A 269,785-nucleotide genomic window follows, 5' to 3' on the forward strand; every position below is an offset into this window, starting at 1 on the left:
GCACCTCACTTTTGCTGAAGCTGGCTTTGAACTTGCTGTTGTGCTGCATCAGCCTCTGAAGTGGCTGGGATTACAGGCAGATGCACTGCAGTTTTAACATGTATATTTAGCATAATAAAATATTAATAAAGGGATTCAGAAGATATGGTTGGCTTCCTAAAGGGGTTTACAGTCTAATATAGACATGTCCCATCAATCTTCTTTTCAATTTTACTCACTTTGTGTTTCAAAATTCTCAGAGTTCAGTTCTTTTCTTCCTTATATTTTTGGAGATATTATCACATGACTTGAAAAACTTTCTCTGTATTTTTTATTCCTAAATTTTTACTCATCTTTCGGTTAATTCCTTGTCCTATAAGTATGACCTGTCTATGAAAATGTTTCAGTATAATGCCCTGTTGTCACCTGTATTAGTCACCTATGTATCACTGTGACAAAATATCTGAGATGAACAACTTAAAAGAAAGATTGATTTATTTTGGCTCATGGTTTCAGAAGTTTCAGTCCATATTCACTTGTCTTTGTGTTCATGGTCCTGTAGTGAGGCAGAACATGGTAGAGAATACATGGTAGAGCAAAGCTGCTCACCTCATGGCATCTCAGAAGAAAGAGTGAGGAAGGGGCTTGGGACAAGATATACCTTTCAAGGACACATCTCCTGTGGCTTATTTCCTCCAAGGAGGCCATACCTCCTGAAGTTCCACCACCTTCTAATATCCCATTAATCCATTAGATTATTCAATTGAAGAAGTCAGAGCCCATATTATCCAGTCACTTCCCAGAGGCCCAACCTCTGAACTGCAGCTGCATTGGGGATCAAGGCTTCAATACATAAGCTCTGGAAGAACATCTCAGCTCCAAAGCATAACATCACCCTGAACTCAACAAATACAAAGGTTAACATATCTTCTTTGTCCCCAAAACAGACATTTGCCAACTTCTTGCTTTTTTTATTAATCATAAATGTTAGTTTCTATTGCATACAATATACAACATAGAAGTTACAAAAAGCATTAGGTTTGGGGGGCCTGGAGTTGTGGCTCAGTGGTAGAGCACTTGCCTAGCAAGTGTGAGGCACTGGGTTTGATTCTTAGCACCAAATATAAATGAATGAAGAAAATAAAGGTCCACCAATATCTAAAAAAAATTTTAAAGTAATAGGTTATTGTTATTAATCTGTGCTTTCAGATGAAAGGACTATTTTAGACAAGAGTGGCATGCAGAATCCACTAAATAGGGGAAGGGTAAAAGAAGGAAGATAGCTAAGGTTTTACAAGTAGTAAAATAGTTAAGCAAAAACACTCTCAAGAGAGAATATGAAAGGAAAAGGATTAATGTCTCTATGATTTGGAGAAGAAAGAAGTGCAAATCAAATCTGAATAAAATTCTGGTCCAGGGAATCATGAGTAGATGGCAGAAATAAACAAAAAAGTAAGGTGCTGGATTTAAGTCTAGATTATGAAATGGTATCCAAAACCTTTAAAAGGAAGTGATACATAAGAATAGTTCATGGAGAATCAGAGATTGGAACAAAAGGGGTCAATATGCAAATCATGGCATCAGATAAACATAAGTGATCACAAAAGAATCATGGATTGTTCCAAACAGAAATATTAAAAGATAAAAGAGCCAATGATTAAAGCTTTCCAAAAATGAGAGTAAGAAAATGAACATACAGAAATGTCAGAAAAGCCAAGTGCAAATGCTCAGAGCAAGATTTGAAGACAAATGACCAGGAATCAAATTCCAACTCATTAATTCATTAGCTGGGTGAATTTGGGGAAATCATCAGACATGGCTGAGACAGCATTTATATCTGAAAGCCAAGGTTACCACATTTGCATATATGTTCAGGGTATAAAATCTGACTTTAGTAAATACTTCTTAAATCCATAAAATTCACAGAAGCTTCTCCCTTCCCCGCTAATAATAATGATAATGATAATGATAATTTCAAGAGTAATATAGCTATACACTCAAGAGAAATAAGAAGAATGAAAAGTGATTTTGAATAGATTGTACAGTTGCACTTGAGTATCTTCTTTCATATCACTTTTTGTATATTTTTGCATGAAATTTGAAAGAATTCAACAATGAAGAAATTTGAAGAAGTTTAGAACAAATTTCATTTCTTCAATAGATTAAGGACTACGTAGAGTTTCTATTTCTTTTGTAACTTTTATTAATTTGAATATTTAAAAAATTTTTTCCAGTTTCTCTAAGATGTCAACGTTTTGTTTTTGTTTTTAGTCTTTTTAGTTTTCCCCCTCAAGTGAGGTTTCTCTAGTTTTAAAATCAATACATTATTGTTAAAAATGCAACAACACAGGTGAGAAGAAAAAAAAAAGTAGGGGAAATTTAAGATGGCGGACTAGAGGAAGGCTGCGCTTCCAATGTTCTGTGGCTCCAGACTCAAGCTGCAGGAGCACTGTATCTTAAGGAGGTGGGTGAAAGAAAAATTCACCTTTGAATCTGGTGGCTCACATGATGAGCAGAAGCAGGCCAGGAAATTCTACAGGCAGGTGTGACTACTCTCAAGGATTAAGCCTGGGAAGGCTACACACTGGGCAGCGAATGTGCTACACCTGTGGAAGGTCAGCTCCCTCCCTCTACTTGGCCTGCAAGTAGAATCCTAGGAGCTGTCACCTTTATCAGCATAAAGTTATTCATAATATTTCTTTATTTTTTAAATGTCTATAGGACTTTCATTGCTTAACCCTTTTTCATTGTTCATATTATTACTTTTTGTTTTAGATCTTTTTTTAAATAGTTGCCACTAGTATTTCCTCTTTATTTCATTATGAATATGTGTGTTAATATAAACATATTAAATGTTTTTTTCTCCTAAAGTCACAGTATTAAGTTTTTAATTTATAAGTATTAAATTTTATGACATCAGGAAGAAGATACAAATACTACTCAAGGAGTTTATCTCCTCTTCTGGAGAAATGGTTGGTGTGTTTTCAGTTGTACACAGGATAGATCTCTTATTAGGTGCAATTAGGACCTTGTTATTGTCTTTTTTTAGATATGAGTATGGCTTAGGAGATGCATATAGATTGACAAGTGGATCTGTGACCACTTAATGTCAATTTGACTTGTCTTGGTCTCAGAATGCTCAGATATTTGGTTAAACATTATTCTAGGTATGTCCAAATTGGTAAAGCATTTCCCTTTTCAACGTGAGCCTCTCCCAATCCATTGAAAGGCCTGAGTTGAATAAAAAGTCAGAGAATTCATTCTCTCTGCCAGTCTTCAAGTTGATGCTGAGGGTTTTTTTCTTCTTTCAGACTCAGACTTGAACTTATGTGATTGGTTCTTCTGGTCCTCAGGCCTTAGGACTTGCACTGAAACTATACCATGAGCTCTTTTGGTTCTCCAGTAGATCTTTTTTTGATCAGCCTTGCTAGACTTCAATCAATTTTTTTGATCTCTTAAAAGGTCTCCATATTATTTTCATTAACTTTTCTCTATTAGTTGTTGATCTTCTGTTTCATTAATTTTTACTTCCATCTTTATTATTTCTCTCTTCCTGTTTACTTTGGGTTCAGTTGATCTTCTATTTTTAGATTTTTAGGATGAGAATTATTGGTTATTGACTTTAGACTTTTATTCTATAATATATATGCACTTAACATCATATGTTTAACTACAGAATCATACAATGAACAACATTTTTTTTTCTTTTTATTTACTTCCGAAATATTTTCTAAATCCCTTTGTAGTTTCTTTTCTACAGTGGGTATTCAGAAGTGTGTCATTTAGTTTTCAAGTATGTGGAGATTTTGCAGAGTTCTGTTCTTAGTTTTTAATTTAATTCTACAGTCGTAAAAGAACATATTTTGTATGTTTCAGTACTTTCGAATTTATTGAAACTTGTTTAATGTTCCAGCATATGGTCTATTTTGATGAATTTTTCCATGTTCACTTAAAAAAATCTGTCCTCTATTGTTGTGAGATGTTCTACAAATGTCACTTTGTTCACCTAAGTTGACAGTATCATCTTCTATGTCCATAATGATTTTCTATGTATTCTATCAATTAATGAAAGAGGAATGGTGACATCTCCAATCTGAACCATAGTTTTCTATATCTCCTTTCAGTTCTTTCAATATTTGCCTTAATGTTTGAAGTTCAGTTATTAGATGGTTGTACATGTAGAATCACTATGTACATTTATTACATGATACTTGAATTATTATGAAATATCCCTAATGATCCTCCTTAATATTCCTAGTCTTAAAGTCTGATATGTCTTAAATTAATATAGTTATTCCATATTTCTTAACTCTTACACAGTAAGACTTTCCCCATCCTTTTTTAACTTTAATTTTTTAAGTTCAGACATAATATTTGTACATATTTATGATGTACAGTATGACAATTTTATACATGTATACAATGTGTAATAATCAAATCAGGGTAATTACCACTTCCATCTTCTCAAACTTCATTAATTTTTGTGTACTGGGAACTTTCTTACTCTTCTAGATATTTTTAAATATATCATACATTGTTGTAGACAATAGTTACCCCACTAAACTATAAAAAAAACAGAATTAGTTCCTCATGTTTGTGTTTTAGGATCCTTATTTAATTATTTTCTGTCACCCTTCCTCTCTGCCTCTCCCAGTCTCCAGTGAGAGCCCTGTTCCACTCTGTTCTTTTATGAGATTCACTTTTTAGTTTCCACAAAATTAGTGAGAACATGCAATATTTGCTTTTCTGTGCCTGAACTTATCTCACTTAATATAATGGCCTCCAATTCCATCCATGTTACCACAGAATTTCATTCTTTTATGGCTGAATAATATTCCATTGTATATATGTACCACATTTCCCTTATCTATTCGTCATTTGATGGATAGCTTGGATAATTCTGTCTCTTGGCTATTGTGAAAGTGCTGTAATAAACATGAGAGTGCATGTATCTCTTTGATATAATAATTTCATTTTCTTTGGATATATACCCAGTAGTGGAATTGCTGGATCATATGCTAGTTTTATTTTTAGTTTAATTTCCATACTGTTTTCCATAATTTTTAAGAAAAAAATCTGTCTTTATATTTAATGTGTGACTCATTTAAATTGCAGATAGTTGAGTTTGATTCTTTTCTTTACCAATGTAACTTTTTCTCTTTTAATTGACGTTTGGACTATTTATACTTAATGTAATTATTTAGGTAATCCTATAATCTTACTATTTGTTTCCTATTCATACTGTCTGATCTGACCTTTGTTACTTTTTTCCCCTCTTTTCCTGAATTCCTTCAGATTATCTGAGTACCTTTTAGTATTTTGCTTTATCTCTTCTCTTGATTTGCTGTCTATATTATAAGTGGTTGCTAATGGTATTGAGAATATGCAACTTTATCTTATCAGAATCTATCTTGAAATAGTTTAACATTTTATGTATAATATGAAGAAAATTGCAGGGGTTTACTTCCATTTCCCATTCATCTTTTATGCCATTGTTGTTATATATTTTATTTCACCCTGTCATAAGATTCCATTGGTAGTTCTAATATTTTTGCTTTGAATCAAATTATCTTCTTAAGATTTTTAAATGAAACAAATATGAATATTTTATATTTAAGGTATTTATGGTAATCATACAAATGTACTTCTCAGATATACTACTCCAGCAAGTATGAATAATTGATTCCCCACCACTACTGCAATCTGAAATCAGTTGCCACATTTGCATTGAGGACAGGCTTCCCACAGGCTACTCCCAGACCATAATTAAAAAGAATGGAAATAGTAAAGAAAGTCTATTCCTGGCACATGCAAACTCTTGCCATGGAATTTGGCTTAAGAATTCTCTGACATCCTTGGCATCAGCACTGCCAGTCTGGTGGCACTCTTAGCTTCCTCCTCATTTTCTCCTGTCGGGTGGCACATCTGATCTTGTGTTGGTATCTACTTCTCAGAGGACCTGAACCAAATCAAGTGGTAACAATATGGTCTACTCAAAATACAGTGAGGGCTGGGGATGTGGCTCAAGTGGTAAGGCGCTCGCCTGGCATGCTCGGGGCGCTGGGTTCGATCCTCAGCACCACATAAAAGATGTTGTGTCCACCGAAAACTGAAAAATAAATATTTAAAAATTTATCTCTTTCTTTCTCTCTCTCTCTCTCTCTCTCTCTCTCTCTCTCTCTCTCTCTCTCTCTAAAAAAAAAAAAATTCAGTGAGATGGGGATGAGAGATTGACTCAACTCATTATAGGGAGAGGAGATCATCACCCTTGTTAATAAGTTGGGCATGGACTATTCGTGGCACTAGTAGATGCTCAGTTGCTAAATATTTCATTGGTAGCAACCAAGGAATATGTCTCTGTGGAGGAAAATGCTGCCATAGGTGCATGGATTTCTATCATTGAAAATGATACCTTCAGAGACAGAGTAATTGGTTAGTTCTAAGTAAGTTCCATGGCAAACAAATAATGAAAGACCATTAACAGTTGCCATTAGCCATTAATAAACAGTTAAGTATGAGAACCAGTGTGTTTCTATGATAATTTATGAAGGAGTTCTTATCTCCAATCTGAGAAGTAGACCAAAGTTTGATGGTTGGAGTCACAAAGCTCCAAAGATGTTTTCATTTTCTCATTTTACAGATAATAAAGTACATACATATGACTTTCCCAAAGTCACATACCAAAAATAAGCATATTGGTATCTCCTATAGAAATTTTTAATCTCAAAATTTCAAAGTTCATCTTTCTATTGCTCTGAGCTCATGCGTTTTCTAAATTTTCCAAAGAATTTTTGGATATCAAAAGTAATTTTAATAATGTTATTGAGACATTTTATAAAAAGATATATGACACGGTACAAAATGAAACAATGTAGTACAATTTGTGGGAATAAATAAGAAATGAGAGTTAAAACTATTATAAATACTGTTATTTTTAAATATTTTGTTTATTTAGTTATAGTTAGACACAATACCTTTATTTTATTTTTATGTGGTGCTGAGGATCAAACCCATGCACTAGGCATGCGCTCTACCACTGAGCCACAATTCCAGCCCTCATAAATACTATCATGATAGTTATAATCCTAGTCAAGTCTTAAACCTCCAGTCCCACCACAAACAACAAAATGAAGGCCTTCAATGCATTTTGGCAAATTCAAGCTAAATCCAACACCAATTAAATGGGTGACCTGGCCTCATAGACCTCCCTCTCTCCACTGCACCTCATTAATAAGAGGGCAACAAAAAGCCACAAGCTGGCACCATCACCAGCTAAGTCCAAGCATCCCTATAATTACCAGTGTCCTGGCCCATATCCTAGAGTTATTTAGAGAATCATGTCCTGCTGGAACTATAGACACCCTGTGATCAGGGCAAGCTGCCTAAAGCTCGTTACCTCTCTCTGCCTGTCCAGGGTTTCCATCCTGATAGCTCTGCAGGCCCACACTCAGCATATCATGTCTCCTGCACATGCGTTGGCAGAGCATATGCTCTCAGGTGTCTTCCTGTCTCACCACACAGATCCGCCTCCAGGGGCTAAACTTGGAGGGACCCTGGATCAAATGGTCCAATTCATAGCTGTGAACTTCCCTTTCTGCTAATGGCCCTGTCATTTTTCCCAAGTTCAGCTCCAGGAAGTTGCTGCTATGGCCCACTTCAACTTGTAGCCTACAGTTGAAAAAGTTTTCTGAGGCATATACTTTGAAGAACAATAAAGAAAGGACCCAAAAAATGTGAGAAAGTTCAGCTAAAATTATAATCATATCCAAAATTTTTCTATCAAAAACCTAGAAACAGACTTTTTCTTTTTTCCAGCAGTCTGTTAGTTAGAGGGACCCACAACAAAAACGGAGCCATGTGGTACAGCAACTGCCTCACAATATTGTTTCATCAAAATCTTTTTTCATGTTAGTCTTTTTGCACTGCCTAGAGATCCTTGGCTCTTTTCGAAAAGGTACTCTAAATGGGTAGGATACTGAGAGTGCTCTGACTTAAGGTCAACAAGAGGACTTTACTCCTCAGTGGGTCAAGTGGGCTGACAATTAGAGGCCTCTTATCCCACAAAATGACTTCTTTCCTCTTGAATTGATCACGTCAGCTTGAAGGAAATCCTCCAATCTCCTAATTTAAGAGACAAGGGTGGCCATAGTAATCCATGGAAGCTAGACATTGCGATACACACCCATAATCCAAGGGACTCTGGAGGCTGGAGCAGGAGGGTTGTCAGATATGGGCCAGTCAGGGCAACTTAGTGAGACTTCTCCCATCATCATCACCATCACCATCATCATCATCTTGAAGTGTATTTATCTCTTTTTTTCCTCTTATTATTTATGACTGGGAAATTCTTGTTTAACCTGATAGGATGAATATCTTCTATAATTTCATGGTAATCTTAAAGTTTTACCTCTCACATTTAGGACAATATTTCATTTCAAGTTCATTTTCACAAAACTTGTTACAGCCTGAGGTTTATTTTCCTTCATATAAATGCCCAATTATTGTAGCACCATTTGTGGAAAGCAGGATTTTTTTGCCCACTGAGTTACCTTTGTGTCATTGTCAACATTAATTGACCACAAAAATAGTTTCTAATTTTGGATGCTCTTCTTTTTCATTGATCTAAATGTGTCCCCTTGATTATTGTAATTTTATAGTATATCTTGAAATCAAGTAAAACAGTTCCCCAAATTTGTTATTCCTCTTCATAATCTTTGTACTATATTAGGCCTTTAGTGTAAATTTCAAAATAAGATTGTTATTTTCTCTTTTTTTAAGCCTCTTAGGATTTTAGTTGTGATCACATTGAGTCTATGGATTGATTTGTGGAGGATCACCTTCAGAATGATTGTGGGGTTTCTGGTCCGTGGAAGTGATATGACACTACCTTTATTCTTTTTTGGTCCCCTTTTGCAATGTTTGTCCATAGAGTTCTGAGCACCTTTGGTAAATTTATCCCTTAGTATTTTTTATGATTTTTTAAGTTATAAATGGACACAATACCTTTATTTTATTTATTTGTTTATGTGGTGCTGAGGATCGAACCCAGTGCCTCACATGTGCTAGGCAAATGCTCCACCATTGAGCCACAACCCCAACCCTATTCCTTAATATTTTTTGCACTATTACAATTTGAATTATTTTTTGTATTTCTAATTATTCATTGTTAATATATAGAGCTACAATTCATCTTTTGTATATTGACCTTAAATCCTGAGACTTTGTGAAATATACTCGCTTATTAGTCATGTTACTTGTTTGCAGATTCTTTACATTTTCTACAGATATGGCTATGTCATGTGCAAATAAGAAAATATTTACTCATTGCTCTCTCTCTCCCGTGTCTGTGGAAATGGGGCTCCCCTCGGTGGAATGGATTTACTGAGAAATAAAAGCTAAGAAAAATAGAATGGCGAAAAAAACACAAAACACAGAAAGTAGTTTCAAAAGCAGGGGAGGGGGTCGGGGAACCAATCAGACAGATTGAACTTCTAGACTATGGCACCTGCACCTGCTTTATTTATATCAGGAGACATCAAAGAGATTCTATAGAATGTTCTTCAAAAAAGGTTAAATGAGGGTTGTTCAGTTCCTAACAAATTACTCCCACCTCCGGAACTCCTTTGAAGAGCAGAGAGAAAGGTCATGTGCATTGGTCAATCTACTGACATGGGAGAGCCATGGATAGTTTGGATAGTTAGTAATGCCAGGCCTAATTATCCCATTTTTTATATATTCTGAATCCAATAAGGACATTCCCTTTCCAAAGGTTTATATTATGAAAGAGTATTGATTTTTTTTTCAAATACTTTGTCTTCTGAATCTCTCTTCTATTTGTATGGTGAATTATATTTTTGCTATTTAGATATCAAACCAGATATGCATTGCAGGGGGGAAATGCTTTATCATGATATATTATTCTTTCTATACCTCCTTGGATTTTTTAAGTTTACTGTTTGAATAGAATTTTTTCTTCATCAGTTTATGTCAACCTTTCTGTCTTTATATTCTAATTATGTCCTTTGGAGGAAACATATGGCTGGCTCTTGTTTAATTTGTTTTTAAGACACTAACAATCTCTTCTTAATTGGAGTGTTTTGTCATTAAGATTTTATATAATTATTGATAAGTTTGAGTTTGGCTTTTCCACTTTGTTTTCTACTTATTTCCTCTGTTCTTTATAATCTATGCTTATTTTGCTGGATTTTATTTAAACTTACTTATTATAATTTAGATTTTAACTTACCTATTGATTTTCTTAGCTATATTTCTTTGCATTATTAGTAAAGACAGTAATTGCCTGATTACAGTCTAGATCCTGCTAATAATTAATAATATACTATTACATGAAAAAATGCAGAAATTTTGCAACATATGGGTCCATATCACCCATTCTTTATGTTATAGTTGTTAGATATAATGCATCTATGAATATTATAAAACCCACAATAAAATGTTATAACTTTTGTTTAACCAGATTCTTGTGATCCAACCAGATTCATGGTTTCTAAATACATAGAGAGAAAATTACATTAATAAAAAATGATTTTTTTATTGTTCAATAAGTAACATAAAATTTGTTATCTTAACTGTTTTTAAAGTTTAGGGTATACTAATGATCATTAATGCACACTGTTTTATAACATATATCTCTAAATTTCCTTTATGTTGCAAAACCGAAACTCTATGTCTATTAAGTAACACTTCCTTTTTCTCCATACTGAGGCTCTAGAAACCACCATTCTACTTTCTTGGAGTTTGTCTACTGTAGGTACTTCATAAAAGAGGAATCATGCAATATTTATATTTCTGCAACCAGCTTATGTCATTTAACATAATGCCCTCAAGATTCATCTGTGTTATAACACATGTCAGAATGCGCTTCTTTTTAAGTCTGAATAATATTTTATTGTGAGTATTACATGTTATGTTTCTTTTATTCACTCCTCTGCTGATGAATATTTGGATTAATTCTACCTCTTGACTACTATGAATAATGCCACAATGAACATGGAATGCAGATATCTCTTCAAGTTCCTATTTTCAATTATTTTGGTTATATCCAAAGTGGAAAACTCATCTTTTGTGTTGTCAGATATATTCCATTCCTGGTGTCCTGTCTGTCTTTAATCAAATTTAGGAAATGTGGAAGGGTTATTTCTCCAGATATTTTTTGTGTCAAATGATGCTTTATCTTCTTTCCTTTTGGTATTATTTTTTTTTATTGATTGTTCAAAACATTACAGAGCTCAAGACATATCATCTTTCATACATTCGACTCAATTGGGTTTTGAACTCCCAAAATACATAATACAGACTCACTTCTGTTACATACTCACATTTTTACATAATGGCATATTAGTGACTGTTGTATTCTGCTACCTTTCCTATCCCCTACTATCCCCCCTCCCCTCCCCTCCCCTCTCATCTTCCCTCTCTACCTCCTCTGCTGTTGTTCAATTCTCTCCCCTTTTCCCCCCCCCCACCCTCCTTTTGGTATTATAATTAAACACACTTGACCATCTGAGATAATTTAACAGGCACTGAGGCTTTGTTTATGATCTTCAATTTTTTTCTCTATATTTCTCCTTAGATAATTTCTATTGGCCAATCTTCATGTTTACTTGCTCTTTCTTCTGTCGTACCCCTTTGGCTACTGAATACATCCACTTTAAAACCTGTATTTTCCATTCTAGAACTTCTTTTTTTACAATGCTTTTTTGCCCAGATGTTGAGATGTATCTTTCCTTACCTGAGATTTTTATTTATTTAAAACACCTTTTGCTTTACCTTATTGTGGTGGTCTAACAACTCATTTAAAGTTCTTACCTGTTAGTTCTAGCATCTGGTTCATCTTGTGATCCAATGCAGCTGATTTTCTTGTTGAGCAAGTCTTCCATTTTCTTAGTTGTTTGAATGTTGGGTAATTTGGGATTGTACCCTGGACACCGAGATTGTTAACTGGAGATTCTGGATTCTGTTGTTTTTCTCCAAAGTTTTGTTTTCCTTCTTTTATCAGGCTTTTCTTTCTTTCTTTCTTTCTTTCTTTCTTTCTTTCTTCATTTATTTATTTATTTATTTTTGGTTGGGCTTGAACTGAAAACTGTTTCTTGGGCAGCATCTATGACATAGTTCACATGTTTTATGTGAGTCTGAGCCACTCCGAGTCTTTTCTGCATATGCATGATTTAAGCATCAGTCAGAGATGTGGCTACATCTTGTCTAGAGATCTCCTCTGTGATTCATTTGTTTCCAGAACTTACCTGATCCACCTCAGTATTTATGATTTCTTGACTTCACTTTTCTGGCTCCCCAGACCAGAGAGAACGTTTTTCTATATGAGCACAATATACACTGTTGTTGGTGCTGGGGGGAAAGCAACAACATGGGGAACTCGCTTGTTGCTGCTGCATGTCTCCCCTCATCTTAGAATCTGTATGCTTCTGTTCACTCTTCAGCATCTTCTGGTAATTATTTTTTTTCTTTTCTTTAACTATGTCTATATTTAATTTTTTATGCCAGGGTGTCATCTGCTAGAGCCTTGATCCATAACCCATTTATAACATCCTTACATTTCTGCTTTCTACCCTGCATAAAGGGCCAAAATCTTCAGAATTCAACACAATATAATCACTACTAATTACTACTCAGATCAAGATGCAGAACATTTCCAACACCTCAGAAGTTCACTTTTACTCCTCTCCTTTCAACAGTACCACCAGCCTCCCAAGAATTTACCACATTCTGTATTTTACATTTATAGGTTAATTTTGCCTGTGTTTGAACTTTAAGTGTTTTATTATCTGGTTTATTTTGATCATCATAATGTCAACCATATATTATACATCCATGTGGTATGTAGTAGGCCTTTGTAGTTTTCCCTGTGTGTTATTTCACTAGACAAATATACAAAAATTTATTTGTTCCTGCCAGCTTGTGATGATAATTATTTCATAAAATTATAAGCCAGATTCTAATGGTAATATAATAAATATTAACATAGTTTATATACTGTATATATCTATTGAATACCTACTAAATACATATAAATATCTAATGAATATGTGATCTCTTCAAACTTTCTGGGATTATTTATAAAATAATTAAGGCCATCAGTGTATCTTGGAATTCTTTTTAATGTTTATTAAAGTTGATGATGTTATTGTTAGCCAAATGTTTGTTTAACAGAAAACAAACATTTATATTTTAGATGATCGATACCATGGTAGGAGTCTATTTTTCATAGGTCAATTGTACCTAATTGTCTATTTAGTGTCCTTAGATATTCAGTTTAGGAAGTTATTAGTAAATTCCTGAAGTTGTTAATTGCCCAATTATAGACTTTTTATATAAAATAATTCTGTGTTTTATTCTATCGCATAGTTTTGCTTTTATAACAGGTTATTGGTCATATCTATAATTTTTTTACTTTAAATTTGCACTCAGAAAACATATCCCTTTATATATTACTATTATATTATTTCCAAGAAAATAATATTATATATTACAGAATGGTGATATTACATATTACTATATTTTATTGTGAGGTTTATGACATTCTAAGAACAAATTGTTATGTTTCAAAATAATAAGTGGGTAAACAGCACAGTGTGGAGGAGGACATTCAAGAGCTCAAAAACACAAAACAAAATAAAATTCTGGAAATCCAGTAAAGCCCTGCATATTTGGGCAAAGGCAAGTGATATTACAAGCTGACTCACTAGGCCTGTGGAGAGAAAAGGAAATTGTTGAGATTGTAAAAGCTGGTGATTGTTCCTCCTACTCTTTGCACATTTAGTAAATAATTAATTAAGAAATAAAATTCAGGATCCTCCAAGAAGAACAACAAAACATCAACTTCAATACTGATAGTTGTCTGGAAGATACAGCTTAGATCTGCAGCCATAAAACATTTTTCTAATTCCCTGCTTCCCCCAGACAAGTCAAATGAGTACTGGCACAAGGAGAAATGGATATCAGTTTTTCTCTACCCAGGGAGAATAATTACCTGAGAGAGGACACCAATGCTGGACCAGTCCTACCAAGAGTAGCCCAGTGACACTGGGTCATTTGGTTCTCCTACTTCTCTACCGGAAGTAGGAGACCAAATAGATGGATAAAGAGAAGGGAGACCTCCCATTCTCCCTCTACAGCATGGAAGTTAAGTAGTTTAGTGTTCACTTAGGAGGAAAGGCCCACTTAGAAAGAAAGAGAAACATTTTTCCCAAACCAAGTTTTCTCTTATTTAAAAAAAAAAAAAACTTCGCTTATCTCACATAAGCACATAGTTGCATGCTAAATTCTTATTTCCAAAGTTCTATAAATATAGCTCAGGATGGTTTCACTGCTTAAATGCTTATTCTTTAAAATTATCTTGACAAAGTAAGTAAGAAACAGGAACAGATCAATCTCCCCAACACTATTTCCCTTCAGGCTATATTTCCCTTGTACTGCTCAGTGACCTGCCCTGCTTCCAGGGTCCCAGGTCAATCTATGAAATCTCTGGGTAACAAAACAAAATGTGATCTGTAAATATGCCTGCTTTCCCACACCATATGGAATTTTCAGAATAAAAAGAGTAGACTTTGTTCTGGAATTATTCACCAGAATTTTCTTCTTGCAACAACATTCCTGAACTCAGAGAAGTCAAGGGCACTGTATTCTGCCATTATTCACTTGTATGAGGAAAAAGGAACAGAGAGATGACCAGACGTGCTGTTTAAAAAAAAAAAAAAAATGAATCTACTGCCTACGAGCTAGACCCTCTGGTACAAGTGATATTGAGAAAAGAATAAACCCATATAGTTTGTTTGGTCAAAAAGAACAAGAACTATTTCCAAAGTGTGTATAGGATATAGAAAAACCATTAGAGGTTGCGCAGGATCCCAGGTCAAGTAAAAGAGGCACTGTTACCATGTAGGCTGAAGTGGACAAGGAGCTAGAGAGCTGAGTGGAGAGGCTCCAGGTGAATGAACACAGCCCACCGCACTATCAAGGGACAGTCTAGAGCAATAACATGCTACCTTGCTCATTTCTTTCCCCACATTTCTTGCTTAGGCAGAAGGTAAGAGAGTCTGATAATGCATCTCATGAGAGTCAGACTCAGGGAACAGAGCAAGAGGACAAGTGCAGCGGATCCATCTGTATACCAAACCCGAGGATAACAGCATAGTCAGGAACACAACCCCACAAACCCAAATGAATAGTGGGAGTGAAATGTGAGCCACCCAAATATCTCAGGCATAAGAGACAGGACACCTAGGTACAGGAGCACCCTATCTCAGGAGCTGGGTTCTGTTGAAAATTTCCAGTTCTTGTCAGAAATGGAATAAGGTCAGAGTAAGTGGAGCAGAGTCAATATCTCCAGCTCTCCGTATCTGGGAAGAGCAAAGACAGAGGAAGCCAGGACTCCACTAAGAGCAGAACAAATCTACTGCTTTGCATTCCAAGGGCAAGTAATTAATACACAATTAGCAAAAACAAAATTTCACTCAATAGATAAAGCATCAGGATAAAGACAAATATGCTGTTATGAACTTCACTCATGATCATATAAAAAGAGCAGTAAATATATCCAGAAGGAGGAAAGCTCATGAGACAAATGATAAAAGACCAATTCAGAGGCAATGCTTCTCTCCTTAATGTCTCATCAGTTACAGAAATACCTCTGCCAGTTGGAAGTGAACCAGATACTCACCAGTGTTCCACCCACACACTCTCAGATCCCATTCTCATTCTGTTGCACACAAGATTCAAGTCAAGTGTTCACAAACTCCCAACGGTCAGCATCTACTTCTGTTAGCTAGAAATCTCCATTCAAGATGTCACAGCTTGTTTCCTGCTCAGGAAAGCCCAGAGAATCTGGAAGTTTACATCTATGTGGAGCATCCCTACATCCTTAACTTACATGGGTAGGGTGTAAACACTCCAGATGCTTGATTGCTGCTGAAGTCACTTCTAAGTCATGTCACACAATTTCTTTAGACTCCATGCATTCTTGAACTAAAGTACCCATTATCCGGAATGACTTGATATTGTATGTTTTCTCAGTCTTCCTTGGTCTCTATTCTGTATTTCCCTTCTGGAGTTACATAGAAAACCTCCAGAGAAATCAATTTTACATGAATCTTTATCTGAGCATTTTCTGATGAACTCAATTCAAAACCCGCAATCCCTCCACAAAGGTAAGGAAACCAAATGAAGAGTGTGGGAAAAGAATGCATCTGGAGGAAAGGAGAGAATAATTGTAGACAAAATTTAAATCATTACTTTTTAGAAAAAGAATGTTTAGAATCTAGAATGTATCATTAAAACTATCAAAGACAAAATATATTTTAAATATCAGTATATCTCCAACTCACAGGAAAAAAAAATGCAGAGAACTAGCTGTTGGGTCCAGCATGGCTACCAGTTGGCTGGAGAACCAAGTGGTGTTAACCAGCAGTACCTGGAAGCTTGTTCCCAGAACAACAGCAGAAGCATCATTGGAGAATTTCTTGGGAAGAAAAATTCTTGAGTTCCACCCCAGGCCTACCAAATCACAAACCCTATGTATAGGACCCAGAATCTGCATTTCTGCAAGCTGTTCAAGAGATCCAGATATGGTACACACACACACACACAAAACCTACAGTTTCACTTCTGTCATTTCAGTTCCCCTTAGTCAACCACTGTCTGAAAACATTAAATGGAAAATTAATTACAAAGGTGAACATGCATAAAATTAAAATTACTTTTATTACAGTATAGTCATCTTTCCATATCTGTGGGTTCCATTTGTGCAGATTCAACCAATTGCAGATCAAAAATATTTTTAAAAAACACTGAATACATAGGTTTTTTTCCTCATCATTATTCCCTAAACAGTACAGTATAACAACTATTTACCTAGCATTCATGTTGTTATTATAAGTGATTCAGAAATTATTTAACACATATGGGATTTGCATAGATTTTTTAAAATACTATGACATTTTAGATAAGTTTTGAGCATCCATAGATTTTGATATCCACAAAGGGTCCTGGAATCAATCCCCCAGATACTAAGGGAGAACTGTGTATTGGCATAATTGTTCTGTATTATTATTGTTATGTTATCCTCTTATTATGTTTAACTTATGAATCTTTTTCACAGGTTTTTATAGATAGGGGAGAACAGTGTTAGAATGTACCCCCATGGATAAGTACATACTTAAACTTGAAAACCACTGGTGTAGCCTCTTGTCCCAGAAGTGAACAAAGTCCCATGCATTTACCTGATTCAAAGGAAAAGAATGGCTTTGGGATTTTCCTGAGGAGAGAGAAAACAGAGGGTGGAGGGAAGAACAGTGGAAACAAGTGCTGATAAAGAAGATTTTGATGAGAAACCTGACTTCAAATTAAAGCTGTACCAGCCATTTTTCCATCTCATATTAAAGAAAGGAAACATCATCCATCCATAGCTCCCAGACAATAAGGCAATATTTAAAAGGAAGTTTCCTTTACATTTGTATAGATTGGAGATCTGAATGGAAACAAGAAACTTCCTTCAGATTCTCTCCTAAAGGAGTTTCTGTAATAAACATCAAAATGTATTTTTCACAAATACAGCACAATTTTTTTACTTCTTCCCCAAAAGGTTGTTTATTCCAGGAGTACGAGTAGAAGCCCCTCTTTTCACTGGCTATCTGCAAAAACTGACAAATACTCAATACAATATGTGGGCTGAAAGGAAGCAAATTATATTCTATTAGTGTATAATTATGTCAAAATGAACCTTAATAGTACGTATAACTATAATGCATTAAAAAATTAAACCGGACATGAAAATGTAAAACAATTTTTAATTAAAATCACTTCAGAAAAATTTCTAGAAATTTTCACAGCTTCCAAAGATTCCTTGTTATCAAATAACAATGGAAACTGCCCCAACAGGGCTTGAAATCTATGCATGAGGAAGAGCTACAAAGAGAAAAGGAAATAAATGTCATCTTACCATTGGCTCTATGGAAGCAGTAATATGCTGTGTAAAGACAGCAGGGAAGAATCACACATAACCATAGTGACATTTTTCTAAAGATACCTCACTTTTAGAGGCAAGAATCAGTACTTTTTCTCTATTATTTTGGCTAAGAGAGAAGTTCACTGTATGAATGATTCATATTTGATTCAATAATTATTCCACAATTCTATGATTTCAGCATTTGAAAAAGAATATGAAAATTAAATTATATCCAGTTGCTATAAAAAGTTCCCTCCAAGACATGGTGTTAACTAAATGATGGTGCAATTTTTTCTTGAATTTACCTTCTTAAATAATGCTACATATTTCTTCCCATAAAAGTGAAATGTAATTACTGTTTAAAAAGAGGAGTGGGCATAACACCATCAAGTTCAGGTCAAACAACCACTAATCTGTTCTTTAATTCTATCATTTTCTCTCATCCCAAGAATTTTACATCATGGAATCATACAGTATTTAATCTATGGGACTGTCTTTTTTTCATGCAGTGTAATTCTCTTGAGATGTACCCAAATTATATATGTCAATAATTTGTTCCTTTTTGGAAAAGGAAGATGTGGCTATAAAAGGCAATAGGAAACATTAGGGAGTCTTGTGTCCATGAAAGAGTTATGCCTTGACTGTATCAATAACAATATTCTAATTGTAATATTGTACTGCAGTTTTGTAAGATGTTATCATTGGGAGAAGCTAGGCAAAGAGCACATGAGATCTTTATATTTTTCTCTTACGACTACACGAGAATCTACAATTATACAAAAATAAAAATTTAATTAAAAGTTAGTCAATCAATTCAGGTTAGATGTTGTGACTCTTTCTACTTGGTGGCCTCATGCCTAAATGTCAGGATGGACATCAAGGTATATTAATAGGAACTGAGTCTGTAACTCAAGGATGTCCTGAAAATCAGATATAAGCCTTCCAGAACATGGAAAAAATCACATTATGAAATACAAGTGCATCTGGACAAGATTGTTACATTCTGACATTAGAATACAAAAAGAAATGTGGATCTAAAATATATGTATATATTTTATACCAAAAAAATTGTCATAAGACCCCACAAATAAAAGAAGCATTGGCCACTCTTCTTAAGTTTGTACAGAAAAGGCAGGCCAGAGAAAGAGTATCAAAAAAAATTTATATGGTAAAAGAGCCAATGGAGATGGGAGATTAAAGGTCTATAAACTATGGATAAATTTTGAGAAAATAAAATGCAAAAAATGAAAGGAATTTGACTAATTCAAAAGTCATCAAGTGTTGTAAAATACCCATTGGATCAGGGAATAATGTATACCTCTTTAAGATAGTAAAATACCTAAATATCAGCCCAAAAACCAGTAGGTTTTAGAAGGCATTAGAAAACAAAGTCAAATAGAAAATAAATAAAAGACAGTAGAATCAGAAGAAAACAAATAGAAATATTTCTACTTATAGAAGACTTCATCACATATTTGGAAAACCTGAATGAATCAATGAAAAAATCTCTACAGATTTTGAGAATACACACCACAAAGATATGATAAAGTTTAGGGTGATGGTATGTAAATTACCCTGATTTCAGTATTATCATTGCATACATGAAATAAAACACCACATTGTACCCCATAAACATGCATAGTTATTATTTCAGTCAAGAAAGAAGAAATTTTTAAAATAAAAATCTCTACAAATAATAAATTACATTATAAAGTAGAAAATTAACATAACTCATATATAAATAATAATTTCAAGATCCAGTGAGTGAAAGATAAGATTATCATGATAGTCACCAAAATAAAATTACCAAGCATAAGTCCAATGACAAAAGAGATGAGGAAAAGTATGAAGCACTCCCGAAAGATACTGATGTAGACCTGAAAACAAAATGGAAATATGTACACACTTCATGACTGGAAGCTTTAAGATCCAAAGATGTGAATTCTCCCTAAGTTTATTTGTAAATTTAAGAGATAAATTTTAAAGCATCAATGCAAAAAATATGCCCTTGGGGTTTTTCCTGGAGCTAGACAGATTAATTATAAAGGTTATGGTTAAACATGAATAGTAAGCAAAATCCCAAAAGAAGAATATGTGGGAAGCTACCCTCAAGAAAAACAAAATGATATTTCTATAGTTAAAGCAATATGGTACTAGCTTACAAATAGACTGATAGACCAATGGGAAAGAATGGAAAATACAGAAATAGCCCAACTGCTGATGACATTTTTGTATGTGATAAAGGCAGGAGCTCAAAATTAGGAAGATAGACTTTTTTTTTTTATACGTGGTGACAGAATAACTGAATAGCCATATGGAAAAAGATAAAGTTGGATTCATTCCTCACACCACACACCAGTACAATTTCTAAGTAGATCAGCTATCCACATGTTTAAAAAAATGAAATCATACAAAAATTGTGGAAAAACAAATCATTTCATAATCTAAGAGGAGATCAAACATTTCTATTATTAAAACACCCAAAACAATAAATGATTGTGATTTAAAATATATAAATACCTTTTTTATCATGAGAAAAGTCAAAAGACAAATCAAAAATTGGGAAAAAGTATATATGCAACTTATACCTCGGACTAAAAACTAATGCCCCTGATATATAGTCTCCAAAAAAACTGAAATCAAAATCCAAATAGAAAAGCGAAAGGTTTCAGGGTCTATTTTTCATCTATCAATTTGGAAAATTTGAAACTTTGAGAATATGCTATTTTAGAGAGATTGTTGAAAAGCAGGCATTCCCATTTATTGCTAAAAGGAATACAAATATCTGTTCTCACCAAAAGGAACTCAAGGTAATTCCAAATCCTCAGTGTTATTTTGTTTGTTTTGCTTTTGTAGGAATGTAGAAGCTTGATAAAATTAATATGGAGATATAAAAGATTTAAAATAACCAAAACAACTTTTTAAAAGGTTAATGAAGATGGAAAACTTATACTAAATTATTTTTTCATATTTTTATTTGTACATTATAATTATTTATAATGGTTTCCTTTATTCTTATATATTCATACATGCACATAATATGGCAAATAATTTGGTCAATATCATTCCCCATTATTTCTTCTTTTCCCTATTCCCCCTCTCCCTTTGGTCTCATTCCTCTACTTTACTGATCTCCCTTCCATTTTCATGAGATCTCCCCACCTTTCTTTTGCTTTCCTCTCTAGTTTCCAAATGAGAAAAAAAAACATACATCCTTTGATTTTCTGAGTTTGGCTTATTTCACTTAACATAATATTCTCAAGTTCCATCCATTTTCCTGAAAATGGCATAATTTTGTTGTTCGTTATTGGTAACTCCATTGTATGTATATATACCACATTTTATTTATCCATTCATCCATTAATAGACAAGTGTGAATTGTATTGCTGTTAACATGGGTGTGCATATATCAATATAGTATGCTGGCTTTAATTCTTTAGAATAAATACCAAGAACTGGTACAGTTGGGTCATATGGTGGTTCCATTACTAGTCTTTTGAGGAACCTCCATACTTATTTCCTTACTAATTGTACTAATTTACAATCCCATCAACAATGAAAAAGTGAGGTTTTTTTCCTCCACATCTTCCCTAGCATTTATTTGTATTCTTGTATTACAATTCCATTGTAATTGGACTGACATAAAAACTCATTTCCCTAATTGCTAATGATGTTGAGAATTATTTCACTTTTACTCCTTCTTTTGAGAAGTGTCTGTTTAGTTCATTTTCCCATTTATAAATTGGGTTGTTTGTTTTTTGTGTTTTGAAAATTTTTTGGTGAAGTTTTTTGAGTTCTTTATATATTCTATCTAGAATATATCTATTAATATCTATTAGTCCTCTTTCAGAAGAGTAGTTAGCAAAATTTTTCTCCCATTCTGTATTTCTACTCTTCAGTTTTTGTTTTGTTTGCTTGCCAAAAGCTTTTTAATTTTATGTCATCCCATTTATTAATTCTTGGTATTGATACCGGTCTTGAAAATAAGGATCCGGTAATCATTCCCGCTGTGTTGAAGATTAACACCCTAGAAATGCTGAGTCAAGGGTAGAAAGCAAGTTTTATTTAAGGGATAGAAAGAGGAAAAGGGGACTCAGAACTGGTATCACTGGGAGTTGGGGTGTCTTGTATTTTTAGAAATCTCAATTTTTTTCTCATCTTATCTACATGACCAAAAGGCCGGAAAACAGCTTCCCAGCGGTAACTCATTAGCAACTCCTTGTGTTTGGAGGAGTGATTCCCTGGAGGTGTTGGTAACCTTGGTAACCAGTTGTAGGAGTGCGCTCTGGAGGCGTTAGCATTTCTTTCCTTTTCTTTGAATTAGCCCCCATCTTCCAAATCATTGCCTGCACTTGTATGTTGTAGTGTTGACTCACATTTTCTTCTAGGAATTGCAGTTTCCTCATCTTCTTCTTATGTATTTGGTCAACTTTGAGTTGACTTTTGTGCAGAGAGATAATTATCTCATCTCATTCTTCTACATATGGATAACTAGTTTTCTTGGCATTATTTGTTTAAAAGACTATCTTTTCTTCAGTGTGAGTTGTTGCTGTGACTAACATGACCATGTGGTTTAAATTTGGGGAGCTTTTGGGAATTTGTGGAAGGAATTTGGGGAAGTTTAGCAATGCAAGCTGGAAAAGTTTTAGGCTGTTTAACAGAGCTTAATGGGTGATTCTGGTGGGAGTTCAGAAGACCAGAATGCCAATAGGACTATTTTCAGTGAAGATGGGGCTAATGAGATTTCAGAGAAGGAAGATTCTATTGGAAATTAGATTAGCAGTTATTCATGTTATAATCTGGCTAAGGAGTTGTCTGCATTTGTCCATGTTCTAAAACTTTCTGTGAAGCTGAATTTAAATGTGATGGACTTCATCTGGAGGAAGAAATTTCTAGACAGCATAGTAATCAGGCAGTGGCATCAGTATTTCTGGCAGCTTTTATCCAAATTTATTGTGATGATCAGGAACAAAAAACAAAGCAGAAAGATTTGAAAAACTTGCAATTTGACCAGGAAATGTGAATTAAACTTGGGCTAAGGGAAATGTGGTTGTTAAAGACATTACAGCCACTGAAGAAATGCTAAAGACTTTGCCCAGAGGCAATAATAGAGATGGATTGAGGGCATCTCAGAAATTGGCAAGACCATACCCAACTCAGGATCAAGGGTGTAAAAGTAAAACTTCCTTTGAGAAGGAAGTGGGGCACCCTCCTTTCACAAGGTGGCCAAGGAAGTTGTTTCACCTTGCTCAGCACTTAGAGGTTACTGCAGCTGTGGTCCCTGGAAGCTTGACAACTGTTTGAGATGGTGGCAGACCTTGGTGTCAACCATGCAGTGCTACTTCTACAGGAATGCAGACTGCTGGAGTTAGGGAGTCATGGAGACTTCTGTTGAGGTTTCAAAGGAAGGTCCTGGAAGCCAGGCAAAGTGAAGCAGGGTCAGGGTCCCTGTGGGCTGCCCCTGAGAGGGCAATGAATGGAGATATGAGAAGGAAATCAAAGTTGCACTGGAGACCCCCAACATTAAGAAATGCTGGTGCCATGGACCTTCTGCCAAGGAAATCTGCAGGAATTGTGCAGAGACAAGCCTCCAGAGAGGTCATGTGGGCCAAAATCAGCAAAGCCAAAGGGGCAGAGCTACACAAGCCTTTTGAAGAGGACATCACGATGCCATGTGCTCCAAATGCTGGACATGGAACTACTGCATTTGTTTATGATTTCAGTCTTGCTTTGGTCTCATCCCTTTTTTTGATGCCCCTAACTCTCCCTTGTAAAATGGGAATGTTTATTCTGTACCTTTATATATTAGATATTGTTAGACCAGGATGCAAGAAAAGACCACTGACTCCAATTAAAATCAAATTAAAGCAAGCTTATTATTTTGACCTGCCGGGCTTCCTTTCCCTCCCAAAACGGCGGGAACAAGACAGCATCCCAGCTTTCCCACAGCCCAGCTTTATAGCCCAGAAAGTTACACAAAGGGGGGTTACAGATAACAGAACTCTGACAAGCATCACTCTAATGGTAGTCTACATTTTTTGCTGGCCCCAACATCAGAATTTATGAGGACCATTAGAGCCTCAGAGAGGGTCATTGTCTGGCCAGGGAAGGCCAATATTTATGAGGTGTCACTAAAGTTTCAGAGAGGACTGCTATCTGGTCAGAGAGCCAGGCATGGGTGAGTTCAAGGCACGGGCAGGCATTCCAAGCAGATTCAGAATTTGCAGTAATTATAGTAAAGCTGAAATTATCTTTCTCATGGCTTTGTGGATAGATTGCTCCCAATTTTAAGAAAAGATCAGGTTGGATCTATCAATATATGTAACTTTCTTTTGATTTTTATAAGGGCTCACACTTGGAATTTGCCTTGAGTCTCAGTACAGACTTTAGACTTACACTTTTGGGCAATCTTGGAACTGTTGAGACTTTGGGGACTCTTGGAAATGGACTAACTGTATTTGGCATTATTAAATGAGCATGATCTTTTGGGGACCAGGGGAAGAATGTATGGTTTATGTGTTACATGTCCCAAAAAAAGCTCATGTGTGAGACAATGCAAGAAAGTTTAGAGGTGGAAATTATTTGTTTTTGAGAGTCTTAACCAATTAGTGCATTAATTCCCTGATAGGAACTAACTGGATGGTAATGTAGGTAGGTAGGGTGTGGCTGGAGGAACTGTGTCCCTGGGGCCTTGTCTTTGGAGTATATGTTTTGTCCAAAGTGAGAGAAGTCTCTCTCTTTTCCCCTTCTCTCCTCTCTTCTCCTCTCCCTCTCTCTCTCTTCTGTCCCCACCCCCCCTCTCTCTCTCTCTCTCTCTCTCTCTCTCTCTCACACACACACACACACACCTTCTTGATCATCATGTTCTGAGCCACTGTCCTGTGCCACACTCCTTTTCTGCCATGATGTTCTGCCTCACTTCTGGCCCCCAAGGAATGGAATCAGACATTTAAGGATTGAGACCTCTGAAACCATGAACCCCCAAATAAACCTTTCCTCCTCTAATCGTTCTTGTAAGGTCTTTTGGTCACAGCTGTGAAAAGGCTGATTAAGATACCATCTTCTAGTGTTTTCTTTAATTTCTTACTTCAATGTTTTTATTGTAGAAGTTTTTCACCTCCTTGGTTAGATTTATTCCTAGATATTTTTTGAGTCTATCATGAATGGAGTTGGTTTTCTGATAATCTTTCTCAGCAAATTCATTATTGGAGTATAGGAAAGCTACTGATTTTTTTATGTTGTTTTTTCAACCTGTTACTTTGCTTAATTTATTAGCTCTATTGATCCTCATGTAAAGCTTTTGGGATCTTCTAAGTATAAGACCATACTGTCTGCAAACAGTGACAATTTGACCTATTGCTTTTCTATTTTGATACCTTTTATTTCCTTCTCTTGCCTAATTGCTCTGGCTAGAATTTCTAGTACTACATTAAATAGGAGTGGTGAGAGTGGACATACTTTACTTGTTCTGAATTTTAAAAGAAGCACAGTTTTTCCCAATTCACTATTATTTGTGCTTTAGGTTTGTCATATATAGATTTTATGGTGAGATAGCTCCTTCTATTACTAGCTTCTTCAATGTTTTTATCATGAATAGGTGCTGAATTTTGTCAAAGGCTTTCTCTGTATCTATGAAGATGATTATGTGTTTTTGTACTTATTTCTACTTAGATGGTTAATTATGTTTATTGATTCTTATACATTAAATCATTCTTGCAACCCTGGAATAAAACCAACTTGGTCATACACTAATTATTTTAAGAAACATTCTAAAGCTACAGTAATCAAACTGTGTGGTACTGGTATCAAGAAGAACAAACAGATGAAAAGAACAAAATAGAGTTAGCATAAACAAACACACACAAATTCCATCAACATATTTTTAACAAAGGTAAAAAAGACAACCACTGGGAAACTATAAGCAGAACCCGCCCCCCAGAAAACTGTAAAAACAACTTGAACCCATATCTCACATTATACAAACATTTACTCAAAAATACATTATTATTATTATTATTATTATTAACATAAATGTTTAAAAACCTACAAAACTTGTAGAATAAAATAATATGAGAAAATCTGTAATATTTTAAGTAAAATCACATATTTGATAAAGGGCTTGAATCCAATACATATAAAGAAGCTAGAGACTTCAATATTAAGTAAGAAACAGCCTAGTTTAAAGAATAGAAAACAATTTGAATAGATATCTCACCAAAGAACATTTATGGGTGGCAAATATTCATGTGCAAAGATGTTGACCATCATTAGTCACTATTGAAATGCAAATTAAAACTACAATGAGATATCACTTTGTACAAATTAAAGTATTTTTAATTTAAAAGTGGGCCATACCAAGTGTTGGTGAGGATGTTCAAGAACTGAAAATCTCAAAAAATACTAGTAAATATGTAAAATGATACAACCATTCTGCAAAACAGTTCGACAACTTCTTAAAAATTAAGCATACACCAATGAAATAACCCAACCATTCCACTCTTAGGTATTACTCAAGATAAATGTCAGATATGTCAATATAAAGACTTGCACATGAATAATTATAATATTTTTGTAAGTAATAACCAAAAACTGGAAACAACCAAAATGTCAGAAAAATGAATAAACAAATGGTAGTGTGGATTACTACACAGCAACAAAAAGCAACACATGTAACATAATGGAAGAATCTTAAAATATTTAAACTGAATGATAGACACCAGACAAGAATTAATGCATATTTTATTATTCCATTTACTTAAAAGTCTTTAAAATAAAAACAAAATAGTGGCAAAGAGCAGATCACAAAGGAGGTATGGGGAGAAGAGCAAGAGGAGGGAGAAATCTCAAAGGAACAAAACAATGGTGATGGTTTCTTGAATATGTATATAATAAAAGCTTAAAACATATGCAGCTTACTCTATATCAATTGTATCTTATTAAAACTCTCAAAAACATAAAAATTGATAAATTTAAAAATACATAAACATTTAATTGAAAATATTTGTAATTCTGACACCTTCATGTCTCAAGTGTCCTGCTTCTATCAAGTTTAATGAAATCAGAGATAGATATAATGTAACCACTAGTTGGAGACAAAAGATCAGGAAAACCAAAATCCAGTCAGACCTAAGGCTACCATGAATTTCCTGTGTTGCCTCCTCTGTCTTCTTTCTCACTCATACTCCTTCATTTTTCTTTTCTTCTGACTTCAGGATAGAGAGTAAAAGATCTCTTAAAAAGAACACAGTGCTACAATTCACAATAGCTAAACTGTGGAGCCAACCTAGATGCCCCTCAGTGGATGAATGGATAAAAAAAAATATGTGGCATATATACACAATGCAATTTTACTCAGAAATAAAAGAGAATAAAATTATGGCATTTGCAGGTAAATGGATGGCATTGGAGAAGATAATGCTAACTGAAGTTATCCAATCCCAAAAAAACAAATGCCAAATGTTTTCTCTGATATAAGGAGGCTGACTCATATGGGGTAGGGAGGGGGAGCATGGGAGGAATAGATGAATTCTAGATAGGGCAGAGGGGTGGGAAGGAGAGGGAGAGGGCAGGGGATTAGCACAGATGGTGGAATATGATAGACATCATTATCCAAAGTACATGTATAAAGACACAAATTGGTGTCAACATACTTTATATACAACCAGAGGTATGAAAAATTGTGCTGTATATATGTAATAAGAATTGTAATGCATTCCGATGTCATTTATTTAAAAAAAATCTATTAAAAAATAAAATAAAATTGAGTATCAAAGAAACAATGCTAAACATACAAGGCAAACTTGATAAATCAATCTTCATTAAAGTTAAGAACATCTGCTATCTAAGATACCTCTAAGAATAAGCAAGTCATTGTAGAGAAAATATTAATTATACATATATTATAATTATATATTACTTTCTAAATTTCATCATAGAATATATGATTTTTATGTGGTTACATAAATATACATATATACATACACATATATCCTTTCATATTTACATAATCACAAAGGTATGTATGTTCATATGAAAAAGCTCAGTGAGCTATATATTTAAGATTTGTGTACTTTCCTGTAAGTTACATGATGAAATATTTTGAAGAAAGTTTTTTACTTCATTACGTACATTGTACTTCATACCCACCACATCTCCCCCACTCCAAAATTCTAGGTCCTCAGAATACAAGTTATCTATTCAATTACATACAATATATTCTCCTCTATGCTTATTCAATGTCGAACAAAATCATTCAGAAGATAAAACTTAACATTTATCCAAACTTCCCTTAATTCTCCAATAGAAAAGAACTTTCAAATTATTTATCTAGTATATCACTTATTGCTTCTCAAATAAATTTTACATGAAGAGTGGGTTTAGATGAAAAGGCTATTCTTCTGATTCTTTATATGAAGCTGTAGTTTCTTTTACATAGTACTTCGGACTTACTAACTCATCCAGACATCACCATTGTTTCCCCTTATTTCCCATATTAGCATATGATGTATTTGCAATGCCTGAAAATTCTATAGCATTTGCTTCTCCTAATAAACAACTGCTTGGTGTTTCTGGGATTTGTGCCCAAAACTATCTACTGCTCTATTACTTCCTCTAGAACATTCAATGGAAATATAACTGAAGCCACAAATGTCATTCTAAATGTCCTAGTAGATACATTAAAACACTAAACAGGGAAATTAATTTTAATAATATATTTTATTTAATATATTATCAATTAGATAGTTTATATTACTTTTTCATACTGATTCTTCAACCATCCAGTGTGTAGTTTGCCCTTATATTGCACACTTACAGTATATTTTAGAAATGGATGAACACATTTCAAGGACTCAGTAGCTATACACAGCTAGTGATTACTGTATTAGATAGTGCAGCTCCCAATCTTGAACCACACTTTCCCCATCAAACCTCTAATATCTTTGAAATGAAACTCCAAATGCAGTGCCTATTAGTCTTAAAATAATATATGACACTTTCATCTGGCATTTTTACATTTATTTAAACTTTACATTTTTTTAAACTTCTCTGGAAGTTCTAATTCACTGGTCTGTGTTTATAGAGCTCCACCTACCAAGTCAGTGGGAACCATGCTTGTTTCTATATGAACCTAACATACTTCCCACGCATACAATACAAAATCATTAAACACCGATCTTGTCATTTTGCCAAGCCTAACTCAACAAGATATTTCACCTCCTACACTCTCGAAAAGTGTTATATATTAAAATTTTCCTGTGAAAAATAGCATGAAATTATTGAGAATATATTCATAACTTAAATGTCTTAGGTCAACTACATGTGAAGTGAAGTCTTCCAAGAAAGAGATGAGGCAAGAAAACAAGGCATAACAGAAAACAGAGTGGACAAGGATTCAAACTGGGAATCCAGACTCAGCTCAGACACCGGTAGTCTTATATTCTTAGGCAACACACAAATATTTCTTTGTGTCCATGATATGATGTATCACATAAAGGGGCTGAATGAAATGATTCCTAAGTTTCTACTTAACACTGAATATTCTATAATTATATAAACTATTTTTGTAAAACAAAAAATGAAGAGTTAGGGGTGAGGCTAAAGGAAAATAAATCCACTCAGAGAAAGAGTTAAAATTCTCTCTGTATATAGAATAGAAAGCACTAGAATTTTAATTCCTCCTTGAAAACCTAATAATCATAACTAAGGCACACTAATTCAAAAATTCTTGCATCCTTTTTCACAATTTCTCTTAAAATTTTCAAAAAAGAAGTTGTTCTGTTCAAGTTTTTCTTCATTGGTAAACTCAGGTTACAAGTTAATCGGTTAAACATGGGCACAACAGAGAGAATAGGGAAGATACTTTTCCCTGGTACAGTTATAAAAAGAAAGTGGCTTCAAGTACACAAAATATCCTGACTTTTGTTGATCAACTTTCCATCATTTTGACAAAATACTTGATAAAACCAACTTAAAGAAGGAAAGACTGATTTTAGCTTACAATTTCAAAGGTGTCAGTTCATGGTTGGCTGGCTCCTTGGTTTTAGACCTGTATATGATGAAGCAGAAGATAATGGTGAATAGTGGGTTTAGATCAAAAGGCTATTCTTCTGATTCTGAAGAGGGTGAGTGCCTCATTTACCATGTCTTGGAACACGTGGTAGATCAAAGCTGCTCAGTTCACTGAAACTAGAAAGCAGAGAGAGATCACTTGTAAAACAAAGCACACCAAAAAACTATTAAGCTATGAATACATAAGTGCATTAATGCATTCATGAGGTCAAAATCCTCATTATACAATCCACTCCCAAAGGTCCCACTCTGAAAACTACTGCGTTGGAGAATAAAACTTCAACACAAGTTTGTTGGGGCGGGGAAACAGTTAAAATCCAAACCATAACATGGCCCACAAAGTAAAGAAAAACACTAATTATGTGGGAATTGCAAGTAATAAAGGCTTTGGGTCATGGGCTCACCCTCTTTGGAGCTAATGTGGAGAATGCAGGAAAAAAGAAAATCATAAAAATGGCAACAATAAGTACCCCAATGCCAATTGTCACAATAATAAAGACTATTAGCAAATTTATATAAAAGTTATTGCAGGACAGTTCAAGGAGAAGAATGAGTTTGCACATATACTGATTACTGAGGTTGTCTATACATGAGGTCAGAAACACTGCATTTCTTATGTAGCCACAGCCCCTAAAACCCTCATCCTTAGACACCCCACAAAAGGAGTACTTGCAGAGAAAAAGTTACTGTGAACAACAATGGCTTATAGATGGTGACATAGTGATCATGCACCATTGCTGACAGGATGAAGGACTCAGAAAAGACAAACAGAAGAAAAAGATCTTACTCATATACCCTGCAAAGGAAATTATGTTCTTTGAAACAAATTGGTCAACTTTGGGGGGAATGACAGTAGTATAGTAACTAAAATCTCTGAGGGATAAGTTGAAAAGGAAAAAGTCCATGGGGATGTACAGGTGAGAATTCAGCACTATCATGGTTTTAAAGCCCAAGTTCCCCAACACCGTGACCATGGATAAACCTAGAAGCAGAAAGAGAAGTAGAATCTGGAGTCCCAGCTTGTTCCTTAAGCCTGCATGGATGAACTTTGTCACAAAATAGGAGTGCTCTGAAACCATTCTTCTCTAGGAGGGTCTATGAGAAAGAAAGAGAGAAAACTCAATATGGAAGTTAAAGGGGTGGAGGGAGGAGAAAAGAAAAAAAACATCAACTAAATGCTATGGAATACACTCTCTTCTAAATGGTGTGTGGCATTCCAACTGTCCTTGTTTTACAGATGATGTAAAATGATGCCTTAGCAACTTGAACAAAGTCCCAATGCTACTGAGATGCAGCAGTGGGTGGACACAAGTTGTCTGGCTCCTGTACTTTCAGTTTCTAACCATTCTGCTGCAAGACACGGTAGATGAGGCACTCACCCTCTTCAGTTAGGAGATACACTGCTGCTCTCTGCTGCCTCCCAACCATTTTTTTAATGGAGAGACAAAAGGCCCTGGAGGAAAGGTTATAACTTGGAATTCAGATGCCTCTGCTTCTGCTTCTCTTCTTTCAGAAACAAAACCTCTAGTTTATCTTGGTTATCTTGTTGAGCTGAAGAACATGTTCTCTAATTGCACCTTTCCAGCTTCCAGGGAAGGAGCAGCATCCTTTTCTAGCACAATGGATAACAGAAGATTAATGGGTTTCATTCTGCATTGGAGACCTCACAGAGTGACTTACCGAGCTCCTTGCCCAGAGACCACCTATACTCCCCAAGGAGAAAAAATGTTAATTTCATCCTTGAGAATGCTTCAGGTGCTCTTAATTACTGTTCATTCCTTCAAGTTACATATTTTTAAGTATAATTAAGAAAAGCACTATGGGGGAAAAAAGTGATTCTAACTAGCTTTTTTTTTTTTTTTTGAGTACTTGGCTTTGCACCAAACACTGTGTCTGACCCAACACCCTCATATGGACACAAAAGATTCCACAGCAATGTACAAACAACTTTGATTCATTTATTATTCACAGCAACTTCACAAATTAGATCACAGCTAATAAATTTCAGAATCTTAAGTCAAAAGCTAAACTTTTTAACTCAAAAACCTCATAGGTCAAGTGATTTTGTTCATCTTCTGAAGCTCATGATATTTAATGTATATTACTGACAGCACCTAGTTTTGTCTCCAGAGTACATGCAGTCCTGGATCCCCTGAATTATACTTATTATCAAAATTTTTCAGGAAGGGATTTCATTAAGACAGAGACTAATAAAGTTTAATGTGGTGACTTTCTTTCTGCACCCCTACACATGCATGCGCGCGTGCATGGTGAAGTGGGGGGCTATATTAGAGGATGACTGCTCTCATAACCATGAAATTAATCTCAGGAATTTTGAGCTTCATTGTGCCAGTGGGTTACAGAGGTTTTTGATCATGGGCTAATGAAAAAAATTCTTCAAGAGGTCATGAAATCTTAAAATCAGAAGTACATCTTCTTCCAGGCAAGTCCAACTAGAACCACTGCACACAGGCCTGGGCACATTTTTTAGTATGTGCACATACACCAGTGAAAACTTGCTCAACCTCTGCTCTGTCTCAAGAATAATGGGTTCTCATTGGCCAATTTACACCCAGAACTATCACATCCCACAGTGACTCTAATGAATCCCATTCCCTTTTCCCAATCCCACTGCACAGAGAAACAAAGAAAAACAATTCATTAAAACAAAATTAAAATAAGCCCATAAGGCAGGCTCTTCTTGAGATCCAAGAGCAAAGAAGACGTTGGAGGTTCTCTGAAAGCTCTAGGGGATTTTGTCTGTTATTTCAGAGACAGTTTCCATGGCAACATCATTTCCAAATGCATTTTAGGCAGGGTTTCTCTAAAGCTATGTTACCTAATGACTTGCTCCAGTACAAGCAGCTAGAAAAAAGGAAAAACAACTATTTTGATTTTTTTTCTATTTTGTATAATGCCACCAACTTTCAAAACTTGAGAAAATGAAAAGTAGCTTCCCTCTTCTGTTTATTTAAAATATATATTATATGTAACATTACAGAGCATGTTAAGATTTACATACAATAAAATATTTTTACATATGTATCTCATGCATGTACATTAGTGTCAGACTTCTGGTAGATAATTGAATTATGGAAGTATGGTCCTGCGCCAATCACTAAACACCATTAGGTTCCCAACTCCAATAAGGAAAAGCAAACCTGGTCAGAAAGAAGAGAAGGTAGCAGATAGGACTCAGCTTCAATTAGCTCATGAGGAAATAAGTAGAATTAAATCAACCATCAGAAGTCATGTGGGTTTGCATTAAAATTAACATTAAGTTGATTTTAATGAACATATCCTGCAATATAATGTGCCAGGTTCAGAGATACAAAAATCATGGCTCATGCCAGAAAGTAACTTTAGGTCTAATAAAGTGTCTCCCTTCTGTCCTTTGTAGTTCCCATTTACTAGAGTTCAGTTTCTAACCTTCTATACTTTTTCTGCTTCCTTAAAACCTTAGCTCATTTGTTTCATAGAGTCAAAAATTCCTCTATATAAATGGCTCCAAGTTTGTATCATAACTTCTCAATCCTCTGTTGAGCTCCTTCCTTGTGTATCCAACATTTTTTCTGGATATTTCCAAGTCTATCCTACAGTCATCCCAGAAATTGAGTACAAAGATGAACACAACTTTTTCCCAAAAAGTAAATGTCCTCTCAATGGCTCACCTTATTTAATTGAGTGTAATCAATGGTGAGGAAGCATAGAATTCATAAATTTATTCTATTCCCTGTTTTTCTAGAACAGTTCCAGTTTAAACCTAGTATTCCATTTTGTTATTAGTAGCTTCCCTTTCACCCTGAAATGTATCCTAATTAAACAAGTATTCTAAGTATGAACTTTAGACTCTGGCAGACTTCAGCACATATCTGGCTCTGCTACTTATTACTAGCTGTGATCTTAGGAAATTTGTTTAACCTATGAGTTTCTAATTTTTATGTTAAAATAAGGAAAATTACCACAATTCAAAGGATTGTTTTAATGAATAAATGATGCATCATCTGGCACAAAGACACAAAAGTCATTTGTTATTGATATTATTATTTAGCAATTAGGTATTTTGAAATTTTTCTAAAATTTCAAAAATTCATTTTTAAATTTTTATTAATGAATAAAATGTGTTCATTATTTAGAAGAGTAATTTTAGCCCGTGACCAACACAGGCTTCATAAATGAAGGTTCAGCGATGTGAGAAATCCTCAAGGAGTTTGAATTAAAGAGACAGGCTCTAATTACCTTTAAACCAGCTCCAGGACGGCTTCTCCTAGCTCCAGCCTCCAGCCACCTATCATGGTAGCAAGGTTTACTGGAGAGGCTAACGAGAGAGAGAGAGAGAGAGAGAGAGAGAGAGAGAGAGAGAGAGAGAACACGCCATCCAATGAAGATTAAGGGGGGACAGTGTTCCAAGGTCAGGTGCGATGATTGGGTCTTCAGGGTAGTGGCCAGACATGCCTCCACACAGACAAGCCCTCAGACCTGAGAAAGGTAGGGAAAGCTCTAGACACAAAGATGTGACTAAGCGCCTCTTGCCCAGCCAGGGAAGTAACTCAAATTATGTGCAAGGATGGCCTTCCACAAGTAATAATAACAAATATCCTTAGATAAAATTAGTTTCACAAAGGATGTAACAGGAAAAGATTTAAAGAAGGGATAGCAATTCGAAGTCTTTACACAAGAAGGAGAAACAGAACAAGTGAACACAGCTTCATATTATGACATCAGGATAAAATGAAAAGCAGGATGTAGAATTTCTATGGTTCATGAAAGTACAACAGAGAAGATCAACTTTGATTAAGTTCCCAAGTCCAGGGAAACAAGTCAAGGATAGAAGAATTGGCAATTTAATGAGGGGGGAAGATGAAGTGTTGAATTTCAGACAAAATTATGAAATGCTAACAAAACCTCCAAATGACTAAGAAAATAAATTAGAAAACTGAAGATGAAGTGTTGAATTTCAGACAAAATTATGAAATGCTAACAAAACCTCCAAATGACTAAGAAAAAAAATTAGAAAACTGAAGAGCATAGCTTGGTTGAAAGGGATTGTATACTAACTGAGAAATCATTGGAACAGCAGTGGACACAGAAAAGTGGAGCAATTGCTTCAAGGAGTATTGAAGATAAAATAATAGAACAATCCATGGCAATAATAAATTTTCCAAAAAATTCGAACACATAAGTAACAAAGGAAGAAAATGTACAAACAATAACAATAAAAAGCAAATTTAGTGACTGAGGACAAGAATTTAAGGCAAACAAATCTGGAAATAAACCCCAGCTGTATTTCTCATTTCCTAGGTAAACCTAGTAAGTCTTTCAACCTAATTAAGAATGTCCTTTCCTAGAGAGGCAAGATGGCAGATTAGAGTGAGGCAGCATTTCTCCTAGCTTGGCTACCCAGAACTTAAGCAATAGGAATACTGCTTCTCCCCAAGGCTTAGAGAAAAAAAAAATGGAACTGTAGAGGGGCAGTCTACCCTAGCCAAACTAGAGGCTGTTTAAGTTATTAAATGGGTCTAAAAGAAGTCACTCTGAGTTTAGCAATCGTCCATGAAGAGCAGAACCAGGAGCCATCATAGCACCAATGGGAACTGGAAACCTAGATTCATGAGTTTGCAGCTAGGTCCACATATACCTATCTTATCCTAGCAAAGACTTAACTGATACTAACAAATCTGGGGAAAATCAGAAACTGAGAGCATTTCACCTGGGAGAACACAAGTTGGAGAGGCTGAGGAGAACCCAGCTCTCTCCAACACTGTGAGTCCAGTAGCTCTCAAGGCCAGCTACAGTGGGTCAGGAAGTTGGAAGTGTTGGTATAAGGGCACTTGACTCTTGGCTTGCCTGGCCTACCAGTCCTAGCCCCCCAGTCCCCACTCCCCCAACCCTCTGTCTCTCTTACACAGCCTACTATTCAGCTAACCAGGACCATTGCTCCATCTACAAGCCCAGCCAGCCACTTCACCTCCCAGCCCGCTACTTCAGCACTCAGTGATTGACCTTGAGAGGCCAACATCCCTGGGGTACTCCTGGGATAGTCTCCCAATATAGATTGGCACCTATCAGGCTCTAGAGCTGAATTGATTCAATACTGTAAGCAACTCACCTTGCAATAAAGCAACTGGAATCTCACTAACCCTAAGTCCCTGCAACCAGGAACTCTACCTGTGAGAACTCCTCTCACAGAGGCAATGGACAAAAACACCCTGGGAGTGGAATGGACTGCTTTTCCCATCCCATTCCACACCAATCTCCCAAGAAAGGAAGTGGAGAAGTCTTAAACCCCAACCAGTTACTTACTGAGCAACACAATAAAATAAAAGAACTTGACAGCCCACGGCTCCTACTCCCATGCTCATTTCATACCTCAAGAAGAAATGAAAAGAAAATCAGTAATGAGTTGGGCACAGACAGCAAACACATATGCTTACTGACTATTTTGTCCACCATAGTGGAAAAGACTCCTTTTTAACTTTTCACCAAGATTTTTCATTCTTTTGTTTTTTGGTATTGGTTTTGGTTTTTTGTTTTATTTGAATGTGTACTGATTCATACAAAGGCATACATATACATATTTGTTTCTCTCTCATTTCTAGCATTTATTTGAAGGTTATTATACTTCAATGCTCTGTTTTTGTAGGGTTAGGGTTTTTTATTAACATATTTTGATTTTGTTTTTGACTTTTGTTTTTACCACTACTCTATTTCCCTTGTCTCTTTCTATTTTTTCTATTTTAACAACCAAATTCTGTCCTCTCCATCACTCTTCCTTTAAATTCTTACTCCTGTTTTTTTCTCTCTTTTCTCTAACTACATATCCTACATTACCAAAGCATCTGTCCCATTCATCCTTTGAAATGACAAACTCTTTTCTACTATTCTATCTCTCCTTCTTTCCTCTTACTCAACTCAATCCTCAATACCACAACACTAATTGATTTATATAGTATCTTCCCCACCCACTAATGCTATAGCAATAAATAATATGGTGGAAGTCATAGATAACACCTCTTTTTATTTTATACCAGAGAGATGGCTGTTTCCCTTCCATTCACAGATTCTGTGCAGCACAGTATTTCATGATTATTTCAGGACAGATTCATGATTATTCACTGTTTTTGCTGATGGAAATTGCTGATTCTACTATTTCTGCTTATTGTATCAATTAACACTGTAGATGCCAAAATAGGAACTAAGTACCTAATCTAATGTTATATATTGTTTGCATAGGTTGTTGCTATCATTGGGATCCCCCTAATTTTTGAGGTACTAGTTACATAGAGAGACACTATTAGCTTGTAAGGTAGAAACTTTGCAGGTTCAGGTTTACCCAGATAGATGGGTAGACATATGAACAATATAAAAAAGAAAGGGAATAAATCATTTCAAACAACACAGATTACCTCAATAATAGACTCCATTGACATCACAGTGGAGGAAGTATCAGAAATGAAATTTGGAAAGTTTATGATTAAACTGATCTATGAGGTAAATGACATAAGAAATAAAATCAGAGAGAAAATGCAAGAAGTGAAAGATCACTTCAATAAGGAGATAAAGATCTTGAAGAAGAATTCATCAGAAATACTTAAAGTGAAGGAACAAAAAAAATTAAAAATTCAATGGAAAGCCTCCCCAACGAACTAGACCACTTGAAAGGTGGATTTTTAGGCCTCAAAGACAAAGTATACAGTCTTGAAAATAACATTGACTATAAAAAAACATGTTAAAAAACCATGTACAGAACTTTCAAGAGATACGGGATAATATGAAAAGGACAAACTTAAAGTACATCTGGATAGGAGGGAGAGGAAGATGGCAGAATTGAGGGATGAATTTCCCAGGTGGATCCATACCATGAACAAAGAAAAGCAGACAGGCAGCTTCAACAAAGTGGATGAATGATCAAGAATTAGGGGGGACTTTACTAGAATCTAATAGTGGATACTCAAAACAGATCAGAGACTCGGGAGATGTTGTATAATAAAATAAGGAGGAAAGATGCCCAGCTCCTCAACCACAACAGCAGCAGGAGGTGCAAACCAGAACAGTCACTATCTAAATGCAGTAAAGCAATAAAGGAGTTAAAGGAACCCCTATTCTTGGGAAAACTGAAGAATGTCAGGGTACAGAGAACTTAGAGATCAAATACATTGTTCAAAAAAACAATAAACTGTGCTGCATAGTATCTGTGTATGGAAGGGAAACAGTTAACTCTCTTGACGGTGTGTACAGAGGACAGAAGAAGGAACCATTTAGCAACTGCAGCTTGGGGGTCAGCAGGTGGGGAGCAGGTCACTGGCAGACCTGAGTCTAGCCTGAAAAAGGAACTCGGCAAACCCACTCTGAGTGACACAGAGTGTGCCTAAGTGATCAGCAGAAAATCAAGCATAGAGAGAGGTTTACATAGTCGTATACTGACCACAGAAACCCACCTGGCTTTCCCTTCCTCCTCCAATTCAGCTAATTGCAGCACCTGCTGGGAGAGAAATTACCAGGAATTTAAAAGGGCAAGAGTTGGAGAGAACAAGTTCAGAAACTTTATCAGAGAACAGGAAGTGTGGACTCCATAGGTGAAGTACTGGGCTAAGAATGAGCTAATACACCACAGAGTGGAACCCAAAAGGGATTCCTGGGGTGCAATTTTTCTATGTGAACCAGTAATTGCTGTGTGCTGACTTAAAATCTCCAGACCAATAGGCTGCCAGTGAAGAGGATTCCTAAGCCTACATTCCATCATCAGGAGTTCAGCCTCCCCGACTAACCCTATCACCACAGCAACTACAAATATCCTGAGGATAGAGCTAGTATCAAACTCCAGACAACACCACCTAAGGACTGAGAAGAGAAACTGAGAAACTTTTGAACTCCAATGGAACAAACTTGTTCAATTTTTCATTGAGATCCTCTCTCTCTCTCTCTCTTTCTCTCTCTCTCTCACACACACACACACACATAATCTACCATTTTTGACACCAAGTATTCTTCATGCATCAGTTTACTGAGGGCTAGTATGTCTGAACAATATGTATGGTTTTGTTGTGTATTCTTTCATTTTTTTTATTCTTATTTTATAGTTTTTACTTTATGTTCAATTTTTCTCTCACTTAACCTGCTTCCTGGATTCTCTTTCTCTTTTTTCCTGGTAACAACTAACCTTTACTAATTCTTCATTCACTTTTCCTATAATTTTTGACCTTTATCTTCTCTCCTCCTCCCTCATAAAGATCACATCCTACACCACTTCTGTTCTCTTCTTGTCTACCATTTGAAGTTGTAAACACTTTTACAAATTTATTGTATTTATTTTAGACAATAATTTAATACACCATTTTTTATTGAGACAAAACTGTAGCCATCTTAATAGGAGATATTTGGATTAAGATTGTATATTGTTAGTCTTGGATGCTATTAATATTGTCTCTCCCTTAAAGGCAAGAAAATGGAAGCCTTCGGGGACACTATGAGGCTACAGGAAGAAACTGTATTGCCTCAGATTCACAATGCTCAATGTGAAGACTAGCAACACGGAAAGACAAGGGGGAAAAACACCCTAGACACAACAAGGTGCTACAAAAATAGAATCCATTGACAACACAGTAGAATAAATGTCAGAGAAAGCATTTAGAATGTACATAGTTAAATTGATCCACAACATAAATGATGATGTAAGGAGTGAAATCAGAGATAAATTTCAAAAGTTGAAAGATCACTTCAATAAAGAGATAGAGATTATGAAAAGAAACCAAGCAAAATTCTCAAATGAAAGAATCAATAAACAAAACGAAAAATACAATGGAACATATCCCTAACAGACTAGATCACATGGAAGACAAAACCTCAGGCAATAAAGAAAAAATATATAATCTTGAAAATAAATTTGACTGACCATAGAATGTGGTAAGAAACCATGAACAGAACATCCAAGAATTATGGAGTAACATGAAAAGACTAAATTTAAGATTAATCAGGATATATAAAAACAGGGAAATACAAACTGAAGCAATTCACAATCTTTTCAATGAAATAATATCAGAAAGTTTTACAAACCTAAAGACTAAAATGGAAAATAAAATATAAGAGTCTTACAAGACCCCAAATGTACAAAATAACAACAGATCCACACAAAGTCACATTACAATGAAAATGCTTAGCATACAGAATAAGGGTAGAATTTAAAAGTCCATGAGGGAAAAAAAAACATCAAATTATGTATAGGGAGAAATGAATTTAAATCTCAGCTGATTTCTCAACCCAGTCCTTCAAAGACAGAAGGTTCTGGAACAACATATACAAAGCTCTGGAAGAAAATAGAAACCAACCAAGAATTTTGTACCCAGCAAAATTAAGCTTCAGATTTGAAGATGAAATAAAAACCTTCCATGAAAACCAAAAGAATTAAGAATTAAAAGAATTCACAACTAGAAGGCCTGCACTACAAAACATTCTCAACAAAATATTCCATGAAGAGGAAATGAAAAAGTGAAAATCAGCAAAGGGAGGAATACACTAAAGGAATAGTCAATTAAAGAAGAAACTAAGTCAAATTAAAAACCAGAAGTAAGCCAAATGGTCAGGAATACAAATCATGTCTCATAATAATCTTGAATGTTAATAGCCTAAACTTATCAATCAAAAAACATAGACTAGCAGACTGGATTAAAAAGCAATACCCAACAATATGCTGTCTCCAGGAGACTCACCTGATTGGTAAAGATATCCACAGTCTAAAGGTGAAAGGTTAGAAAAAACATAAATCACATTAACTATGTAAACAACCAGGGGTTTCTATCTTCATAATCAGAACGGATAAAGTTGGACACTTCATACTGCTTAAGTGAATTAATTATACATCAGCAAGACATAACAATTGTAAATATTTGTGGCCAAAACAATGGAGCAACTATGTACATCAAACAAACCTCTTTCAAGAATCGAATAGACCACAACACAATAATACTGGGTAACATTAATACAACTCTCTCACTACTGGATAGACCTTGCAAAAGAAAACTAAACAAAGAAACTGTGGAACTAAATAACAATCAAAAATTTGGACTTAATGAAAATATATAGAATATTTCATCCATCAATGAGTGAATACACCTTCTTCTCAGCTGCACAAGGGGCTTTCTCTAAAATAGGCCATATCTTATGCTACAAAAAAAAAACTTTTAGCAAATATTAAAAAATAGAGATACTACCCTGCATTCTATGAGATCATAATGGAATGAAATTAGAAATCAATGATAAAATAAAAAATATATGCTACTCTAACACCTGGAGACTAAATAATACACTACTGAATGACCAATGGATAGCAGAAAACAATCAGGAATGAAATTAAAGAAATACTTAGAGGTAAATGAGAACACTGTTAGAAAATATCAAAATCTCTTAGACACTATGAAGGCAGTGCTAAGATGAAGGTTTATTGAAGTGAGCTCATTCATTAAAAGAACAGAAAATTAATGAATAAATGACCTAAAATTACATCTCAAAGCACAATAAAAAGAACAGGAATTAATTAAAATCAGAACTGAAATCAATGAAATTAAAACAAAACAAACAATGCAAAAAAATTACAAAATAAAAAGTTGTTCTTTAAAAAATGATTAAAATTGATAAAACCTTGGCGATGCTAACAGAAAGACAGAGAAATCTCAAATTACTAAAATTCATGATGAAAAAGGAAATATCATGACAGACACTCAGAAATATAGATGATAATCAGAAACTATTTTGAAAATCTACACTCTAATGAAATAGAAAATCTTGAAGACAGCAACAAATTTCTACAGATTCATTTTCTACCCAAATTGAATCAGAAGACATAAAATATTTAAAAGATCAATTTCAAGCAATGAAATAGAAGGTACAATCCAAAGCCTACGAACAAAGAAAAGCCCAGGACCAGATGAATTCTCAGCTGAGTTCTACAAGCTCACCAAAGAAAAAATAACAACAATACTCCTCAAATTATTCCATGAAGTAGAAAAGGAGGGAATCCTTCCAAATTCTTTCTATGAAGCTAGTATCACCCTAATACCAAAACCAGACAAAGACACATCAAAGAAAGAAAACTTCAGACCAATATCCCTGATGAACATAGATTCAAAAATCCTCAATAAAAATACTGGCAAATCACGTGATAAAGCATATTAAAAAGATAGTGCCCCGCAATCAAGTGGCTTCATCCCAAAGATGCAAGGTTGCAAAATAGAGAAATCAATAAACATAATTCATCACATCAATAGACCTAAAGGCAAGAATCATATGATCATCTCAATAGATGAAGAAAAAACATTTGACAAAATTCAGTGTCCATTCATGCTCAAAAAAATCTAAAAAAAAAAAACCTGGGAAGAGTAGGAACATTCCTCAACATTGTAAAGCTATATAGGTTAAACCCAAGGCCAACATTATTCTAAATGGATAAAAATTGAAAGCATTCCCTCTAAAAACTGGAAGAAGATAAGAATGTCCTCTTTCACCACTTTTCTTCAGCATAGTCCTTAAACTCTAGCCAGAGCAATTAGAAGAAAAAATTAAAGGAATACTAATAAGAAAAGAAGAACCCAAACTATCACTATTTGCTGACAACATGATTCTATACTTAGAAAGTCAAAAAAATTCCACCAGAAAACTTCTAGAACTAATAAATGAATTCAGGAGAGTAGCAGGATATAAAATACCCATAAACCAATCATGTTCCTATTCACCTACGATGAATTCATTGAAAGAGAAATTATGAAAACTACCCCATTTACAATAACCTCAAAAAAAATAAAATGCGTAGGAATCAGTCTAACAAAAGAGGTAAAAGACCTCTACAATGAAAATTATAGAACACAAAAGAAAAAAATTGAGGAAGACCTTAGAAGATGAAAAGATCTCTCCTTCTCTTGGATTGGCAGAATTAACATTGTTAAAGTGACCAAAAGTGGTACACAGATTTAATTCAATTCCTATTAAAATCTCAATAAAATTCTCTGTAGAATCATGAAATTCATTTTGAAAAATAAGAAACCCAGAATAGCCAAAGCAATCCTTAGCAAGAAGAGTGAAGCAGGAGGCATCACTATGCCAAACTTATATTATACTACAGAGCCATAGTAACAAAACTAGCATGGTATTGGTACCAAGGGAGACCAATGGTACAGAACAGAAGACACAGAGATAAACCCAGATAAATACAGTTGTTTCACTCTAGACAAAGGCACCAAAAACTTTCATTTGGGAAATGATAGCCTCTTTCAACAAGTGGTGCGTGGATAACTGGAAATCCATATGTAGCAAAATGAAATTAAACCTCTATCTTTCACCCTGCACAAAACTCAGCTCAAAGTGAATCAAAAACTTCGGCACTAGTACAGAGATTCTGCACCTAAGAGAAGAAAAAGTAGGTCCAAATCTTCACCATGTTGGCTTAGGAACTGACTTCCTTACCAAAACTCCAAAAATATAAGAAGTATAATCAAGACTCAATAAGTGGGATGGATTCAAACTAAAAAAGCTTCTTCACACTGAAGGGAACAATCAATAACTTGAAGAGAGAGCCTACAAAATAGGAGAAAATGTTTACTTCATGCACCTCAGATAAAACACTAATCTCCAGGATACATAAAGAACTCAAAGAACTTAACACCAATAAAAACAAATACTATCAATAAGTGGGCTAAGGAATTGACCAGACACTTTATAGAAGAAATACTATTGATCAATAAATACATGAAAAAATGTTCAACATCTCTAGCAATTAGAGAAATGCAAATTAAAACTAATATTTCATCTGACTCCATTCAGAATGACAATTATCAAGAATACAAGCATCAATAAATGTTGGTGAGGATGTGGGGAAGAGTTACACTCATACATTGCTAGTGGGAATTCAAATTGGTGCAACTACTATGGAAAGCAGTATGGAGATTCCTCAGGAAATTTGGAATGGAACCACCATTTGATCCAACTATCCCACTCCTCAGTTTATACCCAAAGGACATAAATCAGCATACTACAGTGATGTAGCTATATCAATGTTCATAGCAGCTCAATTCACAATAGATAAACTATGGAACCAACTAGGTTCCCTTCAACAAATGAATTCCACCATCATGTATATCCATAAACACTAATTTTTAAAAAAAACTATAAATATCACCATCATATATATCCACAGCACTAATTTTTTTACAAAAACTATAAATAAATAGCCAAAACATCAGAAGAGAGAAGAGAATGGGGGAGAAAAAGGGGGAGGGAAAGGGGAAGTACTGGGGACTGAATTAGAGCAAATTATATTCCACACTTTTATAATTACATTAAAGTGAAACCTATTGCTATGTATAACTAAAAAGAACCAATTAAAAAAGAGTGAGGGATAAATGGTACTAAGGGTTTAAGGGAAGAAAGAACTGAAAAATGACCTTGAATTAAGTCATTCTCTTGACCCCCTATTTACTTATTTTTCCATATCACTCTTACTATGCTGATACTATTTATTGGTCATTTCAAGATTATAGTCCATACTGATGGTACAGAATAGAGGACACAGAAACCAATCCACAAAAGTACAACTTTCTTATATTTGATAAAGGGGCTAAAAGCATACAATGGAGGAAGGATAGCATCTTCAACAAATGGGGCTGGGAAAACTGGAAATCCATATGCAACAAAATGAAACTGAATCCCTTTCTCTCGACATGCACAAAAGTTAGCTCAAAATGGATCAAGGAGCTTGATATCAAATCAGAGACACTGCGTCTGATAGAAGAAAAAGTTGGCTACAATCTACATACTGTGGGGTCGGGCTCCAAATTCCCTAATAGGATGCCCATAGCCCAAGACTTAATAACAAGAATAAACAAATGGGACTTACTTAAACTAAAAAGGTTTTCCTCAGCAAGAGAAACAATAAGAGAGGTAAATAGGGAGCCTACATCCTGGGAACAAATTTTTACCCCTCACACTTCAGATAGAGCCCTAATATCCAGAATATACAAAGAACTCAAAAAATTAAACAATAAGATAACAAATAACCCAATCAACAAATGGGCCAAGGACCTGAACAGACACTTCACAGAGGAGGACATACAATCAATCAACAAGTACATGAAAAAATGCTCACCATCTCTAGCAAGTCAGAGAAATGCAAATTAAAACCACCCTAAGATACCATCTCACTCCAGTAAGAGTGGCAGCCATTATGAAGTCAAACAACAATAAGTGTTGGCAAGGATGTGGGGAAAAGGGTACACTTGTACACTGCTGGTGGGACTGCAAATTGGTGAGGCCAATTTGGAAAGCAGTATGGAGATTCCTGGGAAAGCTGGGAATGAATCCACCATTTGACCCAGCTATCGCCCTTCTCGGACTATTCCCTGAGGATCTTAAAAGAGCGTACTATAGGGATACTGCCACATCAATGATCATAGCGGCACAATTCACAATAGCTAGACTGTGGAACCAACCTAGATGCCCTTCAATAGATGAATGGATAAAAAAAATGTGGCATCTATACACAATGGAGTACTACGCAGCACTGAAAAATGACAAAATCATAGAATTTGCAGGGAAATGGATGGCATTAGAACAGATTATGTTTATCAAAGCTAGCCAATCCTTAAAAAACAAATGCCCAAATGTCTTCTTTGATATAAAGAGAGCAACTAAGAACAGAACAGGGAGCAAGAGCATGAGGAAAAGATTAACATTAAATAGAAACGAGTGGGGGGGAGAGAAAGGGAGAGAGAAGGGAAAGCATATGGAAATGGTAGGAGACCCTCAATGTAACACAAAATTACATATAAGAGGTTGTGAGGGGAAAGGGGGGTGGGAAACAAGGGAGAGAATTGAACAACAGCAGATGAGGTAGAGAGGGAAGATGGGAGGGGAAGGGAGGGGGGATAGTAGGGGATAGGAAAGGTAGCAGAATACAACAGTCACTAATATGGTATTATGTAAAAATTGTGAATGTGTAACTGATGTGATTCTGCAATTTGTATTTGGGGTAAAAATGGGAGTTCATAACTCACTTGAATCAAATGTTTGAAAGATGATATGTCATGAGCTTTGTAATGTTTTGAACAACCAATAAAAATATATTCAAAAAAAGATTATAATCCATAAAACTATATTGAAATAATCTTCAAGAAAAATTATAAATTCTGTAACTTTGGGATATACTAGCACATTCATTATTTATCAGATAACGAATATCTTCTAGATGCTCCTCAAAAACTTGCTGGGCTGTGGGAATATCCCTGTCATACAGCACTTGCCTCTGGACTATGGAGGTGTTCTGGTTTAGATGTGAGGTGTCCCCCTTAAAGCTCATGTGTGAGAAAATGCAAGGAGGTTTGGTGGGGAACTGATTGGATTATAGCCTTGGCCTGGAGGTAGGTGGGCTGTGGTTGGAGGAAGTGGTTCATTGGGGGGAAAGCTATAGGATACATATTTTGTATTTGGAGAGTAGAGTTGTCTCTCCTCTCTCTCTCTCTCTCTCTCTCTCTCTCTCTCTCTCTCTCTCTCTCTCTCTCTCTCTCTCTCTCTCTCTCCTTCTTGATCATCAGATAAGCTGTTTCCCTCTGCCTTAGTCTTCCATCTTGAACCTAGGTGCAATGGATTGAGACCTCTGAAACCATGAGCCTATAAAAAAAACTTTCCTCCTCTACAGTTGTTCTGATAGTGTCTTTCAATCACAGCAATGAAAATGCTAACTAAAAAAGTGGGGGTGGGGAGGAACTTGCTGAATGTAATGTATGCTGATATAAAGAAAGAAAAGTCAATAGTGCAAACCCATAATTTTCAGAGATTATTTTTTACTGTCTGAAACAATTCTTCAGAGGTTTTCATAAGCAAACATTTTCTTCTCATCAAAAAACAAATAATATAAGCTAAATATGATTAGGTTTACTGGAACTGAGAGCCTTTTTACATGATACTGAAGACAATATTTATACTAAAGACAAATGATGCCAGAGGATTTCTGCCCGTCAAGGTCAAGGTATTTGTAGAAGAGACCTCCTCTTTCTTGTAGGAGCTGGCAAAGGAGTAAAAAAGTTGCAGAAATTGTTGGGAAGTTTTTAGCTAGAGTGTTGCCAAGCAACTTAAAACTCTTCAAAACTGAAGACCTTTTTCTTAAAGGACTTCAATTCAGGAAAAGTGTTAATTAGTAAAGTAGAGTTGTGCCAATTAGTACCAAAGTGCTGTAAAATATATTATTTACAAGAACTGTAAAGGGTAAGAAAGATATAAAGACTGCACTAGAAAGTGTAAAGCCCATGGTGTTAATCAGGAAAAACCTAAAAAAAAATTCAAGTGTAATTATTAGTAGAGAGTGAGATGATTTGATGAGTAGAAAGAAATATTATTTTGAGACATCTTAATTGGCTAATTATAAAATTAAATGTTTTATATGTGCAAATAAATTAAGGAATGTAAAGACAGCAATGTGGCAAAGTTCTCTTGGTGAATAAAAATTTCTCTTTAATCCTAATCACAGATCGAAGAAACTATCTAAATTTCTAAGGACTTCTGGAAAGGAAAACCACACACTCTCTTAATCATGCGTTACAATATTTTATGAATCTATATCTCAGGAACTTTAATTACAATCTTAATTCAAGAGACAGTATGTGTTCCTAGTGGACCTCAGGCTGAGTGGCTCTGGTGATTCTGTTTGGAGGAGCCACTGATTTATCTGCACCTGGAAATCCTATTCCATAAAAAGAAAAATAAAATCAGCCTTATATGTGCTATAATATTCTTGAATTAATCAAACTTTAGGTAGTGTCAACTCATGAATACTCCTCAGCTCTATTTTACTTGACACAGCTGGAAGCTAACTCCATTTTGGAATATGAGATCTCATTTCATTTCAAGGCACATCACTTTTGTGGAACTTGTGGCCACTTCTCAGTCTCCTTCAAGAGACTGAGATGTTAGCCTTCTGATATTCAGCCTTCTCCTGGCAGTCTATTTATGCTCTCTGAAATATATTGTGCACTCCAATGCCTTGAATATCCTTTGCTGATGACTTCCAAATCTGTTTCTATCTATATCTGAACACCAAACAGACAACTAAAATTCAACACATAAAAAATTGATATCCCCATCTTTCCTCAGAGGCTCACTCCTCCTGTATTATTTTAATAAATGACAACATTTTCCCAGCAACTGAATCATCCACATCAATAATAAATTCAAATTTATTCTCACTTTTAAAGCAGTGAGTCTAGTTTCCTGAAAATCAGTTCACTGAAAACTAATTTACCAACAGAACAATTTACCAATGACTAAATAACCAATTACCAACACTGAATAAGCAATTTACAAAACTTCATCCTTTCTTTTAACAATTTATTTTATAAGTACTACATGTATATTGAGCAGAAAATAGAAGCCATTCATATTTCCACCACCCACAAGTAACCACTGTTCACATTTGGGCACATAGGTTTGATGTCAGGTAATATTGTATATATTACCCTGGACTATGTTTTAAATGCTGTACATTGTCATCTTTCATATCAATAAATAAATGTCATTAGCATTTTTCTTCGTGTCTTCATGATATCCCTTCAATGTGAAGGATTTAGTATGTCAATTCTTTGTCATATTTTTACTATGATAAACACTGCTGGAATAAATATGCATTTTTGAAACAATTTTACTTTTTATTTCATTAAATTTTTATATATTTATAGGGTATACTGTGATTTTTTCAATATGTGTACACATTGTGTAATGATCAATTCAAGGTAATTAGCATATTTGTCACCTCCAACATTTACCATTTCTTTGTGATGAGAACATACAAAATCCTCTCTTCTAGCCATTTTGAAATTTGCAGTGTTATTAAACTACAGTCATTTTTTTATATAATAGAACCCCAGAACTTGTTCCTTCCTGTAACTTGGTGCCTGTTGACCAACCCTCTCCATCCCCTTTTTCCATACCCTTCCCCAGGCTCTGGTAACCTATATTCTACTCCTTCCTTCTATAAGGTCAACATTTTCAGATTCCACATATGAATTAGATCATGTAGTATTTGTTCCTCTCTTCCTGACTTACTTTACTTATTTTGAGAATAAATTCCTAGCTTGATCTAAAAAAAAATTTGCTATGTCTAATGATGTACTTTTTTGTGAATATTTCCAAAAGCTTCTTACAAAAGGTATTTTTCAACTAACTACACTCCTATCAGCAAAATATGAAAATGTCTTTTTCCCATGTTTTTTTAATTTCCCAACAAATAGAGCCAATTTGATGCTAATAATATCACCACATTATTTAATTCATATTTATGTGATTACAAATTATGTTGAGCTTCAGCAATTTACTTTTTAACATTTTTATTTTTATTTTAGTTATACGTGACAGTAGAATGTATTTTGGTAAAATATACATGCATAAATTATCACTTATTCTATTTAGGCTCCTACTCTTGTGGTCATACATGATGTAGAGATACCCTGGTTATGTATACAAATACAGGGCTAGGAAAGTTATGTCCAATTAATTCTGTCTTTTCTATTCCCCTCCCTCCTCTCTTTCCTTCTTTTCCCTTTGTCTAGTCCAATGGATTTCTATTAGTCCCATCCCCAACCTCCCTTTTTCTGGGTTAGCATCCACAAATCATAGAAACCATTCATCCTTTGGTTTTTTTGGAATTGATTTATTTCACTTAGCATATATTCCAGTTCCATCTATTTACTGGCATATGCCATAATTTCATTCTTTTTTATGGCTGAGCAATATTCCATTATGTATATGTACCACATTCTTTATCCATTCATCCATTGAAGGACACCTAGGTTGTTTTCATATCTTGGATATTATATGAGTTGAGCTGCTATAAACATTGATGTGGCTGCATCATTGAAATATGCTGGTTCTAAGTTCTTTGGATATAGACCAAGGTATGGGATAACAGGTCTCTATGCTTCTCTCCATACTGCTTTACAGAGTGGTTGCACCAATTTGCAGTCCCACCAACAATGTATGAGAGTACCTTTCTCCCCATATCCTCACCAACATTAATTGTTACTTGTATTCTTTATTCTTTCAATCTGATGAGTGTGATGAAATCTCAGTATAGTTTTATTTTGCATTTCTCTAATTGGTAGAGATGTGAACATTGTTTCATATACTTTTTGACAATTTATATTTTTCTTCTGTTAAGTGTTTCTTCAATCCCTTTGGCCATTTATTGACTGGGTTATTTATTTTTCTGGTGTTGATTTTTTTGAGTTCTTTGTGTATCCTGGAAATTAATGCCTTATTTGAGGAACTGGTAATGAAGATTATCTCTCAGTCTGTAGGATCTTTGTACATGTTCTTAATTGTTTCCTTTGTTGTAAAGAATCTTTTTGGTTTGAACCCCACTTGATCATGGTCAACTATCTTTTAAACATGTTTTTGTATGTGATTCAGCAATTTATTTTATGTTTGTTGGCCTTGGACATTTATATGTTGTCTATGAATATTTAAATCTACCTTATGAGGTATAACTGAAATTCAACAAAAATAACCTAATCTATGTGTTTAGTCAAATTATTTTGGACAACACATATATCCATGCAACAACCACTCAACCAATATATAAGATATTTTCATAACCCCAAAAATTCCTAACATAATGAATGATTCCCACCCTTGATATTGGAAAATTACTGCCTGCTTTCTCCGACTATGCTTATTTTGTCTATTTTCAAATTTTATAAAAAATGTTATTCAGCTTATATACTTTTGAGTCATTCTCCTTTCACTGAGCATAAAGTTTTGAGATTTACTAATGTTGAAATTCATTCATACGTATATCAGTAGTTAATTCCTTTTTATTGCTGAGTGGTATTCAATCATACACCACAATTTGTTTACTCACTTACCAGTTGAGGGAAATTGGGATTGTTTCCAATTTAGAACTGAAATAAATAAAGCTTTTATGAGTATCCATACATGAGTCTTTTGTAGATACATAGTTTTATTTCACTTTGGTAAATATCTAAGAGTGGATTTTCTACATCATACAATACATGTGATTTTAATTTTGTAAAAATCTTCCAAAGGGTTTTCCAAAGTGGTATTGCCATTTTATATATTCAACAGCAATAAATGAGAATTCTAAGTGCTCATCAACACTTCATATTGTGAACATTTTTAATTTAGCCATTCTTTTGTATATATCAGAGTATATGATACATTATTTATAATTCCATGATTATTAATGATATTGATACTATCTCATATTCTTACTGAAATTCATATATCTTCTTAGTTGACTATACATTGCTTATTTAGCTATTATATTTTCTCATTATTGCATCTGGATATAAGTCTTTTGTTAAATATATAACAAAAATATTTCCATCCAATAATTGGCCTGCTTTTCAATTTATTAGTAGTACATTTCAAGGAATAGAGTTCTACATTTTTATAAAGTCCAATTTATACTTTGGTCAGTGGCATTTTGTGCTAAAATTCTTTGCCTAGCCCAGAGTTATAATATAGTTTTCTTCTACGTATTCGAGAACTGTATTAGGTTTGCTTTAATGTTTCATTCAATGATCCATTTTAAATTAATTTTGTTTTAACATTGGATTATGGAACATTTCAAATTATGAAAACAGAGTAAAATAAATTCACATAATACCCCACCACCCCACCCAGTTTCAACAATTGCCAACATTCTGTCGATCTTATCTAATTTATTCCTCACTAATTCTCTAGTCTCAATGATGGTGATTAAAGTTTTTTTGAGATGAAATTCATGTACATCAAAACTTACAATTCTTAGCTGCACAGTACTGAAAAATAGATATATCTCTAACATGTCTACCACTCCAGAAACTTTCTTCTTTTCCATCCCAATAATCTTCACCTTCAAGACAATACAAGACAGATTGTTTTACTGAAAGTAGTTTTTCCTCTTTTATAATTTCATGAAATTAATCATATGGTCTTCATTCTGGCTTCTTTTTTGTCACAAAGAAAATGCTCTTATATGCCGTTACAGGAACTCAACCTCAGAGGCTGAACCTGGATTTTCCATCCCTCCCTTATTCCAACCAAAGGGCAAAGCTTATAGTTATAGCCCCCACCACCACCACCATCACCAAGTCAGATGTGTAGCTGAAACCTCCCCCTATTACTTATGACCTTGATAGTTGGCCAGGAATTCTCCTCTGCTGAATTGGTAGTGCAACAGAGACTCTCACCACCTTATACAATTCTTCCCCTAGATTTTTAAGTTAGACAGCTCCAAGTGGTGAATCCTTCATTAAGTAGATTTCTTAATTGGGGGCTGGTTTGGTTTACCCAAAAGACAGATTACATATGTTTAGGACACCAAATAACAGGCAATTTTGAACAGCATCTCTAAAATTTTATAATTAAAACAAATTCTAAAGAGAAGCTACTTTAATTTCAACATATAAGTTTTGTGCTACATGGAAAATTTAAAGTATTCTGAATTGCATATGGGTGCCCTGTAAAGGTCTCAATCAGGCCCTGCTGTAGGCAAGTCATTTATCTTCTCTGAGACCACTTTCCTCCCCACCTCCAGGATACTGCCTGCATCATGATCTATGTGAAGTACCTGACAATGTCTGCACTCCATCATCATCACTTCCTTTTCCTTCTTTCTTAACTTCCCTTGCCATATAATCATAAACAAGCAAATAAACCCAGCAAATCCACAATCTCTATCAAAGAGAATGGGGACCATGTGAGCATTGGGATTCCTCCCCTGGCTATGCTGCTAGCTTATGACACTTCTCTGAGATGGTTCTTCAATCTCCCCATGGCTGCGATTGCAACCACAAGATGGATATGAGTGCTGCTTCCCCTTCTAACCCTTCCAGGAAGATGTCAAAGGACAGTCAGAGGCTCTCTTTCAAGACCTACATCACTTCTGTTTCAGAAAAACTTCTATAGATATTAGCTATCCTAGGAAGAAGCCTTCATTGTCTAAGTGCACACTTTCTAATGCCCAAAAGAAAGGGAAGCAGAAACAGATCAGAAGCCTGAGTCAGAATATTTGGATGACCTAGGGCAAAAAGCAGTGCTTTCTCAATCAAACTCTTTACTGTGTGGTCCACCAGGTTCCAATCCAGAAAATGGGCATGGGAGGAGAATAGTTAAAAAAAAATCAGAAAAACAGATAAGCAGATAAAGAAGTTGCCTCCAACGACTCCTAGATGGTTATTCTTAGGCTCTTCCTGCTCCTCTGATCAAGCTCAGGGCTGCCTCAAAATCTATCCCAGCATCTGTTTCTACACATCTGTTCGAAGGAGTCTGCTTGTGAAATCAACCCATTGACCACTGCAATCAGATTTAGTCTAGAATAAAAACAGGAAATCTCTCTAGCTTTGCACATTACAGCAAATATAAATTACCTCACTAAGCAAAGGGAAAGGGCAACTGGCACTGATATGCAATATTTTCTAAAATTAATATTTGTTTTTACTAGGTAAAACTATCATAGGAAAGATAATTGGATCAAGCAACCCAGACTTTTGTCTAAGTGTCTGTTTTCAGTTTGAAATTTTAATTGATTGCTGAGATTTTTTTTTTTGTAGCAGGGACTGAACCCAAGTGCACTTAACCACTGAGTCACATCCCCAGCCCTTTTATTTTTTATTTTGAGAAAGAGTCTTGCTAAGTTTCTTAAAGGCTTGCTAAATTACTAAGGCTGGCTTTGAACTCATGATCCTCCTCAGCATGCAAATTGCTGGGATCCTATGGATGTGCCACCCAGTCCAAGTGCAACCTTAATCTTATTGGCAACCACATCTTAATACATTCCTTTCATTGTTTGGCCAAGACAAGCAAAATTTTTCATCTTTTGCCCTCAAAATATATATAACATTTAAAAATTACTTATTGAGAAGTTATATTGTGAATATTGTGAATAAAATCAGACTGTCATATATTATACTTTTAAAGGGAAATCTGCATGGGCAGGAGCAAAGCAAGGAATTGTTCCAGTTGTGAGATCAGGTAATTTTGTGTCCATGAGTAATAATGTATTTCTGAGTCTCCAATATCTGTTAAGCAAGGAGACTATAATAAATTATTTATAAGTCTCATTCAATATTAAGTTACATATGATGGCAGAAATTTACATAAAGAAATCTTGGAATAGTTGAAATGGAGCAAGCATAAGACAGACTAGATCTGCACTAAACACTCACTCAAAGATTTAAAATTCTCTTTCAGTAAAAGAGAGGAGGAAAAAACACTAAAATTTAAATCCCTCATTTAAAACATGGCCTCCAATTAACACAGCATTGTATCTTCTTGTTTAAATATTGTTCGTTTCTTAAGAAAATATTTTTTTGTCCCAGGTTTTCCTCAGGGCAATTTTGACATCCTTATTTCTCAAGCTGTAGATTAATGGGTTTAACATGGGCACCACAATGGTGTAAAACAGAGAGGACACTTTCCCTTGATCAAGGGGCAAAATGGAAGGTGGTTTGAGATACATAAAAGCCCCAGAACCAAAGAAAAGACAAACCACAATCATGTGGGAGCTGCAGGTACTGAAGGCTTTGGATCTGCCATCTGTGGAACGAATGTGAAGGATGCTAGAGAGGATGAGGGCATAAGAAATGAATATGGTGACAATGGGCATTCCAATGTCAATGGCCACAACAATAAAGACCACCAACTCATTCACATAGGTGCTATTACAGGAGAGCTCAAGGAGTGGAAGAATGTCACACATGAAATGATTGACAAGGTTGCCAGCACAGAAGGTCAAACTCATTATGCTTCCGGTATGGGCCATGGCCCCAGCAAATCCCATCCCATAGACACCCAACAAGAGAAGAAAACACACCTGTGGAGACATGGTAACCATGTACACCAGGGGGTTAAAAATGGCAACATAGCGGTCATACGCCATAGCTGACAGAATAAAGGACTCAGAGACAACGAAGAAGCAGAAGAAAAACAGCTGTGTCATGCAGCCAGAGTGCAAGATGATGTTCTTCTTTGAGATAAAACTCATCAGCATTTTGGGGGTAATGGTGGTGGAGTAACAGAAATCTATTAAGGAGAGATTGAAGAGGAAGAAGTACATGGGGGTATGCAGGTGTGAGTTCAGCCCAATCAGCATTATCAAGCCCAGGTTTCCCATCATAGTGACCATGTAGAAACCTAGAAACAGAAAGAAGAGGGGGATCCGGAGGCCTGGCTGGTCTGTTAAGCCTGCGAGGATGAACTCTGTCACAGAAGAGGAGTTCTTGGTTGCCATTCGTCTCTTAGGAAAGAGGCCTATGGGGAAAATAGCAAAGTACCACTGGTAGAGAAAGAAATATCACCACTAGCCTCCCAGATCTACCCCTATTCTTGGAAAATAACACAAGGAGAGATTCAAACAGTGATGGGAGGTTTTAACCATTCACTGAGGGCAGTAATGAACCAGCAAGTGAGTTAACCTCTAGAGCAGCATGCAAGGCTACACTCTGCCTAGAGACTGAGAGCTGATGCTGCTGAAGAGAGGGGCACCAAAAGCCAGTGGGGTGTCTTTTAAATCTTGAAGTCAGTCCCTTTCCTATGCTCTTCCTTCTCCCATCTCTGCTTCAGTTGCTGTCACCTGAGCCTGTTCCTGACAGGCAGAAGCCACTCTAACTGTGGATCAGCACTGTAAAATTAAGAGGTAAAGTTGTGTTGGTTTTGTTGTTGTTTTTTTTCCTTATTAAGCATTTTTATTTATTTTTAAATTAATTTTATGTTTTAACTTATGCAGCCAGAACTTGGGTTTTTCCAAGAACTGTTAGCTCATGTGGCTACAGATTTGATAACAACTTTTTAAAGCTAATACTTATTTAGGGGTTATAGTGAAGGGCTTTGCTCTAAGAGCTATGTGACAATATTATTATCCTCATTTTACATAAGACAACTAAGTTTAAATGATTAGCCCAAGTCAAAAAAAAAAAAAAACTACTGAGCCTGAGTCAGGAGGACTTCAACAATGTGACTCTCACAGTTTACCCTTGTAACTACCATGTTATGTGGCTACCCACAGTCAAGACAGGCACTCCCCTTTCTCTAGTTAAATCCATAAAGCTATACTCTATTATCTCTTGTCCAAATTGTCCTGGGGAAGATAAAGACTTGGTGAATAAAAGATGACACCTTCTGCCCCCAATCCTGTGGTGTCATCACTGGGATCTGGGCTTCCTCCACCAGGCATGCCTCCTCCTGGCTCCTTCCCACCTCTGGTGCCACCTCCTGGAGCCCTCCCACCGGGGACACCTCCAGCCATGCCCCCACCACCTATGCCGCCTGGGACTGGAGGACATGGCCTTCCATCAGCAGGAACCCTAGGGGCTGCACATCCTGGTCATGAACATTCTCATCCTCAACCGTTCCCACCAGGTGGGATGGTAGGACACCCATATGCTGGACCTCCAGGCTCTGGGGAGCAACCCCCACCCCAACCACCATCTGGAATGCCTCATCCTGTACCTCCTCCAGTGGGCATGCCCACCCCAGGACCTCCATTTGGCTCTCCGATGGATCACCCAGGTCCTATGCCTCACATGGTATGCGTCAGCCTTCTCCACTAATGCCACCTCATGGATACACTGGTCCTCCACGATCCCCACCCTATGGCTACCAACAGGGGTCCTTCCCCGCACCCAGACCCCCACGTCCCGACCTCTAGTTCCCCCTTATGGCCCACTTTGGGGCTCTCTCCCTCAGTAAATTCTCATTCTTCTTCCCCTTGTTCTATCCTTCCAATATCTTTTCAATTCCTTGGACCAATCAGAGTTGCTATAGCTCCTCTCAGTCCACTGCCAATGCAATTTTTTTTAAAGAAGGTTAAAAAAAAGATGACAGCTTGGAGCTCAGAACTCTCTCCTTCAGCCCAGTCAAAGGATCAGAACCTCTAATTTATCTCATAACCCTCTCTACATTGAAGAATGCAACTTACAATTATTAATTTATCCAAAGTCCCCTCCAGCTTCCAGAGAGGAGATAGTATCTGTTCCTCACCTGTGGATGACAGGACAATAAAGAGTTTGATTCTGGATTGCAGATCTCAGCAAGCTTATTATTAAAATAGAGACTCCCTCAAGACTATTTCCTCAGAGACTACCCTCCCTAAAGAAGAAGAAATGTCTGCTTATCCCTTGGAATTACTTGATTTGGCTTTTAGAGAAAATTCTTTCTTTCAACACTTTGTGCAGTAAATTAAGAGAAAATTGTTATGGAAAAAAATTATTATCATTACCAATTCTTGAATACCCAATGGTGTACCTAACACAATGCCCTGATACTGACTCCTGGCTGCCAAGATCCAAAGTTCTGTACAAATATTTCTTATTTATTTCTCATATAATGATATATATTTTAAAGTTAAGTTGCTCACACAGACAATATGTTTCAGAGTCCACAGTTATGCCTAGCTCTGACTCCAAGCCCCTGACCTGAACCTCTAGACTCAAGTACCTATATATACAGATGATAGATATAGATAGATATAAAATGATCCTTAACCCCTATCTAACATCAGATACTATTAATGCATGATGAATCATAGAATTAAATGTAAAAGCTAAGCCTATAGAGCATTTAGGAGAAAACAGGAAAGAAGGAAGAATTTTTTACTCATAAGATATAGTAACCATAAAAGGAATATGTTATACTTCAATAGAAAATACTTTTAAAAAATCAGCTTTTTCGATTGGGATGGGAAGTTAAGGACATGTTGGTCAAAGGGTATAAAATTAAAGTTACATAGGAGGAATAATTTCAAAAGATCCATTGTTCATTATGATGACCATTGATTATATTCTTGAAAAATTAGGTTAGATGTTAAATTTTCTTACCACATGATTACCATGAATTTATGTATATATCAATTAGCTAGGGTTAGCCATATATATATATATATATATATATATATATATATATATATTTCAAAATATTATGTTGTACACAACAGATATGATTTTATCTGTCAATTTAAATGAATAAATTTGAAAAATTAAAAAAAGAAATATATATAATAAATTCATTTTGATAAAAGTTTAAAATTTGTGGTCTTCTAAATAAACCTTTAAAAAGTATAAATGTAGACTATAGACAGGGAGAAAACATTCAAAACTATGTATCTTTAGTCTTTGATAAATACCTATTTTTTTCTTTTGACAAATATGTGTCTGTCAGAAGACTCATCTTCAATATATGAAGAACTCCTACATATAAATTATTAAAAGACTAAAATATTTTAATTGGATTAAATTTAAACATATGTTTCAGAAGATACACAAATGGTAAATAAGCATGTGAAAATTTGCTCAAAGAATGATTTATTAAAGCAATGCAAATTAAAACCACAGTGAGCTATCACTATATAATCACAGTAACTAAAACTAAAAAAGGGCAATACAAAATGCTGTCAAAATGTAAGTCAAATTACTTACTATTGCTAGTAGAAATGTAAAATTGTGAAATTTGCAGTATCTAGTAAAACAAACACACGCCTAACCTGTTACCCAGCAATTTCAGCCCTAAGCATACAATCCCTAACAATTAATGCATATGTCCACTCACATGAAATCCCCACACTCAAGTAGTCATAGCAACTTTACTCATAATAACTAAAATCTGAAAATGGCCCAAATAAGCATTAACAAAAGAACATATTAATAAGCCATGGAATATTCAGAGAATAGAATACAACTCAGCAATAAAGAGAACAGACTACTGATACATACAACAATATGGATGACTCTTGAAAAGGAAGAAGGAATTAGTCTGAAAAGAACACCAGAAAACACTGAGCAGAACTTAGAATGCTAAGCTTATAGGAAATTTATTAACCAACAGGTGACCTCTGAGCATCTTTAGAAAAAAGAGTAGAATTCACTAATTCTTTCAATGAACATTGAAAAAAGTGTGTCAGGCACTGTTCTAAGGACTGCAGACAAAGTGTTAACCAAAAAGAGTCCTTTGCTATTACAGAGCTTCTACTCTATGAGGGGGAAGATGGACAATAAATAAGTGAGTAACTTGTAATACATTAGAAGATAGTAATAACTATTTTTTTAAAAAAAGGAAAGAGAAGAAGAAAGGCAGAGATTGTATGTTGTATGTTCAAGTAGGATAGAAATATTTGTGGTGACATTTGAACAAAATCTTAAAAGATCATGGTTAGAGTTGTGCTGGTTGGTAACAGTTTCTCTAATGGACTACTGGATGGATGTTGCTTAACACACCACAATGCATTAATGTTTCCTGCTTCAGACAACAGCTCTACCCAAAGCACTGGCTCTAATGAGGGGGATATTGGACATCATAAGTTAGAGAGGGAAAGAACATTCTGAGCTTTTTACAATCACAAGTCAAACAGTAAAGATCACTGACTGCACACATTTCTGAATTTAAATACCCAGCATCAACTACTTTTAATGCCCTTAATTTTCAAATCAGCTCTCAGGAAGGATCTGGGAAGCTCCTCTCTATAGGGACAAATTGAGCTGATGTGTAACCACCTATACTTTAAATCCTTTCACAGGACCATTTGTAATGCTTTTCTCCAAAGGGAAAAGATATTTCTATTTGAAGAAACTCAAGTCTCAATGGGCTATGTTTTTGATCAGGGATTCTCTTAATCAAAGCAGGAAATCATAGTACAAAACTCAGCTTCTTGACAAGTCCAACTACAATTATAGCATAAATTACTGTATGATTATGTGTATGCACACATCATTCAATGTCTGTTTGCCTGTCCACATTGGCGAGACATTTTCAGCCAATGCTCCTCAATAATGGTGTATTATCTGTAAATATACACATAATTTTGCTGTTTACTACAAAAACTATAACTATCTTATTGCCTGGCCTTAATCCCACTACAAGTAAATTACAAATGGAGAAAAACAATTAGCAATCATAAGCTCTTTAAGGGACTCAAAGGCAGAGAACACCTCAGGGGTTCATAAAAAGTTGCCTGTTCTCAAAGAATCTTAAAATTTTCTTGTATAGACGATGCAACACCAGGAAAAGTTCCTCTGAGTTTATTCATGTCAGAGACTATTACCATGAAACTTCATTTCAAATATATTCCAACCACGGCTACTGCAAAGTCAGATTCACTGATAACCAGTTCCAATACAATTAAGAAACAATACAGAAAAATGTTCTTTATTCATTTTGATAAATTTATCTTTTCCAAAAGCTGAATGTCTGCTTAATGAGTGGCTTCTTTGCTTTAGTTCTAGCACATATTTAATATGTAACAATATATAAATGTATATCATTACATATAATATAAATGTATGATACTAATACTTATATGTATATTCAATGTCTTCACATATATGTCTCAGAGTTTCAATAGACCATCAAATAATACAAGTATGACCCTAAATGAGTTGTTCATCACTACACCCCAGAGAAACAGAAAAACATGCATCAATTCCAATGAGCACAGAGCCCGGTTAGAGAGAAAAGATGCTACCTCACAAGTCTTCATTTGAAATGGCCTCCACTGCTAAGAAAGAAATTAAAATTAATTTTTTAAACTGTAGTCAGATGGAAACATAATTTTCAATTAATCTTTACCTTCACATTATTTAGCATTTTTAAATTCTAGGCTTATGGTGAAAATACAAGGTGTATGCACTGTAGAAGTTTATAGTATCACAGACAGCTCCTATATTGTCTGTGCTTCCTCTTCCTCTTTTCTCATATCATTAGTCTTTTTTTTCTCATCTTTCCCACAGTCCTAAACACTTTCTTTTCTTTTCTAAGTGCTTAGTGATCTCATCTATTTAACAACTTCGCCTATAAGGGTGGCCTTCAATTTTATAACTTTAGTTCTCATATTTCTATTTAGTTCACGAACTGTATCAGTCACTTCACTAGATATTTCTAATAGGTTGTCTTTTGGTCAGTTACAATACCAACTTCAAAGCTGGGCTCCAATTCTATTCTACAAAAGCAGATAACACTTCAACCTCTCGTGGTTCTAACTATTGCAAAGGAACTACTGTGTAGTATAATAAGGTGACACTGTCAATTTGTCCAGAAAACAGTAAAGTTTATACTTGTTCCAACAAAGTTATTAGTAGCACCTGCTTTCTGCACTAGTGTATGATAAATTATGGTCTCCCTAAGAATTCAGAACATGAACCTTGAAATCTGACTAACCTCAGTACAAATCCTGACTTTACCTCTTACCAAATGCATGACCTTAGTAACTTTTAACCTCTCTCTGAACTTCAATTCCTACTATTAAAATTAAGATAATAATCATACCTCAAAGGATTATTGTAATGAATAAATGGTGCTGATTATAGCATTTATAAGGCATGAAATGAAGTAGATTAAATAATGTTATCATGAAAGTTATCTTTCTTAATAATGTTGATTTTTATATAGGCATTGGTATATAAAAAACAAAGAATAGCAGGGAGATCAGGTAGAAGACTTTCCCAGTACAGAAAGAGATGAATGGTATAGGAGACATAGTGATAGAATAATTAATATAGATTGATGTCCCAATAGTATAAGAGAGATTGATGGAAAAGATACAAATCAAATTTGTCTCATATTTGAAACCTAGAGAATCAGGAATAAGATGACACAAATGAAGAACTGAAGGGTGAAAAGGGCAATGAACTAAATATTAGATAAGATCACAAAGTGCAGGCAGAACATGTAAAAGGAAAAAGATAAAAAAGAACTTCACATTGGGAGTTCAGACCATGAAAGAGGTGAGATGCAAATCAGAGAATTATCAAAAGAAAGATGACCACCAAAAGAACAATAGGAATTGCTCCAAATATGTGTCTTTCAAGAGACAATAAATGAGATTGAGGACTGAAGTTTTCCAAAAAAAAAAAAATACTAACAGATAAGACAGTGAAGGTGACCAACAGAAGAGTTTGAAAGGTCACATGAAGCATCTACCATCAGGCTTTGCAGACAAACAGATCTTCAGTTAAATCCTAGTCCCATTACTCATTAGCTGTGTGAACTTGAGCAAGTTGCTTGACCCTGACTCTGTGTCCCCATGTGAAAAACAAAGATCATAATACTGAAATTAAAGGTATTTGTGAGAATTAGGTGTGGCCTTAGTAAATATTAAATTTAGCAAATAATTGTTGAATAAATGAAGTTTCACACACACCAAAAGAGGAGAATGTTTCAAGGGCAGTCATAGTTACATTTCTGAGCAGTCAAGAGCAAGAACTGAAAATAACCTTGAATTAAATCATTCTCTTATAATTCTGTTCACTCATTCTTACATAACTCTCTGCATGTGCTTAGTCCAATACAACCCTTTTACTTTTAATACATTATTTCTTATAAAGATCTTTAGCTCCCCAAAATTAGAACTATAACTAGTGTTACTAAATAAATTTGAGGCTTTTGAAATACTAATATTTTTTGCATTTTGGTGTTTGTGACAATGATGCCTATTGTGTGAGACTTCCAAAATCAAAAAAAATTACCATGAAAATAGTAGGTAAGAATTTCACTCCAACATATAGGTATAGGCAATGACTTTCTCAACAGGACCCAAAAAACTCAGAAAATAATACCAAGAATTGGGGGCTGGGGATGTGGCTCAAGCGGTAGCGAGCTCGCCTGGCATGCGTGCAACCCGGGTTTGATCCTCAGCACCACATACAAAAAAAAAAAAAAAGATGTTGTGTCCACCGATAACTAAAAAATAAATATTAAAATTCTCTCTCTCTCTCTCTCTCTCTCTCTCTCTCACTCACTCTCTCTTTAAAAAAATAATAATACCAAGAATTAATAAATGGGATGACAGAAAATTTAAAAGTTTCTGCACAGCAAAGGAAACAAGAATGTGAAGAGAGAACATTTGCAATGGAGGAAAATATTTTCTAGCTATTCTTCTGAAAGAGGATTATATCCCAGATATATAAAAAACTCAAGTGTAACAGCAAAAATGTAACACACACAAAAAAATCCTGAATAATGAGGAAATACAAATGGCCAACAAATGCATGAAAAAATGCTCAACATCTTTGGCAGTGAGGGAAATGAAAATCAAAACTACACTGAGGTTTCATCTCACCCCGGTTAGAAGGGCAGCCATCAGGAATATAAATAACAGTAAATACTAGAAAGGCTGAGGAGAAAATGGAACACTTTGAAACTGCTGATGGGATTGTTAATTATTACAACCACTATGGAAATCAATACGAAGATTCCTCAAAAGACTAGAAATGGGACAACAATAGGACCCAGATATACCAATTGTGGGTATTTATCCTAAAGAATTAAAGTCAACTGATACATGCATACCCATGTTTGTAAAAGCACAATTCACAATAGCCAAAATATGCAACCAAACCTATGTGTCCATCAATGGATGAATAGATTTTTAAAATATGTACACAATGAAGTTTTTTTAATTCAACCGTAAAGGAGAATAAAATTATGTCATTTGAAGGATAAAGGATGAACTTAAGAACATTATGCTAATCTACTAAACTTCTATTCTTGCCCTCCTCCTCTACTGTGGGTTAGCTTCCAAATATCAGAAAAAAAACATCAACCTTTAGTTTTTTGGGATTGATTTATATCACTTAGCATGATAGTTTCCAGATCCATCCATTTACTGGCAAATGTCATAAAGTCATTCTTCTTAATGGCTAATACTCCATTATGTAAATATACCACATTTCCAGCTTTTTAATCCATTAATCTGTTGAAGGGCACCTAAATTGGCTCCATAGCTTAACTATTGCGAATGGTGCTGATATAAACATTAAGGTGGCTGTGTCACTAAAGTATGCTGATTTTAAATACAACATATGAGTGTACCCTTTTCCCCATATCCTTGCCAACATTTATGGTTACTTGTCTTCTTAATAATTGTCATTCTGACTAGAGTGAGATGAAATCTCAGTATAGTTTTAATTTGCATTCCTCTAATTGCTAGAGATGTTGAACATTTTTCAAATATTTGTTGACTATTCATATTTCTTCTTCTGTGAAATGTCTTTCCTTAGCCCACTTATTGATTGGGTTATTTGGGGTTGTTTTGTTTTGTGGTGTTAATTTTTTTATGTGTTCTAATTAGTTATGCATGACTTAAATGAATTTTGATACATCATACATAAATTGAGTACAATTTCTCATTCTTCTGGTTACACATGATGTAGAATCCCACTGGTCATGTAGTCATATATGTACATAGGGTAATAATGTCTAATTCATTCTAATCTTCCTATCCCTATAGGAGAGGTCCCCTTCCTTCACTCCCCTCTACCTAAAGAAATGCTATTCTTTCCAGAGTGGTTGCACAAATTTTCAGCCCCAACAGCAATGTATGAGTGTACCTTTTTCCCCACATCCTCACCAACACTTATTTTTGCTTATATTTTTGATAATTTCCATTCTGACGGAGTGAGATGGAATCATAGACTAGTTTTGATTTGCATTTCTCTAATTAATAGAGATGTTGAACATTTTTTCATATATTTGTTGATCAATTATATTTCCTCTTTTGTGAACCTGTCTGTTCAGTGCCTTAGCCCATGTATTGACTGGGTTATTTGGGGGTTTTTTGGGGGGCGGATATTAAGTTATTAAAGTTTTTATATATCCTGGAGATTAGTGCTTTATCTGAGATGCAGATGACAAAGAGTTTCTACCATTCCATAGGCTTTCTCGTCACACCCTTGATTATTTCATTTGCTGTGAAGAATATACAAATTTCATTCTACTGCATATGGATTTCCAGTTTTCCCAACAACATATGTTGAAGAGGATATCTCTTCTTCGATGTATTTTTTAGTGCCTTTGTTTAATATGAGATAACAGTATTTATGTGGGTTTGTCTCTGTGTTTCCTATTCTATTCCATGGATGTTCTCGCCTGTTTTGGTGCCAATATCATGCTATTTTTTTGTTACTATAGCTATATATTATGATTTTAGATCTGGTATTGTGATGCCAAACTTGTTTGGCTTTTCTTTCTAAGGATTGCTTTGGCTAATCTGGCCCTCTCATATTTTTCAGATGAATTTCATGATTGCTTTTTTTTTATTTCCATGAAGAATGCCATTAGAATTTTGATGGGAATTGCATAGAATCTGTATAGCACTGTTGGTAGTATGGCCATTTTAACAATATTAATTCTGTCTATCCAAGAACATGGGAAGTCTTTCCATCTCCTAAGGTCTTCTTCAATATCTTTCTTTAGTGTTCTGTAGTTTTCACTGTAAGTAATTTTTACCTCTTTTGTTAGATTGATTACAAGTGTATTTTTTGAGGCTATTGTGAATGAGATGGTTTTCTAATTTGTTTTTCAGTTGATTCTTCATTGTAATATAGGAATGTGATTGATTTAGGAGGGTTAATTTTGTATTCTGCTACCTTGATGAATTCATTTATGAGTTATAGAAGTTTTCTGGTGGGGTTTTGGGGTCTTCAAAATATACAATCATGTTGATGTCAAACTGTTTTAGCCCTTCTTTTCCCACTCATATCCCTTTAATTTCTTTCTTTTGCCTAATTGCTCTGGCTAGAGATTTGAAAATTATGTTGAAAAGAAGTTGTGAAAGGAGGCATTCCTGTCTTTTTCCTGTTTTTACAGGGAACACTTTCAGTTTTTCTCCACTTAGAATTATGTTGGCCTTGAGTTTGTCATATATACCTTTTTCAATGATCATTTTATCCCTATTTTTGCTAGTGCTTTAATCATAAATGAATGATGCATCTTGTCAAATGCTTTTTATGCATCTTTTGAGAAAATCATGTGATTCTTGTCTTTAAATCTATTTATGTGATGAATTTCATTTACTGATTTCTGTATGTTGAACCAGACTTGCCTCCCTGGGATGAAACCCATTTGATCATGGTGTACTATCTTTGTAATGTTTTGTATCTGATTTGCCAGTATTTTATTGAGAATTTTTGCATATATGTTCATCAAGGATATTGTTCTCATATTTTCTTTCCTTGATATGTCTTTGTCTGGTTTTGGTAACAGTATGATATCAGCTTCACATAAAAAAGGTTTTCAGTTTTAAGAGGTAAATAGGGCAGATGCAGAGGCAACATAGGATGTGTTCTTTATGAAGGAGGAAGAGAAAATAGAATAAAAGAAGAGTCAAAGAGGGAACAATATAGTTTGGCTGTTAGCAAGAGGAAACAAGGGGAAACAAAGTTGTGCAACAGACAATACAAAATCAACCCAAAATATATTAATCAAAACATCTAATCCTCAAAAAAAGAGTAACAGAAAATAACTACCTTTAAGAAATGCTAGAAATGAGAAAGCAGAAACAAATATGTAGAAATGTCCATGTATCAATCAGTACACATTCAAAAAATGAAAAAAAAAACAGAATAGTCAATGAGAGTATATTCTTGTGCTGTCTGTGTGGAACTGTATTTCCATTTCTCAGCTTCCATTTTCAGCAGAATAATGTGGGGTGCAGTGGGAAGTGCTGTTGGCTCCACTCCCAGGGTATAGATGCTGCTGGAGTCTGTGAAATGAGTTTCTGGAAGTGAAGCTCCCTAGGGCAGGGATCAGGTGTAGCATTGCCCCCAGATGTTTTATTGTGTGGACAGTTGTCAGGCATTATTAAATCAATGCAACTCTAGGAATGCAGTCTCCCCAGGACTCCACACTGGGATAGGGAGCCAATCCTTTGACTTTTCTGTCATTCACAGATACTGTGCTTTCTAGCCTCTCAATGTCTGCCCCCAAGCATTGTCACTCCCTCCTGTTCAGATTCTCCAGCCACTGTCATTGTTCTTGCAAGCTGCTGGACTCAAGGGAGGGGAGTGAAGCAGGGTCTCTCCAGCCTCTCTGATCTATACTACTCCTGAGCAAAATGTTCTCTGTGCCAGAAATTCTCCTGATTTGCTAAACTCAGTCTAGATCCCACAGCTGGAATCTGCTGAATTTAAGCATGGGACTCAGCCCCAAACTCACAGATCTTCATTCCTGGTCTCAATTGGTACTGCTGCAACATAGACAAAGATGGCTGCAGCTTCATCTTCCTGTGCACAACTCAGAGACCTTGGGTATCTTTCATGGACTAATTTAATGAGCCAAGTAGCCTCTGGATCAGCCAAAGCAGGATGTTCTTCCAATCCTGGGGCTCATCAGGACTGTCCAAAGCACTTTTCTGCCTTTTCCAGTCCTATATACTAATTTCACCTGCTCCTGCCAGGAGGCCACCTCCAGTTTTATTCCATTTCCTTGTCTGATGCATCCAAAATTTCCCACTCTCTAAGGCTCTCTGTCCAATACTGAGTATCAGTGAAGTTCCTTTTTCACCTACCTATACTACAGAGAAGCAGTATTGCCGCTAGAGTCCATGTCGTGAAGCTGTGAGAAATGCTGTTTCTCACTAGTCCACCATTTTGTCACCTATTTCATTCTTTTTTATACCTTCTATTTTTATTTTCATTGTGCTCACATTTCTTTTAAATTCTTGGGAGAATTTATAAAGCTGTTTTAAAACTGTTGCATCTTAATTCCATCAGATCTCATTGTTTCTTTTTTCTTTTTTTCCTGGTTTTTGGACATATTTTTCTGCTTATCTGAATGCCTGGTAATTTTTTATACTACAGTGCACATTGTTGACTCTCTGGATTACTTTTTATTTCTTTAAAAAGATTTGAAATTTGTTGAGGCAGCCAGTTAAGCTACTTATAGTACACCTCAATGTTTTTGAGGTGTAATTTTATTATTTCTTAGAAAATATCAACTGTACCTTTAGTCAGGAACTAGGTTAACCCTAAGACTAAGACAAGAACTTTTGGATATCTCTACTGACTGACACGAACGTTCAGAGATCTCTCTGCTGGTAATGGAAACAAACACATCCCTGTGTATTCTATGATAATTAATTATTCAGCTTTAAATTCCCAGGTATTTGTTCTTTACCAAGTTTCATGGAGCTTTATCATAGTTATAGCTTCATATCCATACAAAGACACAAGAAGTCCTCTACACAGATTTCTGGAGCTCTTTATCTCTGTTGCTTTAATATGCTTCTCCCTGTGTTCCATGTACTTCAGCCTCCACAAGTCTGACCTGCATCTTCTTAACTATGATAAGACGTGAAGCATGATAAGATCAGTTTTGATTGTATGAACTATCAAGTAAGCCAACCAAAGCTGCCTACAAGAGTCAACTGGTAGAATAAAATTCACACTTAACCAAACAGCAACAATAGAGACACAAGAAAGAAAATGTTCTGAAGAAGATCACCATTAAACAGGGTCAAGATGGAGGAGGGAAAGAGAGAGAGAAGGGAAATTGCATGGCAAAGGAAGGAGACCCTCATTGTTATACAAAATTATATATAAGAGGAAGTGAGGGGAAAGGGGAAAAAACAAGAGAGAGAAATGAATTACAGTAGATGGGGTAGAGAGAGAAGATAGGAGGAGAGGGGAGGGGAGGGGGATAGTAGAGGATAGGAAGGGCAGCAGAATACAACAGTCACTAGTATGGCAGTACGTAAAAAAGTGGATGTGGAACCGATGTGAATCTGCAATATGTATACGGGGTAAAAATGGGAGTTCATAGTCTGCTTGAATCAAATGTATGAAATATGATATGTCAAGAGCTTTGTAATGTTTTAAACAACTAATAATAAAAAAAAGAAAAGAAAAGAAAGAAAATGTTCAGATAAAAGCAGAAATGGAACAGTGCCATTAAACCTCAGGCAGCAAGGCATTGTATTTTCTTAAACACCTCACAGAAAAAAGAGGGACTTCTCTAGATGTGAATTTAGAATAGTAATTTAATACAGAAATAAAAAATAGAAAATAATTAAGATAAAATTATTATAAGAGAATGACTTTCCTGTAAGGATTATAAAATAAATCACATAGACATGATCTATGTCTGAATATATACTGTAACATTATTTCCAATGAGCTAAAAAACATTATAAAAATGATACAAATTATGAAAGGATAAGATGTGAATTTTAAAAAATCATAAATTAAGCAATAAAACTATGGAAGTTATCAAAAATAAAGGAACAAAATTAATTTTATTAATTAAGACTAAATTAGAAATAACAGAAAATAAATAAGTATAACAGATAATACCTAAGGAGAAGTAGAAGGAAAATGGAAAAGGAAAAATTATGAGGGTTTATGAGAAAGTAAACTTGGAAAAAAAGATCTAACTGGCATAGAGTAGAAGCCCCAGTAGAGAAATTCAGACCAAGAGAACACAACAAATGATATATTTAAAAAGTTTTTCTGTTTAAAAAGAATAGAAATAAAGCCAACATATGACCCAGAAATCCCACTCCTCAGTATTTATCCAAAAGAACTAAAATCAGCATATTATAGTGATAGAGTCACATAGATGTTTATAGCAGTGCCATTCACAATAGCCAAGTTATAGAACCAGCCCTGGTGACTATCAACAGATAAGTATATAATGAAAACGTGATATATATAAACAATGGAGTTTTATTCAGCCATAAAGAATGAAGTTATGGCACTTACCAGTAAATTGATTGAAAGGGCATGCTAAGTAAAATAAGCCAGACTCAGAAAGTCAAGTGTTGAATGTTTTCTCATATGTAGAAGCTAGATAAATGTAAGAGGGTAGTGGGAATTGGATCTTATGAAAATAGAAGGAAGTAAAAAATAGAGGAAATAGTGAAGTAAAGGAAAGAGATTGAGGAGAAGGGAGGAGGGATGGAAAAGGGGAGGAAATGCAGAATGAATATGATAAAATTACACTATGTACATGTGTAAATAAGCCACAGTGAATTCCACTTTTATGTATATCTATAAAGAACCAGTTTAAATAAATAAATAGAAGACAGACCAATAGAGTACATGAAGAGGAATATGGAAAGAGAAAACACTGGGGACTGAAATTGAGCAAATTGAATTCCATGCATGTATGATTATGTCAAAAATAAAAGCGTTTTTATACTTATGTTTTTAATTTTGTTTATAATTTTAATTTTAGCACATGACAGTAAGGTATATTTTGTAATATTATACATACATAGAATAAGTGTAACTTGTTCCAATTAGGATCTCATTATTGTGGTGTACATGATGTGGAGTTACATTGGTCATATATTCATATATGAGGATAGGAAAAATATGTCTAATTCATTCTACTACCTTTCCTATTTCCATCCTCCTTCCTTCCCTTCATTACCCATTGTCTAGTCCAATGAACTTCTGACCTTCACCTCCCCCATGTGGGTTAGCATCCACATATCAGAGAGAACATTCTGCCTAATAAAAGCATTTTTTTTAAAAAAAGAAATATTTCCTGGTGCTAAAAATAGAATTGAAGTGACATAGTAAGAAGAAAGACCACACATAAGAAAACTTCCCCAGAATAAATATTAATACAAGTACTAATAAAATTACTAGACTTAAACAAATGAGAGATCCTCTGAGAATTGCATGTTCCTTATTTCCTTAGTTCCATTTGAAAAAACCTGGAAACATCATGAATCCAAAAATGATGAGCCTCTCTAGCACTTAGTTTGTTTCTGAACAAACATCTTTTTCTCACTAAAAGGATCAAATTTCTAAGATAAAGGATTATTTTCAGGTCTGAAGAATTAAATGTATGAGATGATTTCAGAATACCTTGTCATTATCAGATAATACGGCAGGTATTAAATGCTACAGCTCGGGACTGAAAAGAATCCAGAGACAAACTGAAGAGAATTCTAAGGTCCAAAGATACAAAATTTTGATCAAGAAAAGGAATTACTGCAATGTATTAGAAAACATAAAATACATTTTTGTTGGTGAATTTATATGAATATACTAGCCATTGATAATCTGCCTATAAACATGGCACCTGTTTGGGTTCTCGTGCCTTGAAGAATTGTATATACTTCACCACTGCATGACCTCTGCTAGTGGCACTCTGGAATTGTTTTAGATAAGTCTTTTAGATAGAATGTGTGTTATCAATATGGATCCAGTTGTCAGGTATTTTTTCAGTTTTTGAAGAAATAAATTTTGAGGAGATATAAGAAAATAATGCATCTTATGAAATGTTACAGCAAAGTGTACCATTGACCTTTGACTATTAGGAGTTTTAAGGGTGTTAAAATCTGTAACAGACAGTTCAGGGAATTAATCAGAGAGTTGTGAGCTCACCAAACACATTTCAGTACAGATTTTTTCTTTATCAACTGAACTTAAAGGAAGAAGTTAAAGCGTTAAAGTTTGAGTGGAAGAGCCTGCCATTGCTGTTCCACATCTGGTTGTTGCTTCTTACATTCCTTTATTGAGTCTGTATTTTCATAAGTTTTTGTGAGGTAAATGTTGAACCCTTCTACTTCAAGGTCAAGAAAAAATCAGAAGCCACTGATACAGGCAACTTACTTGTGTGTTTTCTTCTTTTTCCATGACCATACCTACTGCCTTGTCTTGACTTATAAGCAAAACTGGAAAACCTACAAAATAAATACTTTGTTATTTATCTAGAAATAATACAAAAAATATTGTTATTATTTTTGGCAAAGAAAATCAATTTGTATAGTTTATTTCAATCTACATATATGTGAATTTTGTTTAAGAAAAAGAAAAATAATTTACCACCTTTGTAAAATAATAGAACATCAAATAACCGTTTTGAAAATTAGAAAATGAAGGTGATTTATTTTTATCTTAATTATGGTGGTATACATGAAAATATTCAGTTAACAAAATGACATTAAACAAAATATACATACATATATACACACACACAAACAACTAAAATGAGGAGCCTCTAAATAAAATCAATAGATTGTGTTAATGACAGTATCCTGGGTGTGATATTGTTTTTCAAAATTTGTATGGGGAAAATGACATAAAGGATACAACATAGGATCTGGCTATACTGTTTCTTACAACTGCATGTGAGGAAGTGCTGAGCGTGGTGCTCAGAGCAGCGGCTTTAATAGAGATTTCGCGCAGCTTGTTAGAGCTCCTTTCACCATTAATCTGTAGCGGACCATTTTGCCAAGCAGCAGGAAGTACAAAGAGATTGAAAAAGAGACGCTTGGCTCCCGAATGCTTTGCTGCTCAGAGCCTCGGGCGCTTTGCTCCCACCTGCTTCCTCTTTCACTTTGCTCCGGGCAGAGAAGCTGAATGTGTAATCAGCAGTGGATTGTAAGTACCCGAGGCAAAGAAAGCTCAGTGCGCCCCACCTTTTTTTTTTTTTTTTTTAATATTTTCTATACAGGGAGAGTTTGTGGATTGGGATTGTTGGCTGGGCTGTGGTTTTGGTGCCGAAAATCAACTCCGCAGGAGCGGCCATTTGCTTTCTGCTTGCTGTCTTGATGGCTCTGTCTACATTGTCCAGCAGCCGCAACTAGAGGTTGGAACTGAGCTGCGTGCCAAGCCCTGTCTTCCGAAGGCTGGACCAAGGCCTCGAGCGCCTCAGTCGCCTGTTCGCCGCTGCACCTTTGGGCAGAGCTTGCTCTGGGGTCGTTCTGCATCCCCCTGCGAGGGGATCCATGCTCCGGAGAAGGGGGCCAGAGAGCCTCGGCCGCAGCGCTTGGGCCCCGGGGGCCAGGTACCGGGCCGAGGAGCTGCAGAGGCCGTGGTGGCGCCGTGCGGCGCCCGAGAGCGTGGCCCAGAGGCGGAGGCAACGGCGGCAGGGTTTCATTTCTAGAAATCTGGACTGGAAACAGAGCAACAATTTGTATAATCCCAAGATCTTGCTTATGCCAGGAAGCTATAAGGGTAACATGAATATCATTGAGGAGATCTAACATGGTGGCAGGCGCGGAGAGATCAAGTCTCTGACCTCTTCAACTGCGCGGGCATAGGGAGCCGTAAATTATCTAAAGGTTGTTTGCTCAGGATCACTAGGCAATGCTGAGCTGACGTGGATCTGGGGCGAACAGTCTGGGCCCCTCAGAAAACACACACTGAGCCCAGATCGGCTGCATTCAAGCTCCGGTTCGCCTGCTCCTCGTGACTCAGCACTAATGATCCCGCTGAAATAACTGATCGGCCCTTCTGAACTTAGAGGTAAAAGCCAACCGAGCCTTCATAGACAGTGGCCACAGGACTGAAACGGGGATTGGGAGAGACAGTCAGGACCCACCCGTTGCATTGGTCAACCGGTAAAGGGAATGAACGGTCACCATTTGCATGGGATACCACCTTGGCAGAGAACTGACATCACGGGCGGAGGAGATAACTGCATTGAAACCAGCGAGAGAGGTGTGTAATCCCCTAGCCATCTCTCTCCACACAGCGGGGGAAACCTTAAGGGCCCCTCCCAGCTCTCCCATAAGGGCCCCTCCCAGCTCTCCTATGAGCAATAGCCAGACCGAGGGAATCAGGAGTGGTGCGGGACTCACAGCGCGGAACTCCTGGCTATGGTTCCCACCAGTGCTGACAACTGAGGTCTCTTGCACCAGCTATCGGGGGCATGGCTACCGGAGGGCAAGCAAATTACTGGAGGTTCTCAGCCCCAAGCGCTACAAACTTAGGGTCTGAGGGAGGCAAATAGGGAGAGTGAGCCCAGGTGTTCATGAAAACAGGGCTCCCAGGAGCAGCAGACCTGGCATGTAGTCAGTATTGTGGTGAGTGTCACAGGTGAGCAGGGCCTGGCTTGAGGAATCACAAGAGAAGGCCTTAGGCACTCAGGATTGGAGACCCGCCCAGTCTGGGAGAAAGAGCTGCTGCACAGTGATTGGTTCCCACCTATTGAGAGGAGAAGCTTGACCCAGTGGACACAGCTCCACCTACTGGAAGAGAAGTTAATCGAACTCTAGGACTACATTTATTATTATTATCATTTTTTTTCTTTTTCTTTTTTTTCCCTTTTCTTTCATTTTTAATTTTTGTTGTTCTTTAACTTTTTAAAATGTTTTTAATTTTTTTAATTTTTTTATTTTATTATTATTATTTTTTTATTTTAATTTTCATTTTTTTATTATCATTATTATTTTTGTAAAAAAGTTTTTTTCTTTTCTTTTTTTTCTTTTTTTTTATTGTTGGTCATTCAAAACATTACACAGTTCTTAATACATCATATTTCACAGTTTGATTCAAGTGGGTTATGAACTCCCAACTTTACCCCGTATACAGATTGCTGTATCACATCAGTTACCCTTCCATTGATTGACATATTGCTTTTCTAGTGTCTGATGTATTCTGCTGTCAGTCCTATTCTCTACTATCCCCCCTCCCCTCCCCTCCCCTCCCCTTTTCTCTCTCTACCCCTTCTACTGTAAATCATTTCTTCCATTTGTATTATCTTGTCTTACCCCTCCTTTCCTCTTATATATCATTTTGTATAACCCTGAGGATCGCCTTCCATTTCCATGCGATTTCCCTAAATTTTTTTGTTTGTTTTGTTTCTTTTGTCTTTTCATTTCTTTTCAATTTTCTTATTCCCCTTCCTTGAATTCTACTTGCCTACTCTCATTCTCTTTAGTGACTTCTTCCCTGCCCTTCTAATATCTTTCCTCCCAAGCATCAAATAAATTTATAAGAGTAAACAGTAATTCAGCAGTCAAACAGAACAAGAAGTAACATGAGCAGCATAAAAAAGCAAGGAAGAAAAGGACTACAAACAATGAAGGACAGCCTAAATATTCAGGACGACCTAGAGTCAGCAGAAAAATGGTCACATAAAGAACTCAAGGAATACCGTAGACAGATGAAATGGAACCTTAAAGAGGATATGAGACAGCAAATTTAAACAGTGAAAGAACACATTGAAAATGAATCACATAAACAGATAAAAGAAGTTAAGCATCTTTATCAGGACATAGAGATTATTAAAAAAATCAAACAATAACTCTAGAAATGAAGGAAACGATAAACCAAATTAAAAACTCAATTGAGAGTTTGGTTTACAACAAAGTGGAGCAAGTATAAGCCAGAACATCAGATAATGAAGACAAAATATATCATCTTGAAAAGAGCCTAGCCAACTCAGAAAGGCTGGTTAAAAATCACGAGAAAAACACCAAGAGATATGGGATAACATAAAAAAACCAAACGTACAAGTCATCAGGATAGAGGAAGGTACAGAGATTCAAACCAAGGGAATTAGTAACCTGCTGAATGAAATAATTATAGAAAACTATCCAGAAATAAAAAAGGAAACAGATATACAAATTGTAGATGCATACAGGACACCGAGCACACAAAATCACAGTAGACCAATGCCAAGACACATTGTTATGAAGATATCCAATATACAGAACAAAGAGAAAATATTAAAAGCTACAAGAGAAAGGAGGTAGATCACACTCAGGGGTAAACCAATAAGGTTAACAACGGATTTTTCATCACAGATGCTGAAATCGAGAAGATCCTAGAACAACGTATTTCAAACACTGAAAGACAATGGATGCCAACCAAGAATTCTGTATCCAGCAAAATTAAGCTTCAGGAATAACAACGAAATAAAAATCTTTCATGATAAACAAAAGCTAAAAGAATTTGCAGCCAGAAAACCAGCATTGCAAAGCATCTTGAGCAAAACACTACACGAGGAAGAAATGAAAAACAATAACCAAAGCCATCAGTGGGAAGTGCCTCCATAAAGACAGAGGGTGGGGGGAAAGCTAACCCTGGAGAAACAAACTAAAAGAAGATAAATAATCAAACATGGCTGGAAGTACAAATCATACATCAATAGTATCTCTAAACATTAATGGCTTAAACTCTCCAATAAAGCGACATAGGCTGGTAACATGGATTAAAAAAAGAAATCCAACAATATGCTGCCTCCAGGAGACACATCTTATTGGAAAACACATACACAGGCTGAAGGTGAAAGATTGGGGAAAAATATACCACCCACACGGTCCTCGTAAGCATGCAGGGGTGGCCATCCTCATATCGAGTAAAATCGACTTCAAGACTAAGTTAATCAAAAGGGATAAGGAAGGACATTATATACTGTTAAAAGGAACCATTCACCAACAAGACATAACAATTATCAAATAATGGTGCTGCGATGTTCATAAAACAAATTCTCCTCAAGTTCAAGAATCAAATAGACCACAACACAATAATTATGGGTGACTTCAATACACCTCTCTCACCATTGGACAGATCCTCCAAACAAAAGTTGAATAAAGAAACTATAGAACTCAATATCACAATCAACAACCTAGACTTAACTGACATATATAGAATAGATCAACCAACATCAAGTGGATATACTTTTTTCTCAGCAGCACATGGATCCTTCTCAAAAATAGACCATATATTAGGCCATAGGGCAACCCTCAGTAAATATACAGGGGTGGAGATAATACCATGCATCTTATCTGATCAGAATGGAATGAAACTGGAAATTAATGATAAAAGAAGGAAGGAAAAATCCTACATCACATGGAAAACGAACAATATGTTACTGAATGATCAATGGGTTACAGAACATAAAGGAGGAAATCAAAAAATTCTTAGAGATAAATGAAAATACAGACACAACATATCGGCAGAATCTATGGGACACAATGAAAGCAGTTTTAAGAGGGAAATTCATCACCTGGAGGTCATTCCTCAAAAAAAGGAAAAACCAACAAATAAATGAGCTCACACATCATCTCAAATCCCTAGAAAAGGAAGAGCAAAACAACAGCAAATGTAGCAGAAGGCAAGAAATAATTAAAATCAGAGCGGAAATCAACGAAATTGAAACAAAAGAAACTATTGAAAAAATTAACAAAACTAAAAGTTGGTTCTTTGAAAAAATAAATAAGATCGACAGACCCTTAGCCATGCTAATGAAGAGAAGAAGAGAGAGAACTCAAATTACTAACATACGGGATGAAAAAGGCAATATCACAACAGATGCTACAGAAATACAGAAGACACTTAAAAATTATTTTGAAAACCTATATTCCAATAAAATAGAAGATAGTGAAGATATCAATAAATTCCTTAAGTCATATGATTTGCCCAGACTGAGTCAGGAGGATACTCACAACTTAAACAGACAGAAGAAGCAATCAAAAGACTTCCAACTAAGAAAAGCCCAGGACCAGATGGGTATACACCGGAGTTTTACAAAACCTTTAAAGAAGAATTAATACCAATACTTTTCAAGTTATTTCAGGAAATAGAAAAAGAGGGAGCTCTGCCAAATTCATACTATGAGGCCAACATCACCTTGATTCCAAAACCAAAGACACACTCAAAGAAAGAAAACTACGGACCAATATCTCTGATGAACCTAGATGCAAAAATCCTCAATAAAATTCTGGGGAATTGGATACAAAGGCACATCAAAAAAATTGTGCACCATGATCAAGTAGGATTCATCCCTGGGATGTAAGGATGGTTCAATATACAGAAATCAATAAATGTTATTCACCACATCAATAGACTTAAAGAACCATATGATCATCTCAATAGACGCAGAAAAAGCATTCGACAAAATACAGCATCCCTTTATGTTCAAAACACTAGAAAAACTAGGGATAACAGGAACTTACCTCAACATTGTAAAAGCTATCTATGCTAAGCCTCAGGCTAGCATCATTCTCAATAAAGAAAAATTGAAGGCATTCCCCCTAAAATCTGGAACAAGACAGGGATGCCCTCTATCACCACTTCTATTCAATATAGTTCTCGAAACACTGGCCAGAGCAATTAGACAGACGAAAGAAATTAAAGGCATAAAAATAGGAAAAGAAGAACTTAAATTATCACTATTTGCGGATGACATGATAATATATTTAACAGACCCAAAAGGGTCTACAAAAAAACTACTAGAACTAATAAATGAATTCAGCAAAGTGGCAGGATATAAAATCAACCCGCATAAATCAAAGGCGTTTCTGTATATCAGCGACAAAACTTCTGAAACGGAAATGAGGAAAAACACTCCATTCACAATATCCTCAAAAAAAATAAAATACTTGAGAACCAACCTAACAAAAGAGGTGAAAGATTTATACAATGAAAACTACAGAACCCTAAAAAGAGAAGTAGAAGAAGATCTTAGAAGATGGAAAAATATACACTGTTCATGGATAGGCAGAACTAACATCATCAAAATGGCAATATTACCAAAAGTTCTCTATAGGTTTAATGCAATGCCAATCAAAATCCCAAAGGCATTTCTTGTAGAAATAGATAAAGCAATCATGAAATTCATATGGAAAATAAAAGTCCCAGAGTAGCAAAAGCAATTCTAAGCAGGAAGTGTGAATCAGGCGGTATAGCGATACCAGATTTCAAACTATATTACAGAGCAATAGTAACAAAAACAGCATGGTACTGGTACCAAAACAGTCGAGTGGACCAATGGTACAGAATAGAGAACACAGAGACTAATCCACAAAACTACAACTATTTTATATTTGATAAAGGGGCTAAAAGCATGCAATGGAGGAAGGATAGCATCTTCAACAAATGGTGTTGGGAAAACTGGAAATCCATATGCAACAAAATGAAACTGAATCCCCTCCTCTCGCCATGCACAAAAGTTAACTCAAAGTGGATCAAGGATCTAGATATCAAATCAGAGATTCTGCGTCTGATAGAAGAAAAAGTTGGCTCCAATCTATATATTGTGGGGTCGGGCTCCAAATTCCTTAAAAGGACACCCATAGCACAAGAGTTAATAAAAAGAATCAACAAATGGGACTTACTTAAACTGAAAAGTTTTTTCTCAGCAAGAGAATCAATAAGAGAGGTAAATAGGGAGCCTACATCATGGGAACAAATTTTTACTCCTCACACTTCAGATAGAGCCCTAATATCCAGAATATACAAAGAACTCAAAAATTAAACAATAAGAAAACAAATAACCCAATCAACAAATGGGCCAAAGACCTGAACAGACACTTCTCAGAGGAGGACATACAATCAATCAACAAGTACATGAAAAAATGCTCACCATCTTTAGCAATCAGAGAAATGCAAATCAAAACCACCCTAAGATACCATCTCACTCCAGTAAGATTGGCAGCCATTATGAAGTCAAACAACAACAAGTGCTGGCGAGGATGTGGGGAAAAGGGTACTCTTATACATTGCTGGTGGAACTCCAAACTGGTGCGGCCAATTTGGAAAGCAATATGGAGATTCCTGGGAAAGCTGGGAATGGAACCACCATTTGACCCAGCTATTGCCCTTCTCGGACTATTCCCTGAAGACCTTAAAAGAGTGTACTACAGGGATACTGCCACATCGATGTTCATAGCAGCACAATTCACAATTGCTAGACTGTGGAACCAACCTAGATGCCCTTCAATAGATGAATGGATAAAAAAAAATGTGGCATTTATACACCATGGAGTATTATGCAGCACTAAAAAATGACAAAATCATGGAATTTGCAGGGAAATGGATGGCACTAGAGCAGATTATGCTTAGTGAAGCTAACCAATCCCTAAAAAACAAATACCAAATGTCTTCTTTGATATAATGAGAGCAACTAAGAACAGAGCAGGGAGGAAGAGCAGGAAGAAAAGATCAACATTAAACAGATACATTAGTTGGGAGGGAAAGGGAGAGAAAAGGGAAATTGCATGATAATGGAGGGAGACCCTCATTGTTATACAAAATTACACATAAGAGGTTGTGAGGGGAATGGGAAAATAAACAAGGAGAAAAATGAATTACAGTAGATGGGGTAGAGAGAGAAGATGGGAGGGGAGGGGAAGGGGATAGTAGAGGATAGGAAAAGTAGCAGAATACAACAGTTACTAATAGGGCATTATGTAAAAATGTGGATTTGTAACTGATGTGATTCTGCAATCTGTATTTGGGGTAAAATTGGGAGTTCATAACCAACTTGAAGCTAATGTATGAAATATGATATGTCAAGAGCTTTGTAATGTTTTGAATAACCAATAAAAAAAACAACTGCATGTGAATCTACAATAATCTCCAAATAAAGACTTTAGTTTAAGTCTCCTCGTTAACAATGTATTTTTGATAATATAATGCTGAATTATATTGTCATTGAAGAGGAAATTTTCTTATGAACTCACTTCCCTTATGAATGAGCACATACAGATGAGGAGATCCTATGAATCTATTTCTGCTGCTCCTCAACCTCCTGCCATTCTACACTGTCTACATGTACTGCAGCAGGAAGACAAATCAAGGATTAGCATTCTTTTACTAAACTACATAGTTTGTCTTACTAAAATCTTTGGATTTATTTTCAAAACCCTTTAAAATAAACATCTCAAAGCTAGTTGATGGTGTATACTAATAAATACTAACAATGAATAACTACCATAATGGTAATAAATGATGATGCTGATAGTAAGGATTGAGATGGTTGTGGAGATGCATATGAGAATGAGGTTGTTGTACTAAAATATTCTAATAGTAGCTTCAGATTCTAAGTTTCCCTAGCCACAAGACAACACTACCAGTATAAGAAAAATTAACAATCTTGGGAAATAAAACATGATTAACAGAGCAGGTATAAACTAAGACTCTAATTGTCCCTTTAGTGAGGACTACAATCTCCAGAGTAATTGCATCCCATGAGATGTTCTGCAATTATCAATTTAAACAGAACCTGAAGTCTTCTTATCTCCATGACCCATTTTTCATGACTGTACTAGACCTTTTAAGTTAATTTAAACTAGCTATATATCTGTAAACTTTTAGCATTTGCTAACTGTTGAAGCCAAAGGCATCTCACAAAATTTCCAGGAGAAGGTTTTTCATTTTCCCTCAACACAGATATTTCATTACATAGCTAAAACAAATGTATTCCTCTAGAGGATATGGCTTATTTGGGGGTGGAGGGTGTTAGCATCTGGCACATTACAGTGATGAGACCAGCATTAGGCTTTAAATTTTTTTAAGATAGGAAAGATAGAGCCATCACTGGGATATTTTAGAATTCCAAAGACTTCACAATGAAATATCCTTTATCATATTATTTTAATAATATGGCTTCAAAAAAATTTGCTTTAACATCTAAAAAAATCATTTTCTCATTTCAAATAAATTAAGTGTTCCGATAAATAACTCATTTGCCTATGACCTTTTTAAAATGTTATTGTGTTAAAATAGTGTACCTACACTTAATCAGAGTGAACTATGCTGTAATGTATTTATAAATAGTGAACTCTCTTTCTGAAATTAACAAAACATTTTTTGCAATTTTCCAAAAAAAATGTATAAGAAAACTCTTTCTTCCATGAATGAACTCTTATTTATAATGGAAGCTACTTACAACCATATTCCATGCAAACAAATGCATGCATAGAAAATATATGGAAGGATATTCATCAACCAGCATTAGGCTCCATATAGCAGAAAAATGAGTTTTGTTTTGGCTTAGTCACATTTCTAATTTACTATAATTGCATGTATATTGCATTTACAACATAAAATATATGTATAGAAATTAAAAACAAGACCGTTCTTCTATCAGAATTATAATAAATTCATTTTACTAAATAATAGGGAATTTATACATAAAGATGATTTGCAATAAACAATACAGTTTTGTGGAGACAAAACAGACTGATAGTGAGGATCTTGAATTTTAGGACCTGGTCTGTTTCCAACTAGCTGGGATACCTTGAGTAATTTACATAACTTTCAGAGCTTCAATTTATTATATGATTAAAAAAAAAAGCAAAACAAACCACAGAAGTCCTCTTTCTGTGCACTAAGCACATATAAAGATGTCAAGTGTAAGGCGTGTCACAATCACACATTTCTAAAGGTGCAGAAGTGTAGATTCATAAGGTTACACATGGAAGACATGGGAAGAAGCTTGCAACCAGGATAGAACAGAGGTAAGTTTGATTCCCAGTTACCAATAATTAGTAGTCCTTGAGTAAGTCACTTAATATCTGGCAACCGTTTTCTCAATATGACATGGGAATAAAAATTCTGCTCCAAACAGATTATACCCCCACAGTCAAAACTTTTAGAAATTACTGAAATTGGCTTTGAAAGACATGTGTAAACCATAGAGGATTGAACAATTACTTGTCACTCAATGATATGTGACTACCATATTACCCTAACACTGCCTCAGTTTCAGATATGTTTCCATGCCTTCACATTCACTAAATGTTTATATTTTGCATAGATGAAATTCCATTTCAAAAATAAATTCAATCTCCAACTGCAAAATATGAAAATATACTATTAATTGCCTGTAGGAGAGGTTCTCAAAATTTGGTATGCATCAACATCAGGAGAGATTACTGAAACTATGAATTTTCCAGAGATTGCTGGGCTCCATTCGAGAGACCTTGATTAGGGCCATGGGATGAGACCTACAAGCTCCAAGAAAAGGCAAAGCTATTGGTCCAAGAACAACATGTAGGTTCAATGATCTAGGATTTCTTAGGAGAGTGGTAAGAGTTCAAGATCTTGGTCCCTTTCCTCTCATCTTCAAGATCTCTGAAATACTCAGGAGCTGTCCCTTCACTCACCAAACAGCAGGAGTGAGGGGAAGTTATATAGGCCAGACAGGATGGCTCAGCAGACACCAAATGCAGAAAACAAGCTTCCCCAGGCTGTGCAGAGGCAGCCTCTCACAGGTTCTTCTTTACCATCCTCAAAGGCCTCCCACCCAGAGAAATGGCTGCAGAAAATGACTCCACAGTGACAGAGTTCCTTCTTGGGGGATTAACAACACAGCCAGGGCTCCAGCTCCCCCTCTTCATCCTCTTCCTGGGGATCTACGTGGTCACCATGGTGGGAAACCTGGGCATGATCACCCTCATTTGTCTCAACCCTCAGCTTCACACCCCCATGTACTTCTTCCTCAGCAACTTGTCACTCGTGGATCTCTGCTACTCCTCTGTCATTACATGCCCTCTGCTCTGTGCTGGTTGCTCTGGTCTACGCCACTGGACTAATTGGTTCAACAATAGGGACTGGCCTCATGTTAAAACTGCGCTATTGTGAGCCCCTCATCAGCCACTACTTCTGTGACATCCTCCCCCTGATGAAGCTCTCCTGCTCCAGCACCTATGATGTAGAGATGGTAGTCTTTTCCCTAGCTGGATTCGACATCACAGTCACTAGCTTAACCGTCCTTGTTTCCTACACCTTCATCCTGTCTAGCATCCTCCGCATCAGCTCCACAGAGGGTAGATCCAAAGCCTTCAGCACCTGCAGCTCCCACCTTGCAGCCATGGGGCTGTTCTATGGATCCACTGCATTCATGTACTTAAAGCCCTCCACTGCCACTTCCCTGGCCCAGGAGAACGTGGCCTCTGTGTTCTACACCACAGTGATCCCCATGCTCAACCCTCTGATCTATAGCCTGAGGAACAAGGAGGTAAAGGCTGCCCTTCAGAAGACACTGAGGAGGAAACTCTTTTAATGCAAATGTAATTATTCTTCTCAATATAAAAACAAGTTGTTATCAGAGGATGCCCTCTGCATGCCTACCCAATTGAGATGGGAAACAATCACATTTCTATGTGGTTGGAAGAATGCCTTCTCTCCTCCTTTCCTTTTCCTCTTTCCCTCCCTCTCTCATTTTGTTTGATACTAGCCAATTTCAAGTTCATATTCTTTCCTTTGGGATCCATTGCCTCTATTAAAGCTTCATGGTAAGCACTTTCTATATTAATTTTTAATTTAAATATTTTCAGTATTAAATTTGGGAGTTATTCATGGCCTTATTGCCTTCAATATAAAAAATAGTGCTCAACTCAATTCCTATTTATGGCACTTGGGAGAATTTAAGGTAAACAAAGGTGAATTTAAGTCACAGGTAATGAAACTCAGACTTTTTTTCATCCAGATTTCTCCTTCTCCTCTCTTTTTCCTCTAATATTCCTCCTTAATTCCTGCCCAAGATTTTCTGATTCCTTCATGTAATTTTCTTGGTAACAATAATAACTGCAGCTAGCATGTTTTGATGTTTACTCTGAGCCATGCAACTCTTCTTAGTGCTTTCTGTTGTATATTATTTAGGTCTTTAAAAAGGTAGGTACCATGGTACCCACCAAACAAACATAGAAACTTGGTTTAGTAATCTTCTTGTGGTTACACAGCTGGTAAACAACCAACACTGGAATCAAACAACAGTCTCATGACTACAGAGCCCACACTCTGTGATCTCACACTTTGTCCCCTTCACTATAGGCTGACAGTAACTTTGAACAGCCTATTAAAACTGCCCTAGTTTTTCTCTTCCAATTTCAAGTGGCTAAAATTTCTCAAACCCCTTCCTTTGTCATCTGCTCAAACCTCTTTCTCTGCAACATCTTCATGATGGCTAAGGGAAGATTACACCAGAGTGGCAGTCTCCCCCAAATTCATCTGGCTCTCTCCAAATTTTAGTACTGAAAGTCCCACATCCTGGGAAACCTCTCAATCTCAGGCAAACCAGGATGGCTGGTCACCATAGGCACAACAGATAAGACCTAGAAGTCAGGAAGCTCCAGCTGTCACTGCTGCCACCATTGAAGAATGTTTCCTATACCATGAAACTGGAATATAGATGACAGAATCCTATAATGAGCATCACCTGGAAACCTAATAAAAATGCAGATTTTCAGACCCCACTCCAGACCTACTGAGTTACAGGGTAGGGCCCAGCAATCTGTTTTAACAAGCCCTCAGGTGACTCTGATCACAATGAAGGGGGAGAACCTCCCACTCCCACCTTTCAAATCTTACATAAGTACACTTAATTAGTGGAAACTAATTAAATTCCAGAGAGCTAGTTGTGGGACACCTTCAGAGAATGTCTGTGGCTCTTTTTCCCACTAACAGTCTTCCTTAACTGAAGATAGACCCTTCAATACTTATTCTCTGTTTTGTAAAGACCTCTGTGTTTTCTGTTTTTTCTTGTGCATGGAGTGTCTCCATTATGCTTAGAATCATATCCTTTTTCCTCCTATCAAACCATGTTTTCCACTTAAAGACCATCTTAGTTTTTTTGTTTATTAACCCCTTCTTTATTTCAATCCTTTGCACATTCTTGATTCATTTGTTTTGCTTTTGGAAAATTATAGATTTTAAAATATTGTAGGGGAAGATTTCACTTTATGAAATAGAACATATATCCCCACAATTTAATTTTTTATGATAATATTATTTTGAAGGGCTTTGTGGACCTATGTAAAACAAAGATGAATTCTAAGTTTCATCACTAAATTCTTCCCCCACTATCTTCGTGGTAAGTTTCTTTGATCTTAGAAGTTTCACACAGTAGGGATACATGATCTAGCATCACTGTCAAAACTCATGAGTACTACCATTTTAAAATCCTTTGATTTAGCAAAAGTAACTATATTTCTAGTTTAGTGGGGAGAACTAAAGAGTTTCATCAAATACCTATAAGAACCCTTAATGCATAACTTCAGAAGACATGAAACCATTCCTAAATTTATGGATTTGCAATATGAATTCCTATTAAAGTACATTTATATGTAAGTCTGTTATATGCAATAAAATTTGAAAGACTGCCTATTATGTGTTCAGTCTTTTATTGTATTATACTGGTTGTCTTAGTCACACATAAGTTATGGAATATAGATTTTCCCTGGAGAGGGGTTTTCCTGCTTGAGACTTGTAGAATATAGTTTGGAAATGATGAATTAAAAGTAAAAGGGTTTTATTGAACTAAGCACATATACAGAGTTATATAAGAATGAGTGAACAGAAGAGAATGATATAATTCAAGGTCATTTTAAATTTCCTCCTGACTGCTTAAGAATATAACTTCTTGAAATATTCTCCTCCTTAGGTGCGTGTGTGAAACTTCTTTTATTCAAAACTTATTTGCTAAGTTAAATATTTATTAAGGCCACATCTAATCCTCAAAATATTATATTTTAGTATTATAATCCCTGTTTTTCAGATGGGAACAATGAGTCAGACAGTGTCGTCGAGCATCTTGCCCAAGTTGACACAGCTAATGACTATTAGAACTAGAATTTAATTGAAGATCTGTTTGACTGAAAAGCCTGATGATAGATGCTACATGTGCCATTTCAAATTCTTCTGTTGGTCACATTCACTATTCTGTCTGTGGGTATGTTTTTGGAAAAACTTCACACCTCAACCTCATTTATTCACTCTTGAAAGACACATGTCTGGAGCAATTCCCTATTGCTCTTTTTCTTATCACCTTTGCTTTGATGATTCTATGATTTGCATCTCACCTTCTTCTCTCTCATGGTCTGAACTTTCAATGTGAACTTCTTTCTTGTCTTTTGCCCTTTAAATGTTCTGCCAACATTTAATGTAATGGTCTTGTCTAAAATTTGGTTCATTATCCTTTTCCCTGGTTGATTCTTCACTTTTATCATAAATAAGTAGAGGTATATCAAATTTATTATTGCTTTTCTTTTGTTGCTTTGGATTTAATTTGTTATTTTTGTAGTTTCCTAGGTTGGAAACTTACACAGTTATTTTTAAATCTTTTCTCTTTTCTAATATGAGTTCAACGCTATAAATTCCCTCTAAGCACTATTTTCAATACCTCTCACAACTTTGAAAAGTTGTGTCTGTCTCTTCATTTAGTTCAATTATTTTTCAATTTCTCTTGAAATGTCTTCTTTGACCCATGTGTTCCTTATCAGAATGTCACTTAATCTTCATGTATATTGGGTTTTTCCAGCTATCATCTAGTTATTGATTTCTACAGTAACTGTGATCTGAAAGCAGACATTGGATGATTTCTACTCCTTTACATTTGTAAAGGTGTGGGTTTTGGCCCAGATTGGTCTATCTTGGTTGCCTGGGGTGGGGGAGGGGGGGAATCCCACCAACTCCCAAATTCTATGCATGCTATTTTTCCAGGCAACCATTCTAAACTACTTAATGTGTATTATATGCTTTTTTCTTTCTAAATGTGCTTTTTTGCAAATTTTTGCATATAATTTTAATATACATAAACAATATTGTGTTTTACATCTCATTATCTTTCTTACTCTTCTCATTGAACATGACACTTCTAAGTTATATTGCCTATAGCTTGTCCTACCTGCAGCAAAGTCTTCAATATGACTGATCTGTTTACCAATGGTGGACATGAAGTTTGTCTGATGCTTCCATCAGCAAAAATTTATAACGTGTGACTTTGTAGATGTCCTCCGTAGGCCTGGGAGAGAATATGGGTATATACTTCAGGCAAGAATTTCCAAGTCCTTGGGCTGGGGATATAGCTCAGTTAGTAGTAGAGTATTTGCCTAGCATGTACAAGGTCCTGGGTTCAATCCCCAAAACCACCAAAAAAAAAATTGCTGAGTCCTGTGGAAACATGGACTTATTTCTCATAAGTAATGTTTTCTTTTTTTTTGTGACTTTCCACAATGTCAGAATTTATTAAAAAACAATAAATTCATAGGCCACATCACTTTCATGAGTGGCCATTCTAAGTAATGTTTTCCTGCTTTCCAGAACAGCTACAGTGCATGAGGGTTTCTAATTCCCCTCCTCCTCGGTATAACACACCTCACCACCCAGTTTTTTATTTTTGCCAGGCTTATGGATGTAAGATGATGCATCACTGTTTTAATTTGCACTTCTATGTTTAGCAATTGGTTTGAGAACCTCTTCACATGCTTAGTGGTACTTCAGCCTTTCTCTTCAACAAACTGGATGTTCTATATGTCTTCCCCATTTCTTCTGATGATGTTGATGTATTTTCTTGGGATTTGCTGGAGCTTATTACATATACTATTTAGATTAAAATGTTCACCTGTTGTATTATATTTCTTCTCCCATTACATTATATTTCTATTACATCTATCACTGGTGTCCTTTGATGAACAAAACCCATAATTTTTATATAATCAAAATTTACATTTTCATGGTGTGAAAAATGTATTTTCAGAAACTGTAGAGGAAGCCACAAGAACATACTCACAAGCAAATAAATACTGTACCATTATTTCAAAATGAGCCAAAACACATTATGAAAATGATACAAGGCACAAGAGAAATCAGAATTATAAAAATTATAAGTTAAGAATAGAATTTTAGGAAATTACTAGAAATAAAAGGAAAAAAACAGTAACTAAGACTTAACTAGGAATAAAAGAAAAGAAATAAACATAATTTCAGGAGAAATAAAAGGTGAAAAGGAAGAAAAAAGTAGAGTATTCATAGGCAAGTAACAAGTGCAAATGCCTATAAAAGGAGATCTCTAATTTCATAGATGAGAACCTCAACAGGGAAATCCAAACCAAGAGAACACAACAAATTATAAAAACGGTAATTGGAGGGGGAAAAAAGTCCTGGTGTTAAAAAATTTAAGGGACATATTGAGAAGAAACATCATACCCAAGAAGATTGCACCAGAATTTATATTAAAACATACAGTTGTGGGCTGGGGCTGTAGCTCAGTGGTAGACCATCTGCCTCGCACATATGAGGCACTGGGTTTGATCCTTAGTAGCACTTAAAAATAAATAAACAAAATAAATGTATTCAAAAAAACATATAGTAGTAAAATTACTGGGTTTAAAAAAAAAAAAGAAAGAAAAGAATGGCCCTCAGAATTGCATTGTCCTGATTTCCTACTTCTGTTTTAAACAATGGTCAATCCAGAAGCAATCAGCCTCTCTAGCACCTAGTTTATGCTCCTGAAATACTTTTCTCACTTTAAAAAAAAAAAGTTTCTTGGAGAAATGATTGACTCCATGTCTGAAGAATGAAATTTTGGGGATCAGTTCAAAATATCTTATTATGGCAAATAGCAAGGCAGGTATTAGAGGTTACAGTTTTGAGCCAAACATTCAGAGATGAACTGAAGACAACTCCAGAAGCCACAATACAAATATTTGATCAACAAAAGAATAATAACTGCAATGGATTGAAATATATAATAAATGTTTAAACTGATGAGTTTTTAATGATACCAAAGAATAATAATGTGCCATCTTTGAAGGATAGCTGAAAACCAAATCATTGTTTTGAAATAAAGGTGATGTGTTTAGAAAATAAAGGTGATGTGTTTTTATCTTAACTGTGGTGGTGGATATATGGACTGATAGCATGGAACAAAATACACAACAGCCACACACAAACAAGTATAAGTAAAGTTGGGAAAACTAAATAAAATCAATGGATTGTGCCAATGTCAATATCCTGATTATGACATTGTTTTGCAAGATGGTACCTATACGGGAAAATGGTAGAAAGCATAGGATTTGGCTATATTTTTTCTTACAACTACATGTGAATCTACAATGATCTCCAAATAAAGACTGTAATTTAAAACTCTTCATTACCAATATATTCTTTGATAATGTAATACTCAATATGTTATTAAGGAGGAGGTATTCTTATGAACACATTTCCCTTATGAATGCACATACAAATAAAGGGTTCCTATGAGTCTACCTTCTGCTCTTCAACCTCCTGCCATTCTACATGTACAGCAGCAGGAAGACAAATTTAAGGTTCCTAACAAATTTAACATTCATTTACAGCTTGTTTTAGTAAAATCTTTGAATTTTTTTTCAAAGCTTGTTGATGATGCATACTGATGAATAACGATCATAATGGTAATAAATGATGCTGATGATAGCAATGGCTGTGGTCGTTGTGAAGATGAGGAGGAGGATGCAGTTTTTGGAGCTAAAATATTCCAATGGTGGATTTTGACTCTTAAGTTTCCCTAGATATAAGATTACTCTATCAGTACAAGGAAAATTAACATACCTGGGAGACAAAAAATGATTTGCAAAGAAAGTGAAAAACAAGACTCTAATTATTCCTTTACTGAGGACCATAGTCTCCAAAGTGATTGTATCCCATGAGATGTTCTGCACATACAGATGAAAACAGAACTTCAACCCTCCCAATATACCTGATCCCTTTTTTTTTTCTGTGACTGCATTGGGTCCTGTGAGTAGATTTAGAACTGGATATATATCTATACACTTCTTGTATTTCATGATCATAGAACCCAAAGACATCTCACAAGAAATCCAGGAGAAAGTATTTCATTTTCCCTCAGCATAGGTATTTAATTACATTCTCTAAAAATTGCATTAAAATACCCTTCATCTGTGAACTTTTGTTTGTAATGCAGACCATCTACAACTGTACATTTATCTTCATCTCCAAGTGCTTTTCTTTCTGTGTGCTGGATTCTCCTCATCAGCAATCCTAAGCTAAGGTAAAATACAGGTAATAATTGTAATAAATCTTGGAAGATATGAGGTTTACATTCATTTAGTTTATTTTACCAGAAGATTATGGGAGGGAAAATTTAAATACATGTTCTCAAGAATTCTCCTACTTAATGGTATTCTGATTTGTGCTTCACTTATTAAATGGTATACACTCTGTTTTGTTGTAAACCACTTTGATCTATTGTTATTGAAAGAGTATTTTCTCTATTATCATTTAGAGCAGAGGATGGGTCAAAGGGAATAGTAGGATCTTCTTAGTCTATTTTTTTAATCTAGAAAATAATTTCCTTCCCTGTAATAAATGCAAATAATATTCAATAAATCCTAGCTACCTCCAATATTAGTTATTATTAAAGTTAAATACTTCTGCCATCCACAATGTAACATAAAAACTTGCAATCCAATGAAGATTTTCTTGTCTCCAGATCACATCCTAGGGACTTTAAGACTCTTACATTAAAAAGTAGTACCAAATAGTGTTGTTAAAAAAATCAAATGAGACAATGATTTTAAAATCCTATGTAATACATTAAAGGTTACACAATATTTTTGTAAAAGTACATATACATTTATGCATATGTAAATTTGTCTTTGTATATAAAAATATAGAGGAATATTCCAAATATATACAGTATTAAGATACCAAGCAGCAGGTAAATAGTGTTTGTTTTGTTCATTTTCTGGTATTTGAGGTTTTTGTTTTGTTTTTGCTTATTTGCATTTCTACATACATAATTTTTAAAAATATAAAAATCTGAAATTTATAATAAGATCCCTCCTCTATCTACAAAACTTAATTAATTAATTTTACAACTAATAACAAAGTGATAACACAAAGATAAGCAACAACAAAACAATATAGATTAGTGGGGACAAAACATACTGGTAGTCAAAAGTCCTACATTTTACACCTACTTCTGCCTCTTACTAGCTGGGTTACCCTGGGTAATTTATTTAATTTGTGGAGCTTATGTTTTCTAAAGAATGAAAAATTGTATTAGAGCATTCTTCTTTTTCTCTGCAGTAGGCACATGTGAGGATATTGAATGTAAAGCATGTCACAATCACATTTTTCTTAGAGCTCAGGTGTGTAGATTCAGAAAACTACCAGTGGGAAGAAAGGGAAGAAGCTCATGAGCAAGAAAGAACATGAGTACATTTGATTTCAATTCATCAATAACTAGTAGGCCTTGAGCAAGTCAGTATCTGACCTGAATTTTATATTGTCTTCTCAATATAAAAATGGCAGTAAATATCCTTTACTAAACACATTTGCCCTTACCCAAAACTTTTAGGACTTAATGATATTGACCTTTGAAAGAAATGTGTAAACTATAGAACATTATACAAAAGGTAATGATTATATCAGAAAAAAAGAAATAGTGAGAATTTAAGTTTTTCAACCAAAAAAAACACATCTATTGTCATGTATACCTAAAAAAAATGAAAAAATCTTCAAGGCCAATGAAATTGATAAAAAGAAAAACAAAAGATGCTGTATACATAAATCATGATCCATGCTTCCTAAAGACATGTCTACAGTTTGACCACTTTCCTATTTAGGATGTAACACCAATACGTTTTGATATTATAAATATAAGTAGTAATAAACTATAAAGCACTGACTATGGCAATACAATATGCCAGTGCCAAAAATGAAGCACTGTTCAATTATATGATAACTTCTGTGGATAGCAAGTATTATCCTTTTAAATTTTAGATGTCTTGAGAACTGTAGCCTTAGGATCTTGGGTCTGGTGTCTATGAACAAATTCCACATACTTAAAACAACTCACAATCTTATAGGAACCAAGTATTTAAAATAAGATTTCCAAATTCATATTATCCCGTGTTTTTTTAAATCAAGTCACCTTTGGATTTGATTTTGCTACTTTCTTCATCTTTCAGAGAAATTGATTAAGTAATTCAATAATACAGGTATAACTACCATATCACCCTGACTGACTCTGTATTGAGTTCAGAGGACATTCATTTATCTATTCATGACTGTTTAGGAATTGCATAAATGATAGTGAAATTCCACTTCTGAAGTAAATTCCATCTGCACATGGAAAATTTGATATATGCAATTTATTGCATATGGGGTGGAGATTCTCAAACTTCAGTGTACAGGAGTGTCCCTAGAGAGATAGTTGAACATAAATTGTCCAGAAGCTTTCAGAGTTCCTGATTTAATATCTCTGGAATGAAAGCTGAGAATTTGCATCTCTATAAGTTTCAGGAGAAGGTGAAGTTGGTGGTCCAGGATAATTTTATTTTATTTATTTATTTATATGGTGCTGAGGATTGAGTCCAGGGCCTCACACCATGTTAGGCAAGCACTCTACTGCTGAGCCACAACCCCAACCCCAGGGAAGACACTTTGAGAACCAGAGTTCTAAATATTTGAGAAACAGGTAAATGGATAACAGATCTTGGTCCCTTTCCTCTCATCTTCAAGATCTCTGAAATACTCAGGAGCTGTCCCTTCACTCACCAAACAGCAGGAGTGAGGGGAAGTTATATAGGCCAGACAGGATGGCTCAGCAGACACCAAATGCAGAAAACAAGCTTCCCCAGGCTGTGCAGAGGCAGCCTCTCACAGGTTCTTCTTTACCATCCTCAAAGGCCTCCCACCCAGAGAAATGGCTGCAGAAAATGACTCCACAGTGACAGAATTCCTTCTTGGGGGATTAACAACACAGCCAGGGCTCCAGCTCCCCCTCTTCATCCTCTTCCTGGGGATCTACGTGGTCACCATGGTGGGAAACCTGGGCATGATCACCCTCATTTGTCTCAACCCTCAGCTTCACACCCCCATGTACTTCTTCCTCAGCAACTTGGCACTCGTGGATCTCTGCTACTCCTCTGTCATTACCCCTAAAATGCTGGTCAACTTTGTGTTCCAAAAGAACATCATCTCCTATGTGGGGTGCATGTCTCAGCTCTACTTCTTCCTGGTTTTTGTCATTGCCGAGTGTTACATGCTCACGGTGATGGCCTATGACCGCTATGTAGCCATCTGCCACCCTTTGCTTTACAATGTCATCATGTCCCATGCCCTCTGCTCTGTGCTGGTTGCTCTGGTCTACACTATGGGACTAATTGGTTCAACAATAGAGACTGGCCTCATGTTAAAACTGCGCTATTGTGAGCCCCTCATCAGTCACTACTTCTGTGACATCCTCCCCCTGATGAAGCTCTCCTGCTCTAGCACCTATGATATAGAGATGGCAGTCTTTTTCCTAGCTGGATTCAATATCATAGTCACAAGCTTAACAGTCCTTGTTTCCTATGCCTTCATCCTGTCCAGCATCCTCCGCATCAGCTCCACAGAGGGTAGATCCAAAGCCTTCAGCACCTGCAGCTCCCACCTTGCAGCCGTGGGGCTGTTCTATGGATCCACTGCATTCATGTACTTAAAGCCCTCCACTGCCACTTCCCTGGCCCAGGAGAACGTGGCCTCTGTGTTCTACACCACAGTGATCCCCATGCTCAACCCTCTGATCTATAGCCTGAGGAACAAGGAGGTAAAGACTGCCCTGCAGAAGACACTGAGGAGAAAACTCTTTTGATGCAATGTAATTGTTCTTCTCAATATAAAAACAAGTTGTTATAAATATCAGAAGGATGCCCTCTGCCTGCCTACCCTATTGAGATGGGAAACCATCACTTCTCTATGTGGTTGAGAGAGTGCCTTCTCTCCTTCTTTCCATTTCTTCCCTTCCTCTCTTCTCTCATTTTGTTTGATACTATCCAATTTTCAAGTTCATATTCTTTCATGTGAGATCCATTTGCTCTACCTTGAGCCCTTCATTAAACATTATTTCATTAATTCTAAGTTAACAAAAATTGAATTTCCAATATTGAGTGTGGGAGTCACTCATGATCTTACTACATTCAACATAGAAAATATTATTCAATTCCTTTGGGGCACCTGGGAACATTTAAGGTAAAGAGAATTGAATTTAAAAGGACCAACTAGTGATACTCAGTCATTTTCTAATCCAGATTCCTCCCTTTCCTCTCTTGTACTCCTCTATAATATTTCTACCCAAGAATTTCTATCTAATTCCTTTATGTAATTTTTTTAGTAACAGCAACAATAATAATAACACCATTAACATGTTTTGATGCTTACTCTCAGCCATACAAATCTTCTCAGTGCTTTCTGTTCTGTTTCAATGGCATCTTATCACAGATACTGTGGTGGCCTTACTATATAGATATAGAAACTTGGTTTAGTAATCTGTTTGAGGTCCCAGAGATGATAAGTAACATAAATCAGACTTCAGCCTCATTGACTAGAGAGCCTGCACTCTGGGCTCTCACTCATTGTCCACTTCAGTTTAAGCTGACAGTCCCTTTCATCAGTCTACTAAGACTGCCCTATCTATGTTCTTCCAATTTCATATGCCTCCAGATAATAATTTCTCAACACTCCTCCTTTTGTAACTTGTCTAAACCTCTTTGTCTTTATTTGCAACATCTTCAAGTTAGCGAAATATTACACCAGAATGACTCAGTTTTAACAGTGGAAGCCCCACATCCTGGGAAAATCCTTAGTCCCACATAAACCAGATTGGCTGGCCACCCTAGGACACACATTGCTGTACACTCTGTTTTGCTGCCTAAACCATTGATCTACAGCCAACCTCACTCAGTGAATCCAATTGCCATGAGACATGGTTCGTTCCCTAAGTGCTTATTACAGTATCAAAGATACTTTTTTTTAACCAAGATGGGGTAAAGGATTTATGGGCATCCTCTTGTCATTTAGAGCAATTTTGGATCTACAATTGTAAAAAAAAAAAAAATAGTGGTTTAATATGGGAAATTGTAATAACTAGTTGTCTCAGGCAGAAAGGGAATCAATGCACAGAATTACATGCTCATAGCTTTTGAGTCACTAGAGAAGGTGTGAGGGAGCCCCCAGAGTGATTCCACATCTAGGTAGATATGACCTAGAAGTCAGGAAGCTCCAGCTTCCTTTATCACTGCAGCCACCACGAAGGATACTTCTCACAACATGACACTGGAAAATAAATGACAGAATCATGGAATAAGCATCACCCAGAAATATGATAGAAATGCAGATCTTCAGATGCTACTCCACACCTACTGAATTACTGGGTAGAGTCCAGCAATTTGTTTTAACAAGCCCTCAGGTGATTCTGATTACACTGGAGGGGGAGAACCTCCAACTTCCACCTTTCAAATTTCACACAAGTACATTTAATTAGTGGAAGCTAACTTCTAGGGTGCTAGATGCAAGAAAATCAGAAAAATACAGTTTTTTATTTTTTAACCTGAAAAGAATTTGAATCAAAGGGCTATTAAGAGCACCATACCTAAGTAGCTTCTCTCCTCATTTTCTCCAGAACTTTTTCAGCGTGAAATGAGATCTCTACCACTATAGATCCTCTCTAAATAGAAGTGAATGTGGAAAATGTATCTGTTTATCTGTAGGTAAGAAATCATAAAGCAAAGAAATAATGGATTTTTATTATACACAAATATAAGTTTTGTTCAGCAAAGGATAAAAGTGATAGATTTAATAGCCAAATAATGCAATGGGAGAATAAATACAACAAAATGGGAGAGCATTTTATATCCAAATAGCACATATGATAAACTCCAGCAAATCACAAGTGTCATGTTGGGGGGTAGGGGTAGACTCAGGAAAGAAGGTTCAGGGCTCAGCAGGTGGAATAAGATATAAGACACAGGATAGTGAAATGCTTTATTCAGAGGTGGCAACAGCCTCAAGCTTTAGTCCCCAGCCAGATCCATTTTGTCCCCTATAGCCCACAAGTCTTTCCCATAGGCCCTTTTTATATGCAGGCCAAATAAAGAAGGCACACTGCCAACAGGTTACATTAGTGAGGGTATACTCCCAAGGAAGTGTTTATGCCCTTGAGTACATGCATTGAATCAGTGTTTCTGACTTTGACTGCATAATATAGCCAATTCATGGCCTTGGCTACATACTACAAACATAACATAAAACATAGCAGAGCCTGCCTAAAGCCTTAGCAAGGGAGCCTAATTTTAGCCATTTTGGGCCTGGCCCCCCAAAAAGACATCAACATCATCAGAAAAAAAATGGAAAAGGCATGTAGAACATTCAATTTATGGAAGAAAAGGCCTGAAGTACCACCAATCACATGAACAGGTTCTCAAACCAATTGCTAAACATAGAAGTGCAAATTAAAACAGTGAAATATCTTCTTATGTCTATAAGCCTGGCAAAAATTAAGAAGCTTGGTGGTAGCATGCATTACTGAGGAGGTTGGGATTTAAGAACCCTCATGAACTGTGGCTGTTCTGTAAAGCAAGAAGACATTACTTAACAAGAAATAAGTCTATGTTTCCACAGGACCTAGCAATTTCTGACTGGGGCATGGACCCCAAAAGCATTGTCAGTCCCAGTAGAGGTTATGTAAAAAGATATACACTGTTTTTATTGAAAGAAAATCAGAGATAAACTATGTGTCTGCCATTGGTAAAGTAAATAGATCAATTGTATTGAAGACATTGCATCAACAGAATTACCTATAAATAATGTAGCTTAGAGTTTAACTGAAGGAGACTTAAACAATATATTATCAAAAGATGTAGGATGCAATGAAAGGATTGCTTACATTATTGAAATACAGATAACAATCAGAAACTCTTTTGAAAATTTATACTCCAATAAAATAGAAAATCTTGAAGATAATGACAAATTTCTAGAGACATATGACCTATCCAAATTAAATCAGGAGTACATAGACTATTTAAACAGATAAATTTCAAGCAATGAAATTGGAGACAACTTCAAATCAACAAAGAAAAGGCCAGGAACAGATAGATTCCCAGCTAAGTTCTACCAGAACTTCAAAGAAAAACTAACAACAATCCTCCTCAAATTATTCCACAAAATAGAAAAAGGAAGTAACCCTTATAAACTCATTCTATGAAGCTAGTATTACCCTGCTATCAAAATCAGATGAAAACACATCAAGGAAAGAAAATTTCATCAATATCCATGATGAGAAGATTTAATGCAATTCCAATCAAAATCCCAATGATATTTCTCATAGAAACAGAAAAAGCAATTATGAAATTCATCTGGAAAAATAAGAGACCCAGAATAGCTAAAGCAATCCTTAGCAGGAAGAGTGAAGCAGGTGACATCACTATACCAGAACTTAAACTATAATACAGAGCAATAGTAACAAAAACAGCATGGTATTGGCACCAAAACAGAATGGTAGACCAATGGTACAGAATAGAGGACACAGAGACTAACCCACAATATTACAATTATCTTATATTAGACAAAGGTGCCAAAAACATGCAATGGAGAAAAGACAGCTTCTTCAACAAATGGTGCTTGGAAATCCATATGCAACAAAATGAAATTAGGTCCCTATCTCACACCATGCACAAAATCAATTCAAAATGTATCAAGGACTTAAGAATAAAATCAGAGACCCTGCATCCAATAGAAGAAAAAATAGGCCCCAATCTCCATCATGTGGGAATATCTGCAAAAATTTTAATAAAATATTGGCACATTGCCTAGAAAAAGGTAGTGCAACATGATCAAGTGGGGTTCATCCCAGGGATGCAAAGTAGGCTCAACATACAGAAATCAATAAACATAATTCATCACATCAATAGATCTAAAGACAAGAATCATATGATCATCTCAATAGATACAAAAAAAAGCATTTGACAAAATACAGCACCCCTTCATGTTCAAAACACTATTAAAAAGTAGAGATAGTAGGAACATACCTCAACATCATAAAAGCTATTTTTGCTAAACACAAAGCCAACATCATTCTAAATGGAAAAAAAATGAAAGCATTCCCACTAAAAATGGAGGAAACACACGGATGCCCTCTTTCGCCATTTCTATTCAAAGTGGATCAAGGACCTAGGCATTAGACCAGAGACCCTGCACCTACTAGAAGGAAAAGGAGGCCCAAATCACCATCATGTCAGCTTAGGAACTGAATTCTTCAACAAGACTCCTAAAGTGAAAGAAGTAAAATCAGGAATTAGTAAGTGGGATGGTATCAAACTAAAAAGCTTCTTCACAAAGGAAACAGTCAACAATGGGAAAAGAGAGCCTATATAATGGGATAAAATCTTTGCCTCCTGCACCTCAGATCAAGCATTAATCTCCAGGATATGTAAACAACTCAATAAACTTAACACCAAAAAATAAAATAACCCCATCAATACATGGGCAAAGGAACTGAACAGAAGGAACTTCACAGAAGAAGAAATATGATCAGTCAACAAATATATGAGAAAAATGTTCATCATTTCTATCAATTAGAGAAATGAAAATTAAAACAACACTCAGATTTCATCTCCAATTATCAAGAATACAAGTAACAAAAAATGTTCATAAGAATGTGGGTGGAAAGGTACACTCATAAATTGCTGGTGGGATGCAAATTGGTTCAAACACTCTGGAAAGCAGTATGCAGATTCTTCAGAAAGCCTGGTATAGAACCATGATTTGACTCAGTTATTCTACTCCTCAGTTTATACTTAAAAACAACTTAAAAAGACTTAATATCAACATGTTACAGTGACACAGCCACATCAATATTTATAGCAGGTAAAGTCATAATAGCTAAGCTATGGAACCAACCTAGGTGCCCTTGAACAGATGAACAGATTTTTTAAATGTGGTATATATACACAATGGAATATACTCTGCCATAAAGGAGAATGAAATTATGGCATTTGCCAGTAAATGGATGGAATTGGAGAATGTCACATTAAGTGAAATAAACCAATCCCCAAAACCCCAAAGGCCAAATGTTCTCTCTGATATGAAGATGCTAACATACAATAAGGGGAGGTGAGGAAAGAATAGAAGTTTATTGAATTAGACAAAGTGGAATGAAGGGAAGGGTTGGGGAATGGAAATAGGAAAGATATATAGAATGAATCAGACATTAATTTCCTATAAAAATATATGAATACATGACCAATATAATTCACATCATGTACAATCAGAAGAATGGGAAGTTATACTCCATATATGTATAATATGGTGTGGTTTGGATGTGAGGTGTTCCCCAAAAGCTCATGTGTGAGACAATGCAAGAAGGTTCCGAGAGATTATTGGACTGTGAAACTCTTAACCCAATCAGTGAATTAATCCCTGATGGGATTAACTGAGTGGTAACTAGAGGCAGGTGGGGTGTGGCTGGAGAAGGTGGTTATTTGGGAGTGTGGCTATGGGATATATATTTTGTATCTGGCGCTGGAGTCTGTCTCTCTCTGTTTCTTGACCACCATGATGTGAGCTGCTTCTCTCTGCCTCACACTTTGCCATGATGTTCTGTCTCACCTCAAGCCCTGAGAAATAGAGTGGGCCTTCTCTGGACTAAGATCTCTGAAACCCTGAGCCCTCAAATAAACTTTTTCTCACCTTCCATTGTGCTAGTCAGATCCTTTAGTTACAGCAGTGAAAAAGCTGACTAAAATATATGTCAACATGTATTCTACTGTCACATATAACTAATTAAAGAACAAATTTTAAAATTCCCAAGAAGTAATTAAGAAATCTTAAGACACAGCTAAGGTTTCTTAATTAGTTCTAAAAAATTATTTTAAAATATTTTAATTAAAAAGATTAATTCCCCCATAGCTAAGCTATTTCTCTTTACTGCTCAGAGTTTGGCTCTGCTTCTAGAAGTGCAAGTACAGTTTTGAGACAAAAAAAGAAAAAAACAGTGTGTCCCACTTCAAGAACAGCCAGAGAACTAATAGCCTAAATTACTTTTACAGACAAATATATAAAAGACTAAGTAGAAACCAGAGAAGGCTTCAATAGATACCCTCCTAAAGGTCCTACAGAAGGTAATAAATATGGCCTTTGACTATACACATGTAGCAATTTTATTTCTGTGGCTCACTTTCACTTCAACACCAAAAGCAATGAAAGAAAGTGCCTACTCTGTCTCCTTCCCCTACTGGATCCTAGAGTCCAGGATTGATGTTAAAAGAAAATCCCTCTGCTTGCTTTTTTTTTTTGGGGGGGGGGTCGGGATGGGAGTGGAAGAAACTGGGTATGTACCCAGGAGCACTTTACCACTGAGCCACGAGGCCCCAACAAGTTGCTCAGGGTCTCTAAATTGCTGAGACTAGCTTTAAACTTGTGATCCTCCTGCCTCAGCCTTGTGAGCCACTGGAATAACAGGCATACACCACCGAGACTGGCCCTTTGCTTTCTGCAAAGATGGCCATAATCCAATATTGAACTGTGGGCTTGGAATTGGGCAGGATTTTAACATTGTCCACATGAGAAAGCCCTTCTTCCCCTCAACTAAATTAAATAGAATTATTAAAATCTACTGAGGTGACTGTTTTATTAAATAACTGCAGATACTGTCTTAATAGATTCTAAAGTCTGTTCATGTGGTCACAGGAGGAAAAAAATAAATGTTTACTTTACTAATGATTCTGAGGAACAGTGTTGCACCCTTTGCAGTCAGCACAGGAATGGTCATACCATAACCATAGTGACACTTTTCTTCTTACAGGCCCAAACTGGGGCACACATTTTCTTGTTTTCAAGAAGGCAGAAACTCTCTACACAAAACAATCATTTTCATTCAACATTAAATGTACCCATACTCTGTGATTCTAAGTAAACTTGTAAATAAAGAATGAAAAATATCAAGTTGTTTGTATTTTCATTTTTCTAGTTATTATTAAGTTTCTAACACAATATTTATTAAATCATATCTTAGAGCTTGCTAGACTTTTTAAACAAATATATAATAAATATATATACACTGTATATATTTGTGTATAATATATATACATATATTATCTATATTACACACACACACACACACACACACACACACATTCTCTCATTTAAAAAAAAAATAGAAGATAGTGTTGGATCAGTACAGGTCTAAGCATCTTCACTGTCAATTCAAATAGGATGACTCCTTCTGCTACTGCCACCTGGTGGCAAATGCCTCAAATTCAAGGACAGGAATCAAGGAGCAGGCCCAGGGAAACTCCCTCTAATCCAGAGAATTGACAACAAGACAGCAAGTTCTAAAATGCATAGAAAACCCAGACTTAGAGATCAGGTACATCTGCAGGAGAGTTGCAATGTGCACTATATATGAAGAGAGAAGGGCAATGAATGATCTGTCTTATTTATTTATAAGTGAACATCCACCCTTGACTATAGACAGGAAGTGAAAGCCTAAGTATACAATACATTTTAAAATTTTACACTAAAAGAAGAAAGAAAATTGAAGTACATTTTCAGGATAATTAAGACATGATTATGTTTGCGGTATGAAGTAAGAAGTTAGCATCAAAGGGAAAATTGAAGGTACAAGAAAGAAAATGGATACTTTAGAGGATAGGAAGGGTGGGAGGAGATGGAACCAAGAATATATAAAAAGGCATTTGACCAAATTCAATTTCCATTTGTTATTTTAAATATTCAATTAAATAGTGATAGACCCATTCTTATAATAAAAGTGAAAATAATTCTTAACACAAAATATCATATATACTCCCATTAAAACTTATACTACACAAGATGTCCATTATAATTTTCTATTACTTTATAATTGTAAAGAAAAAAAAGCAAGAGCAAGAGGAGGAAAAAAAAGATAGAGGCAAATCAAAAATCATAAAGGAAGACACAAAACTATCAGTATATGCAGATTATATTATTCTATATCTGGAATCTCAAAATAATTAGTGAAAAATACTAAAAATTATACCAGCTACATTTCAGTAATAAAATCAGAAATCAACTATTGATATTCTTTGCATACTTTATATACCAGAGTATACTCTAACCTTTTTTTTCTTTTTGTATACTCTATATACAATATTGATATTGTATAGAATACTGTCTGCCATGAATGGGATCTTGAGCCTCCCCTAAAGCCCATGTGTTGAAGACTTAGCACCAAACCCATGGCATTAGTGAAAAGAGGTGGAACTATTAGGAGGTAGAGTTTAGTGGGAAGAAGCTAGGTCACTGGAGGCTTGCCCTGTAAGGGGAATACTGTGATCCTGTCTCCCTCTTCATCTTTGTTTCTGAGCCACCATAAGGTAAGAGGCTTCCTCCGTCAAAGGCTTCTGCCATGCTGCACTGTCTTACAAAATGCCCAAAAACAATATGGCCAACTGTCCATGGACTGAAACCTTCAACTTATGAGCCAAAATAACCTTTTCCTACTTTAAGATTGATTACCTCAGGTATTTTGTTTTGGTAAATTACATCTCATCTCAATAGAAAATTTAAATTCTTAGGCAAAAATCTAACAAGATTGTACAAAACCTATATGAGTAAAAGTGTAAACATGACTAAAAGTCACAAACACAGATCTAACAAATCAAAAAATATATCATGTTCTTTTGTACAACTCAACACCAAAATACATCAATTCTCTCTGAGTTGGTTTGTAAATGAAACATCATCTCAATAGATACAGCATCAAAGCTTGGAGGATTTTTTTCCTGTCAGAAGACAAACTGATTTTAAAGTTCATGCCTAACTTATATGAAAACACTATAATGCTTTTATAATTAAAATGGGGTTTTAACACATGAATAGAATGGTGTATCACTAGAACAGAATATAAAATTCAGGTACAAATCCAAGAACAAATGGAAATTTAATATTTGATGAAGGTAGCATCTTGAATCAATGTGGGGGTGGGGAATGATGCTGATGGTATAACCAGATAGCTTTATAAAGAAAAATATTTAGATTCATTCTCACACTTAAACAGTATAAACTTAAAGGTACCCAAATGTAAAAAAATTGAAATCTTATAAGTTCGGGGGGAAAAAAATGAAGCATAAGATGAAGTTATTCATTACCTGAAAGTAGAGAACAGTTGGCAGAGTATTCTTTCAGAGGCCATAAATAAGTATGTTAGTCAACTTTCCATCATTGTGACCAAAATACCTGTCAATGAAAAAGGATAAAAGATTTATTTTGACTCATGGTAGAAGTTTCAGTCTATGGTCAGCAGCACCATTGCTCATAGTAGAGGAAAGCTACTCAGGTCATGGCCACCATGAAACAGAGGAGGAGGTTGAGAAAGAAGATAAACTCTTCTAGGGCACATCCCCAGAGATCTACTTCCTCCAAAAATATCCCATATCTCATTAAGCCATCAATGAATTAATCCACTTATGGAGTCAGAACACTCATGATCCAACTATTCTGAAAAGCCCCACCTATGAACATATGAGACTCTAGAGGACATTTTAGATCCAGAATGATAACAAGTATGACTCATTTTAAAAAGTATTTTTTGCCTGGCAAAAAAGATGTCATAAAAGAAATTAATAGTTAAATAACAAAATGGGGAAAATCTATGTGGAAACAAAGTGCAAATATCTTTCATATAGAGTTTCTAAAATTTTACAAAAAATGGCTACAATCCAAGATAAAAGTGAACAAAATATATAAAGAGATATTTCATAGGAAATATAAATAATAATAAAGATGCCCTACTTTTCTGATACATGCATATTAAAACAAGAATGATATTTCAAGCAGAAGAAGAAGCTGAAATTTCCTCTTCCAACTATGATGGAGTAACAGGGTCCAGATTTCCTGATGCCTTAAACCACCAGAAACCCAAAAAATATATATATGAAACAACTATTTTTAGATATTGATTTTTTTAAAAGGCAGCAGAAGGACCAGAAGATAGTGGAATAAAGGAAAGCTGTACTCCAAGTCATTCCTTGGCTCAGATCAAAGCAGCAAGTGTGCAACCTCTCGTGAGGTGTAGGAAAGAGGGATTTCACTAAAATTCAATACTGAATACTTGAAGTGGCTTAGGGACTCAGAAATTGAGTTACAGTGAACAAAGAAGAACACATTGAAACCAACCTGGCTGCCACACTGGCACTGAACATGAAGGCAATTGCAGCACAGATTCACCAGAGAGAGGAAAAATGCAGAGAAACACAAATTTGGCATGGAAAAACATGAGACGAGAAAAGCTGACTGAACTTGGCTGATCCAGATGCTGCACTGTGCACTGGTGCTTGAAAAGCATTCTAGTATCTCACCTGACCATGGAGAGCTGAGGCAGGAGCCATCATGGAGCCATCACACTCATGCAGTTGTGGTAGCGAGAAGATCAGAGCAAATACTGCCACAATATCCCAGCAGGCACCTACCTGATGGCCTAAGGTGCACCTGGAGGAAATGTGAGTGAAATTTGTATGGAGATGACAGTACCCAGGGGTAATCAAGTTGAAAGTGCATAGGGGAGTCCACCTTCTTCTCCTTTAAGTCTGGCAGCTCACATGACCAGCTGAAGTGGGCTAGGAGTTTGAGCAGATGGGAGCGAATACATTTAGGGACTAAGTCCAGGAAGTCTACTCCTGAGCAGCAGGGAGGGAAGGGTTGACTCCCTGGCCCCATGACTGCAACTCTAGAGAGAATCCTGAGGTCCAGACCCACATCAGAGATCAGCTACTCCCCAGGAAATGGATGGGTCAATCTAATCTCTCCAAAGCAGACACCACCCAGTAAAGCCCCTTAGGTATGATTAGACCTAAACACCACCTGCTAGAACTCCCCTCACAGAACTCTGCATAAGTGGTACCCGGGGAGTGCACCAAACTGGTCTGAGTGGAAAAAACTCCAACTGAAAATACTTCCTAATTCATCCCATCTCATACTAGTGAGAGGAGAAGCTGAGTCTTATATCAAACATCTTCAATTTTAGGCCACTCAAACTGGCAGCTCAGAGAGCAACCCAAAAACAAAAAGGGGTTAGCAACTCCAACCCCTTGCACTCTCTGTCAGTATATAACTCAAGAGGATATGGGAAGAAAGACTGTTGGGCAGAGACACTAACCACCTGTTATGGTCAAATATTTTAATCGCCTCAGTGGAAACATTTCCTTCGTGTGGGGTGGGAGGAGTTTATGTGCCCACATGTGTGAGAATTCTGGCTGCACTAATTGGTGCAGGGAGATATACACATATACTTATTTTTTCCTCTCATTTTTAGTATTTTTAATGTAATAAAAATACATCTAGGAGAAAAGACAGTCTTTTAAACAAATGGTGCTAGGAAAACTGGATGGCTACATGTAGAAAGATGAAATTAGACTTCTCTCTCTCACCCTGCATGCAATTCAAATTGAAATGGATGAAAGACTTCAGAATTAGACCAGAAAATTTACATCTGCTAGAAGAAAACATAGGGTCACTCCATCATATAGGTAGTGTCACTCACTTCCTTAAGAAGACCCTCAAAGCATAAGAAATGAAATCAAGAATCCATAATTGGAATGCCATCAAACTGAAAAGCTTCTGCACAGGGAAGGAGACTATTAGGAGTATGAAGAGAGAGCCTACAGAATGGGAGAAAATCTTGGTCAGTTACTCCTCCTATAGGGGATAAATATCCAGAATATATGAAGAACTCAAAAAACTTAACATCAGAAAACAAAACCAAAAAACACACAAATAACCCAATCAGTAAATGGGGGCAAAAAAAAAACTAAACAAAAATTCTCAAAAGAAGAAATAACAAATATATGAAAAATGTTCAACATCTCTCAAACAGGGAAATGCAAATCAAAACTAAGATTTTATCTCACTCTAGTCAGAATGGCAATGAACAAGAATACAAATAACACTAAATCCTGGTGAGTTTGTGGGGAGAAAATGTACATGGTGGGACTGCAGACTAATACAACCACACTAGAAAGCAGTATGAAGATTGCTCAGAAAACTAGTATGGATCCACCATACGACCCAGCTCTCCTACTCCCTAGTATTTTTCCAAAAGATCTAAAATCAGCATACTACAGCAATAGTAGCATACTCCTCCTTTGTGTATAAGAGCACAATTTACAATAACTAGCATATTGAACCTGACAATAGATGAATGGATTAAGAAATTATGAGATATATATACAATGGAGTTCTACTCAACCATTAAAAAAAGGAATAAAATTATGGCATTTGCTGGTACACAGATGGAAACGGGGAATATCATGCTAAGTGAAATAAACCAAACTCAGAAACATGAAGGTCAGATGTTTTATCTTATATGTTGAAGCTAGAGTAAAATAAAAGAGAGGGGGCAGGTAGGATAGGATAACAAAGAGAAAGGAAAGATCAGTAATGTAGAAGAAGGAGATCAAGAGGCAGAGTGAAGGAATGGGTAAGGAAAGGCAATACAGAATGAATTTTTTTATTTTTAAAAAAACATGATACATGAATATATACATATACCACAGGGAAATTTACTTTATTGCATAAGTAAAAAGAAACAATTAAATATAAATAAACAGATCAGCAAAATAGAGCCTAGAATAGAGGAAGGAGTGTAACAGAAGAGAGGGAGGACAGGAAGGAAAAAAGGAGGAAGGAAAGGGGGGATCATGAACCAAAATTGAATTCCATGTAAGTGTAAGTTTGTCAGGATGAATCCAACTATGATGTACTATAAAGCTCTGAAAAAATTTAAAAGAAAAAATTATGTTGAAACTAGCTGGGCACACTGGCACACACACCTATAATCTGAGTTACTTGGGAGGCTGAGACAGGAGGATTGCAAGTTCAAGACCATCCTGGGCAACTTAGTGAGACTGTCTCAAAAGTAAAAAGAGTTGGTGATGTAATTCAGTGGTAGAACATTCCTGGGTTCAATCCCCAGTAATAGGCATGTGCACATTCACACATACACACACACACACACACACACACACACACACACACACAGTACTAGGTTCCTGTTTTCATGCAAAAAATGTAATCTGGTTAGTTTGTGTAAAATGTTTCGGGGGAAGAGGGGGAAGAATCACAATGGAAACTGGTTTTGCTCAGATTTTAAGAAGGTCTCCTCCTTCCCCCTCCAAGATTAAAGACTATAGTCCCTTGATTTGCATTTATAATCTGTCAAAGACATGGTAAACACAGAATATATTCCTCCATTACTTTTTGTGAAGGTGCACAACATAATTATCCATCATAAGCAAACCATTAAAGAAAAGGAATCTGGGTATGAAATATATGTAAAAACAATGAGACTCTGTGGCATTTTTGCATAAGCCTCCCCCAGTCACCCACCTCTCTCTCCCTCCCCATCAATGTGGTTGATGCAAAGATCATTCAAAGGTGCGTGCAGATAACGATTAGCAATCACCCTGCACAGAAGTCTGACCCCAACAGTGAGCAGATGCAACACACACCTCATGTACTGTAGCTGTGTGTTACTCTTAGTGGCAGGCAAGGAGAGATGGTCAGTGACTCCACTAGCTTGCAGTTGTAGTTATGCTTAAAGCAAGTATGTTCTAGACTCTGCAGAAATGCACAGCACAGAGTGGAAAGAACCTGTCATCCACACATTCCTGGGAGACCAGGAGGCTCCATACATGCTCCCTGGAGATAGAAACATCCACAGGATAAATTACACAGTAATTTAACGTAGCCTGAGTTTGTACACAATCCCCTACTCACCACACATGCTTTGGCAGCAGTCATAAGCAAATATAAAATATTTTTAATATAATAACTACTTACAACAACCAAAAACTAAAGAAAATTCTCTTCCCAAAGTCACCAGGCTAAGTGGAGAGCACTTCCTACTTCGTGGTAGCAAGGGGTACTCCGATTCCCTTATGGGTGACATCAGCAGGGCCATGTGGAGGCTGAGCTTTGCCTCGTGTCTGGAGGTAGTATGTGGAAATCCAATGCCCTCACTGGGGCCAAGAAAAATCCAAACTTCCTCCCTCACCCATGAGCAATAAAGTTGACCAGGTCAATGCTCATTGGTATTCCACTTTCTATGCCAGTGGCACATCAGTGAGGCCAAGCAGGGAGCTGAACTGAGGTGCACTGCTGCCCATGCCACACTAGGCCAGCAAGGTCACTTGGGGAGCTTATCATGCACTTCCACATGGGATATTAGTATACTGAGCAGTATTTCTTAGTCTTTTTCTCCCATTTAATATATGTTATAAGAAGATCATAAATAATTCACATCTTCAAAAAAATCTGTTTGTAGATTTAAAACCTCAGTAAAAGTGTCAGGATTCTTTTATTTTAAGGAGTTTAAAGACTAATTGACTTGATCTTCCAAGGGGATAAATTCCCCTCAGGTAGGAAGACTTTACTCCTAAAAACAAATTATTCTTCTTACTACAAGAGAGGATATAAAGGTTCCCAATATCAAAAAAAATGGCAAATGTTTAAAGAGATGGAAATACTAATTACTTGGATTTGATTAGTACCATTGAATACATTGAGCAAGGGTTTAAAATGTCAAAAGAATGGGGTCACAAAATTCTTTAGCTCAGGGAAAACACAAGGCATGAGACCACAGTGACCAAGGTCACTATAACCTTGCATAGCAGATTTCTACAGACATCCTGATGCCGTGAAGATAATAAATAACCCTAATAAAGGCATTTCCTGCTATGGCAATTCATACCTGAAATGTATAACATCAATGACAAATGACCAATCCGTGTCCTATGCTATTCGTATAGATAAATGCAATTGTAACAACGAGTTTGCTGTAAACTTCTTGTCCATTTTATTTTTTGATATATTAAAATGCAGGCCCTTTGGATTTCATTTTGGTAGAAACTTATTTTGGCAACTAGAATAAGTGTTTGCCTTGGGTGGCAAGACACTTTGTGGCTTAAATAAACTGTTCTTACACTTGGTTTATATCAACTTGCCTTTTAGGGTAACACTTTTGGTTACCATGAATGGACCCAAAAGTGACTATACTTGACTCCCTAGTAGCTCAATTTAAAAAAAGAAGAATTGTCTGTCTTTGCATTAAATCGAGTACTGTCAACATTTAAGATTTTTGGTCTGTTTTATTTTTTCTTTGTTTTACTCTTTTGTTTTTCTCAGTATACTCCCTTAACAAGAGAAAATTATATTTTATTTTTGTATTAGTTTTCTAGGTCTGCCATAACAAAATTCCTCAGACAGAGTAACTTAAAAGTTAGAAACTTATTTTCTCAGCATTCTGAAGGCTGAAAGTTCCCAGTCAAGATGTCATCAGATTTGTTATCTTCTGAAGTTTCACTGCTTGGTTTCAAGATGTCTGCTCCTTTCCTGTGTCCTTGCTGGTTTTTTCTCTGTGTATGTGCACTCTTGATGTCTATGCATCCAAATTTTCTCTTCTTATAAGGATGCCAGTAAGATCAGATTATGGTACACCCAAAAGCTTCACTTAAATTAATCACACTAAATACCTAGTATGTAAGTACAATCAAAGGATGAAGTATTAGGGGGAGGAGCACCAACACCTGATTTTGCAGGGACATAAGTAAGCCCATAACAACCACTGTTCACTAAACAAGGTAAAGTTGAATTTCACTGAAATATCAGTGTCAAAACTTGATGAATGTGATATCATGTTTTGTATTTCTGAGAGTAAGAGGTTGTCAACCATTCATCAGCATGAAGTCACGTGCTGCTTAGAATTTCTATGGTATACTTTAAAAAGATACTACTTTGACATTTATAGATATTCCTATGTTACAGAAAATTTAATAATTTATCTTTCCTTCAGTATATGGCTTTTTATATGTAAGGCATTTTTTTAAATGTCTCAAGAAATGATGACCAAGGTTCATCAAATTATAGATATTTTGTATTTTCAAGTACTGTTTCACAATGAATGAATGGATTGATGAATAAACAAACTGTGACTATTCTACTAATAAGGTATATTTCCAGCTGGGATTGAGACTTAGAAGTAGAGGGCTTTCCTAGCATGAGCAAAGCACTGAGTTCTACCCCCAGTATAAAAAAAGAAAATAAAATAGAAGGAAAGAGAATATTTCTTAGTTATTAGAAAATTCTATCCCATTTTCTTTTTTCCATAGTCTCATGTATGTGTGATAACTTTATACTTTAGCACTATATTATTCCTTTAATTGAAGTTGTACCTAAAGAAAACATAAAATTAAATTCGTATGTTAAAGAAAATAATATATGTACAAAACACTCTTAAATGGCAATGAACTCAACTACTTACATGTGTGATCACCAATTCTCCTGATTCACTGCAATGACAGCAACATTGAAACATATGATAAAGTTTGTACAGGCACAAGCAATGACAGTTATGTCAGAACTACCAGCAGGCCAACAGTTAAGATGTCACAGAGTATAATGTTCATGCTAATTTAAAGAAAGTTACATGAAAAGAAGTGTGTTTCTTAGTATCCCTTGAGTATGATCTATCCTTTGAAAAATCATTACACTAACCATAGAGAGCACTTTCTAAACATGTGCCACTTCATTTCAGCTGCACCACACACTTTGAAATGTTCTCCATGCAAACACTAAAACTGAGAGAACATAAACACAAAAATTGCAAGAATCTAGAGCCAAACCAGATCACATGGTACCAATTCCAGTGGTCCTTCCACTTTGGGATACTTGTACCAATATGGTAAAAACACAGGATTCAGGGCTCTTCCAAGTACCACTTGACATATAGAACCTCTGACTCATCTTTCAGGTGTGCAAAATTAGAAAAAAAAATCATCTTACTTCCTGCAGTTCATGGAAAGTTGTTGTTATTTAAGGTACAGCATTTCACAAATTTCACTATAAATTATTCATGGAACCCTTAACATTTTTCCCAGATCAGTTAAAATGACATAGACAAGACTTCAAAACAGAGGAGGAGAAAGAAAGCCATCCTTTGTGTGATTAATAACACATACATTTTTATTGTGCTTTAATAACACCCACTCTTTTCCCTTGCAAATCCCCATTTCCTAATTAACTATGTACCAAAAACACTTCAACCACACCACAGACATGTTGGTCTATTTTCTATCCTTCATAATCATCAAGATTTTTTATGGCCTCTGGGACTGTGACCCAGCTCTACCCTGCGAGGGAAATGGTCTACAGGTGACTGTCTTCCTCTGTCAGTGCTGTCTCTGCTCATATGCCACCTCCTCAGAAAATCTCCTCATAATCACCCATTCCAAAGTAAAACACAGTGACTTTCTGTACCATCATCTTAATTTGAAATTTTGTATAGCATTTTCTGATATATTCACATGTGTGTGTCTATATTTTTTGCTTATCAGCTACCTCACCCTCCTGCCCACCTGTACCTCCTGTGTACCTTACCATAGAAAATTAGCCCTCTGAGAGCACAGGTATTTTCTGTCTCTCTTACCACTGTCTTTTTTATATTTAAAACCGCCTGGATGCTTTGATGTCTAAAATAGAATATATTCTCAGTCTATGCCTGCTGACTAAATAAACTACATCATCTGTATCATATAAAACTCTGGAAAAAATGAAAGTGAAGATGTTAAAGAGAAAGACCTGGTTATTAATGCATTAAGATTACAAAATCTATTTGAATAAAGGGCAAAAATTCCTCTACTGGGAGTTGGTAAACATTTGCAGCAGCAAACTGCTTGTGAAGAAAGATAACAGAATGTCCTCCTACTCACATTTTTGCCCTGAAGTCTTAGAGGTAAATCTAGAGGAGGTTCCCTTTATCCTGGCTGGTCTGAGTGGCTATTTCATTTCCTGTGCTTAGGAACTGGAGTCAAAAAAAAATTTTTTTGGCCTCACTATATCACATTCCCTTGAGGCTAAAGAGAACTGACCAGAGATCCATATCTCTCCCCTTTATGGAAACAAAGAAATTTGCCAAAATACAGTTTCCTACAACACTTAACAGTGGTTTATTAAATGGATAAAGAAATTACTGACACTAAGACTGCCAAATCATTATCTCCATGACATACATTTTCAGGAATTCTACATATGGAGGCCCGGTTGGCAGAGAGGAAATTCATGAACCCTTTCAACATGCCTAATCTTTATCAGAAGTTGGAGAGTGATCCCAGGACAAGGGCACTGCTTAGTGATCCTACCTACCGGGAACTGATAGAGCAACTAGGAAACAAACCGTCAGACTTGGCCATGACACTACAAGATCCCCGGATCATAACCACTCTCAGTGTCCTCATTGGGGTTGATCTGGGCAGCATGGATGAGGAAGAAGAGGCTGCAACACCCCCGCCTCCACCTCCCTGCAAAAAGGAAACCAAGCCAGAGCCAATGGAAGAAGATCTCCCAGAGAATAAGAAGCAGGCACTGAAAGAAAAAGAACTGGGGAATGATGCCTACAAGAAGAAAGACTTTGACTCAGCCCTGAAGCACTACGACAGGGCCAAGGAGCTGGACCCCACCAACATGACTTACATTACCAATCAAGCAGTGGTATACTTTGAAAAGGGCGACTACAATAAATGCCGGGAGCTTTGTGAGAAGGCCATCGAGGTGGGGAGAGAGAACCGAGAAGACTATCGACAGATTGCCAAAGCTTATGCTCGAATTGGTAACTCCTACTTCAAAGAGGAAGCGTACAAGGACGCTATCCATTTCTACAACAAATCACTGGCAGAGCACCAAATCCCAGATGTGATCAAGAAATGCCAGCAGGCAGAGAAAATTCTGAAGGAGCAAGAGCAACTGGTCTACAACAACCTCGACCTGGCATTGGAGGAGAAGAACAAGGGCAATGAGTGTTTTCAGAAAGGGGACTATCCCCAGGCCATGAAGCACTATACAGAAGCCATTAAACGGAATACACGAGATGCCAAACTGTACAGTAATCGAGCTGCCTGCTACACCAAACTCCTGGAGTTTCAGCTGGCACTCAAGGACTGTGAGGAATGTATCCAGCTGGAGCCAACTTTCATCAAGCCATGAAGGACTACACAAAAGCCATGGATGTGTACCAGAAGGCACTGGAACTGGACTCCAGCTGTAAGGAGGCAGCAGATAGTCATCAGCGCTGTATGGTAGCTCAGTACAATTGGCACGACAGCCCGGAGGATGTGAAGTGACGGGCCATGGCCGACCCTGCGGTACAGCAGATAATGAGTGACCCAGCCATGCGGCTCATCCTGGAACAGGTGCAGAAGGACCTCCAGGCACTCAGTGAACACTTAAAGAATCCCGTAATAGCGCAGAAAATCCAGAAGCTCATGGATGTGGGTCTGATTGCAATTCGGTGATGACTTGCTCATCTCTTCCCTTCACCCTCGTGGAAAGACGAGCTGGGATGGCAGCAAGCAGCATGGTGCAGGAGGAGAGGGAGGAAGACAGCCCATCTTTATATTTATACCTGCCTATGTGGAAGACACAGACTCATACAGCCGCTGCCTTGGGCCCTCTGAGCACTCCCATGGTCTCTCACTGCTGTCCTTGGGTTCCGTGTCTCCTTCCCCTGCCCCCTCAGTCGCTGTCTCCGCTGCTCCCCATAGTTAGTTATTTTTTATTTGGGGCAGTGAGCATATATGGGGAGGGGAAGGTGTTCTTCCCAACCTGGGGCCCCAGCTGTCTTCACATTGTTAACTCTACGCCTTCTTCAATAAAACAAGCCAATCAGGAAAAAAAAAAACTATTCTTTCTACTCTGAAAGGATGATGGACTAATTCACATCTACATATTATCTTCACTTATGAAATAATTTCTATAATTAATTTAATTTTGTGTAATTTAAATCATTTGCATTTATTCTGACTTTTTACTATTCTCTCCATCATTCTTTGGGTAGTAGTTGCTGCTATTGCTGCTGGGTTTTAGTGCTGGGGATCAAATCCAGGGCTTCATGGACATTTGGCAAGCATTCTATCACTAATCTACACCCTCCATGCTTTTAAATATCATTTGCCCAACATAAGATTTGACATGTATAAGAAACAAAGTTTCTGTTTAGAAGAGCATCCTTTTCTTTTTTAAAATTGATTAATTTATTTTAATTAGGTATATAGACAGTACAATGCATTTTTTATAGTCTATTAACTTATCTTTATTACTTTGCCCTCCTTATTTTGTTTCAAAAATTATGGTTTTTAAGGATACAGATCCTGCATTTTATTTTTTTCTTTATTTTTTTATTAGTTACACATGACAGTACAATGATCTTGACAATTGATATATTTAAATCAAATGGGGCATAATTTCTCATTTTTCTGATTTTACAGGTTGCAAAATCACATTGGTCATACAGTCACCTATATACATACAGCAATAATAATGTCTATTTTATTCTTCTGCCCTTCCTATCCCCTCTTCCCTTCCCCTCCCCTCCCATCACATCAGAAGAGCATTCTTTTCTTTGAAGTGTTTCTCAATGCAATATGGACATCTTTGTTTCTCAAACTGTAGATGACAGGGTTCCTTATTGGTCCCACAACAATATAAAAAATTGTGGATACTTTAATCTCGATCCAAAGACCCAGTAGGAGAAGGTGTAAGGTACATGAATGCTAATGCTCCAAAGAAAAGAGAAATAGCAATAATATGAGAGCTGCAGGTACTGAATGCTTTAGACCTGCCCTCTGTGGAACAGATGCCGGAAATGTTGGACAGAATCAAGGTGTAAGAAATGAAGATGATAATGCTAGGCCCTATAACATTGACACCCACCACAATGAAAACTACCAGCTCATTGATGGAGGTGCTTGTGCAGGAGAGCTTCAGGAGAGGAGGTATGTCACACATGTAGTGACTAATGATGTTGCTTTCATAGAAGCTGAGTCTTATCATGCATTCAATGTGGGCCATGGCACTCATAAGCTCCATGGCATACACACCCACCATCAGCAAGAGGCAGACTTGATGGGTCATGGTGACCTTGTAAAGCAGAGGCCAAAGATAGATCATAGGCCATTGATGTCAAAATATAGCACTCGTCGAAACAAAAAAGCAGAAGAAAAAGAATCAAGCCATGCACTCTGCATAAGAGATGACGTTCTGATTTATATATAGCGCATCAGCATTGGCGGTGTGGGGGGGGCGGTGGGGGGGGGTGTTAATGACGAATGAGTAGCAGAGATCTGTGAAGAAAAGGTTGAAGAGGAAGTAGTACATGGGAGTGTGCAGGTGAGGATTCAGAACAATCAGAACAATCAAGCCCAGGTTCCCCACCACAGAGACCACGTAGGTTCCTAAGAAGAGGAGGAAAAGAGGCAGCTGGAGCTCTGGCTATTGTGTTAAACCCAGCAGGATAAACTGGGTACTGAAGAGCCATTGCCTGAGTCCATTCCCCCCTGAGACAAGTCTGTGAGAAAAGAAGAAATAGAAACATTAAAATGAGAACTCAGCTCTTTCCACCCAGACCCAATATAATGAGATGGAGACCTAAATGGGGAGATGAACTCAAGCTCACCTTTATCTGTGTCTGTTTTCTCCATTTTGTAATCTTCAGAAGATATATAAAATATGAATATTTTTTAAAAACACAAGGCAATTTCTGAGAGGATAAGGTTCAGCTCCCACCCACAGGATCATCAGCAGGGAGCAGATGAGGTTTTTCAAGGACTCTCTGGCTCCCACAATTGAGGTTTGGAAGAATAGCAGGAGGTACAATTCAGCACTCACCCTCCTGCATCAGGACTTCAGGAGAGGCTCTTGATAACACTTCTGCTCTATTCTCAGAGAATGATAGATAACTATGATAAATTTTAGAGGGGCACAGCCCAGAAAAGAGTTTTTCTTCTTTTGATGTTATTGCTTTTGTTTGGGGTGAATTTTGGACAGAGGAATTCAGCACACAACCCTCAGTCTTTCAGGCTCTGAGAAGCTATGAATTACAGAACATGATTTTGATGGTGGTTTTGCCCACTGTGCTATTCACCCTACAAGGTAATAAATAGATTCTACTGTTACCATAAAAGCCATCTACTAATATGACCCAAGAGGTTTTATGAGTTTGGAAATACTAGGGGCCTGATTAAAAATTTGGAAGACCTGTTTTCCCCAGAGATCAGGTTTTGCAGTTAAAAGATCTTATCCAACCTGTATCTATCTATATCTATCTATCTATCTATATCTATCTATAGATAGATAAATAAATAGATACAGATATAGATAGTTATAGACAGATATCTATAGATAGATAGATAGAGATATTTATCTATAGATAGATATATAGATAGATAGATAGAGGTATGTGTCTTCCTTCAATATATGTACCCACATACATTTGAAACTAAGCTCCATAATTCATGGATTTTTAATTTGTTCTTCAATCCTGTTTCTTCAGCACCTGTAATTGTATCTAGCATGTACAGTAGGTAGTTAAGAAATATTCATATAATAAAAGTTGGATGGTTGAGGATGCCTTTCCTATTTTTCCTGAAACCTGTACTGGATACCACACAGACTTTTTGCTCCACTGGCAAAGGCTTATGTACTATAAATGCTTTTATTTGTAAACAAGAATGCAGTGCAGGAAAAACATCACTAAGACAAGTAAAAGCCACTACTGGACTTGTAAAAGGTCATCTAGGAGCCCTCCAGGTCCAAGATGATAAGCTCAAAGAAAGATTGCAGTTGAAAAAATCTTATCTATCCTACATTTACAGTTCCATTCATGATAACAACATGAAGTATCCTCCCTGAATGTCACCCTGAGGACTTCCACAGGCTGTCTATAAGGTCCCAATATATCAGAAGCAAATTTGAGTAAGTGTAGCAGAGGAAACTCTCAGTTTCCTAAATCAGAACCCACTCCCTCTAGGAGGGCATTGGGAGCCACTCAAAGTTTTTATTTTTATTTTTATTTATTTTAGTCACAGGATTGAAACAACCACACTGCTGACTTAGAAGAATTGTATGGTGGCATTGGTAGGAATGACCAGTGTTAGAGAGATGAAGATAATGTGAGGTAATAACAAAAGTGAATGGATTAACTGAACAGGCACTTCACAGAAGAAGTAATACTAATGGTCAACAAATATATTAAAAAATGTTCAGCAATTAGAGAAATGCAAATTAAAACCACACTGAGATTCCCTCTCTCTCCAGTTAGAATTGCAATTTCAAGAATACAAGTAGCAATAAATGTTGGCAACGATGTGGGGAGAAAGGTACACTCATACATTGCTGGTGGGACTGCAAATTGGTGCAACCATACTGGAAAAAAATATGGAGATTGCTCAGAAAACCTATAATCCCAGTGGCTCCAGAGGCTGAGGCAAGAGGATAATGAGTTCAAAGCCAGCCTCAGCAGAAATAAGGTGCTAAGCAACTCAGTGAGACCCTGTCTCTAAATAAAATACAAAATAGGTCTGGGGGACGCTGGGGTTGTGGCTCAGCAGTAGAGTGCTCATCTAGCACGTGCAGGCCCAGGGTTCGATCCTCAGCACCACATATAAATAAATAAATTAAAATAAAGGTATTGTGACCAAGTACAACTAAAAAATAAATTTTTAAAAAACGCTTTTTAAAAAAATAGGTCAGTGGCTATAGACGGTGTGGCACCAAGAAGCAGCCAGCAAGCAGAGAGAAACGTTGCTGTAGATTCTGTGGAATCCTGCCGGCTGAGCCCTCACTGACCCCTGGGCTGAGTTCGGGATCTCAGACGGGGAAGGAAGCGGTACAGTTCTATCCCCCACAACGGAAACTCCACCAAGGAAACCAGCGGCCGCCATCTTAGAGAGCTGAAGTAACCACCACCACTCTCCGACAGATTGAAACAATAAAACAGGTGTGTATTACTCAGCTCATCTCTCATATAGCGGGGAATTCGCATAAAATCTCTCCTAGGCTTTCCAGGGGAGGGATTATCAGAGTAAGCCTGCATAAAGACTCGAGGAAAACTAGAGACACCTGACCTTAAACGCCCCCTCCCATCAGCGTCAAAAAACGAAACCTGTCTTGCCAGCGCTGGGGGAGGGGCAAGCGGAAAAAATCAAAACAATAGAGTGCCGGGGTTCTCAATAGCAGCCCTCCACACCAAACAAACGGCAGACCCAGAGTACAGTTTGAACTGCCAAGAGGCATCAGTCAGGGGAAATCTGGTCTAGCAGGAGAAACCAGGACTAACAGGATAAACCACCGGACTAGAGGCCAGGCCAGCATGACTGGGCGTCTGGAGAACGCCCGCCCATCGGCGACCGACCACACGACTGGGCGGCTAGAGATTGCCTGCTCGCCAGGGACAGCCCACCCGCTGCCCATGTGACTGGGTGGCTGGAGACCACCCACCCGCCGGTGACCAATTGCCCACCAGCTGCCCTCGCAAGTGGGCGGCTGGAGTCCGCCCCCCGTGCCGGTGACCGATAGCCCGCCGGCTGCCCGCTGGACTGGGCAGCTGGAGACCGACCACCCGCCGGCGAACTACCGCACGACTGGGCAGCTAGATATCGCCAGCCCGCCAGCAACAGCCCACCCGCTGCCCGAGCGACTGGGTGGCTGGAAACCGCCCACCAGCCGGCGACCGATAGCCCACTGGCTGCCCACGCGACTAGGCGGCTGGAGACCACCTACCTGCTGGCGACCAACCTCGTGACTGGGCAGCTAGAGATCGCCCGCCCGCCGGCGACAGCCCACCCACTGCCCGCACAACTGGGCAGCTGGAGACCGCCTGCCCGCCGGGTACCTACCACGTGTCTGGGCGCCTAGAGATCTCCCACCCTCCGGCAACCGTCCGCGCGACTGGCCGGCTGGAGACCACCCGCCTGCCGGTAACAGATCGCCCGCTGCTGCCCGCGCAACTGGGTGACTGGAGTCCGCCCGCCTGCCAGTGACCAGGAGCTGAAGCCAACCAGAGACAGTCCAGTCCCACGCCCCCATTCGGACTCCCTGGCCAGGAGCCTGGGCCCGCCATAGCAGAGAGGTGATGTCACTGGAGCTCAGCTGTCAAAATTCCTTCCCAGCGGAATCCACTTTAGCAGGCATAGTCTACCAACACAAAGGAGAGACAACAGAGATATACAAAACCAAAACAAATCTATAGAAGAGAGCAGAAACACAGCAATCAAATAGAGCTGGAAAGTAACGTGAACATCATGAAAAAACAAGGGAAAAAAAGGATTACAAACAATGCAGGACAACTTAATTCTACAGGAGGACCTAGAAGCATCAGAAACGTGGATAGGGAAAGAACTCAAGGCATACCTAACTCAGATGAAAAGGAATATTAGAGAAGACATGAGACAGCAAGTCCAAGCAATAAAAGTATATTTTGAAAATGAATTAAACAAACAAATTCAAATGGCAAAGAATGAGCTTTACCAGGGGATAGAGATCTTAAAAAAAATCAAACAGTAATTCTAGAAATGCAGGAAACTATAAACCAAATTAAAAACTCAAACGAGAATATTACAAATAGACTAGATCAAGTAGAAGTCAGAACATCAGATAATGAAGATAAAGTTTATCAACTTGAAAAGAATATAGTCAACACAGAAAAGATGCTTAAATCCCACGAGCAATCTATTCAAGAGATATGGGATGTCATAAAAAAAACAAATTTGAGAGTCATCAGGATAGAAGAAGGCATAGAGAATCAAACCAAAGGAATGAACAACCTATTAAATGAAATAATTCTAGAAAACTTCCCCAGAGATGAAAGATAGAATGTATTGCCAAATCCTGGAAGCCTACAGGACCCCAAACATTCAAAACCGTAATAGACCAACTCCAAGACATATAATTATGAAGATAGCCAACATACAGAACAAGGAGATAATATTAAAAGCTATCAGAGAAAGGAGGCAGATTACATTCAGGGGTAAACCAATTAGGTTAACGACTGATTTTTCATCACAGACTTTGAAAGCCAGAAGATCCTGGAACAATGTATTTCAAACGCTGAAAAATAATGAATTCCAACCAAGAATACTGTATTCAGCAAAATTAAGCTTCAGAATTGACAATGAAATTAAAATCTTCCACGATAAACAAAAGCTAAAAGAATTCGCAGCCAGAAAACCAGCACTGCAAAGCATTTTGAGCAAAATACTACAAGAAGAGGAATTGAAAAATAGTGCCCAAAACTAAGAGCAGGAGGTATCTCAGTAAAGGGAGAGGAAAATAACCAAAAAGTAAAAACTAGCCAAACTAAAATAAATAGATAAATAAACATGACTGGAAGTACAAATCATATTTCAATTGTAACCTTAAATGTTAATGGCCTAAACTCACCAATCAAGAGACATAGGCTAGTAAACTGGATTAAAAAAACAAATCCAACAATATGCTGCATTCAGGAGACTCATATGATAGGAAAAGACATACACAGGCTAAAGATAAAAGGTTGGGAAAAATCATACCACTCACATGGCCCTCAGAAGCAAGCAGGAGTGGCCATACTCATATCAAATAAAATCAACTTCAAACCTAAGTTAATCAAAAGGGATAAAGAAGGACACTATATACTGTTAAAAGGAACCATCCACCAACAAGACATAACAATTATCAATTTGTATGCACCAAACAATGGTGCTGCAACGTTCATAAAACAAACTCTCCTCAAGTTCAAGAGTCAAATAGACTACAACACAATAATTATGGGTGACTTCAACACACCGCTCTCGCCATTAGACAGATCCTCTAGACAAAAGCTGAATAAAGAAACTATAGAACTCAATAGCACAATCAATAACCTAGATTTAACCGATATATATAGAATATATCAACCATCATCAAGTGGATACACGTTCTTCTCAGCAGCACATGGATCCTACTCAAAGGTAGACCATATATTATGCCATAGGGCAAATCTTAGTAATATAAAGGCGTGGAGATAATACCACGCACCATATCTGATCATAATGGAATAAAACTGGAAATCAATGATAAAAGAAGGAAGGAAAAATCCTACATCACATGGAAAATGAACAATATGTTACTGAATGATAAATGGGTTACAGAAGACATAAAGGAGGAGATAAAAATTCTTAGAGACAAATGACAATACAGACACAATATACTGGAATCTATGAGACACAATGAAAGCAGTTTTAAGAGGGAAATTCATTTATTGGAGTTCTTTCCTCAAAAACAGAAAAAACCAACAAATAAATGAACTCACACTACACCTCAAAAACCTAGAAAAGGAAGAGCAAAACAAGAGCGAATATAGTAGAAGACAAGAAATAATTAAAATTAGAGCAGAAATCTACAAAATTGAAACAAAAAAAAACATTGAAAAAATTGAAAAAACTAAAAGTTGGTTCTTTGAAAAAATAAATAAGATCGACAGGCCCTTTGCCATGCTAACAAAGAGAAGAAGAGAGAGAACTCAAATTACTAACATACGGGATGAAAAAGGCGATATCACAACAGATGCTACAGAAATACAGAAGACAATTAGAAATTATTTTGAAAACCTATATTCCAATAAATAGAAGATAGTGAAGACATCGATAAATTCCTTAAGTCATATGATTTGCCCTGATTGAGTCAGGAAGACACACACAATTTAAACAAACCAATAACAAAGGAAGAAATTGAAGAAGCCATCAAAAGACTACCAACCAAAAAAAGCCCTGGACCGAATGGGTATACAGCGGAGTACTACAAAACCTTCAAAGAAGAATTAATACCAATACTTTTCAAGCTATTTCAAGAAATAGAAAAAGAAGGAGCTCTTCCAAATTCATTCTATGAGGCCAACATCACCCTGATCCTGAAACCAGACAAAGACACTTCAAAGAAAAAAAACTACAGACCAATATCTCTAATGAACTTGGATGCAAAAATTCTCAAAATAAAATCCTGGTGAACTGAATACAAAAGCATATCAAAAAAATTGTGCACAATGATCAAGTAGGATTCATCCCTCGGATGCAAGGCTGGTTCAATCTGTGGAAATCAATAAATGTTATTCACCACATCAATAGACTTAAAGATAAGAACCATATGATCATCTCGATAGATGCAGAAAAAGCATTCGACAAAGTACAGCATCCTTTATGTTCAAAACACTAGAAAAACTAGGGATTACAGGAACTTACCTCAACATGGTAAAAGCTATATATGCTAAACCTCAATCTAGCATCATCCTAAATGGAGAAAAATGAAGGCATTCCCTCTAAAATCAGGAACAAGACAGGGATGCCCTCTATCACCACTTCTATTCAATTTAGTTCTTGAAATACTAGCCAGAGCAATTAGACAGACAAAAGAAATTAAAGGCATAAAAATAGGAAAACAAGAACTTAAATTATCGCTATTTGCGGATGACATGATAATGTATTTAACAGACCCAAAAGGGTCTACAAAGAAACTGCTAGAGTTAATAAATGAATTAGGCAAAGTGGCAGGATATAAAATCAACACGCATAAATCAAAGGCATTCCTGTATATCAGCAACAAAACTTCTGAAATGGAAATGAGAAAAACCACTCCATTCACAATATCCTCAAAGAAAATAAAATACTTGGGAATCAAAAGTTCTCTATAGGTTTAATGCAATGCCAATCAAAATCCCAACGCATTTCTTGTAGAAATAGATAAAGCAATCATGAAATTCATATGGAAAAATAAAAGACCCAGAATAGCAAAAGCAATTCTAAGCAGGAAGTGTGAATCAGGCGGTATAGCGATACCAGATTTCAAACTATATTACAGAGCAATAGTGACAAAAACAGCATGGTACTGGTACCAAAACAGGCGGGTGGACCAATGGTTCAGAATAGAGGACATAGAGACTAATCCACAAAGCTACAACTATCTTATATTTGATAAAGGAGCTAAAAGCATGCAATGGAGGAAGGATAGCATCTTCAACAAATGGTGTTGGGAAAACTGGAAATCCATATGCAACAAAATGAAACTGAATCTCCTCCTCTCGCCATGCACAAAAGTTAACTCAAAGTGGATCAAGGAGCTAGATATCTATCAAATCAGAGACTCTGCATCTGATAGAAGAAAAAGTTGGCTCCAATCTACATATTGTGGGGTCGGGCTCCAAATTCCTTAATAGGACACCCATAGCACAAGAGTTAATAAAAAGAATCAACAAATGGGACTTACTTAAACTGAAAAGTTTTTTTCTCAGCAAAAGAAACAATAAGAGAGGTAAATAGGGAGCCTACATCATGGGAACAATTTTTACTCCTCACACTTCAGATAGAGCCCTAATATCCAGAGTATACAAAGAACTCAAAAAATTAAACAATAAGATAACAAATAACCCAATCAACAAATGGGCCAAAGACCTGAACAGACACTTCTCAGAGGAGGACATACAATCAATCAACAAGTACATGGAAAAATGCTCACCATCTCTAGCAGTCAGAGAAATGCAAATCAAAACTGCCCTAAGATACCATCTCACTCCAGTAAGATTGGCAGCCATTATGAAGTCAAACAACAACAAGTGCTGGCGAGGATGTGGGGAAAAGGGTACTCTTGTACACTGCTGGTGGGACTGAAAATTGGTGAGGCCAATTTGGAAAGCAGTATGGAGATTCCTGGGAAAGCTGGGAATGGATCCACCATTTGACCCAGCTATCGCCCTTCTTGGACTATTCCCTGAGGATCTTAAAAGAGCGTACTATAGGGATACTGCCAAATCAGTGATCATAGAGGCACAATTCACAATAGCTAGACTGTGGAACCAACCTAGATGCCCTTCAATAGATGAATGGATAAAAAAAAATGTGGCATCTATACATAATGGAGTACTACGCAGCACTAAAAAATGACAAAATCATAGAATTTGCAGGGAAATGGATGGCATTAGAACAGATTATGCTAAGCGAAGCTAGCCAATCCTTAAAAAACAAATGCCAAATGTCTTCTTTGATATAAAGAGAGCAACTAAGAACAGAACAGGGAGGAAGAGCATGAGGAAAAGATTAACATTAAACAGAGATGAGTGGGGGGAGAGAAAGGGAGAGAGAAGGGAAAGCATATGGAAATGGTAGGAGACCCTCAATGTTACACAAAATTACATATAAGAGGTTGTGAGGGGAAGGGGGGGAACAAGGGTGAGAACTGAACAACAGCAGATGAGGTAGAGAGGGAAGATAGGAGAGGAGGGGAGGGGGGATAGTAGGGGATAGAAAAGGTAGCAGAATACACAGTCACTAATATGCCATTATGTAAAAACATGAGTGTGTAACCGATGTGATTCTGCAATTTGTATTTGGGGTAAAAATGGGAGTTCATAACCCAATTGAATCAATGTATGAAAGATGATATATCATGAGCTTTGTAATGTTTTGAACAACCAATAAAAAAAATTAAATTAAATTAAAATTAAATAAATAAATAAAAAAGAAAAAAAATAGGCCTGGGTTTGTGGCCCAACGGTCAAGGGCCTCTGAGTTTACATCACCCTTGAATCACAAGGGCCTCTGAGTTTGTATCCCTGCTACAAAAAAAAAAAATATATATATATATATATATATATGTATATATATAAAACTTGAAATCTTTATGTTAACAAAATATACTAAGCTCAGAAAGTCAAGAGTTGTATGTTTTCTCTTATATGTGAAATCTAGAGAGGAAAAAGGAAAAGAAAGGTGTGGGGGGGTGGGGGGGTCTTTGGGAAAATTGGGATACTGGTAAGATAGAGGAAATGGACCAAGGAGTGGAGGAAGGGGAGGAAAAGGGAAATATTTGGGATATTAGCCAAATTGTAATATTATATTTTGTGCATATACAAATAATGTCACAACAAAATCCCACCATTATGTATAACTATAATGCACAAACAAAAAAATGGAAAAAAAGAATCAGGAATGAGCAAAATATTCTGAGGCACATCTCAGAGAAAGAATGACTATTTGATAAGTAATGTGTAAGTATAATGTGACTGTTATGCAAACAGAAGAATGGAAGGGAAGAGAGAGTTTTGCAATGCAGGACAAGGTCCAAATATCTATATTCACTCCAGGTTTGTTCATATTCACACTGGTGGTTTTAAGGTGAAAGAATGACCTTCATCCTAAACTCCAGTTTAGAACCATACATAAAAATCTGGCATCATGATTTGCTAAAATGCAAATTTCCTGGGAACATTTCATGTTCTTGAATCACATAATTGAGAGTTGTTAACATTTCCATAGAAAACACATTTTTTGTTCTAATTAGTTTTACATGACAGCAGAATAGATTTTGGTTTACTGTACATAAATGGAGCACAGTTTTTCATTTCTCTGGTAGTATAGATGTAGAGTTGCAACATATGTGCAGTTATACATGTACCTTAGGTAATGATATCCATCTCATTTCACCATCTTTCCTACCTCCAGGTCCCCTCCCCTCTCTCCATTTGCCCAATCAAATTTCCTCCATTCTTCCCATGCTGCCCCCACCTTCATTATCAATCAGCATCCACTTATCAGAGAGAACATTTGGCCTTTGATTTGGGGGGATTGGCTTACGTTGCTTAGCATGATATTCTCCAACTCCATCCATTTACCTGCAAATGCCATAATTTTATTCTCTTTTATTGAGTAATACTCCATTGTGTATATATACCATCATTTCTTTATCCATTCTTCTATTGAAGGGCATCTAGGTTGGTTCCACAGGTTAGCTATTGTGAATTGAACTGCTATAAACATTAATGTGGCTGGGTCACATCAATAGTATGATGATTTTAAATCCTTTGAGTATAGACCAAGGAGTGGGATAGTTGGGTCAAATGGTAGTTCTATTCCAAGTTTTTTAAGGAATCTCCATACTACTTTCCAGATTGGTTGTACCAATTTGCAGTCCCACCAGCAATATATGAGTGTACCTTTTCCCCACACCCTTTCCAACACTTATTGTTGCTTGTATTCTTGATAATTGCCATTATGACTGGAGTGAATTGGAATCAGAGTAGTTTTAATTTGCATTTCTCTAATTACTAGTGAAGTTGAATTTTTTAATATATTTATTGATCAATTGTATCTCTTTTTTTGTGAAATGTCTGTTCATTTACTTAGCCCCTTTATTGATTGGGTTATTTATTCTTTTGCTGTTGAGGTTTTTTAGTTCTTCATGTAGCCTGGAAACTAGTGCTCTACCTGATGTGCATGTGGTAAACATGTTCTCCCACTCTGTGGACTCTCTCTCTTCACATTGTTGATTGTTTCCTTTGCTGAAAAGAAGCTTTTTAGTTTGAATCCATCCCATTTATTAATTCTTGATTTGTTTCTTGAGATTTAGGAGTCTTGTTAAGGAAGTCAGGACCTAATACAACATGATGAAGATTTGGGCCCTCTTCTGTTAGGCATAAGGTCTCTGGTCTAATTCATAGCTCCTTGATCCACTTTGAGTTGAGTTTTGTGCAAGCTGAGAGATAGTGGTTTAATTTCAATTTACTGCATATGGATTTCCAGTTTTACCAGCACCATATGTTGAAGAAGAGGCTATCTTTTCTCCAAAGTATGTTTTTGGTGCGTTTGTCAAATATGAGATAACTGTATTTGTTTGGGTTTGTCTCTATGACTTCTGTACCATTGATCTACATGTCTATTTTGGTGCCAATACCAGGCCATTTTTGTTACTATAATTTTATAGTAAAGTTTAAGCTCTGGTAATGTGCTGCCTCCTGCTTCACTCTTCTTGCAAAGGATTGCTTTAGCTTTTCTGGGTCTCTTATTTTTCCGAATGAAATTCATGATTGCTTTTTCTATTTCTAAGAGGAATGTTGTTGGGATTTTAATTAGAAATGCATTAAATCTGAATAAGGCTTTTTGGTAGTATGGCCATTTTGACAATATTAATTCTGCTTATCTAAGAACATGGGATATATCTTTCCACTTTTTTTAAAGAGAGAGGAGAGAGAATTTTTTAGTATTTATTTTTTAGTTTTCAGTGGACACAACATCTTTGTTTGTATGTGGTGCTGAGGATCAAAACCAGGCCGCACACATGCCAGGCGAGCACGCTACCGCTTGAGCCACATCCCCAGCCCCTATCTTTCCATTTTCTAAGAGATTCTTCAGTGCCTTTCTTTAATGTTCTGTAATTTTAATTGTAGAGGTTTACCTCTTTTGTTAGACTGATTTCCAAATATTTTTTAGACTATTGTGAATGGGGTTGTTTTCCTAATTTCTCTTTTAGAGAGTTCATCACTAATGTAGAGAAATATAATTGATTTATGGATACTGATTTTATATCCTGTTACTTTGCTGAATTCATTTATTAATTCTAGAAGTTCTCCTGTGGAGTTTTTTAAGATCCTCTAAGTATAGAATCATATCATCCACAAATAGTGATAATTTTAGTTCTTCTTTTCCTATTTATATACCTTTAATTTCTTTCACCTGCCTAATTGCTATGACTAGAGTTTCAAGGACTATATTGAATAGAAGTGGTGAGAGAGGGATCCCGTGCCTTTTTCCAGTTCTGAGAGGAAATGCTTCCAATTTTTCTCCATTTAGAATTATGTTGGCCTTGGACTTAAGTTTTACAATGTTGAGTTATATTCCTACTATCCCTAGTTTTTCTGGTGTTTTAAACATGAAAGGGTGTTGTATTTTGTCAAATGCTTTTTCAGCATGTTGAGATGAGATGATCATATTATTTTTATCTTTAAGTCTATTGATGTGATGAATTACATTTATTGATTTCCATATGTTTAACTAACCTTGCATCCCTGGGATGAACCCCACTTGAGCATGGTGGTCTATCTTTTTAATACATTTTTGTATGAAATTTGGCAGAATTTTATTGAGAATTTTTGCATCTATGTTCCTCAGGGGTATTGGTCTTAAGTTTTCTTTCCTTGATTTGTCTTTGTCAAGTTTGCCGCAAGGAATATTTGGTCCCTTCATAATTTGGGGGATCTTAGAATAATAAAAGTTGCTTGTTTTCATAATAGTTAGCCTTCCTATTATATTAAGTAGAAAAAATAATTGGGGAATTTCCAAATAATTTGGGGGTTTTTTCCCCCTCTGCTATTTTTCCCTATGCTTTTCCCCACATTGGTTTCATTAATCCAATGGCTTCCATATCAATGAGAATGACCCTTAATTATTATTTTTCATATTCTGATCTTTTTCCTGAGCATCACTTAGCCTTTTTATGCATTCCCTACAGCCTATTATCCAATTGTTCAAAACTGAATGTATAATTTTTACCATATTTCCAGTCTTCCTGATTTTTCTTTGTAGTAACATAATTTATCCAAATACCTATGCTAGTATTGGGGTAAATTTTATTGACTATATCTATTATCTTTTTGAGAAGTCCTCCTGAATATTCCCTTACAATGTCTCTTGCAGATCTTTGGGGGTTTTTTAACTTATGTATATTTTATTTGTTCTTTTTAGATATATATGATAGATGTCAGTAAACCTGCTGACATCAGACATCATGAAGCTATATTTTGACTTATTGTACATACATGGAATGTAAGTTATTCTAATTAGGATCCCATTCTTGTGGTTGTACATGATGTGGAATTTCACTGATGTTGTATTCACATATGAACATAGGAAAGTTATGTTTGATTCATTCTACTATCTTTTCTATTCCCATCTCTCACCCTGCACAAAATTCAAAGTGAATCAAAGACCTAGGAATTAGACCAGAACCCCTGCACCTGCTCAAAACAAATGCAGGCCCAACACTCTAATATATCAGCTCAGGAAATGACTTTCTTAACAAGACGTCTAAAGAACAAGAAGTAAAATCAAAAATCAATAAATAGGATAGTATCAAATTAAAAACCTTCTTCAGAACAAAGGCAATAATCAATCAAGAGTGTGAAGAGAGCCTGCAGAATGGGAGAAAATCTGCCACCTGCTCCTCAGACAGGGCGTTAATATCCAGGCTATACAAAGAACCTATAGAACTTAACACTAAAAAAATAAACAGCCCAATCAATAAATGGATAAAAGAACTAAACAGACACTTCTCAAAAGAATAAACATGAATGGTCAATAAATATATGAAAAAAATTTTCAACATCTCTATCAGAGAAATGCAAATTAGAACTACACTGAGATTTCATCTCCAGTCAGAATGGTAATGGATAAGAGACTTTATTTAAAAATGACAATTTTCAAGAATGCAAGTAACAATAAATGTTGGTGAAGATGGACTGAAAGGGGTCTGCTCATACAATGTTGGTTGTGGAGAGTGGATGAAACCCCAGTCATGGGCTGATCCTGCAGTGTTGTAAAAGCCAAGCCTGGGAAACATTCCTTGCCAAAAGGCAAGTATCTTAACAACCTTGATAATATTTAACAGATGTTACAGTAGGCTTCCTGAGTGAAGCAGGATAGCTGCAAAAAATGTTTCTACCTCTGTAACTTTTTAGTATACAAAGAAGCCTTTTGAAAACACATAAATCTTAAACAATTTATAATATCCCTATAGCTTAACTTCCTGATTATGAGACCCAGTATAATATACTTACAGAGCTAGTTTGGGGTTACTGTTCCTCCACCAGAGTGCAGTGTCCCACCTAGCCCCAGCTTTATTTGAAAATGTCTCTGTGTTTTCTTTATCTCTGTGTTTTTCTCCATCTCCTGTCACCCCTACTCTGGGGAGCCACTCTAAATGATTCATGACTTCCATCCTGAAGGCTTTCACCAGTCACTACATTTCATAGTGACCTGGACATTGTCCCGGTTCAGGAAATTGAAGGTGTGTCTTCAGATGTAGGTGTGTCACACATGGCATTGAGCTACACTCACCTATTTCTCTGAAATACTTGACCTGTTTGGGATAGAATGTTCCTTGGAAATGCCCTTTGTGTGTCCCCTTCTCTTGCTCTGCCTTTGGGTGTGGCCTTCCTAGATGTCAGTCAACCTGCCAACAGCAGACATCATGAAGTTAGACTCAACCCCCAAAACCTGACCCCTTGCCTAATTTGAATGGTTTCTTCTCTCTCTCTCTCTCTCTCTCTCTCTCTCTCTCTCTCTCACTGCAGACCCTTAAGGTCAGAGGAGCCATCACAGGACCCAAAGAAAAAGGTATCTCTGTCTCTTGTGTGATTATTTTGTGCAGCCCCAGTTCACCTGGAGTGACTCTGAGTATTTTAGTCTCGAGAAAGGTGAGAGCCTACTCAAGATCCTTTGTGGATGCTATGCAAGACATAGCAGTTGGTTGGACTGCAAAGTGGTACAACCACTCTGGGAAGCAGTAAAGCAGTATGGAGATTCCTCAAAAGCCTAGGAATGAAGCAACCACTTGAGCCAGCTATTCCACTCCTCAGCATATATCCAAAGGATTTAAACTCAGCCTACTATAAGGATGCAAACATATGAATGTTTACAGCGCACAATTCACAATAGCTAAGCTATGGAGCCAACCCATGTGCACTTCAACAGACCAATGGATAAAGAAAATGTGGTATAACACAGTGGAGTATTACCCATAAAGAATAATGATTTTGACCACCAGGGTACGGGGTTGGGATTCAGTGCCAGGGCTGAGGGAAGACTGGGAGGCACAGCGCAGGAAAGGGAGAAAAGAAACTACAACTAGTCGCCTAAAGGCGTTGGAGTAAGCCAAGACCAAACCAGTGGAGCTGCCTCCAGACCGTTCCCATGGTAGCCGCTGGGGACTCTCATCATGACCATGATACCTCTGCTGAAATGTAGATGAGTCCAATCACGACCCCCAGGTCGAGCCTATAGTTTCACTCCCTGAGCAACACTGGAGGAAGATGAAGAGGAACTTTTTAAGATGCTAGCAATTTCGATTTACTTCATAGAATGATCTTCCAGAATGGAAGGAAGGAGGCACTGGTGATGTCAAGCTCCTGAAACATAAGGAGAAAAGAACCACCCGCCTTCTCATGAGGAGGGCCAAGACCCTGAAGATATGCATCAACCACTATATCACGCCAATGATGAACTGAAGCCAAACGCTGGCAATGATCATGCCTGGGTTTGGGACACCCATGCTGACTTGCTGATGAGTACCCTAAGCCAGAGCTGCTCGCTATCCACTTCCTAAACACTGAGAATGCATAAAAGGTCAAAACGAAGTTTAAAGAATGCAGGAAAGCGTTTGAAGAGAGAAAAAAGAAAGGACTGGGCAAAAATGATAATGTTGAAAAAGTGACCCAAGAGCTGGAAGCTCTTTCTGTGAAGGAGAACAAGGAACCTGGAGAGGAGACCGAGGAGAAATCGGAGAAGCATTGAGTCGTCTTAATTTCTTTTCCTTTTTCTTTTTCTTCTTTTAATTTTGCCCTGCCCTTCCTTTTGGGTTTATTTTTATTCTGTTATGTTTTCATAAGGATTTTATATAAAGAACCGAATTCCAACATTCAGGGTTTTTTTAAAGTTTTTACCCTATTGAAGATGACTTGAGAAAATCCATTCCCAGTCATGAAAATGTACTGTGCTAACTTTCTTTCCCACGGTGGAAACACTTATTTACTATCATCAAAAATAGTGAATAAAAAACGCATTTGAAACCTGGGGGGAAAAAATAATAATGATTTTATGACATTTGCCAGTAAATGGATGGATCTGGAGACTGCAATGCTAAGTGAAATGAGCCAGTCCCAAAAAAACAAAGGTCAAATGTTTTCACTGATATGTGGAAGCTAACCCACAGTAAAGAGGAGGGGATTTTAAAAAAAAGGAATAGAAGTTCAGTGGATTAGATGATGGGGAATGAAGGGAAGGGAGGGTGGATGAGAAAAGAAAAGATAGTGGAATAAATCTGACATATGTACATATATGAATACACCAGTGAAAATCTCACTATCTTGTATATCTACAAAAAATAATTTAAAAAAAAAAACTATGGTTAAATGGCAGAAAGATCAGGAGAAGGATGGGAGCAGCGGTGAGGTTAGGAGAGGAAAAAGGAGAATTACTAGGGACTGAATTAGAACAAGGTATATTCCCTGCTTTTAAAATTAAGTCAAAATGGATTCTACTGACATGTATAACTAAAAAGAATCAATAAATTTTTAAAACTATGAAAAAGGAAGGTAGAAGAAAACATCCATGTTAAAAAAAAAAAGTCATAATATGAAAAGACCCAAATCTGTCTTCTAGATATGACAAATTTAATGTCTGAAGTGAAAAATACACTGAATCCAAAATACATAATCCTGGCCTAATTATGAGATAATTGTAAGATATAGGAACTGAAGGGACATCCTACAAAATACATGACCAATAGTACTAATAGCAAGGCCATCCAAAACATGCAATATGAGAAATGGGGACAGCCAAGAAATTTGTGATACATTACCAGTGAATGTAATAGTATCCTGGATGGGAGCCTGGAACAGAAAAAAAAAGATATTAGATTAAAATTTTAAAAATCTGAATAATTCAGGGGCACTAATAATAATGTATCAATATTATTTGATTAATTGTGACAAATTTACACACTAAGTAAGATAACAAGGGGCACTGGATATGTGTTGAGAGCCACAGCTGAAGGGGCCCCAGCAAACTTCCAGCTGCCAGCAAACTTCCAGCTGCCAGCTGATGATTGACTCACAGTGGCCCCAGAAAACTTCTAGGTGCCAACTGATTGGCTCCTCTGCAGTGATGCTCATTGGGCTGTTTCCCCGCCTTTTCAGACCATGGAGCTGCTCATTGGGGGACTTTTTTGGCTTCGCCCACATGACCCAGCCAATCGCCCTCAAGAGCAGGAGGAGTGGGGGAAGTGGAGAGGCTTGTGGGAAGCCGGTGGTGGCAGTTGGGCTCTGAGGGTTTTCCTGAAGAGCTGTGTGTTCTAAAAATAAAGTTCATTTCCTTTGACAAGTGGCTCCTGAATTGCGCCCAGCCAGACTGCAGCAGATATGGAATACATTTAGTTCTCTACTTTCATTATTTTTCTGTAAATCTAAAACAATTCTTTTTTTTTTAAAGAGAGAGTGAGAGAGAGGGGGCGACAGAGAGAGAGAGAGAATTTTAACATTTATTTATTTTTCCTTAGTTCTCCGCGGACATAACATCTTTGTTGGTATGTGGTGCTGAGGATCGAACCCAGGCCGCACACATGCCAGGTGAGTACGCTACCGCTTGAGCCACATCCCCAGCCCCTATCTAAAACAATTCTAAGATTCAAATTCATTCTGGTATTTAATGGTAGATCAGACAAACAGAAGAAAGATGAGTGAACCTGAATAGCAATAGAAACTTTCCAAAATGGAACAGAAATAGAAAAAAATAACAGATCTTCAGTAATCTACTAGACCTCTCAGGCACTCTTATGTGCACAGAATTAGAGTCTCAGAAAGAGAACAACCCTTGAAGACAGAGAAATTTAATACAGCTATCTAAAAAACAAAAAATTACATATTGAGGACCTTTGGCACCTTAATATACTTTAAGAATGAAGTTGACCAAATGAGCTGCATAGCAACTGTTAAATCTAGTATTTGGGGACTATGTTATTAAGACCTAACCATCCACTAAACAGACACAAAACTACTGAATAAAATATTCTGTAAGGCTCTATATTATGATCTGGTTCACAATCATGTAGATTTTTACATTATTCATGAAACTGCTAATGTATATTTTATAAGCTTTTAATAACTGTTTACTTGATAGTGAAATTTGAAAAAAATGTATATTCATTATATACTATATTAATAAAAATTATTCAGAATTTAAAATTATGCCTCTTAAAAGAGATAAATGGCTTTTCCCTTTTAATAGATAAGACACCCAAATAATTACTTATTTGTACTTGTTTCTGGAACTTAATTTGTTATACCAGACTTTGTACTCAAATAGCTATTGGCAATGCTTAATCAAGAATTTTTATGATTAAATATTTATTTCATAGTCACCATCAATAATAAACTAGGTATAAAAAAATTATAGTTTTTGAATTGATCAATGACATTATATAGATTATAGAATACAATGAGATATTACATAAGTATATTGTGAAGTGATTCAATCAAGCTAATTAACATAACCATCACTTCTCATAATTTACATTTCTTTGTGGTGTGAATATTTAAAATCTATTATTTTGGCAAATTTGAATTATATGTTATTATTAACTATAGTTAAAACTTATCTCTTCTTAATACTTCTTTATATTTATTTATAATTATATATTTATAAAATATAATTTATAAAGCATGCAGAGGTACTTTACCACTGAGTTGCATCCTCAACCCTTTTCATTTTTTTATTTTTTTTACTTTTATTTATTTACTTATTTTAATTAGGTATATATGGCAGCAGAATGCATTTTGATTCATTGTATACGATTGCAGCACAACTTTTCATTTCTCTAGTTGTACATGATGTGGTATTGCACCATATGTGCAATCATACATGTACCTAGGGTAATGATGTCCATCTCATTCCACCATCTTTCCTGCCCCCATACTTCCTCCCCTCCACTCCCTCTAATTTTTTTATTTGAGACAGGGTTTCACTAAGTTTCCAAGCTGGTCGCAAACTTTTGATCCTCCTGCCTCAGCCTCCAAAGTCACTAGATTCACAGGCCACTACAATAGTCAGAACTTACTCCTCTTAACTGAAACGTTGAACCCTTTGACCCATGTCTCTTCTTTCCTCCTCTACCCCCTCCACAGCCTCCCTGGTTATCATCATTCAAGTTCAACAGACAGGGATCTACATGATTTAACTTATATGTGGAATTTTTTTTAAGTATCCAAGTTTTAAAATACCTTAATACAATAAAGGTTTTAAATTGAATTAAATTTAAATAACATAAGAGCTACTTTTTTAAGAGAGAGAGAATTTTTTAATTTTTTTTTTCAGTTTTCAGTGGACACGACATCTTTATTTTATTTTTATGTGGTGCTTAGGATTGTTTCTAAGATTTCTAACTTCATATTTTCATTTAAAAGTCAAACCTTGCAATATTGCCCTTTTAAATTTCTGTTACCAAATCTATTTATGTCAGCTTGTAACATAATTAAGATTGAATGTAAAAAAAGACAGCTATGCATTTAATATATGTTAATATGAGATTCATTATAGTTAGAAGATTTTCCAATTCAAATCATCCATTTGGAGAAACCAGGAAACAGCATCAGATTAAGAAAGATGTACATGACAATATCCATATTTTTAATGAACTACACATATAAAACATACAAACATTCAATAATCATTAAATGAGCTTTCATGTTCTAAAATCATTTTACATTTAGCTTATTATATTAATTTTTAAAACTCAGGCCCAGATTAAAGTTATAAATATTATTACATGTGGTTTTAATTAGAAGATTAAATCAGTTATATTTATTAGCTATATTTGTTAGTATTTGTCAATACTATAGACCTGAAAATTAGCCATTGACATCACAGTACAGAGCCAGGCTGCCTTTCATTCATTCTCCACTAGGCTGTGCGACTGACCCTGATATCATTCCCAAACCACACATAATGTGCTGTGTCTGTGACTCACTTTTACCTTTTTGTTAATTATGCAGGGTTTATAAACATAGATGTAATATATCTCATCCTATGCCATAATGAAAGCATTCTGTGCCTTTACTAAAATATATGCTTTAGAGCAAAATTCAAGCCAAACAGTGTGAAAGTTATTTTTTAAACCAGGCACTGTGATGAATGTAAATGAAAGAATAAATATATGCAGATGCTAATTCACAATAAGGTGGGGGGCACTAGGGAAGAACAGCGTTACATTAGATTAGGTAGAGGCAGGGGAGGGGATGTGGGGATAGGAAATATAGTAGAATGAAACAGACATTATTACTTTATGTATATATGTGACTACATGACCAATATGATTCTGCAACATGTTTACTCAGAAAAATGAAATTATATCCATCTATGTATGATATATCAAAGTGCAAAAATGCTTTCTACTGTCATGTATAACTAATTAAAATAAAAAATTGAAATTCCTAAAAAGTTTAATTTAATTTTTAAAAAGTAGACACTGTTCATTAAGACAGTTCTTGAGGAATAGCATTCAAAACCATTATAATAGTGACAAAAATATTGAAGTAAACATAAATACTTAGCTCTTTGCTCTAAGGGCAATAATTTAAATAAGATTGAATTAAAGTTCTTAACTGCATCATTATTTTTAAGGCTATACTTATAAATTAATGTTTTAGAACTTTGCAAAATTCATGATATCTTCATATAAATATGAAAACTACAGGGATAATATATTATTGTTTCCTGAAAATAATACATTCCCTAAGAGGTTTCTGTCCTGAATTCATTCACGGTGACAGAAAATAGACAATATATCTTCTGTGTAACACATAGGAAGAAAATTTTGTAGGACACAATTTTCTAATATTTTTGTGGTTCTTGAAATTGAACTCAGGGTCTTGAACATGATGGACAAATACTCTACCACTAAGCCACATCCCCCAGTACCAATTTTCTAATATTTTTGTTATGAATAACTCTTTATTTAAATGATAGCATTCTTTCTAACAGGATTAGACTACTGTGGAAATAGTAATGTCTCATCAGAGAGTCTTAACCTGAACTCAGCTTACCACTCCAGGAAAATATTCACTATTTTAACAGATCAAGTTTCCTTGTAGCTCACCCTGTTTAAAATAAGACTTCTGCAGGTGCATGACATTTTTCTAGCTAGCTATTGAAGTCTTATATATCATTTTTCTGCTATAGGAATCTTGCACCATACATTATCCCCACTGAAGCACTAATATCAGGCTCACACCAAAACAACTTTCCAGAAGCCCTCTCTGTTCCTTCACAATTTTCATTTCTTTCCTTCCCATTTTTTTTCACAGGATGTACAATGGGTTCAAACACTGGGATTTATCTGCATATACTGCATCTTGTATACTGCATCTTTAGCTATATGCCCTTAAGCAAGTTGTTTAATTATTTTCTCCTCCAGAAGTGGCTTAATAAGATTTGTAAAGAATGTGGCATGTGATATGGGAGTCATCAAATCAAATTATTCCTCCAAGAGAGAAAAAGTAGTTAAAACTACACATCAAAGGAACAAATCCAAATTAGGCAACATCCATCCCATATATTTTTGTGTTTTGAAGGAGGAATATAGAAATTTCATTGCAAAGGGAGAAACAAAGAACCTTGACATTGCACATGATACTGTATTCTATGCCAGGAGAGAATGTTTGTGCATTTTTTATTCCAATTTGACAAATACCAGGGTAGGATTCTGGATACTAATAGGAGCAGCAAGTGCCCCTGGCCTGAAGAGCTCAATTGGAGGTCAAGGAAAAAAGCTTCTTCAGGGCCACACACAAATATTCATAGTGTCTTAATCTGCTTGGGCTGCCATAGACTGGAAGATATTCATTTTCTCATGATTCTGGAGCATAGCTGGATTCTGGAGAAGACTCTTCCTTGTTTGTGGAGTGCTCATATGGTCTTTCCTCTGCACATTGGCAAAAAGATCTCTCTCTCTCTCTCTCTCTCTCTCTCTCTCTCTCTCTCTCTCTCTCTCTCTCTCTCTCTCTCTCTCTCTCTCTCTCTCTCCTTAAAAGGCCCCCAGTACTAATGAACTAGAATCTCACCCCTCTGACTGCATTTATTTCCTAAGAGTCTTATTTCCATGGACAAGCCACATTATAGGCTAGGGCTCCAACATAAGAATTTTGGAGAACACAGTCAACCCACAGAAATAAGACCTAATTCACACCATGACAACATATCCATATGGTAATACTCATCTCTCCCTCTCTTTTTCTTTCTCTCTCTGGACAATAAATGAAAGGAGTTTTATAATTCTGCTTTTGAAATTACTTGGCCATGAGTAATTCTCTTTTGTGGGGGTACTAGGGATTGAATGCAGGGAAACTACCACTGAGCTGCATCCCTAACCCCTCCCTCTTATTATAGGGATATATTTGTACATTGTAGTTGGGTTCATCCCAACATACACATGTATGGACTTTGATTTCAGTTCATGATTCTCCCCTTTTCTCTCCCATCTTCCTCCTTTCTCCCATTCTCCTTCCTGTACTCTACTAGACTTCCTATTGTTCATCTATCAAATTAAATTTAATTGGTTCTTTATGTTATCCAATCCTGCTCTCTCCTTTCCTTTATTTTACTCTAGCTTACACATATGAGAGAAAACATCTGACCTTTGTGCTTCTGAGTTTGGCTTATTTCACTTAGCATGGTATTCCCCATTTCCATTAATATGCCGGAAAATGCCATAGTTTCATTCTTTTTATGACTGGGTAGAACTCCATTGTATATATATCTCATAATTTCTTAATCCATTCATCTATTGACAGGTTCAATATGCTAGCTATTGTAAATTGTGCTCTTATACACATTGAGGTGACTGTATTGCTTTACTATGATTTTAGGTCTTTTGGAAAAATACCAGGGAGTAGGAGAGCTGGGTCATATGGTGGTTCCATACTAGTTTTCTGAGCAATCTCCATACTGCTTTCCATTGTGGTTGTACTAGTCTGTAGTCCCATAATGTACAAGTGTACTTTCCCCCCTACAACCTCACCAGCCTTTAGTGTTGTTTGTATTCTTGCTCATTGCCATTCTGACTGGAGTGATATAAAATCTTAGTGTAGTTTTGATTTGCATTTCCCTGATAGAGATATTGAACATTTTTTTCTTATATTTGTTGTTTCTTCTTTTGAGAAGTTTCTGTTTAGTTTTTTTGCCCCCATTTACTGATTGGGTTATTTGTGGGGTTTTTTTTTTTTTTTGCTTTTGTTTTCTGATGTTAAGTTCTTTGAATTCTTCATATATTCTGGATATTAATCCCCTATAGGAGGAGTAACTGACCAAGATTTTCTCCCATTCTGTAGGCTCTCTTTTCTCACTCTTACTAGTTTCCTTTGCTCTGCAGATGCTTTTTAGTTTGATGGCATCCCAGTTGTTGATTCTTGGTTTCATCCCTTATGTTTTAGGGGTCTTCTTAAGGAAATCAGTGCCACCACCTATATGATAGAACATTGACCCTATGTTTGCTTCTGGCAGTTGTAAATTTTCTGGTCTAATTCTGAAGTTTTTCACCCATTTCAATTTGAATTGTGTGCAGGGTGAGAGAGAGAAGTTTAATTTCATCCTTCTTCATGTAGCCATCCAGTTTTCCTAGCACCATTTGTTTAAGACTGTCTTTTCTCCTAGATGTATTTTTGGCATCTGTATCAAATATCAGATGGCTATAGGAGTGTGGATTTGTCTCAATGCTTTCTAGTCTTCTCCATTGGTCTTCATGTCCATTTTGATGCCAATACCATGCTGTTTTTGTTACTACAGCTCTGCAGTATAATTTCAGAACAGGTATTGTGAGACCTACTGCTTTGCTTTTCTTGCCTAGTATTGCGTTGGCCATTCTGGGTCCCTTTTTCTTCCAAGTAAATTTAAGAATTGTTTTTGTCTAATTCTGTGAAGAATGTTATTGGTATATTGATGGGCATTGCATTGAATCTGTATATTTCTTTATATTGCTTTTGGTAGCATGGCCATTTTGAAAATATTCATTTTGCCTATCCAAGAACACGGGATATCTCTCCATCTTCTAAGCTCTTCTTCCATTTCTTTCATTGTTCTATGGCTTTTATTGTAGAGCTCTTTACCACCTTGGTTATATTAATTCCCAAGTATTTAATAATTTTTGAGATTATTATAATGGGGTAGTTTTCCTGATTTCCTCCTCAGCTGAATGACTGTTGGGAGTACAGAAAAGCTCTTGATTTATGGGTGTTGATCTTGTATCTTCCCACTTTGGTGAGGTCATTTACCAGCTCTAGAGCCTTCTGGTGGAGTTTTTGGGGTCTCCTAAATGTATGATCATATCATTGGCAACCAGAGAGAGTTTGACTTCTTCCTTTTCTATTTGCAACCCATTGATTTCCTTTTCTTGCCTGATCACTCTGGCTAATTGAGGACTATATTGAATAGGAGTGGTGAGACTAGACAGTCTGGTCTTTTCCTTAACTTAGAGAATATGATTTTCGTTTTTCTCCATTCAGTATGATGTTGGCTTTGGGTTTGTTATAAATGAGCTTTACAATGCTGAGGTAAGTCCCTTCGATCCCTAGCTTCTCCAGCATTTTTAACATGAATGAATGTTGGGTTTTATCAAAGGCCTTTTCTGTGTCTATTGAGATGATTATTTGCTTCTTGCTTTTAATTCTGTTTAAGTGATAAATTACATTTATTGATTTGTGAATGTTGAATCATATTTTTATCCCTGGAATGAAAACCTGTTGATCATGGTGTATTATTTTTTATGTATATTTGAGTGTGCTTTGCTAATATTTTATTAAGGATTTTTGCATCTATGTTCATGAGTATTGTTCTATAGTTTATTTTCCTTGATGTGTCTTTGTCTGCTTTGGGTATCAGCATTATACTGGCTTCATAAAATGTCATTTGGAGAATTCCCTCTTTCCATTTCATACAATAATTTGAGAAAGACTGGTGTTAGTTCATCTGTAAAGGTCTCATAGAACTTGGCTGAGAATCCATCCAGTCAGAGGCTTTTCTCTTTTTGAAAGCTTTTAATTGATGTTTCAATTTCATTTTTTGATATTAGTCTGTTTAGGTTTTCTATACCTTCCTAATTTCATCTGGGCAGGTCATATGTGTTTAGAAATTTGTCAATGTCTTCTAAATTTCCCAGTTTATTGGAGTATAAATTTTCAAAATAGGTTCTGATAATCTTCTGGATTTCTGTGGAGATAACTCTTTTTTCACCGCTAATCTTATTGATTTGCTTCTTCTCGATCTTTTGGTTAGTTTGGCTAAGGGTTTATCAATCTTATTTATCACTTCAAAGAACCAATTCATCATTACATTGATCCTGTGTATTGTGTTCTTATTCTCAAGTTCATTACTTTTGGCTCTGATCTTAATTATTTCTGGTCTTCTACTGGTTTAGAAGTTAGTTGTTTTTTTCTTTTCCTAAGGCCTTGTGGTGAAGCACAACATTATTTGGAATCACTCTAGTTTTTTAATGTAAGCACTTAGTGCTATAAATTTTCCTCTTAGATCTTCTTTCATACTGCCCCAGAGATTTTGATATGGTGTATATCTGTCTTCTTTCACTTTTAAGAATTTCTTGTTTTCTCTTATCATCTCTTCTTTGGTCCATTTTTCATTTAAGGGAGTACTGTTCAATCTCCATGTGTTTATGTGGTTTCTGTTATTTTTCGTGCTGTTGATTTCTACCTTCATTCCATTATGATCTGATAGTACACATGTGATCATATTGATTTTTTGTATTTGCTGAGATTATTTTGTGGCCTAGAATATAATCTATTTTGGAAAAAAAAGTTCCATGCAAAACTGATAAGGTAAATTTAGCTGTTTTGAGGTAAAATATTCTGTAAATATCCATTAGTTCCATTTGATTTACAGTGTGGTTTAGGTTGGAGATATCTTTATTAATTTTATGTTTTGATGACATCTCTATTGATGGTAAGGGTGTGCTGAAATCACCTAGTATTGTCTTGGGGTCTATCTGGGATTTAATGACATGAAGTATTTTTTCCATGTAATTTGTGCATTAACATTTGGGGCATAAATATTTGCTATCATTATATCTTCATCCTTTACTAGGATGTTGTGGCTTTGTCTCTTCTGATTAATCTTTGCTTAAAATCTGTTTTGTCAAGTATGAGAATAGCTACACTGCTTGTTTTTGTTGTTTTGCTTTGTTTTTGTTTTGTTTAGTTTTTTTGTCCATATGTATGGAACATTTTGCCATCCTTTTACCTTCAGCCTGTGGATGTCTTTGCTATACTCTTCTTGTGAACAGCATATTGTCAAATCTTAATTTTATATCCATTCTGTTAATCTTTCTCTTAATTGGAGAGTTTAGATCACTAACATTCAGTGTTAGTATGGATACTTATTTGTTGTTTCCTAATATTTTGGTTCTTTGCTAAATTTGTCCTGCCTTGATTCTACTTAGTGGATAATTCTTCTGTGGAACTTCCTCTGTTTGGGAGCTTTGGGAAATGTTTCATTAGTTCCTCTGTGTAGAGTTTGGGTATTTTTTATAGTACTGGCTTGAGGTTCATGAATTGTTTTAGTTTATTTTTGTCATGAAATGTTTTTATCTCCCTCTCAAATTTGAAACTGGAGCTTTGACCTTGGCTGGCAGTTGTTTTCTTTTACGGCTTCAAATATCTCATTCCAGGCTCTCCTTGATTTTAGGGTCTGAATTGAGAAATCAGAAGTAAACCTTATTGGTTTGCCTACAAATGTGACCCCATGTTTCTCTCTTGCAACTTTTAATATTCTTTATTTCTTGGAGAGAAATAAATTGAATAGGTCTATTTGGAGTCCTGTAAGGCTCCTGTAGGTGTATGTCAATCTCATTTCTGATATGGGAAAAGTTTTCTGTAACTATCTCATTGAAGGTATTCTTTATGCCTTTAGTTTGTGTCTCCATGTTCTCTTCTATCTCTAAGATTCTCAGGTTTGGTCATTTAAAGTTGTCCCGAAGTTCTTATACATTCTATTCATGTTCTATAATATTTCCCCCTTATTGTATTCTGTGTACTCAAAATCTTATAGCCTGTCTTTAAGGCCTGAAGTTCTGTCTTTAAGGGCTGACATTCTATTTTCTATGCAATCTATCAGTGATGCTTTCAGTTGAGTTTTTAATTTGACTGATTGTATTTTTCATTTCTAGGGGTTTGCTTGTTTCTTTTCACTGTTTCTATTTCTTTATTAAAATGGTCTTTATCTCCTGCAATTGCTCTTTTAATTCCTTCCTTAGGTCTTTCGTTGCTTCACTAAACATTTTAATAATCACTTTTTAAATAAACTTTCTCTGAGTTTTCATTCACCTCACTATCAGTGGAATCCTTTGTTGGGGGATTTTGGACTTTGGGGAAACATTTGTTTGCCTGTTTTCTCAAGTTTTCAGATCTTGAATTTGTGCATCAGTTGAAGTGGATTCCCCTACCTCTTTTTTACATGAGTCCTTTTGTATGTAATTATCTTATTTGTTCTGGGACTTTTCTCCATTTTGGAGTGGAGGGTAACCGGGGATTAAATCCAGGGGCACTTGACCAGTGAGCCATACCCCCACCCCTATTTTGTATTTTATTTAGAGACAGGGTATCACTTAGTTGCTTAGTGCCTCACCATTGCTGAGGCTGGCTTTGAACTTGCCATTCTCCTGTCTCAGCCTCCCGATTTTTCTCTATTTTTGATATTTGAGTTGATGCCAAGGGGTCAAACCTATGTTACCTGCCTGACTGTTCCTCTTTGGATGCTTGCTTTTGGTTTGGGGCTTTTGTTTCCTCATTTCTTTAAGTTGGAGTTTGGTTCAGCAGCAGAGTCTCTAACTGTAAACTTTTGGTGTCTCTGTAGGTTCTCAGTACCTCACAGAATAGGATAAGACAAATAATAGTAACAACTGTGCAAACAACAAACAATACACAATGTTAAAGAAAACACCCAGTTCCTAGTATGATGTCTTCAACATTAATTGCCACCAATAAGGAGAAATGGCGGATTCAACAATTGTCAACAGTAAAAACAATAACAATGAACTGATCTGACTTTAAAGCAAACAGCAGCTGTCAACTGCATCATCCAAAGTAGTAATGATTGTATTAGCATTAATGGAGAGAGCAAAAGTTCTATAAGCCAATTAGTTCTGAAAGATGGTAAAAATACTGTTATTTGGAAGAAAAGGAAATGTATTAGGAAATTAGAAAAGACTTCACAATTTCCTAAAGTGAACTGAGAGAATGAAGATGAGATAGCAGGTGATGTTTATATGAAAAGAAGAGGAAAAAAATAGAAGAAGCAAGGTATTGGGGGAAAAGGGGAGAGAGAGAGAGAGAGAGAGAGAGAGAGAATAATACAGTTTAGCCATTAGCAGAAGATAAGAGAAACAAGAGTATAAAACAAATGAAAATAATACACCAAATCAAATATACAATCCAAAAACCTTAACCCTCAAAAGACAATGTTAGAAAAAAATACATTTTTTTCAATGTTAAAAATGAGCCAGGCACAGTGGCACATGCCTGTAGTCCCAGCAGCTCAGGAGGCTGAGGCAGGAGGATTGAGAGTTCAAAGCCAGCCTCAGCAAATAAGTGGAACCCAAGCAACACAGTGAGACTCTGTCTCTAAATAAGATACAAAAAATGGACTGGGAATGTGGCGCAGTGGTTAAGCATCCCTGGGTTCAATCCCCCATTATCAAAATAAATAAATAAATAAAGCTAAAAATGGGAGAAAAAGAAACAAGTGTATGTATATATGTCCCAGAACCAACCCGTACAGCCAGAATTCACAGCACATGCATAAACACACACACATACACATGCAAATTTTAAGTTAAACTAAATTTAAAAATTATTTTAAAATTTTTAAATCCAAAATCTTGACCTCCAATGAGCTCAAAATAATTGAGCAGATTGGGTGGTTACTGTCTATATCCAATAGTCTTTCCATTTCCTCTTGAGCTATGTACTGATAGAGCAAGGGGTGGGGTTTTTAACCACTTTCTGGTTTTGTGTTGCTCTCTGAGCTGCCATATGGAGCAGCTAAAGCTGTTTGTTATAAGACTCAGCTTCCCTTCTCATCAGTATGAGATGAGATGGGTTAGGACATATGTCAGTTGGCATTTTGTACACTGCTAGGGTACACTGATCTGGTCCAAATGGACAAAACTGCAGCATTCTGAGGGGAGCTCTTGCAGTCAGAGGTGAGGTCTAATCAGGCCTTAAGGGCTTTGTTGGGTGGTACCTTCTTTGGAGAAACTAGATGACCTGCCCCTGGGGATAGACAGCAGCTCTTCTGCACCTCTGGTTCTCAGGACCCTCCAAGGAAATCCAGTTGAGGGGTAGGTTGGCAGATTCTCCACTCACTGCTGCCCAGGAGCACAGACTTCCTGGGCTTAGTTGCTAAGTGTATCCCCCACTCCTCAGGTTCCTAGCCCTGTTTAGCTGATCATGTGAGCCACCAGATGTAAAGGAGAAGTGAGACAGGCCCCCCTTCACCCTTCCAACTCAAACTTCCTTGCGTATAATCTACTCCATTGCTGGTTCAATCACATTTTGTTGGGCCCAGCCTAGGTCACTCAATAGGCACCTGCCCAGGATATGTGACTGAGTGTGTGGCTTGGTTTGGTATTCTGATCTCCTAGTTCATTCAGTTCAATCTTCAGTTGCTGCAGCTGCACACTCACCTCAAAATGGCTCCCCCCTTCAGCTCTCCATGGCCAGTAGAGATACAGAGTGCACTTTTCAAACACCAGCACTCAGTGCAGCCTCTGGATCAGCTAAGATTAGTTGCATATTTTTATCTCAGGTTTCTTCTTACCAACACTATGTGCCCCTCCCTCTGTCTGTGGTGAATCCATACCAGCAATACCCGTGGAGCCACCAGGTCAGGTCCAATGTATTCTTTCTTCTTTCTTTCACACAAATTTCTGAGTCCCTAAGCCTCTTTGAATATCCAATATTAAATTTTAGTGAAATCCCTTTTTCATTCACCTAATTGAGAAACTGTGTGCCTGCTGCTTTGTTCCCATGCCATGGCACAGATCTGAATGCAGCTTCCCTCTACTCCAACATCTTCTGTCTCTATCATTAAGCAATTTTCAGACAAAATCAAAGACACAGTCCACAGATAAAAAAAAGAAAATAGCTGATAATTTCATCTCTACTCATGAAAAAATATCAGTCAAGCAATATATTCTCATTATGACTAGATTACAAGAAAGGAAAACATAGTGGTGTGTCTCATCCAGCCTCACACACTATAAGAATAGAACCTTAGTCTAATACACAGATCCATTATAGTTGTAAGGAGAAAAATCCAAGAATAGAAAACATCACCACCAAAAGAATGCTGAGAAAGCACTGTTCTTTTCCACAATTTTTGTTATCCCTTCTGATTCCATGCAGTTATAGGTAATAGAACACTTTAAATAGAAAAGAGTTTATTTACTTATTTCAGAAAAACAAGAAAAAATGAGCAGTATTTTAGCCAAAGCAATTAATCTCTCCTTGGGGAAATTCAAATCTCAGTTAGCACATGGGCTATATATTTTTTAATAGAGTTGAGCTGCAGCTTCTCTTCTTGCATAAAAATGGAATCATAATACAAAAGGCAAAGCCCATGTCCTTTTCAGAAAGTGTTTATGCTTATTAGTATATACACACACTTATTAGGATTGATTATCTTTTTCTGTGGCTCATATTCAACCCAAGGCTCAGTGGTAACACTGTCTCATTTACAGAATTTTTAACTCAGAATGTTGACATATCTTTCAGAGCAATTAATAAATCCTAATCCCTGCTCTCTCTCCCATTGCATAAAAGTTACAAATGTAAAAAACAATTCATTATGAAAAACTTCAAATAAGTCCCATAAGGAAGACTCTCCTTGAAACTCAAGAGCAAAAGATACACCTTAGGGATTAATTAAAAGTTAACTTTTCTCTAAAAACCTTGGAGAATTCTTGTCTGTATGATGCAACACCTAGGAAATTTCCTGTGAAGTGATGTAACTACAGATAGTTGCCATGGAGGCTTCATTTCAAATGTGTTTCAGAATTATTAGAGCAATTTTTTCTTATTTGTTTTTATTCTTATTAAGATAAACTTCACATAAAATTAGCCATTTGACCGTTTTAAAGATTATATACAGAAGCTTTTAGTACATTCATAATACTATACAACCATCAGTGCTACTGACTTCCAGGGCATTCAACCACGTCCAAAAAGAAACCCTATATATATCAAGCAGTCATTCACTATTTCCTCCTGCCTTCAATCCCTGGCAACCACTAACCTGCTTTCTGTCTCTTATGGGACATCCCTATTTTGAATGTTTCATTTTAAAGGATTTAAATGTGTGTGGCCTTTTGAATCTGGTTTCTTTCACTTAGGTAATGTTTTCAGGAATCATCCATGTTGTAACGTATATCAAAACTTTATTCCTTTTTATTACTGAGTAATATTTCATTGTGTGAATATACCAGATTTTATTTATTCATCTGTTTATGGCCATTTGGGCTGTCTCCTCTTTTAGGCTATGATATATAACATTACCTGAAGGTCAACCAAAGGTAAGAGTTTAGGGACTTTTCAAATCTCCTCTCAGTAGTATCTAGCCCTGGGCATGCATGTGACTTTCTAGAATACACACACACACACACACACACACACACACAGAGGAATATTTATTATTCAGCTTTTAAAAAGGAGATCCTATTGTATGAAGCAACATGGATGAGCATGACATTATGATAAGTAAAATAAGTCAGATGAAGAAAGGAAAAATCCATGTAATCACTCGTATATGTGGAATCTAAGTGGAAAAGCTGAATACACAGAACAGAGGCTACTGGAGATGGGAGAAACCTGCAATAGAGACAGGTAATTCAATGGGTACAAATTTCAGTGATTGAGGATGAATAAATCTAGAGAACTAATATACAGCATAAAGACTACAACTACTAATGGTGTATTATATGGAAGCTATTTTGGAAAGATTTTAGGTGTTCTCACAAAACAAAATAACAGATTATGAATCTGTTAAATTCTTTATTGTAGTAAACATTTTACCATGCATAGATGTATCAAAAATCATTATGCTGATGGGTACAGGGCACAGTTAGCTAAGAGATGTTATAGAACATAACTCCTAATGTTCTATAACAGAGTAGGATAACTATGATTCACACAATTAATTGAATGTTTTAAAATAGGTAATTTGATGTTCACAGCACAAAGAAATGATGCATGTCTGACGTGATAAAAAATGCCAATTACTCTGATCTAGTCAATACATATTGTACACATTTATTGAAATACCACACAGTACTTCATAAATATATGTAATTACTATACATCAAATAAATATATTTTTTAAAAGATTTTCATTAAAATATATGAAGAAATAAAAGTGATACTCTCATGTCCATAAATTAGATGAGGAAAATATAAACATTATCAACAAAATAAAGCTGAAAACTTGAGTGAAAAAATATAATCATGTTGTTCACCTTAAGCTTCTACAATTAAAAAAAACCTTCCTACTTTTTTTTTTTTAATAATGAGATTCATTATGCTTCCTCCATACTGAGCACTTGTGCCAGGAATGTGGGTTTCTGTCTTCAAGGCTTCTGCCAACTGGTTAGGAAGAGAAGAGCATCCAGGATACAAAGCTCTTACTGAGATGCAGTTTGTTCTCCTTAATTATGTGTTCCCCTAGTTGCTGCAAAGTTTTTAGTCCCAAAGTTCTAAGAAAGTTAATTACAAACATTTTTTTCCAGTTTATTTGTTGCTTCTATGGATGGAGGAGAGGCGAGCTTTTAGAGTCCTCTACTCCGCCATTTTCGCTGACACCACTCTAAAAGCATCCTCCCATGACTTTTTCCCCATCTTTATCTCAGCTGAATGACAAGTTATATGGTCCCACTAAGTACTCAGACAAAAAACTGGAATCAGATTGATCCTGGTACAAATTCTAGTTAATCAGCCCTAGATGATTAACTTAACCTCTGAACTTCAAATCTCTTATCTTAACATAAGGATAATAATATTACAACCCAAAGAGTTGGGGTTATTAATGATTCCATTACTGGCACCATGATTAAAGGTATAAATTTATGATGCAATGTAGATTTCCTTGTCTTTACTACTACAACCTGAAGTTTAGAGACTTTCCTATTCCTAAGAAAAAGGAACACAGGGAAGATATAGTTAATGGCTTGGATATGAGGGAGTTCGATGAAATCAAATGAAACCATGTATTTTAAAATGCAACACTAAAAAAATATCAGAAGTATATATAGTATGCTCTCACTTTTGGATAAAAAAAGGCATATGAATCCATAGAAAAATATCTATAGAAAGATAGACATTAAGTAGTAAGGAATGATAATCATTGGTTAAGGAAGTATGGTGTTTTTAGTTTCTCATTTTTTTCTTATCTGCATATTATCATTTTACATGAATATATACTGATTTTGTATATTTTAGAGTACTTCTACATACAGTAATATTACTGTATTTTATTTTAGGTCACATGAAATCACTAAATTTAACTTGTTGAGTGACTGCCAAACTTCTCTATGGCTGCACCATGTGTACGAGTTCCATCCTTATACATCCTTATACACTTATACACTGTTGGCAGAACTATAAATTCGAAGTCATTAGAGAGAGAAAACATCATGGCAGTTGCTCAAAATACTAAAAATAGAATTGCAATCCCACCACTGGGTATATATCCAAATAAAATAAAATCAATGTGTTCGAAGGAATATCCACACTCCCACATTTATTGCAGCACTATTCACTATAGCCAAGACAGGGGATCAACCTAGGAGTCCATCAATGGATAACTGCATAAACAAAATTGTGGGGGGGGGTGTGTGTGGGTGCACGCGTAATGGAATATTATTCAACATTAAAAAGAACAAAATCCTGGCATTTACAACATGGATGAAACTGGAGGACATTATATTAAGTGAAATAAGCTAGAAACAGAAAGACAAATACCACATGATCTCATTCATACATGGAACCCTAAAAAACTTATCTCATAAAAAGGCAAAATAGAATGGCAGTTATTAAATGCTTGGTGGTTAAGGCAGAGAGAATTGGAAGATGTCAGCCAAAGGATATATAATAACAGTTTGATAAGAAGGAAGAAGGCCAGAATGGGACATATAGAGATAAATAAATAAATGATTTCCTGGATCTGGGGTTTGGGGGCAGGGTGAAGGAGGCAGATAGTTGTTTATTAGGGGAGAAATTGGGAATGACAGCTGATGGTTATAGAGTTTCTTTCTTGGGTAAAATTGATTGTAGTGACGGTTACAAAAAACTCAGAGAATATACTTAAAACCATTGAATTATATAGTTTATAAATTGATAAATGTAAAGATATGGGAATTACACTTCAATAATGAAGTATAAGGGTTTCAATTTCCCCACATCCTAATCAACACTTATTGCCCATCATTTTTACAACCTTCCTACTGGATGTGAAGTGGTGTCTCATTGTGAGTTAATTTTGTAATTCCCTGATAGCTAATGATATTGAGCCTCTTTTCATATTTTTTTCTTTGGAGAAATGTCTAACATCTATTTTCACATTTGTTGATTACATATTTAGAGTCAAATCTAAAAATTCATTGCCAAATCCAAGGTCATGAAAAGATCTCCCAGTGTTTTCTTCCAAAAGTTTTGTAGCTTTAAAAGCAATTGCTTTTTAAAATCAGATTTTACTCTGCCTTTTTGTTTGAAATGTCCCAAGACTTCCCAACAATCCTCTTGGGTATCAAGATAATTACCATCAATTGCAAGACTTTTTGCTTTGACCATAGGTTCACACTAAAAATGAAACCAAGTAAATAGTGATTTGGGAATCAAAGCATAAAATATAAAATTATGAAGCAATAAGAGTGATTGAGGGCTGGGGATATGGCTCAAGCGGTAGCGCGCTCGCCTGGCATGTGTGTGGCCCGGGTTCGATCCTCAGCACCACATACAAACAAAAATGTTGTGTCCGCCAAAAACTAAAAAAATAAATAAAGAAATATTAAAAATTTTCATTCTCTCTCTCTCTCTCAAAAAAAAAAAAGAGTGATTGAAACTTTTAGTGGAAAACTAACATGTAAGAAGTCAAGAACAAACTTTTTGAATTCCAGCATAAAGGAAACATATAGGAGAGAGATCCAATCCCCAAATCAAGTCATTTTACTTTTGATCTGTGAGAGTGCTCTATTCTATTTCCAGTTTTGCCTACCTTTAACCCTGACCTAATGTGAATTTTCCTGAGCTTCTCTGAACACAGGAAGGAGCAGCAACAGATCTCATCTTGTTTTCCTCTGCTCCCTTATTTTACTAAAAACAAACTATATTCCAAGTATAATATGCCCAAATTTTTAAGCTACAAAATTCTCAGTTGATATAATCTGATTCTTCTCTAGCAGAACACTATTTCCTATCTAGAATCACAATGACTGGCTTTTCAGCAATCCTAGGACTTGAGCCCAACTATCAATTTATTATATCCAATTTCAAATGCAAAGCAAACCTAGTTATTGGCATGAATATACAATGTGACCTCTTGCTTCTTTTTGTATTTTCTTTCATTTTCTACACCCAAAACACATACACAATCTTTCATAAATACATAACTGAAATAACATTAATGTTTTTGTGGGTGTGTATGATCCTTTGTTCTTTATTCTTTTCCTTTTTCTTTGATGATATTGTGCAAACATAGCCTAGAAGTACCTACAACAATTCCTCCATGGTCTTTTAACATTTATACCTATGTGCATCAAAATTAAATTATCCAAGTTTCATCAATACTAACACATATGACCTATCTGGGTGCAAAATTGTATACTCATTTTTTCTTGGTGTTAGGGATCAAATCCAGTACATGCTAAGCACTCATTCTATCACTAAGGTACACCCACAGCCTTGTGCTCCTTTTTGAAATGCTTTCTCAGGACCCAGCACATCATGTTCTCACTCTATCTATTTCCCTCTGATACAGGTGCTAACTAACCCCCTAGAAGTGAAAGGACACTTGCTGCATTAGGTCACAGAACTTTATAGAGAGAGAAAAACCAAAGGTGATTTACAGATGCTAAGGACAACTTACATTTCTATAGCAACTGAGCATTGGAGGGGAAAAAATATGTTCATGCACAGCTAACACTTTAAGGTATTTTTAGTCTTCTTTTGATAAAAGAAGTAAGCAAGTAGAATAACTATAAGTAGAACAGTAAGTAGAATAACTATAATCACGCTACACAGATTTGCGATAATGTTTATTTTACATTATTACATTCTGATAAATATTGTAAGATTACCTATATGAGAAGGAAGATCACTAAAGCAAAATATATGTACACAAAACCAAGAAACACACAAAAAATTATCTCTAAATATGTGAGCTGGTTATAGGTAGTATAAACTCCAGTTGCTGCCCACTTCCTCTAATCATCCTCATCTCTGAAATACTCCCTAGCAAGCTTGACTTCTAGAAAATGTTAGTAGTAAATAAAATAAGTTAAACACAGAAAACAGTCCCAAGGGGGATATGCTTGTACCTGGCCTTAGCAGAGGTCTCTAACCTAAAGGAGAATGGAAGCAGAATATTACTCTACAGACTGCATTCCCAGGAACAAGGCAAGAAGGCTTCCAAGCTCCTCTTTTTTGAGGAACAATCTATTTGAGCATCATAGTGGGAAACCTTGATCATTTTATTTTTCTTATCAGCTCCATACCTCTATGTACTACTTCATCAGAAATTGATTATTTGTGGACCTCTGTTAACTGTTTTATTATTATTCCTAAAATACTGATGAACTTTATATTAGAGAAGAACACAACTTTGCATTGAAGACTACATATCACAGCTCTATATCCTTATATTTGTCATAGCTGTTCATTACATGCTGACCAAGAGCTGCTGTCATTTCATCAAGTCAGCTCCCTGCCAATTGTTGTGGAATTTATAATGGGATTGAGTAGTTCAACAACTTGTATTAAAACTATACTTTTCTGGTGCTGGGGTTGTGGCTCAGTGGTATAGCACTCGCCTAGCATGTGTGAGGCACTGGGTTCGATACTCAGCACCACATAAAAAAATAAATAAAGGTATTTTGTCCATCTATAACTAAAAAAAATTAATTCTTTTAAAAAAATATACTTTTCTGAGTTACTCATCAACTCATCAGCCATTCCTTTTCTTATGCACTAGCATATATGATATTAATAAGACAAAGTTCTTCATGGCTCAATTGAATATTGTGGTCACTAGATTAAAGTACTTATTTCCTATACCTTTTTTCTTCAGCATCTTCCTCATCAGTTTCACAAAGGGCAAATCCAAAGTCTTCAACAGCAACTCTGTGATTCTTTTATAGACTGAGATTTTTAATGCTTCTGCCTTGTTTTCTCTTGGATTGCTCACTTCAGAAAAAGCCATATGCCTTGTAGTGAGAACTCTCAATCACAACTATGGAAAGGGGCATGCAGCAAGAAAGAAAGGCCTCCTGCCACACTGAACCCTTCTGCCAAAAATCATGTGAGTGAACTATCTGGGATTTGAATCTTGCAAACCTAGCCAAGCCTTCAATGAACAAAGCCAATCTCTTGAATACAACTCTGTGAGCAATTCTGAGCAACCTAGCCAAGTTGCTATCAAACTCCTGATCCACAGAAACTGGAAAATCATAAATGTTCACTGTTTGAAATTGTCAAGTTTTAAAGTATGTTAAATAGTTAGTAGAAATAAATGGTTAAGGCACATATAAAAGATATTCAATTAATTAACAGAAATTTAAATTAAAATAATACTATTTTTGGTCAGTATCCCTAGATATTCTATTCCTAGAGGTATAGTATATCAACTAAATTCTCTTATGAGACCATAAGAGGAAATTTACATTGATTGTGATACAAGGAGTAGGAGCAAAATGAGTGTCTGTCAATATACGACTGAGTAGGTAAAATGAAGTGTAATACAGTAGTGGAAACAACAAATTAGCTATGGACATAGCAACAGAGATTGACTTTAGAGGGACAATGCTAAGGTTTCAAAACTAAGAAAAAATGAGATATAAAACAGAACAGCACCTATGTATATTAAAATTATAAAGCACAGACTTTTGAGTAAAGTGCAGTACAGTAGGGCAGGTGAATGCTCCTGAAGCAACAAATAGAAAAAAATATATTACTTATAAAAATTGTATTTTGTGGCTATCAGGAAGCTATGGAAGAAATAAGAGTGAGATAAAGGGAAATTTCTGAGAGGACAGAACTATGCTGAGGCAAAATGACAATCTCCAGGAACTTTTAACCTACAGGAATCTTCTGCATCTGACCACCAACTTGTCATGGGCCTTGGTCCAAACACAGAGCCTCTGTTGGGGATAAATGAGCCATCAAAGCTTTCAAAGGTTGTTAAAGGAGTGGTGTGACATTTGGAAACTTGAGCGACTTCAAATACATGGCCAGTTTTACCCAGAGGACATTTGTTGAATGCTGGAGTTGTATGGACTGAGGACTAGAACAAAAGCTTCTAAAAATGCTAAGTGAAATCTCCTATACCTATACCCTGTGGTGCTTAGGAAACAAAGATATTTTTTGAGGGACTTGCATTAATATCAGTGATATATACTTTCTGACCTAGTCTCCCCTTCAAAACATTTGCCATATTTTGAAGCTACCTGAGGTAGAAAAATGAAGAGCTAAATGGAAATCCTCTAGAGAAGATAATAAAACTTCTAAGTCTTTTGAAAGGTAAGAGACAAAGACCCCAACAGTTTAACTAACTCAATAAAACATCTGGAAAGTGTGGTGAGCCGCCTCTGCCGTTTATGCAGACTATGGTCGCCATTACAAGATGGCGCTGACTCCGCTGTGGTATGTGACAAACTCCTTATTTGGGAGAATTGGCGCATGGTTTTTCAGCACCCTATGAGAAAGTTCCATGTGGCAGCTTCGCATTGGGGCTTGAGATGCTTTATTAAGGCTGGGAGGGGCATCCAGGGGATTATTAGAAGAAATATCAAGGGCCTGAATAAACCGCTGAAAGAAGATTCCTGAGTTGCGTCTTCCTTGCAGGCAAGGGGTCGCGACAGGAAAGGTCAAGTTTAGAAATGATAAAAACTAATATAGACTGAATCTTACTAGAACTCCAATACAAGTCTAATCATGTTCAGTTCCTGATTGAATTGTGATCAGTTCTCATTCCTGATGCCTAACAGAAGGAAGGAGAACCACCTTTGGTGAAAGATAGCATTATCTAAAAACCAAAAAACCATAAGTTTCATACACAATATTTGGTATATAACACATAATTACTCCATGTATAAAGAGTTAAGAGTATATGATTATATTAATCAACCTTCTGTTACTGTAAGAAATACCTGAAATAATTTATGAAGAGAAAAGTTTGCCTTGGCTCACAGTTTTAAAGGTTTCAGTCCATGATCAATTGACACCCCCCTGCCCCATTACTGTGGGCCTGTGGCAACACATCATGGTGGGAGTATGTAGCAAGGAAAATTGCCTACCTCATGGCTGGAAAGCAAAAGAGAGAGAGAAAGAGGAAAAGTCTAGGGTCCCACAATCTCCTTGAAGGGGCACACCCCAAATGACTTAAGACCTCTCACTAAGTACCACCTGTTAGCTTCTGCTACTTCCTAATAGTAGCAGGCTGAGGACTAAGACTTTAACACATGGGTCTTGGGAAACTTCCCAGATCCAGACTACAGTAATGACCAATAATGAAGACATGAAGTAAACAGTAAAAGCAAATAGAATTTTCCAGATTTGGAGTCTATGATAGATATTTTTAAATAACTCTGATTAGTAAAATCAAGAAAATAAAAGGTGGGTGAATTTGAAGTATGGGATCTCCACAAAAGAATCAAATGAAATTTTCTTGAATGATAATAATGCACTAACCTTAATGGAGTACAGATTACACAGGTGTATACATTTTTCAAACTCCATGCATGCATACTTAAACTTTGTGCATTTTACTATATATAAATTTTACCTCTAACAATATAGACTGTAAGAATGCAGAAATATAGTTAATTGTATACACGCAGAAATATTTAGGGAAAAGAGCATTAACGTCTACAAGTGTAACTCCCCTTCGTGTACAACCACAAGAACAATATCCTAAATTACACTCCATGTATGTATAATATGTAAAATATACTCTACTGTCATGTTTATCTAAGCAGAACAAATAATTTTTTTAAAAAAAGAGATGGCCATATCCCTATAGTGCGCTCTTTTAGGGTCCTCAGGGAAGAATAGAACAGGAAGGAAGAGCATGAGGAAAAGACTAACAGTAAACTAAGACGAATGGGGGGAGAGAAAGGGAGAGAGAAGGGAAAGCATATGGAAATGGTAGGAGACCTTCAGTGATACACAAAATTATAAGAGGTTATGAGGGGCAAGGGGGAGGGGGAAAAAAGGGAGAGAATTGAACAACAGCAGAGGAGGTAGAGAGGGAAGATGGGAGGGGAGGGGAGGGAAGGGGGGATAGTAGGGGATAGGAAAGGTAGCAGAATACAACAGTCACTATTATGCCATTATGTAAAAATGTGAGTATGTAACAGAAGTGAGTCTGCAATATGTATTTGGGGAGTTCAAAACCCAATTGAGTCAAATGTATGAAAGATGATATATCATGAGCTCTGTAATGTTTTGAACAATCAATTAAAAAAATGAAAAAAAAATGGATTGATGAGTAGATGAAGGGGTGGACAAACGAATAACAAAGCAAGCCAAGTACAATGCTAATGATAGAACTACAAATTACAGGTGTTCACTGTAAATTTTCAACTTTGTTGTTTAAATCACAAACTAAAATGTTGATATAAGGGGATATTATGAATGATGGTATTTCAATAAATTTGACATTTGCATTTAAAAGTAGACAACTTCTTCCAAAAAATCTCACTTATATAACACAGTGGTTTAAAATAGAACCCAAATTATTTGATACTTCTTCAAAATATAGAGCACATTTACTTTCCCTTGCAAGTGGGCCAGATTTAATGATTTCCTCCTAGTAAAAAAGAAAAAAACAGAAGTAGCAATTGCAATTTCAGAGATTAGGTCACAAGAGGCATTATGGCTAGCTGTTGTGTGTGTGTGTGTTTGTCTCTCTCTCTTTGACAGATTACCTGCACTGGAAAAATCAGTTGCCATGGCACCCTATGAAGAGACTCTAAGCCAATAACCACTGATTGAGTTTCAAAATACATACTGCAGCCCAGTCAAGCCTACAATAAACATCCTAACTCCATAGTGAAATGTTATAAACTTTCTTCCTAAGGAACAAGTCAAGATACCCACAGTCACATTTACATTCAGTATTGTAATAGAGATCCTAATCAATGCAATAAGGCAAGAAAAATAAAGGCATAAGGATTAGAAAGAGAAAAACTGATTTTTAATAGATGATATAATTATATAGATAGAAAATCCAAATGAATATACATTAGAATCAATAAATAAATGTAACAGGTTTGTCAAAAACAAAATCATTATATAAAAGTCAGTTTTATCTCCATATACTATAGACAATTAGAAAATCAAATAGTTTTAAAGATTCAGTTAGCAAAAATATCAAGAAATATTAAATATCTAGCAATATAAATTCAACAGAAGATGTGTAGAAATCCACTGAAAACTAAAAATTTCAATGAACAAAAATTTAAGAACTCAACAAAGGGAGGGACATGTTACATTCATGGATTCGAAAGCTTTGAGGTGTAAGGATCTCAATTTTCCCAAATTAAGCTATAGATTTAAAAGTTCTAATAAAAAATTCTGGCAGGTTTTCCCCCTGAAATTGATGAGTTCATATAGAAATGCAAAAGGTCAAGAATATCCACAGCAATCTTGAAAAAAACAAAACTGAGAGATTTACATTGCAGACCTTTTATAAAGCTACAGTAGTTAAAGCTATGTAGCAATAGTAGCACCAAAAGACAAACTGCTAACTAGAAGATAGTATTCTGATTTATGGCAATAATAAAAGTACATTACCACAAGCAACGGATCATCTTTTCAATAAATTGAGCTGAATCACACATGGAAAATACTGTGCTTTCACCTCCATCTCATTCGTTAAAAAAACCAATTCTAGATGAATTCAGGCCTAAGTGAGAAATATAAAACAAAATATTTTAAAAGAAGCTTATTGAATATTGGAATAAAGATTTCTTAAGTAGAATACTTAAAGCACTATTCATAAATAAAAACAAATAATACACTAACTTCTAGAAACACAATAAACACCATGAAGAGGATTGAAAGGTAACCAATGAGAGGGAGCCTCATAGCCACAATATTAAAAGGATTCCCACAAATCAATAAGCAAAAGAAAAACAGATAAAAGACTGAACATATACTTAATAAAAGATGATATCCATATATAGGCTATGGAGATATAGAGATATAGACATATATATCATTGGTTTTTAGCATGTTTAAAAGTTTATAAAAATGACTCTACTAGAAATACCCTGCAACTTTCTTTTTTGTTGTTGTTTTGCTCAATATATTTTTTAGAATTATCCATGTTACCATACCTCTAGTCTAATCATTTCCATTAATCTGTTTAATTCCATTGTCTGGCCATACCATACACATTTTAATATAATATGTAAAAATATCATTTACTTTTAGGGCTGGGGTTATAGCTCAGTGTTATAGCTTGCCTCATATGTGTGAGGCAGTGGATTCAATTCTTAGCACCACATTTAAATAAATTAATAAAATAAAGGTCCATCAACAACTAAAAAATATATAAAGTATATATTGTTTATTTTTAAATATGTAAGATTGAAAAATAAAAGATATTCAAAAGTCCAAATAGCCAATTTCATTAGTCATCAGAGAAATTCAAATTAAAGCCACAATACACTGCTTATACACACTTTTTGTAATAGTTTAGATCTGGAATGCCCTCCCCACTCCAGCAATGTGTAGAGGTGGGGCTTTTGGAAATGAATGTCTCACAGGGGCTCTAATCTTATAAATGGATTATTCTATTAATGAGTTCATAATTTAATGGACTATTAGGAGGTGGTGAAAATTATAGATGATGATTGTCAAGTTGGAGAATGTAGGTCACTGGGGGCATATACGGAAGAGTATATGTTATACCAGCTTCCTCTCTTCTCCTTCCCCCTTGTTCTGCCCCCTCTCCCCTACCTCCTTTTCTATCCCTCCTCCCTTCTGTCAACCAAAGCAATGGAGCTACCTGACTATGAATCTCTGTGAAAGCATAAGTCAAAATAAATCTTTCCTCCCTTAAGCTGCTTTTCTCAGGTATTTGGTCAGAGCAATGAAAGTTGACTAACACACCTTCTAAAATGACTAAAAAAAATTATTTTGAGAGAGAGAGAGAGAATTTTTTTAATATTTATTTTTTAGTTTTCCTCGGACACAGCATCTTTGTTTGTATGTGGTGCTGAGGATCAAACCCGGGCTGCACGCATGCCAGGTGAGTGCTACTGCTTGAGCCACATCCCCAGCTCAAAAAAATGACTAAAAAAATTTTTGATTAAAAAAAGTAATGCCAAGGATGTGGAGTAACTGGAACCCTCATAAACTGTTGGTGAAAGTGTACAATTATGTAACCACTTGGAAAACTATAAACATATGCATTGTGTTATGACCCAGCAATCCTCCTCAGTATGTACCCTACATAAAGACATACATGTATTTACCATAAAACACCTGATATAGTTCACAAAGCAATATTATTTTATAATATCGAGAATCCAGAAACCCAAATATCCATCAATTGGTGAATATATAGCCCTAATATCCAGAGTATACAAAGAACTCAAAAAATTAGACAATAAGTTAACAAATAACCCAATCAACAAATGGGCCAAGGACCTGAACAGACACTTCTCAGAGGAGGACATACAATCAATCAATAAGTACATGAAAAAATGCTCACCATCTCTAGCAGTCAGAGAAATGCAAATCAAAACCACCCTAAGATACCATCTCACTCCAGTAAGATTGGCAGCTATTCTGAAGTCAAACAACAACAAGTGCTGGCGAGGATGTGGGGAAAAGGGTACTCTTGTACATTGCTGGTGGAACTGCAAATTGGTGCGGCCAATTTGGAAAACAGTATGGAGATTCCTGGGAAAGCTGGGAATGGAACCACCATTTGACCCAGCTATTGCCCTTCTCGGACTATTCCCTTAATAATAATACCTTAAAAGAGCGAATTACAGGGATACTGCCACATCGATGTTCATAGCAGCACAATTCACAATAGCTAGACTGTGGAACCAACCCAGATGCCCTTCAATAGATGAATGGATTAAAAAATGTGGCATTTATACACCATGGAGTATTACGCAGCACTACAAAATGACAAAATCAAGGAATTTGCAGGAAATAGATGGCACTAGAGTAGATTATGCTAAGTGAAGCTAGCCAATCCCTAAAAAACAAATGCCAAATGTCTTCTTTGATATAATGAGAGCAACGAAGAACAGAGCAGGCAGGAAGAGCAGGAGGAAAAGATTAACATTAAACAGAGACATGAGGTGGGAGAGAAAGGGAGAGAAAAGGGAAATTGCATGGAAATGGAAAGAGACCCTCATTGTTATACAAAATTACATATAAGAGGTTGTGAGGGGAATGGGAAAATAAACAAGGAGAGAAATGAATTACAGTAGATGGGGTAGAGAGAGAAGATAGGAGGGGAGGGGAGGGGAGGGGGGATAGTAGAAGATAGGAAAGGTAGCAGAATACAGTCACTAATATGGCATTATGTAAAAATGTGGATGTATAACCGATGTGATTCTGCAATCTGTATTTGGGGTAAAAATGGGAGTTCATAACCCACTTGAATCTAATGTATGAAATATGATATGTCAAGAGCTTTGTAATGTTTCGAACAACCAATAAAAAAACGAATGCATTTCTGATACATACAGTGGCACAGATGTATCTCAAAAATAATTTAGACAGAAAATTCAAACACAAAAAATACATGTACATAAATCCTTGCACATAAAGTTCAAAAACAGGCAACAATATGGATGATTCTCATAAATACAATGTATATAGCAAAACAAGTCAGGTACCAAAGAGTATACATAGATAATTCTATTTTTAAAAGGCAAAAATCTATGCTATTTAAAGTTAAGATAATGATTACCTTTTGGGAAATGGTAATTATTATGAAGGAGTACAGAGGGGGATTCTGGGATGCTAATAATATTCTGTTTCTTGATCAGATGAAAATAGATTGAACTTCACATTTATTATATGTGCATTTTAATGATTCTATATTACACTTCAAAAATACATAAGTATTTTTTAAAAGCAAAAAATATACATGCATATAAACTAACAATAAGCATTAGACAAAAACACATAATTAAAAGATATAGAAATGAGAATGTAGAGAGGGTAATGGAGAATAGAAATAAAGGATTTCTTCTGCTATTTCCATACCTGGATCATTTCATTTAGTACACATGCAGCAACTCTGAATCAGAGTTGGCCTCTATCCTGTGGAATGGGAAGAGAGGCAGGCCCAGCCTACTCATTTGTGGGACCAGGAAAAAAATTCAAATAGAGACCCATATATCTAAAAAATTAGAAGTTTTAAACCAAGCTGTTGAGTAAAGTATGTTCCACTTGCCTGCCTGCCTACCTACCTACCTACATACATACATACTCAAACACACACACACACACACACACACACACACACACACACACACACAAACACACACATACCATAATGATCAGGAATTCCAAGTTCAAATTTAGAATCTTCACACTCTTCCAGATCCCTGGCCCAATCCTCTTCTCTTCTCATCCTGGCTAAGTCTCACTTTGCAGAAAAACCTCACAAGTGCACATATGGACACCTCAGTACTTCTAAATTCCATCCAAACTTCTGTATTCATCCAATCCTTAGGCCTGAGGGTGTACACCAGCAGTACAATCTTCCCTTGAAAAGGCTGCAAGAGAGGAAAAGGTTCACACAGGTGCTGAAACTAGGCTGAAGCCATATGGGCATGAATTACAGAGTCAACTGTATTAGAAGAGAGGTTTAGATATTGCATAGGTTCTGCATAAGCTCATGAACTCCTTGCCTCATAGGAAGGACATAGCCAAAGGCCCAAGCTGAAGAGCAATAGTAGAGACAAGAGTGCCCTATTCTCCCACCCAAACTCACCAAATTGAGCAGTTGACATTTGCTAATTACTCTGCTTTCCATCACTGTGACAAAACACCTAGATAAGCATCTTAATAAGGGGAAAAGTTTATTTTAGTTCATGGTTTCTGAGGTTTTAGTCTATTGTCATTTGGTCCTGCTGCTTTTTGCCTGTGGCAGCACAATTCATCATGACAGGAGTGTAGGGAAGAAGTTGCTCACCTCATGTCAGCCAGGAAGCAAAAGGGAGAAACAGGAAGTGGCTGGGGTCCCAATATTCCCTTCAAGGACATACTCCAGTGACCTAACCTCCTTCCACTAGGCTTTATTTCTAAAAAGGTTCCACTACCTCCCAGTAGCACCACAGGCTAGTGAACAAACCTTTAACACATGGGCCTTTGAGGGTCACCTATCCAAACCACAGCACTTGCCCTATACTTTACAATCTACTGTGAACCTTCACATATAATGATCTTAATCAGTTCCCCCACAATCTTGTAAGATTCTAACATACTTCCACTTGAGAAATGAGAAAACTGAGACAAAGTAACTTGCCCAAAATTAAGATTAAATTAAAAAGTGAGCACTGCTAGTCTCCACAAAAGGACTTTTCCTTCCAATCTTCAAAGGTCATACTCTTTCTATTATTCATCACTGCCATGTATCCCCCAATTGTCTAGAGAACTTATAGGGTTAAAATGGAATTGGAAATTTTAAATACATGGTTGAAATGTTTTGGAAGAAGCCCAGAGTAGGGAAGGAAATTTAACACCAAATACAGAGCAGCTTCTAGGAAAGAGCCTGGGACCTGAGCAAAATTCATCACTGGGACAAAGACTGCTTTATAGAGGTAGAAATCATAACTGAGTCCTGGGGGCTCCATTCCTACCCAAACCACAAAATTATGGCCTTTAACACATTTAAGCAATCCCCACCCAAATTCCACACCAATTACATGGGGGCCCAGCTCCATAGCTCTCCTCTCTTCACCACCCCGCTGAAAATACTTTATTAATGAAAGAGCAGCATAAAGCCACTAGGCTTGATCTACTCAGAAACAATCCAAAGACAGCAGCCTGGCACCAACCACAAGTGATACCCGACCCTCCTCTAGCAAGGACCTACTGAGGCTACGCTCCCCTCTAATTACCAGGGTGCCTGGCTCAGGGCTTAGGCAGTTATTTAGAGAAACATCGCCTGCTCCAAGCACAGATATCCACGAGGCTGGGGCTGCAGCACTGTCTGCTCAAAGCCAGCTGCCTAAAGCTGTTACCTCCTCATTCTACTAACCTGGGACACCTTGGCCCACCTGAACACCTTATCTCGTAGCATCATGTCTCTGGCACACACAGCTGCAGAGTATATGCTCTCTGATGCCTTGCTGCCTGACCGAAAGGGCTCCCGCCTGAAAGGACTGCGCCTAGAACTGCCCATGGACCAGATGATCAAGTTTGTTGCTGTGGGCTTCCCCTTACTGCTGATGTCTCTGGCTTTTGCCCAAGAGTTCTCCTCCGGTAAGTTGTTTCCAAGAGCCAGTGAGAGACCCCACTTCAATGTATTCTTTGCATGCGCTCTGAAGATAAATGGCTCCCATATTGACTAGGTTTCATGACTTTGGCCTGGGCCAAATTACCTAAAGGACAGACCATGCATGAGTTTAGGACACAAGCAAAGCAGAGGCACCAAAAATTTTAAAAGTCACCTCTGACATTTTACAATAATAATTAGTCATGATTTCAGTATTCTTATGTTTTATATCACTTTCATAATTAATATTTTACTTTAGTTTTCATATAGATAATAGAGGTTGGGGCCTCATAATCTTTTCAGGACCTAATCAGCCATGTTGTTGACAAGTGTCTTATTTCCTCTGAGCCTTCTCCGCACACCCACCTCCATTGTTACTGATTTGAGAATATATATTAAGGGCCGGACACAGCCACATTCAGAGGTGCTAAAAAAACCTACTGCTTTCTCCAAAAACCCCAGTCACACACAGAGAAACTAACATACACATGTTTATGGTGTTTTAGGTACTGAATTTATCCCCACAAATCCACTACCTCTATTAAAAAGCATATAGATTTCCTGAGAACTGGGATTTCTGGCTTTCTTTTTTGCCTATTCCATTTGCTTATTACATTTCCCAGTGACGTGTGCCTACGTCCCACTGCCCCTTCGTTCATCCAGAAGAAGGGGAAAGGTATTGGCTCACAGCTCTGCCTCTTTCTAGAGAATGATGGAAAAACAAAAAATAAGAGACTCTCCCCCAAGCCTACTTTCCTTCTAGTACCAATTGCCTGTTCTTTCTCTTTTGGGTTCAGAAATTCAGGTAATTAATCCTCTATGTTTTACAATCTAAACGATGTCAGCTATTTCAGGAAGGAGATACCACCATCACACTGCAAGTCTGGTGAGAAACTGCAGGTGTGTAGGGATACCCCATCCCCTGGGAATCCAGGGGGGAAAATTTCAGAGAAAAGAATAATCAGACCAGGCTGAGACAGTACACTGACAGGCAAAAGCCAAACAATAGGGAGCTATCCTGTCATGCCCTGTCCTCCCAAGACACAGCAGTGCCAACCCCAAAAAACTAGAGCATGAGAAGATAGTGTCTGCCACACACATAAATTCAGAGTTGTGAAGGTGACCTCTACAAAACCCTTAGACAGTGGCCCCTTCAAATTCGCATTCCCATTTCCAACTCAATGCTGCCTCAAAGTTGTATTCTTATTCCAGGGTCTCCAATCAGCTGCTTTTCTCCAAGTAACTTCAGTGTCCGGCAGGCTGCATATGTGGACAGTTCCTGTTGGGACTCCTTGGTTCACCATGAACAGGATGAGGCTGGCCAATACAAGATAAAATCTCTCTGGCCCCACAAGGTAAAGCAGACAGAGACTGTCATCCTGGCTTCAGAGCAGGGTGGAAGGAGAGAGAGGTATATCATTATATTCCTTCTCACCTCCTTCCCCCATCTTGCCCCAGTGGCTGACTTTCATGTTCCACGCATTCTTCAAATTCTGCTGATCTTCAGCTGCCCACTTTTATCTGACTGGATGCCTTGTACCAGTGGGTGAAGCTTGTCGACAAGCAGCCTTTAGCTGAAGGTGATCCCTTGGGTCTATTTCATTGAGGGAGAAAAAAAACTCAAATATCTTTTATCCTTTTCTTGGGCTGATCACTACTCTCTGAGAAGAGTCATTCAGTTCTTAACCTGTGGGGATGGGCAGGGCACAACTGGTTTTAAGCCTGGTTGTCAGCACTCTGGGAACTCCAATCAGTATTCATTCAGCTGATCCCCCATTCTCAGTATGGTTCCTCTGCCCTCAGTAAGCTCAAATAGAGAGTTTAATCTGGTTTAATCTCTACACAGTAAACTTCTATCCTGTCAGGAAGGGCCAGGTTGGTTGCCGGAATGCATAACATTACAGAAAAGAACTTCTGGTCTATTTCTCAACACAGATTTTTCAATTTTCTGCTGTTAGCCCTCCTACATGCTCATTGCTCAAGTTCTTCCATATCTCCAATTCCTTTCTGGCTCTGAGGTACAAATAGCTCTCTTGTCCCTGCCTCAACTCCCCACCCTCCCCACATGCTGGTGTCTTCTGATTTCTAGCTTTCCAATATTCTGTTCCTCATCTCCTCTCCTGTTTTGTTTTTGTTTGCTTGTTTGTTTGTTTGTTTCCTCTCCTGGTACTAAGGACTGCACCTAGGGGAGTTCTACCACTCACATCCCTGGTCCATTTTATTTTTTATTTTGAGACAGGATTTTGCTAACTTGCTCAGGCTGGCCTTAAACTTGTGATCCTCCCACCTCAACCTCCTGAGTCATTGGGATTACAGCCATGCGTCCAGCCTCTCCAATTCTCTTTGTCCTTTAAAATCTTGTCTTTCTTTTTAATATTTTATTGTCATGCTAGTGGGATTTATTGATTGATTGATTGATTGATTGATTGATTGATTGATTGTACTAGGGATTGAACCTAGAGGTTCTTTATCACTGACTGACATCCCCAGTCCTTTTTATGTTTTATTTTAAGGCAGGGTCTCACTAAATTGCTAGGGCCTCACTAAATTGCTGAGGCTGGCCTTGAACTTGTGATCCTCTTGCCTCAGCCTCTAGAGCCACTGGGATTATAGGTGTGTGCTTCCATTTCCAGCTTTAAAGAGTTTTACGAGGAAACAATGGTAACATGTCTGTTCAGTTCACCATGTTTCGTCAGAAGTTATTCAAGGGTAGTGATTTCTTAGTGATGATCACTAACAAGGTCTTCAAATACCATACTTCTAGGATAGAAGGATAAACACAATGGAGAGAGACCAGAAGGCCTCTGCCACTGGCAGTTCAAGCAGAAATTAGATGGTAACAAGTTCAAGATGTCACAGAGGGGATTTACAAGTCAAGAAAAAATTAGATACCTGATCATCAAAGTCAATGGGAAATTCTCTAAACCCAGATCCTCCAACTCCACCTCAAACCTATAGAAACACTCCACAAAGGTAAAAAGCTCAGTTTCAAGGAAAGTTATTTCTTGGACAGGAGTGAAAAGATTCTTTCTCTTGTATCCTCATATTTCTAACCTTCCTTCCTTAGTTCAGAAAGCAAGGGCACACACACACACACACAGATGCAATAAAATCCATACCCTCCTTTTTTCTCTCCAAACTCTCTTCTAAAAGGAAAAAACATCCTTAGATTAGGAGAAGGTATTGGTCAAGTAGTCATTAAGGGAATATGCTCCCAAATCACCCAGCCCAGCTATAAATCTTGTCACCCCTCCTGGGTGTGTAACCCTGTACAAGCACTTAATCTTCTCATACTTCAGTTCCTTTATCTGTTTAAAAAAAAAAAAAGATACTAATCATACCTACCTGAAAGCATCTTTGTGAAAAGCAAATAAAATAATGAATGCTAAATGCCTACCAAAAACATGACCTTAGAAACCTTTACAAGTAGAGATTTTTCTGTGAGCAAAATAGTAGGCCCAACCCAGTTTTGGGTTTAAGTATGATGAGGAAATCTAAGGAAAAGTTCTTATTATAGTTTGTTAAGGCTGCTATAATAAAGTACCACAAACTTTGGCTTACAGGACAGAAATGTACTGTCTCATAGTTTTAGTAGTCAGTAGGATTGGATCCTCTGAGGGTTGTGAAGAATGAATCTTCAAGGCCCTTCTCTTTGGTTTATAGATTCATCACCTTGGGTGTTCTCCCTGTGTGCACCTCTTCACATGATGTATGTGTATATGTAAAAAACATCAGTCATAATGGACAAGGAGCCTACCCTATTCCAGTTTAATCTTATTTTAAATTATCTAATTATATCTGCAACAACCGTATTTCCAAATATGATTTCATGCGGAGGTTCTAAGGATTGAGATGCCCACATATTGGGGAGGGAGACATAAATACAATTCAATCCATCTCAGTCCCCTATCCCATGTAGCTAATAGAATAGTTAAAGAGACAAGGCTTATGCATTTCTGAAAGTCAGTTCACAGATCTATATACATGAAAGAACCCCAAAAGAATTCCAAGATGGTTTCTGATGGTGTAATTTGGCATTACCAAAAATTGCAAAGATGCGAAAATACCAGTGTACATTACAGAAGTCAGGGAAGGCTACATGGAAGAAATTACATGGCTATGGACATTGTTGACATGGCCTAGGATGACATGGCACTGTTGGCTGTAACCTCAGGCCATCTACTCACCCCAACACATTTGCGAGGGAACAAGAAGGGAGATAGAGATACACATACACACACATATCCCATGCCCTCTCATTCTCACTCTTTCTCTTCCCCTGGGGCCCTAGATAGACCACAGATCAGAAAAACTATATGAATGTGGGGAACAGGAAGATCTGCTGTCCCTTTCCTACTGGACCTCATTATATTCTTTCATATTGATAGAGAGCCTTAGGTGGCCCACTTCCCATGCTGTCTTCCCCTTCTGAAATAGGAACTGGGGAGAAAAAAAGCCCTCACTTACTATGGTCACTCAAGGCTCAACACCCTGAGCCACCTGCTCAGCCAACTTTTGTCCTACAGGCCCTCCCCTACTCCCTTCTGGCCCTGGCCATGGCCATGTACCTGCCAGTACTGCTGTGGCAGTATGCAGCTGTTCCAGCCCTCAGCTCAGATCTGCTGTTCATCATCAGCGAACTAGACAAATCCTATAATCGTTCCATCCGCCTGGTGCAGCACATGTTGAAGATCCGGCAGAAGAGCTCTGACCCGCTTGTCTTCTGGGATGAACTGGAAAAGTGAGTTGTTTTTTCAGTCTTTTCTTGAAGGATACAGTTAAGCATAAAATGGTACCCATGCACCATAATCTTTAAAATGTCCTCTATGTTATCTTTCTTAAGGGAGCAAAGTTACCATCATCTCATGAACTGTCATTACTGTAAAGAGAGAAGAGAAAGGCCTGCTACCTGCAGTTTATAGATGAACACTCTGAGCCACAAAGGGATTAATCTCTCTAAAATATCACTTCTATACACTATTCCTCTTCTCAGAAACCTTAAATAGCTCCTCCCAGATCTACCAAAACTACCCAAAATCTCCTAAATATTTGCTTCAACATATCCAACTACTTTTTCAAGCATCTAACTAACTATACATTGAGTATTTCAAACCTAAAAATCCAATATCCATAATGGTCAAAATCCAAAAATTTTTGAGCATTTTTAGTAAAATTTATGCAAATATTCTCAAACCTGAAAAACTTCAGAATCTGAAACACTTCTGGTCCCAAGCATTTTAAATAAGGGATACTCAACCAGATGACAGAAACCTTTCATTCTACCTAAGCAGTCTCCCTCTTTTCCACTGGGAAAAAAAATCATTTATTTAGTGCATTATTCATACATCTGAGTATCAGAGACTATCCTGTGTGCTTTGGATACATGGGGGGGGGGGCAACAAAGCTATCATTATTCATGTGGAGCTTATATTTACTAGAGGGAAAACAGACAAAAAGTAGAACACACCAGTAAAATACATAAGGGAATGATAACTAGTATGAAGAAAAAGTAAAACAGGGGAAGGGGTTCTGGAAAGCTGAACAATTAACAGTAGCTTTAAATAGAGTGACCATAATTGAGCCATGATTTGAAATCATATTGTTTCACATTTATGCACACATCATATACTCTCTAAAAAGTTCCCCTCTACCTTTTGAAGCCCAGGTTTAAGCCAATATTCTCTTGTAAAGTTTTCTGTACATTCCAACCTGCACTGTTACTCCATCTCCTAACTTTTGTAATGACTATGGTTTGTATCAATCAATTTAGCAACATATCAAGTATTAATTTCATTGAATATTTGCATGTTTTGTCTACTCCTTCCCTCACAACAATACTCTAAGCTTCTTTGGAACAGAGACTGGTTCACCTACCTGAACACCACAATTCTCAACAAATACTTGTCATCACACTCGTTTGTATAAAATAAATTAACTGGTCCAAAAACCATACAGAGAATACACAGCCAAGAACTAGAACACATTTAGACTTCCAATCCAGTGCTAATTTTATTAGCCTATTGCTTCCAAAGGGTCCTATTTCTGCTTACAGTTTTAGTGTGTGACTTGCTGGGCAAAAATCCAAAGTGATCGTTCATTATTCATCAATCATCCCCCAGGTTTATCACATTGTACTCAGTACTTGGAGAAATGAGTTATACTTACATCTTTTGGAAGAAGAATCATGGTTATGCTTGGGGAAGGCAGATCTTCAATTAACAAAGAATTCCATAATGAATGCACATATTTGTTAGTTTCCCACATGACTCTTGGGATATGGTTCTACATATGGTGCTTCCTAACTTTCCTCCTTTCTTTCCCTGGCAGGGCCCGAAAAGAACGATACTTTGAATTCCCCCTACTAGAGCGATACCTGGCATGTAAGCAGCGCTCACATTCACTAGTGGCCACCTACCTCCTGAGGAACTCCCTTTTACTCCTCTTTACCTCAGCCACATACCTGTACCTTGGCCACTTTCATCTGGATGTCTTCTTCCAAGAAGAATTCAGCTGCTCCATCAAGGCAGGGTTACTACATGATGAAACTCATGTCCCTGACCTGATTACATGCAGGCTGACCTCCTTATCCATTTTTCAGATTGTCAGCCTCTCCAGTGCAGCAATATACACCTTATTGGTTCCTGTGATAATATACAACTTCACACGGCTGTGTCAGTGGGACAAACGACTCCTATCTGTATATGAGATGCTCCCAGCTTTTGATCTCCTCAGCAGAAAGATGCTGGGATGCCCAATCAATGACCTCAATGTAATTCTTCTTTTCCTCCGAGCCAACATCTCTGAGCTCATCTCTTTTAGCTGGTTGAGTGTCTTATGTGTGTTGAAGGACACAACCATCCAGAAGCATAACATTGACACAGTGGTCGATTTCATGACGTTACTGGCTGGCTTAGAACCCTCAAAACCCAAACATCTCACCCAACAGATGTGTGATGAACATCCATAGTTAGTATATAAAGAAACCATGCAATGAGAAATTCTGTGGAAAGCAAAAGTCTTTCACCATCTTTAAAAGTCACATACAGCAATACACACACACAAAAAAAATATCTACTTTAGCATTGCCAAGCTTGGATTCACCTGACTTACATAACCTTTATCTGTTAAGAAGATAAAATCAATATACAGAAACAAATGTGAAAGCTGGAATTGAAGAGTCAAAGAACTAAAAAATTAGATTCTAAAGGCTATTTATAAAGACTAGTTCTCCTTACTATATTCACTCCATAGACCTTCTAGGATGCATACATGGACTTCCCCCAAGACAGAAAGTAGAGCAATCTGGTAAGAGATTAATAAAGATGTGAAACTCTTTAGCATGGCCTAAAATCCTAGGAATTTGCCCAGACTGCTTTGGGGAATTCATCAGCCTTACCAGGCCCTTTGTGGTCTGTAAAATAATCCAAGAGATAATGATGGCTTCAATTTATAATCTGGTCTTAGAGTTTAAGACAAGAGAGGCAGGACCATGCATAGCCATGAGAAAAGTCTTGAAATGTCTAGATACACTTTTCATCATCAAAATCAAGGACTCGTTTCACCAAGGACTGGGATTATGAGCTACTATACCTTCACATACAGCCACTAAATAGCAACCATTTATAACTACACAGGATAAACAGTAAAGTACTATTGAGCCCCTCCTCTCCTTCTCTTATTCATCAATCCATCCTTATACTTAACTCCAAATCCTATGTCTGGATTTAATGGATCCTTGATCCAGTTCCATGGTATTCAGCCCACAATACAATGATGTCTCACATTTTATATTTCTTTTTAAAGCTGCATATTATCACTTCTTCAGAAAAATCATTGCATGGACCCTCCTTTCTTCATATAAGTAAAAAAGCTATGTTGCTTCTAACTTAAATTACCTTTAAAAAGCAAACACTGATGATGTACAGACATTCATTAATGACTTTCTATTGTCATTAAGAAATCCACCTCTTCAGTTGCTACACAAAGCCTTTCATGATCTAAAACCTGCCCACTACTTCAGTCTCTCCTCTTGCTTCCCATACAGCTTTCACTTGTATCAGCCACTTGCAGTTCCTGGGTTTTTCCTGATGCTCAGTTTTTTAATATATTGTCTCCACTGCCTGGGAGACCTTCCTCTGTTCTTCACTAAGCCAGCCACTACTTCTCCTTCAGAGTGTACCTGGACACATTTCCTTCAAAAAAACCTTCCTGTTTACTTCCTTCTTTCCTTACTGAATGCTGCCATATCAAACAAAACCTACCTCTGAAATAAATTTACTACATTGTATTAATATCGCCATTTCATTTGTCTTAAGTTTGCTAAAGACTTATTGGGTCATAAAATAAAAATTCTTCTACAAAAATTAGTAAAAGAATGCTCAGTAGCACCACATTCTTTGCAGCATGCAAATCCAGCCTTTGAATGGAAAAAACCCTGTGCACAAAGATGTAATTCACAGCAATTAACCAAACAGTCAAAGAACAGCTAAATACTTATGAAAAATAGAATACAGACACACTGTAATATTGACTAGCCACTTAAAATTATGCTTACAGGGCTAAGGATGTAGCTCAGTGCTAAAGCACTTACCTTATATGTGCAAGGCCCTAGGTTCAATCCCCAGCACTGGGAAAAAAAATCAAATTATATTTATGAAGAAGTCATAACACTGTAAAATAATGATAATCACAGTAAATGAGCAAAAAGAAAACCTAACATTTAGTAAGGTCTAACCTACATAAAAATTCATGAAAAAAAATTAACATGTTAGGAGTAGTTTTCCATAAGTTGCAGCATTATAAATTTAGTTTGTGTATGTTTGTGTTTGTTGTTTTGCAGTGCTGCGAATCAAAATTTTAACTTGAATTATGTGATCAAGCCTCCAGAATGATTTTTTTTTCCTTTGAAGAGCTGGGGATCAACTCCAGGGCCCCTGAATGCTAGGCAAGAGAACTACTATTGAGCTACATTTCCAGTCCCATAAATTTTATTTTTAATCCTCTTTGTTTTTAATTTTTAAATTTCTACATTTCTACTTTAAATTTCTAAAATTTGCAAGAAGTGTTTTAGAATTGTAAAAAAAATAAAGTTGTAATGAAGAAGAAACAATAAACATTTTTAAACTAATTCCATTGAAGTCCATTGGTCAGAGAAGCCTGCAAACTAAGAAAAGGATGGCACTTCCCTTCCACCCGGATAAGTAAGATACCTGTAGAAGATGAATGATACAAATAAAGTCAGATCCGAAAGCCTACAGGGACAAACACAGCAGGACAGCAAATAAACTAGAGTTAGCAAATATGAATTTTTAAAAGAAAAAAAAAAGAAAGTCTTTTCCTATTACTGAGGCTATTTTCAGGTTCCAAGGTAAAATTCCTATATGTATTATTAAAAGGCATAATTTGGGTATTTTGTGAACTGGAAATGGTCCTGGAAGTTGCCAAAACTGAATGTACATGGCCTTGTTAGGTACTTTTGAGCTGTCTTGTTAACACCCAGTCAAGTCCAACAAGGGCAACTTACAACATGAATGAAAAAAAAAAAAACTTCCATAAGCTTTATACTAAACCATTGTGCAAGCAAGATTCTGTCACCATTTTTACAATTTTCGGAAATGAATCAATTCTATACCTTTTATTGACTTCTGGTTGTTATTCATATTAGTGTTATAACATTTTTCTCTAGTAATTTCAGCTAACTTATTAACTATGTAACATTTTCCTGAATTTCCATATTTGATTCTAGAAATATACATTTCAAATGTTGAACGGTAATTATACTTTTTATCAGTACAGATTATAAATCCCAATCACCTCATAATTTTAGATATATTGTTATAAGACAAAAACAACTATGAGCCAGTGACTCACTCAGTTAGTTAGCAGCACTGCTAAAAGAATGTAATCCTGCCATTTGGCCTTAGGTGCTTGATGGTTTTGTACACTGTATCATCCTTATTTGGTAATTTCACATAGAGCATGGTTATCAAGTTAGAACTATGAAAGGATATGTTCAGAAACACACTTTCATTAAGAAAATATCTAATAAGTGCCTACTTTGTGCTGGTATTAAAACTGCTAGTTAAATCTTCCATAAATAAAAATAACGAACTGGCAAACCCTCAAAAAAAACAAAAAGAAAAATCTTTCACCTTCCCCACTAGATTCAAAACTATGAAAGAGCCAAGTCTTTCTATTTACCGTGGTCTTAGCTCTAGGAAAATCAGAATATACGAAACATGTTTGAGAACTGCATAAAGAAGTAGTCCCAGCACTTGTGTCCAGGTTATTTCCTACAACCCAAGAAGGCTGGTCAAAATGAAATGTGAAAAACAGGTGTTGAAAGGCAGTGGCCTGGGAAAGCGCGACCTAGAGTTCACGATGATAGGTTTTTATTTACTCGCGCCGTAACTCAGCAATAGTTTTCCTCCGCTATGCGCTAAGACACAGCGTCACTGACTGTCCTTTCCCGCCGCCGCCCCTTCCAGCGCTCCACGTCCCACACCCTCCACAAAATTGCGCGCCGCTCCTCAGAGTCCCAGAATCTGCCTCGCGGGAGCACCTTGAGCTCCCCGCCCAGGAAATTACACGCAGCCGGCGTCATTACGCAACTTCCGGCGGGGCTTACTTCCGAGACAGACGCGGAAGTGTTAGAAGGCGCCGGCTGCCGGTTCCGCTGCAAAGTTTCTGACCCTGTAGTCCTCCTTGAGGACATCCTGTAGAGCTAGTATCGTGCAGGCCCGATTTCGCCAGACTAGAGCAGACAAAGCCCGCGCTCTTCCCCGCCAGTAGGCCTCGGAGCTGATGTCGGCCTCATCCTGGAGTCCCCGTAGTGGGACCAGACCATGAGCCTCTGGTCTGCCTGGCCTCGTCGCCGCTGGCCCCGCTGCACTCCAGCAAGGCCAAGATGAAAAAGCTCCCGAAGAAGAGCCAGAACGAGAAGTACCGGCTGAAGTACCTGCGGCTGCGAAAAGCGGCCAAGGCCACGGTGTTTGTGAGTCTGACGGTCGTTCAGCCCGCCTCCGCCTCGAAACTTTGCTTCCTCGTGAAATCTTTCCCCAGGCTGATTCCCCTCCCAGAGTGACAATGTTAGCTTTTCAGTATACGTTACTACTTGGATAAAATCCATAATTTTCCTCATCCTGTTTTCTCGTCTGTAAATGAAAGCTAGTAACTAGTTACCCTACTGGAAATTAAATGAAAAATTGCTTGATACTCAGAAGGTCTGCCAATAAATTTTATTTAATCATTATCGTTATTACTGCAGAACTCTCAGAAATGCCTGAGAATTAGGCACTGTTGAACCCTGAAGCTCAGGGACGATTTGCCCAAGGGCACTGTGTCAGAGCCTTCACTCCAACTTAAATCAATTCCGCTTTATAAATTCCACTACACAGCATATTTCCCAGGTATCCCACTGCCCCATAACTGATCCCTTAACTAAACAGGCACATGAACCTTTCGATAATTTCTGTCTTGTTACCCACTTTGAGTCTCCTAGGTGTTTCTTAACTCCCACTCATACATTATGCCTTCTGCTCCTGCCTTTTGTATCGTCGGGGCATCAAGTTCATTAAATGAATAAACTGGTTTGTCTGATATAACTTTATGTTACAACATTCTGATTTGCCTTTATGCCTGGAAATAGGGGTGGAGTCCTCGAATGTTCCCTCATATCTGAATCAATAGTTTATCCCTTCATTCTACCAAAAGCTTAAACAACTCGGATTTCTTGGAAGCATAAGATTTTGTAAATTAGAATACTCCTTCCAAAAATATTCATTCAGCATTTTCTCTGTGCATTGGATAAAAATAAGAAAATTAAAGTTAAGAGAACTTGACATCTGATTGTTTCTTTTATCCCCCATATGCCAAAGTCATGAAGGAGGTTGTGTGAAGAAAAAGGATACTGCTTTGAACTTTCAAACTTAGAGGTTCCATCTGTGGGACATCTGGAATGGAACATTTCCTTCACAATTGGTGCTTAAGAGATTGAGTCATTGGAAAGATGGCACTGGAATATATACAAATAAATTATAAAGTTTAGGAATTTTAAACACTAGATTTGACTTCATTCCAGTTTGTCACTTTAGGGTATAATTATGGGATGCTTTGAGTTATATTTTGTCTTAAAAACCAAAGCTCCCAGACATAGTTCTCATAATTATGTAATAGTATGAATTTAATTAGTATGCCATTTTCTCTGCTAATGGTTATTCTAATTAAAGTGGCCATCTATCTTGGTTTACCAGGGACAGTCCTACTTTACCATATTGTTCTTGTATTATTAATAGTGGCCCCTTTTCACTCAAAGGTGTCTCTGTGTGGGTAATATATAATTAACCTACCTATAATAGAACCTGACTTTCCCTAGAGATTTATTGATAGCTTGTCTGGAAAACATAGAATAGCTCTTCTTATCCAGCAACAACAATCCTTGGTTTGAAATATGGATACTGTTCCCAGAACAATGATTCCCAGAACATAGAATAGCTCTTCTTATCCAGCAACAACAGTCCTTGGTTTGAAATATGGATACTGTTCCTAGAACAATCATTGTTTTTATTTATTTTATTGTGTTTAAATTTTTTTCTTAAAGGAAAATGCTGCTATTTGTGATGAAATTGCTCGTCTTGAGGAAAAATTTCTTAAAGCAAAAGAAGAAAGAAGGTGAGCCAACTTCATTTTGTGTTCAGAATCACATTTTTTGTGATTAACATTGTGTAATTGCTCTTGGGAATTTTCTCCCATTGGATTTTTATGTACTGCACAACCCCTTGACTGCTTGATCAAGTATAGAGAAAAAAAATCTGTGGAACTGGTTTCCAAACCTTGAAATCATGTTGGACCGTGATGATGAGACAACTCCTCTACTCATCTTTCTGAGTCTTCTTGCCATCTAATAAGTAATCTTATTATACCTCCCAAATAGCAAGGGATAATATTCTACAAATATTTGTTCAATCTTTACTTCTCTATACAAAGCACAATGAATATATATACATCCAACTGATGGTATATGCCCTTCCGTCACCTGACACTTTCCAACTTTAAGGTAGAGGAGTTCTCCAGGTACAAGAGAGAAAAGCTACAATCCTTATCCTTGTTTCTTGAAGTATTGATTATCTTCTGGGACTTTGTTATTTTGAGAGTTCAATATGAATCTTATTTTTATGAGTGTGATAATCTTTGTATATAATTCTGGCTTTTTCTGGTGTTTGAGTGAAGTATTTAATTGAGACAAAATGGAAGTTCATACCTCTGCCCTTTCCTTCCCAACCTCAGGTACTTGCTGAAGAAGCTCCTTCAACTTCAGGCTCTAACTGAAGGAGAAATACAGGCTGCAGCTCCTTCCCACAGCTCCAGTTTGCCCCTGACTTATGGTGTGGCCAGCTCTGTGGGAACTATACAGGGAGCTGGACCCATTTCTGGGCCCAGCACTGGGGCAGAGGAACCATTTGGGAAGAAATCCAAGAAGGAGAAAAAAGAAAAAGGCAAAGAGAACAGCAAACTGGAAGGTACATTGTGTTATCAGTTGCTCCCGTGGCTTAGCTACTGATGACAGACCTGTTACTGACTGTTAGACATATGGCCACATAAACACTTTTTAAAGTCTCTTGAGAAGTAAGTACCTTATTAGAGCCACCTTGGATGAATAGATTCTTGTTAGACCTGGTTAAATGTCTGAGGGAGCAGACTGAGACCCCCTCTTTCCCTCTTCCTCCAACTCTCAGGGTTACATTTGCTTCAGTCTTTCCAAGAGGCAGGGAAGTGGGCTCTGTGGCCTTTTGAGCACACTACTAGCTTGGGAAATTTCTGATTTTACAAATGAAGAAGACTTAAAAATGTAATGCTTTAGCTCCTAAGCACTAATATTAAAATTGGTTACCATCTAGGGGCACATTAGAAAAATATTCAAGGCTTTGGGAAAGGGGAAAAATAGTGAATTCAGTGAATATAGATGGTCCCAGACCTAACAGTGGTTCAGCTTAATGATTTTTCAATTTTACAGGATGTGAAGGCAATATGCATTTAGTAGAAACTATACTTTGAATTTTGATCTTTTCCGAAAATAGCAGTATGTATAGTATGATGCTCTAGTTCCATGCTAGGCAGTGGCAGCAAGCCACAGCTCCAGTCAGCTACACAATCATAAAAGGAAACAACTGATATACCACACTGTGCTGTATTGCTAAGCCATGATATTTGGTAAGTTAGGTTAATTTTATGCATTTTCAGTTTATCCTTTGTTCAGTTTATGATGGGTTTATCAGTACATAACCCCATCCTGAGTCAAGGAGCATCTTATATAATACCAAGGCTGACTTATTACCCTTAGCGTTCCATGTATAAATTTTTCCCTTTCCCTCAGCTTTTGGGAGGGGCCTAAAGTGGGTGACCCCAGATTTGCGTTTCAGTTCTGAAGAAAACAATCAAGAAAAAGAAAATGGAGGGAGGTGCTCGCAAGCTGGTTCAGCCCATTGCCCTGGATCCCTCAGGACGGCCTGTGTTCCCCATCGGACTAGGGGGTCTAACAGTATATAGCCTGGGGGAGGTGAGTGAGACCAGCAACATATAGAGAGGAGAATCAGAAAAATCTGGGAATGGGGTTGAGCCTTCCCTCCTGGTTCCCATTAGCAGCCCCTTGCTGATCCATACCAACCCCAGAAAATCTCCAGTCCCTATGAAACCAGGTCAGATTTGTCTGCTACACAGCCAACACTTTCTCTATTCTCTATGTGATTTCAGTCATTCTTTACAACCCAAAGTGGTTCTAAAGACTACCTCCATAAACACAACTTCTAAATCCTCAGTGACCTCAATCCCAGGTTGGGGAAATCTTTTTTATAGATCATCACCGACCGACCTGGCTTCCATGATGAGAATGCCATCTACCCTGTGGGCTATTGCAGTACTCGGGTGTATGCCAGCATGAAGTGCCCAGACCAGAAGTGTCTGTATACCTGTCAGATCAAGGATGGTGGTGTGCAGCCGCAGGTACTCGATCAAATATAACCTCTATTTTTCTTTTCTTTTTTTAAAACCTTTCTGTGTTCCAGGCACTTAATAAGTATCCTAATTCTGACACTTTACAAAGTGGATGCTATATAATCACCATTTGGATAGCCCCAAGATACCAGAGAAGTAACTGGCCCTAAGTCATATCTCTACTAATAAGTGGTTAAACTGGAATATGAATCTGTATCTGATTCTCCATTAATGCTTTTCCATTGAACCACACTACTTTGTCACCACGTGAGGTTTGATCAAGCCTGCTTATATTAAGTACAGGCTCAGATACAGGGAAGATTAATTTGATACACCACCATTTCAGATTGAACCAAAGTGGACATAGCATATGGCTGCATATACTCTTAAGGACCTGGGACTCCTGACCCCTCATGCCATTCTTTATCCTTCTTAGTGCTAAAATGTAATGCAGCTCACTTTCCCCATCTGTTACCTCTTCATATTTGGGAAGAATAGACCATTTTCAGAGTTCCAGGCTTCACTGTCAGATGAGGTTATACATCACTAGAAAATTGTATGGAAGGAGGTTAGAGGCTACCTACCTCTAATATGAGCAAAAGGTGCTAGAATCCTGAGCCTGCCTGATTCTCGTGAGTAATATTGTATCACTCCTGTCATCTGACACTGGTAGGTGAAGTAGAAGTAGAAGAGTTCAAGTACCTTGGTCATGCAGCAATTCTCTTCAGAAAGTAGCACAGAGATCCACTGTTGTAACAGTGTATCCTGTTTATAACAAATCTGTAAGTGAAGTGCAAATCTTAATCAAAATTCTAATTGAATTTTTAGTAAAAAAAAAAAAAAAAAAAAAAAAGTCTTCCACCAAAAGATAAAACGCTAAAACATTTTCTAAAAATAAAATGTGAGATTTTTAGTTTTTAAGATCACTAACCTCAATTGGACATTATTTTTAGGTTATTGTGAACTAAATATAGCTTTAATTTTTTCTGCCCAACTCACATTGACTTCAGGCCAGGTGCGGTGGCACCAATCTGCAATCCCAGCAGCTCAGGGTGAGGCAGGAGGATTGCGGGGGGAAAAAAAAGTGAGGCACTAAGTAACTCAGTGAGACCCTGTCTCTAAATAAAATACAAAATAGGGCTGGGAATGTGTCTCAATGGTCGAGTGCCCCTGAGTTCAATACCCCCTACCTCTCCCCCCCCCCCCCCCCCCCGCAAAAAAAAAAAAAGTTACTTCAGGATACAAATTAAATACATAAAATACTTGGTTGTTTGCAGATGATGTTATTTCATTGATCTGTTTGTCAATACATGCCAGTATGACTAGAGGTGTATGTGTGTTTGTGTTTGGCATTGAAGATTGAACCCAGGGGTACTTGACATCTGACCTAAATTCCTAGCCCTTTCTATTTGAGACAGGAGCTTGCTAAGTTGCTGAGGCAGGCCTGAAATTTGTGGTCCTCCTGCCTCAGCCTCCAAATATCTATGATTACAGACATACACCACCATGGCTAGCCCCAATAAGATTTTCAGTTACTTGAGTATGTTTTATGCTGTAAATATGTTAAAGGAAAGTATAAAAGAACATTTTTAGTCTTAAAGTAAGGTCAAAATGTTCCTTTAGCAAGATATGGAAACACAGAAACTATAAAGGAAAATAATAACAGAGTCAACTTTTAAAAATTTAAATGCTTTGGCATGCACAGGGCCCTGGGTTTGATCCCCAGTACCACAAAAAAAAAAAAAAAGAAAAAAGAAATCCTTTGAAAAAAAGATACCACAGAGTTAAGCAACAAACAGGAAGAACATGTACACCATGGGATTGATGTCCAGATACAGTACTCCTATAGAATAATATAAAAATAAACAATCAAGTAAGGAGGAAGTCACACCTTATATTTGCCTTTAGGTACATATCAGACTTTAGTAATATCCAATCTTGGCCAGGGTATAGGAAAATAAGTATATATACATTAGTCAGAATGAAAACTGGTAATCTTTTTGGAGGGTAACTTGGCAGTATCAACAATTGTAATGCATATGTCCTTTGACCCAGAATACTTCTAGGTAATCTCATGTTTCCTAGAGAAATGTGCAAATGAGAATAAAGAATAACATGTAGCAGTGTACATGGAGACTGATCCCAAGTGTTTTTAAAATATCATTTTTATTTGTACTTAAGGATATAAGTAACTGGATAGGAAAGGGTCCAAAAAGGTATGGAATTAATTAAATTTTGACTGCTGGAAAGCTGTCAACCAAGAAGTGTGGAATTGAAACAGAAGACTTCTGTATAATTGAATTTTTTTTTTTTTGTGAGTGTGTGTGTGTGTGTGTGTGTGTGTGTGTGTGTGTGTGTGGTGGAGCTAGGGATTGAACCCAGGGCCTTGTGCATGCAGGATAAGCACTCTACCGACTGAGCTATATCCCCATCCCCTTGTTTGAATTTTTTTCTTTTTTTTTCTTTTTTTTTTTTTTTTTTTTTTTATTGGTTGTTCACAACAATTACAAAGCTCTTGACATATCATATTTCATACATTAGATTGAAGTGGGTTATGAACTCCCAATTTTACCCCAAATGCAGATTGTAGAATCACGTCGGATATACATCCACAATTTTACATAATGCCCAATTAGTAATTGTTGTATTCTGCTACCTTTCCTATCCCTTGTTTGAATTTTTAACAGCACTATAGGGAATTGTGTGAAACCTATATTCTAGTATGGATACAGCAGCTTCAAGTGAAGAAATGTTTGTAGGAGGTATGACTCTACTTCCTCCTTACAGATTAATTGTTCCTTTGTCATTCTCAGTTTGAAATCGTTCCTGAAGATGACCCCCAGAATGCTATTGTTGGCTCTTCTGCAGATGCTTGTCATGCAGAACTGCTCAGGACCATAAGTGCTACTAAGTAAGTTGACCAACAGCTTTAAAAGATCCCTATAGAGCTTTTCTTTCAGTGTGTAGAGATCCCTTTTTAATATACAAAACTAACCTGCTGTATCCTTCAGATATCCTAATAACTAGAGTTTCCAGAGTATCTTTTATCATCCTGTGTATTCATACCACTTTTCCATTCTCAAACCTATCTCCATCTCCTTCTAAGCTCTGAAGCTAAATTTCTCCCTCTCCTGTTTAGGGGGGAATTAATGCCTAACCTGCTTCCATCTGGAGCTGAATTTTTTGGATTTTCTCATCCAACTATTCACAACCTGATTCAGAGTTGTCCAGGAGCTCGAAAATGTGTCAAGTAAGTGTGGTCAAACTCATTCTGTTGAGAGAACCTCAGTAATCAGCTGACCAAGGACCTAGAGCAGCAGTTACATTGATCTACTATGTCCAAGACATACTTGCTTCTCAACAAGAGTGCTTCATCACTGACCCTTTTAGCCTCTAGGGAGCAGAGCCAGAAACCCCTGGACTTAATTATTACAGGTTCAATATCCTTTATCCAAAGTGCTTGGGACCAGAGGTGTTTTCGAGTATCTACATATACACAATAAGATATTTGGGACATAGAACACAAGCCTAATCATAGAAGTCATTTATGTTTCACATGCACCTTACACACATAGTCTGAATGCAGTTTTATACAGTATGTTTTGTGCACCTGTGTGACCTATCACATAATAGGAGTGGAATTTTTCACTCTTGACTTATCTGGGTACTCAGAAAGTTTCAAATTTTGGAGCATTTTGTATTTCATATTTTGGGATTTGGGATGCTTAACTTGCATCATTTTTTGTGTACTATAACAGCAAAAAGGATGAGAAGACTAGCAGAATAATGTATCACTAAAGAAGCCTGCCTATTTTACTTTTTTCCCCCTTTGGCTAATATATTTTTAGATATACATAGGAGAGGCCTTGGAGGTAGGAATGGATTATTAGAAGCAGACAAATTTGATTTCCCTTTGATCCTACAGTTACCAGTGGGTGAAATTTGATGTGTGCAAACCTGGAGAGGGGCAGCTACCCCAGGGACTCCCAGAGAATGATGTAGCTGTGAGTTTTGAAGCCTTTCAGAGACAGACCTTTGATGAAGAGCATAATGATCCCATTCTACCAGGTATTTTTTTTCTTTTAGTTTCAGGTGGGATAAAGTAGCTTTTTATGTATTTATATGTGGTGCTAAGGATCAAACCTAGTGCCTCACATGTACTAGGTAAGCACTCTACCACTGAGCCACAATACCAGCACCTTCTCCTTTCTGGTTTGAACATACTATCCCCTCTGCACCCATTATTGAGTATTCCATATATCTAGGCAGTAAGTGATGTAAGCTTTCACTGATCTAACCATGAAAGGTACTGAGTCAGAGGGGAACATGAGGCCTGCTTGGATTCCCAAATACTCACAGAAGTCACAGGAAGCACCTGTGGTCATTGCAAAAGGCAGGACATTCTGAGTGACCCTTTGTGGACCACTACAGTGTCTCATTCTATAACCTAAGTAAGACCTAAGTGGAACACCAGGGGAAGGTTTCTGTACAGGGAGTAAAATTTCAAATGAAGTTAAAGAATTCACCTCATGGCCTTGGTCCTACTGATGTTACTTGGATTGCTTCCCACAAATGGGAACATCAGTCAGGTATTCAGGCATTCAGATCATAATAGAGTTATATGTATGTAGGCAAACAACTTCATCTATTTCAGTTTTCTTCATGATAAAAGTAAACATCTGTCCTATTTTACAACCAAGGGAAAAATCGGACTGATAGATGCCAGGGTGTTAAGGAATTAAAAGGCTATTTATGTGCCTACACACTCTCCTAAGATTTCCAAGCAGTAGTAGAATTTAAGAAATTGCTTTCTCCAGGATCCTTGGAGCTCCCTGAGCTTCAACCTGCAGCCTTTGTGTCATCCTACCAGCCGGGGTTCCTGACACAGGGACCCTTGGTGGATACTCACCTGCAACACCTGAAGTCTCCATCACAGTGCAATCCAGTTCAATCTTCAGATTAAACAAAGAGGGATCAGAGTCCACATCGTTTTCATCAGGATGGATTTTTAACTTAAACTAAAATTTAGAATATATGGAAGAAGGCAGCAGTTCAGGAGTAAAGAAGACATTATCTTGTCATAGAAGTTTCTATGGTGACAGGTTACCCTGGAAAAACTGTGTTGATTTATTTTTAGTAATAAATTTCTCTTGACAATTTTGCTCATATTTCTCTTCTTGTAATCAGGACATAATCTTTTTTGTTTAGCTTTTCCTGATATAAACTTCAGTTCCTTAAAAATCAGAGTGAAAGACTGTTCAGCTGCTATTACAAAATGCCATTGGTTGGGTAGTTTATAATCAGAAATTTATTTCTCTTAGTTGTGGAGGCTGGAAAGTCTTTAAGTTCAAGGTGCTAGCAGAGTCAGTGGTGAGGGCTAGCTCCCTGGTTCATAGATGGCCATCTTGCTATAGCCTCACATCATGGAAGGGGCAAGGCAACTATCTCGGGACCCTTTTATAAGGACACTATACAGAATCCTCGTGACTTAATCCTCTCCTGAACACCCTAATTCCTAATATTATCTCATTTGAGAGATTAGGATTTAATTTATGATTTAATACAGATTTTGAGTCTTTTTTTTTTTTAATATTTATTTTTTTAGTTCTCAGTGGACACAACATCTTTATTTGTATGTGGTGCTGAGGATCGAACCCGGGCCGCACGCATGCCAGGCGAGCGTGCTACCGCTTGAGCCACATCCCCAGCCCCAGATTTTGAGTCTTTAACAGCTACTAATTTGTGAAGGAGATAAGATTCTAGCAACCTTCCACTCTTGATTTTGATCCCAGTTGAGGACTCCCAAATCCCCTAGCCCCTACAACCCAGGCTCCTGCTTTCTGCTCATGGCAGTATTGACAAACAGATCCTCTGCTTGTACTCAAGTTGCAAAGTCCAATCCAGGATACATTCATATCTTGAACATCGTTTAAGCACTGAGCTACGTTCCCAGCCCTTTTTGTTTGTTTGTTGAGACAGGGTTTCACTAAGTTACTGAGGCTAGGAGAATGTGCTTTTAACTCAGTTGAAACCACATGATTACACACATTCAGATATAATCAGGGATTAGTTCCATCCTCATTTCACTTAACCCATCATTTTGTTTTAGCCATCTAATTATATAACTCTGCATTCTATACAACTGAATTCTTTGGACATTGCTTATATAGCCTTACTTAGAGGCTTAACTATCTCTAATGACTACAACTCCACACTATCTATGGAATTCCTTAGCTCCCCATCCATCAGGTGCCCAGGGATGTCTGGAAATGAAAGGATCAGAAGTAGAATGGGGAAGCAGTGGTGAGAATGAATTGTTCACATGCTGTACTGCCTGACTACCAACTGAAGACAATGAATGGGATTGGCATTTTGTAGTAATAAATGTGACCAGCAGGGGGAGGGATCAGAAGGAGCAGTGTTGAGAGCACAGCAAACTGGCCTCTACAAATGAACAGCAACTGTGTGACTGAAGTTCTATAACTTTTAAAATGCAAAATAAATAGTGTAAAACTTGAATAGTAGCAAATCCAGTTGGGAGGGGATCAAAGCTGTTGAGATGTTTTAGTGTTTTATCTTGTTTCTCTGCATAAATTGCTGGAGCATATTTGCACTTATACCAAAATAATAGATGCTGCTTTTATCAAATAGCAAATGTTTTTCTATGGTATTTCAGCCTGAGTAAAACACATCCTAAAAGAGAATCTCATCTTAGACATTTAAATTATTTTAATAAATTAGTACAAGTTTACCAGAACTGTTTTTCAAATTACAATCAACCCATTAGTTTTTCATAAATTTTAAAGAGTCAACACCTACTTTTTTTAAAATAAAATAGAACATATTGAAACACATCACATGGAAAAAGATTTGATTTCAATTATAATTGTATATATGTATTTATATAAATATTTACAAATATGTATGGGGATATGTGAAATAATATTAAATGTTTTTGCTATGTACCGAGGTTTTTTAAAAACTTAGAAAACACTGCCAAAATGTATTTAAAGTATCTTTTCATCTACCAAATTGTTAAAATATTTTTAATTTGACAACATCTAATGTCAATAAGGGGTGGGAAAAAATACCTTGGTGGGAATGTGAATTGTTTCATCCTTTGGGAGCGTTAAGCTTGTAGGTATCACAATTTTAAACATACATTTTAACCTGTTACTCATGTTAAGAACCCTAAGAAATAACTGAACAAGTGAGGTATGATGTTTGTATGTATAACAATGCAGATTTCTAAAATATCCATATGCCTATTTTAGGAAATTGGTTAAATAAAGTATAGGGATCCACAGCTGTAATACTGTAAATTTTTATTTGCATCAGAAAATTTTGGTAGAATAAATTAAAAACAGATTACAAAAGAATATACTACATAGTGTACAATATTTAAGCCAAACAAATCAAGTGCATGTTTACCAAAATTGTGTTTCCCTCTTAATGATCTGGGGATGATTTTTCTGTGTGCTTTTCTTCAGTAGTCCAAATCTTCTACAGTGATTACTTCATTTTCAAACAGTAAAAAGTTCTTTTCATTGGGGGAAATATACTGAATTCCTACAGAATGTTTTAAATTATTCAACCACTAAAATTCATTTACATGTGGCTTCATTAATATAAATTACCTAAACCAAATTTTTACCCTGTGTATACAAGGTGACTGGGTGTTAAGGAACTTTGGCTTAGAGTTCCTGCCTGTGTTATGAGGAGCCACTTCAGAAACCACTCTAAATCTGAATTTCAAATCAAATAGAGCTTTATTTACCTGGCCAGGGACTATCACCCACTATAGAGACTCAAGCTCTGGGAGGACAGCAGCTTCCTGGCCCAACCAAGGAGAATATAAGCACAAAAACCACAACTCAGGGACTTGCTTATTGTCATGTAAGCTAGCCAATCACAGAAATTAAAACATTAATAAGTGGGATTTGTGGGCTCTAGGCAGGATTGGACTTTTCCAGTCAGCAAGCAAGCGATAAACAGAAGCTAAAAAAGCATTAGCTTTACGGTTCACTTGACCACAGTCCCAGGTTCAAGCAGGTGCTAGACAGTCATACACTGAACTTGAGTGGGGGTTGGCGGGGCAAGAATCTACTTCAAAGTCATGTAGACCCATAAGGGCATTCAAATCCAGGATGCAGCTCACTACCTCTGCATCCTGAGCAGGGTATAATTTGTGGGGTACAAAGTGTGGCAATTTTTTATAAGAAAAGAGCTTTAGTTTCTATTTCCTAGAAATGGGTCATGCAGTTCTCTCTTCACAGGGACAGTTACAAAGAAACTAAGATGGAGTTTCTATAGTCACATCTTTTTACTCAAATGACTACAATGACCCTATTCCCGTAATCCCAGAAAGGCGGGAATTGTTGCAAATGACTAATGAGTCTCTACCAGAGCAATTGCTTTATACACTCAGTACTAGTAACTTATTTGATGCCTACTTAAAACTACAGTTATCTTATGGCCTACATACACATTTTCATCTGTCATTTTACTAATATCTATAAACTCTGGCTACAAGATTAGATTAACATAGCAACTTGATCTAACGTTATCTATATTAACCTACTTGCTTATATTTATTTATAACTAAACTGACACACTGACTTATCCTATGACTTAAATCCTATGTTTTACAGTAACATGATTTTTCTACTATTATTTAGGTTTATTCCTGATGAACTTATGTCTTACTATCGCTTATCTGTTATCTTACCTTATTCCTATAGTCTTTAATCTATGTCTGTTGCATACTGATTATCTATTCTATCTTGCTTTATACCTATAACCTATATCTATGACTTATTGATTATCTTGATCAGTTCACAGCTGCAGGCTACTTTCAAATTAGAATAGCCGTGAGGCTGTGAGTATCAGTGCACTGTGTTGGGGGTTTTTAGCCCTCCCCCGCTCCCCCCTTTCCCTCCTTCCCTCCTTCCCTCCTGACCTGCAGGAGAGATTGGGGGAGCATGCCCAGACGTGGAGGACAATCAGACACGCCAGGGAGAACAGTCAAAGCAGGATCTCGTTTATTGAGAAAATACACACAGCTAATATAATGTACAGGAGCCAATCAGGGTAAAGGTCAGCAGGGTGGGGAGAGTTCACGTGTACACCCATCCTACAGGCAGTAATGGGAGACCTGAACTGTCCATGAGGGCAAAAGGGTTCTGAGCCTATCCTAGAGGTGGTCCAATTTTTCATCACAACCCATGGCAATGCCTTCTGGCTAATCGCCAGGCGCTTTTAGCCCCATGTGGCCCCAGGTCTGGGAAGCCTGTGGCAGCCAGCAAGTTAAGTTTCCTCTGTTCTGATGCAACATGCCCCATGTTACATCATGCCCTACACACTGGGCTGGGTGAGGAGTAGATAGTAACCTGACTTTTTCTTTTGAACCTCTCTGTTACTAGCATTGTGGTTCCCATGGGGCCAGATGCATAAGAGGTCAAAGTATAAGCATTAAGAGTTAATTTACACTAGGAAATCCTCAAGAGGAGCCAAACTTCCTAGCAGAGTGCAAATTTTTTTTTTTTTTAAGATCTTTTACCAAATAAAATCTTGACATTGATAAAGCTATTCCTACTCTTTGGGATAGCACTAGAATCCCTTGAAAGGCTGATGTGGAGAAAATAGTGCTTATTGCATTAGTAGTATTCATTTTTCACATTAAATGGTAATTCTTTTAAGTCCATTCTTAACATAATTTTGACTGATTATAAAAAGATATACATCACTAATCACAATAATTTTATTCCCAAATCAATATAGTTTTCAAGAGCCATATATCTGTTTTTAACCAACCAGTAAGCTGCATTATGATTCTTTTTATTTATTTTTAGGTGGTGCTGAGGATCGAACCCAGGGCCCTGCCCATGCTAGGCAAACGCTCTACCTCTGAGCCACAACCCCAACCCCATGATTCTTAATAGTACATACACACAAAAGCCCTCTTACATATTTATCCCATCCGCATTATTTTTCTGTAGGATTATCATGTAGCTTTCTTTCAAGCTAACTTTTTTCTTCCAGGTGGATTATCCTTAGTTAAACTCTTACCTCTAAAAAGCCTGAGACTCAGTTTTAATTCTTATGACCTATTTGCCTCAGTTAGCTTTACTTCTATTTGTCTTAGTCCTGATTCCTCTATCCCTGCTGTAACTATCACCATGTGCCTGCACTGAGCTCCTACCACAGCTGTTTCTCTCCATTCTTTAAGGCATACCCTTGGCACTTTCCAATATGACTGCCCAAGTGTCTGGTTGGTTTGTTTTTTTTTCTATCACATAAGGAAAAACTTTTGGAAAACAAAATTTCTCACAGAAAGGGTCAATAATCACTTGTCGGAGGTTTTGTAAAGAACACACGAAACCTAGCCTAAATGGCCTTTAAGATTTTCTTCTAACCCTGAGATTAGACAGTTTGGGAGGAAAAGTATCAAAACATTTCACTCCCAAAAAAATGAAGAAAGTGAATGACACTGAGGTTCAATTTGGTTGTAGTTCAGAATTAGCCCAAGACAGAGGCTCAGACTAACCAGGAGACAAACACAAGCATTTGAAGTTGCCCACCAGCCATGGCACTTCTAAGAATATAAAAATAGCCTCATGATAGCTGAGAATTGTTCAACAAGGCTTTCTATCAATGTCTTCATTTAAAAGTAACAGTTGTCATCATTTAAACTTCCAAATGCCAAATTCTAAAAGTCACTCTTGCATCTAATTGTCATTTGGCAATCTTGTTCTAATGTCCAGGGACCTGGTCTAAGATGAAGGCAATGAAGGGAGGAGCTGGTAGGGTACTGCTGGGGTGATATAGTGGACACTGCTTATATTCACAGGGCCATAAGGTCCAGGCATAGCGAAGAGCATCCACAGTGCCATAACAAGAATTGATATCCAAGGTCAGGGTCTGGGTGGAGAAAGTGCTCATAGGAACCGGAAGCCACTTGCATTGATGGTCACTGCAACATGAGATCTAATAAGAGTTAGAAAATAGAAATAGATCAATTAGAGTGTTTGAAGAAACTGGGAATTACTCTTTCAGACAGACTTAGTAGGGAGGGAAAGAGCACAGCTTAGCTAAAACCCATTTCCTACAATAACCAGAACCTAGTCCAGGTTGAGTGTGGTTAACAAAACCACAAGTTGATAATGTAGTCCTGGCTTGAAGAGCACCTGCTTGGCATACATGGGGCATAAAATAAATAGATGTTCATGTGATTGAATAATTTAAATCAATAAATAAAATATCAACTTAGGAAGGCAAAGAAGCATAATCACATAAAGCATTTATGAAAGACACCCCTAAACATCCTTCTGGTGGTCCCTCTTGTGAGATTTCAAAGCAGCCCAGCTGTTCCCTGGCATTCCCAGAGGAGATGCACACTAAGGAAGGGCACAAAGGAACTTTGGACACTGTGCCTTTCTTAAGTCCAAAGGCAATCCAGAAAAGGGAACATAAATTATCCAGGACCCACAGTTAAATTCTTCCCTGACCCTACTGTGTGGTTCCAGAGCCAGATAATAGGCAGACAGCCAACAACTGACAAAGAGGAGAACTCAGAATCTATAGCTTTCTTGAGTCTCTAACTCCAACTAAACCTAGCATAGCAAGAAGCAAAGTGGGACAAGTGCTGACCAGGAATCTGAGACAGATAGATAATATAGTTAAGACTCTGGAGAAGCTGTAGCTCTAGATAAACCCATGTGTGAAGTCTAACAGTGTCTCACCTCCTCTGTTGCCATATTTTCATACACCTTCTCCTAGCCTAATGACCTCAAAATTCCCCCAAGACAATCATTTAAACATTCCACCAAGGAATGCCTCTACCCTGTACACTCAACTACTTAAGACTCCTAATTACCCTCTTTAATCAATAGCCCAATTCCACTGCAGAATGATCCTTGCTAGGTATGAGGAAAAAAATAGTCTTGTTACATTAATTCATACTAAGTTACAATTTATCAAGCTTAAGCCTTTCAAGGGAGACACCAGATTTAAAGAATGTCTGAAATTAGCATAATAAAACAAAAAAGACACCCAAGGGTGAGAGGAATTTACTGGAGCCAGAATCTCTCAGTAGGTAACCTAAAAATAAAACCCTACCCTGAGAAAAAAGGGTTGCTCTGTGAGGGAAAATATGAAAAATATATATCATTTAATAGGGACCTTGTTTTCCCTTGATTATACCATCAAAATTGCCTCTAAATTAATGAATTAATAGCTGCTTACTTTTCTCTCAGATAAGGCCAACCCCCACCCATAACTATCCAAGATCTGCCACGTGGTTACATTGTAATGAAACATGCATATAAAGAGCTCTTGACTCCTGACAAAATGAATCCCACCCCCTTTGTTTTTCCTGCTATTCTCACCTCAAATATTTTGTCATCCTGCCTCTGCACCTGGACTTGCTGGTAATAAGTGAGGTTGAGCAGTCCCTTGTGAGCCAAGAGTTCTATATTCTCAGGCAGTGGTCCTTGAAAGATCAAATTCTTCTCACCGTAAGCCACAGCACGAGCCCCCAAGAGCAACCTATAGGCCACAGTCTCTTTATCTCGAGGGTGGATGCTATAGGATAAAGGAAAGTAGAGACCTTTGGGTTCTTAACAATAACCACATTTTTTTTTTCAAAAGAGATTATACAGAGCACCCTTTAAGAAGGTAAGAATGAGTTGCCTAAACTCAGTGCTCACCAGCTAGTCACCTTAAGAGAAATGTTAAATGGAAACTATAGATGAGGCTCTGGGCTTCCTATGGGTTCATGCTGAGAGCCATAGCTAAGTAAGAATGACGCATGGCAATTTCCTTGTCAGCCTACCCCATGTTGCTTAGAGGGAGGACTCTCCATTGTGGAAATGGGCTTGCCTTGGACCCAGGTCATTTGCAGTGACATTGCATGAAAGGTGACCCTGCTCAAGGACCAGGGTGGATCTGGGTTTAGGGAGGATCCTGCTGGATTAGGGTGGGTCCAGGTTTAAGTGTAACCTGCTGGGAATAGGGAGTATCCCGCTCCTTGGGTTTAGGGCGGTTCCAGGTTTAAGGTGGGCCCTGCTGGGAATAGGGCGTATCCTGCTGCCTCAGGCGCCCGCCTGCCCCTTGAGTTCCCTGCTCCTTGAGTTCCCGTTGAGTTCTCGGAGATTCAGAGAGTATTTTGGGATGCAGAGCCCAGTGGAAGTGTGGATTTCCCCAGAACGTGCGTGTAGAGTGCCGGTGTGAGTTCGGGAATAAAGAATTGCTGTTTGAATCTACAAGATTGTGAGTGGCTCGTGATTTTGTGCCCAGCCAGACTGCGGCAGGTTCAGAATCCTTGAAGCAATAGATGGCTTAGAAGGAAGGAATAAATGGAGAGAGCAAAGGCATTGGAACTAACCCAGAACAGCTATTATAAGGCTATTTCCAGTCACTAAAAGTAGTATTTTGGGACTGGGGTTGTGGCTCACTGGTAGAGCGCTGGCCTAGCATGTGTAAGGCACTAGGCTCGATTCTCAGCACTACATATAAACAAATGAATAAATAAAGGTCCATCAATAATAAAAATTTTTTTTTAAAAAAAGTGTTTCATCTGAATCAACTGTTCATTATATTTGGTCCTCTCTAGCTTTTATTTGTTCTTTCAGTAAATATCAAGTTCCTACAACAATCTAGACTTTATGTGCTGGACTTCATTTTATATTTGAAATATCTCTGCATCCTACAACTGGTGTGTAGTATTCATTGGAACTGTTCATGTTAGAATTCCATGGCCTGCTCTCACTGAAGCTAGTTGTGACCATATTATTTGGTTTGGGTTGGTTTGGCCAGTACACTGTGAGCAGAAGTGACTTATGTTGCTTTTAGATGGAAGCACTTAAATGCCACTGTGAAACTTAAGGTGACTATGGAAGCACAGATCAATTTGGAACCTCTGTTTCTCTGGGTTTGTGAGTAACTACAATGAGCAAAGTCTCTGTTGACCTTCTTTGTACATGAAGTGTGAGCATGAAATAAATTTTTCTTGCATCAAGGTATTGAGATGTTCAGGGGGATTTTGTTATTGCAACACAACCTACCATAAATAAGTTATATATAAGACATGTAAGCTCCAATCCTAGTCCAATCCATCCCCTCACAAGTGAACACCAGAGTGAAAGACTATAGGCAAAGAACTTTCACCAAACAAAACCAAGAAGCACCCATACCTGCCAAAAGGTGAGTTCCTGTCACAAAGGTCCATAGCTACAGCCATGAAAGTGTTGGGCATCTTTAGATTAGGGACAGAACCAAAATCCGCTGTTTGATGCCAGCGGATCTGAGGAAATCCATCGTCTGAGTTGTCATTAGATAAATATGAAGATAACTGGAAAGTAAAGATTTTGTTAACTTTTATTGCATCTGAATTTTCACTGGAGTTTTTTTCACTGGCACACTCTGCTTTTACTTCATTTGTTTATCCAAAAGCTCATTCAACAGTGTTTACTAGTTTCTGTTGTAGTAGAGTCTTTCCAGAGATGGAAGCAATGATTCCTCTCATCTCACATATCCTTTTACAATGCAACTTGCCACACCTCTCTCAAGAGTCTTATTTCTCCTCTCATTGAATTTTGGCCAGCCCTGTGATTTGCTCTGACCACAGAATGCTGCAGAATTGATATACACCTTCTGAGTCTTTGCCCTAAGAGACCTAGCTTCTGATTGACTCTCTTGGAACCATCCACTGGCCATGGAAAAATAGTCCAGCTACCCTGTAAGACAGATTATGCAGAAAATATTATGATCTTCATGAAAGACCATGAACATAGAAAGACTCTAGTGTTCCTTCAATCTCAGCTAAGCAACTCATTATGTTAATTCTAGATCCTCCAGTCAAACTCAGCCATATTGAGTGAATCCAGCTGATATCACTGACAAACATGGAACAAAGAGTAATCCTGGAAATAAAATGGATATTTTAAAATTTTGTGGTAGTTTATTGCAAAGCAATAGGCAATTGATACATCTGTATATAATATAGGGCTAGGCCTTCTGGAGAAAAAGAAAAGCATGTGCTCTTTAGTGTATGGTACCTTCCATGAAAAACCTTATACCCACTCCATGTTGCCATGTGGCTTTGCAATTCCTCCCTTAAGAAGAAGAATATATTTCCCCACCCCTTGAATCTGAGCTCAGCTGTGTGGTTTGCTTTGACCAATAGACAGAAGCACCGGTTAAGGTGTGATGATTCCTGGTCTCTCCAACAGACCTTGCATGGATCCACTTATGTTTCTACACTTCTACCATCATCAAGAAAAGGACATGGCTGAGTTAGCCTACTGCTCTGTGAAGAAGGATGAGAGCTATGCAGCAGAGCTGCCCATCTAATCCACTCCAGCCAACTGGAGCAGAGCCACAGGGATCAGAAAGAACTCAGTGGAGCTTAGCCAATATCGCCCACCCCAGCTCCCAAACACACAAGCTATAATAGTAAAGATCATCCCATGCCATGAAGTTCTAAGGTAATTTGCTACAGGACAATAACTAGCTAATATAAAAACTAAAGCTCTGTTGGGAAGACATATTACATAAGAAATAAATGTAAGAAATGTTAATGAACAATATCATAAAATACTATGGAATAAATAATAACAGTGATGGCCCAGACAGCAAGAGCTATACATTTTGAGTAGACCAAGATTATTATTATAGGAAAACATGGCCTCAGAATATGTAAGAAAAATATGAGAAGTTCCTCCAAGTAGTGCTGCTCATACATCAAATGTTAGAACCTTATAAGGAGATGTTTTGAGAGTGTACAATTTAGCAGTACTGAGATGTTGGTGATGGAAAGACAAAATTGGAAGGATAACCAGGCAAGTGTGTAGAAAGACCCTACTTTATTCTGTAAGCTATTGGGAACTATTGTAGAGATAAGAGTTGTACAACATTGTAAATGTACTTTATTCCACTGAATTGAACACTTTGAAATGGTTAAAGTTACATGGATTTCAATAGTTCACCACTGAAATTATTAAGGTAATTAAAGGACCATTTTAAAAGATTAATATAATGATTAACAGACTGATTAGTCAAGTAGCTACCATAATATTTATTATAGTTTATATCCTGAATATCCTTTAAAGGCCCATGTGCTAAAGACTTGGTCCCTCGCCTGTGGCACTATTGGGAAGTGATAGAACCTGTAGGAGGTGGGGGTAGTAAGAGGAAGTTACTGGAGGCATGCCCTTGAGGAGATATTGGGACAACAGACCTTCCTCTCTCTTCCTAGCCACCATGAGGTGAACAGGCTTCCTCCACCTCGTGCTTCCTGCTTGATGTACTGTGCTACTATAGGCCCAAACAAAACCAAGTGGCCATGTACTGAAGTGTCTGAAACAGTAAGCTAAAACCATCCTTTCTTCCATTTAACTTATCTCAGGTATTTTTTACAGTGACAGAAAGCTGACTTACTACAACATTCTAGGCACAAAAGACAAAGATCTAACCTAAAGGGATTCTAGTAGGAATGGGATTAAAAATGAGACAAACTGACAAAGCCATACAGCCAACTGAATATGAGGCACCAGAGAAAGGATTAAATCCATCACTTGGAATCTTTGACATCTGCTTAGGATCTAAGGCAAGCAGTACCAGAATACCTGTGGAATGACGTTGTTCCAAAAGAAGCCTGTGAAAGATCAACAGTTCATATAACATCAGTCATCTCATTTATTCATTAATTTTCTTAACAAAAGTTTACTGAGCCCCTACTCAGTGTCAAGCTTTAATAATGGCCCAGGAGACAGAGTGTCGAACAATACATAAGAATCACTTCCCATGCTTGCATTCTAGTGGGGAGGGAAAACCAATAGACATTATAAGAAAATTGTATATCATATGAAAAAGTGATAAGTGCACTGGAAAAAAAATAAGGAAAAGAGGAGAGTACACGAGTTGAACAAAGACTAGGAAGAGGTAAGAGAGGACAATATGAGGATATCTGGGTGTGTTAGGCAGAATCCAAAGATGACATGTAATGACCCATCCTTATATAATATCTTGCTTTTAACCAACAGACAACCATGGCAAAAGCACTAGGAGTTTACTCCCATGATTATGTTATGTTACATGGCAAAGATAATGGGATTCTATAAATGTAAGTAAGTTCCCTAATCAGTTGACTTAAAGATCATCAAAAGGGAAAGTATCATGGTAAGCCTAAATTAGTCAGGGGAGCCCTTTAAAAGAGGGTCTAGAAGTCAAGAGACTCTCTCCTGCTGACCTCCAAGAAGTAAGCTACCATGAGTTGTGTAACTTCAAAGAAATGAATTCTACCATTCTGCTGTTTTTCCCAGGAACCACTGAGATAACCAATGCATGCCTCACCAGAGCACATATCTAATCATAAGCAAAAACATCTCACATTGTGACCTACTGTAAACCTACTTAATGATATAATAAACAATAATGTACTCATGGTGCCAGTGACCTAATGTAATCTAGTGTTGTGAATAAAACCAGCCCCTTAGACAAGCAGCCATTTTTGCCTCTGCATCTTGCCTTTGTCTCCTTTTGTTTCTTTACACCAACAGTCATGTGAGCTTATAAGAGAACCTCAAATCTCAGATGAGATTAGCCCTAGTTCCAGCCAACGAAAGGCACCAACCTACCCTCTCTCTGTCTCTCTCTCACCAACCATACTCTAATGATAAATCAGACCCCAAATTGGGGAACAGTTTAGTTTGGGCTAGTATCCACATTGTCTTTTGACTCCATTTCAAAATCTCTGACCCCATCAGGGGCACTGCATTATAAACAGACTCTTGCACCGTCATTTTGCTCACATAGCCCAGGAAATACCTACATCATCTGTATAAACTTGGCCCAATGAAGCTTTGAAGAAAAGAAGTTTTTACTTTCCAAGTGGATCCAGAAAGACTGGAAAACCTGGACAAGTTGCAACAGTAGCAGGAAGGAGTCTTGGCTATGACATGGAACTAAGGGGATTTTTCAGCTCTTATTAAAATTCTCCTAAGCAAATCCGTCTTTCCATGTCAAATGATAAAGGACACTGGAGCTTCACAGTGGAATCTCATGAAAACTAGAAAAGGGAGAAAAGATCCAGTGAGTCACCCTATTTCTTCCACAAAACACCCCAAGACTGAAAACAGAGCCATGTTCACCAGCTACTGCCATGAGAATCACAGCAGCAAAGCCACCAGAAACAGTCTGTAGTAAGTAGTAGCCTGAAGCTCAATGAGACACAAAAGTCTTTTCCCAAAATGGCAGTTTGCAGAGAATTTCTGCAGCAATTGTTTATTATTTAATTGACTGCATTACTTGGCACTGGCCACCTGGGGGCACCAGCATACTCCACACCCAGATGAATTCTTGTGTTTTTCCTAATCTGAGATAAGGTAGAGCACTGTTCAGTCTCCCACTATGATTAGTAGAAATATTGTGCCACTAATGAATGCATATGCCAGCCAAAGAATATGAAACTGACCACATTAAGATTTTACAAATAACACTGCAGTTTGTAGTCTGTTCCTACAAACCCCCTTTTAAAAAGCATACCCCTAAGGATCCAGGTCCTAGCCTTCTGCTCATCTTTCTCTCATGTTCTGGTAACCTCTCTACCAATAACTCTTCAATACACATGTAGCCCTGGTCTCTCCATAGAGCCAAAGGTCTGTATCTCATTATTGCAACTATCATTTCAAACTAAATATTTCTATAAAGCCAATTAATCCCTCCTAACAGAACAACTGCCCCCTCATTCTGATATCTTCAAATAATAATAAACACTAAAATTATCTGGCCTATGCCAGGTTACATGAATTAAGTTATTTAATACCTAAAATAACAAAGAGGTTCAATATCTTATTCAAAATCACAAAACTTAAGGTATCAGAGCTGGAATTTTAATCCAGGCCGTCTAGCTCTAGACCCAGGCTCTGAACCATTATTTTTGTCAGATTGGATATTTCCTTTTGAATATATGTTTGTGTGTGTGTGTGTGGATATGTGTGTGTAGATATGTATGTATATATATATATATACACACACACATATATACATATTTTTTAAAGAAATATATTTTTTATATTTCCAGTTTTCCACGAGTAACCAACATATTTGTGTTAGTGATGATAAAATTAAAGCCTGGAGGTTAAGAACTTGTAAACTAAAAAACATAAAGGGGATCTCGGTGACATATTTCTAGCACCTCACAGTTATTTAATTAGTATTCAATATATACTTTTGGTTTGAATTACTCAAATCATGTTCAAATTACCACATACATAGACTAAGAGAGAAAAAATACAGTAATACAGAACTGGTAGCAGGAGCTGCTGTTTGGAAAATGAGAATCTTGTTTCAAAGTCAAAATGTAAGAAAAAAGAAATAATCACAAAAACATTTTAAGTGGAAAGAAGGTCTATAAAAAATCTTTACTCGAAAACAAATGAGGGCAGGCCTCAGTGGCACACACTTGTAATCCTAGCAACTCAGGAGGCTGAAGCAGGAGGACTACAGGTTTAAGGCCAGCCTCAGCAAATTAGTGAGCTCAGTGGTAGAGTACCTCTAAGTTCAATCCCCATAACCACAACAAAATGGATGGAGATATAATAAATCAGGACAAGGTGGAGGAGATGGGAGAATGGTAAGAAGAAAAGTGTTTGTGGGATTCAGGGAGGCAAATGTCTAAACTATATATGTCCCATTCATATTGTAAATCTATCTCTGCTACTGCACTGTAAGTTAGAGCTTGTTTTCATAACACTTTATGTGTTTAATTTCCTATGTTCCAAAAAAGCCAGAACTACCACCCTTCTAAAACATCAGATCTTGGGTCATATGAACAGTTAATACAAATTAATTATGAATTTGGTCAAATATATTTATTCCTTTTCCAAGGCTGAAAGCAAATATTTCTAAACTAGTTACCTCTAATCAAAAATATGGTATGTCTTGATTTTCTCATTTCGTGTATTAAGACATTATTAAATGAGTGCCAACCAACTAGATACTAGGAATATAATAAATGTGATCCAGGAAAATATGGCTATGTGCACAACTTATATGCAAGTAAAAATAAAAAGGAGAAGTAAAGGGTGCTAAGAGAACACATTATATGGGGGAGGAAATCCAACACCAGACTTTGGAGAGTCACAGAAGGTTTACTAACTAATATCTAGGCTAAGGCCTAAAGAATGGTTAAAATTAGCAAGGAAAACATGGGAAAGAAATGCTGTTCCAGGCAAGAAACATGGACAATGTCTACGAGAGAGAGAGTGGCACATTCTGGAGGGTGGAATACACAATAGCAAGTAAGGGAGGATATAAAGATCCCATGTAAGATGCTAAACGTAAAAACTTATATTCATAAATCTCTACAGAAAAATGGGGATATTTTCAAAACCTTATAAAGGTGTAGCTTTTGACCCAGGAGTTTCATTTCTGGGAATTTATCTTATGGAAATAATTAAGCTATAAGGAATCAGCTACAAAGAAAACAAATATGCCACTACTTATAAAAAGCAAAACATTGAAAACAACCTAAGTAAGAACCTATCTATTAAGAACTTATCAAATATATCAGAATTAATTCTACTGTCATCTGTAAATAAAAAGAACAAATAAAAAGTTTTTACAAAGGGAAAAAAAAAGAAGAACTCATCAAACCCAGGTCCAGTGTCCCATGCCTGTAAAATCCCAGCTACTCAGGAGACTAAGGCAGGAGGATCATAAGTTCAAGACTAACCTGGGCAATTTACTGAGACCCTGTCCCAAAATAAAATAAAAAGGGCTGGGGATGTAGCTTAGTGGTAGAGCACCCCTGGGTTCAATACCACTAAAGTATAAAAAATTTTAAAAAGAACTCAGTAAATACATTACAATACAACCATATATCAGAATATTCTGCAATTGTTATAAATTGTGTGAAAGATTAATATTTGTTGACATTAAAAATGGACACAGCACATTAAGATAAAAAGCAAGATAGGATATAGTATTGTGGAATGGATCCTCTTTCAAAACTATGAGCAGAAAGTCAAGTCATCTTATCTTTAGATTATAGAATTCTCACTGGTTATAGCTTTTCTTTTTTCTTTTTTTGCTTATCTCTTTAATAGTTTTTCAGAGAACCTTTTTTTAATAATAAAAATATATCAGTTGCTTATTGATTTTTTCAAAAAGATTGTCTCATCAACGAACTCATGAATTAAGCCTTAATTCAGTTCTAGTACTGGCACACTATGAAGGGGGAAAAAGGAATATGAATTCCAGGAAGAGAGCTAAATAGCACCTCCTACACCAATGCTCATAAACCCTCTTCCTCTCAATACATACCTGGACAAATCCAAATGGGAAGAAACGTTCTGTCTGCCCCTGGGAGCCATGATGGAAAGTTTGGCGCCAGTCTTCAATGAGTGCAGGGAACGTGCAATTGTATAGGTCCCTATTATAATTCATATTGGACTCCCCTAAAAAAGCAGCCAAAATCGTGAAAGGAGTCTGGAGTAGAATTAAGCTTACATTACTGCCCTTCCCCTATCCTTGCCTTGAGAAAGTAGCCTTCCCACAGTGCTTAGGAGTGGCCTTGTGACCTTCTCTAGCCAATGAGGCCTTGGCAAAAGTGATGTGGGCAAAAACTTGAAAAGTGCTTCAGCTTTGGGCTTCACTCTCTTGAAGCAACTGGACCCCTGAAATTACTATGCAAATAATAAATGAACCGGCTTGTGAAGGAAGAAAGGCCACCTGAGAACCTGGTGCCCAGCACATAGCCCCAGTCAACAGATCTGAGAAAGAGGCCTGCCAGGTGGCCAAAGATATGTAAGAAAGCTCAGGGGGAATTAGCTGAAGCAACCCAGACAAAAGAATTACACTGCTAACCCAGAGAATTGTGAACTAAATAGAATTGCAAAATTATTGTATTAAGCCACTAAATTCTAGGATGGTTTGTTACACAGCAAAAGCTAGTTATATGATGGACAATCAACAAACAGAGCACTCACCCTGGTACCATATCACCCCTTTCAGAGTCATATTTTGTAGCGGATGGATCATGGCATTCCAGAGAACAGAGTGCTCACTGGGACCAGTTACAGAATCCTGTGGAATGGGCCTATAATCAATGAGAAATACATATGTCACCAGAAAGCTAGTGATTAATCACATGATGATCCCTAAGCTAGGCATCTATCCACTTCCACATGGGACAAACTTCTGATGAAAGCAACATACAAGTAAATTGGTTACTCAGTTTCACTTGAAAATATGTAATTAGTCTTTGAATTTCACCTCCAGGTTCTTCCTAGGTTAAGGGTGTCTTTCTATGAGTTCAGAGTGGCCATACCAATTTCCAAATGAGATGAGTGAAACCAGAAGGGAGAAGTGATTCCCTGTGAGTTCTCACACAGGCAACAAGTTTATCTACTACTCAATAGATGAAGACTTAGATTGATTTAAACTTTTTGTTTTTATAAGCAATGCTATGATCATCTTCCTTTTAGCTTAATCATTGCATGCATGCTTAATTATTTCCTTAAGATAAATTTCCAGAAATGAAATTGCTGGGTCAAAAAACATTTTTTTAAAAAAAAACTTTAAACAGTCTCAAATTTCCTTATAAAAAATGTATGTGAATTTATCTTCAAGTAGCTGAATACACCCACTTCTCCACACCCTTATCCTTCCCATCCCCAGAGGTCTATAAGGCCTAGACTTCAGACCACCACCCCCCACCATGTGCTAGATCTGATCCTTCCTCCTATTCTACTAGAGGTCATTCTTTCTGCCCAAAGCTAATGTCTTCACTGTCCCTCAGGCAAGCTTTTACTCAAACCCTATCAAGAACAAAGTCCTTCAATCTAATGTATGAAATATGATATGTCAAGAACTTTGTAATGTTGTGAACAACCAATAAAAAAAAGAGATAAAAAAATAAATAAATAAATAAATAAAAGAAGAAAAAAAAAAAAGAACAAAGTCCATCCTCCTCCCAGAGTGACTCAGCCAGTGTCCAGGACAACATGTCACATCCTGCTCATTTCCATGTTGGCATTAGTATCAGGATTTTTATTAACTAGCCCTTTCTCCCCTAGACATTCTGTCTGATCCAGATTTTCCTACATGGGCTTTCAAAGTCAGTATATTAACATAGTTTTTAGTACATCTTCATTCATTTGTTCCTACACTATTTTATTCTCCAGGAAATACAGCCTAATGGTTAGAAGCACACACTGGAGCCAGAATGTGCCACTTACTAATCATGTCCATAAGCAAGTTCCTAAACCTCTCTGAGACTTCATCTTTATCCATAGGATGTTAATAGTATTCTACACTTCAAGGAGTTGCTCTGAGTACTAAGTGAATTAATATATATATAAAGTACTTAGAACAGTGCCTGGCATATAGGAAGCTTTCTGTAAGCATCAGGTATGGCTATTACTAAGGAAAAGGACCATAACTCCTTCTTGGCATGTTCTCAGATGATTGTGGTGGTGATGACACCACACTTCACCTGTGCGTGAAGAAATCCCATACATTCAACACATATGTGGGCATTCAACATATACTTAACCCCCCAACAAAGACCATGACCTTCTCTCTTACATACTTCTCTGGTAGGCTTTCTTCCAGGAGAAATTCTTTCTTACCCTTGATTAAGAATTCCACAGGCTTTCAGGGACCTTCCAGATGACCAGGCTTCAATGGGTGTCCCACCCCAGCTGGAGGAGATCAGTCCAATGGGATATTGCAGAGTGTCATATAGGTAACGCCCAAAGAGCCAGCACACTGCTGACATGTACGTGAAATTTCCCTGGCCTAAGTTTTCTGTCCAAATAAACAGTAGAAAAGGGGAAAGAAGTGGACACAATATGAGCTACAGCTACTAGATGGGTCTAGGTAAAAAGAGTGAGTTTGGATCATCCCTTCTGTACCTTTCTGAGACATTGAAAAGTAAGATAAGATTGAGAGGCAATGAGAAAATATAGCACCAAGACCAAGCATCTCTCAAACCTTCCCTAAGGAGAATCTTATCCAAAGGGAATACTATAGCCTTAGTGATGGTTTTCTTTTATCTGTCTTCAATTTTTTTCAAATGCTTAAAATGCTTCCCATAATTAGGAAATAATGCTCTCAGCCTGGCACAGAGGCGAATAATAATTTTACTCTCAATCTGAGTATAAATAATATACTTACATAATCAGGGAGCCAAAACTCTCCAGCCAGGCAAACAGGTATCCCCATTTTTCCCCCATCTACTCAGGTTCCTTAGAATCTAAGAATGTTAATACTCCTCCTAGTGGGTAAAAGTGGCACAAAGGCCCCTGGGTTCCTATATTATCCTTTTTTCTGCCTTTGTTCTTACCTGGCCACTCATTTCTACTTTTCTCCGTGGAAGGGAAAAGCAAGGATACAATAGGTAGAAAAGAAATGTGTATTTTTTATGAGTGGTTTTATAGTCAATTTTATAGCTATGGTAATTAAGACATGGACACATAGTGATAAGAAGTCTGACCAAAAGGGAAAGCAACAGAAATGAAAACCAGTGCTTAAATTTTCAGCAATCTAAACTGTTTGTCCATATTTCCAGTAACCAACACAGGCTAGAGTGAACAATTTCCATGTTATAGGAAAGCTGACAAAGAGGGGAACATGCATGTACACACAACTGATAGAATCAAGTCAACCCAACATAAGACCTCCTGGCTTAGCCCTGTGAAGATCCAAATTCAACACAGTATAATGCTGGAATCCCAAAAGTTGATAATAGAATAGTAGAAATTCAAATCAATTTCAAATCAGTTAAAATTGATTGAGCACCTACTATGTGTCAGGAACTACTAGATGGTTGAGATATAGCAAAGAAAGAGATCTGAAAAGACTTCTCTTCTTAGGTTTGCCGTTTACAGAATAAGATGAATATTCTGCTGAATAAAATACAAAGCAAAATACATTAAGTGCCTCAGAAGATACAAATAGTTATTAAGGAATTTTAATACCAAATAAAAAATGTCAAATGAAAGTCAGATCATGAAAAGCCTGATAAAGACTGACCTCCCCTCCCCTGTGCTTCCATAAACCCAATACCTAGCTCTATCACTATATTTCACTACAATAACCCACTCAGTGTTTCCCTCACCCACAACACCACTAGCCACCTGAAAGTAGGTCTTCATCTTCCCCACATCTGTATCACCAATGTCTAGGACATAATAAAGTGTCAGTAACTGTATATTGGCTGTTGTTCAGTAGCTGTGGTAGCTGGTTTAAGGTGGATCACTGAGGGGTAGGTAGAAGATAACAGTAACTAGTAGGGCTGAAGGGAGTGGAGAGACCTTGAAGGATAGACAGAAATTTAATAACAGAACTATGATTCTAGGCAGGAGGAAAAAACGTGTTAAAAGCATGTGAAATAGGAAATATCTGAAAGTATTTGGCTGAAGCAGAGATTTAAAAAGGAGAATAGTGAAGGTAAATCTGGAGGGGAGGTTGGAGCTACATCTTGAAGTAATGAAAATGGAAAGCAACTGGAAAATGAGAATGCATGGCAAACAGAAAAAAAACACAAATATGTGTACAGCCTAATCCCTGGAACCTGCATACTCTCCCATGGCTGGAAGGCTTTGTAGATGTGATTAGGGATAAGGGATTGAGACAGGGAGAGTGTTCTGGATCAACCAGTTGGATCAAATATAATTATATGAGTCCTTAAGTCAAAGCAATGTGCCAATAGAAGAGTAAGAAGAGATTCTAACTGTGGGAGAGACGTGACCCACTATGCTTTTCTGCTGAGATCCACATTGCCTCTTTCAGGTTATTACTGAAATGTCACCTTTTTCAATTGGGACTCCCCTGGCCACTCTAAATTGCAAGCACTACCCCATCCCAACCTATCCTTCCCTACCAATCCTTCCATATGGCCTCCTTTCCCTGATGTATTTTGTTTATTACTTTTGTCTCACTAGCACACATAATCATCTAACCTATCCTATGATGTCCAAATTTATTCAGTCTGAGTTCAGAGAGCAAAAGGAAATGATTCCTGAGTTTCAGATAACACATAATAACACATATTAAGAGTTCATAAAGCAAAAAAAAAACATTACCCAAAAATTAACCTGAATCCATTCTGTTCCAGAGCTCTTATAGGGGGAGAGTTCAGACAGTGTGAGACAGAATACCATCAGATACTACATATGTGATTTACTAATTATTCATTTTCCATATTCCTTCACACTAGACTGTAAGTACCATAAGATCGGATATTCTTGTCTATTTTATTGACCACTACACCCACAGCAATTAGAACAGTTCCTCGACCATAGTGGGCACTTAGATATTTGCTGAATATATTAGCTCTTGAAAATGTAGGAGAAACTGAGGTCACCAAGGTAAAGCATATATGGACAGAAAAGAAAAGGACCTAGAAAGAACACAGGAACCACATTTGAAGAAAGGTATTAGAAAAGCAAAGAACAGGGAAGAAGATAACAGGAGAAATAGAAAAAGGAAGTACCGTGCAAGCTAGGAGGAACATGCAATTTCTAGCAGGGGTGATCCACAGAGTTGAATGCCACAGAGGTCTATGGAGTTCAAAATGAGAAGAGTAGTAGCCTTGAGTTGAACAAATTGTTGAGATGGAAGCAGAAACCAGATTATAAAAGAACCATGGCAAGGTCATGAAAAGAATGAAAACAAAAGATGTTCTAGAAAAGTATAAAAAAGTAAAGGAGAGAGATGAGGCTTCATGAGAAGGGTGTTATGTTCAACTTTCTTTGTTAGAATAAAAGGCTACACTCTGTGTAGGGATTATGTGTCCATCTTAGTCACTGTTGTGTCCTTGGGGACTAGCACAGAGCTTGACACTGAGAAGGCATGAAATAAAAGATTCTATGCTGAATAGACAGTGGGGGAGAGAACTGAGCCTAAGGGATAAGAGAAGGCCCTAGAAGTAAGAGCCATCAGAATTAGCCCTGAAAGGATACCAGTCAATTGTCCTTAAACACAGAAAAGAAGGAAGAGAAAACAGAGGGTTAAGGCAATAGAGAGAGATACTAGCACAGCTCATGCTGAATAGCCTCAATATATTCACCAAAATTAAAGGAAGAGTCTTTTCCTCAAGGAAAAGGTCTTTTGGAGTCTTGGAGAAAAAAAAAACAAGTGAAACATGACTATCAGGAATGGAATGAAGAATCAATAACAAATAAGTAAAAGGATAATTCAGTAATAATAGATAAGAACCACATTGGGGCTTACAGATTCCACTTAAAGCACTGACCCATCTTTAACATACAGTACATGCTAAAGTGCTCACATACCAGAGGTAGGTTTAGACCATGGCAAGTCAACCGCATCAAGGTCCTCCAGCTCCTCCTCTGCCTGAATGAGCGAGACAGAGAGGATGCGAACAGACTGATAGGCAGCAGCACTGGACAGTTCCCTTGTAGCATTAAATATCTAGAAGAGAAATTGAAATGTTATTTAACCTAATGGGTGGTGAACTGGCTGCCGCCTCTTAGGAAATACTTCCTACCCACTGAGTTCCTTCTGAGCCTTCAATATACTGAAATTAAGTGAAATAACCCGAACTGGTAATGAGCTGGACTGTACCACCTTGATCCACTTTGATTAAAAGAGACCATGATGAATCATGTTCCAAGGAGGATTTGAATGTAATGAACCCAATGATCTTAGGAAGCAGGTCTATGATAGACAAGAGGGGGTTGCAGTACTTTAGGCTACATATTGACTAGTAAGTAGAGACCACTGGTATCTTAAAACTAAAATACTTCTGCTCTGAAAAATTATCTGATAATGGAAAGCCATGGCAAGTAACTTCTTTTTAAAAAATGATGCTTAGAGAGCCTATATGGAGCCAAAAAGGCCATGGGGAGGTAGATTTATGTAATATAATCCATATCATCCAAGAAAAGTGTATTCAAAAGAAACACACCTGGAAAGTGATAGTTGAAACATACTGGAATCAATCTCACAGTGCATACATTCTCATCTTGTCATGCTAAAAAAATCACTAGAGAAAAGCATGGGTACATGGCAACCTGAAAGGTGGTGTTCAGGATAACAGCTCAGAACAGTCCCAAGAATTTAAACATAGAAGATATATCACATTATACTAAATCATTTATGAATCCTCATCAGTTACCAAGAATATGACAGGAGTGGCTAAGGGCTTTTCTGGATAAAAATATGTGTACAATACTGAGTAGTTTATTCATTAGTCCTATTAAACCTCATTCCTCTATGAGGTATACACTGCCATTTCCTTAAATCCTGATTTTTTAGTTAAGGTTTTCCTTTATTTTAAAAATAACTAGATAGACAATATCTTGCTTTACCTTTTCAGTTATGTATTTTCTCTTGACTCTTCCTTAACCCCCTGAACTAGTCCTGCTTCTCCCAAAACAAAGGGCCAAAGGAGCTTGAGAAAGACCAGTTACCATTAGCCCCAGGGAACAGGCGCTCCAGCTGAGTCTGGACCGCCACAACAAGCAGCACAGAAGGCTGGGATACTTTCCATTGGCCTCCAGCCACAGAGTGTGCAGCTGGCTGGCTCTCCCTCCCACCCACCATGGAGAATACAGCTGGCCCTCCAGCCCACAGTAGAAAAGAAATGATGGAGCAGCCAGGGTGCCCCCACAGAGAATTTCATTGAAATATGCTGCCCCTGGAATCATCTTTTGACTTGCCACTGAGCCTACTCTGGCCAATGAGATAGCCAGAATCAAATGAAATGGCTCTTTTGGTCACAATGGGAATTCTGGTCTGAAATGCCTTCTGGGTAGCAGCAGCTCCAGCCTGTCCAGGTAACTGGTCTTCCTACTTTCAGGACAGATTATACAGTCTCAGTAAAATTCCACAGGAAATCCAGGCCTATTTCTTCAGGATCTTGCCTGGCAAGGTTAATGTGAAATAAACATTCAAAAGTAAAAACAGGCTAATGCACTCACAGTATATTCTGGCAGGGAAATTATTTTTCAGAAGCAAGTACCTGTAAAAAAGTCTCCTTCCTTGGAATTCAGTTCTGCACTAAGCACGAAGGATCATATGTTGCTTCCATGGAAACAGTGGATGAAACTGCTTTCATCCTCTCCACCCACACTAGCTTCCGCACTGACTGGGAACTCAAGCGCCTCATAGCAATGAGATGCCAGCTTGGGGAGGGAGCATGGGAGAACATGCTACTTGTCTTTTAGACTCATTGCTAACAATTAGTGTACTGCCAGGCCAATGGAGTCAGAGTGGCTGGCATTCTCCTGTATTGTTACCAGCACATGGAACTGGATCCAAAACATTGCCTGGAAAACTTCCATTTTCAAACTCACACTTGTGTACTATTTCAAGCCAGAACTTGAAAATCACAGAAAGTGTTAACAAAAATGGGGATGGGGGAAAATTTTCTGCTGTACCTCATGAAAATTACTTCTGAAACTGGTAGCCTTTCCCAATATTACTAGGCCTTTTTGATGGAAGCATTTCCTCAGGGATATTGGCAGCAAACTCAGGAATAAAGAGATTTCAGGAAGATTTTCATTTAAATGACACTTGGTTTCCCTGCTGATGAAAGGGGAAGCCTTACTCCATCTGCTGAGATCAGATTTCATCTCATCAAACACCTCAGTGTAATTATTTTTCTACCAAGTATTTAAATGAGGATGTAAATGAAGACCAAGGTATTTGAAGTCATTAATGCTGCTGAGGCTGAGGGAGAGCACTGCTGCCTCTCTAGGGACCAGACCGTTAGCCATCAAAGCAGCTGCTCACCGGTGTTCATTTTGTAACCTTTATACCACATTCTTGAATTAATGAAGACACATCAAGAATCTATTTCCTCAGAGGATCTTGGCATGGGGTCTGCATGGGAGAACAAGGCATGCATGTGAGAGCATGCATATGTGAATGTGTGTGTGCATGTGCATGCACATGCATGCATGTGAAGGACACAGAGAAAATTACTGACTTAAAAGAATCTGGATATTCTATAAGTTACTTTATATTCTACTATAGCATAATACAGTTATCCTAAAGTTGACATAATAACTATAAAGAAGCCAGTCATCAAAACTCCTGTGAATCTTTTACTGAGATATGGTATCAGTCCTTCCTTTCTAGATTTTAATTTCTCTACTGGTAAACTAAGAATATGGGGAGTGACAACCTATGGAGAAATGGGTTTCCTGTCTGATATTGGCCATCTTTTTCTAAGCCTAACAAGAAATATCCAAGTCGTAAGACCTACCCTGACTTAGGAGGCAACAGATGAACATTTAGATTTTTCTCCATTTATAAACATCTCACTCAGTGTTATAAATAACATTCAATTTTAAAATTCCACTTTACCCTAACAACAAGATGGGCATACAATCTGCCATTTCCTTCTTTGAATGTGAAAAGTGGTAGGTTATAGTGAGAATTTTACCTCCTCAGAAAAGTCACATGGGAAGGAGGGAAAGAAAGACAGTGTTTGATGCAAGCTTGAGTGCATGCATGTTTTGGGGGGAGGTTGGGGGGGGGGACCTATAGGGGGAAAAGAAGCAAAAGAATAAAAGGGGAGTCATAGATCCTTCTGATCAAAAAAATAAGATTCTACTGACTGTTAAGAGACTAGAAAACTTGGCTTTCAATACCATCAGCACCTAAAATTCTGTCTTGCAAACCAAGTGCATGGTTTAAAATAAAAAATTAACACTTGGATATTTCAGATGGAATTTTTTTTTGTTCCCCTACATCTCAGAGCTCATAGCACTAGCTTAGTACAGAAGATGCTTAAGAGTAAATTCTAGGCAGAAAGAGTGTGTTTACTCGTAACAATCAAGATCTGATTTAGCTTGACAGAAAATGGGATAGGATTCCTTGGCATAGACTGCTATTGAGAAAGTGACTATATAGATACAAACAGATCTGGTCCATGCCTTTCTGTGCAAACATGGAGCTGTAATTAGAGCATTAAGGAAATTACTGTTTTCCTCAATGAGTTAACAGCAATTCCTCTATACAAAATCATGCTTTCTATCAAGAGATAAAGCTTCAATTTTATGTCCATTCACCTAAATTGAAGAGTCTAGTCAAAATTCAGTTTAATAAGCATTTCAATTCAAAAGTTTTCCATATATTTAAGTAAGGCAAGAACTATAAAAAATAAAATATTGGTTAGGAAAACCTAAATATAAGAATTGAGATTCTTGGGGCTGGGATTGAGGCTCAGAGGTAGAGCTCTCGCTAGCACACATGAGGCACGGGGCTTGATCCTCAGCACCACATAAAAATAAAATAAAGATATGTGTCCACCTATAACTAAAAAGTAAATATTAAAAAAGAATTTAGATTCTGAATTAGAAAACTAATGATGAAATGAAGTAGATATGTCCAGAGTGAGATCTTTTCAAATAGCATTATTTAGTAATAGGGTTTTTTTTTTAAGCCACTAAGAAGAAATTATAAGGAATAGAAGCTAGAGAAGAAAAAAGAGACTCTAATCTGAAAGGACTAAAATTAAAAAAATTTTGAAGAGAGCTGAATTGAGATCATGATCTAATTATAGAGATTTTAAACCTCAAATTTAAATATTTCTCAAAGATGGGAAAGTGTATAATGAAGGAAGGAAAAAATAAATAAATAAAAAGAAACTAGAAAAGAAACTCAGATTGGTAGAAAGAGTAAGGGAAAACAGAAACATTTCCAAGTTCTTAACCTGTTAAAACAAACAAAGTATAGAAACATACTAGTGCCAATCAATTACTGCCAATTTAATCAAACTTACTTATTAAGGTTGTTAAATTTAATTTATACATGAAGGCACTTAACAGATCTTGACACATGGTAAATACTTAATAAACAGAAACAGCCTTCCTTCTCCTTATTGCACCCTTTTCTTTCTTCTTTATCATCAATATTATTTATTGTTACTACTCTGGAACATTACCTGTAATACAGTCATCTGCATGTTACTCTGCCCACTGCAAAGCCAGACATCTCCAAATAAGATATCATGGACTTTCAAGGTAATATTTCTTGTCCCAAAAGTCTGTTGTGCCATCATTTCAAAAGGTCCACCAGGCTTCATAGGATCCAGTATCACCATCCAGGTATTAGAGGGTGCTAAAATAACAACAGGTCTCCAAGGAGTTAATCAGTCAATCACTTCAAATGAAATTAAAGCCCAGTTATACTCATTTATAGCTATTTCCAGACTGTGATAAACTGTATTCAAAGTTATAAAGATTGGCCATATTTCAGAAAAAATAGATAGAACTGACAAGAGCAGCAGCATTTTTATCTGTAATCTGTACCAATCCCTTCTTATTTTTAACTGAAATAAGTTGCCCAGTTATAATCCTAAATGAGGACAGACAAAAATACACACAGATTAAAATTCAAGGGAATTTAGTATAAAAAAAACATAAAACAGAAATTCTTGTTACACTATCCAACTGTCAATACTAACATAATCTAATCTTTTCTCTGTACCCCAAACTAATTTGTAATTATCCAATCAAATGTGAGCACAGATTATAGAAAAAAAATCACTTATAATCTGAAACTCTCCCTTATAGTACAATCACCCCTCTTATCAACCCCCTCCTCCTCTCATGTTCCTAACAAGAATTAATACCACCAGTGGTGCTGGGTTCTCCTACAAACAGGTGCATGAAGAAACTGATTCATCAAAAATTAGTGGGATGAAAATAAGAAACTAGTAGTGTAGTGGAAGGGAAATTGACATGATGGGAGGAGGGAAGGACATGAAATGAAATCTATCAAACTATGCTATGTCCAGGTATGAATTTACTGCAATGAATTATATATGTGTGTAATATAATATATGTATATATTATATATGCATATGTAATACATAGTAAATATATAATAAATCAATACATATAAGCAATTGATACATATAATTATAATGCATTAAAACAACAATGATAATAATATAAGGGAGATCCATAGAATAAAGCAAGCAGATCAAGGGAGGGAAAGGGAAGACACTGAAATGAGATTGATCAAGTCATGTTGCATGCAAGTATGAATGACATGATGAAACCAATATTATGTATAATACAGTACACCAATAAGAAAGAAAGCAGAAGACATACAAATAAATCTCTCTGTGAAAAAATTATTTTGATTTGTCTAATTAAATATTTTCAGAGTCATTTACAAAATTTAAGATGTTTGAACTCAATTAAGGAGCTGAGAAGCTATCCAAAACCCTATTTCAGACATTCATAGCTTTTTCCTTAGAAACACCCCCACCACCACCACCATCTTCCTAACTTCTCAAACACACTGCAGGGGTCACCACTGCCAACATCATACTCAGGAATTTAGGAAAATACCTTCAAAATAACAAAATTATTCCTAAAAGAATGAAACAATAAGCAAAGTTGAAGAAATAAGAGTAGAAAAATAGAGAAATGAACAATTTAAAATAAAATTTTTTTCAAAGAATATGAACTAATTTATAATACCCATTCAATCAATGTTAATGTGAAGGAAAAGAATGGTAAAAACTGGAAAAAGCATTCTGAAGTTATTGTACCCAACCCATGAGAAATAATAATTATAAAAATACCATTCCAAGTGCCTCCTATTTGCCACATACTGTGTGGTTCTTTCTAATCAGCAAGAACTACACAGAAACACGAGAATCTCACATACATATATATAAGGAGATAAGTAAAAGTCTAAACCGTAAAGGATTATTTTCCTGGAGGAAATGTCCAAAAAACCCCAAGGTATCAGTGAAAGGGTGCATGTTTGCTCCTCTGGAAAGCATAATTCACTAAGCTTGCAACTCCCATCTCTAGGAGGTCAATTAAGCCCAGGACCAAATGTTCACAATTGTTTTTCTCTCACCAATAGCCAGACACCAACATATTAAATGTATAATTCACCTAAAGCAGAAAAATCACTGTTTTGGAAACAGTGGGCAGCTAGTACAGATTGTGTCGCACAGGTGTGATATGCTCCGTATGGCTTACACTTCTGAGCAGGCAGACGCTCCAATCTGTCCTAATAATCTTGCCAAGGTCTTTCCAGGCTTCCTATACTGACATATCTCACTAAAGCTCTGTCCTTCTGCCACCAACATTACTCATATAAGGTGATGTGGCAAACCCCCAGAAAACCCAGGATAGGACTATTTTGTAGCCTTCCACTACTATACAACATATTCCTAATCACTGCTATTAATTAGAGACTTATCCTTAACCTCAATGCAGGCCACATGGCAGGTGAAGAAAACTACCCTTACACCAACTTCTGAAAAATTTTACTGCCCAAGTATAAAAAGACCGTAAGGGAGTGGGAGTATGAACAATTTGAGTAAAACATGGCAACATCAACCTAATATAGCTGGAGGGTAGGTTTCATGTTGGGCTAGAGCCTGAGGGGAAACTGGCATTAAGACTTGAGCCCAGAGAAATCTGCTTTTGACTTCTTCAAAGACCCCAAAGAATTTCCTTCTGTTCAAAAGCCACCATGTTTCACGAGGAGAGCTGGCTGGTCCTTGGATTGTCAGTTCAGTTCAGTTTGGTTAAAGAGGAACTTACTGTAGGCCAGTAAAGTCCAGTTAAGAGGTTTTAGAAGCTGCACTCACCATCAAGCCCACCAGGTTGAGTACAAATAATAAAATTGATCCACTGACCACAAAGGGCTCACCATTACCAAATGCCAAGTTCACCATCCAGCTGGTTTTCTGCTGATCCTGATAAGCTTTTTGAGCTTTAGTTCCTCCTTCAGGATCCTAAAACTACCCTTACCACAACTTCTGAAAACTTGCTATCTTGTTTTTCTCTCACCAATAGCCAGACTCCAACATATTAAATGTATAATTCACCTAAACCAGAAAAATCACTGGTTTAGGTGAATTTACCAATCCTGGCCCAGATATCTATAAATTCTCATTTTTGTTGCACTTAAATTTCTATTCCTTTGCATTTTTTCTTCTACCATCTAGGAAGACTAATTTCCTTTCTTCATTATATAGCTACTTAAGAGTGCTTACCATGAGCCTGGCACTCCATCAAGTAAATGTCAGAAAATAAACCCCAGTCCCAGGTTACACTGATGAGAAAGCCAAGCAATTTGACTAGGGCTTTATGCTTCATGCATAACAGCATATTTGGTGGCCTGTTTCTTATAGTTGCTCTTCATATTCCAGCTAAAGACATAAGTAAAGAACTATGTAATCTGCACTTTCTCTCCATTTCTCCAATTAATTGCAACTTCAAAATGAGAAGAGCAAACAATCAAAGGGAAAAAATGATCATAATTTGCCCAGAGACATGATTAGTCATAAAAGTGCTTTCTTGCTTTTTCTTTTTGCTATTCACATCAGATGTTGTTTTGAAGGTTATTGTGCCAAAATCTTAGAAGCCAAGAAAGAGAAAAGGAAAAATTATCCATGACCTTTGCCTTCCCAAGAGAGAAAAACCTAGAGCTGAAAGAAGCAGCCCTATTCACTGTTCCTCATGGAACCCTGGATCTTCACCAACTGAAAAGTGTGTCAGTGGTTTTTGGAAGTGGCTTGAAGGTGAAAGTGGTTTACTGCCTAAACCATCCCTTATTTACCTACATTTACTCTACAACCTGAATTTCAAATCCAATACAACCAAATATGAATACAAAATAAGCCAAATTTAAATACTTTTCTTTCAATAAAACTGCTCATGCAAGTTACTTAGACTACACATGCCATGGCAGACACCCCTTAGGGTGACCTCCAAAGTCACAGACTTATTATATCATCCCCTCCCTTCAAGAGAAAAGAGAGCCTGTGATTTACTTTCAATCAACAGAAAACAGCAAAGATGAGATGTCACTATTGTGATTGTTATATAGAAAAGGTGAAGGGATTTTACAGATGTGATTAAAGTCCCTAATCAGTTGATTTTCAATGAATAAAAGGGGAAATTGTCCTGGGTAGGCCTGACTCACCAAAGCCATTATTAAAGGGTTCAGAGGTCAGAGATTTGAAGCAACAAGGATGCTGCCATGAAGTCTGCCCCTCAAGAAATTAATTCTGCCAAAAACCTAGAGGAGCTTGGACCTGGATCACTCAATAGTCACCCCTCCAGCTGAGAACACAGCCTGGTCTTGACTTCAGCCTAGTGAAACCTGAGCTGAAAACATAGTTAGACCATGGCCAGATCATAGATATACAGAGATTGAGAGATAGTGAAGGTGTATTATTTTAAGCACCTAAGTTTGTGGTAATTTATTATGCAATATAAAAAATTTAGTATGCATGTCACCACTGCAAGCAGGAGTGGGGAAGGGTGTTGGCTTTTTTGTGTGTTTTTCTAAGACAAAATTAATCTGTTTTCCTTAATCGTGATGACAAATACAGAAACACCCTCATTTTATCACCTGCATACACACACACACACACACACACACACACACACACACACACACCTTGCTATGTTGTTAAAGTGAATGATATACCTATTCTCCCTGGCTTTATTCCTTGTGTCTGCATTACTTGACAACATGATTTGAACAGACCCAGTAAGTGACCATATTTGGATCATCCTTTAGGTTTTTATTGTCCCAATGCTTAAGTGTCAGTGTGCTGGACAAAAACCTATACGTTGTTAAAACTCCACTTTGTTCTGGGTCCCTAAGGAATAGCAGGTAATAAGGACAGGTAAAATTTAAGGGGCAGACCAAGTGGGAAATTGAAGTAGTCTGACAGAAAATCCCAGAGTCCTCATCAAAATTTTAAATAAAAGCCAGGCACAGTGGCGCATGCCACTTTCTAAAATCCCAGTGGCTCAAGAGGCTGAGGCAGGAGGATTGTGAGTTCAAAGCCAGCCTCAGCAAAAGCAAGGTGCACTAAGCAACTCAGTGAGACCCTGTCTCTAAATAAAATACAAAAAATAGGGTTGGGATGTGGCTCAGTGGTTGAGTGTCCCTGAGTTCAATCCATAGTTTAAAAAAATAGTTTTTTTAAATAGAATCTAGCTGTTTAATATCCCCTGTAGTGTCTCTTTTGAGCAGTTTTTTTGTCTGCACTATAAATCTTCTTTCATGTCTGCCTTCCTTATTCCAAATAACACTTTATGCATTTTGCTTCATGGGCAGAAAAGAGCAAGATGCCTATTGAAGTAGGTTTTCTGACATCTATAAATTAAAATACCTTTATTCTCTACAAGTAAATGTGGGAATGCTGATAAATTGATCTGCCACTATCACCACCAATATTACCAACCCCTTTTCCTGTGAAATTATCATCAAGAGTCCATGAATCACTTGATTCCCTTAAGTACTGCTGGTTATTTTAACTCCAAAAATATATATATATCACTTTACAGTGAAGCAACTGGAGCAGTATTTGAGCCTAAATCATTAAAATATGAAAGGAAAACATGAGAGAATGAGCTTCAGAGGGATGGGCACTGTTTGCATCCTTCTTTGTATTTTCCTGTGGTTTCTATGACAGTGTTTTATATGCACTACGCCCTTAATAGATGATTATAGAATTGAAATTAAGATAAATTAGCAGGTTTGCAATCACTGTAAAGAAAAAAGGAAGTTCATCTCTGAATGATTACATTTGATGCCTTCCCATCACCACCTACCCGCCAGCTTTATCTGTGCCCACCTCAGATATTAGTCCTGAAACAGGCATGAAGGGAGTAAAACCTCTAAAAATAACACAGAAGAACAATCTTTAAAACTAAAGTGCTATATAATATAATGTATTCTGTATATCTGTCTCTACAGTTTTATGTAGTCTCTGTCTCCTATTTACTGGTAACATTATTAGTACCAAAGAAATCCCATATCTTATTTTTAAACCAAAATCAATGTCATTTACTGAGAGGGCCACTATTTGCACACAATGCTGCTCATTTCTAAGAGGAACACAGCACAAACAGAAAGCACTAGTTCTGGAATTCTTCATTTTCAGCATATCCTGTGTTACCAGTAGCGTTTAGCTCAAGAGACAACCATGTCTCAATCAGCTGAAGTTTCCCTTTCAGGTCTCTTAGTTTCACCCAACAACAGTTTTACCTTAAAACATCTTTAAAAACTGCTAGAAGTTCTTACCTTGCATCTATGCCTGGTATGCATTTTCAAATGTGTGCTGAATGAAAATTTTCTGGAATATGAAGACAACAGCACTGGGTCTGGAATACTCTAGATTAGATCATCAGTTCTGATAACTGATAAAACTAACAAGGCCATCCTTGTTTATAGAGGCCAGGAAAGTTTCCACCAGCTTCCCTGTCACATGTCTATTTTAATTGCTCAAACCACCAATTCATATGTTAACTCCAACACCCCCTTCCCCAGTAGTGTCTTACCTACCTCAATGTCACTTCCACATTCTAAAGCTGGTAAGACCCAGCCCTGAGCACACCATCCTGCATCCAGGAACTTCTAGCTTTGCCTCATCCATACTGTCTTTTATATCTCGTATCTCTTCTAGAAAGAGACCCCTTTATAATATCTCCCTGCTCATGAAAGCTGCTAATTCTCATCTTTTTGACCATCAATCCTCATTGTTACTCTTTTGGGTCAAGCCCTCATTTTGTATTGGCTGGATAACATAATAACATGCTAACAAGTCCCACCAATGCTTGAATTGAAGCAACTGGAGCATTATTTGATAGCCAATCCACCTTCCACAGTATTGCCAAAGGGATCTTTCTAAAATACCAATTTGATCAGGTTATTTTGCGCTTAAAATCAATTGATCCAAAGTAGAGAATCTACTAATTAGCAAAGACAAACAAGCCTCCCTACCTCCCCACCTCACCTTCCCAATCTCAGCTCCTCTTATCCTCCACCTCTCACTTACCCACCTGCCTGGCACTTCTTCAGTGACTCACCTCCACTCATACCTCCATGCCTTTGCCCCAGCTGCTCCCTCTCTCTGGTCTGCCCTACTCATCTTTCAAGACCAGCCTCATAACAAGTTCTTTATCCCTACCTCCCTAAGCATTTCCATACATTATGTCCTTCCTCATTGTGGCACTTATCACACATTCTTTTCCTGTCTCCTCCCCTAAATACATTGGGCAGGAGGCACTTCATTAAGGGAGAAGGCATATCTTTTTTGCTCATCACTATATCACCAGTACTCAGCACAGTATCTGGTACATGTGTTAATTCATTTCATCCTTAAAATAATCCAATAAGTATTATGACTATCTCCATTTCACATAGAAACTATGACACAGATTTTTAATAGCATGTCTGAGGACTATAAAGTCATTAAATGACAAGAGTCAGACCCAATCCCAGACAGGAATTCCAGAGCCAAGCTTCTTAACCATACCTCTATAGTGCCATAGTTAAATGTTTCTCTTCTATATTCCATGACAGCCCTATATCTTCATCAAAACATTCATCACAGCACTATATGATTTGCTATCAATTTGTATTGTTCCACGAGCTCTGTAATATCAGGGACTTTGAGCCTTATTTTTCTCTGTATTCTAGGTTTCTGCCATTTAGTAAGTACTCAAATAACACTGATGAAAGGATGGATGGATGGATGGATGGATGACCTGGGCTGGAGCATAAGCATTCATTTTCAGATAATCCAGCAGGTGGCAGAAGAAGACAAAAGCTGAACAGAGGATGGGCTGCCTTACCTTTCACATGGGTCACTTTCTTCATATTGATTTCTTGACCTTGGTACAAGGTCACTGTCACTATGGCTCCAGGTATACCAAAGCCCCAGATCACTGCTCCTGCAGGCTCCTTCTGCAGCACCATGTAATTATCGATGTACGAAGCAAAGCGAAAACCAACACCTAAAAAATTCAGCAAACTGGTACATTATCAGGGAGTTTCAGCACCAACTGGATCAAATGAAATAGAAAAATACAGTCTATACCAAGGAATTCAAGTACATTCAAACCTTTTAATCTTTTAAAACTAGATCTTATTCCTCCTAATTAAGTAAGCAATATAACAAGAACAGTTCCAAACAATATATATCATAGTACAATATGACCTCTAAGGAAACCAGTGCCTCTTTTCCTTCTCTCCCCCTTCAGAGTTCTTGATCTTCCTTTGCTCTCAGACTAGGCCCTAATACTTCTCCCCACAAATCCCTAAAATGTTCCTTTCATGCACACCACAAATGGTGTTTATAAGAAAACGAAACCATTTCCTTCCCTGACTTTCCATTACTACACCTATCCACAGTAGCTGGGAATAAAGAAGCCATCCTGTCTCCATCACAGCTTCTCTAATATCCCCCACCCTTTATCTCTAACCAATGTTAATTTCCGTCAAATAAATCCCCCTTATTATGGTTTTTTGACCACCCCCAGTACTGCATTTATGAATATTTTTGAAAAGTCTGCTTCTTTCTCAGGTAAATTCAGATAAATCAAGACACAAAAATATGGTCAGTAAGAGACAAAAGGTCAAAGTGTCTAAAGAAAGGTCTTTTGTTACAATTTTGCCTATTTCACAACCTTAATTCTACAAAAAGAAAAGAGAAAGCACAATTGAAACTGGATTCTATTCTACAGTCGATAACAAGACTGAATAAGAATTCACTTTAACAAGATCACTCCTATTTTTAACTTCCAGCCTATATCGAAGTATTTTTTTAATAAAATCCAAATGATCTCATTGAGTTCCTCATCAAAATTTTAGCATGGAAAATAATAAAACTTATGCCCCAACTTGTCTGAACAAAACGGACCAAAAAAAAGTCCCTAAAATAATTTACAAAATTAAGTTTAAGGGTTTTAACCAAAAATAATAGGCAGAGAAAGAATCAGAATTAACAAAGCTGACATTTTCCTCCCTGGAAGCTATAAATGATGACAGGCCCCTTAGGCTACACTTAACAGCAGTACAGCTAATGGGTCTCCTACACAAACTTGGTGGCCTATACTGCTCTTGGAAGCCCAGTCCCTAAAAGTCCTTAGCTAGTGCTCATGTACCTCACCCCTACCCTCATGAGCTAGTTTGATCATGATACCTACAGTGACAATCAGAGATCACCCAGAAGGCCTAACAGGCTGCAAATAACAGCAGCCATGAACAAAACACTCTAAGAGACCACAACACCCCAGAATTGCATAAGCAGGTTGGCAGCCTGCTGAGGGAAGGGGGAGGCACAAGTGTGGGAGGGCCCTGTCTTGAGTAGGTACTTCACATGGAACAAAAACCAAAAATCAAAAGCATAAATAAGAGCTAAGTAGAGAGAGGGTAGGAGTGGAGGAATGGAGTGAAGAAAACTAGCTGCTATTTGCATATCTGAATGTGCAGCCAATAGCCCATAGACTGGGGAAGTACCTTTTCAAGGCAGTCTGTGTTGGCCAATATCTTTGTTCATGGCTATATTATGAATATCTTTGTTCATGGCTATATTATGCTGAGCTAAAGAATTTTAGAGGTGAAAGCCTCTTAGAATCATGTTTGTTACTGATCAAAAGGTACTGACCAAGAGACTAAGACCTAAATAAATTAAGCAATTTTTAAAATAACTTTTGCATATTTGTTAATTCAACAATACTTATTGATTGATGCTTACCATGTGCCAGGCACCATTTTAAGTATCAGGGATAGAACAGTAAAGAAAACAATAGATAAAAATCCTTATCAGCAAGCAGCTGACATTCTAGTAGGGAGCTTACTGTGGCAAGCACAATGCTAAAGACACTAAATATTAAACTTTGACAATGGACTTAAATCACAAGGTAGTTTATGAGAGGACTATTAGAAACTGAGTTACCTGAGTCCAAAGTTATTATTATTCTGCCACTGTCAGGTAATGATGGTTCATCATGGAAAAACCAAATTCCCTGTGCTTATAAGGTTTAAATTCCAACCTGATTAGACAGTGGAACATGAAGACCAAGGAATTGAGCAGTGGACTAAGGAAGATTGAGAGAACAAGACTGGCAATTGCTTTTGAGTCAAACACAATACACATTTAACATTTGTTTTTTTTTTCTTTAATTTCTCCCTTTATTTGGGAGTAGAATTGAAAAAAAAAAAAGGAATGAGTGCTTCAGGGAACAGACAGACCATCATTACAAGTAGACTAACAAAATTAGGATAGTGATTACCTCTCATGGGGGACCTGGCAGATGCAATGTGGAGGAAAACACTGGCTCAATAAAACTCAGTATTTTAGTTCTCAAATTGGGTGGTGAGTTCATGGGTCACTTCATTGTTACACCTCAAATATCACATGATAAACACTGGCAAAGGGGGTTGAGTGGTTTAAAGGAAAGACCTCAGGATATGAAAGCAAGTAAGAAAGATGGGAAATTTAGAACATGAATGAATGAATGAAAAATATAGTCCTTATTAGTGAAGGTTATATAATGATATGACCCAAAGGAGTTGATACTGATATTAAAGATAACCCTTAACAGAAAAATTAATAAAATAATGGCTCTATTCTCTTTACCTTCTGCTCAAATTGTATGATGGTTCCCAATGGTCACTGAGTGGTGATGAGTCAGGGAATGACAAGCAGAGTGCTACTAATTGTGAAAGGTTAATAAAATAGGTACTTGTCACTCCGTTTTTCTATATGCTTAACAAAACACTGTTGAAATCTTAAGAACTGTTTGCTAATCTTATTGAACTCTAAAAACTATTCACTATGCTGCCTGTGTGAATGTGGGTATTTTGAAGGTGCTTCAGTAGAGCAGCAGTCATATCATTCTCTCATCTCAACTTATATTTAACAGAGATCTCTGGGACTCAACAGAGATCTCTGGGACTCGGTCTTTGAGTGGTCTGAAGAAGGAAAAATAATTCAGCACTATCACTTTACTTTGTATTAGCAGACAGAGCCCCCTTTTCTGGTATCTCCATGCTGTGACCCAGGGTTCAGCCCAGGGTATTCAAACAGCAGGCTCTGACCTGCACAGTGGCCAATTTGAATTACTCCCCTTCCCAACACGTATCAACCACCATCCATATTTCTAAGCTGCACCAGAAATCAAAGCTGAGCCTTAAATTATTCTGAGCTAGTGAGGGGGTTGTATTTCTTAGCCCTAATAACCACTTAAACGAGTAAAATTTAATTCCCCCAAGGAACCCAGGCTGATGCACAGCCTCCCCAAAGGCACCACTGAGGGGGAAGCTGCTGAAATGTTTTGGATGACTCAGTCACCTGTTTCCCAATAGTTTTTAACTAGCTTCGCCCCCTTTCCTCCTAGCTCCCCTGAGGGCCTCCGTCTGGGCACATTTGAGCTTCCTCACTCTGATAAACCTAACTCTTTCCCCTCCTCCACACAAGTTAAGGACAGCGGGTGGGAGCGGAGAAAGCGAAAGGGCTTGGTCTCCGGCGCAGCAAACATCCGCAAGCCAGCCAGGGTCGCAGAAAACCGCCCCAGGCCATGGGCTGGGTCCCAGACCTAGAAGGCCGGCGCGGATCGGGATCCCGAAGAGGATCCGGACCTCGGAGCCTGAGGCCCCTGAGGGGTCCGAACGAGCCGGGCCGCCTCACCTGCACTTCTGTCGGCCAAAAGGATTAATGGCAGAACCAGCCGGAGTGCAGACCCTGGGGCCACCATGCTTCCGACGGTCTGTTGGCAACCCGCTGGACTTGGGAAGTGCACCACAGCGGGGGGTGGGGCGGGGACAGGGGCGGGGCGGGGCTTGTGAGGCCGACTCCACCCTCCCGGGGACTTTCAGTCCGCGAAACCAACGCGGCCTCGGAGGGAGGAGCTCCTCTCTCCCTCCGGGCCGCCGTAGTTTAGGGGGAGGGAGGAAAAACGGTTACCCAGCAACGAGAAAAAACAACCGGAACCACCCGCACCAGCTCGGAGAGAAAGCAGAGGTGAGGCGGTTTCCCCCACTCGCTCTCCAACACAAAGACCTCGCCTTTTACCTTCGTCTCTGGTATTCTCTCAGCATCCCCTACACACACTGGGGATCCGGGAGCAGATTGGGAGCCAAGGCAGCCCATCCTTCGAGAGTCTGAAATCCCAGGTCCTCGACGGAATCACACTATCCGCCCTCCCTCCCCAGCCTGGTTCAGGGTCTCACCTGTCCTTTCACAACGTCTGGAGGAAGGTCTCATCTCCTGTTTCCTCTACAAAGGGTGGGCGCGGGGAGGACTTGGGCGTCGTTAAACCCTCTTGTCTCCCAACCTGGACCCCCTATTCAGCGCTGACTCACAAAACAGGCCAGGTCCCTGGGTATTCTTTGCATACTCAGTAGTCCAGCCCATTGCTTGGCAGCTACCTTAATCTAGCCTTGTATTCTAAGACAGAAAGAGAAGGCCTGGTCGAAACAAAACCAGACAATAAAAGAATCCCAAAACTTCGCAACCTGGGATTTCAAAACCATGACCTTCTTTTTTCCTCTCTTCAATGCCATTCAAGAGTGCAAAGGTGTTTCAAGACATATAGGTCAGGCTTCAGAAGTGGCAGCTAAGAAAAAAAAAATAAGTGTGAAATTTAATTTAACAAGTTGAAGTAATTTTTTTTTAGACCTTAAACAGTGTCTTCTCAGCGATCAATAATGAATTCAGTTAAAATACCTTTCTTAATAATCGTTCTGTCTAAATACTGTGGAATAGCAAAATTTACCCACATCTTTTAATACCGGAAGACAGAGGCAGAAAAAAGTACTTAGTGGCATAGTAAATACTGTGGGGTTTAATTTTTAAAAAATTATTTAGTCAATTGAATGAGTCTATATTTGTAATATTCTAATTCAAAATGAAGAATTTGTCCTCTTTATTCTGCCCTTATAAATCTCAGAATTTGAAATTCTCTGCAGGAGTGGAAATATATGGATTTGGGGTATCTTTAGAGAAACAAAAGTTGAAGTCCAGGAAATTTGGGTCTCAGAAACATTTTGTTGTCATAATTGTGATTATGTAATTAATAATTAACATCAGAAAAATTTAAAGATAAGTGCTCTTTAATGAATCTCTAGGTACTCTAGGCAATTCTTCCCAAGGAGATGTCGATTCCATTCTCCAACACCCATTATCGAATTCCACAAGGATTTGGGAATCTTCTTGAAGGCCTGACACGTGAGATTCTGAGGGAACAACCAGAAAACATACCAGCTTTTGCAGCAGCATATTTTGAGAACCTTCTAGAGAAAAGAGAGAGTAAGCTTTTTTTAAATAGACATTTTTAAAATAAAAGACTTAAGCATTTGGGTTATGGTAAAACTTAAGACCATCTTTATTCTACAACAAGCCTTTAAGCAGGTGACTTCACATAACAGTTCTTGCTATTGGAAACAATATATGCCTCCTTGACAGCTTCTCTTGATTCTCTTATTCAACATTACCTGTTTATTCTGCAGACTTTCTTCACTGTGTTTCTCATGGACACACGGTGTGGAAGGGGGCACCTCTAAAGATCAGACAAGTGTTCCTCTCCACTATCTAAGAGACTGCTCTTGTGCATACTCAATAGTTGACTTTCTGTTCTTCCTGAGAGGGTAATTTGCAATTTTCTTTAATTTTTGATTCTTCTCATTTGAAGGTATTATAAGTAATACAAAAATAATTCAACTTGCCTTAGATTAAATAAAACAGTCTTCACTGGGGTATGAAACCGTTCTTCAATAAAGGCACAGAAACAAACTATTTTGAAAAGTGAACTGCCAACATGGGAAGGTAATTTATATTCTTTATACTCTAAAACTCTCATCCTGCACAGACAAAGATCTAAAGGTAACTCTCTGATTGAGAACCAAAGCAAAGCTCCTTCACTACCATGAATAAAACTTCCAAATCCCCAGTCTTAAAGGTTTGTGACTATCATGACCTGACCCAGAATCAAAATTGGGAATTAGTAGTTATATGTTTATACTAAAAACCTATTCTTGACTATAAAATTCATTTTGTATAAACTGTTATTGTTACTTTCAATAATAGTATTCCAACAGAATGGTAAAGGTGACTAGAAATTGCCACAAGCAGACAGATATTCCATTGCAAATCATTTTACAGAGGGAAGAATCTTAGCCCAAGGCTCAAATTCAAACAACTCACATGCATGGCACAGCTCCACCCCTTGTACTCTTTATTCTGCCCTTATAAAGCTCAGAATCTCTGCCAATTTCCTGGCCATTGCTAGTTTTTTCCATGTCCAGTCAAGATGAATATTTGTTGCACAATCTTTTTTAATATTTTTTTTCAGTTTTCAGAGGATACAACATCTTTATTTTATGTGGTGCTGAAGATCGAACCCAGCACCTGGCGCATGCCAGCCGAGCGCGTTTTTTCGCTTGAGCCACATCCCCAGCCCTGTTGCACAATCTTATTTATACTTTTAAGTTGCACTAAAAATATCTGACAAACTATATTTAGGGAGAAAAGGTTAGTAAGAAAAATGCTTTGGGGAAAGAGGTAAATTATTATGAACACTAATTTTGTTATTATAACATTAATTTTACAAATTCATGCAGTAAAATGCCTTTAGTCATTTGTTTAATTTTAAAACTCAGAAACATAACATTACAGAAACGTTTGAGTCACCATTACCAGATCCCAGTAATAAAAGCAATTTCATTATTCAGATTAATGGCCTGGGAATACTAGCTCAGTAATAAACAACCAGTAAAACCATTTGAAAAAATTTTAAGCACCATACCCACTTCCATCCATGTTAACCAAAGGTGAATTATCCAACTGATATAAGTATCAGAATGTAGCATCTCGAAAAAGGCAAAAGAAATCATGGAATTTCTTCTCAGTATCCCATACAATGCAAGAATTCCCTTACTATCATTCATCACAGGTGATTTTGTTTTAATGTTTATTTTTGTGACAAAAAACATATCAGTATATAAGTGGTATCTCAAATCACTAGGGAAACAGTGGGCTTTTTATGAATTGATAGTGAATTAAAGAAGTTAAGAATAAAAGTAGACTGATTCAGAATAAATTCTAAATTGGTTGGAAATTTAAATATTAAAAAAAGAAACCAGGGTCTGGGTCTATGGCTCACTGGTAGAACACTCACCTCACACATTTGAGACCCTGGGTTCAATCCTCAGCACCACATAAAAATAAATAAGTGAAATAAAGGTATTAAAATATTTTTTTAAAAAAGAAACCATACAAATACTAAGAAAAAAATATGAATGAGTTTCTTAATAACAAAAAAATGCTAAGTTGCTTTAATGGCTTCAAATTCCAGATACAATTATGAACAGATTGATAAAACTGATGTCATAAAAGTAAACTTTTACATAACAAAAAGTACCAAAAAGAAAATAAAACTACAAGTGACAGGAAAAAAAAAATACTTGTAATTATTATCCCAGTGGGTTAATAAACCTAATAAGGAGCTTGTAAAAACAGTGTCTTATGACCCACTTCTAATGACAACCATATTGAAAAAAGAAACAGATATGAATAATTCAAACAAAAATAAATGCAAATGGCTCTTAACTTGAAAATCTACTCAAATGCTGCAAGTAGAGGTTGGGATTGTAGCTCAGTGGTAGAGTGCTCACCTAGCATGTGCAAAGCCCTGGGTTCAATCCTCATCACCACATGAAAATTAATTAATTAATTAATTAGTTAAATAAAGGCATTGTGTCCAACTACACCTAAAAAAATATTTTTTTAAATGCTGCAAGTAACAGAAGTCCAAAACTACACTGTTACCAACAATCACCCCTCCATCAAACTTGCAAAATGCTGTTTGCCAGTACACTCTAAGCAAGGCTAGGGGAACATGCACTCACACAGTGGAGAAGCAAAATGGTACAACACGAAGGACAGAAACTCAGTAGTACCTACCAACGTTATATATGTATTTAATCATTGGCCCAGAAGTTCTACCTCTACATTTATGGAAACAACTTAAATATCCATAGTAGAGATTTTTTTTCTTTAGGTACTGGGAATCAATCTCCAGGACCTCATGCACACTAGACAAATTTTGTACCACTGAACTGCACACTCAACCCCATAATAGTAAGAGTACTCAATGTAATAATATATAACTTAAAAAAGAATAAGGAAGATCTCTAGATATTGAATGATCTTTAGGAATCAGTGGGAAAAAAAACAAGATGAGAGAAGGTGTGCTTAGTATCCTATTATCTAACAAAAGATTGATACAAATATATAACTTTATTTTAATGTAAGAATAAATCTTTTAAAATTAACATTTTCCTCTAGCAAAAGGAAATAGGATAGAGGTAACAAGATAAAATATAGTTTGTTTGGGTTTATTAATATTTAGCATAGTAATAAGATTAAATTTAAAAATTAAGCAATTCCTAACACTTAAAAATGAAGTTAAACAAATGAACTAATAGTAAGTAGGTGACACAAACACAAGGAAGAAAATTATTTCAAGTAAGTACATCACACAGTAATTTTACTGTACAAACCTGGTAGGTATAGCCTAAAATCAAAATAAACAACAACATAAAAACCTTAAAATGTTTTCAGTAATCATTGCTAATAATATTGTAGTAGAATGTTATAATTGAATCAGAATGTCCCCCACAGGTTCATGTGTTAAAGGCTGTCCCCCAGTTTGTGGCACTGTTAAGAGGTGGTGGAACCTTTAGGAGATGGGGCTTAGAGGGGAGACTTTAGATCACTGGGAGCATGGCCTTAAAGGGAATTGTGGGCACTCTCTCTTACTTGGTCAAGAGGTAAACAAGCTTCCTCCATACTCCTGCTTTGATAATGGCCATAGGCCCAAACACTGGAGCCAATCATTCATAGACTGAAACCTCCAAAATCATGAGCCAAAATAAACCTTTTCCTCTTTTTAAGTTTATTTATCTTGGATATTTGTTACAGTAATGGAAAAGTGACTAACAGAGGGTTATTCTGAACACTATTTATTTATATAGTATAGAATAAAGCAGGTAAGCAACTATGCTAGTGCTATGAGGAATCAGTATTATTGTAGGAATACTGACCTAAAATTTTAAAAATGAAAGAAGTTTATAAAATTTTGCAGTTCTAAATTTCATTTTACTTATTTTATATATTTGTTGGTACTAGGGATTGAACCCTGGAGTGTGTTGCTACTTAGCTACATCCCCAGTCCTTTATTTTTTATTTTTTATATTGAAAAAGTTCTCACTAAGTTGCTGAGTGTCTTCCTAAGATGCTGAGGCTGACCTCAAACTTATGATCCTCCTGCCTCAGCCTCCCAAGTCACTGGGATTATAGGCATGAAGGGCCCCATATAATCCTAAATTGTAATTGAAAAATATCAATGTGATTTCATGATACATTTTCTCTTTTGAGAAATGGAAGTAGTTTTCAGCTTCATACCCCAAAAAAACCTTAGAACAATGACCAATTCAGTACCAGTGGGCACCTAGCCCCTAGATTTTCATCTCTGAATATCGTTTCCGATGACCCCCGGCTTCTTGGGAAACTAGCTAATTCTATGCACTGGTCACAAATACAGAAGATGAGGCTGACCATCTTGTCATACAAAAAAAAAAAAAAAACACTCTCAAGGATTACTAAAGTAGTTTGCAAAGGACTTAGGAGAATCTGAGCACCTGAATTAAGCTCCCTCTGGCCAAATTTTGAACAATTACAATCAGTACTGGAATTCATCCAGTTGGTTAAATATTCATGACTTCATAATTAAAACAAAACCACCATTCATTGGACATCTTGAGAGGATCTTAGGAAACCAACTGATTATTTTGAAAACTGGCAGAGGGGAAGAAAAATTTTCTTTTCTGTAAGAGCTGTATTTCAGGGTAACCAAATAGTTGAAGAGGACAACCACTTTTTTTTGTTGTTGTTGAGTTTCTTCAAAAAATAAAGAGGTAATGATCAAATTAGAGTATTACAATTTTTCAACCCCTAAAGAAATGATCTTAAGTGATTTATCAACACGGGACCCACAAATATTATAAAAAAAGAGACAAGTAGATATTATTTATCTCCTGATTACACAACTCTACTGATCAAGTATTCTTACCCCAAAAAGTCAAACCTCAATCAGATACAATCTATAGGTCTGCAGGACATTCAAAAGCAAAGGAAATTGTTAAAAGCCACCATGGAGATAGAGTCATAAATATCCAAACTGTGGAAAATTCCAGAGGAAAAATGACCCAATTCCATCAACAAATAAATTGCTGCAAGGAAAATAATGGGTGGGTGGGGTTCCATTAAAGCAATTTAAAAGATATAACAACAAAAGGCTGCACATGCACATTTTGGCGGGGAGGGGGGGTGTTAATTTGATCAAGAACAAAATATACTAGACAATGAGAGAAATTTGGATAGTTGACTGGATAGTTGATTATATTAATAAATTACTGTTCCTATTTAGGTATGATAATGTTATGGTTATATTTTAAAGATAAAGATCCTTTATCTTTTAGAGATAACACATTCAAATGTTTGTAAATAAAATAATAAGGTGCTTAGAGTTGACTTGAAAATAATAGAAGAAAAGATTATATGTTAAATAAATCATGAGTTGATAATTGTTGAATCTAGGTCATACACATATGGGACTTTGTTATATTATTCTCTCTACCTTCTAAGTTTGAAATTTTTCATAGTGAAATGTTAAAGAAAATTTCTGTTTAAATATAAATACCTCATCCCATCACATCAACTATCTCTATAACATGCCTTATATTTTAAAAAAAAAAAACCTCCCATACTTCACTTTTCCAAACTTCTTGACTACTTAGCATTTATTTTTAAATACTTTTCTGTATTTACTAATACATATTTATTTGTGCCTATATTCATATTTAAATATTGACATTTGTTCTCTCATTTTGTTATAAATTCTATGAAAGCAGAAGGAATGTTTTTTAGTGCTAATGTAAATATCCCCAAGGGCTCATCTAATGTTTAATTGATCATCTTATATTTAATGATCACTGGTTGTGTCTATAGTACTAGACCATATGAATTGTCAATAAGATTTTTGACTGTCAATAAAGAAACTGTAACTTGGAACAAGAAATTTTTGTGTGCTGCTATTCAGGATTTACTTTAATGAACTCAAAATAAGTGAAATTATTCTTTTTATTATTTAGAAACCAACTTTGATCCAGCAGAATGGGGGGCTAAGGTAGAGGACCGCTTCTATAACAACCATGCATTCAAGGTATAGTTCTATGAAACCATTGAATTTGGCTATTTCTTCTATCCAGAAAACAAATATTATTAGATTCTCCCCAGAATTGTGAGAATTAACATGAAAACTTTTTAATTACACTGTTTTTTCTAATAAAATTCTTTTCTGAAGTATTTGACTCAAGTATAGATTTTTAGGTTAAATTTAAAGATTATCAATAGACAGAAGGTGCTTGAAAGTTATAGAAAAATTATCCTGCCTGAAATTCTTCAAATTTCATTGAACATTACAATGCTTAGAAAGAGCAGATACTCAACAAATAAATGGATGACATTGTTAAATGAATGGATGACATTTCATTAAATAAAACAACATTAGTTCAAATATTTCATTGTCACTTATATGTTACAAAAGACTAATTAGAATTAAAGATGGTAATGATATAAAGTTTTCTCTATAAAGCTAATCTCTTCAGAATCTGAACCTATCTATCTCAGCAGTATTCTCAAAGATAGCTTTTCTTAACAAGGTTCCTCAAAAAACTTAGGCCCTAAATTAAAGCACCCATTACATGTCTTGCCTTTTTAGCTAATATAATTCTAGTTTTGTAGCATCCTTGGGAAAACTAAGAAAAAAACCACCACTCAAAACATTCTCTGTGTTCTGTGGTTCAGATAAGGAAGGATGGTTGAGAAAGATTATTGGGATCATCATCATTGGGATCAACTGGGAATTTAACAGAAATTTATAGTCTCAGTTTCTACCCCAGTTCTACAAATCAGAAGTTATATCTTAACGTGATCCCCAAAGTAATTTGTAGATATATTAAAATTTGAGAATACTAGCTGGGTATGGTGTTGCATGCTTATTGTCCTAGCCACTCAAGAAGTCAAAGCAGGAGGATCACGTGAATCCAGAAGTTCAGAGCCAGCCCTGGACAACATAGTGAAGACCCTGCCTCAAAATAATGGAAGGAGACCCTCATTGTTATACAAAATTACATATATGATGGTGTGAGGAAGAAGAGGAAATAAAAGAGAGAGAAATGTGTCACAGAAGATTGGGTAGAGAGAGGTGATGGGAGGGGAGGGGAGGGGAGTGGGGGATAGGAAGGGCAGCAGAATACAACAGACACTAGTATTGCTGTATGTATCAACGTGGCTGTATAACCAATGTGATCCTGCAATCTGTACATGTGGAAAAATAAGAATTCATATCCCATTTGAATCAAATGTATGATATGTCAAGATCATTGTATTGTCTTGAGCAACTAATTAAAAAAAAAAAAAGAAACAACCAAAACGTCCAACAACAGACTAGATAAATTCATGATACATTGCTCTAGTCAAAACTCCATAATCATTTAAAACACACACACATTATCATAGGATAATAAATGATGTGGAAGATTAAAATAATAATAATAATAACAACAATAACAATAATGATTTGAGAACACTACTTTGTACAACTGAGATAATACCATCTTTTGAGTAATTAGAATTAAAAGGAATTAACAAAGTTCAGGTTTTGATGATGTTCTTCAGTAGATTTGGGGAAGGTTCTGCAGCAGTAGCTGTCATTTATTCCAGTGAGTTCAAAAGTGAAGTTCCATTCATTTGTGCCTACATATATGGAGATGATCTATTTATTTCTATTTTACTAAATTCTCTTTTGTGAAATAAAAGGGATAATTTTGAAAAATATTTTTCCTTGGGTCAAACAGTAATTTCAGATTGTTTTTTTTTCTTTCCTTTTGAATTCTTAAGGCTTTATTTTATTTCCTTGTATATTCTCAATTTTCTGTTTTATGGTTAAAATGAAAGAGGCCCTTCCTACAGATGGTGAATTAGCAAAACCTATATATTTTTTTGTTTTGTTTATTTTTTTAAAACCTGTATTTTTAAAACACTTTGAGATAGTTTTAATTATTCTAGTTGGACACAATATCTTTATTTTATTTATTTATTTTTATGTGGTGCTGAAGATCAAACCCAGGGCCTCGAATGTACTAGGCAAGTGCTCTACAGATAAGCCACAACCCCAGCCCTTAAACCTATATTTTGAAGGAACACTCAATAACCATATCAAAATTGGTGGAGCTGGCTTCTCTTTTTATATTTAAATCACTCTCTACAGGGAAACATATTTCCTTGACTTGTTTTTAATCTATGAATTTAATTAAGTCAATTTGACATTACACTATGCATCACAATGGCATTTATTTTATGACTATTTTAGAAATCATTGATACCCCTTTTTTGGGCTTTCCTCAGGATTCATTACCTCACATTATTGACTTTTACTATGAGACAATGGTTTGTTTTTCATGTAAATCAGTGATGAATTCATTTCAAAAGCAGAACAGCAAGCATTTTTGCCAGATCCTTGGTCTTTGAAATGTGTGTATACATATTCCCTTGAGAGCTTTCATTTATTTCTTCTTGTTCCAACATGTTTTACTTAATAAAAGATATATATTGACCCTTTCCCTTTCCCATCTCTCTAGGAGCAAGAACAATCTGCTCAAGAAAAGTCACAGACATCTGTGAAAGGGGAAGACATAGAAGACATACCAGGCAATGCAGAAGTATGTAATTTTTCCATTTATTATCAGATTTCTACAAAGAATGATATTGCTCACTTTAAAATTATGCTCCAAATATGAATCAGTCTATTATCTATATTGTTAAAATTATAATTTTGCTTTATAGATAATTAATGTCAGTGATAAATTGGTGTATTATTTTCACCCATGCCTTTTATAAAGGAAAACTCATTCTACCTATTAAAAATATAATCTTATTTTCCAAGATTGTCAGTGACAGAAAATCTTCCCTTGGGGAAATGCTAACAGAACTTAGAGCCCCAGTCTCAATCTTTCAGATTCATCTGCCACTCTGGGAATTTTTCACTAATTGTTACTGTCACCACGTCACAATGGCAGAGGTTCAGAGATTACAAAAGGAAAAATCATAGAGAATTACATACAGGGAAATAAAATGACTTAAACACAATGTGACTGACTCATCTTCCATGCATAGACCTCTACAATAATGCCTTCCTCCTGACAGCCTACATCCAAGGTGCAGAGACAAAAGGAAGTTTGCCCTGGATACCAATCTATAACTCAGTTATATGCTAAAGCCAGCACTCAAGAGACAATTATACACATCTCTACTCAACTTCAAGTTCAGTAATATGGTTTTTTTTTTTTTTTGGTACTGGAGATTTAACCCAGAGGTACTTTACCACTCAGCTACAGCCCCAGCCCCTTTTATCAATTTTTATTTTGAGACAGGGTCTCATTAAGTTGCTTAGGGTCTTACTAAATTGCTAAGACTGGCCTCCAACTTGCAATCAATCCTCCTCTCTCAGCCTCCGGAGTTGCTGGAATTGCAGGTATGCTTCACCATGCCCAGCAATAATATCATTTTAATAGCCACTTGAGCATACTAAGGCTATGGAAAAAAATAGAAATAGAGCTTTTTTTCTTTTTTTTTTTTTGTCTGGGATCAGGGGTTGGAGTGGGGGTTGCAGGCAGTTGTTAAACATTTACCAGCATATCACTGTCTATATTGTTTATAGTTCAGAATCAGGAGGACCAAGCCTCATGAGAAAGAGCCCACTCTGTATAATGTCAAAGGCCAAATGTCCCAGTTAGTTATCCAGTAATTGACACCTAAAAATGGACGTGCCCCTTAAGAAATACCTTGTTTCTCACGCAATGAGGAGCAGATTTTCCCTATAATATTTACAAAATTATTCCAGAATTATATTAGTACAATCCAATAAGCCTAATATTGGTAGCAGTGTAGTGGGAATTCAGGGAAGAAGGAAAGGGACTATTCTTTCCTTATATCTTTCACAGATGCCCTTATAAATAGGTTTTCATGGGTTTTAAGTTAGAATTTCATTGATTTCCAACTTGAGAGTAATTTGTTTGCATATATTGGGCATCTCAGAGGATTTTATACCATTCTTTTTGCATTTAATTGCTATTTGTCTCATTGTTTGACCATGGAGGTAGTCAGGGAAGGATGAACAACCCATAGGTCCATCAATAGGAGAATGATCAGAGTTATGTAATAAATGATACCATAGAAAAGGAGAACTAAGGTACATTGTTACATGGAAAAACTAGATGCAGAATACCATGATTAGCATGATCTCATTTTTAAAATAAAAAGGTATGTATACATTTTTAAAATAAAAAGGTGTGTATACACACACACACACACACACACACACACATACACACACATCTTCATATAAACATTTTTGCAAACAGAAATTTTGGAAGGAGACACACACTTAATCCATTATAATGCTTAACCTATTAGGAAAGAGTTTGGGAAAATGGAGAAAACTTTTCACTGAAAGTGATAAGATTTTTTAAATATGCATATGTAATTTTTATGATTTAAAAATGTAGGGCTGGGACTGTAGCTTAGTGATACAGCACCCACCTCACACATGTGAGGCACTGGGTTCAATCCTCAGCACCACATAAATAATGAATAAAGATATTATGTCCAACTACAACTAAAAAAATATTTTAAAAAATAAAAGTATATTAAGGGCTGTTCAACTTACACTTAGGATCCATGCATTTTGCTGTCTGTAAATTATACCTAATTTTTTTTAATATGTCAAAGTGCAACCAACAATGATAGACCTAACATTACTGGAGTAAATTAATTTATCTTTGGTACTCCACTCTTAAGTATCTGATTTTAGCCAGGCACAGTGACACATGCATGTAATCCTAGTGGCTCAGGAGGCTGAGGCAGGAGGATCGAAAGTTCAAAGCCAACCTCAGCAACAGGTGAGGCACTAGGCAACTCAGTGAGACCCTGTCTCTAAGTAAAATATAAAAAAGGGCTGGGGACATGGCTCAGTAGTTGAGTGCCCCTGAGTTCAATCCCCAGTACCAAAAAAAAAAAAAAGTATCTGATTTTAATTATCTAATTATTTAGAAATTTTAAAGTTAACATTTTAATCATCTTATGTAATCATGATTATTTTTTAAAAGTTCTTTTACTAATCTTCTTAACAGTTTTACCATGTTTCAAGGATTCCTACTTATTTCCCACCCCCCCCCAAAAAATGTTATTGCTCAGGAAAACTGTTAAATAGGAGCTATTTTGGAAAAAAAAGAAAACGAAAAGTTGGCAATGATCTTTTATTGCAGAAGCATATTAAAGAGCGACAAAACAAAATGCCTGCTATTTTGGCATTTGCTGTTTAGTACATCTACGATGTGACAATATATAAAAATTCTCTCAGGAAGCAGCAGATCTCTGAAAGTATATTCTTAAATTGATTAAATTTATGCCCTTATTTCTATGGCATCAAAAACACATTGGATGTTTTAAAAATCTCTTTTTCTTTCCATGAAGGAGTTGGAGGAAGAAGAAAAAGAAAAAGAGGAATCTGCTGCTGTCAAAATCCAGGCAGCCTTCCGGGGACATGTAGCCAGAGAAGAGGTAAAGAAAATGAAATCAGATAAAGTTAAAGATGAGACAGAAGAGGAAAAGGAGTAAGGACACTGGTTTCCCCCCAGAACACTTGAAAAAATAATCCAAATCCATCAACCTTGTTGGGATTATCGGGGTTTTTTTCCTTTAGTAAGGGAAATTTGATGTTGTGAAATAACATTTGTTGCTGTTGTGAAAAATCTGTCATGAGCATTTGTTTAATAAACACGCCATTGAAACATACCACTTGAAGACTTCTCCAAGATCATGGGAACTGTTTATACTTGCCCTAAGTCTACACATAGACCCCTTTGGATTCAGCTATAATACTGGAATATCTGAGTTTTCAGAGATATCAGAAGTTGTGTGGTCTAACCATTACCTACTGAATAAATCATCTCTATCACATCGCTGAAAAAAAAAAAAAAGATTCTTTATCCCCTGCTTCACTTCTAGCAATGAAGAATACTACTGCCCTTCAAATCCTCTTCAGAGTGTGTGTGTGTGTGTGTGTGTGTGTGTGTGTGTGTGAGAGAGAGAGAGAGAGAGAGAGAGAGAGAGAGAGAGAGAGAGAGCGCAAATGAGAATCAAACCCAGGACCTTGATTTTGCCAGACAAGTGCTCTACTTACTATTGGGGCACATCCCAAGCCTCTAATTTTTGAATAGCTTGAATTATTAGAAAAGTTTAAAAATCTGCCTACTTGTGTTACATTGGTTTTCATTTGTCATACATGCTTTCAATCATTTATCAAAATGTATTGAGCCCTATTTATGCATTGAGACTTCACAGTGAAATGTTCTTTCCTTCATGCATCTTACAACTTATTATTGTTTGCTCTCTAAAACCAAACAGAATAAGACTAATAGTATCATATTTGAAAAGACAAAAGTTATCATTATGTCATACTCCCTTCTTTAAGTAAAACTTCCCAAGTATCTTTAATGTATAAATGATGATACTTGTTTCACAGTCTAAGAAGCCTTTTTATCTGTTATTTTTTCAGTGAACCATTCAAGTCCCAAGCACCTTATTTTTAGAAAGTTCAGTTTCTCCTTTTTGAGGGCTCCCTTTTCTTGAATATCAAAAAAACTTGGGATTCATGAATGAGATGAAAGAGTTCAGTTCCCTTCTGCCACTGGAGAACTTCGTGCGAGCTAACCTCCTAATATCCACTGTACTCTTCCTCCCATTCCTACCCCCCTCTCCTCCAGGCTTAGAGATGGGGGAAAAAAATAGTTTCAGCTATTCATTCCACTATGCACTTTTTGTTTTTGACATCAACCTGCAACACCTTTCCTTCTTGAACAAAGTCATCCTGGTCAAAGAATCATCAAGGGAACCCAGAATTAATGTAAAGACTTAGCTTCCCTGTTCTAGAGAGGAGATCAAAAGAGAAAAGATTTTCTTTAGTGAATATATAACAGGTGAGGAAAAGATACCATTTAGTTTTTTTTAATAATTCTCTGTTATATATGAAAAAATTAATACTGAGTTTTCCATCTAGTCAGTTCACACACATACACAGACGCACATTTAGTGGGAGTTATATTTATGAAGGAGGAAAAGAAAAAGAAGATGGGGAGCAATGGATGTAGTCTTAATAACAACACATATCAATAACATTTTGTTAGCACTTATCTAACTGCTGTTCCTTCTCAATCCTTTGCATAACTCTTCAGTTCCCCATCCACTAACCACTACATTTACCAGTTGATCTCATCCAATCTCATGACTTTATAAGCTATCTCCATACTCATCACTCCCAGACCTTTCTCCCTTCTCCTCCAAATTTGAATGTTCAACTGCCTACTTAAAATCCCTATTTGGATATTTATTCCCCCTTAAAAGAAAAATGTCCAAAACACCTCCTGATATTGCCTCCCAAATCCCAATTCTCTGGAGTGTTTCCCATCTCAGAAAATAGCCACTCCATTTTTCCATTGTCCAAACCAAAAACCTTGGATTCATCCTTTACTTCTCTGTTTCTCCCCAACCCACATACAATGTTAGCAAAGCCTATGGGGTCCACCTGTACATCAGAAACCAAACACCTCTCATCACTTATGTTGCTACCACCTTGGTCCTAGTTCCCATCAACTCTCTCATGAACGTTTACATTGGCCATCATTGCCACATTACTGTTGCATAATCCATCCCAAAGTTGTCTTTTCCCATGGATAATTGTGAAAGCAACAATTTAGCTGAGCTAAGCTGGATCCAAGACTTAGGTTCAGATCTGCCTCTAAACTGAGGGTTTGTGGGTTGACTAGGGGAGTTATGCTTCAGGCTATGGGCCCAAGGGTCAACTAGTAGTCAACTAATAGTGCCTGTGCTTCATGTGTCCTATTTAAAGCCCATGCTGAAGCCCAGGACAAACTCTTTTCATGGTGCTCACAGAAGTAAAAACAGGAAAACCCAACATGCAAGAATATTTAAAGCTTTTGCTCTTATCAACTCTTTCATCCCATTGACCAAAGAAAGTTGTCTGACTAAGCCCAAAGTCAAGAAGGTGAGGAAATTGACTGCTCCTCAAGCAACCATAGGAAAGACCTCTTGTATGCTTAATACTACTACAGGGTAGTAGTAAAGAATTGGGACCAATAATCTACCATATTGTGCTCTCCGGGTTACAATTATTCATATCCTTCCCACATGTAAAATATACTCATATCTCAAAACTCCTAAAAGTTGCATCAAATATTTGAAGTATATGATCTCATGATTTACCTCAAGTCCAAATATAGCTCCTATATTATAAAACCTATGAATTAAAAGAACAAATATCTTCTTCTCATATACCCAACATACAACAAATAATGGAATACAGATAATATAATCATTAAAAAGTTATCTGATTCAAAAAATAATGGAAGCAAATAGCAGTTACTGATCTGAAATAATAATGAAATCCCACCGAGTGAAGGGTGTCAGGTTCCTTTATATGCTGGGGTGAGGAATAATGTTCCATAATAAGTCCTGGGTTTGATCTTTCAGTTTCTAGCACTGAAAAAAAAAAAAAAAGAGTTTTGAGTCTATCGTCCATAAAACTTTTGGTTCTGTACTCTAGGAGATCATTATTTTTCCATCATCTTACTTAGTCCTTTGCAATGGACATTAGAGATATACCCTTTTTGGTGGATAAATGGGTTTCTCAGACTATTTCCTATCTGTGGAAAATTGAGAATCCAAGTGTCTATTTATATCTTCCACAGCCTAAGTCCCTCTTGGTTGATGGCAGTGCTTCTCCTAATAAAGTTCTTTTTAAAACTATGGATTTTCTATGTGTTTGGCTTTAGTCAACTCCATGTGACAAGAGCTGGAGCTGTACCTACAATTTCTTTCAAGATTTCTATCTACCCCCCAATTAAGAGCAGTGAAAAATTTAAATCACTATTTCAATATACTAACAGTCATAACTAGTATTCCTGCTTCTACCCTGTCTTAGTCAGGGTTCTTTAAAGGAACAAGCCAATGGGCTACAGAGATATAAAACAAGGGAATTGGCTTATGCAATTACAGGGACTGAGAAGTCCACAATATGTCATCAGTGAGTAAGAGAACCAAGAACTAGTGGCATAATTTGATTCAAGTCTGAAGGTCTAGGAATGAGGGGAGCCAAAACTATAGCTCAGGCCAAGGCTAGATGAGATTCTTTGATGTAAGTCCTAGCATCTCAGAAGTCTCTCATGTCTGAAGTCAGGAGAAGATGACTTGTCCAGGTTACAAAAGAGAGAACTCACCCTTCCTCTGCCTTTTTGTTCTATTGAGACCCTCAGTTCTGCCCACCCAGTATGATCTTTACTCAGCATACTGATTCAAATGCTAATCTCTTGGAGAAATACCCATAAATATGTTTTTGTGGCTCTCTGGGCATTCCTTAACCCAGTCAGATTATCACATAAAATTAACCAGCACATACACTTTCCCCCTTTCAATATAGCAGACAAAGGATGCCATTATAATCCTCTCTATCATCCCCCAATATCATCTCATTTCTCTAAGAGTAAGAGCTAAAGTCTTCAGAATGGTCTACACAGCTCTCTGCAGATCTTTATCCTATTATCTCTGACCTAATCTTGCTTGTTCAAGGGCTCCAAGCACACTGATCTTGAAGTTCTTCCTTATTCATTCCCACCAAGCTTTCATGTGAGATTCTGTATGTGTCATTCCCTGCGTCCCTGCCTGGAAGGGTTCTTACCAGACATTGTCTCATTCTTCTGCTCTTAACCCAAAATGAACAAATGTCAGTGAGATCTTGCCTAGGACACCCTATCTAAAACAGCACCTATGCAAAAAAAGCACTCCTCTTTCCCCTTCCCTTCTTAATTTTTCTTCTTAATTCTGAACACCATGTAACGTATCTTATTTGCTGCCTACTTCCCCTAGTAGAATTCATGCCCCATCTATAGAAGTGGGAAGAGCCAAAGTATCTCCTTTCATCTAATTGGCTTCTATTGGGTTATACATGTATCTCTGAATCAATCGCTGAGCTTCTGAGAAAGGAATATGCAAGTTGTCTTATGCCTGTCACCACCAGAACACGCCCCTGCCAATAGGAGGTCAGTTCTGCCCCCAAAACCTGGCTAAAGTGTAACAAGTTTAAAAGCTTCTAAAGAAAATAGAGTTATGTTTTTAGGAAGAAGGGATAGCAGATGCTGGACAGGCATAAAACAAACACACCCCACAGTAACCACCACATGGCTTCCTGCTATACCACATGGTTTATTAAATGGTCATTGAAACCAAAGATTAGTGACAGGAATGAAAGGAAAGGGGCTGGGATTGTGGCTCAGTGGTAGTGTACTTGTCTGGCATGTGTGAGGCACTGGGTTTGATCCTCAACACCACGTAAAAATAAATAAATAACATAAAGGTATTGTGTCCATCTACAATTATAAAATATTTTTTAAGAAAGAATGAAAGGAAAAATGTAAAATATTATATGAGGGGTTAAAAAGCCATGGCAATATGAAAATTTGGGTAGCCTTTCATATAAATTGCATTGCTAAAGGGTGTTTTTTGGAGTTGGGCAATGCAAACGAGAAAATCCCAAAAGAAGAGCTTTGCCAATTAGGAGAAAATGAAAAATCATATGATTTAAACTGTTTTAGAAATACATGCAAAATTTGTTCTGTGGGAAGCTAAGTGTGAGAGTTTGTAAACATGAATTTTTTTGTAAAACATTATGAACACTGTACCTTTAAAAATGGAGTCTTCTGTCATGATTATAATCAGTCCATTTTAATACAGAATAACCTGAAAGGACCTGCTTTATTGCTCTGTGATATAGAACTTAATCAGTGTCTGTGATTCAGGAGTGAACCCAGGTTAAGGACCTAAATTTTCACTGTCATTCTGCCTCTTAAACATGTGATATCATGCACTATTGTTCTAAAGCAAACTAAACAGTGATTTGTCTAGTGTCTCAAAATTAACCCAGCAGTTTCTCTTTATACTTTAAAATAACTTGAGCTTCTTAACATCTGGAAACATTTTAGCAGATTCCATATTTCATGTAAATTTTGTTTTTTCTCCCATGAAATTTTCCCATGTCCTTGTCTTTTGTTTTTTGTTTTGTGAGTTCAAGAATGTATAGAAACCAGGTACTAATTGCCTATATACCCTTCTTTTGGCTTGAGACTATTTCTATAGAGTAGATTATAAATATAGACTGATTTTTATCATTTCATTTTTATTCCTAATTTTTCCCTCCTATATATTTGTGATGAACATATAATGGTTACCCATTTTGTGTCGTTTCATGATGTTGATAAACTCATTTCCAAGTGCTGAAGTGCTTTGTACTATAGCTGCTGGGATTGGCAATTACTGATGTCTGTGAGGCTCTTAGAAGAAGACTGTACATTCAGAATACAATATTTCAGAATGTGAATTTGTGTTTGTTAATGAAATATGCTTGGAAGCAAACAGCCTCTGTTATGTAGAGCCAAAAAATTAAAGACTGCTGGGCAATAACGTTATTCTAACTAAAATCTCCAGAGCCACCACTCATTACCATACACCTTAAGAAAGATTATCAATACTCCAAGAACAGCACATCACCTCAGGAAGGGCACAAATACACTATCCCAAGGGAGTCAAGATGTAATGGTGAAGTATGATAATCTGTCATCATTCTCCCCCTAAAGACATACTCCTGTCTCAGAAGCCTTCCAACCAAGAACTAAAGCATCTTGTTATGTTGAAATTAGATTACTAAGAAGTAGAGCCTTGTTTGATAAATCAGACATTAAACCTAGTTTTGGAAACTATCTGAAAAGCTTGTTTTTGAACTGTTTGAGACAATAGAAAATATGCTTGCCTAAAGACTAACAAACCACTGGTAGAAAAGCAAGGTCACTGTGGTGACTCCCAGGTAATGAGTTTAGAATCACTGACTTCCAGATTGTTTGTGCAATATAGAGAATGCTATGTTGTGTTACCCAGCTCTGCCTTCGTCACTCTCCTCTTTTGAGCCTGAAGATGGCTTCCTTTCTAGAAACTGCTCTCAACGGTAGGGGCTCCTGTACCTTAAGTTGCACCTTTCTTTTGGGTAGCCTCATCTACTCAGTGCTACTTACAAGGGCTTGATTTGCCTCAGATTGAAACAACGGGCAGACTCATGCCAGCTCCCAGCTTGAGAATGTTAAGAGCTTATAGTTAAGGCTTACAGTTGATTATTGGGTATTAATATGAGAGAAGGGTGACAATGTTCCATTAGCTGCCACTTTGAGCCTCAGATTAGACTTCTCCAGGGTGACCAAGCGATCCAGCATAAATTCTACCATCCTCCTTTCTACAGTACCTAGCTTTTCTCTTTCGTTTTTACCCTTCAGGGACATAGAACAAAAGTTAGACAAATCTGGACATCAATCCAGATTGGTTTAAGCCAATCAGCACTTTCCATCCTGCAGCAGGCTCTCGTGATTTCAGAACTAGATGTGTAATTTAGGTCCATCTAATTAGGATAATAACGGCTATAGTTTGAATATCATTTGTCCCCACCAAAGCTCAAGTTGAAGCTTAATTCCTCAGTGTGGCAGTATTGAGAGGTGGGGCCCAGTGGGAGGTTCTTGGGTCATGCAATGGAGCCCTCATGAACAGATTGATGTTGCAGCTCTGGATTAGTTACCTCAAAAGAGGGTTGTTATAAAGCAAGCTTACCCTTGTATTTTGTCTCTTCCACACATGTTGCCCATTTGCTTCTCTGCTTTTCTGTCATGCATGACAGAAAGCCCTTACTAGAAGTTAAGAAGATGTCCAAAACTAAATAAACCTCTTTTCTTTGAAAATTACCTAGTCTCGTGTATTCTGTTATAGCAACAGAAAATGAACTAAGATAGAAACTCCAGGGGAGTTTCACACCTCAGGAGACATTTGGCAATTTCTGGGGATATTTTGGTTGTCGCAGCTCAGGGTGGGGAGGGGTAGTTCTGTATCTACTACGGATAGACTCAGAATGCTACTTAACATCCTACAGTGCTCAGGACATACCACTACCACCACCACAAGGAACTACCCATCCCAAATGCCTCTAGTACCAAGATTAAAAAATCTGAATTAGCGATAAAATTTTTATTTATCTCCAAGGGACAGCCCTGGAGAGGGCTGACTTAGCCAGAAGTAGGGCAAAAAGAAATACACCGCATCTGTTTCTGTAGTGATTACATTAGTGATCCACTGAATCAAAGCTGATGTCCTTGGACTTTCACTTGTATGAGCCAATTAATCCTTTTTATTTTTAATAGTTTAACCTGAAGGAAAATGTGATAATTCATTTTCTTCTAAATCTGCAAATCCTGAGCAAAAGAATAAAAAGGGAAATCAGATATGAAGAAAAAGGAAAAGGAAGAAAAGATACAAGACATCAGCTAGAAGGAGCAGCATATAGAATGGATATGCAGAGAATCACAGCAAATACTGCCCGAATGTGGGCCTGCTGGAAGACCTCAGACTTTCCCTAGGAGAGAAGACACACGTTCAAAAAAGGTACACAGAAAAGATAGAAAAGAGGGTTTCTAAAATACACCACAAAAAGTACAAACCACAAAAGAAACATCTGATTACATTAAAATTTAAAATTTTTCATATATTAAAAACACCAGAAGCAAAGTAAAAAACACAGCACAGTATCAGAGGAGATATTGTGATTCAAAATGCATAAAATTAACAAACGATTAATATCCAGAATATAAACTCCCACTCAGTATAAAAACTTTTTTAAAAATATTTTTCTTTTTAGGTGGATACAACATCTTTATTTTACATTTATGTGGTGCTGAGGATCAAACCCAATGTCTTGTGCATGCTAGGCAAGCACTCTACCACTGAGCCACAACCCCAGGCCCCTCAGTATAAAAACTTTTCATAGAAATGGTAAATACTAAATTCACAATAGTGATTATTATGGAACACTAGAGAAGACTAAAATGTTGGAAGAAGGAAAAAAATGTGTGTGTTGTGTATATAAATACATATATATGTATATATGTATATGTTTTGTTTCTTTAAAAAAGATGTAGTTAAGTTTTGGTCAATTGCCTAGCATGATACAGCCCTGGGTTGATGTCCAGTACTACAAAAAAAAAAAAAAAAAAAGAATGAGGCAAATAAAACAATGTTGGGATTTAAGGAAATCAGGTAATGGGAACATGACATTTTTCATATTATTTTCTATTCTTATTTGTATGTTTCAGAAAAAAATAAGAATTCTTGAAGATCAATAAGAAAAAATGGAAAATTGGACAAAAACACGAGCAGAAGAGAAAACCTGAGACCAATAAACATATGGAAAAATGATGTTCAGTCTCATTGATAAAGAAAAGATAAATTCACAACAGTGAGATATGATTTCTCATTCATATACTGGCAAAATTAAAAAGTCTGCCAATAACTAAGTAGATGATGTGAAACAAGTGGAACCTATTCATATTCCTCTTAGGAATATAAATGGGCACAATAGTTAATAAATCTAACCATAAGCATATTTGGGGGGCACAGGAGAGTTGATATATAACACCCTTTTCCATCCAACCCAAATTCTGAACCAGATGAGGAAAACTAAGATGGAAAAAAAGTGGTCCAAAGATAACGTTTAAGAAACAGAATATGGAAATGGGGCTATGATGGAATTTGACAGGTAATTAACACAGCCCAGAAATAGTGACATTGCCTGCCCACAATTGGGCTTGGGATTTGGGTATTCTCATTTTGAAGAGAAAGTGAGAATAACTCTGTTCATAGAATCAGAGCTAATGTTATGATTTTTGTGGAAATTCAAATACATTTGTAGGGTGCCTATGGATCCTGAATAGCCAAAAGGGTGGACCCTTCCAGGTAGTAAACTATTATCTCTCAGCTTTGAGGACACCTTCTAGTCAGCTTTGTGATGCTGGGCTCTGAAAAACACATTTCTCCTTTGCTAGCTGAATCCTTTCTAGGCTCTGGCAATAGATCCCCTTAGAAAAGACTTCAGGGAGTAAGGAGGGGGCAGGAGGCACATGTTCCTTTCTGTTTCCTTCCTGTTAGCTCCTTATGCCTATGGGTGTCACCCAACATTGCTTTTTCCTCACCCCACAGGATTGATCCAGCCCCAAACATTCAAGTTTGAATCCAGCTTTCTTTTTTTTTTCTTTCTTTTTAATTTGTTTTAATTAGTTACACATGACAGTACAATGATCTTGACATATCATACATTTGAATCAGATGGGATATAATTTCTCATTTTTCTGAGTGTACAGGTTACAGAATTACATTGGTCGTGCAGTCACGTATATACGCACAGCAATAATAATGTCTTTTTTATTCTGCTGTCCTTCCAGTTTTCTAACACTCAAAGCCAGCCCCATTAGACTCCATCCAAGGCAGCCAGCCACACAGGGCCCATCAGTGCTTGTACTCAGAGGTCTGAGTTTCATCTCCAGCAGACCAAGTTTTAATAATTCCAACTTTCCTTTGTCTCTTCCGACTCAGAGCAGTTGTTGCTTCCGGTGTTTCTATGTCAATAATAGCTAAGTTTTCTCTCTTAGCATTTTCAGTCACTATGTTAAAAATTCTTTTTACCTGATTAACAGTTCTCTATATTACAATAAGTATGGTGGTTTCTGAGTCCTTATTAGACTGTGATTGATTTAAGTGAGAGTCAAAAAATTATATTTTTTTTACTTAGAAACTTCTAGATTAATATGGAAAACTAAGCCCCATTAAAACAACAGCAAATTATTTTATTTTTTTTAAAAAAATCAATGTGGTTAGGGCAACAGGAAATGAGACAACATCAACACATTGTGAAGCTGGGAAACAGATTTATCTAGCAGAACAAAGAGAGGCAGTTTCCAAAACCACAGTAGGGAAGGTTGGAAATTGACACAACTGCACCACAAAATTCACAAAATATATGGTGGTACCTGGTACTTGCAGAATTCGAAAGTACCAGATACCACCAGAACTAGACATAAAAGAGGGGTGGGGATAAAACAGTAAAAGCTATCTGGGAAGCAGTAAGATTCCTAGATTCCTTTTCCCACTCCATGTCACTCTTTCACCCTAGCAGAAATCTGGAGGGCTATAGTCCAGAGGGAATAGAATAATCTCTACACCAGTGATATCAGGCCCTGATGGAGACAGAAATACCATGCACAAAGAAGAGGATAGAGTGACCCAAGTACATACTGAATCATAAGAGACTCCCAACCTTTTCTCAGATATGCCCAGAGCACTGGTAGAAAGATCCTCACTTTCCAGATAAGAGACTGGAAAGTCCATCTCTGAAATTCTGTTCTAAAGATAATAATTGACATTAGGAGTTCTCAACAAATATTCCAGCAATTCACTTTGAAACTCAGAGCCATAGAGACCACTCACAGGGTCAAGACCATGATCTGACTGGCTTTCTGTTCCTCACTATTTTTTGTTTGTTTGTTTGTTTGGTACCGGGGATTGAAATCCAGGCCACTTAACCACTGAGCCACATCCCCAGCCCTTTTCTTGTATTTTATTTAGAGACAGGATCTCACTGAGTTGCTTAGTGCCTCACTGTTGCTGAGGCTGGCTTTAAACTCATGATCCTCCTGTCTCAGCCTCCTGAGGTGTTGGGATTACAGGTGTGCACCAGCACACCTGGCATAAAATCACTCTTGATAGGGAGAGGATTAGGGGAAAGCCTAATCCTCTAAACCTAATCCGACAGAAAGCCTAACCCAACAGAAAACCCAGGGGTAGGGAAGGTGTGTGATTCTTGGTTTTTTTGTTGGTTGTTTTGTTTTCTTTCAGCCCTCAGTTATGTTGTTGTTGTTGTTGTTGTTAGCACCTATTATGCCCTAAATTCACAGGGAATAGGGTCCAGCAGTTCAGGCTGCTGAGCTCATATAGTGCACTTCTCTCGGCATCCAGCAGGCTGGCACTTCCTTTTTCTGATCACTTTCCTTCACACATCCCAGGAAGCCATCTCAGCTCTTATCATGCTCAAAATGCACACAATATTGACAAGAATCTTGTCCTTACTTTGTTACAATGGTGCCAACAGATGTTGGGTAACATTGCAGGGGTTTCCAGTTTGGGGAGGGGGTTGTTTTGTTTTTTGTTTTGTTGTTGTTCTTAAATACTTATTTTTTAGTTTTAGCTGGACATAATATCTTTATTTTTATGTAGTGCTGAGGATCGAACCCAGTGCCTCATGCATGCTGGGTGAGCTCTTTACCACTGAGCCACACCCCAGTCTTGCTCCTCTAGTTTTGCCCTAGTAACTCTCATGGGGAATCCCTCTTTGAACAGAATGGGAATCCCTTTTTGAACAGCACACACTCTTTTGATGTCTACAATGTCATTTTCCTTGTAGATTCACATGCATGTGGCCAAAGGAACAACTCCATGTTTTCTAAAAGGCCTGGAGAACATAGTGTCTCTCTTCTTTCCCTTTGTGTTCTTCATTGTGCATGGGGCAAGAGGGGTTACTGGGGATTGAACCCAGAGCCCCCTGGCATGCTAGGCAAGTGTTCCATCATTGAGCCATATCCTCAGCCCTGTGTTCATATTTTGGCAAATTATGGAAGATGCTATTTCTGGCCAAAAGGCAAGTATTATGGTCTAGATATTAGGTGTCCCCTCAAAACTCATGTGTGAGACAATGCCAGAAGATTTGGTGATGAAATGACTGGGTTATGAAAGTCTTAACCTAATCAGTGACAGAAATTAACAGAGCCATGATGTTGTGTCTTGCCTCAAGCCCAGAAAAATGGAAACAGCCATCTATGGACTGAGAACTCTGAGGCCATGAACCCCCAAATAATCTTTTCCTCCTCTAAAATTGTTCTTGTCAGGTCTTTTCATCACCGCAGGGGGAAAAAACTGACAAAAACAGCAACAGAATTGTTTTGGTAAGTTAACTCTGTGAGACAGACTATACAAAGAAGAAAAAAATTTTAACAAAAAGTATTGCTAGGCTGGGCATGGTGGCACATACTTCAGGAGCTCAGGAAGCTGAGGCAGGAGGATCATGAGCTCAAAGCCAGCCTCAGCAAAAGTGAGGCACTAATCAACTCAGTGAGATCCTCTCTCTAAATAAAATACAAACTAGGGCTGGGGATGTGGCTCAGTGGTCAAGTCCTCCTGAGTTCAATCCCTAGTACTCCCCCCACCAAAAAAAGTATTGTTAATATTATCAGAGGAGAGATATTATATTCAGTTTTTTCATATAACTGCAGAAAATATTTTTAAAGAGTTCAAAGAAATAGAAAAACCTGCCAACAGAATTTTAAAACTAGAGTTTGTCCAGGTATAGTGACACATGCATGTAATCCCAGCAACTCAGGAGGATGAGTTCAAGTTCCCCCTAAACAACTTAGTAAGACCTCGACTCAAAATCAAAAATAAAAAGTGCTGGGGATATAGTCAGTGGTAAAGCACCCTGAATTCAATCCCCAGTACAAAAAATAAAAAACAAAACTAGAGTTTGGCAGTCTTCACACAGTTAAACAAGGAATTACCATATGACCCAGCAATTCCATTTCAAGGTATACCCAAAAAGAACTGAAAACATAATGCTGACATAAAAACACTGTATATGAATGTTGATTATAAATATGCTGAAATCCCAGGAGGGCCTCCAAAATAAATAAATAAATATACTGAAAAATCCTAATTAGAATAAGTTATACTCCACGTATGTGCAATATGTCAAATACACTCTACTGTCATGTATATCTAAAAAAAACAAATTTTTAAAAAGAGTCAATGATAGAATTTTTGCCTAGAATTGCTTATTCATCTAGATATAGTAGAAAAATGATTTTCTAATGATATGCTATTAAAAGAGTATGAAAAGTGCTTTAAAACAGATAAATAATGTATTAACAAAAATTAAAGTTTGAAAATAAATATACTGAATACCACTGGTGAATTTTATATTATATGAAGCATATCTCAATTTAAATATGCCATTAAAATAAAACTCAATAAAAGGATTTTAGGAAAATATTGAAAAAATCCCCAGGAAAAAAAAAAGTAAAATGATATAGAAAACAGGAGAAGTTGGGTGTGGAGATACACCCCTATAATCCCAGCTACTTGTGAGGCTGAGGCAGAAGGATCACTTGAGTCTGGAGCTCAAGGCAAGTCTGGGCAATATACTAGCATTGTTTAAAATAGCCAAGAAGTGGAAGGAATCCAATTTTCATCAATTGATGAATAAACAAATGTAGAATATATATATATAATGGAATATTATTCAATCATAAAAAGTAATGAAGTATCATTACCTGCAAGCATATGGATGAACCTTAAATACATTCTGCTAAGTGGAAGAAGACATAAAAGGCCACATATAATATGATAACATTTATATGAAATGTCTAAATTCATCTACTCTCTTCAAGTTCCATTGACTTCTTCCTCCCCTTGATCCTTTAGGCCTCTCATCAACATTTCCTTGGAGTTTTTATCTGTTCCAACATAATTGGTTAACTATGGAAACATCAATGTTGCAGAGCAACCATCTTTTTCTCATAGAAGTATGGTTCAGCTAGAGCTTGGCTGGCTTAGGTTAGACTCAGTTGGACATCTTTACTTCATGCTTTAGTAGCTCAAACAGCTATGCTTCCCACTGAAGAGTCTCCAAGTGGTTGGAGCAACCCTCTTCCTATCTCTCAACCTCCTTAGACTGGCAAGTGTGTTTCTGTCCTGGAGTGGTAGAACCTGTAAGAGCAAATAAAAACACTCCTTATCTTGCAATGAAATTACACTCTATACATCCAACTTCATAAGTTGAAATGTTCATAAGTTGAAAGTGCATTTAATAAACTTAGCAGATGTCACTGCCCAATAAATATACACAGAATGTATATACACTGTATGTATTCTGCCTTAAATATACACAGAATACATACAGTGGCCTATGGTTGGGCAGAACCATCTAACACAAAGCCAATTTTAAATAAGTGTTGAATATCTCATGTAACTTTTTGAAAACCTGTATTTTAAAAATGCTGGCAACACAGTATTGATATAGAGTATCAGTTGTCAACCAACATGATCATGTGGCCAACTGGGGACTGCAGCTCATTGCCACTGCTCAGCATCACAAGACAAGACATTGTGCTAGCCTGGGAAAAGATCAAAGTTCAGCACCACATAAAGACAAATAAAATAAAGTTATTGAGTCTGTCTAGAACCAAAAACATAAATATGAAAAAAAGATCAAAGTTCAAATTTTGAAGTATGAAAGTATGATTTCTACCAAAGGTGCATCACTTATGCACCACCATAAAGTTTAAAAATCCTAAGTCAACCTATCATAAGTCATGATCTGTATGAGGTGTCTCTTAAGAGCTAAGCTTGGAACTGATGCATTCACTTCCCTCCATAACCCAGGGGCCTAAACAAATCCTACACTCATGCCCAGAGAGAGACATGAGTCAGGAAGCACACACCACCATAATGTGGGCATGAAAAGGTGATGGACACGTATAAGGATGAAGGACTGAAAACAATTATTCAGCCTTCTGCCCCTGATTACATCTTTATACAAATTTCCTTTATTAGGGGCTGGAGATGTGGCTCAAGTGGTAGTGCGCTCGCCTGGCATGTGTGAGGCACTGGGTTCTATCCTCAGCACCACATAAAAATAAAGATATTGTATCCACCTAAAACTAAAAAAAAAATTTTTTTTAATTGTTTTTAAAAATTTCCTTTATTAAATCCACCCCAATTACCCCTATTTGAGTGTGCCACAGATTGCATTCCATACTGCAGATAGATGCAAAAAATAGATACCAGGAGAAACCCAAGAAAACAGACCCCCAAAATATATCCTGCTCTCATATATTTAAGAAGCATGCAATTAATCTTCTTACCAGAACAAAATGGAATACTGGTAATTCATGGCATTCAGTGCAATAACAGTAACTCAACTTATCATTGGTGGTAGCAAGAAACAAATTCAGGTAGAGGGCAAGAGAAATAAAGTGAGGGTGGTACTTAGTCACCATGGTGACAATAGTGATTATAAAGATTGCAGAGTCAGCTGACTATCTTTGATGGCTCTAAAAAGAATAAACAGGGAAAAGGAGATATTTAATGCCTTAAATACCTAACTCAAAATCTGATGTGAAAACAGAAAGTCCCTCTGGTAGCTCTAAAGGAGTCCTCCTTTATTCACTGAACTCACATCAATGAGGACCAAGTCTAAAGAATTCTTATAACGGTTGCAGGACTGCAAATTCAATTAAAAAACCAAACTTTTAGTTTCTGTCTCCTACAATAACGTAAGGGTACTGATGGGAAAGTAGCAGATCACTGAGATATGGAGACAGTTGTGCAGACATGGATGAGACTAAGAATTTGTATGCATAAGTCCTCCTAAACCTCCACGAGAAGGTTTATATCCTACAATCCCATCTCCACTGAATAAAAAGTTTTTGTGATGGCACTTTGGGAATTTGCCTTACAAGGAGCTGTGATTTTCTTCTGAACTACCTCCACTACCCCTCATTGCTTCCAGACCCGTGAGAACTAGATGTCAGCATAGTCCAAATTATAAAGTACAAGACCTAGGCTAGATAGAAGAGATAGACTTTATGACAAAAGAGTTGCAAAATTTCATTTAACTTATAGCAGTCATCTGGGGAGCATTACTTATATGGTTTCTAAGGTTGTTAGACTAAGAAGAATATAATTTAAGACTTAGTTAAACTAAATTTAGTGAAATGGATGCACAATGGGGAATCAGGGTTTGCTGTCATGGTTTGGATACTTGACAATTGGCATTAATAGTCAACCTCAGCACTAAGCTACAAGTCAGTAAAGTTGCGATGCCAGAACTTTCCTGGCATATGACAAAGAAGTCTAAATGCTAAAGGACATAAGGATGGATTTGAAATATGCACCTTAAACAAGAATTCTCTAGACATATCTTTTTGGAGGGTAGGAGGATACTCCCTTCTTCAAGCATTAAGAAATGAATTGAACTGGCCCTAATGATAAAACCCAAAATGCCACTTAGGTTCACTAATTAGAGTATGCATATGAAAATCAGGCAAATAATTAATTTTGGGTCTGAGTCCCATAGAATGATAGATCCATTTTGTGATTCCCAGCTTCAGAAGGTATAAATTTGGAATATATATACTTAGTAACTGGGAGAATCCTTATGTTGGTTCCCTGACCCACACAGTGAGGTCTGTGGCCAGAAGGGAATACTAAGTAGCAAGTAGAAGCCCCTAGAACCACCCATTCCAACCCACTTTCTCTTGCCAAGCCAGTAACCCAAAAGCAAACCCACAGCCCCAGAGGAACTGCAGACTCATTGCTACTATGAATGACTTGATAGAGGCAGAGGTATAATTCTATCCACATTCCCATTTGGATTCCTTCTTGACTTCAGAAAAATCTGAATGGTCTTGGAGAATAGCTGAAAATTATCACTCACTTAATCATGGGTGCTATTCATCATTGATACCAGATGTACAATGTAGCCCTTGAAAGGTAGTGCATAGATATTTGAAAAAAGGAATTCCCCACTAGTCCCATTCCTATCTGTGAAGATAATCAAAAGTAAATTGACTACTTGTGGGAGGGACATCAATATATCTTCACTCTCATACCTCAACCTATCTCGATGTTCCTGATCTTTGTCCTAACATAGTCTAGAGAGACCTTGATTGTTGTTATTCTTTGGAACTTCACACTAGTTCATTCATGGGTAACATGATAGAAAGTTCAAAGGCTTACCACCATGGAGAAGGTCCTAAGGGTCTAGTAGTCTACCACATGTCATAATATGTTTTTAAAGTAAAAGACAATTAGTTGTATCTACCCACAAAAAGAAAAAAAAAGCTATAATTCTTGGCCAGCCTGTTTGGATTTTAGAAGCAACACATACCACATGGTAATGCGTTGCTTCTACCCATTGATGAGGAAACTTATAATAACACTGTCATTTTTGAGGGGTGTGCAGAACAGAAAAAGACTTTCCCACAGCTCCTGGCAAGTTCTCCTGCCACCTTTAACTGTACCAGACAGCACTGACTAAATAGAAAGTGACTGGGACAAGTCAAGATTCTCTACAAGGATTATTTTGATCAGCTATGGTCAAGGAAAGCATCTTGCTGAAAGAAGAGGTACAAGATGGATGCTAGAAAGAAAGGTGAGTGCATCCAGTCAGCAAAATCAGATAAGCAGCTCACAGATTTCCATATAACCTTATTTCAGAAATCCTGGTCTCAGAAGTACCATTCCTAAATTAGAAAAATCACCCAAAGGACAGAGTTTTCTAATGTAACACAGACTTGCTTTCCTACAACATCTCTCCAAAGTCTGAATGTTTTTTTTGTTGTTGTTTGTTTGGTACTGAGGCTAGAACCCAAGGTTGCTTAACCACTGAGCCACATCCCCAGACCTTTTTAAAAATGTTCTATTTTGAGGCAAAGTCTCCACTAAGTCCTTAGATCCTCACTAAGTTGCTGAGGTTGGTCTTAAACTTGCAGTCCTGACTCAGCCTCCGAGTCACTGGGATTATAGGCATGCGCTACCATGCCCAGAGAGTCTAACTGCCTTAAAGAAAGTCTTTACTGCCAATGTCATCCATGGCTGAGATAATATTGAGAAGTGACTCCCCTGAAAAAGAACATATCATATGTCAAATGTCTGCACAGCATAGTAGATATTGCCACTCTTCCCTGGATATCCAAGAATGATTTTTTAGTTTGATTTTATTTTTTAAGTTCCACATAGGAATATAAACTAATACTTATTTATTGGGTACCATGTGTTGGTTTTTTTGTTGTTGTGTTGTTTTGTTTGGTACCAGGGATTGAACTCAAAGGCGCTTAACCACTGAACTACATCCCCCCTTTGTATTTTTATTTTAATTTTGAGACAGGATCTCCCAAAGTTGTTTAGGGCCTTGCTAAGTTGTTGAATCTGGCTTTGAACTTTCGATCCTCCTGCCTCAGCCTCCAGAGCCACTGGGATTACATAAAGGCATGCCCCACTGTTCCCAGCCCATGTATTGTTTTGATACGTGTAAACATTTTAAATGTTTAAACCAAGGTGATCATATCCATCTCCTCAAAACATTTATCATTTCTTTATAGTGAAAACATCCAGAACCAAGGATGATTTTTTAAAAACTGGTTCTATTCCAAAACAATCACAGTTCTTTGAAGCACAAACTCCTGCTTTGGCGCAGGCTATGGCTGTCCTAGAGGTAGCTTGTCTCTGGGACTCCTCCCTAACAGTCCCCAAAGCAGCACTGAGAGCTGGAGGAAGGCAAAGAGTGGGAAAAGGTGTCCTGTCTACTTTTGCCTTACCTCAGGCTATGGCAAGATTGAATATAAGTGGTACCATATACCCCTCTTCCTGACAGCTATGAAAAGATGGGAACTCCTATGGACCAAATGATTTTGTCCCCCAACATTTCATATTAACCCCTAATCTCCAATGGAATGGTATTTCAAGATAAGGCCTTTGGAAATGATTAGGTCATAAAGGTGGGGCCCTCATGATGAGGTTGGTGCCCTTTTAAGAAGATGAAGTACAGCTTGCTTTCACTCTCCCCCCCCCCCCCACACACACACACGGCTTGCCATGGGAGGATACAACCAAAAGATTGTTGTCTGCAAATCAAGAAGAGGGTCCTCTAATCAGGCACAGAATCAGCCAGCACCTGGCTCTTGGACCTCCCAGCCTCCAGAACTACAAGAAATAAATGTTTATCATTTAAGGCAACCGGTCTGTAGTGTATTTATTACCAGAGCCAGAGCTGGGTAAGACAGGAGCCAGGGAAGTCTCCACAAACAGCCAGTGAGAGGTGGACATCCCTTCTCAGACTTTCAGAAAGGAATCTTGAGACACAGGTTGAAGTGAAGCCCATCTACCACATGGCTTCTGCCACTGCCTCCCTCTCTCCAAGAGAGGAATGGTATCAGAAATGATCATCTGCCATGGGAGTCCTGTGATGGCTGAGGAACCTGGGTGAAGAGCATAGTAAATACTGGGCAAAGTTAGCAGCCTTCAGAGTGGGAATGGAGAAGGGAGTGATTCCAGAGCAATATGGAGACCAAGCAGCCAGCACATGATTTTTGTGCCTATTCCCAAGTAAAAGGGAACAAGCCTGAGGAGGCTTCCAGCACCTCCCAGCGGAGCCGCAGAGCCAGAGCCGAAAAGAGTCAGAGGGTGGGGACAGCTGGGTGGGAGTGGCCGCGACAGCAGGGTGGCAGCAGTCAGGTTGCAGGAGAGGCAGGGTGGCAATCGCGCCCACGCGCGCGTGGGGCCCTTTGTGTGGGGAGCAGTTCTGGGACCGAGATGATGCAGGAGGAGTTTTAGGCAGCATAATGATTTGTTGCTCCCGAACCACGAACCCCACAGTTGTCAGTGACGGCGCTGTTGTTGTTGTGGCTTAGCGTTTGGCAGCGCTGCGCCTCCTGCGCTGTGCTCACTGGCTCTCCGCAGAGGTTCCCGGCAGCTCTCCCACCGCCCTTCTGCACAGCCTCCCCAGCTCCTGGCCCGGCAGGCCTCCTGATGCATCTCCCCCACTCCTCCCTGTCCCAGGGAGTGCGCAGCCAGGGAGGGGGCAGGCGAGATGCTAAGGTACTAATTGTATTAATGAAAATGGCAAACACACATCCTTTCCATCTGGCTGCACAAAAGCAGAGGCTGTTGGGGATGCAATTACCCACTACAGGAGAGAGTCAAATATTTGTCAGGTTTAGCAATAAAATTAATATTCCCAATTACTAGAGTCTTGCTAATGAGATGAATACAAATTGCCTTTCCTAGTTGGAAGAGGAAGAACCTGTCGCAAAAAACCCAAAGTGCCATTTTTCGCTAAGCCCAGGAATCTGTGCCACTGAAACAGGCATTTCATGTGTTTGAGGATTCAGGGTAGTGAAACTAGAGATGATGTTCTGATTGTCAGTGACACACACACACCAACATAACAAATTGGGGGTGTGGGGGGTACATCGATCTGGAATCTGTGGCCCCTAAGATGCTAGGGAGCCCTGGACATGCCACATAAAATGGCCAAGGATCCCACACACTCTGGGCCACCAGTCACTCTTCCCAGTCCATCTGTGCAGCCTTCCAGGTGTCCTACAGCCGGCGGTAGTAGCCCATTTACGGTCAGATATTTTTGCAATTTCCGACATTTTTTTTTCCTTTGTGAAATTTGTATATAGCAAAAGCTGGGTTTGCTTTGGGCACAGCATATGCTTCATATTTATTGGAATAAGTTTTCTAGTTCCTTAGCATTCTGTTCACTGATATTCCGTATGTTAAAAATATCTCTGCTTTCCCCCCTGATACTCAGTAGTAGGCAGCCACAGTTTTCCTCTATAGTTTTTCTGGGTAGAAACCAGAACATACACTCTCCACATCCCAGGGGAGTTTTCTATACCTTTGCAGAGCTTGACCTGATTTCCCACCCATGAAGAGAAATACAATTTTCTTACTCTCTACCAGTTTTACAGAGAATGATACCAGTTAGCCTGATTCCAGGGAGCAAAAGACCCTTATTTTAGAAAGAAAAATGGTAAAGTCAAACACTCCATTTCTCATTAAGAAGTCAAAAATTTTGATCCCTTTTGCGAGTTTATAATGTGTTCAAGGTGAGAAAAAAAAGAAAACGATCTAAACACTGGAGAGTCTGGGGCTCCAGGAGATGGCAAATGAGTTCTGCAGGTGCACTCTTCTGAAGAGTGAGCTATGATCTCCTTGGGACCTCACCTGCTGAGCGCACAGCTATGATGCCTCTGGGATTTCCCAGCAGTCCAATGTGGAGGCCATCACTCTTGCTGAGCCCCTAAACACACAAGAAACTACCGTTTCAGCAGTGGAACATTGATATTTACAAAAAAAAAAAAATGAACTGGCACTATCCACATTTGAGAAACAGAATTTGAAGTTAAAACAACAGAATCAATTCCCAAACTCATGTGTGTGCGCACATGTTCAAGAGAGACAAACAGAGATGTGGGTGGATGTTCACAACTAAGAGGAAAAAACAAATGCCTTGAATTGAACACACCCTTTATCTGTGCTGCTGGAAGATTGGGATAGAGAGTGGAGTTGCCAAGGCCAAGACTGATTACCCACTTTACTGGCCCCAACAGCCCCTCAGAGATCTTTTGGAAATAACACATACACACACACACACACACACACACACACACACACACAGTCCATTCACAGAAATTCCTGCAGCCTTATTGTCTTGACTGATCCAAGGAGCTGTCCAGGGTCTGAGCTACAGGTCATGGGTTGGTAAACTCACTAGCACATCAGGAACCTATCCTGGCCCTCCTGCCCAAAGAGATCTTATAAGTGAACTGGACTTAGGAACTCATTATATATTTCAGATACTCTTTTTTCCACTGGTTATTTATAATTTAAAATGCTTTTTCTCATATAAACAACACTCAATAAACAATTGTCTATTGAGTTCTAACCATACCAGGTGCTAGGGAGGTGACAGTAAAAAACAGACACGGAGGTGACATTCCCAGATCAACCCATGAAAACTTTTTAATCAATAATAAAGGTAAAGTAATTTTTGAGTGTGGGAGAATTGCGTTCTGCACTCCATCTTGGGCTACCTGGAAAATAGCATTCCCTAACTTGGCAATAACAGTGAAAATTCCCACCTGGTCCTTGAGCAACTGCAACCACAAGTAAAAAGTGTAGAAACCAATATTTGTTTAGTGCCTACTGTATGTCTGGCTGTGCTAGCAATTCATATACATTTAGGCAATAGACATAATTGCTCTCATTTTACAGATAAAGAATCCAGTACTCAGCAGCAAAGTTTTCTAAGGTCGTATAGTTCCTAAGCTAGAAACTGAACCCAGGCAGCAAATACCAAAGCCCATATTCCTTCCGGCTATTCATCAACTGACTGCCTCTGTTGGGACTTTGTCCAGGAAGGGTGGGACAGCATGGAAAGACTGAGAGTTAGGACATTCTTAAGTGCTCTGGGGAATCACGGGGCCATGGGGAAGTGAAGCATGCAGATATATGTATATAGATTACACACAGGCCAGTCATTCTGAAATCACACTCTGAGTCAGTCCATCAGTTTTCCTGACATGATCCGTTGCTATCATCCACCCTCCTTACTACCCTGGAATCCTCAGGAGCAGCCATGTACTCAAGTCCCCAGTACTCAGTTGGAACTAAGAACCCTTCTCTTCACTGTGTTTTCTAGGGAGATGTAGGAGTCTTGCAGGAGGAAGCCAGAGTGTGAGTAATGAAAGAGTTGCTTATGTAATAGGGATCCACACCATGGAGGGTGCAGGGACTTCACTGGGATCCAAGGAATCGGATCTTTTCCAAATACTCTTCCAAGTTCAACCACACTTGGCTCTGTCATCTTGAGCAAGTCCTGCCACCTTCTCCAGTTCCCTGCTAACCTTGATATTGTGATATTCTTCCCCTTTTCCATCAAAAGACCCCCAAGGAGTGCCTGTGCATAGTAACAGGCAGGGGCCATGCGGCAATTGTTTCTACCCATAGCCAACGCTCCTGTCACTTTTAGGTGCTTAATTTTGCATCGCACTCTATGCGGGCTGTGGTTCCCATTTGTCTCTCAAATATCTTCAGTTTTACTGGAAGTGCCTAAGATGACTGTTCCCCCGCCTCCCTGCCCAGGCCCAGCAAGGTTATCATGGCTTCTAATTATCTAGCTGTGAGCAGAGGAGGAATGTCAGCAGCTTCTACTTAAAATGAAGTGTCTCTGCCTGGATACCTGTTTTCCAATTCCACCTCCACCACTAATTAGGTTTGTGTCCTTGGAAATTCACTTACCTCTCTTGACCTCAGTTTCTTCATTTGTAACAAGGGAATTGAACCAGAAGTCTCGGAGAGTCTTTATAGTCTCCAGATTTTGTCTCCCTTACCTAGGAATCTGAGCCATCTTCTACCTCCTTTCATTTCATAACCTTAGGATGACAAAGCTTTATTACTGAAGTGGACTCACAGAAACATTCATACAGATGCAAGCCCTTTCCAGCCTCACACCAACTCATGCAAGACACCCTATTGGTTCTCTGCAAGGTACAACCCAGTTTCTGCATCAGGTTATCTCAAACTGCTGTCTCCTCTCCCTCTCGCTGCTACACCTTTTCCTGGCATGGGGTCCTCTGCCCAGTCCAGCTCACAGAGGGTTTCTTCTGCACAGCAAGAGGCTGCTCACCAGCCAGTCCTTCTCAGAAGCTGTAGAGGCCCAGCTGGAAGAGGAGACTGGTATCTCACCCTAGCCACCCATGTTCAGCCTCGGGACAGTTCTGCTCTGCTCCACACGCCCTGCGTGGGTTGGCTCCTGTTGCTAGGAGAACCTGACCATTTGCATTTCCTGCTGTTTTTATTTTAGATTAGCAGCCGCACTGCTGCAAGAACACAGGGTATTTTAAGAGAGACAGAAAGGGAAAGGGTAAGGGAAGAACCTAACATGGGTCCTCCTTCCCTGTGGGCATCCTTAACACTCAGGCTGAAGTGACAATCATCCAAGACCCTATCCCCACCCAGGCCTCTCACCTCTGCTTCCATGAGCAGCACCATCTCCTGGTACTGACACTCCTGGCACATTCACAATCACTCCCAAGCCACACAGCAGCACAACAGCAGTCTTCTTCCAGGAAAAGCAAAGATCACACTTAAAATCAATCTAATGCATACACGGCACAGGTTTTCCCGTTTAAAAAAAAAATACTTCAGATCCCATGTGGATGGTCCAATCCCAAAACACCTGATGTCCAAAAATGATTCCTACTTTCTTCTTTTTCCTTTTTCCTTTTCTCCAGGCACTGCCCTAAAAACAAATGGGTAACTTTTCTACAAAGGCCTCGTACAATCGGTGTTGCCTTCCTAGATTCCCTTCTGTGTTATATTAATCTATCCCTCCCCTGCTCTAACAATCTCTCAACCTTCTCACATTTACCTTTTTGTCAAATCAGTAATCTAATCTTCTGTCTCCTCCACTAGACAGTGAATTCCTAGAAGCCAGTGTCTAGGTCACCTCTAGTGTTAACTCCCTATTTATCTACTCTTGCTCAACATAGATGCTCATTACCACTTTAAAATTTGTACATTTCCATCAAACACATATTAAGCCCAACTAAGAGTTGTAGGCCATAGGTGGCCATAAAACCTACTCTATCACTAGAGAGCTCTCAGCCCTGTGGAAGAAGACACAGATGGTTTTAAACCATGTGGTAAGTGTTGCAATGAAGATACAAAGGATCACAGAATCACAAAAAGGTTCCTGGGGTAGTGTCGAGGAATAGAGAGGATGTACAAGAGAAATCAGGAATAGTTTCATGGAATGTACTCTTGAAGAAGAACTGAGAGTCTACCATGGAACGTTCATTCCAATCAGATATAACAGTTTGTCTCAAGCACAAAGACCTAAGAACGGACTGAATTGAATACATCCTTCAACATACACACCTGGAGCCCTAACCAGGAAAACTGGCTAGTTCACCCCTCCATGCCTACACCCATGCCCTTCCCCATTTGCATTGTTCCTGAAAAAGGAAAAAAAAAATGTCTGCCCTTTCCTTAGCCACTTCTTCTAGGAGGCTATAGGAAGCAAAATGCTTCTAGGAAGAAGATCAGAGACCAAAGCTGTTCCTAGACACATACTGCAAAGCCCCCTACAGGGCCTCATTCCTCAATACAACTGTCACCTCTTTTTAGCCTCCTTTCAAACAGCCAGTCCTTAGTGTGAGGCTAACCCTCCCAATCTCACTTAGGGTGACCAACTTCTGAAGATCAACTATCAGCTTAGGAGTGACTGATGCAACCCAAACCCAAAGCAGGCTTTCCAATGCTAGTCTTCTTCCTGCTGTCAGCTTTTTCTGGGAGGTGGGCTAGAAACCCTCCCAAGATCTCCCTCCCTCATATCAGAGATTCTTTGTCTTGAGACAAAGATTACAACAGAAGTTCCTAGTCTCTACCATTCTTTTCTCATTTTTCTAATTGACAAAAACAATGGTTTATATGGATCTACAACAATGTCAGCTAAAATATCATATTTCCCAGTCTCTCTTGCAGGTATTTATGGACAAAAAGAAGGAAATGAGTTTCTGGGGAAACTCATTATAGGGAGACTTATTTCCCTGCTTCCATTCCCCATATTTTCCTGCTTCTTACCCAGAATGTATTTCAGCTAAGACTCTAGCAGTCACCTGGAATCATAAGATAACTTCAATAATGGGTACTATGTACTGAGCATGATACTGTGGGTCATACCAGCCTTGCTAGAAATCCCCAACTCTCCCCCGTCAAAACTATTTATGTACACACAGTTTTTCAAAAAAAGTTCCAGGTTTTCTTAAATACATTTTTTAGTTGTAGATGGATACAATTCCTTTACTTTATTTTTACATGGTGCTGAGGATTGAACCCAGGGCCTCACATGTGCTAGGCGAATGCTCTACCACTGAGCCACAACCCCAGCCCCAGATTTCCAGGTTTTATGAGTCCTGAAACTAGCCTTTAGACTGCATTTTTAAAATCCTGCTTAATGCCAGGCACAGTAGTGCAAGCCTGTAATCCCAGAGCTCAGTAAACTGAGGCAAGAGGATTGCAAGTTCAAAGCCAGACTCAGTAATTTAGTGAGGCCCTAAGTAACTTAGCAAAACCCTGTCTCAAAATTTTTTTAAAAAGGGGGGGAGGCCTGAGGTTGTGGCTCAGAGGTAGAGTGCCTGTCTAGCATGCATGAGGCACTAGGTTCAATCCTCAGTACCATATAAAAATAAAATAAAGGTATTTTGTCTACTTACAACTAAAAAATATGTTTTTTTAAATATTTTTAGTGTTGACAGACCATTATTTTATTCATTTATTTATATGTGGTGCTGAGAATTGAACACAGGGCCTCACACATGTGAGGCAAGCACTCTCTACCACTGAGCTACAACCCCAGCCCGTAAAAAAATATATGTTTTAAAAAAATTTTTTTAAATTAAAAAGGGCTAGAGATGTGGCTCAGTGGTTAAATGCCCCTGGGTTCAATTCCTGGTACCAAAAAAATAAAAAAATAATCTTTTTAATTAAAAAAAAACCTGCCTTACAATGGAACACACAAGTAACCTGGTATGTTTTAGACTTTGTCAAGACAGTCTCTGAGATGCAAAAGGATCCCATCAGCTGTTCTGGAGCTCTGGTACACAGTGGGAGGAGACATGTTTTCAACTATTGGCCATCTATATTATTTATTTAATTCCTGTTGCTTTGTACGTTGTGTTTAAATCAAAAGAGCTTTCCATCAAAATAAAACTAAAAAAAAAACCTCTCCTTAAGAAAGGTGGGGAGCCAGCACCACCCCAATTTCTTAGATTACTATTATTAAAGTGAGGGAGAACCCAGTATTGTGCTGTGACTTTGTCCTCTGTGACCTGACAAGCCCTGCTTCCCTTTTGCCAGCACCCCTACCCTCCCTGTCTGGTTCCTCTTCATTGTTCTGATGTGGGGCTGCCACCACCACCCATCTCTCCTCGCTTTCTCCCCCCTCCCCAGGTATTCTCCCTGGGCTGCCAATCCCACTCCAAAGTCACTTTATACCTGCAAGGAAATTAGCATTTATGTTGGGACAGAAAGTGACACTGCTCAGTTCTCACTGTCATTCTGCTCTTAATTAATATTTAACCTCAGAGAGATTGTGTAGCAGACGGAAGTGGCTGATGGGAGAACAAAGCCTGGCTGGCTCTCCTTTTCAACATTGCCTCCCCCACTTCCAGCTCTTTTCCCTGCACACCAGGGCCCTGAAGGACCCAAAGGCCCGGGGGGTGAGAGGGGAACGGGGAGGAGAGGCACGGGGTGCCCCTGACGACCCTCGACTGTACTTTATGGATTTGCTCCCTTCAACCTGTTGTCAAAAGAACCCTTGTGCCACAAAAAGAGACCAGCTGGGGCCTGGAACCTGATTCTGAGTGCCCAGAGCTAGACCCACGCCTGGTGTGCCAGGAAGGATGAAGAGACAGGCAAGAGGGGAAGACAAGCAATGCAAATGTGCCCCTCAACAGATTATATTTAATGCACTATTTTTAGTTGCCTTCAATCCCTCGGGGCTGTCAGGGCGGTTGCAGCCCCACTCCCCCGGGAAAGGAAATGACAGGCATTATTACCCAGCCCAGGAACACTGGTGCAGTGCGTGGTGGGTGGGGGAGGTGCTGCCTTGCCAGCTCCAAAATTTGGGAACTTAACTTCCAACGGGAAATCGAGGACACGGAGAGAGATGCAGCCGCAGGACCTCCTCCTCCGTTCGCAGCCAGCCAGCCAGATCAACCCCACGTTCGTGTCCACTGGGCCCAGACCAGGAGTGTGGGAGTCTCCTCAGTCCCCAAGTTGTCTCGAAAAGTAGGTTATACAACATCCTTCACTGCCAAGTTCTTCCTGCTCTCTAATCTTAGCCCTGCCTCCGGTCTAAGCCCGTTTCCCCTTGCTCTGCATGCAGAGGCAAAGGAGGACAGCTGGCCATCATCCCTGGGCAACGGCCCTTCTTTGTCTTGAAGAAAATGATTCAGTTTCCTCTCAGCCCTCTCCTCTCCCTCCTGAGTCATCTCAGTGCCTTTAACCTTTCCACACACATCATGTTTTTTTAGCTCCTCTCCTTGTCACTTTCCTAACCCTGCTCTGAATATAACCCCCAAGTTCCTCCAGGGAACCCTGAAAGGACGCCAGATTCTTCCCCAGGGAGCACCTGAGCATCAGTTTGAAGGAAGGAACTTATTACCCACCATCATCTTGGAAAGGTTTGCCAATTTTCTTGGCTAACTCACCTCTCCACAAGAAGTAGCTCCTTACTGGCTGCATTCTGTGCCCCCACCCCTGTGATGACCTCCCTCATCCTCCTGTGTACCCATCAAAGTATGAGGTTTGTAAGATGTGGCACATAACTTTTCATGGTCAAAGTGAGGTGCATACAGAAAATTTTTTTGGCAAAGTACTTACAATTTACCTTCTAAATTATGCAATGGCATTCAAGTTAGAATTCCTTATTATTGCAGTACATACCAGACCTTTGGAGAATGCTTTGTAAACCATATAAAATATAGCAATATATTACATTCATTCCTTCAATAAATATTTATCAAGCTGCTACCATATGTTAGGCACTATGCTAGATGCTGGGATGTCAAAATGAAAGGCAAAATCCTGGTTCTGTAACATTAACAGCCTGCTGAAGAAAATAAGATGTAACAATGACTAGGCAATGTAATAACTGCTAATAATGTCCACACCAGATACCAGGGGACACAGGAAAGGACAGAACAGGGCACAGCTCTATGCTTTAATGATTCCACCTTGTTAGGAGTTAACATGTAACTTTTTTTTTTTACACCAGGGATTGAACTCAGGCACACTCAGCCACTGAGCCACATCCCCAGCCCTATTTTTTAATTTTTATTTAGAGACAGGGTCTCACTGAGTTGCTTAGTGCCTTACCCGTTGTTGAGGCTGGCTTTGAACTTGCGATCCTCCTGCCTCAACTTCCCAAGCTGCTTGGATTGATTATGTCCAGAGACATGGAATGTTTTTGACTGCCAGCATACCTTCCTAGGGTTGGCCCACCCCCTCCCAGAGTCTCTATGGTCCTGGAGTGTTTGTCATTAATACAAGTGCTATTGTTTGGATCTTGCATGCCTTCCAAAGGCCCCAGTGTTAAAGACTTGGTCCACAGCCTATGGTGCTACTGGGAAATGGTGGAATCTTTAAGAGAAGAGGCCTAGTGGGAGGGAGTTAGGTCACTGAGGCTGTGTTATTGAAGGGGATTTTAGAGTCCTGACTCCTTCCTGTCTCTCTGCTACATTCTTGCTTGCTCTGCCACATTCCTGCCATAATGTATTGTGCCACCACAGGTCCAAAGCAACACGGTCAAGCAAGCATGAACTGCAACCTCTGAAACTAAACCAAAATGAATCTTTTCTCCTCATAAATTGATTATTTCAGGTATTTTGTCATAGTGATGGAAAACTGATTAACACAATAGGCAAATGCTTAGAGCCCTTTTGCAACATTTATATATGGATGCATAGAGAAGAAGATGGTCTTTTTTTCTTTTGAGGGTTTGGGCTGTCAGGCATGTTTTTTCCCATACCATGCAGAAGACCTATCTGAAGGTATATCTAGCACAGAGAGCCTTGCTGAAAGATGGGGAGGAAAGAAACCACATTATTCTAAGCACCACATCCAGGCACACCGGCCCAGTTAAGTGGCCTAATAAATCCCCATTTTTGTTTAAGCATATTACCCAAGAAGGAAGCAAGATCCTCAAAGAGTCCTCAGTGCCAAGATGATCTTTCCTAGAGGACAGAGGGATTGAAGGTGTTGTCTCATGTGCAAACTTGGAACATTCTGTTTTAATGGCTTTATGACAGTAAGATACACAGACTGAGAAGAAATTCATCAAGACAGAAATAGCTGTATAGTGGAGCAGCTTTAGAGTTAGGTAGACTTGAGTGGAATCCCAGTTTTGCTGCCTACCAGTTGTGTGCCCTTGTTCAAGTACTTAACCTTTCTGTTTCCCCACAAAATCCTTATCTATAAATACTGTTTGCTCCATTGGATTATTGTGAACAAGACTTGATGCGATATACTAAGATGGACATAACGTTCATTAGTAAGCCCCGTTCACAATGTCCCCTTCTTTTGTGGACCTGTTCTTCCCCCATTCAAACCAAATGGTTTCTGGAGGCCCCTGCCAGCCATAGAATCCAATTGGCCATGTGGTTGTGCCACATGTTGGGTCAATTATAATACTTCATCCCCCTCTTCCCAAGGATTGGTACAGGGATAGGCAAGAGGCCCAAGTCAGGTTTATCAGAAAACTATCCTGAGAATGCTTAAATTATTGTTAATGAAGTTGGGGTTGAAGATTATATTTTCTATTTGGTACAAAAACTATAATGGTTTAAATTCAGAGTTTCCTGTAGCCAAAGTCCCAACATTACAGAGATGGCAGCATTGCACAGAATGAAGCAGAGATAAAAATAAGAGATTCTATAGACTTTGCATTCCTGGACCTGGTTGTTCCTAGAGCTCCACCTCTGCCCTCTCAGTGAATCAAAGCTTATGCTAATGTGAGTTGGGCTTCTATTCCTTCCAACCAAAAGAGTCTTGATGAATGCAGCATGGGATCCACTTAGTATAAAACAGATGGCACATAATAAATGCTCATAATAAATATTTGGCACAGGAAGTACTCCCAGGAAAATGGTTTGAGACCTTCCAGACTTATAGAATCTTCACTTTAATTAAAGATAAATACAGGGGCTGAGATGTGGCTGATTGATAGAGCACTGTCTTTCACATGTGAGGCCCTGGGTTTGATTCTCAGCACCACATAAAAATAAGTAAATAAAATAAAGGTATTGTATCCAATTACAACCAAAAAATAATAAAAAACAATAAATACATAAGCCTGTGTGTGAGTGTGTGTGTGTGTGTGTGTGTGCACTGACTTACAATAAAAATAAAAGGAAGAAGTGCCCTCCCATTGTTCCAGAGGTTTCTTTTTATTGGTATAAGCAAATTTCATCTAATAGTGAAAAGTAATACCTATTTAAAAGTAGATAACAAAGGAATGGGTAGAGTCTTTGTCCTAATGGTACCTACTTAATTCTTCAGAATATCAGAATAGCTAGATTGATGAGTGCATATGGACAACCAAGAACTGTGTGGTGGAGGACAGGAGTTATCCCCTAAGGTGCTCCAAAAGTTGTACAAACAAGGGATTCTGAATGAACATCCATCAAACTCCTTCCATTGCTAACTTTGGATGGCTTTATTTTGATATCAAGAGAGTTTCTTCATTGGGTGATCTGGCATGGCAAGGTTGATGCCACCTCACTTGAATAGGTTTATGCTAATGTCTTCTGCCTACCAGGCCAAATCAGTGGCCTAGCTGGGTACTCCTTGATTCCTCATGACATATTCATTCATTTTCCCTCCTCATTCAATAATTAAAAAAGAAATAGTTTTTTCAATGATTCAAACAGAATTTATCCACTATGCCCAAGGGTGCTAAAACTATAGTGCTTAAAAAAAACTCAATTCTTTCCTTATTTTTTTCCTACCTAGCACTATTATAATACGATTTTAAAAAATTATGTATACACAAGTTATACAATGTGGTGAATTGATAAATGTATACATTATGAAATAATTATCACAATGAAATTAATTAACACATTCATCACCACACATAGTTATCTTTTTTTGGTGTCTATGCAATAAGAGTATTTAAGATCTACTCTCTTAGCAAAAGTCACCATGCTGTACACTGTATCACCAGAATCTCCTCTTAACCAACAGAACTTACAGTTTAATAATCATATACTTGAAAAGAAGTATTAAGCAGTTCTTATAGCTCAGAGATAGATAATAAATGATAATCAGGAAATCATAAGAAATATAGACTAAATACATTGAGGGATGGTTTGAGAATTGTTGATGAATGATGGGCACAATGGAGTTAATTATATAGTACTTTACTTACTTTTGCATATGTTTAAATTTTTCTAAAATTAAAAAATTATAAGTATTAATATAAGACAATAAATGATAGATATCAAATGAATGGTATAGCCATGGATCACTCCAAGCTTCAAGTATCAGCACAAAGAAGGATGGGGCTGGGATACTAATCACATACACACATTCCAAGAGATGACCATTCTGGATGATTTCAAGATGTCTCCACCTTCTGGATAAGAATTTTTCCCCTCTACCCTGAGGTAGACAACAATAGGGGAAAAAGAGCTGAGAGTATAGCTCAGTGGTAGAGCACTTTCCTAGCTTGTGAGAAGCTCTTGGTTCCATTCCCAGCTTTGAAAACACACACACACACACACACACACACACACACACACACACACACCTGTACTTTTTTTCATCAGACTATAAGAACTAAGAGAGTACAGATTTTGTCTGATTTGTTGACCATGTGGCTGGCTTATTACACTGAGTACAAATATTAGAGGTATTTTAGAAGGAAAAGAGAATTCTAAGTTAGAACTTCAGTGTTTCAGTCCTCCTTCTGCAGTACATTAGAAGTCTAACACCACTCAAGTAACAGGTCACTTAACCTCTTTCAGCCTCAGTTTTGTCTTCAGAAAGAGAGGGTTACATCCCCACATAGTCCTTAAGACTACCACCTTAAATAACACATGTGAAAGCACTTTGGAAAGCATTAATGTAATGTATTCTAATGTAACCTAGTAGCTGGGGATGTAGCTTAGTGGTAGAACATTTGTCTAGTGTGCACAATACCCCGGGTTCAATCCCCAGCACTGGGGGAAAAAAATTCCCAAATGTAATTAGTACTCACTCAACTCTGTTGGTTCTTTCCTCAATCTTACCAAGAACCGTCATCTCTCTGTATTCCTGGGGGACTCGTTCCAGGACCTCCACAGTTACAAAATCTGCAGATGCTCAAGTCCCTCATATAAAATGGCATGATATTTGCATATAACCTACGCACATCCTCCTGTATATTTTAAATTCTCTCTATCTTACTTTTAATATTTAATTCAATGTAAATTTCATGTAAATAGCTGTTATACTATAATATAACTTGTGGAATAATGACAAGAACAAAGTCTATACCTGTTCAGTACAATTTTATTTTTTTCTCTGAATGTTTTTGACCTGCGGTTGGCTTAATCTACAAATGCAGAACCCAAACCCATGAATATGTAGAACCAATTGTCTAATATAGCAAGCCTTCTATATTATGCCCCTAGTAGCACTCTGCTCACAACAGAAGTTTAAGAAATATTTACTCTTTTTTCATAATGCTGCCAATATAGCAATGCTGATGATGACTGAAAACAACTACTGATGAAGATAAGGTGATGGTCGCCTAATATCCAGCAAACCCGATTTTTAAATTTGAATGCACCCTTTAAGCCATGTCCTTTCTCCCTCTTTTCTTTCTGACATGTGGGGTGATGGTGCAAAGAGCCCTCCAGTCTAGCAGAGGCCCCTTTAAAAATGTACCAGGGCTCCTCCTCTGCCAACCAGGTTGCTAAAAATACTACTACAGCAAAAGCTGAAATATTTGCAGAGAAAACTGAATTTCCTGCTACCCCCACTCCCTCTACTAAATGGGTAAAATCCTGACCTAAGAAGCCCCCAGTCAGCTCCACCAAAGGCACAAGCCTCCTACTTTCCCACCCCCTTCTTATTATGGAGTCCCTCTGTGGGCTTGAGCTGGGATGTTATGTTCAGAAAGTGCCCACTCCAAAGAAAGGAAGCCATGAGTAAGTATTGGCAAATAGATTGTCACGTGCCTTGGCTTTTCTGTCTGCTTACTAGGACCAGCCCTCTCCAAATCCCCCTCCATCTGTCCCAAGGATCTGTATTGGACCACAGAAGCTTTGCAGTAATCATATTTTATTCTTTCTTTTGTCTCCATCTCCTCTTCTGCCTGCCTTGGCTTCTATTCTTTACCTTCTACCTCCACGCTCCTACTGGTTCCAACCCACGGCACTTACATGACCCAGCTCCCTTTCTAACCCGGCCCTTCTGGAGCTTATCTCCTTTTCAGGCCTGCAACCCTTTTTCTTCAGTGGTTGTGGGGGCTGGCAAATATAGAGAAGAGTTCTCAAAACTGAAAGTGTCAAGAAGGACTACAGGATCCAAGTCCAGCTGGCTAATAGGTAACACTCCAAAAGTTGGCCTGTGACACTCATGATACAGGCCAGGCAAGCTACCGCAAAGAATGTTACCTGGATCACCATGCCAAAGACAATAACTGTGGGGAGCCAGGCTCAGGGATTCCATTCTATACCTGTTCCTCTTCCTAGCTCATCTAATTTAGAATCATAGCCTCTGAGTCCCACCAGCTCAGCTTGCTGACAGAGTCCTTCCACCTAGTCCAAGAGAGGGACTTCTCACTGAGTTTGGTGTTCACTCCGAGGCCATCAGTGGTCCAATCTGAGATGTCATTGTGTGACATCCTGCTCAGGGTGTGCGTCTCTGTGGATGTGCATCTCTGTGGATGTGCCTTTGACTCTGAGTATCTGTCATTTGCCCCTAGGTGTTTGAATTTTTTGAGTATCTGTCTTCTTGTTCTGGTCTCTGCCTTCCTCTGTCTGTCTTCTCACCTCAGAGCCTGCCCATCCCCCAGGGCAAGCACTGTGGCCAGTTCTGCGTAGGCGCCTCAAGTGAGCTGTTGATGAAATGGTTGTTTTGCGGATGGAGCTGATAGTTGCTGTATCTGTTCTCCCATGGGTCCACCAGTATTTAGACATTCTCGCCCCACACCAAGGTGTCTTTCAGAAAGAGGGAAGGGCTATGCTGCCTGTGTGGGAGTTTAGGGGGAGGGGAATGTTGTAAAGATACCCCCTTTTCAGCTCTGACCAGCAGGAAGAAGGGCCCAGAGGCAGCACAGCCTGCAGAGGGATGTTGCCTAGCAACTTGGGAGACTTTACTGCAAACTCACCAAATACTGAATTCCTTGGCTCTAATTTGGGAAGGAAAAGCAGAGTCCAGGCCTCACATCCTCTCTCTTCCTCAATTTCCTCTTTCCCTCTTTTCTCTGGATTTTGGAACTGAAGTACAAGGGGAATTGGCATAACTTAAAGCTCCAGATGTGCCTATCATTTAGGCAAAGGCCTGAGTTCCCAGGACATCCTGCCATTTGGTGGAGGTGGGGGATGAAGGATGTGCCAGAGACAGATTGGGGAACAGATTTTCAGTTACAGGGGTGGGTGGGTCCCAACAGGCTGGGAGAGACACCCCTACACCCCAAGCCCTGGAATCCCAGCCAGCCTCCAGCTCAGCTTAGAGCCCCAAGCTGGTTAATCCTATC

General features: G+C 37.3%; 7 protein-coding genes and 5 pseudogenes across 12 annotated transcripts; 7 read left to right on the forward strand and 5 right to left on the reverse strand.

Moving 5' to 3' along the window:
- Positions 1-26,681: 26,681 nt before the first annotated feature.
- Positions 26,682-167,698, reverse strand: LOC106145341 (olfactory receptor 8B12-like; annotated as a pseudogene). The gene is made up of 7 exons (XR_013437966.1): positions 167,558-167,698; positions 161,039-161,265; positions 157,304-157,415; positions 132,052-132,082; positions 102,966-103,053; positions 71,389-71,459; positions 26,682-31,640 (listed from the first exon to the last, which is right to left on the reverse strand). The product of XR_013437966.1 is annotated as an olfactory receptor 8B12-like (transcript).
- On the reverse strand, positions 54,309-56,475 carry LOC101962357 (olfactory receptor 8B12). The gene has a single exon (XM_005339518.4). The coding sequence runs from the start codon at positions 55,290-55,292 to the stop codon at positions 54,357-54,359; it is 936 nt and encodes a 311-aa protein (XP_005339575.1). The 5' UTR covers positions 55,293-56,475; the 3' UTR covers positions 54,309-54,356.
- LOC144377219 (uncharacterized) lies at positions 71,642-73,852 on the reverse strand. The gene is made up of 2 exons (XM_078047236.1): positions 73,565-73,852; positions 71,642-72,673 (listed from the first exon to the last, which is right to left on the reverse strand). Exons 1-2 carry the CDS (start codon positions 73,569-73,571, stop codon positions 72,225-72,227), a joined length of 456 nt encoding a protein of 151 aa, XP_077903362.1. The 5' UTR covers positions 73,572-73,852; the 3' UTR covers positions 71,642-72,224.
- On the forward strand, positions 82,501-83,443 carry LOC101954700 (olfactory receptor 8A1-like; annotated as a pseudogene).
- LOC101962639 (olfactory receptor 8A1) lies at positions 92,704-93,655 on the forward strand. The gene has a single exon (XM_005339519.4). It carries the CDS (start codon positions 92,726-92,728, stop codon positions 93,653-93,655), a length of 930 nt encoding a protein of 309 aa, XP_005339576.1. The 5' UTR covers positions 92,704-92,725.
- LOC101954964 (stress-induced-phosphoprotein 1 pseudogene) lies at positions 111,888-113,542 on the forward strand (annotated as a pseudogene).
- Positions 114,243-119,107, reverse strand: LOC101955250 (olfactory receptor 8B3-like; annotated as a pseudogene).
- Positions 130,386-131,109, forward strand: LOC101955546 (ran-specific GTPase-activating protein pseudogene; annotated as a pseudogene).
- Panx3 (pannexin 3) lies at positions 162,767-169,956 on the forward strand. Its single transcript, XM_005339520.5, has 4 exons — positions 162,767-162,976; positions 164,202-164,344; positions 167,516-167,730; positions 169,317-169,956. The coding sequence occupies exons 1-4, from the start codon at positions 162,796-162,798 to the stop codon at positions 169,954-169,956; spliced, it is 1,179 nt and encodes a 392-aa protein (XP_005339577.1). The 5' UTR covers positions 162,767-162,795.
- Positions 169,957-173,594: 3,638 nt separating this feature from the next.
- On the forward strand, positions 173,595-195,483 carry Tbrg1 (transforming growth factor beta regulator 1). 2 transcript variants are annotated; one of them, XM_078047237.1, is made up of 9 exons: positions 173,595-173,982; positions 175,588-175,658; positions 176,274-176,506; positions 177,407-177,543; positions 177,840-177,986; positions 180,791-180,888; positions 181,117-181,227; positions 181,903-182,045; positions 193,208-195,483. In XM_078047237.1, exons 1-9 carry the CDS (start codon positions 173,896-173,898, stop codon positions 193,273-193,275), a joined length of 1,095 nt encoding a protein of 364 aa, XP_077903363.1. In that variant the 5' UTR covers positions 173,595-173,895; the 3' UTR covers positions 193,276-195,483. The 2 variants fall into 2 exon arrangements, with proteins under 2 accessions (XP_077903363.1, XP_040139712.2); XM_040283778.2 differs by lacking the exon at positions 193,208-195,483 and adding an exon at positions 182,795-183,134.
- Positions 186,997-221,583, reverse strand: Siae (sialic acid acetylesterase). Of its 2 annotated transcripts, none has more exons than XM_040285441.2 (10): positions 221,431-221,583; positions 217,592-217,753; positions 209,902-210,077; positions 205,280-205,418; positions 201,611-201,779; positions 199,967-200,076; positions 199,302-199,435; positions 192,170-192,327; positions 190,364-190,559; positions 186,997-188,963 (listed from the first exon to the last, which is right to left on the reverse strand). In XM_040285441.2, exons 1-10 carry the CDS (start codon positions 221,495-221,497, stop codon positions 188,730-188,732), a joined length of 1,545 nt encoding a protein of 514 aa, XP_040141375.1. In that variant the 5' UTR covers positions 221,498-221,583; the 3' UTR covers positions 186,997-188,729. The 2 variants fall into 2 exon arrangements, with proteins under 2 accessions (XP_040141375.1, XP_005339579.2); XM_005339522.5 differs by having other exon boundaries at positions 201,611-201,788.
- Positions 221,584-221,608: 25 nt separating this feature from the next.
- Spa17 (sperm autoantigenic protein 17) lies at positions 221,609-243,276 on the forward strand. 3 transcript variants are annotated; one of them, XM_040285445.2, is made up of 7 exons: positions 221,609-221,763; positions 222,870-223,050; positions 228,954-229,024; positions 231,504-231,584; positions 234,397-234,483; positions 242,226-242,466; positions 243,174-243,276. In XM_040285445.2, the coding sequence occupies exons 2-6, from the start codon at positions 222,897-222,899 to the stop codon at positions 242,439-242,441; spliced, it is 609 nt and encodes a 202-aa protein (XP_040141379.1). In that variant the 5' UTR covers positions 221,609-221,763; positions 222,870-222,896; the 3' UTR covers positions 242,442-242,466; positions 243,174-243,276. The 3 variants fall into 3 exon arrangements, with proteins under 3 accessions (XP_040141379.1, XP_040141382.1, XP_040141380.1); XM_040285446.2 differs by lacking the exon at positions 221,609-221,763 and adding an exon at positions 221,809-221,999; XM_040285448.1 differs by lacking the exons at positions 242,226-242,466; positions 243,174-243,276 and having other exon boundaries at positions 234,397-234,717.
- The last annotated feature ends 26,509 nt before the right edge of the window (positions 243,277-269,785 follow it).

Source organism: Ictidomys tridecemlineatus, chromosome 4 (genome assembly GCF_052094955.1).
Source record: "Ictidomys tridecemlineatus isolate mIctTri1 chromosome 4, mIctTri1.hap1, whole genome shotgun sequence".
In the NCBI taxonomy this organism is placed as follows: Eukaryota; Metazoa; Chordata; class Mammalia; order Rodentia; family Sciuridae; genus Ictidomys; species Ictidomys tridecemlineatus.

Coding starts and splice junctions, on each gene's coding strand:
- Tbrg1 (XM_040283778.2), top strand. CDS start 173,896: ATGAAAAAGCTCCCGAAGAAGAGCCAGAACGAGAAGTACCGGCTGAAG. Junction 175,659..176,273: donor AAAGCAAAAGAAGAAAGAAG/GTGAGCCAACTT, acceptor TCCCAACCTCAG/GTACTTGCTGAAGAAGCTCC. Junction 180,889..181,116: donor AGGACCATAAGTGCTACTAA/GTAAGTTGACCA, acceptor TCTCCTGTTTAG/GGGGGAATTAATGCCTAACC.
- Siae (XM_005339522.5), bottom strand. CDS start 221,497: ATGGTGGCCCCAGGGTCTGCACTCCGGCTGGTTCTGCCATTAATCCTT. Junction 205,419..209,901: donor TGCAGATGACTGTATTACAG/GTAATGTTCCAG, acceptor TTTCTCTTCTAG/ATATTTAATGCTACAAGGGA. Junction 188,964..190,363: donor AGGATGACAAAATATTTGAG/GTGAGAATAGCA, acceptor AACTCTTATTAG/ATCTCATGTTGCAGTGACCA.
- Spa17 (XM_040285445.2), top strand. CDS start 222,897: ATGTCGATTCCATTCTCCAACACCCATTATCGAATTCCACAAGGATTT. Junction 229,025..231,503: donor ATAACAACCATGCATTCAAG/GTATAGTTCTAT, acceptor CCATCTCTCTAG/GAGCAAGAACAATCTGCTCA. Junction 234,484..242,225: donor GACATGTAGCCAGAGAAGAG/GTAAAGAAAATG, acceptor TATTTTTAATAG/TTTAACCTGAAGGAAAATGT.
- Panx3 (XM_005339520.5), top strand. CDS start 162,796: ATGTCTCTGGCACACACAGCTGCAGAGTATATGCTCTCTGATGCCTTG. Junction 162,977..164,201: donor TGCCCAAGAGTTCTCCTCCG/GTAAGTTGTTTC, acceptor TTCTTATTCCAG/GGTCTCCAATCAGCTGCTTT. Junction 167,731..169,316: donor TTCTGGGATGAACTGGAAAA/GTGAGTTGTTTT, acceptor TTTCCCTGGCAG/GGCCCGAAAAGAACGATACT.
- LOC101962357 (XM_005339518.4), bottom strand. CDS start 55,292: ATGGCAACCAAGAACTCCTCTTCTGTGACAGAGTTCATCCTCGCAGGC.
- LOC101962639 (XM_005339519.4), top strand. CDS start 92,726: ATGGCTGCAGAAAATGACTCCACAGTGACAGAATTCCTTCTTGGGGGA.